General features: G+C 46.4%; 1 protein-coding gene across 6 annotated transcripts; it reads left to right on the top strand.

Moving 5' to 3' along the window:
* Nucleotides 1-88,077: 88,077 nt before the first annotated feature.
* On the top strand, nt 88,078-264,201 carry ADGRB1 (adhesion G protein-coupled receptor B1). Of its 6 annotated transcripts, XM_043507251.1 has the most exons (26): nt 88,078-88,102; nt 91,780-91,886; nt 93,226-93,420; nt 95,710-95,778; nt 99,535-99,643; nt 101,376-101,519; nt 106,017-106,092; nt 109,264-109,366; nt 110,607-110,648; nt 112,107-112,111; nt 154,467-154,605; nt 178,080-178,183; nt 179,184-179,252; nt 186,600-186,702; nt 191,363-191,513; nt 196,118-196,187; nt 207,500-207,566; nt 219,414-219,499; nt 226,150-226,248; nt 235,781-235,952; nt 237,120-237,215; nt 240,794-240,833; nt 245,048-245,718; nt 246,934-246,969; nt 248,380-248,484; nt 262,761-263,223. In XM_043507251.1, exons 2-26 carry the CDS (start codon nt 91,881-91,883, stop codon nt 262,956-262,958), a joined length of 2,955 nt encoding a protein of 984 aa, XP_043363186.1. In that variant the 5' UTR covers nt 88,078-88,102; nt 91,780-91,880; the 3' UTR covers nt 262,959-263,223. The 6 variants fall into 6 exon arrangements, with proteins under 6 accessions (XP_043363186.1, XP_043363188.1, XP_043363187.1 ...); XM_043507253.1 differs by lacking the exon at nt 226,150-226,248 and having other exon boundaries at nt 262,761-264,201; XM_043507252.1 differs by lacking the exon at nt 226,150-226,248 and having other exon boundaries at nt 240,794-240,848; nt 262,761-264,201.
* The last annotated feature ends 24,157 nt before the right edge of the window (nt 264,202-288,358 follow it).

Genomic DNA, 288,358 nt, shown 5'->3' with positions numbered 1-288,358 from the left:
CACACACACTCAAGACATTATCAATCCATGAGATCCCGACGTGTGTAAAAACTCCTTTACAATGTGGATCTGACTCATACGAATTCTTTCCGTGCTGGCCAGTGACCATGAGGCTTGGGGTCACTGGTTGGATGGTGGAAGTCCCCTGCTGGCTGATGGATTGATTTTCCAGACAGGCATTTTGTGATCTCAGAACATGCTCCTTTGGTTTGTGCTTGTGGGATTATTCCAGGAATAGTTTAACAGAACCATAGGAAGTGAATGGTCACCCTAGCCTCTCTCTTGTACATGATTACTCCTTGGGAGTAAGGAGCCTGAATCATTAGTGTTTGAGTGTTCTTGGAGGACTGGAATGAATTGTTCTGGGGATGCTGGGTACTCATAAAAATCAGAGCTTGGAAAAGACTTCTGGCCAAATTCTTTCCTTCTGAGACTCCACTGAATTGAGTGGAGTTGTGCTAGGCATGGATTTCCACAGTTTAAAATTGCCTGGTTTTCAGAGCCGTCTGTGGACCTATCCCTGTCTGCTTGATGTAACTTATCTCTGTCTGCTTCCCTGAATGCCTCCTAGTTCAGCAAAGCATTTAAGTACATGCTTAAATCCCTTCATGGTCAGCATGCTTTCAGTTCAACCTGTGCTGAAGTGCTTTGCTGCATAGCGATGGGCACGGTCTCGTCTTCTTTAATGCTGCTACTGCTGATGCAAAAGCCTTCTTCCCCACAGCTGCGGATGTCTGACATGTCTCTAGGTATGTCCCCTTGACCTTCTAAAGGCCCAAGACTTGGCTGGGCCCAGGTAGGGACGGCTCAGGATAACCCCCTGCCCTTCAGAGATGAATCTGTTCCTGTTGAAACCCCACGTGGAAACAGAGCTCAAAGTGAGTACTTGGGGAACTAAACCAAAGCCCGTATCCCACCCCTAGAAATTTCTCAGCCCACTTCAGTGCCCAGGATGTGAGGCTGGGTCAGAGAAAAAGAAAACTCCCTCTTGGGAATAGAACAGGGACAGGAGTGGCAAAGAGCAGTCACGGGAGAGACAGCAAGGGATTCTGGGTGAGCCAGGGCAGCAGTGGCACTGATTCAACTTTCAGCAGGCACTCTGGCAGAGCAGAGAGACGCGCGCCTCTTGCCAGTGCTCAGCTGTGAAAGGCAGACGAGCGCCAGCAAGGCAAAATGTCTGACAGAGGGAAGAAAAGCTGGGACTCTGGACCAGAATCTGAGAACCACCCTGTTGTGAGAGAACTGTTCACACCAGGAGAGCTGCAATTGCTTGCGGCTGGTTGGAGTTCTGCCCTGTGGACATTGGTGTCAATGCTTCTGTCTCTGAGGTCAGAATTTCCTGCCCCTGGCCTGTGCAGTAAATTCTCCTCGAGGAGCCCTTTGGGAACTCATCTCCCATCTCCACTTTTCTGCTTTATCTTCTTCACCCTCCCAGAGGGTATTTGGAACACATACAACCACACTCAGACACAGTGTACTGGCACACACGAATGCCCATATACAGGTACACATGCACACACCCTGAATGCACATAGAAACCCATTTATGTGGGTGGGCGAGATTCTCTGGCCTGCGCTGTGCAGGAGGTCGGACTAGATGATCAGAATGGTCCCTTCTGACCTTAGTATCTATGAATCTATGTGTACACACACAGATTTGGACACACCATCTGTCGTGCACAGATATGCACCACTGTGCCAACTCACACACATGTGCGTAGGGGCATAGAAATTCATTTATGTGAACTCACATGCACAGATTTGTACACACCATCTATCGTGCACAGATATGCACGCCTGTGCACGCACATACACCTTAAAGTGGGTGCAAATGTAATTTGCTTCCACTCTGAGAAAACAGCGCAACGAGGCTTTAGTGTAAATAAGCACTGAATCTGCACGCATCAACCCATAGACACAGCCTCAACTTTGAAATGCAACTCTGCCGAAAACGATAACTTAGCCCTCATAAAATTTTAATTAAAATTCTACACATTCTCCCGCCCTTCCCTCCCCCTCCAAATGAACATCTAATGTCAGCTGGGAAAATATACTCATTCAGCAATTAAATAATTGAAATGCTCTTCTGGCAAAAAGAACTAGCCTGCCTTCCTCGTGAGTTACAACTTTTTGTGTTTTGTGATTTTTTTTCCCCCTTTTACCCTTCTTCTCTCTCTCTCCTTCCCTCTGGTGAGATGAGGATGCTGCTCTTGAAAGCCATTTTAAATATTCATGTTTTAATTAACGGACTTTATTGCATGAACTCTATATTAGATAATAAAAGGACTGCCTGTGGCAGAGTGTATTTTTTGTTTGTTCTTGAAAGGGGACTGGGAAGTAAAAGGCCTAATATGTGTCCTCCATAAACATTTGAAAGATAGACAGAAGTACAGGGAAGGCAACAGCGGGTCCTCAAAGTTCCATAAAAAGGAAGTGCCTAAATATCTTTGGGATGCTGAATCTTAGCCAAAGATCCCTCCATGGCTCATGCGTTCCTAAACCGGATCACTCTGTGGATATGTCTAGGTGCCAGCAGCACAGCTATGGCACTGCAATTGCGCCACTGTCCCCTAGGTGCTTCCTACAGTGATGAAAGGGATTTTTCTATCTCTCTGAGAAGTGGTAGCTGAGTTGATGGAAGGATGCTTCTGTCAATCTTGCTGCGTCTTCTGTGGGGGTTAGGTTGTCCTAAGTGCATTGCACGGGGTGTGACATTTTTCATAGCCCTTAGCAATGTAGCTAGGCTGACCCTGAGTTTTAGGTGTAGATCAGGCCTCAGCTACATTCACATCTCAATGTAACAGTGGAGTAGATCCACTGGGCCTGACTCAATTGAGTGGAGAATTGCATCCCAAGACCACAGTGGTTTTTCTGTGGAGTTACACCTTGGGACAGTGTTACCTAGTGGTCAGAGCACTAGACTGTGAGTGAAGATACCTGGGTTCTATTCCATGGGCAAGCCAGTTCACTTTCTTGTGCTTCTGTTTACCCTCCCACATTGGTCTGTTAGGCTGTAAGCTCTGAGGGTCAAGGGCCATCTCTTACTATGTGCACAACAATTCCCTGATATCGGGACGGATGGAGAGGGGGCTCACCTCTTAATGCTACTGGAATGTAAATAATAATAATAGTCTGTTGGTGTAACTGGTATCCCAATCTGTCCCTGTAGCTACATCCTCAGAGCTTCAAAATTTCTTCAGGAAAGGAAGTGTCTCTTACAGGAACTCAGAATCATCCACTAGAAGGGAGGCTGCATGGTAGGGAGAATGTTAACGTCCTAGTACTGTCTTCTGCTAGGCTGTTCCAACATTCGACAGTGGAGAGAGAGCGAGAGACTGTTGTTAATTACATTCATATCATTATTTCAGTGCTTTAATGATAAATTTATACCCTGCCCTGAGGATACCACTACCTTAAGTACCATTTGTTCAGCTGTAATTCTGACAAGCTTCTAAAGCCGAATTGCTCAACCTGCCCCCATCCCTAGTTTTACAGGGAGAGATAAAGGGCCAAAGTTTGCTCTCAGCTACATTGGTGTAAACCTGGGGCAACTCTGCCAACTTAGGTGGAGTTACTCTGGATTGATGCCAGGGTGAGTGAAGAGCACTGTCAGGCCAATAGTATTTTAAGGCCCCTGGAGGGAGTATTCTTCACTCTGTCTTTTGAAGCTCTTGTGCAGTGTTGCTGTGCACCATTAAATGCTTTTTATAGAGGCTAAAGATGGGAAGATTTAGTCCCTACCCCAGGGACCAAGGCAGGACTTTTCCCTATAGTATGTTCCTCAGTCCAGTTTTTAATGTCTCAACTGGTGGAGCTTCCACCACTTCTCTTGGATGATCATACCATGGTCTAACAAATCGCACTGTTAGAAAGTTTTGCATCGTATTCAAGCTAAAATGATCTTACTTTAACTTCATCTCTTTCCTCCTGGTTACATATACCACCATGTACCACCCTCACGCTCCTCTCTCCCGGCGTTTTCAAATATTTGTAGATGCTTATTACTGTCTGGCTCCCAGTCACTTAGTCATCAGTTGACCAAGCTACACATTCAGGCCTGATTCGGATCTCATGTACACAGATGTAAATTAGGAATAACTCCAGTGAAGTCAGCATAGTTACACCAGTGGAAATCAGGAGTAACCTAATGCAGAGTGAGGTTTCTCTCAAACTACACCAGTGAACTGAGATAAGAATATGGTCCGTAGTTCTTTTCCTTCCTTCATAAACCAATCCATCCTGCTTTCTTAGAATTCTTCCTGCTTTTCTTTTGTTGTCATATGAGATGGCTGCATCTCAGTGCTAGGATAAGTGATTCCTTTCTCTCTAGTGTCTGATTTAGATCTCCCATCAGCTTTATGTGAGATAACTTCACTGGGGCTGATTCTACTCTTGGCTAGACTGGTTGAATCAAATACAAGTCCACTGAAATAGTGGGACCAGATCCCCAGCTGGTGTGAACCAGTGTTGCTCCATTGGGTTAGATCCCTAGCTGGTGTGAACCAGTGTCGCTTCATTGAGGTCAGTAGGGCCAGATCCCCAGCTGGTGTAAACCAGTGGAGCTCCATTGACTTTGCGCACTGATAATTTACAACACAAGGTGCAAGGCAATGGAGAACCAGTCTCAAAGTCTATTACTGTGAGATATATGGATGCCCCGTGGCACTCTTCTAAGTCACATGTAATAAAGTAATGGGACAAAGAAAAATATAGACAATGAGAAGGGTCTAATGATATGAATGGGCCAAATCCTGAAGTCCTTGATCAGGCAAAACTCCCATTGATTTCACTGAGAGCAGTGCCTGAGAAAGGAATGGAAACTCCAGGACCTAGCCCAGTGATAATTAAATCAATTGCACCTAGATAGCAGTAATGCTTTCTGTTCAAGGATCTTAAAATACTTTACAGAATTACTTATCACCACTACCATTTGATTCATTATTATTGCTACTCCTAAGTGTGCCAGATAGTACGGGGACAAAGCCGGAACTAGAACTCAGGAATCCTGTCTCCGAAATCCCGGCTTTAGTTCAGCTGTCTGTTTCAGGGGAGCTCACGCCTTTGGCTCAGTGAAGTAGAAGGCTGTAGCTAGACTGTCAAAGCATACAAGCCTTTTGGTGACCCTGCTCATGTCACTAGGGCGGGAGCTCTTGGAGTAGGGAGGACATTCTGATGTTAGGGGCTTTATCTTATATAGGACCTGATTACCACCCCCACCCTGATTTTTCACACTTGCAATCTAGTCACCCTATATTGGAGTAACAGAGCAGAACTTGACCAACTTGCCCCTAGGAGTGGAGATGTTCTCTGCAGGAATAATACCGGGTATCTAGGGCATTGCTCTAGTGTTGGGACTTCCCTTATTTGCTGATTCACTCCGGAGTAGAACTGAGTTGCCTGCTTCTTAACCTGAACTGGATTTCAGTGTCCACTTCAAATGGACTTGTGTTTACACCTTGTCGAAAGCTGTGCCAATTGGACCTTAACTCCTCTTCCTTGCGTTAAATTAACATGGTTGTGCCACTGGAATGAAGTATATCATGTCTCCAGCAGGGGTACTGGATGGATACCGCAGGGAAATGACAATGGGATATAAGAAAATGTGACTGGCCTTTCACCTCTATATCATTGGTTTGCCTCTGGCACAGGTTAGCACTGGCAGAAAGCTGATACTGCCTCCTGGCTGTTCGGTGGCCTATGTGAAACGAGCTGCTGGTCTCAGTCCAGATCTTAGCAGTCTGATCACAAAAGCTACCTGTCCTAACCGGCAGGCTCAGCAGAGTGTGGATGGAGAACGAGTGCCCTTGTCACCTGGAGAGGTGGTTCCTTCAGATCAACTCTGAGGCATGATAGCAGAAGCATATTGTGCGGGAAGCTTACAGGAAGCTTGTGCTGTGAACTGGTTCATTTAACTCTCTGGAGCTGTCAGCCTGGTCCCTTTTGCCAGCATGAAAAAAATTCACTTGCAGAAAAAAATAAAATAAAAAAATAGAGACAGGTCTCCAGTGAGTAAAAACTGCAGCCCAGGCTCTTTGGAAGGTTTCCCGTTTCCCAGTCGCTGAGCTCTGCTGTTATTCTATCCTCCTCTTCCATTAAGCCTGAGAAATGTCATTCCCGTGCCTGCCACCATCTTGATGATTGCCTCTTCCCCTGCCAAGAGACAGCCTTCCGCTGATTGTCCTTTTCATTTCCATCATGGCCTTCTGATTGAAACCTTGCCAGGGACCGGCTCAGAAACCGTTCTGTGGCCTCCCCCGGCTCAGGTGCCGGCTTGCTGGCCATGAGGATGTGTCTGCTTCTCCCAGGTCATCCTGGAGTGCTGTTCTTGGCAGGGTTTTCATTTCCTTTGCCCTCGTTACCAGTACTTACCCTAATGGAAACCATTCCATTTTCCAGATGGGTCAGTGCAGGGCAGTAAAACTTCCAATGGGGCCGAGTTTGGCCCTGAGCGAATGGGATGGAAGCAGGTTTGTGATTTCCTTGTCTCTGTGTCCTAGTTTTAAAAGGTGTGCTGGACTCACCTCTCACTTATGCCAGTGCAAATTAGGAGTCACTCATTGAAGTCGATGGGTCCAGGTCCAGCCAAACTACACTCCACGGGGGTGAGGACGTAAAGATAGCTGTGCAGCATCCTTAAACTCCTGAATCCTCCAGTTCATCCCTCAGTGCAAGTTAGAGCAGCCTGGTGCTGTTCTAACTCCCGTCAGCCGGTAACAGCCCTCAGGGACTACTGTGCTAGCTGGGGATTGCCAGAGTGCAGCAGTTCTCTCGCTTCTTGCCCTTGCTCTGGGCATACTTCCAACATCTCCCCCCCCCACCGGTGTGGAGTTGGGTCAGGAAGGGTGGTGTATAGTTACCTAAGAGTTCCTCTGGGTAAGGAGAATTCTCAGCTTTAGAGTCCCTTTGGGCCTCCAGACATGCTACATCAGAACTGAGATCTGGCCCAGTGGATTTACACTAGCAAAACTGGTGTAAGCGAGTGCACATTCAGGCTCATTGTATCTTAAAGATGACCAGCCACACCACAGTACAACACCAGTTTACGTCCTGATCCTGTGAGATGCTCAGCAATCTTCAGATATCATTGACATCGGTGGAGTGACTCCAGATTTTACCTTGACGTAATAGAGATCAGACTGTGAACTTGGAATGTTTTGCAGAGAAAAGGATCAGATCTTATCTCACTGACTGGTGTAAATCTGGAGTAGCTCCACTGGGTGAAAGGGTTACTCCAGTTTTACCCTGGTGGAAAGGAGAGCAGGACTCAGCTGTGATGCAAATGGGATTAAATTCAAAGTGTAAAAAATCTGGGGTCAGCTGGTCAGAAAATGGATGGGAGGGGCAAAGTAGTGCAACTTGAAGCCACCTAGAGTTCACTGTGCTTGTAAGACAAGTAGACATCACTGCTGACCCCAAGTGTTCAAAAATCGTGTCTCAGGCCCCTTCAAAATCAGGAGATTGGCTTAAAAATCATGAGACTTAAAAATGTGGGACCCTTCTATTTGCCCAGATGTTTGGTTGCATTGCAGTCACGTTACCACACTTTCTTCTGCAGCTACAGGGGCTAGAAACATAGGGGTTTTTTTAATATATATGAAAGTTGAGAGTCTCCCAAATTCACATGACTGCAGGTGCTGAGCCATTACACCGACTGTCACCGAACTCATGATAAAATTGCGAGAGTTGGCAACGCTGAGCAGCTCTTGCACTGATTGGCTATTCTGGGTGCCCTAGCATAAAAGAGGGGCAGCTCATGCTGACATCCTTGGTGTCTGCGTTTTGCACCGGTACTGGGGAAGAAGCTGGAGTTCAGGGCCTGGGAACTGACTCTTATTTCTGATACACTGATTTGGTGTGGACACTGGCCCTCTTAGCCACATGGCTGCTGTCCTGAGGCCAGGCTTTAAGGCAGAATAGGAGCAAAGTGTGAGCTTGGATTCTCTCCTGGACCCCACCGCTGCATCAGTCCATTGACTGTGGTTTCCTTTGGTTTGTGTTTAGCATAGCTCTCATTAAGGGGCTCATTCCTCTAATTTGAGTTAAACGAGGAGAGAGCACAGTGGGTCATTAAGCAGTGCTGGAGAATCCTAGCTCCTTTCTGGGTTCCGGCCGGGGCCTACCAAGTGGCTAGAGTAGGATGGTGGGAGGTGGATTCTCTCACACAGGCTGCTTGTCAGGCCCAATCCTCCCGTGGTGTAAATGAACACAGTCCCATTGCTGTCAGTGAAGCGACGCTGATTCCACCAGCTGAGGATCCAGCCCATTGTGTGTTTAGGGCACCTCCTACAAGTTTTGGTGGAAGTGGCTCTGGTAATGAGATAGGATCAGTGAGCCAAAGACAGAGGCAAATCTTCAACCTCAAATGGCTTCCCTGGGGAGCTTGGGAGTGACCCACACCCTTATCAGAGATTCTGCACATGCCACATGTTTTACAGAACATCTGTTTCAAAAGGATTTTAAAGCTTTTCTCGGGACAGCATTTTTGCATCTTTCCACCTGGGTCTGTTTAGGCTTTCGTGTCCCACACTGGTCTCAGTATGCCCTGCCATGAAGTCACACTGCTTTAACACTATAATGACAACTGCATGGGCCTCTGAAGGAGAGAAAATGATAAATGAGACATTGTAAAAGCCTTTCCACAATATAACATACATAACAATGCAGTGAGGCTAAGGGACATTGCTACAGGATTTACTAGGGACAGAAGCAAATGTGGTGTGCTCCATTGGAAAGCTAATCTCCTCTAGCCAATTGTCTCAAGCACTGGTTTCTATCTCTTGGGGCTTAAATATGTCACAGATATAGGGTGACCAGATATCCCGGTTTTAAAGGGACAGTCCCATTTTTTGGGACTTTTTCTTATATAGGCACCCATTTTCCCCCCACCCCCCCCCCGTCCCTTTTTTTCACAGTTGCTATCTGGTAACCCTACACCGATGCAAGTCTGAATATTGCACTGCTATTGTGCATTTTAGAACAGTATAATCTGGGGGGGGGGGTGGAAATTCCACGTTCAGTGGAAAAGAGGGAACGTTTTCTCTGATAGGTTGATCAGTTTTGCAAAGTGGCAGCTGCTTGACGCTGCTCAGGGATTTGGATGGCTTTGGTTGGAGTTCTTGGCAAGGGATGAGTTTGTATTGTACGTGAACAGAGAGTGGCCTGAGCCAGACCTCAAGGAAGCTTGGATCTGAACTCAGTAGCTGGCCCTTCAGTTAGTAATAGTCAGGACTGAATCCTCAGCTCCAAACACCCGTGACCTTTCGGGGAGTGTAGATCCAGATCCGAAGTTTGAGCCTGTTTCCAATTGGAGCCTCTGGTCCAGTTGCCTCTTGAGAACAAAGGCTCTACAAAATGCTGAGAGGCTGACTGCATAAATCAGAGTGAGATCTTGGGAGGCTGTTGAGTCTCATGAGGTTAACCCTTGAAGTCCAGGTGTGATGGGAGAAGATCAAATGCATTCCCCTTCCTCCCCGCACCTTGAGGGAGAGGATCCTATTAGTTAAACACATGCAGCCAGGCTTTGAAATCAAACCTTGTATTACAAACAAGTGCTGCAGGGGGCGCAAATAACCCCTGTGATCACAAGAGGCCCGGTTAATGTTTCATTGCAGGCCTAGCAATTTGTCACCCCTCCAGAAGAGTTCCCGAGATCAGGAGGGTAAGCTTGTTCTGAATGCAGCCAGGCCCCGGGCAAGAAGAGAAAGTGACCAGCTGGATTTCTGTTTCTTTGTGAGTTAAGATCTAGAGGGTTGTGGGCTTCTTTCCATTCTCTGCCCCCCTTTTCTCTCGATAACTAAATGCAGGCCTGAAGGGGTCCCGTCCTTCATAGCCTCATGTGGCTGCATCTAATATTTATAAACTGAAACAAACAAGCCCACAGAAGCATTGCAGTGACATGTGGTGCAAGTCCCGCTTCCAACCTGGAGCGGAGCTTTAGAGAAGCGGTTGACCTTTTTTTCTGCTTGGCTGTTCAGTGCTCTGCAAAGCAGATGCTGCTCTCTGACTGGGAGATGCAGGCAACCAGCAGCTGAAGAGCTGAATCATGGCTCTGCAGACCAGCCTTTTCAAGTCAACCACTGATGGAGTTGGCATATGCCGCCTTCAGTCTGCAGCATGGATTTCTTCTTCTTCTGCTCCTCAGCCCCAACTTCTCCCATTTGATTTAGCAGGACTAGTGCTTAGAGCATGGGACTCTTGGGTTCTAGTCTCAGTTCTGCCACTGACTCTTGGTGTGAGCTTGGGCAAGTCATTTAACCCCTTTGAGCTTCAGTTTCCCCATTTTTAAAAAGGGTATAAATATGCTTTCCTCAAAGGGGATTGAGGTTAATTTTGTAAAGCACATTCAGATCCTCAGACAAAGGGTGCTATGGATGATATTCTTTCTTCCTTTCTTTAATATGAAACCCATCAGATTAAAGATAGAAAAGACCTATTTGGTCACATCTACTCCATCATCCAGGGACCAGTGCAGAATTGTATGTTTACTAATGTTTTGAGACACAAAACAGAATGGGCAGGATTGACCCACAGCCTGACAACTTCAGGAAACTAGCGGTGTGGAATATGCTTGCGTAGTCTCCAAGGAAGACAAGCTTAGCTTTCTTCACCTTCTCAAGATCCCAGCTGATACAAAAGGAGGGAAAATTACCTTCTGACCCCCCCCCCCCATCTGGCATCTGTTTTATCCTTTGCATGTTGTAGCAAAATTCACTATGTAAAGAATAGAGCTGGTTGAAAATTGGGTGGGGGTGGGGGAGATTTAAAAACAAAATCACTCCTTTTCCCTGAAATTTCTTGCAAAAAGGTTTTGGTTTTCCTAAAACCACAAAAAAAAGTCATTAAACAAAATCAGTTTTAGGTTTTCAAGTACCAAACTTTTTTACTGAAAATTGAAATTTTATACACATTAAAAATATTGATTTTTCTTTCGTTGTAAAACTGGAAAGTTACAACCAAATCGCTTTGGTCAAAAAAAAAAAGCCATGTTTGGCTGCAATTGGAAAAAAAAAAAAAAAAAAGTTCAGATGAAAAAAATTCGGACCAGCTTTAATATCGAAGCATCTCATTTGCTGCTTGTGATTCAGTAGGTGGTGCTTGTTCTGCTTGGTCAGCACTGGACCAATGCTCCAGCATGTTAGGGCAAAGTACTGCTGGAGATGAGGCATCAGAGGCCCTGATTGTGTGTAGATATTAAAGATCCTGGGGGCACTGTTTGTAGGATAGGGGATGTTAGCCTCCATGGCCTGCTTAAATGAATTGGGTAGCGATTCATTCGCCATAATTTCCTCCTGCTGTTTCGAAGACATGGAGCCAGGTCCTCAGTGGGTGTAAATAGGAGTAGCTCCATGGGATCGTTCCATCCCTGTGCTGATTTACAGAATTCAGGATCTCTTCTGAACTATTGCACAGTGTGTGTTAGACAGCTGTTGCCTTCCTCTTCAGAGGTGGCTGCCTTTCGATGCTGGGTGGTCTCTTTAGATGGAGAGAGCTAAGAAAGAGCCACATGCTACTTTTTATTAGTAATCACAACCCCACGTATACACCAAGTTACTCCTGGTGTCCTGGTCACTAGCCCATTGTTTTCCTTTAATGCTGCCTTGGTGGATTCTTCTAGTACAACTGGGGAAACTGTAGGGTGGTCAGCAGTTCCTAATCCAGGGCATGGGTGGGCAGGCCCTGGGCATCTGGCATCACAGGCTGTGTCAGTCAGTCTGGGAGCCAGCTAACCAGGGAGAATTACAGGCTTGCACCAGACCTGCCTATACTGGGCACAGAGATGCCTGGGAACTTGTTTGCATAAAATTAGCATTGCTATTTGCAAACCACTTATAGAATTAAGCAGTCTCCTCACCCTGGTGGCATCTGATCCACACAATCAACTCCCTTCCCCCCCAGAAATCAACCCTCTCACCCCCCAAAAAGAATCAGCCCCTCCCACTAATCCCTCTTAGGGCTCAGGCTCCTCTTCCCTGGGGCAATGGGCAGACAGACCCACCTCCCCTCCCACAGTCCTGCTTCCTGGCAGGGAGCAAGGAGGCTGTTCTGCCGATGCCCCTCAGCTCTCATTGTGCAGCCTCAGCTATACAAGGGGTGGGTGGAGATGACAGGCCAGGAGTCCTGCACGCACAGGGAAGGACTCTGCTTGCTCAGCAGCCTAGGGGCAAGCAGGGGGCAGAGAAGCTGGAAGTACCAGGGCGGTAGGCAGAAGAGTGGAGAGAAAAGCCAGAGTTTTCTCCATAGACAAGACATGGGTTCAGATCCTGATTCGGAGCCCCTGAGAATGCTACCGGCTTCAAAAGGAGTTGCTAGGGCTCAGCACCAGCCAAGATCAGGCCTAAATCACGTCACAAGAGGAAGCTGATTTGGCTGGGAATCTCCTTGGAGTTCCACACTCCTTGGCTGGCACTGCCAGCAGAAGGTGCTGCAGCTTCGAACTGAGGTGGATTGGAAGTGCTGGTCATGCTCCCTGCAGGTGGGACAGGTGTGAGGGAGGGGATATCTCCCTCTCTGGTGCCTACTCTATGGCTTGGGAAAGCTATGACCTGGAGTATGGAAGCTGCTGAATAGAAACAGCTCCTGGATAGTTCAGCCCCTTCCCTGTGCCCCGGGGCTGTCACACCCACTACCTCCTGGGAAATCCACAGCTTTTTGCTCCCACAGGACCGTCTCAACAGCTCGCAGGTCCATCTGTATCGCTCTCCTCTGGCTCTCTGTGTCCTTATCTCTGCCCAAGGTGTGTGTTCACCAGCGATGCACGTGGCAGGAGAAGGATTATCTTCTCTGGGCGGGGGAGATAAATTAACCTTGTAAACTTACTGCCACAGGATATTATTGAGGCAGGTATCCTGGTATGGCTATAAAAGGATTAGGTGAAGGTCAACCAAAATATCTGCTATAGCACCATCAACACTATGCAGTACCTATCACTCTGTCCTCATGGTTGGGGTCATAATTTGATCACCAGATGGGAGTCAGAAATCCATCCCTCCATCCATCCCAACCAGGCATCTGTCCTGTGAGTTATACAAGCTCTGGCACAGTATTACAGAATCAGATTCATGATGGCAGTTTATATTTTGCTTTGCAGCATCCAGCGTTGAAATCCATCATAGACAGGGCAACAGGCTGCAGGGGCTGATGGTCTCTTCTAGCCTGTCAATTTCTGTGCTTCCTTTTACTCCCGTGTACGATGCATATGCCCAGTGGTACAGGGAGCAAGCAGCCGGCACTGCGACAGTGGAGATGACCCTCTGCAGCTGCTTTCGCTCGCCACGTCTTTGCTGTTTATTTTTGTTGCCTCCTTTGAATTAAACACATCTGAAATGTGACATTAGGGGAGTGCATTTTCTGTTCTATTAAATCATTGCCAACGTATTAGCTGCAGAACTTAAAAGGAGAAAAGGAGTTATTTGCAAAATACATGTTGGAAGGAGATTAAAGATGACATTTCGGCTACTTCGGAGCTTTCCTGTGGTGATGGGAATATATATATGTATAGACTTAAAATATGCTTCCCCTCTTCCCCATCTGCTTGGGGAAGGACCCACCAATGGGTTATTGTTTCTAATCTTCTCTTCTGTATGTTTTATAAACCATCTCTCTCTTTCTGTTCTCTCGTTCACTAGTTAACAAGGGCCTTCAGTCTTTATCTTTGGGGCCATAATCTGATCATCATGACTGGGTCAGGAAGAGAGTTATTCTTAAAGACAATTAGACACAGTTGGTTATGTGGCTCAGAGGGGCTTGAGGACATTTTATTTTCCATAAACCATTTAGGTGGACATTTTGGGGAACTTGAGACTCTTTTGTTCTGAGAAAAACTGTGCCCTCTTTGGGGTTTGGCCTGTCTAATGTAGCTACGTGTCACCAAATATGTGGGCAGAGAACCATCCCTTAACATGTGGTATTTCAGGGCACTCAATAAATTACTAGCTCAGATTTAGCCCAGATCAATGGGGACTGAGGACCCATTTGTCAGATTTGGGTTCCTAAAACTGGGGTCTGCATTCATTCACTGAATATTACTGGTGATTCTTGCTGACTGGAAGTGCTCAGCACCTCTGCAAATTAGCCCATTTATGTAGGTGCATAAATATGCATTTAAGTGCCTAATTTTAGCTGCCCAGGTGTGACGGGGTGTCAACCCCACACAAGCCCTGGATGGCTTAATGTATGCTAAAAGGGGCCAGTTAACCTTCTATGCTGCACCTTGAAGGGAAGTAGGGACAGTAATGGCAGATGAAGCCCAGCTGGGGGAAAAGCCAGGCTAGGATGATAAAGCCAGGAAGTGAGAGGAGGAGGGAGGAGATCTGCAGTCACTCTCTAGAGGGAAGGGGAGTTGGCTAGAGACAAGGGGGAAGTCCAGGGGAGAGTAAGCCCTGGAGTCCTAGCCTGGATTAGGGAGTCCGGCAAGAGGCTGAGAGGGGTGAAGTAACCCTCAGGAGCAGAAGACTCTCTGGAGGCAAACCCAGAGACAGGCAAGGCGATAGAGAGGTGCGATAGGAGGGAGTCCAAGGAAACAGCACCAGGGTCTGAGACTGCGTAGACCTCGATTGCTAGTCAGAGGGTCCCTGGGCTGGAACCTGGAGTACCTGGGGGGCTGGCTTCCCCTCCCAGCAACTGGGAAAACAGCACAGACCCTGGAGGCTTGGAGTAGCAGGCTGCCTGAGACAGCGTTCCGACAGCTTGTCTGGTGGTACTTTGTTAACCTGGAACGGGGTGGGGTCTGTATAGTGATCACAGCGGGAGCAACCAGTGGAAGGGCGCGCCAGATGGGATGAGAGCTAATTCCCACACCAGCCACAAGGCAGCGCACCTGTGGTGAGTGGAACCCTTTGCACCAAGTCTGAAAATTTGGACCTAAGATGCTTGCCCGAGGTCGCCCAGGAGTTCGGTGGCAGAACTGGAAATAGAACCTGGCTTCCTCCCTTCAGAGAACCACAAACGCTTTATCCTCAACCTCCGCACAAAGGCCAAAGTCTGGCTAGGCCATGAGAATGGGACAGCACTCTTAGCTTTGCGGGGGAGACGTGAGGGGCACCACAGGGGAAACTTGCACGACTGCTGCCAGACCTGTGGATGAAGAGAGGGCTTGGTTCTCCCAGGGCTGTCAATCCAACACCGTTCACCTGCGCTAAACGCACATGGGGGGAAAAATGCTTGTTCATCCACCATTGCAAGGATTGAAAATGGCTCTCGCCTGGGCTATATTCAATCTGCAACTAGTGCCCAAACAGCATACTGCCACCCATGACTGATCTAATCCCAGGCCACCAGGGCTAGAAACAATCACTTTCTATCTTCCGTAAACCAGGATTACCAGCCATCAGACTGCATGGACATCCTGTTGATGTCCCAGCTGCTCAGGAGATATCAGATCTTGATAATCAGAAAGAGAGGATGTTTTTTAGGTCATGTACGTTGCAACATACCAGGGACACATCTTCAGGACCAACAAACTTTCCCAAGCTCTGGCCCTGGAGCAATGATCAAACAGGGAACAGTTCGATGAATGGACCCTGAATGGTCTAAATTGATTGTATTCTGCTCTTGTGGCTGTCCCTAAACTTTGCCCTTATAAATCATTGTCCCCATCGTAACTAAAGCACATTAAATATAAACAGTCAGGGAGAGACCTTGAACAAACAACAAACCCTTAACACTCAGAGAGGATGTGAAGTCTGTTTTGGGCTAATGTTTTGCCTGTCTTAAGAAGGACTGCGGAGGATTTGTATGCACACACCTCTCTCTCTCTCTCTCTCTCTCTCTCTGGTCTGTGTCAGGAAGCTTTTATTAAAGCAACCCAGGTTGGGTTAAGTGGTGCCCAACCCATGTGCCTGAGAGAACTGCTACCTACTCCCCTTGGGTCCCAACTCCCCTTGGAGAGGTAGGAATTAACCCCAGAATCCTACTCTTGCCACACTGGGAATGACCCACAGCCCTTAGGAGTCCTGGTTAACCCTGCGTCTGTGCTCCAGGTGCAGATGGAGCCATGGCTGCAAGGGATTGTTGCCCACTGGTTTTAATCCTATCTTTATGTGTGGCCAGCCCTGGTGGATGCTCAATGGTCCAAGCAGCAGCAGAAATGGCTCATCATTAAAACCAGGGAAAGAATCTGCTTCAAACAACGGTCTGGTGGGTGGACGTGAATCTCTGTGCATGTAGGTCATGGTATTTTGGTATGGAACCCTGGCTGGACTGGCCGTGTCTCTCTGTGTTAGTCTGAACCTGGGACATGGAGGACAATAGCCCACAGCTGTGTGTCTCTTGTCGGTCTCCGTTCAGTGATGTTTACATCCTCTCCCTTGTTCCTGCTGCCAGCATCTCCACCCATAGGCAGTCTGTGCCTTCACAAGGGGGCCCCATGGTCAGAGCGGTGTGCGGAGCAGACATTGTGGAAAGGTTACTTCCGTGGGAGTATGCACATCACTGTGGTTGGGCTTTCAGGATGGACAATAAACCCCCCCCCCCCGCCATGCCCCTGCTCCTGGGTGGGAGGCAGGGGAATGACAATCAGTGTGTGACTAGAGCAGGGAGTGTGTATGCGTGTCTCTTCATGGGTGTGGTGTGACCCTGTGTAACCCATGGGCCTGTATGTGTGTGTCCGTGTGCATCTGTAACAGGAGCTGGGCGAGTCTGTGTTTACCTCTTTGTGGCTCCATGGGTTGCTTTGCCTGCATCTCTGGGTTCATGTGTGAGAATTCCTAGGTGTTCTGGGGGGTGATTAGTGGTACAGGGATCCCGCCTTCCCTTTCTCAGGCTGTTCTGAGGGAGTGCACATACTTTGGCACCTTCTGACCCAGACCTCAGCCTGGGGTGAGGAAAAGAGCCTGCCAGAGACCCTACAGCAGAGAAAGGCACACACTTTGCCGTTCAGCTCAGGGCTCTGTGTAGCTCTATTATTTGCTACCACAGCTAGACCAAGCTCTGTTCATCCCTAAGGATCTGGTTTTGATGTCGCCCTGTTTCCTCTCTGTACCTCTTATTAATACAGTAGCTCTTAGCACAGCAGGCTCGCCAACCAAGATCAGAACTGCATTGTGCTAGACAACCCCTGCCCTGGAGGCAATACAGACAAAGAACAGGAGGGGGAAGACAGACTTGCCCAAGGTCATACAGCACGGTAATGGCAGAAGTGGGAATAGAACTGGCATCTCCTGCCACCCAGTCTGGGGACTTGCCCCCCATTGTTCCTCTCTTTCTTAACTCTGACTTTCTCACTCTTCCTTCTCCCACGTCCTTCCTTCTCTTCACTCATTGTCTTTCAGCTCCTCCTTTGCATTCATATTCTGCTCTTGCTCTCTGTGTAATACCTGAATTAATTTCCCCTCTCTGCACCCATTGAAGACAATGACAAAGCTTCTGTTGAGTTCAGCAGTGCAAGATGAAGCCCTAAGAGTCCATTTTTGCCTATATTGAAGCTTTTGGTCGACATTCTAACTTGGTAATAATCGACATGACAACCAGAACCCAAAGCCTGAACCCTTTTGATACAGTTCAATTTAAAAAATATTAGTTATACTTCTGTATGTATGTCATTAGAAGAGTATTTTCCCTCCAGTGCCAGGCAAAAAGTCAACATTTGCATTTAAATGGAGCTTTCGCTACACAACAGAGGCATGTTTCACAATTGCTGCCAGAGATTCCTTTTAAAAAAACAAAACCAAACCCAACAACAACCCTGTGTGCCGTCAGTAATGGAGGTGTTATTTATGCATGCAAGAGTGTACCCACTGAGATGTAATCTCATGCTCGCAGGAGCCTCCACTTGTCAGAGGTGGAATTATAAGACTTAAATATTACATGCATACAACAAACCCACTCTACAATGAAATATGACCAAGCAGGTGTAAATAATCTATGGGTAAAAAGTACCCCATGGATCAGTCATCCTCAGTGGAGCAAAGAGGAACCAGGGGACCCATCGGGAATGTGTCGGAAAATTGCTGTGACCTTGAGAAAGGTCAGCAGAGCAAGTCTCCCCTGGGCTGGTTTTAAAGCAAGGCCCAGTTCACATGGTGCAATAAGTGATTTCTGCCAGTAAGGGGATGTGACTGAGGGCCTTGACAGAGGAGAGGTGATACCCAGAGAGTTTGCCCCAGCAAAGGGAGCAGTGGCAGGATGAGGATTGTGTTCAGGGGTGCTGGTGGGAGTGGAAATTCAACCTGGCCCAGAGCCCAAGGGTAACTGTGTCAGGACCGGATACTTGCTGTGTTGTGTTATGAGCTGAGTGAACATTTTTAGCCAAAGTTTTTTCTGGTGAAAAATGCAGATTCAGTGACATCCAAGCGTTTCGCGAATTTGTGTAGATTCCACCAAATTGTTCGCTTAAAACAAAGAAATGCACAGAAAAAAGTGCAGAGTTTCATTCTGACCTTTTCAAAATCAAACACGGTTTGAAATTATGTCACTGTGAAATGTCTTAAGTATCTTAAAAAGTCAAAAATGTTTAAAAATAATCAACATAGACATGACATGTCAGATACTCTGGTGATATCGGCTCCTGTGTAGAATGGAATGCTGCCAAAATGAATTGTGTGTTCAACCTGCAACCAAACATTTTCAGTGTTTTGATTTGCCAAAAATTGAAAAACAAAAATCAGTTTGATCCAAAATGATTTTTTCCCACTTTTCGAAATTACCAACAAACGAAAAAATCTGTTATTCGCCCAGCTGTAGCCATGACTTGGGGAGGAGCTCTATCTAGTACTTGCCTTTTTTTGACAGAAACCCTTTCTCAATAGCCATGCCCAAGTGAGGGGGCAGTGTGGCTCAGCAGACAGTTTAGATTAAGGGGCATGTATTTCTCTGTTGTTCCTACAAGCTATACAAAGTATATTAATAGCCCTGCATGGGATGTGCTTGTGAAGATCTTTTACAGGTGACCAAAAGGGTAACTTCTGGAAATATTCGCCATTCAGTGCATCTGGTCCCTTTCAAAGGTTTAAGAATATAAGAATGGCCATGCTGGGTCAGGCCAATGGTTCTTCTAGCCTAGTATCCTGTCTTCTGACAGTAGCCAGTGCCAGATGCTTCAGAGGGAATGAACAGAACAGGTCAATTATTGAGTGATCCATCCCCTGTCATCCACTCCCACCTTCTTACTGTCAGAGGCTTAGGGATACCTGGAGCATGGTGTTGCGTCTCTGACCATCTTGACTAATAGTCATGGATGGGCCTATCCTCCAGGAACTTATCTACTTCTTTTTTGAACCCAGTAATGCTTTTGGCCTTCACAACATCCCTGGCAATGAGTTCCACAGGTTGATCGTGTGTAGTATGAAGAAGTACTTCCGTATGTTTGTTTTAAACCTGCTGCCTGTTAATTTTATTGGGTGACCCCTGGTTCTTGTTATGTGAAGGGGTAAATAACACTTCCTTATTTATTGTCTCCACACCAGTCATGATTTTATAGATCTCTGTCATATTCCCCCTTAGCTGTCTCTCTTTTAAAATGAACAATCTCACTTGTCTTAATCTCTCCTCATTTGGAAGCTGTTCCATACCCTTAATCTTTTGTTGCCCTTCTCTGCATCTTTTCCCATTCTAATATATCTTTTTTTTCAGCTGGGGTGACCAGATCTGCACACAGTATTTAAGATGTGGGTGTACCATGGATTTAGATAGTGGCATTATGATATTCTCTGTCTTATTATCTATCCCTGTCCTAGTGGTTCCTCACATTGTTAGCTTTTTTAATTTGCTCCTCTGAAGTGTTTCTTTCAGACCTGGGACTAAGGCATCTCTATCAGGGAGGCTTTAGCTGCATCAGAGAACAGGTGACTCTAGCTCAGGCAGGGAAATAAGACCCATTCAGTTTTAACACAGCTCCTGGAAGCCCCTGTGGCACATCAGTGTTTAACAGCTGGATTCACCAGACCCTGTTTTGCTGAATTCCCATTCAATGGTGTGTCATGGGCCTTCTCCGCCTTTACAAATTGGGTGCTGGCCTTCTCGGAGAGGGGAATGCCCGCTGAGTGATGGGCGTTAAGGGGAACTGCCCATCCGGCAGAAGGTCATGTGGCGGCAGGGGGATGGGGAGATCAACTGACATCTTTGACCTTATTCACATCGCTCCCTGTTGAGGTCAATAGTATCCTAACCTTTCATGAATCTCCTCAAATCCCCATTGCGGTGCCTGTTCTGTTGGCACCATTGATTGTGTCCTCCCACGCGCGCACACACACACACGAGCATCTTCAGGTGCCATGGGGACAAGATTAATCAACAGTGTGGAAAAATAACAGAGCTGGTATTGATCAGGTGCAGCTCGCTGTGTAATAGGACCTGCTGGTGGAAGATTAATAGCCCTGTGCATACAGAATCCTTTAGCTTCACTGAGCCACCCCTCCAGCTCCGGCCACAGCAAATCTAACAAATGCCTTTGTCGGTTCAGCAGTGGTTTTAGAAACTGATATAATTAAGATGTTTTTTTAAAGATTCAGTTGTCGCAATTTGTACCTGAGACACCACTGGTGTTTAGAGCCTGTACTTCAAACTCAGCAGGGGAAGCAAGCTGAGGTATTCAAGAATTCATGCCCTTTAGTCTATTTAATAATTGGTAAGGGCTTATGAGGAAGCATGACCTAGTGGTTAGAGTACTAGCCTGGACGTCTGGAGACTTCAGTTCTCTCTTATTCATAATGAGATCCAAAGATCCAAGACATTGGAGTCTCTGCTCATGTCATGGATATGTGGACCTCATCACTTCAAGAAAGGAAAATTTCAGGTAAGACAGATAAAATATTCCTATTCTGTCACAGATTTCCTGTGTCCTTGGGCAAGTCACCAAGTCTCTCTGTACCTCAGCACCACTTCCCTAGCTCATGGGGGAAGAATAAATGCACTAAAGACCATGTGGCACTCAGAGGATGCCATTATGGGGGCCATGTAATACCCGAGATAGATAGATCCCAGCTATCAGTCTTGAAGGCTGGGTCACATTTGAATGTCCCGTTTCAATAATTACAATGAAAGAGGCAGTGTGACCTCGTGGATAGGTACTAGACTGGGAGTCCAGAGATTATTACCAGTTCAGACAACTGTTTTCCCAGTTCAGTTAGACTATTCCGTAATATTCTGGGTGACCTTGAGTAAGTCTGACAATGGGCTCATAAGTTTGTGTGGGGCCTTTACATGCTATTGTAATACAATTAGCAATAATAAGCCTAGTTACACTCTCCACCTCCGCCTGTCTCCCAATCCTGGACCTACCCCGAGATTCTTGTCCCATCTTTATCACTGTAGTATCTGAGCACTTGCCAATGGTGCATCATCTTCTTAGTGTAGGTGCAACATGCCTCAGGTGACACATGACTAGGATTCATCACTGAATTTAGTCTGCTGGTTGAATCATTAGCTTCCCCAGCCAGGCCTGGGTACTGACGGGTAATGCAACATGAACGCTGATCTATTAAGTAACGTGACTACTGTCATGTGTGGTTTGTTCTTTCTCATATCTCCCTGGTAGGGAGGGGATTGTGGGTTCAGTGGAGTCGTTTGTTTTGGTAGGGTTTTTTGGGGATAAGGCAAGTGCTCAGATACTACGGTTCAAATATGCATACTGCTCTATGTTTATGTTAGAGAAAGCAAGTCAGAGAAGTGTGTCTTATAGTTAGAGGGAAAGGTGGGGAGTTTTGGATGGCCCTTAGATCCTGGGCAAGTTCATTCCATAGCCTCAGACTGCCCCCTGGTGCTGTCTCCTGCATGGCTAAGCTGTATCCTTGTGGTAGAGAATTCCATGATATCTGAGCAACTGCATTGTCGCCCACTCTTGTCATCACAGAGCAGAAGGTGATCTCTTACATAAGCTCGGCCTAGGCCACAGAGGGCAATCTGGCAGAGGTTCTTATCCTAGACCTACCTGCCCATTTCTGTAGCACAGCAAAGCTGTTCTACCGAACTGTGCTGGGGAATATATAGCAGCATGACGAATGCTACTCTGGGGGGTTTAACTGGTAAGTCCAGGGGCATTCTACCAGGTGTGCCTGGTACATTGAGCAACATGGCAGGTACCTTTATTTCGATGTTCCTGATACATTTCAAAGGATGGCAGGGACATTTAACCCATGATGCCTGGTACTCTAACTCCAGCAGCAATTAACAGATAGAAATAGAAGGACAATGGTTAGACTGCTGGTGTACTGAGACCACTGGCCATCATACACATTGTTTCTTGTATGCTCATCGGTCTGCCTGTGTCTATCAGTTGTTTCCTCTTGTAAGCTCCTTGGGCCAGGGATAGTCTTTTGGTTCTATGTTTGTACAGCCCCTAGGACAATGGGGTCCTGGTCCATGATGGGCTCCTAGATGTATGGTTATACAAATAAATCATAGTAATATCACCTACAACGGGAATCTGGCCAGGAGTGCTGAAATATTACCCCGTTTTGATTAAATGCTGTATGGGATCTGTAATGACCACACAATTTTACTTCTGAAAAGAATGCCCTCCTGAGAAGTTGCCACCATGTTTTCAGTCTATATGCTTTGCCCAGATACTGTAGTGATGGCACCTCCAGCTGTACCTCCCTCCAGATGCCATGTGGATGCATTGGCTCACACTGACTCAGATGGCTACAGGACAGCTGCTGAATTAAAACCCGCTCACTGCAGTATCTCTGTGTTATTTACATCAAGGCTGGGATCTGATCCTGAGAGTGGCGGTTGTTCAACCTTTTCATTCTAAGAACAGTGTTGCAAAGAGATGTCCCTCCCAATGCCTGGCTCTCAAAAGAGCACATACAGGGTTGTACAGACCACCTGTAATCTGGGGACAACCCCACCTCCCTGGCTGGCAGTTCTTTAAATGCCTTCCATCCTTGGTAGATTGCTACCATTCCTGCCCTTTGCATCGGCATGTGGCACCAATAGGAACCTGTTCACCTTGCTGTCCACTGTGCACTACAAAGGTCCTTCAGGGGCATTTTGCAATAGTCTCTAGTCTAGAAATATACCATACGCTTGTGGCAGATGAAGGAGCAGGTCTGTAAACATATCAGCTGTCTGCTGGCTGGCTGCATGCACCTCTGTTAAGATGAATTCCCCATGGAGTTGGGAATTCAAGCGCAGGAGATCTGGATGAATGGTGGCCTGATGTGTATGACAAAGAGAGAAATCGTCAGGGAGATGAGCAGGTCAGGGATGTGAAGGAGCGACTTTAAAGAAAGAGAGTGAAGTCGGGGGGCTGGATCCCTTGATGGTGTAAATTGGCCCACTCTGACTTCAGTGGAGTTATGCTGATTTATGCCAGCTGAGGATCTGGCCAGTGGGTATTGATTCTGGAGAGCATGACTCAGGATCCTGTTGGGCTAGGTGGCACCCAAACACAGAACACAAAGACAGGCCTTGCCTGTGATGGGGTGTTCACCCCACACCAGCCCTGAAGGGGTGCAGGGGGCTCAGAAGGGGCCAATTAACCACATAGGCTGCACCTGGAGGAGAGTCAGGGCTGATGGGATTCATCATCCATCAGAGCTAAGCTGAGCTAGTGTAAACCCAGGGAGTGGAGAGCAAGCCAAGGGCTGCCGGAAGGAGCTCTGCAGTCACTCCCTAGAGAGGAGAAGATTTGGCTAGACACGAGGAGGAGTTCTAGGGTGGCTCCAGTGTAAACCCAGATGAGGGCCAGAAGCTAGAGAAGAGAGGTAGGAAAGAGCCCAGGGAAACAGCAGCAGGGTTGGAGCTAGAACAGATGGTGGTTGCTCGGCATGCGGTCCCTGGGCTGGAATCCGGAGTGGAGGGCGGGTCTGGGTTCCCCTACCAGCCACTGGAGAAGTGACATAGTCCAGGCAGAGGATCAGAAGACGGCCTGAGACAATTTGTCCAGAGGAACTTTCATACGCCAGAAGGAGAAAACTATAGTGACCTGGCAAGAGGGCCACAGCGGTGAATGTATATCCCAGGACACTTCCCCAGAGAGTTTATAATCTGGGTATTGACTACCAGAGAGAGTAGATTAACATTGTACTGAGATACGCTGTTCAAGATCCCTAAACTATCACTGCTCCTCCCAACAGGGCCAAGCCCCAGCCATAGGCCACACCTTACCAGTGGGCACCGCTCAAGGATAGGACCTGGCCCTATCCTTTAATACAATTTAATACAAATTAAATGTGTAGCTCTCTGCCAGCAGCACAGGAGTGGAGAGAACAAAAGAGGAACATTACACTCGCTGCTCTGCAAAACTCAAGGAGGATGGGGAGAAATTTTCTGGAAATAACAGACTTTGTGCTAAAAAGGTGGAGGGGAAAAACTAGTTAATGACTAAGAGAAAGGAGAGAAGCAGCAGAACTGTACTGTAAATGCAATGCAGCAATCAATGTCCCTCTGTCGATGACTGCTCTGCGTCCACCCTCCCCACCCACCATATGTTCACGGTGCTTGTGGAACTTGCCATGTCAATAAAGTGATCTGAATTTGAACTTGAGTGGTGTCCAGGGTGTGGGTGGAGTTATTAGTGGAGTGAGTTGAAAGAGAAAAGAGGGACTAGAGTAAGAGAGGGAATAAGTGAAAAGAAAAAGGGAGAGAAAAGAAGGGATTAGCAGAGGAGGAGAGAGATTGTTTTAAATGAAGGGACATAGAGCATATGCTCTTCTGGCTCTTAGAGGTTACTACTAGGAGACTTGAAGTGCTAAACAGGGAAAATGTCACACAGCGATCACACATTGTTTTAAGGACAGGCCCCTAGACATGATCCTCATTGGCTGGCATAAGCCATTTCTCCTCTCTGCAATGTCGCTAACGTGCACTTAAGTGCAATAAGATGTTTCGGGCTAATTGAGATTCTGTGCCACAGTCAGGAGACATTTGCTTCAAGTAGCATTTTAATTGTCTACTCCCTAGGCTGGTAACAGAATATTTCACTCCTTGCATTATTCAGGCACACACGAGAGCTCAACCTGTCCCTTTAGGTTTACTTCTCTCCCTTCTCTGGGTCTGTGCTTCCTATCTCTTTAGCTGGGGCAACACGTTACCTGTGCACAAACTTACCTACGTGCACAGCTGGGGAGTGGAAAATCCCACATTTCATGCTGTTTGGATGCAAAGGGGTGGTTTGGCCCATTAGAGAAATAGGGACCAGTTTGGGTGTGGGAGGCTGAATCCAGATTCAAATGCCTCCACAGTCTTAATTCTCCCTCTAAACTTTCTATTAAACACAAGGGACCCTCCCCCTGATCTGCGTGTACACACACTCTCTCTCTCTCTCTCTCTCCATCCCAAAACCTCCCAACCATGCTGCAATTACTCCAGCAATGAGAGGGAGCCAGGGTTGGGAGAGGAAGGCCTGATTCTGCTCTCAGTTTAAATGCAATAGAGCTCTCCTGAAGTCAGTCGAGTCACATCCATATAAACCCAGGGTGAGATCAGAATTGGGTCCATAAATTAGCGGGTCAGGCAAGGCACCCTGCGTGGTTAAAACACAGACCCGAACAAGATCATCCACGGTCAAGACACCCACGGAACTTTTTTTCCCCTCCCTTTGAACTGGGTTCTCTTCCCCCTTGTCACCCACAATTTATTCACCAGTGGCACTCTGCCGGCCAGTCAGTGGAACAGCAAATAACAACATCAAGACAGGCCCCTTGGGATCAGCCAGGCAGCATGAAAGTAGAGCTGAAGTCAGGGTCTGGTTTGTCCCTGTGCATCGCACCTCCCCCTGCTGTGAAACCCCCTTTCCCAGGAACAGGACGCAGTCTGAGAATGAAAGGTACCCAACAGGATATTGCTGCATCTCAGCTTGTGGGCCAGGATCAGGCGTGGTATCAATTTTACGTGGGTACCTCCTCCCGCTGGGGACGGTGCACTGACTTGCCCTCTGTATAAAGAAACTGGGATTCTCAAAAATGATCAACCTGGTTAATGGCTCATTCCTACTCAAAGTGCTTAAGACGAGCTTGAAAGAGAGATGCTTAAGGACTCCTGGGTGGAGTTAGCTAAGATTGCCAATGTAGCCACAGAGCTGCCTCCAGCTGGGCTAAGCTTAGCACAGCTCCTGCTGGCCAACTCACAGGGCACTTTGGACTCATGCGGTGGCAACAACGAGATAGTTTGTATTTTCTGTTGCCCATCCTGTGATCTCACACCTCTTTGCCGACATTTCTGAACGTAACCTCATATCTCCCCTCTTCCCCCCCACACCTCCCATGAGGGAAACCCATCTTCTTCTTCTCCCCATTTTGTAGACTAGGCTAGGAAACTGAGGCATAAAGAAAAAAACTTTTCTAGAATCTCTGGCTATTTCTAGCAGGACTGGGGAGAGATCCCAAATCTTTTGACTCCCAGCCCTTGTGCCATAGCTACAAGACCATTCTTTCTCCCCTAGGGTATACCTGCCTGCAGACCACATAGCTTCAGGTTCAAATCTTGGTTGGGGTAACATGGACAGCAAGCCTTAAAGGGTCCTTAGCTCACTGATTAGCAGACAAGACACCCATAGCAAGGAACCTGTTCAGGCCTCACATCATTCGTTCATCAGACTAACTGGTCCTTCCTGTCTGAATGTTATCTGGTTTTTCTATGTGATTTCTTTTCATTTTTAACCACATCCATTTCACAGTTAACGTCAGATGCCATCCATCAGTTCTCTGGCTCCTCAAGCTTCTGATTCTGACAGGCCTCTCTCTCTCTCTATAATCTCTATCTACTATAGAGACTCTCTATAATCAACCAGTTGGTTAAGAAGCAGGATAATTGGATGGACCAAAATTCTTATCTGTTTCCTCCCTCAGTCTTTGCGAAGGAGCGGTTCCCCAGGTGATAGAGAAGCACATTTCATCTACAGAGATCTTTGAGAGTCCATCTGTCTCTTTGATTTTGGTGCTTGGATGACATACAGGTGAAGGAGGACTGAGTCATTAGCTATGTGATGGGATGCCCTGAACTGATGAATCTTAGAGCATGTCTACTCTAGAGCTGGAGGTGTAATTTCCAGCGCGGGTGGACTTACCCATGCTAGCTCTGAACGAGCAAATGTGCTAAAAATAGAAGTGTAACCATGTGTGATGGGCTAGCTGCTTGGGCATGATCCTAGGTATGTGTTGGACATCTAGTCCTCCCACTGCTCATTCTATTACAGCTACACTTCTATTTTTAGTGCACTAGCTCTGATCGATCTAGTGAGGCTATGTCTACCAATCTATTATAGTTCTTTGAGGGAGTTATGACTATCCCCAAGGTACAATCTAGACTGTTAAACAGCAGTGTCCCCCTCAATTCTCCAATCTGGGGTACCTTTTACATTGCTTTGCTGTGAGAGCACCCAGTCCTGGCCTTGCTTACCCACAGCCTCCAGCATGCACATTACACCCAGATGAGTTATATGAGTGCTTCTAGCCAGCCACTCTTGAATTGTTTTGCAGAGCAACACAAGCAAATTCCCAGTCCCAGAATTGTCTCCAGAAATGTGCATCTTGTACTGCCCAGCTCTTCTTTGCCGTGCAACACAAGCTCATGGAAAGTCCGTCATTTCATTAATAGAAAATGGTATGCACAAATCTTATCTCAAATGGCAGTTCCCAAACACTTCCATCCAAACACACACTAGTTTAGCTAAAGCAATAAAACAAGTTTATTAGCTACAAAAAGGTAGATTTAAAGTGATTACAAGTAATGAGGCACAAAAGTCAGAATTGGTTACAAAGAAGCAAAAGGTAAAACACAACTATCACCTAACTTAACAATTGACAGCAAAAAGGTTTCTCTGACCACATACTTACAGCAGTATGGCTGGATTCTTTCAGCCAGGATCCCTTCCTCCTCAGTACTGTTTCCTTTGTCTTTCAAACATGGCTGATGCCACGAGTAGAGATGAGGGGAGAGGGGTGATTTGGGGCCTCTGCTCCTCATTTTTATACCTTTTCCTCCTCTTTGAGAATCAACTCCAGCTGGGATTCAGGTGAGAGCCAGTCTGCATACAGGGGAACCTCCAGCTGTTCCATTGCCAAGACGTAGATTTCTCACTCATACCCTTCTTCCTGCCAAAGAATGGCCACTTAACCAGGTGATGGTCCATTGGATTTTGTTGTCACCTGACTGAGCCATCATTTTGCCTTTTGTCTCTGAGGAACTGGTTTGTGCCTGCTTTTCTAAACTTTGAGCATGTCTCAGTAAAGTCATACAGTAGAATCTTATAACTTTACCTGCAAGGTTGCCACACCTATTATCCCAGGACAATAAAAACCAGCAAATTCTGAATTGAATAGGCCAAAAGGTATACTTTGTACAAAATTTATCATAATCTTATAAAAGGGAAGAACATTAGGGTACAGACTGTCACAGGCATCAACAAGCATGTGAACTAGGGAGACTCAGTGGATATAGTGTTCTTGGACTTTCAGAAAACCTCTGACAAGGTCCTACACCAAGGGATTTTAAGCAAAATAAGCAGTCATTGGAGAAGAGAACAGGTCCACTCATGGATCAGTAACTGATTAAAAGATAAAAAAGAAAAGGAGTACTTGTGGCACCTTAGAGACTAACGAATTTATTTGAGCATAAGTTTTCGTGAGCTACAGCTCACTTCATCGGATGCATCTCATGTAGGGCAAGGGGAAGACCTTGTAGCTAGTATTCAAGGTCAGCCTTGGGCTAACGTTTGCACTAGTGGCTGGGTAGTTTCTGTCAAGGTCACTGAAATCCCACGAGAAAGGTGCAATTTAAAGCTCCCCTCCCTGTAACCGGCATGCCAGATCTTTCTTATTTGCAGCTCTCCCATTCAGCTAGCAGAGTGCAGTGCATCACTGCTGCAATACCAATAAGCCAGGCAGCTGCAATATTGCTATGTAGCCTTTGCCTTCATGTTTGTTTCAAATATCAAAGGCATCCTCTTAGAGTGTCCCACGTCTTCTAAAATCATCTCTCTCATCAGAAGCAGGTCATTTCTGCACTGACATGCCTGTGAGAGATGCACTGAACGTTCTTTCTTGTCAGATCAGCTCTGCGTGGTGGTGGAGGAATTGGATTAGAATTCAGGCCACTACACCAGGAGTCAAGAAACAGAGTTTGGGAGGTGTCAGGGACTGGAAGGGAGAAGCAGATGCTGTGGGAATGGATGATGCCGTACTCCTCTTACTAAAATCAGGAGCTTTAATCAATAGAGCGCGAGGAGAGAATAGGGAGAGGAGGTTTGTTTAGCGTCTGAATTTCAGCAGCTCTGCTCCCATCTGGGAGGCAATACCATGTATGTAAGATTCATCCCATTGTTACAGCAATGGCAGGTGATTGCATATAGAACATTACCTCCAGCTCCAAAGCCATCACCCCGTCAGCCTTCCGCACCTCCTCCCACTGCTCCTTACCCTGCACCCAGCCACTAGCTGTAATCCCCTGCAGCACCCAAAAACCACCCTCAGTTTCTTACACTGACCCCAAAGGTTTGTGGGGTTTGGATGTGTCAGGACAAGAAACTGCAGGTGGTTTCTGGGTGCGTGATGGGAACAGTCTGAGAGTCGCTTGCCTCTAGATTGCTTGAGAGCGGACTGAGACGTGGACTCTCCAGGTGCAGTTTATGTGAAATCCAAGGGCCATAGCCACAGTCATGGGGACAAGGGGATGCAGTTCCAGAATATACAGTGACCACAGGTTCCTGTGACTAACCAGGCCTGAACTGCATGCGTAGGCCTGGTCCTGATCTGAACAAGGTCAAGGCTGTTTGGAGCTGAGACTTGGGCTCAAGACTAGCTCTACCCCTACCGCCAAGAAGAGCAGATGTTAACTCCTAAGCACAAAACACAGATTTGTTGACCTGTTACATGAGTGTCTGTGATCAGAGCTATGTGCAATATGAAGTAGCTACATGCATCTGCCCATTGACATGTGTGGACAGTAAATGCCCACTCTTCTTTGCACTGATATACTTAGCAGGGTTTTTATCCAATGCTGAGAAACTCATCCTTTGCTACAAGCAAGGTAGCTACTGCTTAGCCACGTTCAAGCTGCCTCCCCTAATACCACTCTCTGCTCCTTCCAATCTTGGTTCATTTTGGAAGCTGAAGGAAAAACAAACTGTGCCGTCATTTCTAATTACCCAGTAAAATAATGACTTGCTGTTTTCTTAATGAGAAGCGCTTGAAATTGATCAATATTTCTAGGGAATTATTAAATTACTTAACAAAAGCATGACAGCTGTTTATACAGAAAGAGAAATGATGGGGCCTAGATCATCCCAGCCACTTAATGTGAGTGGAGGTGTGTGTGTATGGGGAGAATGCTCTCTAGAGGTTGTGAAGGCGCATAGCTGCCTCTTGGCGTTACCCGCAATTCCTTTGAGCTCCTCAGAAGCCACTCTGTGGGTGCGCCTGGGCGAATCAGGTTCCGTGGGGTGTTGGATAAAGGCCTGGAGACAGGAGATGGGGGCAGAGGTGGGGAATAGATCTGTGGTTGTAGTCATGCAGTTCTCCTGCTGGGCATTAATCCTGTTTCCAGTGGCACTGACTCCCAAGGAGTCCCCATCCCCAGCAGCCCAGGGGAACTCAACCCTTGACACGTCCTGGCTGTACTATTGGGAGGGGAGACCAGCAGGATCCTCTGCCTGTGGATTTTCTTCCATGTCATTCCTGGGGGTGTGTTGGGTTGGGAAGCCATGGCCCCTGGCCACTGGGTACTTGGCTTAGAACCCTCCCATCTGAGGGGACAATCTCCTGGGACCTCGGTGCGTTGCCCCTAGTGGTGTTTGTGAGCCCGTCTCCATTACTTCACATAATTAATTGATACATAATGATTAATAATGAATGCTAGACATTTATAAAGTGGTTTGAATCTTTCTCTCTGTCCCTGGTATTTGCCAGTCACCGTACCATTTAGGCACTGCATTGCCATAACATCTATTGTAAGCCTTGGGGTTAAAACTGTGCCTTGCTATTGTGTCTGTACAGCACCTGATCTCAATGGGGGCTGCTAGGTACAAGTGGAATACTAATGTTAAATAGTAATAACAACAAGAGATTATATAAAGATCTGTATAAGTGAGTCTGAATTAACTGACATTGTGAGAACAAATGAATAGGCTGGCTGGCCAAAGTCCCTGGAACCTGCTGGAGTTACATCAACGATCATAGATACTAAGGTCAGAAGGGACCATTCTGATCATCTAGTCCGACCTCCTGCACAGCGCAGGCCACAGAATCTCACCCACCCACTCCTATGAAAAACCTCACCCATGTCTGAGCTATTGAAGTCCTTAAATCATGGTTCAAAGACTTCAAGGAGCAGGGAAGCCTCCCTCAAGTCAACCATGCCCCATGCTACAGAGGAAGGCGAAAAACCTCCAGGGCCTCTCCAATCTGCCCTGGAGGAAAATTCCTTCCCGACCCCAAATATGGCGATCAGCTAAACCCTGAGCATATGGGCAAGATTCACCAGCCAGATACTACAGAAAATTCTTTCCTGGATAACTCAGATCCCATCCATCTAATATCCCATCTCAGGGGATTAGTCCTATTTACCCTGAATATTTAAAGATCAATTACTTACCAAAATCCCATTATCCCATCATACCATCTCCTCCATAAACTTATCAAGTAGAATCTTAAAACCAGATAGATCTTTTGCCCCCACTGCTTCCCTTGGAAGGCTATTCCAAAACTTCACTCCTCTGATGGTTAAAAACCTTCGTCTGATTTCAAGTCTAAACTTCCTAGTGGCCAGTTTATACCCATTTGTTCTTGTGTCCACATTGGTGCTGAGCTTAAATAATTCCTCTCCCTCTCCTGTATTTATCCCTCTGATATATTTATAGAGAGCAATCATATCTCCCCTCAACCTTCTTTTAGTTAGGCTAAACAAGCCAAGCTCCTTAAGTCTCCTTTCATAAGACAAGTTTTCCATTCCTCGGATCATCCTAGTAGCCTTCTCTGTACCTGGTCCAGTTTGAATTCATCCTTTTTAAACATGGGAGACCAGAACTGCACACAGTATTCTAGGTGAGGTCTCACCAGTGCCTTGTATAATGTACTAAAACCTCCTTATCCCTACTGGAAATGCCTCTCCTGATGCATCCCAAAACTGCATTCGCTTTTTTCACAGCCATATCACATTGGCAGCTCATAGTCATCCTATGATCAACCAATACTCCAAGGTCCTTCTCCTCTTCCGTTACTTCTAATTGATGCGTCCCCAATTTATAACTAAAATTCTTGTTATTAATCCCTAAATGCATAACCTTACACTTCTCACTATTAAATTTCATCCTATTACTATTACTCCAGTTTACAAGGTCATCCAGATCCTCCTGTATAATATCCCGATCCTTCTCCGAATTGGCAATACCTCCCAGCTTTGTATCATCTGCAAACTTTATTAGCACACTCCCACTTTTTGTGCCAAGGTCAGTAATAAAAAGGTTAAATAAAATTGGTCCCAAAACTGATCCCTGAGGAACTCCTCTGGTAACCTCCCTCCAACCTGACAGTTCGCCTTTCAGTAGGACCCGTTGCAGTCTCCCCTTTAACCAATTCCTTATCCACCTTTTGATGTTCATATTGATCCCCATCTTCTCCAATTTAACTAATAATTCCCCATGTGGCACGGTATGAAATGCCTTACTGAAATCTAGGTAAATTAGATCCACTGCATTTCCTTTATCTAAAAAATCTGTTACCTTTTCATCATCTTTTTGGGATTTGGAAGGGACATACTGGAGCTGAATGAAGAACAGGGGGTAAAAGCGGCAAAGAGTCCTGTGGCACCTTATAGACTAACAGATGTATTGGAGCGTAATCTTTTGTTTTGCTATTATGTGTGATGTCAATGAGAAAAATGAGAAAATGAGAAAAATTATCTTTGGGTCATGTTGCCTAACCACTCTAACTTGGTGGCCTGTGAGGAATGATGGTGGACAAGTGTCCATGTCACAAATGACTACCATGACTATTGCCAGCACATTTCTATTCAACCCCCTCACCTCCTCTATCCTGCCCCAGCCCTGATTCCTGCAGGGTGTCTGATAGGACCATGAATGAACCTATTGCCACACCACACAGAGCCTGGTCCTACACACATCAGCAGATGGGAAGAACTGCATGTTCAGGTTGCTAAACCGGGTTTAACCTAGGTTAATGCTCCAACACTTTGCAATTAACACACAGGAAAGCACAGATGGACTGAGTCTAGAAAACAAAATGATGACTGCACCAATTGATGCTAAACAGGGAAAGACAGAGAAGATCAAAGAATCAAAGACAGCCCTGTGGGCAGAGGCCTCCAGGACTTGGGCTGCCCGGGGTCTTGTCTCCTAATAGGTGGCATTGCAGCAACAGTCATCACAGGGAAGTAGAGAGATCACAGCCGGCCCTGCAGCTGATCTGTTAAGAGAGCAACTGGCAAAAGGATCTGAGAAGCTAAGGAGGCTGATTAGCAGGGCTTAATATCCTTCTGCTAGGCTGTAGTAACTCTCCCTATATGGAGATGAAGGCATGCATTTCCCTGCAGGTCATGCTAACATATAGGGGAGAAAGTTGGTTTTATACTCTACAAAAATCTTCACTGAAATGTGACCAATGCATTGACTGTTGCAGAGACTGTAGAAGCTATATACTTCAGGAGTGAGTGGGTGATGTTCTGGGGCCTGTGATGTGTAGGAGGACAGACTAGAACAGACGATTGTGATGGTACCTTCCAGCCTTAAAGTCTGAATCTATGATAGATTTCATTTCAGACCCACTGAAGAGCATCCATCTCTTTTGAACAGTGCCCAGCAACAGCATGCAAGATCTGGCAAAAGATATGCAGAAGAATACTATGGCCAGTTGAGACTTCAGGGGAAATTTGGGGAGACAAATTGGAATCTGGAGCTAACACATGCAATCTTGTGAATAGAGCAATGGGATATTTAATGCCCAGAAGCATCTGGGACTTCAGTTTTACCCCTTAGTGGAAAGACTGCAGCTCCAGTCAAACAGTCCCTGCCAGGAAAACAGTGAACCATCAGCATCGGTGTTAGGAATGGAAACCTACTGCACTTTGGGGGAAGGTTTTCAAAAATGCCCAACTCTGCTCCCATTGCAGTTAATGGTAAAACTCCCAACCAACGGGGCTTAATTGAACATTGTTGTTGTTAATTATTTGAATTACAGTGGTGCATAGAGGTCCCAGCCAAGATCAGGGCCCGGATGTGCTAGGCACTGTATGATCAGATAGTGAGAGACAGTCCTGGCCCAGAAGAGCTTACAATCTAAAGAGACAAAGGGTGGGAGGAGATCAAGAGCCACAAAGAGAGGAAGTGACTTGCCAAAAGTCACACAGCAAGTCAGTGCTGGAGCAGGGTCTCCTGACCCTCAGTCTGGTGCCAAATCTGTATCCAATGGGCCCTTTTCTGCCTGGTAAAGGAGGCCCACAACTGGTCAGGATGAGAGTGTCCAGGTAGAATGCCACACAACTTGGCACACACCTTGCCTGCACTGTCCCTGACTCAAAGATGCTGCCCATCCCTCTGTGTTCATGTGAGCTGAACCCCCTCAAGGAAAAACACTAATGACGGGCCCAAGGATGAGCCAGTAATGCCAGCCTCTGCCTGTCAAGGCAACTGTGATCAGTAGTTTCCTCTGCATGATGGAATGGAGCTGACAGGTCTAGGAGGGAGAAGACACTGAGGGGAGAGATGCTGACTGACAGCTTGCTTGTTTGCAAATGTTCCTCAGAGGTGCACACATACAGAGTGCTTTTGTTTGGTTTTCAACCGCTTTAGTTCCCCTTACAGGCAAAATCCTGATTACTGACATCCCTGTGTGAAGTGAGCTTGACTTCATGTACCAAAATGTCATTAAATGTTTGGCTTCATAACTGCAATGCAGCTGCCCTGAACATTGCTCTGAAGCTAGCGTTCCTGATGCATCTAGACGGCTGCTTCATGGTTTTTCATGGAAACCGGGGGAAAAGTTAATAGTTTTAGTCATCTCAGCAAGCGGGAGCTATGTAGCTCTGTCTCTCTAAGCATAACAGTGATTAGAGCAGGGGCCTGGGAATCAGGACTCCTGGGTTCTCCTCACAACTCGTTCACTGTGTGACACTAGGTCACTTAACCCTCTGTGATTTACTTATTCACTCTGTAAAATGGGGTGATTAATATCTACATATGTCAGAGGCGTGGTATGAAGCGTCAATAATAAAGAGGACAGATGCTCTAGTGGTGAAGTTACTAGCTATGATTTGAAAGACCTGGGTTCAAATCCTTGATCTGTCACAGACTTTCTGTGTGACTGTAGGCAAATCACTTAGCCTCTTCAGGTGTGTCTACATTGCAGCTGGGGACAAGCTTCACAGCCTGGGTAGACTGACTTGAGCTAGCATGCTAAAAAGAGGTGGGTGGATGCTGCAGCTTGGCTCTCAGGAGTCAGGTGTCCTTGAAAGCCCCATCCACACTTGTGTTTTTAGCACTCTAGCTTGCACCCTGCTAGCATGACTCTGTCTGCCTGGGCTGGGACGCTTGCTCCCAGCTACTATGTAGACATACATGCTGTGTCTCAATTCCCCATCTGTACAATGGCAATAAGAGCATTGTCCTTTACAGGGGTATTGTCAGGATAAAGACATTAAAGATTGTGAGGCAGTCAGATACCACGGTGATGGCAGTCAGATAAGTACCTAAGAGAGAACTAACAAATTGCAATCAACAGGTGCTCTACAAGGACCGAGTATTATATAATTATATTTTGCACATCTAAGAGTTTGTCTTATCCAATGATCTGACAGTGCTTGAAATAGGAAGGTAAGAATTACTGCTCCTGTTTTGTAGCTGGGGAAAGTGAAGCACCAAAACATAGAGTTGGTTGAAAATAACAATGATATTTTGGTAACATTTTTGTCCTTTTATTTCGGTCCAAATTTTGATTTAAAATACTGTTGGAGTTTTAGTTTTGGAAAGGTTTTGACCGGCTCAAGTTACGTGGCTATATTTTAATGTATGTCTTTATTTATCTCCATAAATAATTTGAAGAAGCAAGGTATTATATATACCCACATCTTATGCACTAAAGTCAAGGGTGGAAAGACTCACTGGATCATCTAGTCCTTCCCTTGTAGTGAATGATGAATTTTTCTTTACAGCTGTGTCCTTTGATGCTTTGTCTGCTCTACTTTGAAATAGCTTAAGCAATGAGGCTTCTACCACTTTCATAAGGAGACTATTCCACAGTCTTATCTGATCTCACATTCCAGATTAATGTTCCTTTTCTCATTTTCCCCCATTATTCCTACCGCCTTATAAATAGGCTTGAAGGATTAGATTTGTATCAGTAAATGCCAGTAAACGTCAATTTCACTGTATGCACAGAAACCCACAAAAATATTTCCATAGATAATCAAAATTTATAGTTAAGGCAAAGTAAGAAAAGTACTGCCTGAGAACGTATTGGGTTTGATTTAAGGACATTTACTTTGTATATTTTGCCATGTGATGTTGACATTTTGTGTTTTAATGGCTTTAATGGTTTTAACTTTTTAAATCTCAATATCTACTGTCATAAAATAAGTATTGTCTGAGCCACCCCCCTCAGTGCCTGACCCCCCCCATAATTTCTCACAACTGACAACTGTAAAAATGTAAATAGAAAACAATTGGAAAAAATGTTTACAACCCACAATTCTGTGCGACTGTGAACATTTAAATAGATAAAAATTGGGGAAAACCCCCAGCTTAAAATAAAGAACATAAGAATGGCCACACTGGATCAGACCAAAGGTCCATCCAGCCCAGTATCCTGTGTGCTGACACTGGCCAATGCCAGGTGCCCCAGAGGGAGTGAACCTAACAGGTAATGATCAAGCGATCTCTCTCCTGACATCCATCTCCACCCTCTGACCAACAGAGGCTAGAGACACCATTCCTTACCCATCCTGGCTAATAGCCATTAATGAACTTAGCCTCCATGAATTTATCCAGTTCTCTTTTAACCCTGTTATAGTCCTAAACATCAATATTATCCACAGAAATTATTTTAAAAAATCAAGTTCTGCCAAACCTACTCATAAACAATCCCTCTTCTTCCCTGCTGTTTCAGTTGCATGGATTCAGTGTCCCATGAAATAAACATGGCTTTATACTTGGTCTGAGTTTCCTTGAAATCGAAGCTCTATGGTCCCAATTCAGCAGCCTGACCTATTAAGTGATTTGCAGAGTAGAGATGACCGTAAGCATGGTTTTAAATGTTTCATTGAATTGGACCCTGTTGGCCTTATATAAAGTTGATGGAATCAACATTTGCTCAGCAGCTTTGAAAGTCAGGCTATTTATTCAGGTACCTAAATGTGGATTTTGGCACCCAAGTCTGAATATTGGCCTTGACCTCTTTGTGTCACCATTATCCCATATGTAAAATGGGGTAATAACGATAATACAGTAACAAGTCATCAACCACCAAAGAGTTTAGGGTTATCACTTATCAGATGCAGTGGCCAGTTGGAACTTCGCAGTGACAGCAGAGATAGATCTCATACCTCCTGCTCAGAAATACACCTAACACTCGATCTGAAGGAGAAGCTCCATTAGCAGTGCAGGACTTACAAGAACACAGTTCAACAGTGGAGATTCTATCCAGCAGAAGTCAGTAGTGACACACATATACGAGCTAGTTCATTAAAACACTCACTTGACTTGCAGGGGAAGCTTATGTTGTATAAAACATTCATATTCATAAAGTGCTTCGAGATCCTCAGAATGAAGATGCAAACTATTATTATTTAGCACCAAGTGGCACCGCTTGGATGGCCGTGAGTTGAAAAGACATGGACTATTTTATGTCAACTCCTCGTCATTCCTGTTAGAAAGCATGCATTAAAAGCCTGTCTTGGCATGCTCTGTTAGGCAGTTCCATAAATACCTCCAGCGGAAGAAATCTATTGAACGTTAATAATAATAAAAAGGCATGCCATTCAGAGGAAATGCTGACACAAAACGATCCCCAAGTGGTTTTCATGACAATGCCCTTGGTAGTCACCCAGTTCAGAGTGCTGACCTTCAAACCAATGTAGGTCAATTAAACGAGGTAATGGTTTTCTCCTTCATTGTCATCATCTTCTGTGGCTTTGTTCTAAAGGGCATTCATGAGCCAAGGTCACAAAAGGGGAAGTAATAATCATAATCATAATCATAATAATAAAACAAAAATAAATCAACTCACATCCCAAGGTTTTGATTTGCCGTTCAAGTCAGTTCATTATTTCAACCTCTAGGCTACTGTCTAATAGACAGCAGCCATTCATCTGAAAGCAGCCGCAGAGCAATGGGTGGTGGTCGGGAACAAAAAAAAAAAGAAAAAAAGGTTTAGTTTTCCTAATTTAGAGCCAACTGGGCATGATTAACGTTAATGCAAGCTATGTGCTGCCTCTGACCTCTGCTTAAATATTCAGGAATCACAAAGGGCTTTGGGAGAGAGGGAGTAATGAGGGCAATTAGTGGGAAATGAGTTGTGAGAGAGAGACATTACAGACTGAGGTCCGAGGGGGGACAGGGGTAAGGTTGGCTGGAAGGAAACATTAGCGAGGAGATGTCCACAGCATTTCACGTGTGTTTGGGATGAACGCCAGAGTTCAGAGCCCAATGTAAACTTTCCCAAGGGTCCCAATGTTCAATACTTTAATAGGGCTACAAGGTGGGCGAGGTAACATCTTTTACTGGACCAACTTCTGTTCCTATTGTTCAGATCCTGAAGAAGAGCTCTGTGTAGCTTTAAAGCTTGTCTCTTTCTCCAACAAAAGTTGGTCCAATCAAAGATATCATCTCGCCCACCTTGTCTCGCTAATATCCTGGGACCGACATGTCTACAGCAACACAGCAACCGATTTTACTGGAAGGGAGGTGATTGGTTAGTGAGACTGTTTCTAGATACTGTGTCCAGTTCTGGTGTCCACACGTCAGAAAGGGTGTTGACAAATTGGAAAGGGTTCAGAAAAGAGCTACAAGCATGGTTAAAGGTCTGGGAAACCTGCCTGACACTGAGAGACTGAAAAAGCTCAATCCAGTTAGTTCATCCAACAGTGTCTGGAATAATGACTTGCTTCAGCGCCTGCCCAGACTCCAGGCAGCCCGGGAGCACAGCTGAGCCATAGCAGGGCCGCCTGATTGGCCACCCCGCCTGACTGGCTGAGGAAGTCAGCAAATCTTCTTGTAAACCCAACAGCAGCAACTGATCTCTGGCTGCTCTGTGCGTATGCCCCCAGCTGCAATCTCTTCTGTGCCTGCCTTGTTCCCAGCCTTGGTCTTACCCTGTCCCCGTCCCCATCCGCTCCAGCTCTACTTCCCTGTGTTTTTCCTGACTTTGGCCCTGACCCCTGGCTTCAATGCTGACTCTGACCCATTGGCTCCAGCATCCAAATCCTGCTCCAACACTAGGCCTGACCACTCATGTCCTGGTTTGTGACAAAGGGAAGGTTAAGTGGGGACTTGTTCATGGTCTAGAAGTAGCTACATGGGAAAGAGATTTCTGACATTAGATGGCTCTTTATTCTAGCAGCAAAACAGCATAACATCCAATGGTTGGAGGTGAAAATGACACAAATTCAGATTAGGAATAAGATGCACATTGTTAATAGTGAGGGTAATTAACCATTGGAATGGCATACCTAGGGATGTGGTGGTGGATTTTCCATCACTTCATCTGTCTGGTGCCTCAGGTTCTGTGTAGAATGGAGACAGTAGCACTTCCCTATCTCCAAGGGGTGTTGTGAAGGTAAAAGATATTAATGATTGTGAGGTGCTCTGGTACTTTGGTGATGAGGGCCACATGGGTACCTAGGTAGATAATGTACAGATCTCTAAGCACTGCAGTGACTGTATGTGGTCACTGCACCTTTAAAACATGAATCACATTGGGATGCCCAGTTCCGAAGAGACCTATGAACTGGAAATAGCTGCAGCTGGTGCTGGTGGGAGTCTGAATGCTCAAATGAAGTGGGGCTGGATGTGGCTTGTAAACAAAGACTGTCTCACTGTGCTGACTGGATTGTTTTGGTTTCTTTAATGCCTTGCTGTTGTTGTCTGTATCCAATTAAAATAATTGTCATTAAATTAAAAGGCACGATTGACTGATTGGATTTTGGGAGATGTAACAGCTGCCAGCTGTGAAGTTTATCTCCGGATCTTGATGTGAATTGCCTCAAAGTTCAAGCAGTGACCTGATGTCTTATTTCAGTTCACCGGCATCTTCACACAGGGGGAAACTGCCATTCATGGCGTTGTGAGTTCAGTATAACTATCCCAAAGACCTCTACAGTTTAATGACAGATTTCCAGGAGGAAGTAGGTCAGCCTAGCACTAAAACCAATTGAGTGTCATAAGTAGAGCTGGGTGAATTATTTTCAGTGAATAACTTATTCACTGAAAAATGCCATTTCAGGTCAACCAAATGGTTCACAAATTCGGATCGAATTTGGTGAATAGTTTTGGCTGAAAAAGATGCGGGGTGGGGTGGGGGGGCGGAATTCCAAAAAAGTGGAAATATTTTGATGTTTCATTTAGAAAATTAGTTAAATTTAACTCTTTTTTTAAAAAAAGAACTCACTCCAAATGGGTGAAAAAAATCCCCCAAATGAAACAAAATGTTTTGTTCAACCTGAAACTATTTTTTTTCCCGATTTTTTGTTTCAGCCGCTGACCCAAAAAATGAATTATTTGCCTAGCTCTAGTCATACGTGATCCTCATAACAGCTAGTTTTAAATAGAATAAGGAGGATCCAAATGCTCTTTACAGAGTGATTAAAGGCCAATAGCAGGTTGTATTCACAAGATCATTCAGAATGTTCCTGTTGCCAGCCGTTTCACGTTTTGTAGTATGTAGCCTCGTGAAATGTACATGCTGGATTGGGACCATTCTGTCGGAGAAAACCAGAGCCATTTCTGAGCAAAACTGTGTGTGTGATGACTGCCATTTCCGAGTTATGAATGCGGGGCTGAACTGCGGACCTCCAGAGCTAAAAGCGTGAACTGCCATGACTTGGATTGAAGGACTAAGGGCCAGGGTTTTAAAGGCATTTAGGTGCCTATAGAAGCAGACAGGCCTCCTAGTGAGATTTGCAAAGGTGCCTAAACAGTTAGTCACCTAACCCCCGTCAAAGTCAATACCTTTGAAAATCTAACCCTAAATCTCCTCAAATCAGCCGTAACAGACTCCTTTTCTCTGTGGATTGAGGACAGAGGGCAACACATGACTCACACTGATCAGTGGGTTACTTTTGCACTGGGAGAACTGGTGAAATGGGGTTCAGTGGGAAAAAGGGACCATGGAGTCCCATTGACTTCAAGGGGATTCTGCATGGCCAAAAGGGTCTGGCCACGTTGATCACTTTGCAGCACTGGGTGCTAATTTTAGACTTATTGCTGTGAGTAGAGAGTGAGAAGGTTTACAGCAGTAAGATCATATGGCAAATCAGTTTAGGCATGTGCATATCTTGGTGGAGACGGTATAAATACTTAGATATTTAGGAACTTCCTTCACCTCTCCTGGTTGGAGCCCAGAAGTGCAAAGGAAGCTGGGAAATACAGGATGGGGGTGGAGTGCAATACAAGTTATCCATTTTTTTTCACCCCTGAAAAAGAGGCTTGCTTCCTGTTGTAAGGTTGAGAACATGGCAGTTCTTATTTTATCTGAACCAGCTCAGCCATTTTAGCGGTGCACAAAGGGTTAAGAAACCAGGTGTCTGAAAGAAGACGCTAGTTAGAAGGAATCTCATTCCCACGGCCAGATACTGGGGAGATTCTATTAATTAATTAGAGTAAGCAGGAGCATTGAAGCCAGCCTCACTTTATAGTTTTTATGGTTTTTAATGCTAACATAATGGATTGCATCGTAAAATGCAGGCCTGTTTCAATAGCCCATCGTTAAGGAGGGGGCCCTTTGATTGGCAATCGGTTTGGATGACAGAAGTGTATTTTGTTTAGCCCACTGATATGAAATTACCATTTGAGCAATTATGCATTTTGCTTAACAGTGAATCGAAAAGTGTCTCAGATGAATTAATCATTGACCTAACAATGGCTGCATGGTGCCTGCCTTTGCCACTCCCCCCTACTTCAGCTCAACAAGGGGAGGGGAAAAAATCCTTCTGATAGCGTGTGCGAAGACTTTATTAGCCCTTGTCTGGTTAAATGTGTCTGATTACAGATATCCTATTGATCAGCTTGAGCAAAACATCAGGGTACCTGCCAGTCTATCACTAGCCTTTGACGTGCTGGAAACACAATTTGTCTCCCATGAGGAAACGGAAGAGACCAGCCTTCCCATTAACGCACAGCATTAAGAATGACACTGGCAGGGAAAGTGATTTTCAAGGGAAAGAAAATCTCCTTGAAGGTCAAATGCAAGCAATCTGCTATGGGCCAGTAACAACCTACCCAGCCCACTGCTGAGACTATTACAAACCATCTGACAGACAGGGTCATTATCCTGAGGTTACAGCCTATAGGTTCTTATACCGCACTCATCAGCATAGTGCCTGAGCATCTTCCAGGAGTGCATTAAGCAAGGAGGCCAACATCTGCCATGTGCTTGTTCTCTGCTAGTATTATTTGCCATGATTGCAGCAATTCAGAGCACAGGTGACCCGGGGGGTCATATTTATGGAGGCGTAGCAAAACAGTGATTATGTGTTGTTATAATGCCTCATTTGAAGCCCATTGAACCAAAGTGAAAGATTCCCATAGATTTCAATCAGGCCCAGAGTGAAAGAATTCCTGGTAAAAATCTAAACACAGTTTTTTAACATGCAGATGCAGAAAAACTGGAGGCGGGTCGGAAAGAGCATCTAAAAAATATTGCTCTCATTCACCTGGGGAGCAGCTTGGGGCAGGGATGATCTGTTTTATGTTTTGTACTGCTCTAGGCATGCTGCGAGAATGTGGGAAATGACAGCCTGAGGGCTGGAAGGCACGACTTATTAGGAAAGAAGAATGAAATATGTGTCTCGTGTGTGATAGTTAAAGAGGGCCATGATAATCCCCGTGAAGGAGATGGGAGGGTTATTTGGAGTAGAAGGAGACTGGGATGAAATTAAAAAAGAAAAGAAAATGTTCCCTGAATATCAGTAACAGTGAGAGGTGTCAGCCTGCAAATAGTGTCTCAAAGGAGGCGAATAAATCCCTTCCCTGAAGACTTAAAGCTAGTCTGGATAAAGCACAGGAAAATAGGAACTGGGATCCATAAACCCTAGGTGCAATTCCTAGCTCTGCCACAGACTCACTGTATGATGTTGAGTCAGTCACTTAACCTCCCTGTGCAACATTTTCCCAGTTGTAAAACAGAGTAATAATAATATTCCCTTTCTCCCCCCCCCCCCTTAGCTGCTGTCTTGTCCGTTTAGAATGTAAGCTTCTCAGCTCAGGCACTGTCTGACTGTGTCCGGGTACTGCACCGAGAATAACGCAGACCTGATCTCGGTTCGGAGCTGTCGGAGCTATTGCAATGTAAATTACAACAGTACAGGGAAGAACCCTGCAGTGGCTTGTGGAACAATGGGCTGGATGAATCACAGGCTCATTTGCTTCTCTGGTTTCTATAGGTCCGTGAAAGAATTAAAAACAATTTTTCCTCCGTTTGATTTTTTTTAAAAAAATCTAAATTAAGCAAATGAGCTCATTATCTTTTTTGTGCCTGAGTGTGCCCGGTCGCTATGCTTTTTCCCCAGCTGACGCCAACCTGACCTGTGCCAGCTTCAGATAATTAGAGAGAGAGAGCAGCAGAATAGACAAACACGTGGAAACAGACACCGATTTAATGAAGGTCGACCCCTGTTTTAGCTGTGTGTCCAGGAGAACAATGGGGGATGAGAAAATCACTCAGAGGGGGGCCCACAACTGTTAGTGGTATCCAGGTTCGAAACAGCAAGCACAGATGCCCTGTCTCTGACTTGTTAAATACACCAAATAGGAAGCAAACTGATTACCAGGGGAGGCAGGAGATTCTCCATCCCTTGAAGTGACTAAATCAGGCCTGGATGTCTTTCCAAAACAGAAACTCCAGTTCGGCCACAAATTGCTGGGATTGATGCAGAGATTAGTGAGTTAAATTCTCTGGGCTGTGTTATGCAGCAGGTCAGAGCAGTCGATCATAACGGTCCCTTCCGGCTTTTAAAATCTATGACTGTAACACAGACGGCATTGATTCTTAGGCAGCCTAATGGTGAGGCTAATGCTGGAGTGGGTCATGAAGCCTGAACTGCCCGTTTGCCCCTAGAAGGAATAACCCCGCAGTGATGAGTTTTACATCCGTTGGCATGGGCAGCATGGGAGAAGGAACATTGACATGGACTGCAGTATTCTGTGGATAAGTGGAGCACTTCTGACTCCAGCACTAAGCATGCTTCCAAGGGAGAGTCAAACAGCTCCCTCGATCACCTCCAAATGGGTCATGCTCAGGTTTAAAACACTCCTTATTTACCTGCTTTCCACTGGATTGTAAAACCCTGCCAGAGGCCAGTCATTACCCCAAGCCCCTTTCTCTCTAAAGTGAATGTGGGTACAGAAGTGTTTGCATGTCCCGCTGCAGTGACTGGGAGGGAACATTTCTGATGGGTTTCAGAGAGAATGGCACCTCGAATACAACAGAGTTGGTGAACGAGGGTGGTGGGCAAATGTGTTTCCGTGTATGTGTGTGTGAGAGAGAGAGCGCAGCGCTGCCTCCTGCTGGAGGGAATCGGGGCTCTGTGTGTGTGTGCGTGCAAAGAGAGATGAAGCCCTTGATGCAGGGTCTATGTGTGTCAAACCCTATGGGCAGATTTTGGATAATCCATCCCAGGTGGTGCAATGGAAAGAATTGCTCCTGAGGATTCTCTGCATGGGGCAAGGTTCACAGCGATGCTTTCGCAGTGTCCAGAAAGGGGAGATGCACTCCATCAAGAGGTGGAGCTCTCATCATGACCCAAATCAAGGAGGTGGGGGAGCTTTTGGCAATGGAACTGCAGCCCTCCACTCCATCCCTGTACTATACTCCCTGACTGCGCCCTACGCCACTTCTAATCCTGCTTTATTGGAAGGCTCAGCAATGGATGCTACTTGGTGGCCTTTAGGGTCTGCTGTAGAATTTCCTACTTCTCCCCCTTGCCTACTGCTTCTTCCCCACCACCCAAGAATGCTGATGCTGATGGTGCTTTTTCTGGGTTTTGCTTAGGTGGCTGGAACTCTTGGTCCACTTGGGGAGACTGTACTCGAGACTGTGGGGGTGGTCTCCAGACACGCACCCGAACCTGCCAGCCCATTCCCGAGGAAGGCCTTATCTGCGAAGGAGTGCTGGAGGAAGGAAGACTGTGCAATAGAAAAGCATGCAATAGTAAGTGGGGCATGTTCCAATGCACGGGGGCGAGCCATCCAGTCTCTTAATCATAGTCTGTCGCAGTCAGTAATGAAGGTGTTTCAGACACAGGGTGAAATTGTTCAAAGACTGCATCTGACTAATAGTGCATGCGAACGTGCCAAGGAAATGTGATGCCAGGGCATGCAAAATGCACATGTTCATAGCCCTGCCATTGCCTACGCAACCATCTTTCACATAACTTGCCTTTTTGTGACTCAGTTTCCCCATTTGTAAAAGTTCCTCCTCCTTTGTAAAGCACTTTGAGAATTTACAAATAAGAAATGCCCAGCAATACTGATAAACACAGCAAGACCTGGTTTCTAGACTAATGGATAGACAGGGCAGGAATTTCAGAAAGGCAGATCTCTGTAGGGACTAGAATCCTCTCTGTACACACTGTCCCTTAGGGTCTGTCTACATGAACACAAAGCCTGGGCTTTGACTCAGGTTGGAGCTGAAGCCCCCTTTCCGTCCACATACAAATCAGTCTGACTCAAGTCAGCAAGCACGCAGGACCGGGGTCCTAGGATCCTGCTAGGGGGGCAGGTCAGAGCCCGAGTTCTGCTGTGACTGAGGTCTAAACCCTGTCATTTTGCAATGTGGACACAGCCAAGGTGCAGACTTGAGTCAGAAGGTCTGCATTGTGCAAGATGGACATGTCAGCGTGGCTATGAGACCTGGGTTAAGCAGTTGTAAGCCCTGGTTTGCAATGCAATGTGGATGCTCAAACATGGAGCCCAGGACCCACAGACCCATATTTACAGTACAGTGTAGACATATTAGTGTTGCCACTTTCTCTAGAGCAGGGGTGGGCAAACTGTGGCCTGAGGGCTGCATCCGGCCCTCCAGATGTTTTAGTCCTGTCCTCGAGCTCCCGCCAGGGAGCAGGGTCTGGGGCTTGCCCTGCTGCAGCCGGGGAGTGGGGTCAGGGGCTTGCCCTGCTCCATGCAGCTCCCAGAAGCAGCGGCATGTCCCCCCTCTGGCTCCTACATGTAGGGGCAGCCAGGGGGCTCTGCATGCTGCGCCCCGCCCCAAGAACGGCCCCCACAGCTCCTATTGTCCGGGAACCACAGCCAGTGGGAGCTGCAAGGGTGGCGCCTATGGACAGGGCACCATGCAGACCCACCTGGCTCTGCCTCCATGTAGGAGCCGGAGGGGGGACATGCCGCTGCTTCTGGGAGCTGCTTGAGGTAAACACCTCCCAGAGCCTTCACCCCTGACCTTCTCCCATGCCCCAACCCTATTCCCCACCCTTGATCCCCCTCCCACCCTCCAAACCCCTTGGTCCTGGCCTGGAGCTCCCTCCTGCACCCCCAACCCCTCATCCCCAGCCCCACCCCAGAGCCCTCACCCCCAGCCGGCGCCCTCACCCCGCTACACTCCAACCCCCTGCCCCAGCCTGGAGCTCCCTCCCACACCCTGAACTCCTCATTTCCGGACCCACCCCAGAGCCCACTCCCTCAGCTGGATCCCTCACCCCCTCCCACACCCAACCCCCCAATTTTGTAAGCATTCATGGCCTACCATACAATTTCCATACCCAGGTGTGGCTCTCGGGCCAAAAAGTTTGCCCACCCCTGCTCTAGATGATTTAGGACAATCTGCCAGTGCCAGCCATCAGAGGGATGTTGATGATTCAAGCCTATGTCTTCAGGCACCTTCATTTCAAATACTTCTTTTGCATTAGCCAAGTAGGAAAAAAAAAGAAATCTGAGTCTGACTAATGTGAGCGGGTTCTGATTATAATTATTCCCTTCTTTTTTGTTTCAAATTTGGAAAGAAGTATTTTTGATTAGGTCCTCTGATGAGGCAGATAACCAGGGAAAGTTCAACTGTTTTCAAAGGCAGGGAAGTGGACTAGCTGACAAAGGTGAAGTTAAAATAGAGGGATGTGAATGGATTTCTCTAATAAGGGCTAAAATGATTTCATGCATTTTTTACCACTTCCATAAAGTTAAATCTTGTTGCAATTAGGCTTTTTTTTTTTTAAAGAAACTTTTTCAGTATATTAAACTTCATCTTCTCCGAGTCCCGTTGGGTAGATAGACAGATTAACCTAAATAATCTATACAGAAGCCCCTGGAACCCCATAAGATTGGGTCCCTAATCCATGAACTATTGGAACTCATTTACAAAATTTTTCTTAAACATTACATGAATATATTGTCTCATCCTATAGAATTAGAATTTATAATCCCTATTCCATGATGAGATATTTTTGAGCTATAATGTATCTTAATTAAAACTATCTTTAGATAAGTTTTTTCCTCAAAAAGCATTTTATAAAAAAAATCCAATTTAAATTAAAAAATCTGATTTTTTTTATTAAAAAAAATCATTGATTTTTATCCACCCTGAGTCTAGCTCCTAGAGCAGGGTTTTTCAATGTTTTTCTTTCCGAGGGCCCCTCAACATGCTATAAAGACTCCACGGCCCACTTGTGCCACAATAACTGGTTTTCTACCATATAAAAAACAGGGACAGAATTAGGGGTAGCAAGCAGGGCAATTGCCTGGGGCCCCACACCACAGGGGCTCTCATGAAGCTACCTTGCTCAGGCTTCAGCTTCAGCCCCCGGTGGCAGGGCTCAGGGCCCCGTGCTTCAGCCCCATACAGTGGGGTTCAGCTTTCTACCTGGCTGGCCCTGCTTGGTGGCCCCCCTGAAACCTGCTCACAGCCCCCTAGGGAACCCCGAACCCTGGTTGAGAACCACTGCCCTAGAGAGCAGGCAAAAATCCACATTGGGTAGGTCTGCGCTGCAATAAAAGCATGTTGTGACTGGCCTAGATAAACTGACTGGGGCTTGTGGGGCTAGGCCTTCGGGGCTATCAAGTTTCAGTGTTGATATTTGAGCTGGGGCTGGAGCCCTGTCTCTGGGACCCTCTGATCTCAGAGCCTGGGCTTCAGCCTGCACCAGAATATCTGTACACGGCAGTTTTATAACCCCCCAACCCGGGGAGCCTAAGTCAGCTGATCCCGGCCAGCTGCGGGTCTTTTATTTCATAAGAACATAAGAATGGCCACACTGGGGCAGACCAAACATCCACCAAGCCCAGTATCCTGTCTTCTGACAGTGGCCAATGGCAGGTGCCCCAAAGCAATGAACAGACAAGTTATCATCAAGTGATCCATGCCCTGTCACCCAATCCCAGCTTCTGGCAAACAGAGGCTAGGGACACCTTTCCTGCCCATCCTGGCTAATAGCCATTGATGGACCTATCTTCCATGGATCTATCTAGCTCCCTTTGGAACCCTGTTATAGTACTGGCCTTCACAACAACCTCTGGCAAGGAGTTCCAGAGGTTGACAGTGCATTGCGTGAAAAAATACTGTCTTGTGTTTGTTTTAAACCGGCTACCTATTAATTTCATTTGGGGGCCCCTTGTTCTTATATTATGAGAAGGAGTAAATAACATGTCCTTATTTACTTTCTCTATACCACTCATGATTTTATAGACCTATATCATAACCCCCCTTACTCACCTCTTTTCCAAGCTGAAAAGTCCCAGTCTTATTAATTTCTCCTCATAGGGAAGATGTTCTATACCTTAATCATTTTTGTTGCCCTTTTCTGAACCTTTTCCAAATCCAATATATCTTTTTTGAGATGGGGCAACCACATCTGCACACAGTATTCAAAGAGTGGGTGAACCATGGGTTTATATAGAGGCAAGACGATATTTTCTGTCTTATTATCTATCCCTTTTTTGATGATTTCCAACATTCGGTTAGCTTTTTTGGCTGCCGCTGCACACTGAGTGGATGATTTCAGAGAACTATCCACAATGACTCCAAGATCTTTTTCTTGAGTGGTAACAGCTAATTTAGATCCCATCATTGTATATGTATAGTTAGGATTATGTTTTCCAATGTGTATTACTTTGCATTTATCAACATTAAATTTCATCTGCCATTTTGTTGCCAAGTCACCCAGTTTTCGGAGATCCTTTTGTAGCACTTCGCAGTCTGCCTGCGACTTAACTATCTTGAGTAGTTTTGTATCATCTGAAAATTTTGTAACCTCACTGTTTACCCCTTTTTCCAGATCATTTATGAATATGTTAAATGGGAATGGGCCCAGTACAGATCCCTGGGGGACACCACTATTTACTGCTTTCCATTCTGAAAACTGACCATTTATTCCTACCCTTTGTTTTCTATCTTTTAACCAGTTACCAATCCATGTGAGAACCTTCCCTCTTGTCCCATGACTGCTTATTTTGCTTAAGAGCCTTTGGTGAGGGACCTTGTCAAACGCTTTCTGAAAATCTAAATACACTATATCCACTGGATCTCCTTTGTCCGCATGCTTGTTGACCCCCTCAAAGAATTCTAGTAGATTGGTGAGGCATGATTTCCCTTTACAAAAACCATGTTGACTATTTCTCAACAAATTATGTTCATCTGTGTGTCTGACAATTTTGTTCTTTAGGATAGTTTCAACCAATTTGCCCAGTACTGAAGTGAGGCTTACTGGCTTGTAGTTGCCAGGGTCACCTCTGGAGCCCTTTTCAAAAATTGGCATCACATTAGCTATCCTCCAGTCATTTGGTACAGAAGCTGATTTAAATGATAGGTTACAGATGACAGTTAGTAGTCCTTCAATTTCACATTTGAGTTCCTTTGGAACTTTTGGGTGAATCCTATCAGATCCTGGAGACTTATTACTGTTCAGTTTATCAGTTTGTTCCAAAACCTCCTCTAATGACACCTCAGTCTGGGACAGTTCCTCAGATCTGTCACCCAAAAAGAATGGCTCAGGTTTGGGAATCTCCCTCACATCCTCAACAGTGAAGACAGATGCAAAGAATTCATTTAGTTTCTCTGTGCTGGCCTTATCGTTAGATGGCCTGCTGTGGGTACATCTACATAGCAGGTGGGAGGTGGGAGTCCCAGCTTGGGCAGATGTACAAATGCTCGAGCCGCGGGCACCTAAAAAGAGCAGTGTGTGCACGGCAGCTCAGGCTAGCTATGCCTGATCCCTGGGCACATACTTGTGTGGCTAGCCCAAGCTGCTCTTGCCACCACACTGCTATTTATAGGCACTAGCCTGAGCAGAGCTATGCACATGTACATCTACCCAAGCTGCAAATGACGCCTCCCAGCTGCCATATAGACATCTCCTGTGCTAGCAGGAGCCACGAAAGCAGCATTTTGAATTAAGGTCGTTTTGAGCATGGTTAAAGAACAAGGAGGCTAAAATGCTGGCAGCCCATTGACACCAGGGCTTGTGCCACTGCTCATATTGGTGGAGCTTATCCTGTGTTAGCAACTGTGGTTAGTGCTTCCCTAGTGAAGACAGGGCCATAGATAGGAGCACTCTGAGTGGGAGAATAAAGAGGAAGGATGATCTTTTGACTAATTTACGGGCCTAGGCATCTGGTCTATTTCTAGCTCCACCACTCACTGTTTGCCAGAAGCTGGGTATGAGCAACAGGGAATGGATCACTTGAAGATTCCCTGTTCTGTTCATTCCCTCTGGGGCACCTGGCACTGGCCACTGTCGGCAGACAGGATACTGGGCTAGGTGGACCTTTGGTCTGACCCAGCAGGGCCATTCTTATGTTCTTACGTTCTTAGTGTATGATTGTGGGCAACTCACTTTACCCTCCCTATGACCTGTAAGATAGAAATCAGAACAAATACCTCCCTGCGCTGGCTTTTGTGAGGCTTAACTCAGGAGTTGTAAGGCATTTTGGGCTCTTTGGATACACAGTGCCTCACAGTTGTTGCAAAGTCTTGTGATTAAAAGGAAACCCCTTAGCCCCACTCCTTCAGCCCTGCATCCCGCCTCAACAGAGGACCTGCTTCCACTGCTTGCAAACTGGGCTCTGAATTCCTTTGCTGGTGAATCTGCCTTGTCTTTCCTGGCTGTCCATTTCCAGTGTATTTTAATTTATTTCCTCAGATCTGTTTCCAAAACTGAATGGTGACCTCCAAAGTGACTTTAACAAATTCTATGTATGCCTCCCCCTTTCGTTTCCTCCTTTTTTTGTCACACAAAGAAGGCCTGAAAGGATATTTTTAAATTCTGTTTTCGTTTAGGAAATACCAGGAATTGTCCAGTCTGATCTTTCTCAGTTTTGTTGGAGTCCTTTGCAGAGGTCATAAATTCATAAAAGCCAGACGGGACCATTGTAATCATCTAGTCTGGCCTCCTGTATAATAAAGGCCACAAAACTTCCCCAAAACAATTCCTGTTTGAACTAGAACATATCATTTTTTAAAAAGTAATCCAATTATAGAAATGTAGGACTGGAAGGGACCTCAATGGGTCATCTAATCCAGTCCCCTGGACTGAGGCAGGACTAACTATTATCTAGACCATCCCTGATAGGTGTTTGTCTAACCTGTTCCAAAAAACTTTCTATCTTATTTTAAAAATTGCCAGTGATGGAGAATCCACCCCAACCTTGGTAAATTGTTCCGATGGCTCATTACCCTCACTGTTAAAAATGTACACCATATTTGCAGGCTGAATTGGTCCAGCTTCTCTCTGGTCACAGAGATGTATATTATAAGCTCCCAAACTTCTTGCCAGCACGACCCCATTTTAATGATTTATTTCCTTTCCTGACCCCAGACAGCATGCCGGGTGCCATTTTATTCTTCAAAATGCCATTCTCCAGAAAGCATCACCTTGTATGTATGGTGCATAGGAGGTCACGCTGTGCAGAATGTGCCATTTTGTAGAGCAAAATGGTGTCCTCCATGCATGGTTATCTTGCACATACTGCGCGTGTAAGGTCATGCTGTGCAGAGCAAAATGGCCTCTTCTGCCCACTACGGATTGTTGTGACCCCATCTGCTGATGGGGCGAACCCATCTGATGTTCCGACCCACACTTTGGGAACAGCTGCCTTACCAGAAGGAACGCTGACTGTTTTAAAAAGATGTCCTTTTCCGCAAGTTTTCATTAGACATTGGTGTTCAATAGAAGTTAATTTTAAAAAAAGAATTTTAAAGAATATGACTGAAAATTCCTTTTCCTTTGAGTTGAAATTAATGAACAGATGCAACCACCAGCAGGTGACCCACCAGGTAACGACAGCCTGTAGACCTTATAGTATAGGTATTTCCATTGGCTTGACCCACTGTCTCTGCCCTCCCATGAATATCTCAAACAGTAAAGTTTATCGCCTGCTGTTCCTCCCCAATTTCCTGAAGCACCCATGGCTAAGTGATGTCCTTGGATGCAAGTGCAGGGTGCCCATTGGCCCTAATGCGAGCCAAGAGCAAACCTTGGTGCCTGGAGATGTCGAGAGATGATTGGATTTGAGGCTGAGCACAGGCTGAAAACAAACCTTCATCTGCTAGCAGCAGCCTTGGTTAGCCAGGATCTTTTTAGCCATTCAGCTCAAAACAGTTAATCTGAAGGACAATGTTCAATGTTTTTATTGTTCTCTTTGTTCCTTGCTAGAGGCAAAGAACCCAGTGATATCCTCCCTCCTAACGCAGGCAGGGAGATTTCTGCCATCTGTTGGACTTGGCCCAGAGCTGCTATTTCATAGGGAAAGTGGAGCAAGATAGAAAAGGCTTTGGGGACCAGCAAGCTTGCCCTGCCTCCTTTGGATCAAAGGTTCAACAGCCGTGGTTCTAATGGCCCGGCCCTGCCATGCAATGCTAAAAGCTCTGATCACTAACAAATTGGCATGTGGAGTGGCGCTGCTGTTCAGGAGAGGAGGCTGACTCTGGGCGCTGACGGAACTACGACAGCAGAGTGGGAAAATACAGACAGGGTATCTCACATCCTGATGCTAGTGCTGTGGACCCCCAGAATGACCGAAGATGTCAGCAGCCCCCATTTAATCCTGGGGAATGAAACTAACAAGGGAGCCAGCTCAAATGAAGCCATCCAGTCTGGTAGAAGCAGTGTGAAACTGTCACTGACATTTAAGAATATGCCGAACCGGCACATACATCTCTGCTCCTAATCTAAAGACAACCAGGGCCAAATGCTGCCCTGGGTTACACTGGTATAAACCCAGAGCAACTTCACTGATTTCAATGGAATCGCTCTGGATTTACATGAGGGTAACTGAGAGGGGGATCTGGCCTTGAAGGTATAACGTTTAGCTATGCATATGTTCAATCTGCCATTCGAAGGAGTGCAGCTCATACTCGATTTTTGCCGCCCCTAAATTCCATTAAAAATAGCCCATTTGCTGGAACCACAAAGAGAGATGAAATGTCCTTTGTGTGTGAACATATCTGTTCCTGCAGGAAAGTCCGGGACTCAGCAAGCTAGAACAGCATCTTGCATGATGATGCAAGATGCAATAGAATGCATGGCAGCGTCCTGTATGGAGGAGCCGGCTGCTGTTGCCAGCAATACTTTAATTGTATTTCTCCTTCAGAGAGCACTTCAGAAGTTTAGTAACTGGGACTCTCTGATCACACCGGGCAACATTTTCACTGATTTTGAGTGCCCAAATTGAGCTAACTGGGGCCAGCCCCTCAGCTGGCATAAGCAGTCAGAGCTCCATTGACTTAAAGGAATGACACCCATTCCTGATTTGTAAGAGCAGCTGAAGGGGCCCCTTTCTTAATGGTCTCCCATTACTCCTAGCTCCGCCTCCTTGTAGATAATGCCTCTCCTTCCTTTGTGTTTACACCACTCTGGCATTTGTAGCCTCTTGTGGTGGCATCCCTCTTTTAGTTGTTTCTTAACCAGCAGAGAGAGCTCTTCTAATCTTTCTTCATAAATCCATCACTCCAGCCCCTTGAATATTTTTGTTGCTCTTTTCTGAATCCCTCCATTTTTTTCTGGTAACGAGGTGCAGAAAATGAATGTGGACCCCAGCTGTGGAATGCAGACCTCCAGCTGTGGATGCCCTGGAACCATGTAGAGAAGGACTGTAACCTCCTTACCCTGTGTGGCAATGCCTCTTGCATATGCAGCCTCTTTTTGCTCATCTCGCATCTTTGCAAGCTCCTGTCTCATTTACTGCACACATATCCCTAGGTCTCTTTCAGCACCACTGCTGCTGCTCAGGTCTCTCCTTTCCATTGAATATCTGTGCTGGGGATTATTGCCTTTTCTAATGAGAGCCTTGTTTGGTTATTTTCTGCCTATGTTTAAAACTTTTCTGGATTCTCTAGTGTCATTTCTGTGTCCTCGGTGCCAGCTCCTCCACTATTATCTATATGGCTCCTTAGCCTACATCATTAATGACGGATCACTTATGTAGATAAGACCTAAAATAATACTGGACGTAACACTGATCCCTGTATTACCCTCCCTCTGTTCGTACATTGCCGAAGGGGCTGCTGAGTTCCATGCACCCAGGTCGCATCTGTGCCCAGTTAATCTTGTGTCACTCCCCTAACAAAGCTGCTGCATACCAACTTTGGGCTGGATCCAAATCCCACTGAGAGTTTTTCCATGGACTACACTGGGAGTTGGATCAGTCCCCCTTTATGCAGGGCGAGAGAGTGTCCCCTGAACGACTCAGCACCACAGTGGACTATTTTTTGGATGACCATTCAAAGCAATTCCAAAGAAGGCCCAGTGGGAATGTTCGTGCTTCATGTGAAAACAGGGCTGGATTCACCCATTTTACACTGGAGTCACCCCCTTGATTTCAGTGGAGTGACACTGGTGTAAAAGTGGAGTAAGCCAGTGGTGAATCAGACCCTTAGCATGCAAGAGAGCTGGCATTATCTGCCCGTGATCCTGATCAGCTGTAACTGGGATGAGATTCGGCAGCTCAGGCCTATCGTGTCAGCAGGGGAACAAAAGCAATCACACAACTTAGCTGAGACCAACATGAAACATCAGGAGACTCTAATCAGACAGAACTCAGACACTCCATGGCAGGTCCTGTCAGGACGTTTTCATAATGAGACCCCGCCGATAGATTAGTAAATAGACGGCCGTGGAGGGAACAACTCAGAGACGCCTTTGTCACGAGTAATCATCCCACTCCTGTTTCAACTTTGATTCACCCGGCACCAGATCTAGGCCCCACTTAATGCCTGGGTCAGTCCCACAGGCCAGATTTCAAAAGTGATCAGCACCCTGTGGCCCCGTTGTTCTCACTTAGGACAAAATTGGAGGTTAACTCTTGTGAAAACTGGGTCCCTATTGGGCCTTGTTGAAAATCTGGTTTTAAGAGACTTAATGGTTCTTAGGCCTCATTCTGTCCTACTTCACAGGAGTGAATTTCACCTGCATCTTCTGGGGGACTGGGAGAAAAAAAGGCACAGCTGAGATAACCCCCTCCTCCCCCCATTCCTGCACGTAGAAAGTCTTACTAAGAGAACCTGAGATTAGTGAAATGGACTGAATTTTTAAAAGCCAATTTGCTTTATCTATTTACCGACCCACCCTTCCAAAATCACCAGTTGCTTTTGAAAACCGTGGTCCTGGGTTTTTACTGTAAACTCAGGAATAGTACCGAATGATTGGAGAATTGCTAATATAGTTCCTATTTTTAAGAAAGGAAAAAAAAAGTGATCCGGGTAACTACAGGCCAGTTAGTTTGACATCTGTAGTATGCAAGGTCCTGGAAAAAATTTTGAAGGAGAAATTAGTTAAGGACATTGAAGTCAATGGTAAATGGGACAAAATACAACATGGTTTTACAAAAGGTAGATCGTGCCAAACCAACCTGATCTCCTTTTTTGAAAAAGTAACAGATTTTTTAGATAAAGGAAATGCAGTGGATATAATTTACCTAGATTTCAGTAAGGCATTTGATACCGTGCCACATGGGGAATTATTAGTTAAATTGGAGAAGATGGGGATCAATATGAACATCAAAAGGTGGATAAGGAATTGGTTAAAGGGGAGACTGCAACGGGTCCTACTGAAAGGCGAACTGTCAGGTTGGAGGGAGGTTACCAGTGGAGTTCCTCAGGGATCGGTTTTGGGACCAATCTTATTTAATCTTTTTATTACTGACCTTGGCACAAAAAGTGGGAGTGTGCTAATAAAGTTTGCAGATGATACAAAGCTGGGAGGTATTGCCAATTCGGAGAAGGATCGGGATATTATACAGGAGGATCTGGATGACCTTGTAAACTGGAGTAATAGTAATAGGATGAAATTTAATAGTGAGAAGTGTAAGGTTATGCATTTAGGGATTAATAACAAGAATTTTAGCTATAAGTTGGGGACGCATCAATTAGAAGTAACGGAAGAGGAGAAGGACCTTGGAGTATTGGTTGATCATAGGATGACTATGAGCTGCCAATGTGATATGGCTGTGAAAAAAGCTAATGCGGTTTTGGGATGCATCAGGAGAGGCATTTCCAGTAGGGATAAGGAGGTTTTAGTACCGTTATACAAGGCACTGGTGAGACCTCACCTAGAATACTGTGTGCAGTTCTGGTCTCCCATGTTTAAAAAGGATGAATTCAAACTGGAGCAGGTACAGAGAAGGCTACTAGGATGATCCGAGGAATGGAAAACTTGTCTTATGAAAGGAGACTTAAGGAGCTTGGCTTGTTTAGCCTAACTAAAAGAAGGTTGAGGGGAGATATGATTGCTCTCTATAAATATATCAGAGGGATAAATACCGGAGAGGGAGAGGAATTATTTAAGCTCAGCACCAATGTGGACACAAGAACAAATGGGTATAAACTGGCCACTAGGAAGTTTAGACTTGAAATCAGACGAAGGTTTTTAACCATCAGAGGAGTGAAGTTTTGGAATAGCCTTCCAAGGGAAGCAGTGGGGGCAAAAGATCTATCTGGCTTTAAGATTCTACTCGATAAGTTTATGGAGGAGATGGTATGATGGGATAATGGGATTTTGGTAAGTAATTGATCTTTAAATATTCAGGGTAAATAGGCCAAATCCCCTGAGATGGGATATTAGATGGATGGGATCTGAGTTACTATAGAAAATTCTTTCCTGGGTATCTGGCTGGTGAATCTTGCCCATATGCTCAGGGTTTAGCTGATTGCCATATTTGGGGTCGGGAAGGAATTTTCCTCCAGGGCAGATTGGAGAGGCCCTGGAGGTTTTTCGCCTTCCTCTGTAGCATGGGGCATGGTTGACTTGAGGGAGGCTTCTCTGCTCCTTGAAGTCTTTGAACCATGATTTAAGGACTTCAATAGCTCAGACATGGGTGAGGTTTTTCATAGGAGTGGGTGGGTGAGATTCTGTGGCCTGTGTTGTGCAGGAGGTCGGACTAGATGATCAGAATGGTCCCTTCTGACCTTAGTATCTATGAATCTACACCACATCCATTGCTGAGCTCCCAACAAATCTGTTTAAAGCTCCATAGCTAAACACTGCTGCTCATCCCTGCTTCTGCTCCCAGTTTGAACGAGTTTTGAGTTTGGGGGCTGCTTATGGTGGCCAAGGGATGCTGTAGAGTCTCATGGTTTTGATCCTTTCAAAACTGTGGACTTAGAGTAGACTAGACAAGACTAGACTGCAGTGGTAAACAAGGGGATGGATGGATAGATTTGGGGGTAGGTATATAGGTAGGGGCCCAAAACCATACTCCACATTGGAACAGCCCTGAGTGTTCCAGGTATTCAAAATATGAACCTGAGGCCAGATCCAGATTTTCCAGTTGACCCTTATCTGGGTATTACCAAACCCCCAGCCCCACACATGCTTGAATACTGGGATATTCAAAATCCAGATATCGATGCTAAATGCAACCTGAGCTCCTCTCCGATAACAGACAGACGCTGTCCATCCTCCTCATTTATTTTGCTGGCAGTCAGTCTGCAGACTGCCAGTGCTGGAAGGTTAAGAGAAGTCACAGTAAACTGGTTCCAGGGCTCCTTTGCATGGATGCTGTGGAGGAAGGAGACCAGGGGGGGATTTCAAACTGGCCTTTAATTAGGCAGCCCATATTGGCCTCCTCCGCAAACCAACCTGCTCTACACGAAGTCTGGCTCCTGGCAGGGATGCTCTGCATCCTTCCTCCCCCTCCTCTGCTTTTCCTTTTTTGATGGTGTTACAGACTTGCAACAGCACATGCCTGGAAGCTTCACTAACCTTTATTAATTTTCCCAGGGTTCCCAGGACCGGATTTGTCACCACTTTCAGCCCTTGGCAGCTCATGGGCTGTTTTGAAAGGGAGAGAGGCTGTTGTGTCTCCTCAGGCAGAACGACCCTCTGTCCGGTATATTCTTTTGGTTGCCCGATCTTAGATTGCTAGGGCCAAATTCTGTTCTTCCTTACACCGTATAACTCTGATAGAGTCAGTGGAGTTATTTCAGATTTACCCCAAGGTAATTGAAAACAGAATTTAAATCCTAGCAAGTCTCTCTTCCATTGTTTGTTCCTCTCTCAGGTCATTTGCATGTAGAAACCACTGTTCTGGATGTGCAACCTGCTGGATGCCACAGAGGGTATGAATCTACTTCAGGTGACAGCCAGCGTGCTCAGAGTTTAACATGGGAAGTTAAGATGAATTAGAAATGAGTTAACCTACAGTGAACCAAGGCCACTTTCTTCTGAATAAGAGCCTCCACACATGGGTTAAATGTGTTTTAACTAATGCACTTTAAATTAGTTAATTTGGCATAACTTTCCTGCATGTCCCCATATAGATATGCCCTCAAGGCCTGATCCAGAGCCCACTGAACTCAATGGGAGCATTCACTGGTTTCAGTGTGATTTGGATCAGGATTTTTGTGCTTCAGCAGAAGCAGTAGAGACTGGGGCTCTTAGCTCTACAGCTCCTGGGTTCGATGACCGGATGTCTGGTGGTCTCTACCTTTAGCCAGTCATGTGATGGAGGCTGACAATGTTGTGTCTTCCCCTTCTCTGATCCTGCACAATCCCCTCTGCCCTTCCCATCTCCACAATACCCTGTAGATAGCTGCAGACCAAAAACAGCTCAGAAAATAACCCAGGCAAGGTGGAGTTTTATGCTAATAATACTACTATCTAGCTCCTATATAGCACTTTACATCGTAGAGCTCAAAGTGCCTTACAGAGCAAGGTGAGACTCATTGTCAATGCATCTCAAAGGTCAGCAGAACCCTAATGTGTACAAGGAAAGCCACAGAAATTGGCTTGCTTAGGGACTTAATATGAAGGTGCCTGTAGTTTGCAAACACTTTTCTAGTGTGCCTAGCATTAAACTGCCCGGTATCTGTTGGTATCTGTTGATACCTCCTGGGGGTTTCCTAGAGAAGGCCATGGGAGCCCCACCACTTCACTGAAAGCTATTAAGTGAAGCTTAGGGGACGGATGAAACGGGTCCCAGTACCTCTAAATGCTAAAGCCCCCGGTTCGATGGCAGCCCAGGCCAATGATCTGGCTCAGGAGTGAACACTGACAGGGGAGGGGTGTGATGTCTGTGAAGCAAATCAGCGGTTTTGGCACTCTGAGATCCATGCTTCCGAACTGGGTTTTGCTGTTGGTTGTTATCTCAAATGTAATTTTGTAGTGAAAGATCTTACTGCGTGAACCCAGGTTTATTTACGTGACCCATTGCCTTGCCATAGCCAATGGACGCTATAATTCCAGAAGCCAGTCGCTGAGGTCCACAGATAACAGAAAGCGAGAGGATGTTGACGAACTGCAGCAGTATGGATACCCTGCACCTCAAATAGGTAAGCTCCGAACTAAGGCAAAAATCTCCTGTTCCTTTGGTGGGGCTGGGACCTGGATTTCCAGGCAGAGTTGGGGTCAGCATAATCCCATCCACTGTTTCTAAGGGGTTTGTATTGCCACCCATCACCATAGTATCAAGGCATTTCAGTAAACATGCAATCAACCATACTCAGTCTGTGTTGCTCACAATCCATTCCTCAGCAGGAGTGATGCCTGCTTCTGAATCACTGGCTAGAGATCTGACACTCGGCAATGATTCTGATCAGCAGTGGGTCCATTAAGCCAAAGCTGGCCTGATGGTGACATAAAGGGGCCCAACCCGCAGCTGATGTACATGCCAGGCATTCCCATTGACCTCAGAAGAAGGGCGAGGGTAGGGGTGGGGGAGAGCAGTATATCAGTGTGGGCATTGCCCTTAGGCATTCACTTCTGTGTGGGAAGGCATGTATGAGCAGGTTAGATGACATTGGGATGACAGGGTTTTCCACCCCTATCTTCCAGCAATCAGGAAAGAATACTGGCAACAACAGATCACATGCTCTAGGAACACAGGAGTTCACTAGAGCTGACACATACCTCTTCGCCCCGCCACCGCCTTTTGCCCATGTTGTTGTAGGATTCAGGACTTTTGTATCCCATGCACTGCAGCTCTGCGTTTGACCCAGATAGCAGGACAGGGACGATCAACGATTCTGCATCCGATCCTGCATTAGGGCCTGGGTGGATCTGAGCTCCCTCCACACCCGCTGAGCATTTTGCAGGTGCTCCCAGCACCACATGGTTGGACCCCACCTGCCCTGTGATTACACCAGTGGCAGGTTAGAAGCATGTCCTGAGGCCTTTACTCTCGCCTTTGCTTTCAAAAGGCCCAAAGAGACACCAAAGCGGTGACCTAGATTGCAGGGAAGGACGGGAGGTTGGAACAACAAAGATGGGCCAAATCCTCAGCTAGCCTACATCCACTGAAGTCACTAGAATCTGCCAATTTACACCATCTGAGGATCCAGCCCCATGTCAGTAGGCAGCACCGAGCAAGCGTTTCCAAGGTTCCCATGTGTTGGGGCAGAGTTTGGGGGCAGGGTGTGGTCTGAATTTTCTTGAAAGTAGAAAGTGGTGGCTTTGCCTGCTCCGTTTCTCCGCATCTGTGCACCAGCTGACAACGCGGGAGCGGTGAGTTGTGTAGCAATAGAATAAAGGAACCCGAGCTGTCTGGACAGCCTGCTGGTGAGAGTGTCTTGTGATTAAGGAGCTGGCTATGCACTAGAGAGATGATGATGAATCTCAGGGTGGAAGCTGAGTTTCTGGACACTCATTCAAAGCTCAAGAAAGAGAATGAGAGACAAAAGGTGAGGCAGAGAGGGAGGGGAATTGTAGTCAATTGCACCTCACTTCCCTGGCCATTTCTGCAGTCACTTGCTCTGTATGGTCTCAGGTGTTCTACTGCTGGAAAAAGCAGCTCGGTAACAACCCTTAGCTAATGCAGTGTTGTTGGAGCTATGTTGGGCCCAGGATATTAGAGAGACAAGGTGGGTGAGAGAATATCTTTTATTGGACCAACTTCTGCTGGAGAGAGACATGCTTTTGAGATGCACAGAACGCTTCTCCAGGTCCAGGAAAGGTCCTGAGAGTGTCACAGCTAAGTACAAGATCCAACAGATAGTTTAACATGAGTGATGTTGAAGTGAGCTGTAGCTCCCGAAAGCTTATGCTCAAATAAATTTGTTAGTCTCTAAGGTGCCACAAGTACTCCTTTTCTATTAACATGAGTAGTTAGCACATATTCTAAGGGACCATTCAAGGTGAGATGGCCCATTAACACCCCTGTAGTTATAGGACAAAACAAGGAGTTAGTGGGTTACAGATTTTTGTAATAAGCCATAAATCCACTGTCTTTATTAAAACCAGGATTTTTAGTATCTAGCAAAGTTCTGAATTTAAGCTCCCAGGCTCATCTTTTGAAAGCATTGTGCAGGTTTCCTTAGAGGACCAGACGTGATAGGTCGGCTATAGAGTGATCACTTCGTGAGAGATGTTCACCCACAGGTGATACGGTGTTCTTCTCGTTTATCATTTTTCTGTGAAAGTTCATTCGAGAGCATAGTGTCTGGTTTCACCAACATCACTGTTGTTAGGGCATTCTGTGCACTGAACGAGGTACACCACGTGTTGTGATAGGCATGTGTGGGACCCGTGTGTTAAGCATGTGTGGGGAGTGTTGATTGTTGTAGTAGTGGTCACTCGATTACAGACCTAAAAGTGGCAATACTTCAACAAAAAAACTTCAAAAACAGACTCCAACGAGAGACTGCTGAATTGGAATTAATTTGCAAACTGGATACAATTAATTTAGGCTTGAATAGAGACTGGGAGTGGATGGGTCATTACACAAAGTAAAACTATTTCCCCATGTTTATTCCCCCCACATCCCCCACTGTTCCTCAGATGTTCTTGCCAACTGCTGGAAATGGCCCACTTTGATTATCACTACAAAAGGTCGCCCCCGCCCCTGCTCTCCTGCAAGTAATAGCTCACCTTAAGTGATCACTCTGGTTACATTGTTTCATGTTCTCTATGTATATAAATCTCCCCACTGTATTTTCCACCGAATGCATCCGATGAAGTGAGCTGTAGCTCACGAAAGCTTATGCTCAAATAAATTTGTTAGTCTTTAAGGTGCCACAAGTACTCCTTTTCTTTTTGCCAATACAGACTAACACGGCTGCTACTCTGAAACAACATGTGGTGTCCTTCATCCAGTGCATTAAGTGTTCAATCTTGTAGTTAGCTGTGACACTCTCGGTACCTTTCCTAGAGTGAGGAAGAGCTCTGTGAAACTCAGAAGCTCATCTCTCTCACCAACAAACGGTCCAATAAAAGATATTACCTCACCCACATTTCCTCTCCAAACCCTTAGCTAAGGGAGCAGGAATATCACATCACTCCTTTCTGCGATGCAGTTGGATCTCACACTGGCCTGGATGGCAGATCTGTTGCTAAACGCCAGGTAAAATGAGCCTCTCTTGGCAGTGTACAGCAGAGTGAAAGGCAAGGGGAGACAGGGAAGCAATGCACGCAGAAGAGGGATAGATGGGGAGGAAAGTCGATAGCAGTGCTTGGCAAAATGAGTATGCAAATAAATATATCCCCATTAACATGGGTCGGGGAACTGTGCTAGCAAGAAGAGGGCCAGATCCTCCACTGGTGTAAACCAGCATAGCTCTGAAAAGTTCAGTGGTGCGTTGCTGATGCCATTGAAGATCTGGCCACGCTGCTGGACCAAATTCCAAAGAGCAAGGACCAAATGCCAGCAGGTACCTGGCACTGTTCCTCCCGACATGGCCCGCATGCTGCTTCTGAGCGGCCTCTGCCAAAGGCCGGGTGGATTAATGAGGAAGAGGCGACGAGTGGGAGGATGTCAGATCGGCAGGAGACACTCAAATATCGGATAGGATCGTAAGGAAGGAATGAGAGCAATCTGCTGCTTGGGTTCTCCAGAAGGCAGGAGGGTGAGGGAGACGCTGCATGCACTAAACAGGAGCCTGCAGCAGGTTTAATTTCCCTTCAAGGCCCATAACAGTTTATCTCAAAGCCAACAAGTCACTGGATTTGATCTTGGATAGTGGCATGAATCAATAGTGGAGTGGTGCCCAGTTTGTTCCCTCCGCCTGATGCATCTGCTGTGGCCTCACCACCTGCAGAGGTGGCCTCATATTTCCGGGAAGTCGCTGCAGATGGTCCCTAGAGGCAGCAAGTGCAAATGCCCCACCGGGCCTTTTCCATCCCCGTGTGCACATTGTCCTAGAAGCTCCCCTTGGGCCACTTTCTAATCTCAGTTACATCTGTGTAAATCCAGACTAACTCTGTTCAAGTCAATGGACTTACTCTGGATTTACACGATCACCTCGGGGAGCTACTCTGGATTTACACAGATGTAAGTGAAGACAGAATTGATCGCCTGGGTTAAATTTGTCCCTGGTGTCAGTGGATTTATTTATAGCCGGGATAAATTTGGCTCTTAGTGCCTGGTTCTGACCTGACATCTGCAGCTGTGATTGCATGGCCTTTCCTGGCATTCCTCCTGATTTGCACCCCTGTAAATGAGATGCAAGTCAGGCCCTTTGTCATTAATACCACCCTACCCCGCTGAGAGGAGAAAGGCTCATTGCAACAAGTGGGTCTGCCATCACAGACAGCCGCTGAGAGCCATTCCCCTTCCAGAACTTGGGGTGGGGGTGAGGGGAGTCCTCCCTACTCTAAGCATGAACACTGACTTGGTTCTAGTAATAGATAACCCACCATTAGTAAGAAAGGAGTCACTCATCATGTGGTTTGTAGCTATGGAGATGGGAAACACGTGGTCCCCGCTGGTCATCTTGTTTGTCCTCCTCGGCCAGTACAAGACTGTTCCCCGATGCTCTGGCCCAGTACGATTTCACGTGACTCAAATGGTGAGCCATTCCTATTAGATGTGATGGTTATGGTTCCTTATATTGCACTGAACCAAATATTGTGGCAAGTAGTCACTGTTTGCAAAACTAAACCTGGACTACTAAATCCATGGGGGCAAAGTCCAAGGGGATTTGGCATTTGAAGAGTGAAGGCAATGGCTGGTTGAAATGGATCTCAGTTCCCCAGGTTGCGTTTGGAAAGCTACCTCTCTAACAAGGAGAGAGATTGGTGGAGGGGCCAAAGTTTCCAAGAGTTCAATTTTCTTTTTGTGAAACAAAATAAAAAAAAAATCATTTCAAATCAATCAAAACATTTTGTTGTGATACATTTGAAATGGTTGGTTTTGATTTCAACCATTTTTATTTAAATTTTAAATAATGAATTTCAAAATGAAAAGTTGTTTTGAATCGAAAATCCAAAAATTGGTAAATTATTTTTGCCAGTTTTTTAAAAGAGAATGTTGTTGAAATATTTCAGTTTAGATGAAACAGCCTTTTCTGGTGGAAAGCAATTCTGATGAACCATTTTTGACCAGTCCTACCTACGGGGAACATAACTGGAGTCCAGCTAAGTAGGAGATTCATTCAGCAGGGCTGGTGCAGTCACAGCACAGCATGGGATCTCTCAGGCTTTAGCAAGCCAGAGCAATCTCAGCGACAACCCTTGTTAATTTGACACAAGAGCTAAAGCTTTTCCATCAGGCGAGAGGTGGGCGAGAGGTGAGCAGTAACCTTCACTCCCAACTTCACCTGCTGTGGCTTTCCATTTGATTAGCCTGTTAAGATGCATAACAAGCATCTGTTGGGCTTGCCAGCAACCAGAGGGCAGCACCCCTGTGACACAGTGAAATGGGAGAGAATTATTGTTGCCTGTAGACAGGAGCCCAGCACTCCCTTGGCTTTGCCACTCACCAGGCTCACTGCACCATCCCTGTAACATGTGCTCACGGATGTACCAGACACACTGGGTTCTTGCCTTCACTTATCACCCAGGATGTTTTTTATATATATATATATATTTAAATGAGGAACTCTGCAGTTGTCATGGAAAAATCCCAGCTCCAAACACCCTTTAACTTTGCATCAATTCAGATCTGGATCTGAACTGTGGGGGCTGCTGGGAATATGCTGAAAGCAGCAAACCTGCAAGAGCAGGTGGGACAAGGTCACCTCTGTAATGTCTGTGGGACATGTGGAGACCTGGCTCTTTCTGATCTTGCAGTGCAAGGAGGGAAAAAGTCAGGACGTGAGCCACTTTAACTGATGAGATACACAGCGTGAGCCTGGTCGCTCTGCTAGTTGGAACGTGGTGTGAAGTTAAGGATGCAAACCCTTGACAGCAGCCTTCCTCCACTGTCAAACTTGTGAGGTGGGCTGCTAATTTCTCCTCTTCCTTGGAGCACTGTAGCCAGCTGCCAGTGTGGTGACACTGGCAGTCTCTTGATCTGCACCTCTGATAACTCCCTCCTCGGCTAAGCATGTGCAGCTGTGAACGAAAAAGGAAGAGAGAAAGCAATTCCCCATAACCATCTGGGAAAGGGGCTGTCAGCAGTCTGCTGAGTGCACAGGCATTTCGAGGGCCCTGCCCATCTACAATGGAGATTGGAGCTTATTCATTTGCAACTTTTGCTTATTCCGCAAAACAAGGAGCTAGTCAGACAAAGCTACTTCCAGCCTGTAGGAAATTAATTAAGCTTCCTGGGCACATGTGTGCACTCACATATTGATTGGGTTGTTTTTTTTTAAATTTGTTTGCCAAGACAAATTCCCATCACAATCAGTACCCACAGCTAAGGCACAGCTCAGCAGCTGTGTCTGTTTCTCATTGTTAAACCCAGCAAAGTGATGTCCTAGACTTCAGCTTATTCTGCCGCTGCAGGACACACATAACTCCCAGTGAGGTCAATGAGAGTCACTCCTACCCCATGGGCAGAGAACAGGACCAGGAGATGGAGTCAGCAGCGTTTCCCACTTTTCTCTCCCTCCCACCTTTTTCCTTTCCCTTTGTCTATAAAGTTGGGCTGGATGAAACAGAGGAGAGTATACGACAGGGAACAGTATATTGTGCCCAGCTACCATACTGATGGGCACCCTGGAAGTAAATGGATGGACGGTAGGGCCCTACACTGGCCTAGATGAAGGGATGATGGATGAGCTAACCAGGGCCCGATTTAGGGGCAGGTGACTCAGGCAAGCACCTGGCGTGCTAGGGTTGGGGGGTGCTGGGCTCGGGGTGCTGTTTTTGTTGTTAGCGACAAAAGGGAAAATAGGATATTTGAATTAAAATGTTGCAGGTATTCCGTATGTGGCTGCCTTTTTCATTAACCTTCTAGAATGTTCTGGACCTGTGTAGAATCTTGTGGCACCTTCCAGACTTTCTGAGAACTACATTTTCCTCAAACCCTTGTAGAATGTTGTCAGCCCTGCTCTCGTGGGTATATAAAGGGGCAGGGCATCACCAGTCAGTCTAAAATGTCAGGGATAAGTCATGCATGCAAATTGTGCATCAAAGTCATGAAATGGGCTACAAATGCAATAAAAATAAGGTATTCAAAAGTTTAACAAATGCGGGGGGCGGAGGGGGGGAGAAGGGTGCCGAAGACACTCTTCGCCTGGGGCACCATTTGGTCTAGGGCCGGCCCTGGAGCGAACATAACACCAGAGGTCTCCCCCCATCGTTAATTACTAGGATTGCTCATCATCAACAACCATTGAGCCTAGTTCATCCCTTGAGTGTTGCGCCAGCCTGGACAGATATCCACCACTAACAGCAGGCATCACCAATATTTGAATCTCTTGACTGTGGTGAAAGTAGCAGTGGCACATCCTTCCAGCATAGCATGAGCTGGCGCAGATACAGGGCTTTCTGTCAGGATCCCAGGTCGTAGGCCAGCAGATCCAGTGGTTGGAGGAGGAATCAGGGTCAGAATACCAGGACCAAGGGTCAGAACCGGAGTCAGAGAACACAGGAGCAGGGCTGGTTTAGAGGCCATGGTGAGGCTACGGCAGGACTGGAGCAAGGGCAGGTGCAGGGCAGGATTGAGGCTGGGTGCAGGGCTTGGAGCGAGACAGGCACAAGGAGGCGGAGAATCCGCAAGCAGGCGCATGAAGCAGACAGTCAGCTGCACCTGCTGCTCGGCTTAAGAGTTGGCCTGCAAGCCTCCTCAGCCAACAGGCAGGGCGGTCCGTGAGGCACAGCTCCGGGCCCTTACACCTGTCGCTTTCCGAGTCCACTCTTCTGCTACAGACCCTACTATGCTAAGCACCTTCATAGCTTGTGGGGGTCTGGCTGGCCCGCATTAAACCAGGCACCCTGATCTGTCATTGTGTGATAGCCTTAAGCTTTCTTCCATGCCAGCACCCTCTTCTAAGTACTTGTTACTTATACAGTAGCAGTTGACTTGGTGTTATATAAGGTAGTTGCATTGGGTTGTGTCATCCCCACTGTTTCATGATGCAGCAGGCACAAAAGGAGTAGGAAATCTGCCTGCATGCCCTGTGATTGTCAGAGGGAGGGGAGAGGCATCAACATGGCATTGCCCTCTCACCTGAGCTTGTGGAAACTCCAACATGAAGAAACACAGCTTCCGTATCTTAGTGCATCTCCTTGGAGCAGCATGCCCTTGTCTTTTTCACAAGGGAGAAGCAATGAGACATGTACTGCAGTTATCTTATTCAGCCACTAGGTAGCTCTGTGTCCTGCGTAGAGTTCCAGGCAGGCTGTGTTCCCAGGTAAAAAAATGAAACAAAGCTGGAACTCAAGTTGTGTGTAAGTCTGCTTACTTGTGACTGTGCTCGTAGCTGTTTCTTTAGGATTAGGGGCCTAGGGTCCCAGTTAGGGGCTCCCCTCTAAGAGGGTCTGTGATTAACTATATTTTAACAGAAGGAGAACGCAGGACCCTGTGTACTTACCATGGCTCATACTATGCTAAGATGCCACTGTCCCGTCATGCTTACCATGGATTAAACTAGTTAGCAGTGACTGGTGAAGTAAAACCATTCTATACAAGGGGTGCCTGTTCTAAAAACAGTAGCAGAGTGTGTCTCTACTAACCTGACCCCCACCACCCACAGGCAAAGTGGTGTAAACCCCGATTAGGGGACAGGCTTCTTTGGAAGCCTGAGCGAAAGGCTGAATTTAAGGGGCCCACAACCAGAGCTGAAGACAAACAGGTATGTTGGACTTTTGTTACCCTGGAAGGGGTTCATTTTTGACTGTGACACCCAGCTGGAGGGTTAAGCCACTGAAGACCTGTCAGGTGGGGTCAACAACCTACAGGGGGTACCAAAAGCAGGAAAAGCCTGCGGTACCACATGCAGCAGCAGAAGGAGCTCAGGAGGTGAGTGCTCCCTCATTATAAGGCCCAAGCAGGAATTCAGGCTGCGTCAGCTGGAATTCTATCCAGGGGTTCCATCTGCAAGGTGGCCCCTCAACACCTGGTCCAGTGATCAGGGCAGAATCTTGTCCTTAAATAAATGGCATTTAACTGACACTAATTAGGGACACGGAATGCAGCGATTAGTAAATATGAACATATTTAAACTATAGGGGCCAGATCGGCAAATGGTGTAAATTAGAGTCACTCCATTGAAATCAATGGAGCTACACTGATTTACACCAGGTGAAGATCTGACCTGAAAAGCACCTAATATTCTACGGGCAAGATTTCTGTGATTGGAACCCTCAGCATATGGATAAAAATTTCCTGCGGCCTCATGCCCAGGGGTTCTGAGCAGCTCTGTGGAGCAGGTCCAGAGTGAGTGGAAACTTGTTTTTCAGGGCTTGAGGCTTGGACAGGCAAATTTCACCAGCCAGCAGAGACAAAACTTTTAAAAAGCCCACTCTTTTGAATTAGAAAGTGGGGTCAGGGAAAATGCAAGAACTGTGATGATAATTGCAAAAGGTCCCACCAGATTCCCTTTCCCATCTAATCATGGCTTTCCATACTGTGAAAGGGAAAATGCCCAGAATAAGGAAGGGGAAAGAGAGGGAGGAGGTGAAACTTGGGCCACAGAGGACATTAATTCCTCTAATAATGCCACGACGTACAGAAGGCAGCATCCTACCTCTCATTTCAATGTGGCACTTTCAAATGTGCATCTGAGACAGCCACCGGGATGTGATTAGATTGCAGAGTGGACTATTAAATTTCCCATTCTCTATGCACCGTACAATTGACAGAGGGAACACATAAGTCTCACTGCGGGCTTTTCCCTCGCCTCTCTCTTTGGAAATGGCTTTCCAGCCTAGACAGATAGTGTTTAAAGAGCCAGATAAGGGGGATGGTCTGCCTCTTGGTAACAGCATAGATGATGTACAAAAAGCATGAGCTAGGTTTAAGGCAGAAGAAGATAAGTCCCATCACCGTGTACAGTTGAGGGGCCAGCTTTGCTGTGATTCCCCCCCCGCAAGAGCAGCTGGCCGACTTTCCCAGCCCTGCCAAGAAGGTCATTGTCTTTACACTCTTGGCTTGGTTGTCTGCTAAAAGATTGGTGTGGCAGAGCTGGGATTTGCTGGTGCGGGGTTAAAAAAAGTCCCTGGTGGTTTTCTGAGCAGTGCAAATCATTAAGTGCACAATTAATGCCATGTTAGGGTATGTCTGCACGGCGAGTGAAAGGTGTGATCGGGTCCTGGGGTAAGCACACCTATGCTAGTTTAAATCTAGCCAGCACAGGTGATAATAGCAGTGTAGGTGGGGTGGCGTGGCTTCTGCGTGGGCTAACAGCCAGAGTACAGGCCCTCCAGGGACCCTTGGTAGGTCCTCTAAAACCTGAGCCACCACATCTATATGGCTATTGTTACCCATGCTAGCTAAATTAAAGCTAGCTTGGGTCTGACTACCCCTTGCTGCAGTTACACCTTCCCTTGCAGTGTAGATGTACCTGTAGAGATAGGTCTGAAGGGAAGACTGGGAGCAGCAGTCCAAGAGCTGGAGCAGAGCTTTTCCTGGATATTATACTGGTTGTTGGGCGTCTTCTAGGAGACAAGGGTGCTGCTAAAGTGGTGGTGATGGAGAAAGCTGCTCATGAGGAGTGGGACTTACCGCTAGGGAACTTTAAGTCCAGTATTGCTGTATCTGTCTGACAGGGCTGTCAGAACGCCATCAGTTATCAAAGACCTGGCCCAGTTGTCATGACAATCCCATCCTCTTGTACCGATCTCCCAGAGGATCCTCTACTTCAAAATCAGATGCTGCAGAGAGAAGCTTTGCTGCTGTCCCAAGGTCTCTAGACAAGGACTGATTACTCTAGAAGCAGTGACTGAGAATAGCGGTTGTCAGAGTTGGACTAACAGCCACTGGATGAACGGGTTAATCTCTGGATGCAAATCAACAGAACAAAGTGGTATTGATAATTTTTGGCTTAATGAACATGGTCAGTTGCATCTAGTATTCTTCTTGTCCCCCCCCCCTCCCCCCCCGTTCACATCGAGCAGGGGAGACAGGACTGCAAGCACAAAAACTCTCCTTTTAGTGTCATCTAACCTTGCGGGGGGGGGGGGGGAGCGGTCTGTGCTGTGAATGGGCAGCCCAAGGTGTTTGTTTTACAGCAGAAATGGACCTGAATTTGTAGAAGGTAAAGATTTGTCCTAATCTCTCTCTCCTATTTAATTCTGCCATGCAATATCAGACAGAGCAGGAGTTAGTGAGACATCAAGCAAAGGAAATCAAGACAAGTCCATCCCGCTTTGTGGTTAAGGTTCTCTGTAAACCTTCCACCTCCACAAGTCCTCATCCACTGGTAGCTCTTAAATCCAGAGTTACCAATGGCCTTCACTTCATCCTTACAGTGGGACATCATTAAACATCAATGGTCCAAATAGCTTCAATCCTCAAATGCAGATGAAATATAAGCCAATACATGCACTGAATGAGAGAGATCTATAGTTCCTAGAACACCAATGGACAAATATATAGATATCGACTCTGATTGGTCCGATACGGTTTGCCACAATCCCTTGAAATCCCATGGCCCCATTACCCTGCCAGTGGTTTGTACACAAAGCTCTCCCTGAGCAGTCAGTGGCTATCATAGTCTGGTGAGTTAGCTTTTAGCTCTGAAAGGGAGATGCCACAAGGGGCTTCTGCTAACTATCTCATGTCGCACTGGTAGGCGGTTGGTGGTCTCCTGACCCTACATTATGGAATTGCGAAAAGGGGCACGTGGGTCATTCCTCATCTCCTCGCTTGGGTCAAAGGGTGCTGGGAATTCTGCTCATTCTCTCGCTAATGTCCAGCTCTATGGGTTGTCTCTGTGTGTTATAGATCCTGTACGGTATGTTACAGGTGCACCAGATGTCATTTTCAACACTCTGTCTGAAATAAATGTGGTTTTGCTAAATGATTATTGTTTGGCTTCTATCTGCGGGGCTAGGTAGTGTGTGTTGGAGGGTATCGAAGCCATGGGATACCCTTTTCCCTCCCTGCCATGTCACCTGCTCACACTGAGAGATCGGTCAGATAGCCAGCATCCCGTCCTGAGCAAAGACCTGGATAAAATGCAGGTGACGGGGATCATTCATTTTCATTAGTGTTGTGTCAGTGATGGAGGGAATATGCAGGCCTGTCTCTTCCTCTCCACTGCACTCCCATCTCGTATCCTGTGGGATGCTTCTACTTGTCTTCCTGACGCCCTTCCCGTGGGGTAGGTATTGAAAGGCGACGCAGGCATTTGGGCCACGATCTTGATATGTTCGGTCTTGGCTGCAAAGGGGCAGTTTGAGCTTTGGATGGTGGGCAGGGATTATAAGGAACAACTTGATGGGCAACTCCAATCAGTGTCCTCACCAGGCTCATTCTCTGCTCCCCTCTGCCTCCGCTGGTGCAGGCTGTCAGAGGCCAGTGAGAAAGGGGAAAGCCTGGGTGGGTTTTCTCTTGTTTTCCAAAGCATGCCGTCACCCCCCCACCCCGGATCCCTGTCTCTGCCATCCCTTGCTATAACTGTCAGGGTTACCGCGCCCAGGTTCTGACACCGTGGCCTCACCTTCTGCTCTGAACCCGACAGGTGACCCTGCGGCAGAGGAGTGGTCCCCGTGGAGCGTGTGTTCGACCACCTGCGGGGAGGGCTGGCAGACCAGAACCAGGTTCTGCGTGTCGTCTTCCTACAGCACTCAGTGCAGCGGGCCTCTCCGGGAGCAGAGACCGTGCAACAACTCTGCCATCTGCCCAGGTGCGCCACCAACTCCACGGGCACAAACTGTGGGGAAGTAGGAGGCGTGCGGGATCTGGGGTCCCGACACTGCGCTTACCAGTTGTTCCCCGCATTACCAGGAAGTGCTGTGCTGTCCAAATCAGAATGGCAATGAGCAATCCCAAGCACAGGATCCAAGACCCTGAGTTTGCAGCCTTATGCAATCTCTGTCTCCCAAGCAGCCACGCTGCTCTCATGTAGCCAAGTTAGATTTCAGAAACCAATTTATAATGGAGAAACTGCCGGTCTCCTGTGCTCACCCACTCTGCCTGCTCCCACCTCCCCTGCTTCCCAGCATTGCCTTCTACTCATATCATAGAATCATAGAATATCAGGGTTGGAAGGGACCACAGGAGGTCATCTAGTCCAACCCCCTGCTCAAAGCAGGACCAACCCCAACTAAATCATCCCAGCCAGGGCTTTGTCAAGCCTGACCTTAAAAACCTCTAAGGAAGGAGATTCCACCACCACCCTAGATAACGCATTCCAGTGCTTCACCACCCTCCTAGTGAAAATTTTTTTCCTAATATCCAACCTAAACCTCCCCCACTGCAACTTGAGACCATTATTCCACGGTCACAGCTGGTTTCTGTGGAAAGCCACAGAACCGTAGGCTTTAAAGTGTTTCTTGGGGATGGTGGTTTATTCACCAATGGAAATTAACGTATTCTTTCCCCATATGAGTTAACCCCCTGCTAGGGATGGGCAATCCCATTCAGTTAAGAGCCACTCAGAATCTTTGCTCAGGATTCTGAGGTTTGGAAAAGTTCAATTGCCTCTTTTTTTAGTATGATTATTTTTGCAGTGACCTCTGAACTTTCTTATTTAATCCAGAACTTGAGCTGGAGAAGATAAAAACCCACAAAGGAGGTTGGGACTGCTCTTAGGGCATTTGGAACCTAGATTTTATGGTGACAAGTGTACCATACATACCTTGGCTAGATTAGATTATATTGCTCTACAACTGAGCAGTACTGGAAAGCCTAAAACTGCTATCCTGATTTATAACCCAAATGGCTGCTAGGATAAACTTTCAAATTCCTGAAAGAAAAGGAGTACTTGTGGCACGTTAGAGACTAACAAATTTATTTGAGCATAAGCTTTCGTGAGCTACAGCTCACTTCATCGGATGCAAATTCCTGGATGCTGTCCAAACTGAATTGCTGTACAGACCTGTGTGGAGGATGAAAAGTCTGTTACATAAAGGTTTTCAAGATTTTGAAATCTGTTGTCGTTCCTATTTGGAATGGAACCCAAAAATTGTCCATGAAAGAAAATTCTGAAAAAAATAATTAGTTTTGGATGTGGGAAAACATTTGGGTTTGATTTTACTTTTTAAAAGTGTATATTATATTATTTTATATTATATTATATATTTTTTTCAAAACCAGAAAGTCATTCCAAAGTGAAAAAATTGAAAGGTTTCATTCAGAAAATTGAAATGGGATGTTTGAACATTTCCAGAATTTGTTTTTTGTTCTGAAGCAAAATTGTTCTGATTTTGCAAAGTGTTTTGGTTTCCATTGAGCCACATTTTCCAATGGAAAATGGTTTTGTCAAAGTGTTTCTGATCAGCTCCATGCTGCACCTTGTGGTGTCTAATTCTAGCAGTCACCAGGGGTAACTCGTCAATGCTTGTACAGCCATACACCGGAGTTTTGCCAGCCCATCTAGATATTCCAAGTCTCTTTAGCTCTGCCACCGCTGAATGATGCATTAGCACTTAGAGTATGCCTAATTGACATTGCTGCAACTTTCTAAAAGACTGTTGCCTTGTGGAGGTTTAGAAATAAAAGAGAAAGCATTGGGTAAAGTCACATTAGCGGAGGTGTTGTATTTAGTGCCTTTGACATTGGAGCTGTCCAGACGTCACCAGGGTTTTCTCTTTCTGAAAGTGTGTTTCTGCTGCTCAAAAAGGCCTTTTCCCTCCAGTACAAAAATGTGAAGGCGCGGGGATGGTCAGTGAAAAGTGTGTCAGAATTTTTCACAAAAAGAAAAGGAGTACTTGTGGCACCTTAGAGACTAACAAATTTATTAGAGCATAAGCTTTCGTGAGCTACAGCTCACTTCATCCGATGAAGTGAGCTGTAGCTCACGAAAGCTTATGCTCTAATAAATTGTTAGTCTCTAAGGTGCCACAAGTACTCCTTTTCTTTTGCGAATACAGACTAACACGGCTGCTACTCTGAAACCTAGAATTTTTCACGTTTGTGAAACTAGTGAAGAGCCATTTGGTGGCAATTCATGAAATGTTCCATGCAGTTCTTCTCTGCACATTCCTGGCTGATTTGTTTTGGTCCTTCCCATGCTGGTTTCTAATGGGTTTCTTACTAGGGGCAAGATACCATGTTCCATGTAATGATTCTCTAGCTATCTAAGACTCCCCCGGAAGGAATGTTTATTCCCTCTGCTTTGATTTCAGTGCACGGCACTTGGGACGAGTGGTCTCCGTGGAGTCTGTGCTCCTCAACGTGTGGGCGGGGTTACAGGGATCGAACCCGCACCTGCAAACCCCCTCAGTTTGGTGGAAACCCCTGCGAGGGACCTGAAAAACAAACTAAGTTCTGCAACATTGCACTTTGCCCAGGTAAGGCGGTAAAAAACAGAGCATTCCCTCCAGTGGTTCTCAGCCCCATTCCTGATGGACAGCTCTCTACATCACCCAAAACCACCAAAAAGGTTGGCAGTATCTGGCTCCATAGTTGGTCCTATCAGCAGAGAGGGCATGCAGATTAAGCTACCCTTGAAGTGGCTTCTCTAGGGCAGATATGAAGGATAGTGGAGGGCAGTGGAGAGAAAGCTTGTACTGCTGCTGCTTCTCCTCATAGCTAGAGGACTTTGGTCTCCAGAGATGTCCATCTGGAAACGTGTCCAGCTCCAACTGCAACCTTAGGGTCAGAACTCCTATTCCCAATGAGTAACCTGGGGCAAACAACATGAAGTAGAACAGGGTTGGTTCTAGTGTCTTACTGAGATTCTTTTATCCTCCTCTAACATTCCACATGGTAAGTTGGGAGCTACTTTGCCAGGTTAGCATTTCAGCTGTGAGGAGCTTAGCAGCTTTACAGCGGCTCATGTGCCCCCCCCCACCTTCCAGATGTTACTTCTCAAAGATTTGCACTCTACTGAGTTTTGCTTTGAGTTTAAAGTTGGAATGAATCCAGAACCTCCAAGTGAATCTCAGAGAAGTGACTGATTTTTTTTTTTTTTTGCTCATATACAAACTAGTTGTACTTGGCACAGCTTCCATTCTCAAAACCATAAATCAGCCCTGCACGTGTCCCAAAATGTAGCCCATGTTAGCTTAGAGGTTTGCAAGTTCTGAGGAAGCTTTTGAATAACATGGTCCAAATGTTATTTCCCTCCCAAAATAGGGCTGGTTGAAATTTTTCAAATTTTGACAAAGATCATCTTCAAAATTTAATATTTCCATATGGGGGGAGGGAAATGTACGTGTGTGGGTGAGAATTTTGTGAAATTTCTCCCCACATTTGCTGTCACATTTTGCTACCCAGTTCCCAAATCAGGTAACTATCCCTGGATTTCTGGCTTTGTTCCTAAAGTCTCTGCTTGGAATTAGAACTTTGTAGAGACCAAGTTGGCTCTCCCATAAAGAGACAAATTGAGGAGGTCAGAGCTGGCAATGATAAGGGAATAAAGCATATCCCTAGTTAAATTGGTACGTAATTAATGGCTCTGACAAAAATAAATACATATACTGTTGCAAATAAAATAGCAATGCAAATAAAGGCAGCCCAATTGAAACCGTTCAGCTTTAATTAATCCACAAAGGTAATCATTGGCTCTTCTGTGCCAAACGAGGGCTGCATTGGAGGACTCGTTGAAACACAACAATGGGAGCTATTCAGTGCTTTATACACTTGACAGTCAGATCAGTTATTACTGCCCTACTTCAAGGATTCATCACTGCACATGGTTACAATGCTCTGCTAATGGGACAATGACACTTTATTCTGTGGGCTCGATGGCACAGAGTGACCCCTGCGCCACTTTGGAAGGAGAGGAGAGGACAAGCAAATTATTTACATAGACTCTAGAAGATGAACTTCTAATGAGCTACACTGTTATTTGCTTTTCATAAGCTCTGGCTGTTTGTGGTCTAGGCTGCCAGCTACCGAGCACCCTCAGCTCCCAGTGATGTCAATGGGAATGAAGCGTTCTCAGCACCTTACAGGATTGGGGCCCTTTATGATTGGAGCTATGAGTAGAGATGTAACTTGGAACCACAGTCAGCTTTGCTGGCTTAATTTCCTAAACTACTGAAAATACAATACATGAATAATCCAAACACATGAACATCCCGTCTCTGCATAATATGACCTTATCCCTCTTCCCCGATTTCATTGGTAGGTGCCAAAGGCAAATCCCTATAGACATGTTCCCATTTTATCCCCCTTACACCAAAAATGGTGCATTCCTCTGTGACAAAAATAGCCCCTAGCCTTGCAGTGTGCAGTAGTGGTACTACAGCACACAGGACTATTGTGGTAATTGCTGCAATATATTTCTTATATGGACTGTAAGAGACAAGGGACCTAATCCTCAGCTGGTGTGAATCATAGTTCTGTTGAATTAGGAATAGCTCCACAATTATTATTACTGTTATTCGGCCAGTTCCTGGGAGGAATTGCCTCATTGACTCCAGTAGGGTTTGCAGATAGTGAGCATCTCTTACTATTCACCTCTTGGTATTAATATGCATTTATGTAATGCCATGAACATAGGTGTGTCAAAGCCTTTATTCTGGAGTGTCTAAAGCTGGACCCCTAATCCATAAATAGGTACTGAACTAAGTTGCCTGATGTTCCAATCTGCTGAGTCCTGCAACTCCCATCGACTTTAAAATTGTACATTTTGGCTATGTTACGTTTTCTTTCATGTGCACAAACAAAAAGCAATGAGACCCTGAGACTAATTTGGTGCCTTTTGAGCGCTTGTAAATTACAAAAGGAACCAAATGTCAAATAGTTTTTAAAAAAATCAATTTGCGTTTGGGACTGATGAGCCAGAGAGAAAGAGTTTTTATTCGTTAGAGAGCTGAAATCTCCAAGAAATGGGGTTCAGAAGAGAATAAGAACCTTAATAATAGGGATACCACTGAGCCTTGCTAGTTCTCAGCCAGAGAGATAACAACCACCATTGTTAATGAGGTAAGGCAGGAATGGTAGAAAGGTTAGATGAAATATCTGTTGATTGGGATTAATTAGAGTAGAACTGCCAATCTGGGGAATGCTTTAAAATATATCATGCTAATAAAATCCATTCATGTTTCATTCCTATCCTGTGCTTTTCGTAATTTTCCTTTGCTGTTTTTTGCTCATTAATTATCCAAGATGTTTCTGTTCAGAGACACGCGAAGCCTGTCAATGTTAATTCAGCAACAAGAGAAGGGCATTGATATATACATACACACATACTCATGGATCTTTATTAAATTTCACTCATGCTATAGGGTATGTCCTGATACACGGAGTGAATTCCATTGAATAATAGTGAGTTCCTGTAAAACATTCTCTCTGAAAGACAGATGGAGTTTTAAGGTTCATCCATCCATCTTTCTTTCCTTCCACACATGCTACTTTTAACTAGATCTGGTCAAAATTTTTCCAAGTTTTCCATTTTTCAATCGGAACATGCTGATTTGGCAAAATTGAAATCTTCCCCGGGAACATATTTATTTCAATGAAATGTTTTGATGAAAAATTATCGGAACAATTTATCTCAATTGGGTCAAAATAGCTGATTTTTTTTACTTTATCATCTTGATTGTTACGTTATATTTATATTATCATTTTTAATATTACTATGAAAGTCAAAACGTTTGGATTATTAGATGCCATGTTATAATATCACATGTCATGTCATGTGATACTGTCATAGTCTATGTTCCTAAGGTTCTAGACGAATTGGTATTGCAACCCTTGGTTGGGCAGAGTTTGAGCTCTCCTTCCCTGGGGTACCTGTCTACATCTCTTTGTCAGTCCATGCAGGATGGCTCTCTCTGCTTTGGAGCACTGTATTGTTCCAGTGCAACAGGACCTTGGCTTCACTGGCCTGGTCTTGCGGAACAGGCCTCATTCCTGGTGAAAGGGATTTTCACATTCTTTGTCTCTTTTTCTCCCTTTGGGCCACTCAGTGGATGGGAACTGGAATGAGTGGTCGAGCTGGAGTTCCTGTTCTACGACCTGCTCCAACGGAACCCAGCAGCGGACGCGGGAGTGCAACGGACCTTCCTATGGGGGAGCAGAGTGCCAGGGGCACTGGGTGGAGACCAGAGATTGCTTCCTAAGGCAGTGTCCAGGTCAGTGGCAAATGGGTTACTGTGTATTGTGGATCCTCCCCCAACACTCCACAGTTGCACAGAGACTATGACAAATGCCCCTTTATTTCCTTTGAGGAAAAACAGCAGTTTTCCCCATTGGTCCATCTATCATTACCAGTAGTCCATCTACTCCAGTACCCTATCAGGACCAGATACTCCAGAGGAAGGTGCAAGAAACCCCATAGTGGACAACAATAGAATAACCTGACCATAGGGAAAGTATGTTCCTAACCTCAGGTCAGTGTTGCCATATGACATGAAGAATGATGGTGTATATCTCTTATAATAGTTTGATCTTATCTCATGCAGCTGTGGATATCTGTATTATTCATATAATTTTCTAATCCTTTTTGGAATCTTGCTAAGCAGGTGGCCTCAATAACATCTTGTGGCAAGCAGTTCCCACAGGTTAATTAAGCTCTATTTAAATAATATTTCCAATGGATTGCCTTTCAGTTTCACTGGTCTCCCCTTCTTCTAACATTAAGAAGGAGGATAGCTAAGGAGACTCTGATTATTGTCTTTGAGTTGTGAACTTTTCATTTATCTCCTGTCAAAATAATATAGTCATGAGGTAACATTTTCAAAAGTACCTAAGTCCCATTTCTCAAATTACTTAGGAACTGAAATCTCATTGAAAGTCAATGGGACTTAGACTCCTAAGTGACTTTGGTGCTTTTGAAAAAATTACCCCCCTTATCCATTAAATCTCTTCTATGGAATTCTTTCTATGACTCTATGGTATTTTCACACTCCTCCTATTTTATATTAGTTGTTTCCTCATCCAGTTTATGGTTGAAACTGACATAGTATTCACACATTTGAACCTTCACCGTGAGTAGGCTGTGAGGCTGGTTGGGGAGCAAGATCTGTGACTTCTAGGTCATTGTGACTAGCCATTCATGGTTAGGTATAACCACCCTGACTTATGTCATGAGGGATAGGACCTAGGACAGGCCATTCAGAAAGGAACATAAACCAGAATGGAAGCACATGTCGGAGAAGCTTGATACCAGTGGGTCTTAGTCATCTGCCTTACTCTGGCTCTCTGGAGTCAGCTGTTTTCAATCTGGATACGCTTCGCCGCTCTCTGAGGGAATGGGCTTTGTGCAGGCTACTAAGCAGGGTTCGTGGGATAGCAGAGAAAATGAGAACATAAGAGTGGCCATACTGGGTAAAACCAAAGGTCCATCTAGCTCAGAATCCTGTCTTCTGACAGTGGCCAATGCCAGGTGCCCTAGAGGGAATGAACAGAACAGGTAATCATTGAGTGATCCATCCCTGGTCACCCATTCCCAGCTTCTGGCAAAAGAGAATTCAACTGCCTGGCTTTCACGTCACTAAAGGTTCAAAGTCAGCCTTTAGATAGGTGGGGTTAACTGAGGGCTTTGCAGGGGTGCTGTTCCTCAGAGAATATCAGAAGGTCCATGGGGGACTACTTTCTCTAGCAGCAGAACACCACAATCACAAAGCAGTGCTTAGACAATGTCCTTTCCTACACTGAGACCAATAGGCCCTGCTATCTTTTTTTAGTTGCTGAGCTTCTGTTATCATAGTTGTTGTTAGCATGGTTTTGAGTGTCGTGGGGACATGGTCCAAACTGCAGGTGCAGTTGACATTGGTGTAGAAAGGGATAGAGACTGTGGCACAGCATATGCTTTGTGATAATGTTGTTCTTCCACAGCTAAGGAAAGAAGAAAAGTAATCCCTCACCTCCCAGTATCCTGTTAAATTAGGCGTCATAAATGATTTGCTCAAATGTGATTAGAATGACGAATCAGGACTCCTAGGTCCTAGCTCTCATTCTGTTACTGAGCTGTGGTATGGCCACAGACAATTCCCCATCTGTGACATGAAGAGGATATTTCCCTACCTCACAGCTGCGTTGGGAGGATTAATTAGCAGTTGTACAGTGCTTTGATGATGTTAAATGCCATTATTAATAGTAAGAAGTGAACTACGAAGCAGCATGTCCACAGAGGGTGCAGAGGCACTCAGAGAAGTTACAATGGAACTAGACAACCTTACAGTCCATTTCTCAGAGCGCTTGCAAATCCTATATCCAAGGCATGCGAAACAACCATACGCATTGAGAAAAGACAGTTAAACTGCAGCCAAAATCTTTCATACGTGAAGCCCAGAACATAAAAACAGGTGACTTGTTCCAGGAAGGAATGTGGCCAATTTAAGTTCTTGAGGGCTTATGCTGCACTTACATTGGTGAGTAGGCCTTGAGGTAGCTTCTTGCACAAGAGTGAATTTCACTCAAATCAAGCCCAAAGTGGGCAATAACATAACAGCTGGAGGAGGGCTTCTTGGCTGTATCTGTGTGGTTTCTCTGCTTCTCTGAATCTGCTTTGTTGGTACCCTCCTCACCTCCTAAGCTGAAGAAGGGAATCTTTGTCTTTCTGCTTGTGAAATGGTCATCATACTGCACTGAAGCTGTAGACTTGGTTATTAAATGGTAATATAAGTGCATGCAGTGTTGTGGTAGCTGTGTTGGCCCCAGAATATGAGAGAGACAAGAGGGATGAGGTAGGATCTTTAGTGGACCAACTTCTGTTGGTGAAAAACAGAAGAGTCAGATTTTGAGCTTACCCAGAGGTCTTGTAAGAGCTGATCTCTTTCGCCAACAGAAATATCTCCATAAAAGATATTACCTCACCCACCTTGTCTCTCTAATATAAATGGCAGACAGTCCCTGTCCCCGTCTATATTCAGAGCTTCCACAGCCAGACCCCCAAAATCTTAGCCCAGGGTGAGATGAGTCAGGAAGCCTGGATGTCTCAGGTAACTGGAAATAGAAACATAAGGACAGCCACACTGGATCAGACCAATGGTCCATCTACCCCAGTATCCTGTCTTCTGACAGTGGCTGGTGATAGATGCTTCAGAGAGAATGAACAGAACATAGCAATTTATTGAGTGATCCATTCCATGTCATTCAATCCCAGCTTCCGGCAGTCAGAGGCTTTAGGTACCCAGCACATGGGTTACGTCTCTGACCATCTTGCTTATAGCCATGATGGACCTATGCTCCATGAACTTATCTAATTCTTTTTTGAACCAGTTATACTTTGGCCTTCACAACATCCCTGGCAAAGAGTTCCACAGCTGACTGTGCATTGTGTGAAAAAGTACTTCCTTCTGTTTGTTTTAAACCTGCTGCCTATTAATGTCATCGGGTGACCCTGATTCATGTTTTACCTAAAGGAGTAAATAACGCTTCTCTAGTCGCTGTCTCGACACCACTCATGATTTTATCAACCTCACTCATATCCCCTCTTAGCGTCTCTTTCCCATGCTAAACAGTCCAGTCTTTGTAATCTCTCCTCATGCAGAAGCTGTTTCAAACCCCAAATCACTTTTGTTGCCCTTCTCTGTACTTTTTCAATTCTCATATATCGGTTTTTTGTGATGGGTCAACCAGACCTGCCCGCAGGATTAAGGTGTGGGTGTACCTTGGCTTATACAGTGGCATTATGATATTTTCTGTCTTATTATCTATCCCTTTCCTAATGGTTCCTACATGCTGTTAGCTTTTTTGACCACCACTTCACACTGACAAGTGAAAATGGGATAAGGGTCAGCAGCTCAGGTTCAGAAGTGAATTAATGCTGCTTTTCGGTAGTTGCTTTGAACTGAGCTGATCGCCCGAGCCTGGTTCCTACCAGACAAATGGCTGTAGGGAGAGCCCTGAATGTCACCCTTAGTAGCAAAAAGAAAAGGAGTACTTGTGGCACCTTAGAGACTAACAAATTTATTAGAGCATAAGCTTTCGTGAGCTACAGCTCACTTCATCGGATGCATTTGGTGGAAAAAACAGAGGGGAGATTGATATACACACACAGAGAACATGCATAGTCTGTGTGCTATGGAGATTGTAATGGATTTTTACCTTCAGTCCTTTCGGTATGATGTCCATCTGTTTGCATTTGGAGAGGAAGATGATGTCTGTCTGTATCTGTACGAGTTTTTTCATGAAGTTGACAGATACAGACAGACATCATCTTCCTCTCCAAATGCAAACAGATGGACATCATACCGAAAGGACTGAAGGTAAAAAATCCATTACAATCTACATACCACACAGACTATGCATGTTCTCTGTGTGTGTATATAAATCTCCTCTCTGTTTTTTTCCACCAAATGTATCCGATGAAGTGAGCTGTAGCTTACGAAAGCTTATGCTCTAATAAATTTGTTAGTCTCTAAGGTGCCACAAGTACTCCTTTTCTTTTTGCGAATACAGACTAACACGGCTGCTACTCTGAAACCCCTTAGTAGCAGTTTCAGGAGAGAATCCAAGGAGTGATTGGGCCATGGAGACTGAACTGTCCTAGGGTCCTTCCAGGCTGGGGCTGAGGTGGTGAGATGAGACATAAGGAGAAGCCTGCACTGGAGCAGAACATGTTATAGTGTTTACTTTGGGCATAAGCCTACAATTTCAGGGTATGTCTAGATGGGAGTTAGTGCACAGCAAGCTGGGGTGCAAATACACAGTGCACGAATGTGGCACGTATTAACTGGCGTGTGGCCCCTGCTACCATGCACGAAAAATTCCTCAGGATGCTTTAACATACTCCTGTTCAAACAGGCAATAGGCCAAAGTGCACCAGGGAACTTGAAGTGCACTGTAGCAGGGTCCGCATAGCCAATGAATTCGCAGTGTACTAGTACGCAGGTGATTTACATTCCAGCTTGCTGCATTCTAAGTTTCCGTTTCGAAAAGGCCCCATTCTGCAGGGTTCACATTTCTTCCACCACAACTAAAATCATTTAAAAGCAATCTACAGTTCTCAGGTGTGATTATGATCTCCCGCACACTTTACACGGTTGATTGCAAGGAAGCTGCTCCTGAATTCCCTCATGCACGTGAGATCACATTTAGGCCAGCGATGTGCAGAGGCAATCAAGATATGGACTGTTATATCACTCCTACGCACCCTCTCCTCCTCCTTTTAACTTGCTTAGAGCCTTTTCAAGGCAGGGAGCTGACACCTAACATCCAGCCATATCACTGCAAACCGTATGTCCAATGTTTACCTTGAGAACAAGCTGCCTCATGTTGCTCAGGAACTGTTTTCTTTCCTCGTTTGCTCTCCTGCAGTGGACGGAAAGTGGCAGGCGTGGGGCCGTGGGGGAGCTGTACGACCTCATGCGGAGGTGGGACGCAGAGACGTGACCGTGTGTGCTACGGCCCCTTCTTCGGGGGAGACTCTTGTCAGGGGCCCAAGGAGGAGTATAAACAGTGTAATGAGAAGAAGTGTCCTGGTACGTATTACTGCTTTCTGTTGAGATCGGTAACACAGACAGTGGGGAAGGGCGCTGCTTGTATGAGTCAGAGTTTAATACCACGAGGGACCTCTGGTCTGGTCTTCTGCATAACACAGGCCTGCTGGTGGGGCTTGGTCCAACACCTATCCAAGCCAATCATGAGGCTCTCCCTGATTCAGTGGGTGTGCGATTGGGCCTACTGTGGGTGGATGGACCATGCTCAGTGCTTCTTGACTGGCATGTGGTTGGAGACACGGCAGCTGATGATTTATCAAGAGGCAAAGAATTGGTGTGTGAGTACGCAGCGAAAGCACTACTGGAGCATCCCCAATGCTCTGTCATGTTCACACTACTCCCACTGGGCCACTAGCCGCTGGAGTTTCCCACATGCCATTGCACGACCCAGAGCAGGGTTAGACAGCACAGTGCTGGCCGAGCCTATCTGAGTCCTGGTAGTCTATAGCTCCCGCTGGTGCTATTGCCAGGGGAGAAGAACGTGCTGCAAATTATGGGGCTGAAAAACCTGAGTGAGGTCAAGGTTGGAGAGTTTGCAGGGCAGACAAAGCCTGGGTTTCTAAATGTGAAACACAAGCAGAAGCAGATAGTTAAGGGCTCAAAAGCAATGTTTATTTCCCTTGCAAGCCAGTCTTAGAGCCCCTTCTGGGGAAATCTCTGCTTGAAGTTCTCTCTCCTGTGTTGTACAGGAGGTCAGACTAGAGAGCCACATTGGTTCCTTTTGATAAGATGCAGAGTTTTTAATAGTGAGGTATTTAATCATCCGACCTGATTACCAAGGGATGTGGTGACTTCTCCCTCACTGGTGTCTCTTGAAAAGATGCAGTCTAGCCTACGCAAAAGCTATATGGGCTGGATGCAGGGTCACTGGGGAAGTGTGATGGCCTGTGTATATAGGAGGTCAGACCAGATGATCACAAAGGTCTCTGTGAATCAAAGGGGAAAAGACCCAAACGGTAGCATGAATGGTGTCACCTAACTTCAACTATTGCTCCACCCCCCCGGATTCTCTTCTAATTCAGCCAACAGCATTCCCTGACCATAGGAAAATTTGGGCCGGATCCTCAGCTTCACGGACTTTACCTTTCATTTAGCTGGCTGAGGATCTGGAGCAAACCAAGTCATTTTGTTAATTTTGGTAGGGGCTTGAAGCTGTGCTATCATATACAAAAGGAGGCACATCTCAGCCATGCGGGTGTTACACATCAAAGGAGCTTGTTGTAATTATTTTTTGGGGGTGCGGTGGTAAGGAGGAGAGGCAAGGGGACTCTGCAAGTCAATGACTACAAATAAACCTCCTTGATTTGTTCTCAAGGAAAACTCAACTACCAACCTGATTTTGTTTTAACAGAAGGATTGAGCTTAATTGAGTTTGGTATTAAATCTCCCAGTGCAACTCGCTTCCTAGAGTAAAAAAGGATTCTGTTACAAAGCAATATTAAAAATTACAGCAATCAACTGATTCACTCCTGGCCTGGGAACCACTCCTGTGCTTGTAGGCAAGAAAATGCCAGGCAATACCAGGTCTTTCTAAGGAGCATTCCTGATGCACCGCATCACATAGCACTTCCTGGAAAGGGCAGTCACAAGCGGGAGTGACAAGAAAGGGTTGGAAGGTTGGCATTAGGAGAGAGAGCGAGGGGGTTGGCATGGGGGAGCCATTCTCCTTAACCTTCCCCATCCCCTTCCCCCTTGCTGCCTGCAGCTCAGTTGCTTTGCAACAAAGAATGCTAGCAGCTCTTCATAATCCTTCTTTGGAACACTTTAGTGAACCAGAGTGGCACGATGGGTATGTGGCTAAGGCACTGGGCTGGGACCCAGGAGATCTGGGCTCAAATTCACAGCTCTGCCACAGTGTAATGTGGGCAAGTCACCTAATCTCTCTGGCTTCAGCACTCTTCAGTAAAACAGGGCCAGTAATACTCTCTTTCCCCCAACCCCACTGTCTGTCTTGTGTATGTAGATTGTAAATTCTGTTGGAAGGGACTGTTTCTTGTTGTGCCTAGCACAATGTGGGCCTGATCTCAGGAGGGTCTTCAGGTGCTACTGGAATACCTATGACAGCAACAGCAGGCAATTAAAAGGAATGGGACGAGAGCTCTTTATGAATGAATATCATGGCTAGTGGTTGGTAATGGTCTTCCAGGAAGCATGGGGAGGGGGGACCTGTGTTTCAAGTACAGATGGATTGGATGTAGGTTCCATTCTGAACTGGGTACATGTGGATCACTCTTCCTGTCTGGGGCCTTTATAGAAATCGGTGTTATCCACAAGATCTGATCCGAGCTACTCCACAGTCAGAGGTTTGTCAGATACAGAATTCTGGCTCCAGCCCCGTCTTTAAATTCTCAGCCCTGCCTCCCACCTGAAGGAATCTTGCAGTCAGTTCCAAAGCAGCACATGTGGAGATGGACACCCACAACCCAGAAGTGGATCCCCGAGATATTCCTATACCCCCTGTAGTCATGCACCATATAGGACTTGTGAGCTCTCCCTGTGCTGAAGATGCACTTGGGGGCTGCAGGCTGGGCATGCTCCACTAACTCCCCTCAGCTCACAATAAAACTCAGGACCTAGGAAATTTATTTATTTCAGTCATCTGCAGCTACTGCCACCCTCCCCTGCAGCTCGGTTGATTGTGTCCTTGGCACACCACTACTGGCGCTACTGAACTCTGGCACCAGCAGTGCTTCCCTGCATGGGAGGAGAGCACGGTGAACAGCTGCTGAGCCCGGTCAATGACTGGCATTGGCTTGGCAACTGCCAGGCCTGGAAGGGAACAGCCGTGCATGCAGCCTCCTTGTTTATGGGTAGTTTTACATGCACAATAAATAGAAAATGTAATTGCAAACCATTACATATAAGGTTTTCCCTCCCTACCCCAAGGAGTGATAAATAGTTTTAATACCAAGTTCACAGCTTCCCCAGTTTTATGTACCATAAGTAATCTTTTCCCACATAAACCATCACTCACGTAGTAGTATGTGCTTCCAACTCGCGTGACAGTGCGTTGGCCATTTTGACTCCCTCTGTGGGCTGACACAGCTTCACCCCACTTTGCAGCCGCCCCTTTCCTCCCAAGCCCGTGTCCATTAGACCCAGCTGAGGCCGGAGGTTGGTGTAACCACTGCACGGGGTGCTTTCCGCTGGTGCCGGGAGCAGCCGCATCATTTAAACATGGCAGCAGCCTGCTGGGCTCTGCAGCGTCATTTCTTATGAGCAGCTGATGGAAATCCAGCTTCCTGGCATTATGGGGTGGTGCTTACACCCACTGCTTGTCCATATTCATCTGGTAAAGTAAACATCCGATACCCAATGCCCCAAGGAGAATAGCTGCCTATGTAGGGCTTGAGGGGGCTCTCTATGTGGTCCAGGTTCAACCTGGTTTCTGTCTAGCTGTGTCTCCTTTCCCTTTCTTTCCTCCCCTTTCCCCTTCCAACCTTTCCTGGTCTTCTCCTCTAGGATGTGGCAGTTCTACATAGCAGTGTTTTAAACATACATAGCCTAGGGCAGGTGTAATGCCTCCTAGACATGGGTCCCAAGCAGGGTTGGCACCTTTGCCACCAGAACCCCAGATCCCAACAATGTGAGCTAAGCACAAGCAGGAACACACTTTGCATTCACCTTAGGTGGGCACTAGTTAATTAACCCTCACAGGGGATCAAAGCTCAGTTTTTGGATAGGCAACGTGAGCTACAGAGAGGTCAGGTGGCTTTGCCCAAGGCCAAGTGATGAGGCAGCTGTGATTTAATCTCAGGAGCTGCTGGCTCTCTATACAGCATGCTTTCCTCCAAACTGCCAGGTCCTTTTTCTGCCTCTCCCTTTAATCTTCCCCCTCTCTGCTACTTGCCCGCTTCCTTTCTTCCCATCTTGCCCATGCTGAGCAGCTGGCAGCATAGCCAACCCAGTGCCTTTATCCTTTACAGAGCCCCATGAAATATGCAATGAAGATAACTTTGCTTCCGTGGTTTGGAAGGAAACGCCTGCCGGAGAGGCTGCGGCTGTCCGGTGTCCTCGCAATGCCACTGGTAAGGAGAAGGACGCACCCTGCCTGTGCAGTCAACTTAAACTCACGGAGATCTTGGTCCTCTCTGACCTAGAGAGGACCAACACGTGTTATTTGGGGGGGAAGGGGGGACTTAATAAAGTGCGTGACTGCTGGGGAGCTTTCTCCAGAAGCACACGGTGGCTGCATCTGTTTTCCCTCGGCACCGCTGTCCTCCGGAGGCGGTGTAGCCTTGGGCTGCTGGGCAACGTGCAGTTCCGAGGCAAAGCCACGAGAGGGCTCAGAGGCAGCTTTTAGGTGAGCTTCTCAAGGTTTTTCTTGGTGCATGATGGGAGCTGAGATGGGGCGGTGGGGGGATGGAGGAGGCACAGGATTCATCTGTGAGGAATGTAAAGGGTTATTTTTATCGAGGCTGCTGGACATTGACAGCCCCTGTAGTTCTCTTTGGATCACTCAGCCCGTGCTGCCTAGGGTCATCCGCTGGCATAGACTCTGCCTAGGTCCCAGCCTGGAGTAAGCAGTCATGGGAGGGTCTGTGGAATGCACCGCAATCAGGTTAAAGGAAGTGTATCCAAAGGAAGTTTACTAAACCGATTAGCAATAAAAGCCTGATTGTGAACTTAGCCACACCTGCTCCTGGGGGGACTCTCAAAGAGGGAGAGGGCATGTCCACTGTGCTGGCAGGAAGGGTCAGACAAGATCATAGAATCATAGAATATCAGGGTTGGAAGGGACCTCAGGAGGTCATCTAGTCCAACCCCCTGCTCAAAGCAGGACCAACACCAACTGGGCTTTGTCAAACCTGACCTTAAAAACCTCTAAGGAAGGAGATTCCACCACCTCCCTAGGGAACCCATTCCAGTGCTTCACCACCCTCCTAGTGAAAAAGTTTTTCCTAATATCCAACCTAAACCTCCCCCCACTGCAACTTGAGACATTACTCCTTGTTCTGTCATCTGCTACCACTGAGAACAGTCTAGATGCATCTTCTTTGGAACCCCCCTTCAGGTAGTTGAAAGCAGCTATCAAATCCCCCCTCATTCCTCTCTTCTGCAGACTAAATAATCCCAGTTCCCTCAGCCTGTCCTCATAAGTCATGTGTTCCAGCCCCCTAATCATTTTTGTTGCCCTCCGCTGGACTTTTTCCAATTTTTCCACATCCTTCTTGTAGTGTGGGGCCCAAAACTGGACACAGTACTCCAGATGAGGCCTCACCAATGCTAAATAGAGGGGAACGATCATGTCCCTCGATCTGCTGGCAATGCCCCTACTTATACAGCCCAAAATGCTGTTAGCCTTCTTGGCAACAAGGGCACACTGTTGACTCATATCCAGCTTCTCGTCCACTGTAACCCCTAGATCCTTTTCTGCAGAACTGCTGCCGAGCCATTTGGTCCCTAGTCTGTAGCAGTGCATGGGATTCTTCCACCCTAAGTGCAGGACTCTGCACTTGTCCTTGTTGAACCTCATCAGATTTCTTTTGTCCCAATCCTCTAATTTGTCTAGGTCCCTCTGTATCCTATCCCTAGCCTTCAGCGTATCTACCTCTCCTCCCAGTTTAGTGTCATCTGCAAACTTGCTGAGGGTGCAATCCACACCATCCGCCAGATCATTTATGAAGATATTGAACAAAACCGGCCTGAGGACCGACCCTTGGGGGACTCCACTTGATACCGGCTGCAGCTAGACATGGAGCCATTTATCACTACTCCTTGAGCCTAACAATCTAGCCAGCTTTCTATCCACCTTATAGTCCATTCATCCAGCCATTCATCCACCTCCTTCATCTTCTCCATCACTGATTCATCTCTTTCTCCATGGCCGGAGGGATGGTATGAGCAAAGGAAAGGCTGCCAAAGCAGCAAATCACTGTAAATTAGGAGGTGACTGGAGTTACGAAGGACAGTGGACAGGACTTACAGAAGAGGCGAATGGCCGTGTTCGCAGTTTCAGAGTACCTCAGCTCAAAAGCGGTGCTGTTGGTTATTTATCCCCTTTTGAGATCTTCGGATAAGATTAGCAGCCATTGCTGCTTTAATCCCTCAGATTAGCGATACAGAATCAGGCACTTTTGTGAGATTCTTTGGGACTCACTGGGTTTGCCTCCCATGGGTGCAGACATAGAGTTTCCTTTGTTCGAGTTAGCCTGATCTAAATTGCCAGCCAAGTGCTTCCACTGTGGTTTTCTTTGGCTCTCATGTCCCTGGGGGATGCAGAGAAAGGAGATAAAAAACCCCAGCCAAAGTGCTAGTGGTTGTTGTGTGTGCTCTGCAATTGTCTGTGGTAGTTTGTGCGCATCTCTAGCTAAATCAGCTTGTTGTGAGTATCCTCCATGAGAATGCTCAGGGTTTCCATAGGAACATAAGAACGGCCATACTGGGTCAGACCAATGGCGCATCTACCCAGTATCCTGTCTTCCGACAGTGCCCTGTGCTAGATGCTTCCGAGGGAATGAAGAGAACAGGGCAGTTTACAGAGTGATCCGTCCCCCATTGTCCAATCCTAGCTTCTGGCAGTCAGAGGCTTAGGGACACCCAGAGCATAGGGTTGTGTCTCTGACGATCTTGGCTAATAGCTACTGATGGACTTATCCTCCGTGAATTTATCTAATTTTTTTTTGAACCCACTTACGCTTTTGGCTTTCACAACATTCCCTGGCAATGAGTTCCACAGCTTGACTGTGCGTTGTGTGAAGAAATCCTTCCTTTTGTTTGTTTTAAACCTGCTGCCGATTAATGTCATCAGGTGACTCCTGGTTCTTGTGTTCCATGAAGGGGTAAATATCACTTCTCTATTCACAGTCTCCACAGCAGTCATGATTCTATAGACCACTATCATATCCCTCCCTGAGTCGTCTCTTTTCTAAAATGAACAGTCCCAGTCTTTGTAATCTCTCCTCATGTGGACACTGTTCCAGACCCCATATCATTCTTGTTGCTCTTCTCTGTACCTTTTCCAATTCTAATACATCTTTTTTGAGATAGAACAACCAGCAATGCACGCAGTATTCAACGTGTGGGCGTACTATGGATTTACATTGTGGTATTTTGATATTTTCTGTCTTATTATCTATCCCTTTCCTAATGGTTCCTAACATTCTCTTACCTTTTTTGACTGCCACTGCACATTGAGCAGATGTTTTCAGAGAACTATCCACAATGACCCCAAGATTTCTTTCTTGAGTGGTATTAGCTAATTTAGACCCCACCATTTTATATATATAGTTGGGATGATGTCTTCCAATGTGCATTGCTTTGCACTTATCAACACTGAATTTCATCTGCCATTTTGTTGCCCAGTCACGCAGTTTTGTGAGATCCCTTTGTAACTGTTCACAAACAGCTTTATTCTTGAGTAATTTAGTATCACCTTGAAACTTTGTCACCCCACTGTTTCCTATCCCTTTTCCAGATCATTTATGAATACATTGACCAACACAGTACAGATCCTTGAGGGACCTCACTTTTTACCCCTCTCCACTGTGAAAACTGACCATTTATTCCTACCCTTTCTTTTCTATCTTTCAACCAGTTAGTGAGAGGGTCTTCCTTCTGATCCCATGACTGCTTACTTTGCTTAAGAGCCTTTGGTGTGGACCTTGTCAAAGGCTTTCTGAAAGTCCAAGTACAATATATCCACTGGATCACCTTTGTCCACATCCAGTTGTCCTCCTTCCATGCCCCTTTCATTCTCCTTTAGGGTTGATCCTGCGAAGATGCACTTTAGATGAAGAGGGGATAGCATACTGGGAGACTCCGACATACATCAAGTGTGTTTCCATTGACTACAGGAATATACAGATGATGGTAAGAGAGATTTACTTCTTATCAGAATGGATCCATTTCCCCCCATTGTCGCTTTTTACTTAGATGGGAGATTCCCCAGAGAAACCCAAAGTGCTTACACTGATCCAGTAGTGACCCACTCTTCCCTCTGAGACTGTAGTGAGCCAGTGACCCATTATTGTGTTAGAGGGTGCAGTGGTGCTGAAGGCTCTGTCTTTGGACTAATCCTACAACAGAGGCCTGGCCACTTGTGATTATTTAAAGGGCTCCTAGCACTTTTTTCAAGGGTAGAGGGTGTTAACCTTGGTATCCTGCCCAAACTCCAGTTTCCTTACATTCACCCTGCAGTGTTAAAAGATAGGATGTCATCTCTTTCTGCCCTAAGCCCTTGTGCAGTGTTGTTGCTGCATTTCAGTGGCCATGAAAGGAGAGTTTATAAAGCATTTTGGGATCCTTTGGGAGGAAGCTGTTGTAAATGGAAGGCATTACTGTCCCCTCAGTCCTTTATCCTGATAAGATCTGTGCACAGAGAAAAACACAGTGCTCCGAGCTGTAAAATGGGGATAATGATTCTTGCTTCTTCCCCCTTTGTCTGTCTTGTCTAGTTAGATTGTAAACCCCTTGCGACAGGATAGTCTCTTGCTGGGGATTTTAGTGTCTGGCATGATGGGGCCCCGTTCTCAGTTGGGTCCTTTAGCTGTTATCATAATAATAAAAACTGTAAATACTTGGCCTGCTTCTGCCAATCTCCAGTGGCTTGTCTGGAAAGTCAGTGCCTGCAGCAGAACCATTCTCGTTCCCGTCTGTGGGCTCAGATGGCTGTAACTCAGGTATAAGACAGCTACAATACTGATTGCTGAGCAAATCTTCCATTGCAGGCAGGGGTAGCCAGCAGCAAGGTTATGAGGCAGAATAATCTGCCTTCTGAATAACCTTCTGAATCTGTTGGGACACTTCCCTTTCTGGTCACAAAGAAAGTGGGAATTCAGTTTTCCTCTGATAGCCACCTACGACCTTTCAGAGATATCACAGATTCTCCCAGATTGCATGGAGCTGAAGACCCGAAGGGGTCATTAGACCATCAAGCATGAACTCCTGTATATCAAAGCCATTACATTTCACCCCGCTACCCTCTACTGAGCCAAAGTCCTCAGGAGACTGGACTGTCACATAGAGTTAGAGAACAGGAGAGACCAAGATACCACCAATGCCCGAGATCCCTGCAGTGGCAGGGAATTGATTAGGTGACATATGCCCAGAAGGACCATGGTGATCATCTGGTCTGTGCTCCTAAGGCCTGAGAACTTCACTGATCCCCATTAACGTGTGTTTGACTCATTGTGCTCTTCTTTCGTCTCAGACAAGGGAGCATCTCTCCAAAGCTCAGCGGGGGCTGATGGGAGAAGGGGTATCTGAAGTGCTCCAAAACCTCGTGGAGATCTCCCAGGATGGGACCAGCTACAGCGGGGACCTGCTGTCCACTATCGACGTACTCAGAAATATGACCGAGATTTTCCGTAGGGCATATTACAACCCCGCTGCTGGGGATGTACAGGTGAGCTGAGGAAGAGAGATGCACGTCATGATGGGATGGGTGCCAGTGGGCAAGTCTAAAGCATGGGCACATACACACAGGGTTTGGGCTACCACTGTGTGCATTGGAATCTACTTATACTTGATGAAAGCCCAGAAAAATCAGAAATGTCTCTGCTTACCTCCATGATGTGCCTCATTTTCCAATGTGCATTTCCCAGGCTAATGAGCTTCCCCCGCACCCCCACAATCCCCACTGGTTCATGAACTAATAACTTGAAGAGCAAAGTCATTTTGAGCTGATTCAACCCAGCTACACTTTCTGTGGAGTCTAATTGATTTTGGTGCCTTATTTGGAAGGAATTTCAGTCTAATGGCCGAAAGGGGAGTTGATTCTTGGGTATTAGGTGTCTGTGTATTGATGTGGGAGAAGGCTGAGGGTTTCTTGCCCTGGGATTTACTTTCAGCAGCTGCATGCAGACTGGCTACAAATCTGTCCTCAGGAGAGGTCATCAGGCCACAACTTGAAACATTAAACTTGTCCTCTAGGATCTGCTTCCTCATGGTGTCTGCAACGGCGAGGAAAATGGAGAGGAAAATCAATGGCTTTGAACTCTGTATCTCCTGCCTTCACATCTCTCTCTCTCTCTCACACACACACACAGCAGAACTCTTGCCTGGATAGCCCTTCTTCCTCTGATAGTCCATTCTGTCATTCCTCCTAGCCAGTTATAATGGAGATGGAGCCACCAGCAGCTTTCCCACCACTGGAAGTGGTTTTGTCTTCTTCCATAAAGCCCAGTGACAGGGCTGGATGAAGCAGTGGCTGATGTAGTCTGGCAGGCCCTGTGCTCGCTGGCTTCAGGGTATGAATGCACTCCCAATACTAGCAATGACTTTTCATTGGAAGGGGGATAGATCTGCTGGAGATGGGGTCTGCTTGGTACCTAGGCTTCTATATTTCCTGCGTGTTACTCACTGGGTGAAATATCTCAGCCTCTGGGGCTCTCTTAGCAGTGAAGATTTGGTCAAGTGAAGCTAGCACCCAGCAGAGTGTACAGAGAAAGTCCATTAACTCACAATGGCAAGCAAAGCCTCACATGCTGAGACTTTTGCAAAGATGGGGAGGGACAGGAGTGGCCGAGCTGGAGAAACCTAATCTCTGTGTTTGTTCGAGATAGGGCCAAAAGAAGGTTAGGGATAGAGCGCTGCACTGGAGCTGGAGAAACCTGGGTGCTGTTCCTCGCTCAGCTTTCCTGTGTGATCTTGGGAAAGTCCCTTAATCTGCCCTGTGCCTCCATCCACACTTTTGTACAATAGGGATAATATGGCTCTATATCCCAGGGGTAGTGTGAGGAGAGAATCCATGAATGATGGAGAAGTGGTCAGGTACTCTGGTTATGGGGGCCAGAGAAATAACTGGATAAAATGATGGCTGACTGGCTGGCTCGATAGATAGATAGGTTTTCCATTATGATAATCTAGTCTGACCTCCTGTACAGCACAGGCCAGAGAACCTCAACCAATACTTTCAGCAGCAAGCCCATAACTTCAGTATGAGCTAGAACAGATCCTTTAAAACAACATCCAGTCTTGATTTAAAGACTACAAAAGATGGAGAATCCATCATGTCCCTCGGTAAGTTTTCCCAGATGGATAGAACACCCATGAATTCTGAACCTGGTCATGAATTCTGAACCTGGGCCCGAGGTTTGCAAACATTTGCTGTCTTTGTAATTAGCCGAGCTAAAACTCCAGATCCCCACTACTCCTGGATGTTGAGATCTCCAAAATCTGGGCCTGCAGTTTGCAGTGCAAGTCCAACCCCCTGTGAAAGTGAGGGGCTCAGAGAGCAAGCGGGAGCCAGGTGTACTGTGGGCAACTCTGCTGCTCTCCACACCCCCCATAGTCAAAACCCCTCTTGGCATTTTATCATTGCCTCATGTCTGCCTACGTCCCTTGTGCTCTCCACGGCATGCAGAATCCTTTACTTTCTGCTGTGCCTTATGGGTAATGAGTTGTGTTGTGCTCACTGGCTGCCCTATTGCACTCCGGTGATGAGAAAAGTTCTGACTCTTCTCCCCAGGAGAGGCAGTAGGGGTTTTGCTCCTTATTTCATTGGGAGCAGGACTTTGGTTTGTCCAGTGTTTTGGGATGCTTTGGGAAGAAAGGTGCTCTGTGAGTGAGAGCAGATCCTCTTCTTGCAAAAACTATTGTTCTCTGCTCTTTCACATGTTGTGGGGCATGTGTCCTTCTACTCTGTCATATTCTGACCATGACTTTCTTTTCCTTTTTTGTCTCGCCTCTCTAGAACTTTGTCCAGATCATCAGCAACTTGCTGTCAGAGGAAAACCGGGACAAGTGGGAGGAAGCTCAGATGGTATGAACCTGCTGCTTAAACATACAACCCAAATAATGCTGGCTCTCAGTCTGTGGCTTGGGGGGAGGGGGGTTATTGGCATTTCCCCTAAGGTTGGGTGATCTCACTGTTATGTGTGCCTGACAGGTGTTGTACTCAAAGGGCATCCATTTCACCCAGAAGAGATAGAACTCATCTGGCCACACTGCTAGGCATCAGTGACACAACTCCTTGCAGTGAAAGAGAAGTGAAGGCTGAATTACCCTGCTTGGAGAAATCAGTGGTGACGAGGAAAATGGATCATGCTAGACTTCAGAGCCAAGTGCAGTCCTGGCCCTTTAAGGTTCCTCCTAAATCTGAGTCCTGTATGAAAAGACTCAGGCAGGACAGGTAGGATTTTAAAGGGCCAGGACTGTGCTCTGCCATCTGAGCTAATGCTTCGGCTCAGCTCGAGCTGCGCAAGGGTTCATTTATATTTTAGCTACCCTTTCCTCACGAGGTCGCCTTGCGTCTCCCCAGGGATGCTGGCAATTAGGGAACATGGTGGATAATTCATCAGATAAAGCACATCCTGTCTGGGCAAAGGGACTGCTATTTGTCCCGTTGACGTCTTACCAAACCCTTACCCTGCCTCAATTGCATTTTCTGCCTGTGTATGTAGGTGACTTACCCACTGTCCCTAACCTGCACTGAAAATGCCATTCTTCCTCGCAGCGCTCACTGCTCAACAGCGCTGATCCCTCTGCCACCCCAGGGAGCCGCATCAGAGTGAAATGATACTGCCTTGAAGGCAAAGCCTGTTTGTAGGCGACTCTGACTGATGGCTCCCTGTCTGTAGTAGTTCCTCCCTTATCTCTTCCATTTTACTGTGTCTCAGAACACAGTCCCTCCTGTGCCTTCATCTCGGAAGTCAACATCCCCACAGACAGGTCTGGTTTCTGACAGGCGTCCGTCAGGTGGAGAGTATTCCACTGAGGAGACCACGGGGCGTGGGTCACAATAGGGCGGCCCTTTTACCCACTGTGTTGTCCGGTGAACCCCCTCAGAAGGGGCAGCAAACAGCAAAGGAGCGAGAGATTATTGCCCGACACAAACATGAATCCTTAAAGGTCAATTGTCTTCAGAATGGCCAGTGTACATCTCTGGCAGCTGACAAGCTGCCGGTTTAATCTGAGACCCCCTACGTCAAGGGGCTGAGTGAAAGACTCTTGCATAAAGGGATGAGATACATTGAAATGAAACTAAATAGCTCCAGGGAAGGTTTGTGCTATTGGCGGGTTGAGCTTGCTCCCCTGCAAGAGGTCACACATTGAGAGATGGGCTAGGTCAGTAATGTTACCACCTGATGTCTGTTCGGAGGCTTCTCTGAAATGAGTCAGATAGGGGGAGGGGCACATTACCTAGCTAAAAGGGGATAGACCAAGTACTGAACAGACCTCGAGACTGAGCTCCCCTTTCGCCCCTATAGCTGGGGTTTCCCCAGCACATCTGGCAATCGATGACCCTGGCCGGTTCCAGAGGAGGTGAAGAACCGTATGCTCAATTTAGCAAATACGTGTCTACATACACATTTCAGAATAGTCACTGTGGAGTGGACTCTGCTGAGCCGTCATGACAACACAGAAACCCTGTTGATCATCATAAAAATAGTTGCAGTTTTCTCCAGGCTCCAGGTTTTCCCTTAACAGCTTCCCTGTGTTGTAAACCTGGCTTGCTGGCCTCTGACACCCACCTGATGTTCATTCCTGCGGTGTCACCTATCTGCACTCTCATGACAGCAGATGTTATTTTATGCACTGCTTTGATATCAGTCAGAGGGTCTTTCATCTTTTGACCACCGCCGCTATTATAGACAGCACGAGGACCATGGCTGAGGTGGCCTATGTTGCCTAGGGGATATGAAAGCCCAATTTCCATATATTTGAATGAGAAATAAGATCTCGGCCTAAAAGTTCTAAATCCAGAGTCTGCTCTCCCATGAGCACCAAGAGGAGAATCATTGGTAATAGCTTTTCTAAAATCCTCCAGCCGCTAGAGGGGAACATAGACTGGATCTGGTCTCTGGCCACCTAGCAGAGGGATAGGTGCAGGTACACTATCTACCATGCCATGTAAACAGATTCCTTTTAACACAGGGCTTTAGCTCCCACCTCTCAATTTAAAAAAAAAAAACAACCAACCAAACAAACAAACCCAACAACTCTGTTATGGTAGCCCTGGCTGTTTAACAATATTCTCTTCCTACACAGATCTATGGGTTGGTTGGGGATATTCCCCTATACAGGCTTCTACTTGTACAACTGCTTGATCACTAAACTGTCTGTGCAATCAACCTATGACAGATCTAAGATGCAATTACTTTGATATCGAAGTACCAGGCAAAATTGTGACAGGGTATATAAACAAAAAAAACCAAATGGTCCTTATTTCTCTCTATTTTCCTATGCTTAGGCAGGTGTGAATTTTAAGTTTAGGAGTGTTTGGGGAGTTAGGTTTAGTCATTGTAGGTTAGAAACATTGTCCCAGAGTCATGACTTGTGTCACTAAACACAGCCAGGCTTTGGCAAGGAGACTTCTAGCAGCTGGGGTCCTGCCAGTGGGAATGATCTGTGCAGCATGCATGATAGTCTAAGCCAGGGTCCCACTGGAGGGCTGTTGGAGGGAGCAGCAGTCTCTGATGGAGCTAGGATCAGGCTGTTCAGTGACCAGTAGTCCTCAGTTCTCAATAGAGCACTGTACATAGTAAAGAGTCAGAACATCCCCTCCAACAACAGCTCATGGTGGCCCCAGTTTTCAGACATATGGGCCTAAGAGAGGCATTTCCCTGCCTAAATTCTGATGTCTGCTTCCCAGCTGGGATTTAGACATGCACTTGGGGTGCCCAGATTTGAGGAATGGGCTCCCCCATTTTTGTAACAGCTGTCCTCAAATAGTGGTGTTGCATCCTGTTTCATAGCTTTGTGAAAACGTTCCCTTTGCTTAGCCTGGTGGGTCTGGACTGGCCTGGCTGTACTCAGCCCAGGAACAGCAGTGCGGGCAAGGATTCTCTGGACTCCCTCTCTTTGCTCAATGTATTTCCAATCATGTTGACTCTGAGAGCTGAGCACAATATTCCACGAGCCAGATCCCCCCGAGTCCTCGAAGTGAAAGGGAGTTTTGAATGAGTAAGGATCTCAGGATTTGACTCTGGGCGTAGATACTCCAGAGCTTGCATAAAGCAGGTCTATTACCTCTGCATGTGCAGCGCCAAATCACATTGGCCTTGTTGGTGGACACATCAGGCCAGATCCTCCACCGGACGTAAATGGAGCGGTGCTGATTTACACCACCTGAAGATAGGGCCTGGCATGTCTCATTTGCTGACCACGTTAAGCTAACTGCAGGTCATGGAAAACTGTCAATGTCTGATGTGGCTTTCCCGGGCCAGACTGGGACCTTGGGGAAGGAGGGTAGGTTGATAGGTCACTATCAGAGCCCTCCCGTTGTGGTTTTGCCCTCCCGTTGTGATCAGGACTATTCTCCTCCAAGGCCATCAGCTGCGTTTTCCCAAACTGAATCTTATATTGTCATTTCCTGTCCATGTTTCTATCTTCTTGGATCATTTTTCTGCCCTCACGGTTATTCACTACTCCGCGGTACTGCAGCATGAGCAGAGAATGCTTCCGGCTCTCTGTGTGTGAGATAAGCCTGCAGGAACCCTGGCCATTGGAGTGGCCCAGGTGAACGCATTGCTATCTGTGCCGCTAAATATTTGACCTCTCCTTATTGGGTTTGCAGGTGGGGCCCAATGCTAAGGAGCTGTTCAGGCTTGTGGAGGATTTCATTGATGTCATTGGATTTCGCATGAAAGATTTCCGGGATTCCTACCAAGTGACGGACAATCTAAGTGAGTCGGTTTGGATTCTGCTCCTCTCCCCTGCTCCACAGGCAGATTCAAACCATGCCATCGCTCCTTGCAGTTTTTATGAGCTGGCTGTGAGCCTGGGCAGGGGAAAATGCTGGCCAGGGGCTGGGAGGGAGCAGAGGGAGCCACACAGCGACTTCTTCTCACGAAAGAGATGTGATACAGATGCAGCCTGGGTCCTTGGGATCAGGCTCCCCGCTGTTACTCTTCGTAGGCAATGTGCTAACTTGGAAGGCTCCTGAGGTAATGAGGTGAAGTGAAGCAGAGTAGTCCTCAGCTGTCAGCATAGTTAGCGCTTCTCTAGGGCCTTGGGAGGCTAGAGCAGGCAGTCAGCTCTCCCTTCAAGAATCAGCCACTGTAAAAGATGGGACTCCAGGCCAGTGGACCGATACCAGTAACAGAAACAGTGTTCTGTCAATGCCTAGAGATCTCAGCTGAGATTGGCCGTGGTGCAAGCATTGGTACATACACGTGGGAAGAGGCAGTTTCTGCCCTCAAGAGTTTACAAGCTCAATAGACAGGACGGGCAAAGAATGCGGGAAAGGAAAGATTGTTCTCCTCATGTCACAGCTGAAGCACAGAGCGATGAAATGACTTGCCCAGGGTCCCAGAAGAAGTCTGGCAGAGCTGGGAATGGAATGGGGCTCTCCTAAGTTGCAGCCCACTCATTTAAACCCAAGACCACCCTTCTTCTCCCTGCTCCTTCCAGAGTTTATCAAAGGGATGGTACAAGCCTCTCAGGCTGAGTGCTGCATTCATGCTCCCCGGAAGGCAAATGTGTTCTCTGTGTGTCCCACCCAGGTGTGACGGAACGTATGATGCAGGGTGTAAACCACCATTGGCCAGGCTAATGGTCCCGTTCACATCAGTGCAAGCCCAGGGCCATCTCTAGGGTCACACGGGTGGGAGCAAGGGCAGTATTTGGGTTAAGGGGTCTTGAGTTTAATCTGAGGGTGGAGGAGGCTGAGGAAGTATGGATGGGAGGGAGAGAAGGATGCATGGGGGTCCTGCTCAATGAACAGAAGCTCCAGCTCCACTTGCATAGTGCTATCACCTTGCTTTATGTACAGATGTTAGCTGAACAAATACCTCCTGCCATGCCAGAGATCTCAGCTCTCCTGGACAGTATCTGGCTAATCCAGAGGCTCCCAGTCTTCCTCTGCTTTCATCACACTCTTGGCCACCAAGATCACAAAGTCTTGCACACTCACAGCTCATCCCTTCTCAATCCCTGGTTGCCTCAGCTCATGGTAGGCAGGGAGAGACATTTCCCAAAGCCCTGCTTGTTCTTACAGGCACCATCCCACCAGCTAAAGAGGGGTTTGCCCCAAGGCACTCCATTAGCCAAATGGGCAAGGAGGGGCTTTCTCTGAGACAATTCACATATGGCCTTGACCTCTCTCCGGGCTAATGGAATGCCATTTGTCTGGTCTGAGCTACCCCTTGCACCGTACAGACGACATGGAGGGCCGCATTTTCAAAGAGCGGAAAATCCAAAATGTTGGGTGTTCATAGTCTCTGAATGGTTCATAGTCTCTGAATTTCCACACATAGTTGCAGCAATGTGAATTAAGTCATTGGAGTCTCTCTGGATTTGCACTGGTGTAAATGAAGTAATCAGAGTCACTCTGGAGTCACGCTGGTGTAAATGAAGTCAGCAGAGTTACTCTGAGTTTACACCAGTGTAAACTTATTGTTTCTGTTTCCCCTCAAGTCCTCAACATCCACAAACTCCCCGCCAATGCAGCCACTGACATCAGCTTCCCCATGAAAGGCTGGAGGGGCATGGTGGACTGGGCCAGGACCTCCGAGGACAAGGTCACCATCTCCAAGAGCATCCTCTCTACAGGGCTAGCAGGTAAGGCAGTGCTGCTGCAGTATCATTGTTCTTCAGCGTCAAGGGGGCTTCAATCATTTATGCTCTCTCCGCAAGCTCTGCCCTCAGCTAGTGAGGATCTGCCCAAGAGGTACGGGCCCTGAACGCAGCACTGAGCCTTAAAGATGAGGTGTCGTTTAGATCCAGGTCTGAGCTCCCCAGCAAGTTCAGGAGATTAGTTCACATCCCGGATTTGGTCGCGGATCCATTACTAGACACAACAGCTTCTTCCTTAGAAAACAGCTGGAGGCAGAGCCAAACCCCAGAGCAGCAATGCACCTGAGGCACATTGCAGACAATAATAATCTACTCGCTCCACTTAGTCTGAAAGGAAACTGATGCACTGGGTTCCAGGCGAGCCATCAGCTGGGCAGGACATCCCCTCCCAGTGCAGGCTGGACCCCGAACTGGTTCCTTCCCGACCTTGTTGGGGGTTGTGTGTTGTTTTCTCTCTGGTCTGTGGCATCATTTTGGTGCTGTGAGCCAGCGCACAGAAAGACGCTTCTCTGGGAGCGAACGTCTTGGCATTCGGAATGGTCTGGGAGCTGTGTTACCAGTTTAATGATTTGTATTTTTCATGAAAATAGGCTCCCAGTGCCAAGTGGCAATGGAGGGAATTTTTCAGGGGGAGAGAGGGAGGGAGGGAGGGAGAAGAAAAGGTTGCCATTCATCGTGCGGTGGATATGAAACGTTCTGGGTTATTCGCTTGGCTGGCTCTGGCGGCCGGGCAGGCAGGCAGTTCTTGGCCGCTGGATGGGCAGTGGCCGTGTATCTGGAGTGATGTCTGTGCCTCTTGTGTGTAATCCTCTGTAACCACACATCGGCTGCAGGAAAGGGGGCATTAATCACTCAGGGGTCATTTGCTCCATGACAGTCTATTATCAGGCCCGAACAGCATGGAGAGGGAGAGGGGGAGCAAGCAGAGCAAATCTAGCCACCGCTTGAGCATAAACCAAGCCGTCCTGAATCTCAGATCTTAAAAGGAAAACTGCAGGGCTTAGGGCTCGGATCCTAGAGTGCTCAGCCAGGGCCTGATTCTGTAGCTACTCTGTGGACCATCCATTAGCTGCAGCAGGTCTTCTGAGGTTGGGATTAGCTCCAAACACATGATCCTGTGGGGTACTGGGTGTAGATGCCACTTACTGAAGTCAGCCTTGGTTCTCAGTAAGCTTACAGGGCTCCTCTTTGCGTGGGCCGTGTTCGGTTCTTTGCAGGACTGGGCCCTAAACATTTAAGACTAGTATCTCAAAAAGAGGAGCCTAAATTGTGCCTGCAAAGGGGCACCTTGTCCTTTTCTCTGTAGCTGTGTCCAGTGCGGGTTGGTTTCATCAGCAAGAGCAGGCAGTTTGCGCTTTCTTCATCAGACTGCACCGTCCTCTGCTGAGACAAAGGCAGGAAACTGTCCGAGTTGTTGACATGATCCCTTGGCTTCCCAGTGCACCTTTCGCCCAAAGATCTCCAAGCACAGCCATTCATGAAGCTGCAGAGTCTGTCCCATTGGGTAGATCAGCGTTAAAACCACCATTCTGCGGATGGGGACACTGAAGCGCAGAGCAGTTAAGTGACTGTCCCAAGGTCAAGCAGGGAGTCAGTAGCACAGCAAAGACTAACTCCAGGACTGCAGCTCAGGCTAATAAGAGATCACTGCCTTGTAAACTGTTTTACATCCTTTACAACAAGCACAATAAATGGTTAAATACACCAAATTAGGACTTACATTATTATTCTTTTCCATTCCATCCGGAGCTGCATTTTCTGGGATCATATTAGCAAAAGATGTCCTTTTTGATATATTACTTGTGTGGGAGACACGTTTTAATTCTTTTTAGTGCCTATCTTTTCTTTGCAAATGCATACGGCAGGAAGAATACTAGGGCACAGTTTGTCTTTATAGCAGTGGTGGCCAAACTGTGGCTTGTGAGCCGCATGCGGCTCTTTTACACTTGAAGTGCGGCTTGTGGAACCCCCTACGTCCCCCACCCCTCTGCCTAGCAGACTCGGGGGAGAGCTCAGGGCTTTTGCCCTGCAGCGGGGAGGTGGGAGTAGGGGTTTCTGCCAGAGATGATTGGTGCTTGCTGAGAGTGGGGGTGGGGGGCACAATTTAAAGGTTCCGCCCCGCAACAGCTTGAGTCACACACCCTTCTTACCCTCAGCAGCCCTCACAATGCATTGCTGCTGGTTTCTGCCCAGCAGGATGGAGGTCTCAGGGCTTCAGCCCCACGGGGTGAGCCTACTGAGGCTTGGAACATCAGCAGGAGTGGGGCCTCAGCCCCAAGCCCCGGCAGGCACCTCCAATGGGGCTGAAGCCCTGAACCGTGGCAGGTGCGCCCGGCTCTCAAACTTCTGAAGATTGTCGTATGCGGCTCGGAGGGTCAGTAAGTTTGGCCATCACTGCTTTATAGAATAACAACTTTGCAACTTGCTAAAATAAAGACCCGATCTTCAGCGGGTGTGAATTAGCTGTTGGCTTCAATGGAGCTATGCTGATTTACACCAGCTGAGGAGCCGACAAAATAGTTTTAAAACTAGTCATGTGAAAATGGGCATGCAGCATGCCTGCATGCTGCAACTACAGCCAGGCATGCAATCTTTGCAGCTCCGTGTGCAGATGCTGCAGGTGTACAGCTTCCAGTGACCGGGCTACTGAAGAATGGATGATCAAAATAAAACACTGTGCTAGACCAGGTAACCTGTTGGTGTAATTTTGTAGAATTATAGAAAATTAGGGTTGGGAGAGACCTCAGGAAGTCATCTAGTCTAACCCCCTGCTCAAAGCAGGACCAATCCCCAACTAAATCATCCCAGCCGGGGCTTTGTCAAGCCGGGCCTTAAAAACCTCTATGGATGGAGATTCCACCACCTCCCTAGGTAACCCATTCCAGTGCTTCCCCACCCTCCTAATGAAATAGTGTTTCCTAATATCCAACCTAGACTTCCCCCACTGCAACTTCAGATCATTGCTTCTTGTTCTGTCATCTTTGCACATAAATAAGACCGGGCAGTTATGTCGCTAAAGTCTTGATAAAGACCCAAGAAATTCAGACCTGAGTCTCATTTACACGACAGCCTCTTTGCATTCCCTGAAGGGTGTAAATGAGAATCAGGCCCATGGGGTTAAAGTTTTCTGCTCACCCATGATATCACGCGAGTGTGAGAGCCAGGGGGCGCGGGGAGTTGTTACCTGCTACAGACCTACCACAAAGAGGGAGAGGGGGCTCTTGTCTGTGTAGGGATCTGCAGGACCAGGCCAAGCACCAATGAAATGTTTGTACCCATTAAGGTTCTGCTCAGATGTTGGATCTGTTTTTTCTCAGTTGGCTTGTGTGAGGGAGGCGGGGCGGGGAGGGAGTGCAAGTGATGTGCCCAGAGATCACACAAATGAGTCGGAGGCTCATCGGGGATTAGAACTGAAGGGCCTGTGGCCTCTCGGCCCTTTTGCCCCGGCTGTGCGGTGTCAGATAGCATTAGGGTCCATCATACCAGCATGAGGGAGTCAGCCCAGTGGAGCCGGGCCCAGCCGTGCAGCGTTCGTGGCTCTTTCACTGACAGTGGCAACATCCTCTGGAGAGAGAAGAGAACTGTTGTCAAGTGCAAAGTCGTGCAAGGATGGAGAGGGATCTGGGTCAGGCTGGGGCTCTGCAGCCCGCGGGTGCAAATCTCCCACGCGCAGCTGCTAGCATCACCCTGGTGCAGCTCGGCTCCCTGACAGTTCGTCATCGGCCCGGCTTCGGAACTGATCCGCAAGGGGGCTAGCGACCTCCTCCTCCGAGCCACTCAGCGGATTTGCTTGCGGAGCCAGGCTAGAGCTTTCCGGAGGTGAACGAACCGCTGAATCCATCCAGCCTCTGCCAGGGCGGCTGCTGCTTCCGATTAGACTCCTAGCACGTGCCTCCTGTCCGGGCCTGGCCTTGTCAGAGGAATTAGCTGGAGTTCTGAAGAGGAAACCTCCAGCCCAGCTCAGTCAAGTTAAAGTTCAAGGCCCGTGCAAGGGCCTCGGGCCTGTGTGATTACAGAGGGTCCAAGTCGGCGAGGTACCGAGCGCTGCCTGTGGGATGTTGAGTGGTGCGGCTTGTGGGAGGGAGGCAGTGTGAAATTCAGCCTGCCCCAGGCTATGCACCACTGCAGCAGCCCTGCTGAAACTAATAAATGACACCTAGGCCTTGCCTGGGCCCTCAGCACAGGGGGGAAATTTCAGCCTGTGGGGAGGTGAAGATCTGAGGAGACGCGTTTGGCCCTGCCTGAGTGCAGCAGCCTCCACAAAGACCCCTCTTCCTGTTGTGTTCATTACTGCCATGCCCTGTCTCCCCTCTTCCCCACTGAATGTGTTCCCGTTGAAGTCTAATGCCTGCAGGACGGGCCCCACATAAACTACCCTTGGGCCCTCTCCCCACTGCATTGCCACGGTGCTGACGATGCTTTCACCATCCCTAATCGTCACAGTGCTGTTGTGTTTCTCTCCCCCTCTTTGCCGCTTCTCAGAGACAGACGACTCGTCCGTCTTCGTGGTGGGCACGGTGCTGTACCGGAACCTGGGGAGCATCCTCTCACTCCAAAGGTAAGGACACCCTTATCCTTCCAGAGCTCCTCGTCACTCAGATGGCCCCAAACCCACCTCCTTGACTGGAAATTAAAGGGGCCAGGCAGGACTTGCGCAGCCAGTGGAGCTACTTGCATAAGAGGGAGAGGATTTGATTCTGTGGGGATAACTTTTGCGCCACTAATAACTGGTGCTGCACATGAAGTTGGCTCAGTCCAAGCTCATGCTTCAGGGCATAAGCTGATCACTGTCAGGGTGGTCAGGAAGATATTTTCCTTTTTATGTGCAGCATTGCACACCACATGGCCAGCTGCGCCAGGGGAGGGTTTTCCCTTCTGCTCACTGAAGCACTAAGTAGTAGCTACTTGCTGAGGTGTTATGCTCCTACAAAGAGGCAGGCAAGAATCCTGCCCTCTCAGCGAACATCCTCTCTGGTGCTGAGATCATGATGTCTGCCATCTTCCCTGGATCATAATTCCTTGGGATCTGTCTGGATGAGAGATGAAATAGCCGTGGTCTCCAGAGAGACACCGGGGAGTGGGGACACAACACCTATGTGACATGTACACTGTCCCTGGTGCCAGTGCTGGGCATCACGCAGCACCTGTCACAGGTGGAAAAAGCTGGTGAATGAACCCTTACAACCCACTCATCAAACAAATTCTCAAATCCTTGCCTTGCTGCCCAGACTCAGTTGCACAATAGGACAGTTGCGGGAGAGGCCAAAGAGTTAATAGTCCCTTCTTTCCCTAGCACACTCCCTATTTCCTCCCCACAAGGAGGTGCTGAATGCCCCCATCTCCCTTGATCTCAGCAGGCGCTAAGGGCACTCAGCATTGGGCAGGTATAGGGCATATGATTCAAGAGCAGAACTGTGGCATCGAAATCTCCTCCCCACGACGATTTTTACTCAATCACCCCCACTCTTCCTCACCGCGGTGAGCCATTTCGGGTCGCCGTGTTCCTGACAGATCTGGGGCTGCGTGCTTGGGAGAGGAGCTGCCTGCCACACGGTGCCATTCGAGAGCAGTACTGCTCAAGACGGGCTCGGGGAGTGGAGCAGAGCGGAGCGGCATGGATGGCTGCACATGTCTGCAGCGTTCCAGGACTCTGCAAAGTGCCTCGGGGCACTGAAGCTTTTGTGCTCAGCAATGGCTTTTCTTTTCCTCTATTTTTTTTTTCTGAGGCTCGTACTGAGGCAGTAAATTAAGCATCCTAAGGCACCTTCTAAATCTGTTCTGGACTGATTAGTGTGAGCCCATTTACCATAAACGTCAGGGCATCTCTCCTCGCTGATAATCATTTAAATACCTACAGATTTAGCACTGACAGTGGCGGGTGGCTAGTGAATTAGAATTAGTGAGCAAAGGGACTGTATTCTGTAATATCTTCCATTACAGGGCGGGGAATGAGACTGGAAGGGCAATAACCATCCTGGGCGCAAATGATATTTCAGCTTGCACTGGCTGAGTAGTGAATAAGCTTTGCTAACCAGCTTCCGCAGGCATTTCTGCCAGGGCATTCTCCCCTGGGTCCTGATTTACAACATTGCTTAATTAAGGCCAGTTTCCTTTAAACAATGCACAGCCCTGAATCTCCTGTGGCTGAATGGAAGAAATGCTGGATCAGAGGAAAAGTCCTTCATTCCTGTGTCCAACAGGGATGTTGCAAGGAGATGGGAATAGCCCCAATAATGTACTTAATTGTGCAACACCATACTATAGGGTAACTGTCTTCCTGACCCCCAACTGGTGATCAGTCTATTTCCTGGGAGCCGGAGGAATAAGGATCAGATTTTGTTCTCAGTAACACTGGTTTAAATCCAGAATCACTCCATTTAAATAAAAGGAGTCACTACAGTTATACCCTAGTAAATAACAATGGCTAGTTTTATTCATGTATGGGTCTCCTCTCTATTGACTTGCCTTGATTATATCCTGGAGCAGTGAGTTCCACAGGTTAAGGACACATAGCATTAAAGACATTTATTTTTAACTATTTTAAATTTCTCCTTCGATCCCACAGTTCTTGGATAGTTGTGGCCTCAGAGCTGGGGTTTATAGGAGATCCACCCTGAGAGAGGACTGGCATTCCAAATGGAGGCCCTTGGTACCAAAGCCATAGTCTGGAGTTGAAGGGGGTGGCAAGACAGAGGGAGTCAAAGGGTTAAAAGTCTGACCCAGTTACTCCAGAGTAGAAGCTAGCTGCCCAAAGCCTTCCCAATAGTTATTGGGTAAATAGAAAATAAGACCCTAATGAGAAGCAAATGATTTCAAACATCCTGGGATAAGTGAGAATCAGAATGGGGAGGGAGTGTTCCCTATTGTTCAGTGCAGTGATGACTGGGAGTGTCCTAGGATCTATTCCCAGCTGTGCCATCATGGGCAAGTCTCTTAGGCAAGTGTTTTCAAATGTGGTTGTCTGAAGGTAGATGACTATGTATTCACCTGAGCACCGCAGCTCCTGGCTAGTACACAAGGACCACGATTCACCTCTGATTTTACGTGCCCAACTCGGGACACCTTAAAGGGGCCTGATTTTCAGAAACTTCTGAGTACCCATCCTCTGAGAATCAGGCCCCTTTATGGCATCTCCAGCTGGGACCCCCAAATCACTAGTCACTCATGAAAATGTCAGTCTAGGCACCTAATATTAGACACCCCAGGCTGAAAGTTTTGGCCTCTGACTTCTCATCCAGTCCAATAAAAGCTATTACTTCACTCCCCTTGTTTCTCTATTTTTCCATCTATCTGAGGACAACATTGTACACACCCATTACGCAAGGCGTGGTGAGGGTTAACGGATTCAGCGAAAGGCTTTGAGATCCCGGGGTAGCTGGTGCTACTGAAGTACCAGGAGAAGGGCTAATGCAGCCACCCGAGTCAGTGCCAGGGAGTTGGTTGGGTAGAGGGAGCCTTGCTATCCATTCGTGCTGCAGGGCCGGTGCTCTGTGGAATGCGGCTCTCGTTCCAGAGGGAGCTCAGTGGAGCTGGCAGAGGCGCCAGAACAGCAGTGGGGCAGGGTCTGTCAGCAGGAAGTGCACTGGATGCTGACTACACGGATTGGACCAATTCCATTCCTAGCCTACTGCTGTGGTCATAGCTGGGCTTATTTCAGATAGCTCAGTGGGACTCTCTTTGTGTAACTGTCTCCATCCTCTTTAAAGTGCCGGTTTTCTTCTCTCCCCAGGAACGCCACGGTGCTGAACTCCAAAGTCATCTCTGTGACTGTGAAGCCATCTCTCCGCACTCTGCTTACGCCCCTGGAGATCGAGTTCTCCCACCTGTACAATGTAAGTCCCCTGCCCTCAACGTCAGGAGTTACACTCTTGGTTTGGGTGTCGACGATAGCGTGATGCTGAGCAGGCCTTTCTGGAGGGGATGGGCTGTGAACATCACCGTCAGACTCTTTGTCGTCTCCTAGCCCAGGCTCGTGGGTCACAGGTCTGGCGCAGTGAAATCAGGTTGGCGTTGGTGTCCTGCTGTCACTCCCTCCTCAGTGATTGTCCTTGGGAACTTGGACTGCACAGTGAAACTTACAACCAGGAACACAACCCACTTCCCTAACCTAGAAGGCAGGCGATGTAACAGTTAGTGCATGGGACCAGGACTCAGGAGACAGGGAGTCTTGTCTCAGGATTTGACTCCGATTCACCATGGGACATGGCAAGTCACAGCCTCTATGGGCTGCGATTTCCCTGCTCAGAAGTTGAGACTAATGATACTGACCGTCTCAAGGCAGAGGCTTTATTCATGAATGTTTGCAAATTGCTTTGCAATTCTCAGGCAATGCTAGAGAAGTGCGGATTGCTGTTTTCATTGGCACCTTAGAAGCAGGTCCATTGCCAGATCAGGATATCTGAGTCAGTCCTTGGATACACAGGAAGGGTATTTACATGTCTAAGAGCCAATCTGTGCCTCCAGTCTCCCAGTCTGGATGTCCCCTTACAGCCCCCGCATGGGACTCCTGCATCCTGCAGGGGGTGGAGTTTCAAAAGCGCTCAGCATTGGTCTGGCTCGAGCCCTGACGCAGGCAATGGTAAATCTCCCGTTGTCATCAGTGGGCATCAAGGGCATGTGGCATCTCGCCAGAGGTTCCCCCCCAGGATCGACTCATACCTCAGACACACGGTCCTGCTTCCATTGCAGCCCATGGACTTCAGCGGGAGCAGGACTGAGGCTAGCGAGATCAGGCAGCCCTGCAGCTCCAACAAAAGAGGGTCAGATGGGATTCTGGGTGGGGAGAAGAAGGGGAGGATCTGTCAGACAATGAGCCACGCTCCCTGCTTGTTGCTCTGATGACTGTGAGTGTGATCACTGGGGAATGGTACAGTCCACTTCTCCCCTGGCCTCTGAACCACAGGAGAAGATGGCCATGCAGAGGGCACAGGTCTAGGACTGCATGTTTGGAACGCCACTGTGTGTTAATGCCATTGACATGCCCATGTCAATTCTGTAGATATCCTTTTGGCAGCACAGCCGTAATCTCCTTTTCTTTCCCTTCCCACCCCTTTCTTCTTCCTCTCCTGCCAGGGAACCACCAACCAGACCTGCATCCTGTGGGACGAAGCCGATGTGTAAGTCAGCTGGTTTTGATTTGCTCTCCTCACCTCTGGAGCACATTAGCTTTGGGATTTGGCAGGGTGTGTCTGTTTTGGGATGCAGCTGATGAGATGTCACTGTCTCGGGCCCCTCACTCTCACCATTCAGCTCTGTCTGGCTTTGTCTGTCAGCTTTCCTGGCAAGGGAAGGCGAGATCTTTCTCCCACTTCCCTCAGCAATTTCCATTCACAGTCTTGCAAGCAGGATCCAAATAAGGACCTGCTGCTAGTCCGTTACCTTCTTTGTCAGAAACTCCGTGGAGATAAGTCGTATATTTGAAGGCTGTAGATCACTTGTTTTCAGAGTGCGACCCAGGTTCTGACCCACTGATGTTCTGCAGAATTCTTCCAGTCTCCCCATCGAGCTGTGTCTGTCACCACAGTATGAAGTCTCCAAGCAGTGATGAGAATAGCTTCCCGCTATGAGAGAGGCAGTTGCATTTGCCATGGGAGCTTTGGGGACTGGCCAAAATTTTTCAAAAGCAGCCTCGGATTTTGAGTGCCTCTATTTTTGGAGTGCCCAAGATGAAGAATGTTGAGCCTGACTTTTCAGAGGTATTGAGCCAGAATTGTAGGTGCTCAGCACCCTCTGAAAGTCAATGCAAGTTGGGCACCGGAAATGTCCAAAATTAGAGGCCACTTTTGAAAATAAGGCTCAATATATGGAAGTAGGTGGTGCATTGGTCTGGTGTGGTAGGATGAGTCCCCTGAGGAATCCTGTTATCTGTAGCCCTGTCCGGGTCTCTCTTAGGGTCTCCTGATGCGTTGTTGTTCAGCTAAGTGAAAAACCTGATAGTTGCCACAAGGAATCGGGACTGACAGTTTGGGAGAGGAGGTGTCAGTCAGAGCATCTTTATCATAAGAAGTAGCTGGTGAAAAAAATGTCTTTGATTGTGAACAAACCCAAAAAGGATCAGAAACATCTCACTTACTGGCACTTTTTGCCACTTCTCTGGTTTATTTTTGTGTCTCAATCTGCTGGCCGGTTGGTTTCATTTTCTGTTATAGTCAGTTTTACTCAGGTTCAAATGCACTGATACAAAGCTCTGTATTTATTAGTATTATTTATTATCATCATCTTGAATACAGTTCTGATCTTCCCCCATTAGGCTCCATTAAGTTACATATACGTAGGCACATGTGCAGCTGGCTGATACACTTCTGATTGGACAATGATTAGCACAAATGAATACACAGGCTAAATCCGATGAACCCAGTGACGTCTTCAGGCATGTCTATGAAACCACCCCAGTGTAGCTCAGGGCAACCTGGAGTCGCAGTGCACAGTGTAGCCCTGAGGTGATGAGATGGGAGGGGTGCTGTGGCGTTTCAGTTAATATGCTCCTGATGGGCCAGCAATACCATCTGTCGGCATGGCAGAGGCCTGAACAGCCAAATGCGGCTGATCCTGGGAAGGGCTGCATCAGTGCAGGTATCGTGGTTGTTCTGTTACTGACCTGGGGACTCATGGGACAGGGCCAAGGATTAGAACGGGGAAGAGCTAGAAATTGGAAGCAGCAGGGACAGCCACGAAGCTGAAGGCAGCCGAGATGGGGGCAGCGTTCAAGGCAGTATTATTATCTCAGACAGCCTTTGGGGTCTGGCTCCCTGGTCCATCCAGGTGCTTCAGATCATGGCCCACCAAGTGATCAGACCAGAGCAGCTTATTCTACTGTCTGTCCTGTCTCTTGTCAGCTTATATGTTAGTGGTGTTTTCACTCCGCCACACCAGAGTATGTGCCGTTAGCTCAGAGCTAAGCTGGTGTGCTCTAGGTGCTAATGTGGGGGGTCTGTTATCAGTGTTATATTCCAGAACCGCTGAGAGATTTGTTGCCATCTGGCTGGAAGATTGTTCCTCAGGCCCTGGTGTGTTGTGTTTTCATCCGAGGGCATTTTAAATCCAAACTGGTGAAAAGCTCCAAGAAGACTACAACTGGAAGAAATTCCAGAGCTAGATCTGCCTGTGTGCACGCCGGCAGAAGGAGCTGCAAAGCTGTTTGCGTAACATATTCAGGCTGGTTTGCTGCCCTTGATGATGCCTGGGAAAGTTTCTGCAGCAGGAGTATTCTCCAAGTAACCCGTGTCCTCTTGTGTCCTTGAGGCTTGACCTTTCACCCCAAACTTCATCTGAACTCCTGAATTTCAAAGGGTTTGGACAGCTGTTTCTGACAATGGTATTGTTTGCAGCAAAGACTCCTGCATTGTTTCCTTGGCTCTGCTAATGAGTACAATAGTTGTGTGACCTCAGGTTAATACTTCCAAAGTTAGGTGCCTGTTCATGTCATAGGCAGCATGTACTGGGTCTCTGATAATGTAGCAGCACCAAAAAGGTTAATCAATCTACTGTACAGTCTAGCACTTTGATTGTATTTTAGATCAAGCCCAAGAATTGTTTTAAAGGAAAAGAAAATCCCAATAGTGGCAGGTGCTGAAATTCATTCTGCTGCAGCTATAGCCACTGATGGTTTTCTATGCATAGACTGCAGCCGTGCAGGCACCATAGACTGAAGGAATCACACTGTGTGACTGCTTCTCTTACAGGCAATAGGTAATTGATTGTTGATGGGTGGCCAGTGGTCTGAGTTTGGTTAGGAGCATACTTTGGGAAAGGTGGTTGCTTTCAGTGTGGTAGAGGCATGGTCCATTGGTGTGAGCCCAGAGCTCAGAGCCAGGAAAGCCTGAATTCTAACCCTGCCTCTGACGCAGATTCTCACTGTAGTCTTGGGCAAGTCACTGCATCTCTTTTTCCCCTCTGTGTTAATAGGGATAATGGTACTGGGTGGTCTCACAGGAGTGCTGTGCAAGTGTGAAAGTATAAGGAGGGTCTTGTAGTAAATGCACAGGGCTGGGTATCAGGACACCTGGGTTCGATTCCTAGCTCTGCCAGATACACCCTCTGTGACCGTGGACCAGTCATTCAATCTCTCTGTGCCTCAGTTGCCCATATGTGCAATGGGGATAATAATACTACTTCCTTTCTCTCCCCGTTTGTCTGTTCAGACTGCAGGCTCGGGAGGGATCGGGACTGTCTCTAAGCATGTGTCCTAGAGTTCCAGGCCAGAGGGGAGCACTAGATCACCCAGGCTGCAGGCCACCACCACCACCCTGCACCCACACACTAAATGCAACCACCAAAATCAGACCAAGGTATCACAGCCCACAGGAGACTGGACTGTTCTGTGCCACCTGCGGAGAATAGGAGGGACTGGGGTGCACCTGAGGCCCCCGGAATGGCAGGGGAATGATTCAGTGAAATATACCCAGATAATCCTGCCAAGTGACCCGACCCACATGCTGCAGAGGATGGCAAAAAACACCCATGGTCACTGCCAGCCTGACCCGAAGGAAAATGCCTTCCTGACCCCACGTGTGGTGATCCGTTAATGTCTGCACAGCACCTAGCACCAGGGGCCCTGATCTCAGCGAAGGCATCTAGGCGCTATTGGAATGCGAACAATGTGTGTGACCCACAACAGCTTCTGTCTTGTGTAAATTCCTTTTTAGTGCTCACGACCAGTGCGCTGCGGGGCGGGGGGGGGGGGGGTGTCTCAGGGGCACTGTGCTGGCTGGCCTGGGTGACCTGCCTCTCTTCCTCCTCTTGGATGTCTTCGATCAGCTGGGAGTAACTTGGAGGACTTTCTTGCTTCTCCATTAGCCGAAGCGTGATACGGATCAGTTCATTATATAAAGTCCCTCTTGAACTTTGGGCTGTCACTTAAGAGCCACTTCTCCCTTCCCGGCAGCTCTCTGTAGTAGCTTCTCCAACCCCTGTAAACAGGCTGAGACCTTCTCACTTTGCTGCCTGACACTGGAACTTAAAATACAGACCCTCATCTCCCCAGGTGTGATTGAGGGCTGCCAGGCAGTCATTTCTGCTAACCCTAGGGTTATGGGTTTTCAGGGTATGCACAATATCAATGGCTGGGCTCCCGAGATTCTCTACTGTAGACTCTTTCACTTTTCTGCATCCGGTACCTGCCCCTCCTGCAGCATTTCAATGGCGTCGTCTAATCATGAGTCAAACCCCAGTCTCCCAGGTATCATGCCCCCAGAAAATGCCCCTCACTTAGGATAGGGGGCTGACTCAGCATTTTCCAAGCTTTGCTCACACGTCAAGATTGGGGCAGCTGGTCTTTCTTTGGCTAAGAAAGTGGACAATTCCTTCGTCAGTGTTCATCCTGTGAATCAGGAGGCTGTGGGGGCTGGCTTCCTGACACTGCCAGCTTCCATGCCTATTTGACTTGGGACTTGCGAGGATTTCTCTGCTCCTGGCAGCTCGCATATTGCTGCAGGGCACCATCCTCGCTCCTAAACATAAACTCATGTGCCTTGCTTCTCCCAAAACATCCTAGAGTTATGTAGAGGGTGGTTTTGACTGACTCCTCATTGTGGGCCCCTGACACCCCTGTTGTTGGAAGAGATTTCTTGGGGTCTATACACATCCTCTTACACCAATATTTCAGCAGGGGGCTACAGGGTCTGAATGAAAGCCCATGGAAGGCATTGGAAAGACTCCTCTTGACTTCAGTGGACTTTGGATCAGGTGCTTAATTTGCCAAGAAAGAAAAGGCAGATAAGAGATTCCCTGGGAGGTGTTTCGCTGGGGAAGAAAGGGGTGCTCCTGACAAATGCAAACGCTCTGGGCCCACTTCTGCTTCCCGTTATGTGCACAAGACTTCCCCTGGCTTCAGGGCAAAATCGACATGAGATGAGCCCCCCAGAACAATAGCCTAGGAACTGCTCATGGACAGGGGAGTTAAAACATTCACATATCACTGATCTCCGGCCTGCTTCTACCTACCCTAGATGCTCTAGTCATGGGCACATAACAATGCAGAGCGAAAGATAGAGAGATCCTGAAGGGTTCTGAGCACCCGACACAGCAGCTGAAATCATTGGGAGCTGTTGGGGCTCAAAATCAGGCCAATAATATAGGGAGAAGGACAGAGACCAAAAATAATTGATAGATATTTGCAGTATTGCTGTATTTAGCTGTGACATTTTGAGTATCTTCCCCAGACCTGAAGAAGAGCTCTGTGGAGCTTGAAAGCTTGCCTCTTTCACCAACAGAAGTTGGCGCAATAAAAGACATCACCTCACTCACCTGGTCTTTCATAGATAGATAGATGAATGAAGAGGGCATGTATAGAGATAAGTAAGTAGGTGGATAGATTGAGGGGTTGTATGGGGATAGATATGTAGCTAGCTTGAGGAGTTCTTTGAGGATGGCTATGTAGATAGACAACCATCTCTTTCTGGCAGATGCTAGTCTTACATCCTTGCCCAATGTTCAAAGAAATCCAGCTCGCTTTATTCCCCTCTTTATTCCAAGCAAGCCAGCAGTCAATGGTCTTTTGAGTTTATACCTGCAGACTTGGTGACTTAACAGGTACCCCTTCAGGCTTGCCTGAAAAATAAAAAAAATCTCCCTGGTAGAGTCCTTGCCTAAGGCACCAGCCAGCTGAGCTTTAAAACACAGCCAAAGCCAGACAGTGGTCCTTTAAAGGCCACTGAAAATCTATGGGCCATGAAGGGTTGAACCGTAAAATTGCAATTAGAGCAGACAATTGTCATCTGTGTATCTGCTTCCCCAAGATGGAGTTGTTAGGCAGGAGGCTTTAAATAATATAAAAAGAAATCCAGGGTTTGTTCATTTGCATTTAGATAGATATTTAATCTTGTATTATTAATAATGGATTTTTGATTTATTAATCCTAGCCCGTTTGGGTGACTATCTGCTAGGCCCACTAGTTACCCACCCACCCAGCTCCCACTGGGGCCCCAACCCTTCACTTGAAGCATGAAAGGGGAGAAGATCACATGCTAATTTTTGTTGTGTTTGATGCAGCGAGTATGATTAATGTGCTTGGCAACAGCTGGGTAAACTGAAAGCTGAAGTTGCGGAATGATTTGGGCTTGGCTGGCTTTATTCCAGGGGCATTCATCTGAAGTAATTATTAGCTGCTTAGCAGCACTGTTCAAGTTAAAATCAAGGCAGGTTCTTCTCTCTGTTGCTTTCCAAGATGAGACGCAGGGAGCTGATGGATGGAGTCATCATGGATTCTGTTCATTGTCTTATGCATTCAGGGAATTTACTTTCCACCTCCCTTTGCTCCTCCTTTTTAGTGCCTTCACCGCCACAGCTGCAGAATGGCAGTGAGAAGGAAACCGCTGGTGCTTCCCATGGCCAAAGTATCAGTGGGCTGGCACTGTTGGTTCCCGGTACCGCTGGGAACTGGGCACCAGGACTCCTGGATATGACACCTGGCTGTGCTGCAGAATGGCTCTTTGATCCTGGACAAGTCACTTAGGGACCTATTCTTCCCCCCTTACACTGGTAGTCTGACTACTCAAGGAGTAAAGCACTGCTCTGTGTAAGAAAGGGTGGCAGAATGAAGCCCTGACTTTCCGGTGTCTCTGTTTTCCCAGCCAGTGAGTGGTAAGATAACGACTTTTACAGGGTTGCTGACAGGCTTAAAAAATGTTTATAAAGTGCTTTGAAGGTAAGGTGTGCTAGGAGTGCATGGTTTTAGTTCAAGGACGCTATCATCTTTCCTTGGGGAAGATCCTCTGTTCCAGAACTTAAAGCCTTTAACCTATATAACTTTTGGAATGCGGATCTTACCTTTTACGAAGGTCCCTCCAGTGGGCTAAGGTTAGGCATTTATAGGAACAAGGGCAGCTCTGCAGCTCGGCTAGCTAAGAGAAAAATGTCACACCTGTGTCCTCCAGAGCCTGGGGTCAGAAAGAAATCTGACCCAGTGGTTCAGTATTGTACCAGGTGTTTTATGCAGCTGCCGGAGGAGATGGACCATCAGCCTGTTCTGGTTCGGAAATGTATATCTTCTGAGATATAGTTCAGAGCCCCTGATTGAGGCCTTGAACCCGGGTTCTTTTCAAATAGTAACTTAGCTGAAGTGCAGACTTGTGTTCCCAATCCTTTCGGAGGGTGAGAGCACAGGGCTGGAATAAGAGCAGGTGTTACAAAATAGAATTGAGCTGCCTTGGAAAGATCTGTGTGGTGTAACAGTCAGAGGCAGTGTAACTCTGGGACGGGGTACATTGGTAGAAATGAGTGGAGCCCCATAACGGGAACGTCAGGGGATGCAGCAGGTGAGGCTTGGTGTGCATTGGCAGAGGGGAGGCTGGGACCAGAGTAGCAAGGGGTACAGCACCACAGGTCAGTCATGAGAGGCATTGGCAGAGTTCTGCTGGGATCTCAGAAATTAGCACGTTTGCAAGACAGCCCCTTCAGCCTATCAAGTACAGGCTGTGGAATCTTCAAAGGAAAATCATACCTATTTTGAAGCTGTCTGAATGCATAATTGCCTGTGTAAGGTATGTCATCTGTTGGAGCAATCCTTGTCTTCAACAACAACCCCTGTCCCCAGAACTCCCTTTTGTGTAATGATGGGCTCGGATTTAACCCCCGATGGTGGGAAGCAGGGTTAGCCCAGTGCTGGGTGCTTTAGAAAACCCCATACCATGTGTCTTGCAGTGGGAGCAGCAGGGAGCACCCCAATTAATGTTATACAATTGTTTCCATTCTCGCACCCTGTTGTAGCTTTCAAAAACTTGCACCGTTGGGGCTGAACTTTGGGCTATGGGTTTTTGTGTTTGAAGTTTAAGGCTGTTTGGCCATTTTCGAGTTGGAGGACAGTGAGGAGAAACCAACAATGGCAACAATTTTCTCCTTCCAAAAAAAACCAAAAAACCACCAAAACCAGGGAATAGTTGCAGCCTTTTCTGAACTGCTGTGCCCTGATTGGCTGAAGGTGGGAGGGGAAAACCTGCCATGGAAATAGCTCTCATTGAGGGGCAGTGCCTTTGGCATTCACTGGTGAGTGTGTTGTACAGTGCCATTCTCTCCCTCCCCTGCCCCCCGTGCCGTTGCACAGAGGATATGGGTTGTTATGGATGTCAGCTATAGAGCTTTAGCAGCTCCTCTTTTTAGCTCTGGAGGTCCCTGGTCAGTCCCTGGTGTGTCAGCCAACAGCTCTGACACCTTCCTCTGCTTTGGAGGTGTTTGCTTTGGAGTCGATCAGGCTAGGACCTTTGAAATTATATGCTAAGATTCCTAGATTCCAAGGCCAGAAGGAACCAGTGTGATTATCTACTTTGACCTCCTGTCTAATACAAGTCAGAGAACTTCCCACAAATAATTCCTGCTTGGACTATCTTTTAGAAAAACAGTCAATCTTGGTTTAAAAAATGTCAGTCCACCACCACCCTTGGTAAATTGTTCCAGTGGTTATTGACCCTCACTGTTAAAAATGTATTCCCAGTTTCCAGTCTGAACTTGCCTAGCTTCAACTTCCAGCCATTGGATCTTATCATACCTTTCTCTGCTAGACTAAAGAGCCCATTAGCATAGATTGTTCCCCATGTGGATACTTATAGACTATGATCAAGTCACCTCTTAACTGCTTAAATCTGTCACTATAAGGCATGATGTCAAGGTCTTTAATCATTCTTGTGGCTCCTCTCTGAACCCTCTGCAATTTATCAACATCCTTCTTGAATTGTGGGCACCAGAACCAGACACAATATTCCAGCAGTGATTGCAGCAGTGCCAAATACAGAGGTAAAATAACCTCTCTGCTCCTACTGGAGAGTCCCCTGTTTATGTATCCAATGATCGCATTACCTTTTGGGCCACAGTGTGTCTACACTGCAATTAAAAACCCACAGCTGGCCCACAGCGTAGTCGTTCAGGCTCATAGCTGGTGGCTGACATGTCACAGGAGGTGAAGCAGAGCCTCCGCCCATCCTCACCCACTCCCCATTCGCCAACAATGGCGGGAGGCGGGGGGGGGGGAAGCAGGCTCAGCAGCAAGCTGGTCTTGACAAAAAACATCTACTGCCCGTGCTTAGACAGCTGCATAAGCATCTATCTGGAAGGGGGTAGGGGAGAAGTTGTCAGATCATGGGGGTCTTCAATCTGAGTGACAGATGCTGGAGGTCTCATGCTGCCAGTACTAAAACATCCTCGGAATTTCTAAATATTATAGATGACAGTTTTCTAACACAAAAAGTGTTGCCTCCAACACAGAGGAACTCTACATGAGAGCTTACCTTGTCAGATAAGACAAACCGATCACCCGAACTAAAAATGAATGGTACAAGTGTCATGACTTGATCATATTGGTAATGTGCAAACAGAATAACATTAAAAAGAGTAATAGATATACTTGGTACTTTAAAAGGGTCAGTTTACAAAGCTGAAAACCCTATTCTGAGCCAAATCAACTGGGAGGAAGAATTTAAACAGAAAAATGTGAATGAAAATTGGGAATTATTCAAGAATATTTTACTAGATGCCTCAAAAGCCACAATCCCACAGTCAAGAAAGAAGGCCGTAATGGTTAAAAAACTAATCTGTTTTAGAGTGGCAGTGAAGGCAGCTATGAAAAATAAAAATTCAAGATATAACAAATAGAAGACAGGGGAAGTCCACAGTAATGGCTATAAACCAGAAGGTAAATATTGTAGAAAATTGATAGGGGAAGCAAAGGGAGACAAGGAGAACTCTATGGCCAGCAGAGTTAAGGACAATCAAAAGGAGTTTTTAAAGTATATTAGGAACAAAAAGAATCCTAACAACAATACAGGTCCATTGCTAGATGGAAATGGTAGAATTATCAATAATAAAGCAAAAAAGGTAATTTGCATTAAAGAGTTTTAAAAGAGCTCTGAGGAGCAAACAGGACTGTTAATATTGATTTTCAATAAGTCTTGGGACACCGGCAAAGTTCCAGAAGACTGGAGGAAAGTTAATGTGCCAATATTTTAAAAGGGCAAATGGGATGACCTGGAAAATGTTGGACCTGTCTGTCTGATAGCAAATCAAGGCAAGATACTGGAGTGGCTGATATAGGGTTTGATTAATAAGAATTAAAGGAGGGTAACACAATTAACATGGTGTGATGGGGTAAAGCGCCAGTCATACATGAGAAACGGTTAAAGGCCCAGTTACTCACTCATATTCGGTTCACCTGGATGGTAATTAGGTAGTTACTTGTCAGCCAGAGAGGGCAGGATGAAAAGGCTCGGGTGATAACACAACACCTGGGCCCTATAAAGAAGCTGAGAGGGGTGACTCAGGGAGAGAAGTCACAGAGAGGAGATGGGAAGGCTGGTTCCTGTGAAGGAGGGCAACCCTGGTTATGTCTACACTGCAGTTAGACACTCTTGGCTGGCCCATGCCAGCTGACTTGGGCTAAGGGGCTCAGGATAAGTGGCTGTTTAATTGTGGTGTAGACATTCAAGCTTGGGCTGCAGCCTGCACTTTGGGACCCTCCTTCCTCACAGGCATGCACAGAGTACAGCCATTCACTGCCTGCAATAGATCCCTACACCCCAGAGCAACGGGGAACACACACGATTCCTCTCCTGAATTACCCTGGTGGTGGCTGCAATCCAGCCCTGAGCCTGCAGGCATGGAGCTATGGGGGAGGATTCTCTGTGCATCCTAGCTGTGGAGTGGAAGGTCTCATCAATTACATGGCTGCTGGTTGAGCAGCGTCAGTGGGGCTAGGGCTGTGTAATGGGCGCAGGAGCTGAGGAAGAGATAGGATGTGGCCAGGTAACAGGAGACTGTACTGCAAAGGATAAAGCCAAGGGGGCAGAGTGAAGGCTGCATATGCAGACTCCTCCCCACAAATTCTCTCTGAACTCTGCCTGGCTGTGTTATATATTGGGGGGGAAAAACCCCTTGCCCCTAGCTGGAACCTACAGCAGCCTGCTCCTCACACCAGCCGTTAGCACTCTAGCTTTCAGCCCCAGCTGCAAATGCTGCCTTCTTCAGAGGAATTGGGAATGCCAGAGGACATCTGCGCTAGCAGTAGCAGCTGCTGCTCTCCTAGTCAGCTCAGTGGATGGCTTGCTCTGGAAGCTGCAGGTAGACCTGATGTCATGGTGCTATTGAGGAGAGAGGTGATCTGGTCAAAGCAGAACTCAGGCAAGGGGGAGCATGAGAGAACGTCTGCCTAGGTCCTTCCACAGCATTAATGAGTTGACCCTCACAACAGGTGAGGAACTAAGGGACAGAGGAGGTAGGGCCTGGTTCCTCAAAAGTATTTATTGGCACCTAATTCCTATTGATTTCAGTGGAAATTGAGCACCCAAAAACCTAAGAGGAGCCGAATGATTAGCTGCAGGCTGTACAACAGGTTGGTGACACAATTGGGATTTGAACCCAGACCTCCAAGGTTCCATTCCTGTGCCTTTAGTGCAAGACCATCCCTGCACTTGTGTGTGTGTGTGTGGGGGGGCTTGTTAGTTGAATGACACAGATGCTGCCAGAGAGAGACCAAATGTATGAGGTCAGATCTTTTCTTGGCCCCTTTTCTGTTGGTGAGAGAGATGCACTTTCGAGCTTACATCGAGCTCTTCTCCAGCTCTGTGTAGCTCGTTGAAAGCGTGTCTCTCTCACCAACAGAAGTTGGCCCAGTAAAAGATCTGATCTCATCCACCTTGTTTCTCTCATATCATGGGCCAAACAGAGCTACACCTAGGCTGACCAGATAGCAAGTGTGAAAGGTCAGGACAGAGGGGTGGGGGGTAATAGGCACTTGTATAAGAAAAAGCCTGGAATATCGGGACTGTCCTCATAAAATTGGGACATCTGGTCATCCTAGCTATACCAACGCTGCAAAGAACAGGTGCTGCCAATCAGCGGAGCCTCAGTTGCCTGGTTAGCATGACTTGAGATGTACAGTACAAATATGGGTGAGGAAGGCATCCTCAGTTTACCTTCCAGCCCGGAAAGGAGTGACTCAGCCCCTGCTTAGCTAATCCTCGCTAGCCAGCATTGTCCCAGGGGCTGGGAATGGCCTACAACAGTGATTCTCAAACTTTATTACTGGTGACCCCTTTTACATAGCAAGCCCCCTTATAAATTAAAAACACTTTTTAATATATTTAACACCATTATAAATTCTGGATACAAAGCAGGGTTTGGCATGCAGGCTGACAGCTTGCGACCCCCCATATAATAACTTCACAACCTCCTGAAGGGTCCTGACCCCCAGTTTAAGAACCCCTGTTCTACAAGAAGAAACTGGGTTTTCTCTATCGCCTTTCCTAGGTCAGGCTGTAGGAGAACCTGGTGCTGCACAAGACAGGGCATCTGCTGCCTGCCAAATGTATCATGGTGAATGGCACTAGGCAGAGGGGAAAGTGGAGATGGGGAAGATTTCAAAGGGTCTGAATCAAATACTCTTGTCTCCCCCTGCTTCCCTCCAAGTCACTGAGTGAGAGCAATTTCCTCTTCTCTTCCCCATTCTGGCGTGACCCCTCTCAGCCCCCTTCCTGGGCTGTGCAGGCCGTGCCAGTCCTGCTGATTCTTGGCTGGTTAGCAATGCAGCGAGCCAGCTGGCTGGCTTGTTCCGTTCAACAGCCCCATGCCATGGCCTCTGTTCAGTGTGAGCGGGGCCCCAGTGGCTGGACTCACCGCTCAGATCACCACAGAGCAAAAGCAGGCGGCCGGTGGAACAGAGCCTTAGAATCATAGAATCATAGAATATCAGGGTTGGAAGGGACCCCAGAAGGTCATCTAGTCCAACCCCCTGCTCAAAGCAGGACCAAGTCCCAGTTAAATCATCCCAGCCAGGGCTTTGTCAAGCCTGACCTTAAAAACCTCTAAGGAAGGAGATTCTACCACCTCCCTAGGTAACGCATTCCAGTGTTTCACCACCCTCTTAGTGAAAAAGTTTTTCCTAATATCCAATCTAAACCTCCCCCATTGCAACTTGAGACCATTACTCCTCGTTCTGTCATCTGCTACCATTGAGAACAGTCTAGAGCCATCCTCTTTGAAACCCCCTTTCAGGTAGTTGAAAGCAGCTATCAAATCCCCCCTCATTCTTCTCTTCTGCAGACTAAACAATCCCAGCTCCCTCAGCCTCTCCTCATAAGTCATGTGCTCTAGACCCCTAATCATTTTCGTTGCCCTTCGTTGTACTCTTTCCAATTTATCCACATCCTTCCTGTAGTGTGGGGCCCAAAACTGGACACAGTACTCCAGATGAGGCCTCACCAGTGTCGAATAGAGGGGAATGATCACGTCCCTCGATCTGCTCGCTATGCCCCTACTTATACAACCCAAAATGCCATTGGCCTTCTTGGCAACAAGGGCACACTGCTGACTCATATCCAGCTTCTCGTCCACTGTCACCCCTAGGTCCTTTTCCGCAGAACTGCTGCCGAGCCATTCGGTCCCTAGTCTGTAGCGGTGCATTGGATTCTTCCATCCTAAGTGCAGGACCCTGCATTTATCCTTATTGAACCTCATTAGATTTCTTTTGGCCCAATCCTCCAATTTGTCTAGGTCCTTCTGTATCCTATCCCTCCCCTCCAGCGTATCTACCACTCCTCCCAGTTTAGTATCATCCGCAAATTTGCTGAGAGTGCAATCCACACCATCCTCCAGATCATTTATGAAGATATTGAACAAAACGGGCCCCAGGACCGACCCCTGGGGCACTCCACTTGACACCGGCTGCCAACTAGACATGGAGCCATTGATCACTACCCGTTGAGCCCGACAATCTAGCCAGCTTTCTACCCACCTTATAGTGCATTCATCCAGCCCATACTTCCTTAACTTGCTGACAAGAATGCTGTGGGAGACCGTGTCAAAAGCTTTGCTAAAGTCAAGAAACAATACATCCACTGCTTTCCCTTCATCCACAGAACCAGTAATCTCATCATAAAAGGCGATTAGATTAGTCAGGCATGACCTTCCCTTGGTGAATCCATGCTGACTGTTCCTGATCACTTTCCTCTCCTCTAAGTGCTTCAGGATTGATTCTTTGAGGACCTGCTCCATGATTTTTCCAGGGACTGAGGTGAGGCTGACCGGCCTGTAGTTCCCAGGATCCTCCTTCTTCCCTTTTTTAAAGATGGGCACTACATTAGCCTTTTTCCAGTCATCCGGGACTTCCCCCGTTCGCCACGAGTTTTCAAAGATAATGGCCAAGGGCTCTGCAATCACAGCCGCCAATTCCTTCAGCACTCTCGGATGCAATTCGTCCGGCCCCATGGACTTGTGCACGTCCAGTTTTTCTAAATAGTCCCTAACCACCTCTATCTCTACAGAGGGCTGGCCATCTCTTCCCCATTTTGTGTTGCCCAGCACAGCAGTCTGGGAGCTGACCTTGTTAGTGAAAACAGAGGCAAAAAAAGCATTGAGTACATTAGCTTTTTCCACATCCTCTGTCACTAGCTTGCCTCCCTCATTCAGTAAGGGGCCCACACTTTCCTTGGCTTTCTTCTTGTTGCCAACATACCTGAAGAAACCCTTCTTGTTACTCTTGACATCTCTTGCTAGCTGCAGCTCCAGGTGCGATTTGGCCCTCCTGATATCTTTCCTACATGCCCGAGCAATATACTCTTCAATATACTCTTCCCTGGTCATATGTCCAACCTTCCACTTCTTGTAAGCTTCTTTTTTATGTTTAAGATCCGCTAGGATTTCACCATTAAGCCAAGCTGGTCGCCTGCCATATTTACTATTCTTTCGACTCATCGGGATGGTTTGTCCCTGTAACCTCAACAGGGATTCCTTGAAATACAGCCAGCTCTCCTGGACTCCCTTCCCTTTCATGTTAGTCCCCCAGGGGATCCTGGCCATCTGTTCCCTGAGGGAGTCAAAGTCTGCTTTCCTGAAGTCCAGGGTCCGTATCCTGCTGCTTACCTTTCTTCCCTGCGTCAGGATCCTGAACTCAACCAACTCATGGTCACTGCCTCCCAGATTCCCATCCACTTTTGCTTCCCCCACTAATTCTACCCGGTTTGTGAGCAGCAGGTCAAGAAAAGCGCTCCCCCTAGTTGGCTCCCCTAGCACTTGCACCAGGAAATTGTCCCCTACGCTTTCCAAAAACTTCCTGGATTGTCTATGCACCGCTGTATTGCTCTCCCAGCAGATATCAGGAAAATTAAAGTCACCCATGAGAATCAGGGCATGCGATCTAGTAGCTTCCGTGAGTTGCCGGAAGAAAGCCTCATCCACCTCATCCCCCTGGTCCGGTGGTCTATAGCAGACTCCCACCATGACATCACTCTTGTTGCACACACTTCTAAACTTAATCCAGAGACACTCAGGTTTTTCCACAGTTTCATACCGGAGCTCTGAGCAGTCATACTGCTCCCTTACATACAGTGCTACTCCCCCACCTTTTCTGCCCTGCCTGTCCTTCCTGAACAGTTTATAACCATCCATGACTGTACTCCAGTCATGTGAGTTATCCCACCAAGTCTCTGTTATTCCAATCACGTCATAATTCCTTGACATCACCAGGACCTCCAGTTCTCCCTGCTTGTTTCCAAGGCTTTGTGCATTTGTATATAAGCACTTGAGATAACCTGTTGATCGCCCCTCATTCCCAGTATGAGGCAGGAGCCCTCCCCTCTCAGACATTCCTGCCTGTGCTTCCTCCCGGTATCCCGCTTTCCCACTTACCTCAGGGCTTTGGTCTCCTTCCCCCGGTGAACCTAGTTTAAAGCCCTCCTCACTAGGTTAGCCAGCCTGCTGGCAAAGATGTTCTTCCCTCTCTTCGTAAGATGGAGCCCGTCTCTGCCCAGCACTCCTCCTTCATGGAACACCATCCCATGGTCAAAGAATCCAAAGCCTTCTCTCCGACACCACCTGCGTAGCCATTCGTTGACCTCCACGATTCGACGGTCCCTACCCAGGCCTTTTCCTTCCACGGGGAGGATGGACGAGAACACCACTTGCGCCTCCAACTCCTTTATCCTTCTTCCCAGAGCCACGTAGTCCGCAGTGATCCGCTCAAGGTCATTCTTGGCAGTGTCATTGGTGCCCACGTGGAGAAGCAGGAAGGGGTAGCGATCCGAGGGCTTGATGAGTCTCGGCAGTCTCTCCGTCACATCACGAATCTTAGCCCCTGGCAAGCAGCAGACTTCTCGGTTTTCCCGGTCAGGGCGGCAGATAGATGACTCAGTCCCCCGGAGGAGAGAGTCCCCGACCACCACCACCCGCCTTCTCCTCTTGGGAGTGGTGGTCGTGGAACCCCCAACCTCAGGACATCGCATCTCATGCCTCCCAACCAGCGGGGTCTCCTTCTGCTTTCTCCCCCCAGACATATCATCTGGTCCACTCTCCGCATTGGTACCTGTGGAGAGAACATGAAAGCGGTTAGTTACCTGTGTCTGTGTTACTGGAACCCGGACATTCCGCTTACCTCTTCTGGAGGTCACATGTTGCCAAGCTTCTTCACTGGCCTCTTGGCTCCTCTGTGCAACCTGCTCTATATCTTTAGAGCTTTGTGCCCCTAGAAGGCTATCCTGAGTTTGGTCCAGAAAATCCTCAGTCTCTCGTATACAACGCAGAGTCGTTACCTGTTGCTCCAGACCTTCAATCTTCTCTTCCAATATGGAGACCAGCTTGCACTTTGTACAGACAAAGTCGCTTCTGTCCTGTGGAAGAAAGACAAACATGGCACATCCAGTGCAGGTCACAATAGCTGAACCCCCCCCTTCCATATCACCTACCTACTATGAGCTTCCTCAGAGACGTTGGCAAGATGTAAGCCTCACTGGGCTCACTCCAGGCGAACTCCCAGGCAAACTCCTGCTGTGAGCTGCTCTGCTGTCCCCGCTGCTCCTTGCTTTGCTCTCTCCAGTGCTGCCTTTGTCGCAGCAGGAAGCTGAGTGACTCTCCCCATCTTGGCCACACTCTTGAGTGGGGCCGGGTAAGGAAGGGCTATTTTTATGAGGCACTTGGGAAGCATCCAACGTTTGGGCCTTGGGTCTCCATTTGCGCCAGATATATGGGGCTCATTAAGGGTCGCCAGGCTTACAGGTCATCTCACCCCTTTTGCTGCACAGAGCCATAAAGGGTCATCTGGGAGGGGCTCAGTGACTGGCTGCCAGAAGGAATAAATTAGCTCCCATAATTCAATGGGAGGAGGCCTGGAAACCTTCCCCTTAAGGGGAAGACGGAGGTGCAGGGCATCTTGTGTGAATGGGGCAGGTTCGCTGATGGGTTTCCAATGATTAAAGGCCGTGACAGTGCATGGCAATGGCATGGCTGAGGGCACACTTGCATGTGCCTGTGTCTTCATGTGCAGATGGATGTGTGTGTGTGTGGGGGGGCATTGGCCTGTGTACACAGGTGTGTGTGCATGTCTGTGGGTAGCTGCATAAGCCAGGATGCATGTGTGTGCGCGCTTGTGGATCTCCAGGTACGTGGGGCATGCATGCCGGTGTGTTAGTGCTTGGTTATTCAGGTGTGTGTGTGCGCGCATGTGCATGCATATGTGGGCGTGTGTGCAGGTGTAACGCCGACAGACCCTGGTCATCAGCAGGTAAGGATCGAACCTGGGACTTCTAGAGCTAAATGCATGAGTCTCTATTGCGTGAGCTAAAAGCCCTATGGCCCTTAGCTAAGGCTGTAGCAGACTCATTAGTCTCTAAGTGGTCTCGGTGGCACCAGATGGGACAGAACACCACACCCAGGAGGTGTGTGGGTTACATGGGCCCATGTGTGCAGGAGAGTTCAAGAGTGTGTATGTGGGGGGGGGATATGCACCTAGGTCTGTGTGCATGCATATGTCCTGGTGTGGGTGTATTTGAATAGCTGTATGTGTGCACAGGCGAGCGTCCAGGCATGTATTATGCGTGCGCTCCTGAGAGCGTGTGTGTACATGTGCCTGTCCCTTTGATGTATGTCCTTAAGGTGCAGTGTCCTTTTCCTCCCAGCCCCTTGGTGGCTCCGAGGAATCAGTTGTATTGTCACACTCTCTCCTGTGCATAATGTTTGAGAAGAATCAGGCCAGTTGATTACGTTCTGTGGCACAGGGCGGCAGCCCCAGCTGTCACTTGCCTTTCACAGCCTGGGCCATGAGGGCAGAAGCATGCGAGGGAGTTGGTTCAACGAGGGGAAAGGGAGGCTCTGACTGTTTGCGAGCTCTGGTGCAGACTGCACTGGTCTTCTGCGTTTTGCTCAGACCTCATTGTTGCCTGTGTGGTTTACCTGGTATGTGCTGGGAATTTGTAATCCATTGCTGGCTGCTTTTCAATGGTCTCTGTGTGTTGGTTGTGAGTGCTGATTCACAGCCTCAAGTGCTGCCAGGCACAGCCATTCAGAGCCGAAGAAAAGGGGACCGGGAGAAAACTGCATCCCTGCCCTCATGAGCTTTAACCTCTAACCACTCAGTAGCCAATACGATTCATATGTAAGGCATACTTAAGGCAGCCTGAGGCCCCAATTCTGGAAGGTGCTGAGCACATGCAACTGCCATTGGCTTTGGGGGAACTGGGGCTGCTCAGCACCTTTCTCTCCAACTCACATACAGGCGAAAGTCTCCAGGGGCTCAGACTCAAGAATAAACTCATTCAACTTCCATGTGTTTCATTTTAGTTGTGAGCCTCCTGTATTCATGCCAGGAACCCTGACTTGCACAAGGAGTCTGGTCAGATTCAGTGGGACACGTGTGAGTGCAGATTAGTGATCTTAGGGCTTACGGAGCCAAGACTCTGTTTGCTAATGACCAAAGCTCTTTTCATGTATTTACGTGGAGGCTTTGAAATCCAGACCCCGGCGCCCACTAGCAGCAACACAAGGGTCTCCTTCCTTCCAAGCCAAATGTCACCGCCTGTCTAATCAATGGCCACACTGCAGTTATTACATTGCAACCAAATCTCCAGGTCCTACAGCCCTGCACTTTAGAGTAGTTCCGATCCAGAGCAGGGCTTCACAGCTTACCTCATCTTTCTGGGCTGAACCAAACCCTCAGATCCGAACACCCTCCAGCTTTAGGGAAGACCTGGTCCATGTATGATCCTTCACAGCTTAGCCTTGTCTCTCCCATGAGCTGAACACAGCAGAGGAGCCAGCACTGGAATGAGCTAGATCCCAGGAATGGAATGACCATATCGACCATAGGGAAAGGCAGTGTAATCTAGGAGCCTGAGCCGAGGTCCTAAAGCCATAGTGCCCTCAGTTTGATTCCTGACACTGATTGAATGTGAAGGCTTAGACATGTCATGGCTCTGTGTGTCTTTGTTTCCCCTGCATTTGCTCACCTTCAGTTTGGGGTTCGGGTCAATGCAATTGAAACTGCTGAATTTCACCTTGTTTTCCAGTAAATCCCTGAATTTCACACAGTTTCAGTCCAGAACCACAAATTAACCTAGGACTGGGCCAGGTTTGTGCTAAAAACTCATGTACAAGTGCAACTGGGACTAGATCTCTCGTTCTTTAGCTCTAAAACCACAAGCCTCTACCACTTGAGCTAAAGAAGAGTGCTCTTAGTTCCTTTATAACAGCGGGTCCCTTATCTTCTCTGTGGACCAGCCACTAGAGGGCAATATCACATACTCATACACGCAAGGACACTACAGTATGTTATGCTGGAATACAGTTCTATGAAGATGAAAAGAACAAAAGACAGAACCAACAAAATAAATTTTTCTTTCATTATAGGCATTAAATACATCTTTCATAATAGTGAAGGCAAGTCTAGGCTAAAGTCCAAGGAGACAGAGAAATGTTTACAAAAGCCATGTCTGTTTGGTTGTGAACGTACAGAGGGGGCAAGTGGTGTGGATAAAAATGGATCTGATCTTTCCACACAAACTGCGAGCAAAATTTCTGGAAGGGCTGGAAAAGCGTGCATTGTTGTTGTTTTTTTTTTTTTAATGACTTCTTTTTCTTTTGTTTCTGCTTGTTCTGCTTCTGGTTAAGAGCCTGGAATAAAATCTCCTGTTAAACCATCACAAGAAAGGGTTTCCTGGGAAATGAGGATACTTGGCATCTAATCTTCTCTCAATCATTAACTTACTGTGTGATCACAGGCAACTCGTGCTCTATGTCTCAGTTCCCCTGTCTAGAATATGGCAATAATAATATTGAGCGACCCCTTCAAAATGCTTTGAGATCTAGCAATGAAAAGCTCTATATAAGTGCTAATTATTATTATTCAATTATTACTATTGTTACTTTATGATCTGAAGTTGTGAATGTTATGATCTGAACTTTATTTTATGATTCAAACCTTGTTAGCTTTGTCCATCACATCTTATTTGCAATTTGAATAGTGGCAAGCAACACAATCCCTATTCTATTCTATTCTATTCTATTCTAGTCTAGTCTATTCTATTCTCATAGAACCCCAGTCTGACTTTACAGATTCAGAACCCAATACAATCATTAACTAACTGAAACTTAAAATAACACAACACATCACACAACATAACATAACACAGCAAAGCATGTATTCTGATAGCTACATTAGCTTAAAAGTGGCTTCTTAGATGTATGGCAAAGTAGATTAGAGAATACATGTATCAGTGAGCCAGTTCTGACAGCTGGATCAATATCTAGCCCCAGCAGGCTCTTGCTACCACAGGAAAAATAGCTGTCTTGCAGCTGACCTATTGCTGGGGAGCGTGAATGCGAGATCATCAAAATGTACAGGGTGGGCACGTCCGAGTTCTCTTAGAAGGGAGAAAGCCTAGCAGACAAAGCCTTTAGCCCTGAGACAGAGAGAATAAATGCTTGGTGCTGAAAGGACAGTTCCTCTTTGCCCTGGTCACTGTATTTATTGGAATTCACTTTAACCCTCAGTCGGTAGCTATAGAAAGAAATATAACTGGCACAGTGAGACCAGAAGGCCTCATTATGGGCTCTGAGAGGTAACGCTGCATGTAATGATTTTCAAACTTGTCAAGGCCCTTTCCAATGCTTTGCAAATACTTTGATCCTATTACAATAATGACCACCTGAATGATGCGTATTAATCTTCCTGAGCTGGCCTCTGCTTCAGGCTAAAGCTGCCGCTCAAGGTTGTTTAACGTACACCCTCCACATTCATATGACAGTAACTCTGGCAGCCTGGAACTGCCGCTTGTCCCTCAGTAAGAGCAATGGAACAAATCCATCCCCGAAGTAACACCGCTGGAGCCAAGGGAGTTACAGTAGGGACGAGCTTGGCCAAGTGCATGCCTAGATTTAATCTAAGATATATCTGCACATAGTTGCTCTCTGATGTTGTTATGAATGGAGGCAGCTGGCTGGCTGGCAAAGATTCCAGTTCTCTGCTATCCAGTCTCACCAACTTCGTGCATTGGACTCACAGCAAATTTGCTCAGGTTACAATGCTAGTAATCAACAATAACAATAATACCAGCTCCTGTGATGTGTAGATTTCAAAATATCATTATCCCGATGTTTTAGACAGGAAAGCAGGGACAGAGCCCAATTCACCCAGAAAGCTGGTGAACGAGCCAATAGAAGAACACAAGTCTCCTGGTCCAGGGCTCTATCCACTGGGCTCCACTGCCTCCTGTAGTAGGAAGAGAGCCTGAGACATAAGCCCTTGTATTAGAGGCCTGGTAAGAGGCAGGGCCTTCTTACAGAATGTAGTAAGAACATGGCTAATATTGCAGACACACATAAAAAGTGCTAGTTACAAAATACGCGAACGCATTTCAATATTAAGTGGTACCAGAAGACCCTGATATCGAGGATGGTACAAAAACATTCCCCAGGAATTACAGGAATACACTGAACCCTTCTAAAAGATAAGGTTAGGATAACAGTACGTAATAAAAATGTTTTAATTAAACCAACATGTACATGGTGATAACTAGCTACATCAAGAGGCAGTGACTAACTATGTGAGAGGCAGTACTAACTTGTTTGTATTAGGGTATAAAGATGTATCTCAGAGGAATTATCTTTGTTCAGACAGGGGGGAATGGAAAGTCCCGCCATCTACTGAGCTGCATCCATTGTTACGGGCATACATGTCTTAGTATCCTCATAGAGTCTACCAGGTGGTATTACCGTGCTTTGCTAACAATAAACCTGTCCTCGCGCCTTCGTACCTTAACTGATCTTGTGGTCACTGGGCAGTTCGCTCAAAGTCTGTTGTGCCGGCTGTCTGCGCAGAGCTGGTGCAGCACACAGGAAGAACACACACACACGCAGCTGAACATGTAGACCTCGAGCGAACCACCCAATGACTACAAGATCCTCCCAGGTGACTTGATGGAAGTTACTCATACCCTTCGCTAAGAGAAGAGGGCATCCTGAAATTACAAGGGGAAAGCATCTGGGGAAACATTGCTTTTGCTTTATTTATTAAATTTAATTCTTATTATTTAATAATAGACCAAACCCTCAGAAACTCTGAGTATCTGCTGACCACATGCAGCATTCCTGGGAGACAGTGAGAACTACAGGGGCTCAGTACCAACAAGGATTTGGCCCATGATAATCATTAATGGTGTAATATTCTTATCCTATTTATTTATTTTAATCTGTAACTCCTGGTGCCAGGTATGCAGCTGATGTTTTGCCAAGTGACGTTTGCAGCTCAAGGGTGTCACAGAGCAGCTGAAATATACATGGGGAAATCTCTGGCTCTGAGCTGCAAATAAGGAACCTGATCCTGCACTTGGATCTGTGAGCAGGCCGTTTACTTCCTCGTGGGCAGACACTTCCTCGGACAAGAAGCCCATTAAAGTCACTTGGGCTCTGCACAATCACAGGGGAACGACTGCACAGATCTCACTGCAGGATCAGGGCCTTAGCTGGGAACAGAGATGTGGTCTTAGCTTTGTATTTATGGGGGAGGGAAGACATTTCTGCCAAGTTTTACAGATAAGGAGTTATTCACTAATGCAAACAATCTGGGAACAAGCACCAACAGGATGATACGAAGGGATGAAACATACACAGAAGAGCCAAATCCTCAGCTGGTGTAACTTGCCATAACTCTCCTCTTTCCCTCCTCCAGAGGGGCCAGAGCAGAGGTGACTGGAAATTTGTTCAAGCTTGGCAGCTTGATCCCCTGTCATAATCAGGACCCTACTCAGACTCAGAGACATACAGGGTGAAGATCTGTGCTATATCTGCCTACCCAAGGTACTTATATGTCCCATAGTATCGGAGCCCCTCAGAATCTTTAATGTATTCATCCTCAACATCCCTGTGAAGCAAGGCAGTGCTATTATCCCTGTTGGACAGATGGGGAAACTGTGGCACAGAGCAGTTAAGGCCCATATTTTTAAAGGGATTAGATGTTGCTATGCTCAGCGTCACTACACCTAACTGATTTAGGAGTTTTTCAATAGGGATTTAGGCATTTAGGAGTCTAGCTCCTATCGACTGTCAATGGAATTTAGACTTAAGTGCCCAGTCCAGTGCTCTCCCCACTGGCCCTGGTTGGATATGAAAGTGCTCTTTTTGCTTTCCTGACCATGGTGATGCTTCAAGGAAATCAATCGCAAGGGGCTTTCTAGCACGGCACTGTTTCTTTTAGATGCTCGTGGCTCAGTCAGTGTCGATGCACTTAGGCCAGATCTGCACTAGTGACTTTTACTGGTATGGTCAAATCAGATTGGGTGTGTGTGATTTTTTTAATGGCATTTCTATACCAGCAAAAGCTCTTGTGCAGATACAGTTATATCGGTTAAAAAGCGCATTGCCTGGTAGAACTTATCTCGCTCAGGGAATGGGTATAACAAGAATGGCAAAAACACTCTTTTCCTGGTACAAGTTGCATCTGCACTAGGAGACTTTGCTGGCAGAGCTATACCAGCATTGCTTTACTGGCAAAGCTTAGGAAGACAGGCAGCTAGGATCACTGGGTGGAGGCTGGGATTATAAACACAGTGTCTGAGAATTCCTTAGAAGTCATTGAAGGAAAAAACTAAGTGACTTGCGGCACTTCAAAGTCACCAAGCTAGTGATCAACGACACCAAACCAGCTAATGGCAGGCCCAGTCCTGCTCCCACTGGACTCATTGGGGGCCTGATCTGCATGTTGCAAGATCCAAATGACTCCCATCAACTTCAGCGGGAGCTTTGTGCTTCCCGCAGGGCCATGAGAGGTAGACTTGGAACCTGGGAGATTTGCAGTTAACTTCAGTGGAAGCAGGAAATAGACTTTATTACTCGTTCACACGTTGTCCAGGGAAAGGGGGTGGCGGAGGCCATATGTGTATCTGGCACCTAAATATCATGGTGATGTGCAGGGTACAAATGATGAAATGAGTGATCAGGATGGGTGGAAAGCTTGTTAGATAGATGAGTGCATCCAGTAGATACTACATCTGTAATGGTGAATTCTGCTGTGCGATTCTAGATTCATGTAAAAGGATGTCCATGATGCTGCATCCCATACATGGGGGAGCAGATGCCCTTTCCAGCTGAGGACCATGCAAGTTGGTGTAACTAGGAGCCTCCTCTTCTCTGCTGCCATGTCAGTGGCAGGTATTAAATGAGTGAAAGGATGTCCTCCTGCTAAGTGACAGTAGGAAGCTCCCCTTTGGGTGAATTTTCTCCCGATCCCTCCGACATTCATCACTGCAGCAAGGGTGTGAAACACAGCTGACAGTTGAGTGAAAGATTGCACAGATGCTGCAACATCTGTCTCCATTTTGAACAATCTGATCGGCTGCAGGGACAGGCATGCTGGGAGGTGGGGATGAAATTAGCATGCCATGCTACCTAGAGAATTCTTTCTAGTGTGTGTTTCCAATGTGTATTATAAACTAGATAGAGGGATAAAGTAGAAGGGAAGGATGGATGGCTAGAGGCCACTGTGAGCCCACAAGGCCTGATTCTCCATTGCCTTACACTTTGGGCTGTCATTTACTGCAGTGTGAAATGGTTTTAAAACGATTGAGAGCATTTTACACTCCCTTTGCTCGAGTACAGCTGGCTACACAAAGTGCTGGGGAGGAGAGAATCAGGCCCAGACTGGTTTGAATTAAATAAGTTGTCAGCTGCAAGGCTAGGAAATGATTGCCCCATATTCAGCTGCTTTATTGAAGTGCAAAACATACATGATCTCAAGTCAGAGGACACTGAAGAAAGAAGAGGCACTGCATTATGCAGCCCCTAGTTTCTTCTCCATCCATTTCGGGTGCAAGTATGTCTTTCTTGCACATCTGTGGAGCACCTGCTTTCTGTTCGGTGGGACCCAGCTGTGGAGGAAATCCTCTATGTAAATCCAGTGACAGCTCAGTAGCCCATGCGAAACGAATTTGGTGGGTCTCAATTCAGTTTGCCCAACCCTGCAACTGCCTCTGATTGGCAACCTTGATTGCTCGTATCAGCAGAGATGGGCCCGGAGACTGAATGATCCTGTCACCTCCCGTCCTTCCAGGCCAGGCAGGGCTGTGAAAGATGTAGATAAATAAGATCCTGGGTTTTGATGCCTGGGGTTTAGCATGTCACTCAGCCAGAGAAGCTTCTGTCGTGCAGGTTTAATCATTACAGAATACTGTTCCTTTGGATGGGGCTTGGAGTTAATGGGAAGGAATTCAGCCTCCTGCCTGCATGCTGCTGGGGGTGACATATCCTCAGCCACGAGTCATGATATCCTGCAATGGGGACCTCGCTGTGCCTAAAGAACTGCAGCTGGGTGGAACAGACCCTGCCCACGGGAATCCTATTCACGCCAGTCATGTGGCTAAATACCTGTTCAGAGCAAAGTAGCGTGAGGATAGTCGGCAGGGTGGGAAGGGAGGAAAGAAGGAAACCTGTGCAGCCCAAAGGATGGGTGTCACTTTGAAGAGAGGGGCCATGGTCAGGCTGGTCAACGAGAGAGCTGATTCAGTCCACTGGAGCCCTGGCCATAAACTAAAGCTGCCTCCCCCACATAAGCTCTGGCAGAAGCCCCAAGAATTAGTTGCAGTGGTGACACTGCCTTCTTTTCTAAAGGGGTGTTCTCCCTGCGGTGCAGGGCCCAGGCAAGTCTAGAGGGGTGAAATTAACATCCCTGGAAGCCAGCGCTAGCTGCATCAGCATTAGTGCATCTGTCCCATTCACCAGTCAATCTGCCACAACATAACTGCATCTGGCTTACCCCTTAGTGTGGCTGCATCGATACTAGTGCATCATTTTATCAGCTATTATTCACAGAGGTTTCTTCTCAGTTGACCGATGTAAATCAGGAGTAACTCCATTAGTTCTCTGGCATTACACCAGGCATAAGGGATATTGGAATCAGCCCTACTTTGAATCCTTCCAGTCCCACCATGGATTTTCTTTACATTTCAAGTGTCAGACATCAGGCGCAGTCACAAATGCAGAATAACGATGAGGGCAAGAAGCAGCTCAGCAGTTCGGAGATGAGAATCGAATGACCTTCCAGAACTGGAAGCCAAAGCTTTATGAAACACAAATTGGAAAAGACAGTTTAAAGTGCCACACGGGATTGACCGTCCTGGCAATGCTGTGCTTAGCCCATTTGGGGAGTTTGTTTTGAGGATCATAGAGCAAACAGATGGCAAAGAGAATGAAAGGAGCACTGACCACACAGGAATAGCCTTCATACGATAGAGAAGAATCTCAGCGATCTGAACCTCACTGCCTATAGAGCAGCTGCTGTGCTTCCCTGTCCTTCTATCTCACAATTCCTTAATGTCCCCCTTATCCACCCGTAGCCCCAGCCAAGGCTCGCTGGGGTCCATGGGAGTTCACCCATTTACTTTACTAGAGTTTGGATGAGCCCAGGAGGTTCTGATCATCGGGATTATTGCTTTTTCAGTAATCGGCCTAATACTCCCTCTGATTGCACAAAATGCTGGTCATATTCTCTATTGGACCTTTATTGAGCAAGCACATTTATCAGCCAGAAGAGAACAGTTCTTGGAATGGTGCAAACAAAGACTGAAAGGACTTTATATCACCAGGGAGGTGGTATCACTATGTTAGAAAGCCACGGTGAGATCGCATGTCTTTTTAAAAAACCAAAAGCAGTAAATAAAAAACTCTCCCACCCCATCGCCCCATCCTAGGGTTCCCAAAAGTAAGACAGGGTATCTGTTGGACGTATCATTACAAGACACAATTTTGCTGCTCTAAAAGAAGTGGCAGTTCTGGGGAAAGGAGAATCCCCTTTAGCAGTTTGCAGTATGGGGCCTCTGACACAGTTGAACCTTTCTGATTTCAGGGGTAACACGTACAGAATAGTTAGATTGTTGCAATATGTAGGGCTAGATTTTCCAAGCAGCCTCAACCCAGCCTGTGCATGTATCCCTGTGATTTTGCACATGTTTGTTTTTGTGCACTTGAGTTGTTTAGGTAGGAACAGAGGGACATAGGATTTGCCAGACTGGATCAGACCAATGGCCCATCTACTCCAGTACCCTATGTCTGACACTGGCCAGCACTAGACGTACAAGGAACAAAGTACAAGGAACTCTGAAGTAGGCAGATTTCCCAGAGTTTGGATGTGACCCATTACACTATCCAGGGCTGAGGAGCTTCTCTGCTCTCTAGATCCAGTTGCCACGGCTTTGAAGATACCGTGGCAATAGCACTCTGTTCTCCCATTTTCACAGGTCTCTGCCCCCTGCAAGGCCAGCTGCCATAGCAATTTTCCCTTTAATGATGAGTCCCTTTGCTCCACTTTTAATCCTCATCCGAAACTGCAATGGAGTGTGCATGAATGGAGGAGCTCTCGGGACCAGGCACTGATGCACCCCTGATCCAGTTGCATCTCTGAAGACTTCATTCTTGGGAGATTTCCATGGATTTTGCTGAGTGCCTCTCAGCCATTTGTGCCTTTAAAGAACTGCATCCCCCACTCAGTTACAGTTAATCTTTAATCCAGCATCTTCATCTTTGCCTGCAGCACCTTAGATTGGCTTCTTGATTTAATTTCTTCACCCGTCCTCCCCTGCCTGCTGGCCCTGCTCTCATTTGCTTGATTTATTTTATCTTGTCCCTTTATTGTGTAGTCTTGCACTAAGCCATTTAAAGCTTGTGATTTAGGTTTCTGGGAAACAGTACTACCTGAAGGAACTAGTGCTGATTGGTCTGAGAGAGCCAGTGCTCTTACTGACCCACTCCTTGGGTCATGTGTACTCTTTGAGTCAAGAACTGTGTCTTATTAATATTTGTTTTACAGTAGCACCCAGAGGCCTAAGCTAAAATCCGGGGCCCATTGTGGTAGGTGCTGTACATACATCTAGTAAGAGATAGTCCATACCTGAATGACTGTTTAAATAGACCTGACAGTAAAGGGGCGAGGAAAGGGAAAGATTGCTATGCCCTTGTTACAGGTGGGGAACTGAGGCACAAAGTGATTAAGTGACTTGCCAAACGTCACCCAGCAATTCTGTAGCAGAGCCAGGAACTGAACCCATGTCTCCTGAGTCGCAGTTCAGTACCTTAACCAATAAGCTCTTGAGAGGAGATGGCCTACATTCCTGGCCCTTTAACAATTCCTTTTCTCCTGCAGGAAGAGGGCATTATTGTTTTTGACAGGAGCTCAATGTCTTTCAATGGAATGCACCAGGCAGAACTTGAAATCTTCCAGCTGGGTGAGCATAATTCTAAAGGGGCAGGCGTGTACTAGTAGAAGAGTCCTTCTCTCTAACCTCTATGATTAGCTGTACATATTAAGCATTAACAACAATGTGATGATACTTGTGTGCTTTTTCGGGTGCCAGCTAACTGTCCTTGTATGATGAGCTCTACTGTAAGTGGGGAGTGACTAGTACCATCAGCTTGTATCACTGCTCCCGCTAAATAGCAAGATTTCCCTGCAATCTAATGAATCCTTAGAATGCTGGCATTATCAGCCAAATGTATATCGAATAGGACCTGAATCGATCAATCTGTCAGTCTAATCTATCTGTCTAGCTTTTTGCTCATCATCACTGTATTATCTGAGGCCCAGATTCTCAAAGATATTTAGGTACCTAACTCCCATTGATTTAGTTCCTTTTTGCAGCCTTTGTTAACCAAAGTTTGGGTTGCCAAGGTATTCCATGCTATTTGCCAGGTTGTCCCTTTTTGGGGGTGGGGGGATAGGTGAACAAGTAAAGTCACTGACCAGTTTCACCATTCATCCCAAACATGATTTCCCCTGAGATTTGGGATGTCCACTAGGACTTTCTTATAAATGTGGGCTGTAATGCGTACGCTGCTTGTCTGACTATATCTTAATTTTTCCAACAGAGCACTTTCTCTAGAAGCTTTCAGTGCAAGTGCTTCAGGGTTAGTTTTCATAACTAGGATGCATCCTGTCTTGGAGCTTGCATTATGAAGAAAACTTTTCTCAATCTCCAAAAGCCTGATCTCGGAAAGGTTGTCAGGATGATCAGCTGTGTCATGGGGGAGCGAGAAGTGTCTTAAGGAGAATGTCAGGAAATTATGTGCTCTTTTCTGCAGCTGAATGAGAGGATAGCTTTGGAGAACAGTGATCCATTATGGTTATTCTTAACACCAGAGAGGCAGTGTTTAGGATATGACCATGCAGTATCTCCCACAATCCTTTCTAGCTTCATGCATGGGCCATATTCTGCTTCACATGCTAACTGAGAAATTTGAGGTGAAAAGCCCTTATAAGATCTAGGAGTGCTAGGTTAAATTTGCCACTGGGACTTGCTTTCATTCTATTCGTGCTCATTAATTAAGGGCACTTCTGAGAATGCCCTGCGGTGCTGTGTAGTGAGTGGTCGGGAGGCTGTTCAGTGAAGTCCTGTTGCTGTCCTTGTTTTTCAGCCCCTACTGCAATGTGCATGTGCAAACTGTATCGTTTGGGACCCCAGAGCAGCTGCCTCGGCATAGATAGACCCTGCACCTAGAAGAGCTGCTCTGTTGAGATAACAGCTGGGAATGGCACATTGAAGTGGGATGGAGGCAGATCTATCACACTCTGATCTTCTCATTTGTCTGAGAGGGGCCCTAGATGTCCCAATTGGAGAGGCTCCACTAACCTGTGTGAACATCTTGTCCATTCCCGGAGGCAAGTGCTGATGGTTCCCTAGTGCTTTGTTCAGTCTAGTTTTCAGTATCTCAAGCAATAACTGTAATGCCCTTACACTGGTGCTTCCACCTCTTCCGTTGAGAAACTATTCTACAGCCTAATACATCATGGCTCAGATTTTCTGCTTTAGGGTTCACAGTGGCCCTAAAAGTACTGTAGCTAACCATAGGAGGATCTTCCCAGCCCAGGGGTGAAGAGCGACATAACTGCTCCTATGCGTCCTCCTTCCTGCAGCCAGTTATGGGGTTGTGGCTGGGTTTCCTTATGCCTCTGTGGTTCCTAGCTGCCATATTGTCTCCTTGCAGTCATGGGCAGCCAGCATAAGACAGAGAAGAGGTTAGGAGGCTGGAGTGCTACACAGCTGGCCCAGGATGTGTGGTACACTCAATGGTCTCCTATGGGAATTATCCAGTGGACAGGCATGATGGAGACAACACCTGCAGTGTGCCAACTTGGGGAATTTTACTGAGAGTCTGGCCATATGTGGTGTTTTTTTGTTCAAGCCCCAGTTCCTGGAGTCATGTGTTTTACATGAGAATTTCCATTTTCATGAGTTTCTAGCCCTCATGGCTGCAGAGAAGAGCTTTAAAGTGTGATCCTTAAAGACTAAAAATCGAAAGGTAAATCCAAAGAATTTCCTGTTATGTTCTTTTTTTTAAATCTCCTGATTTTTAAGGTAACGTCATGATTTTGTTGATGTCCAACTCCTGAATTTTGAGCATGAGGAGTTGGCAAGACTCAAAATGTGGAATAAATCACCAGAGATGATATTTTTATTAATATTATTAATTATTTTTATTGTGGGAGCCTCTAGGAGCCCAAGACATGGACCACGACCCCATTGTGCGAGGTGCTGTACAAGATTTGAGTTTCAGGCTTTATAATATATATACAGCATTGATGTAGAGCAAGTATATACAGATTAATAATTAGCCCTGTGCTCTGGATTTTTGCATGCATTTTCCATTCATAACTGGGATGGGGTAAAAGGCCATTGCTGCTTGCGAAGTTGTGTTTTCTCTCAAGTGGAATGTGCTGGCCTTCTGGTGGGAGTCATTATGGCTCAGCGTCAGCTGTATTTATGGTGTCTGAAAAGATTATCTCCAGATAATCTTACGGGTATTTAGCCAGCCATACGCTTTATTTTGATGGCAACATGCGTTTCTTTGTGCATTTAACATTGTTTATGTTAATTAAAGTTTCAGACTGGAAGCTGCATATGGGCTCTTCCATTTCTCTGTGGCTAATTTGTGGAGAGTAAGTAACCTTGTCCTTTGGGCAATGCTTCGATTCAGTTAGACATGATTATGGATTCACAGCTGGGAGAACGCCTCATTTTTAACCTTCTTACTACTTCCTCCCCCCCCACAAAAAATTTCCTGTATGCCTGATAATTCCTGAGTTGATTCTCAGGTCAGCAGTGCCTTTATTTTATTTGTTTAAAATCTGAAGCAAATCAGCCAAGCTGATTTCGAATTATAAGCCTCTGAAAAAATATTATCCTTCCTCAGGATTCACTTTCTGTGCCCAGACTAAGTGGATCGATAGCTGTCTTTTTAAAAAAGAGTTAATTTAATAATAGTTGCTAATCTAATAATAGGTTCTTCCCTATCAGCATAGAGTTGTTTTTTTCAGTGCCAAATGTGTGCTGCAGAGAGTGGTGTGAGAATAGGGGTTGAAGCCAAAGATAGGTACAAGCAGCTGCAGTGGATGAAATTCAGGGATCCAGCACGAAACTTACCTCCCAGTTAAATCCCACTTTAAGCCCTGTGTCGGGTAATACCCTGGTGCTGAAGAGTATTTCTGATTGGAGGAAGAGCCTCATGGTTCACAAACAACATTTGACTTTGTGAAATGTGGTCCTTGGACCTAGGGAAATACAGTGGGGGTGGATGTAGCTGTGTTGTCCTGACTGGACACTTTCACAGCTGAGTTGAAATGGAACATCTTTTGTCTGTGCTTTAAAGTGCCTCTGGAAAGTTTTTGTAACAAAATAAGTTAACCTAGGGTCCTAAATCACTGAAAGGATGTATGGGTGTAGCTGTTGATTGGGAAGTAGTGTTGCTTAGTAAATAGAGCGCCAGGTGGGGATTTGGAAAACCTGGGTTCTGTCTTCAGCTCGGCTAATTGCCTTCTGGGTGACCTTGGAAGGGTCATTTTGCCTCTCTGTGACTCAGTTTCCCCATCTGTATAATGGGGCTAGTGATATTTACTTCTTTTGTAAAGCTCTTTGAGATCTATAGATGACAAGTCAAAGCTAGGTATTAGGCTGGATAATCAATTTAATTGACTTTAATAATTATACCAATTATACCTGCTGACAGAATATTTAGAGATTCAGGACATTGGCTGGCTTTTGGGGACTGGCCCCGGAATGAATCATCTTTCAATTCTAGAGGCCCAATTCTGCTCTCAGTTCCATTGATTTAAATCGAAGTTGACTTCAGTGTAGCCACTCTGGATTTAATTTAATGTTACTGAGAGCAGAATCTGGCCCCAAACCACTGGATCAATCACTGAATGTCATTACAATTTGTTGGGTGTTTAGTGGCTTGTGTGATAAAGTTTGTTAGCTTGGGGGCCTCGTTCTGGTTCCTAAAGGCACAGGTGCCAAAATTGCCCAAACCACCATTGACATTATGGGTGTCAATTCTAGTTGACCCTGGAATTTGGATCAGAAAGTTCAGTACTTTCAGTGTATTTGAAATTGGAGGTTGATTTTCCGCTTTAAAGTGTAATTTGTTTTCATTTTTAAGCATGCAGAATTCTCTATCTCTGGTTCAGGATTCTAACTAGATTTTTTCATCCTGTATTTTTCCTGAAAGAGAGCAGGAAAGGAAGAAAGCTTTTCCTTGCACCTTTCCCCAGGACTCTTTAACCTCCTAAGCCAACTCTGAGGTCCAAGAGAAACTGTGGCCAGAACTTACTCGTCAAGACAAAATGAATTTTATTCCAAGCCAGTTGCACAAAGGCAGCCCCATTCGCACCTCCAGAGTGTTCAGAAGGAGCTTTGCAATGGCCTTTTGCTGGAAATGAAAATTGCTTTGGGAATCCTACAAAAGGGATTAAGTGTGACTTGGTTTCCAGTTCTCCAAATTAATATTCAAGCTGCTAGATGGATCCCAGCCAAGTACTTGACTGACCTGTCAGTTTGGTAGGGAGGGAGAATAAAAAGCCCTTGTGAATCAGGAAGTATTTATATATTATTTAAGCCTTAAGTATACGCTCCATTGTTTTAAAGCTTCTTTCTGTTTCATGCCTGTTCCTACAACAGAGCCCTTAATTTGCAATTAATCACTGCTCAGGAAAGTCCTTAAGCATGTGCTTAACTCCCATGGAAGTCTATGGGACTATGTCCTTAATTGCTTTCCTGAATCAGATTCTCAGTGTTTACATGAAAACCTATAACCAAACTTTTCTCTCCTGGAATGGCTAGGGATGAATTTGAACCCACGGATATTAGAGATTAGTTGAGGACATTGAAGTCAATGGTAAACGGGACAAAATACAACCTGGTTTACAAAAGGTAGATCATGCCAAACCAAACTGATCTCCTTTTTTGAGAAAGTAACAGATTTTTTAGACAAAGGAAACGCAGTCAATCTAATTTACCTAGATTTCAGTAAGGCGTTTGATACCGTGCCACATGGGGAATTGTTAGTTAAATTGGAAAAGATAGGGATTAATATGAACATTGAAAGGTGGATAAGGAATTGGTTAAAGGGGAAAGTACAACAGGTCCTACTGAAAGGTGAACTGTGAGGCTGGAGAGAGGTTACTGGTGGAGTTCCTCAGGGATCAGTTTTGGGACCAGTCTTATTTAATCTTTTTATTACTGATCTCAGCACAAAATGTGGGTGTGCGCTCATAAAGTTTGCAGATGATACAAAGCTGGGAGGTATTGCCAATTCAAAGAAGGATCGGGATATCATACACGAGGATCTGGATGACCTTGTAATCTGGAGTAACAGTAATAGGATGAAATGTAATAGTGAGAAGTGTAAGGTTATGCATTTAGGGATTAATAACAAGAATTTTAGTTATAAGTTGGGGACGCATCAATTAGAAGTAACAGAAGAGGAGAAGGACCTTGGAGTATTGGTTGATCATAAGATGACTATGAGCTGCCAATGTGATATGGCTGTGAAAAAAGCTAATGCGGTTTTGGGATGCATCAGGAGAGGTATTTCCAGTAGGGATAAGGAGGTTTTCGTACCATTATACAAGGCACTGGTGAGACCTCACCTAGAATACTGTGTGCAGTTCTGGTCTCCCATGTTTAAAAAGGATGAATTCAAACTGGAGCAGGTACAGAGAAGGGCTACTACGATGATCCGAGGAATGGAAAACTTGTCTTATGAAAGGAGACTTAAGGAGCTTGGCTTGTTTAGCCTAACTAAAAGAAGGTTGAGGGGAGATACGATTGTTCTCTATAAATATATCAGAGGGATAAATACCGGAGAGGGAGAGGAATTATTTAAGCTCAGCATCAATGTGGACACAAGAACAAATCGGTATAAACTGGCCACCAGGAAGTTTAGACTTGAAATTAGACAAAGGTTTCTAACCATCGGAGGAGTAAAGTTTTGAAATAGCCTTCCAAGGGAAGCAGTGGGGGCAAAAGATCTATCTGGCTTTAAGATTAAACTCGATAAGTTTATGGAGGAGATGGTATGATGGGATAATGTGATTTTGGTAATTAATTGATCTTTAAATATTCATGGTAAATAGGCTTAATCCCCTGAGATGGGATATTAGATGGGTGGGATCTGAGTTACCCAGGAAAAAATTTTCTGTAGTATCTGGCTGGTGAATCTTGCCCATATGCTCAGGGTTTAGCTGATCGCCATATTTGGGGTCGGGAAGGAATTTTCCTCCAGGGCAGATTGGAAGAGGCCCTGGAGGTTTTTTGCCTTCCTCTGTAGCATGGGGCATGGGTCACTTGAGGGAGGATTCTCTGCTCCTTGAAGTCTTTAAACCACGATTTGAGGACTTCAATAGCTCAGACATAGGTGAGGTTTTCATAGGAGTGGGTGGGTGAGATTCTGTGGCCTGCATTGTGCAGGAGGTCGGACTAGATGATCAGAATGGTCCCTTCTGACCTTAGTATCTATGAATCTAGAGATGGAATAAACCTCTCAGGTGTCCTGCTAATGCTTCCTGCACCCACTGATGTATTCTCAAATTTAGTTTTGGAGCTTCCACCTCACCGCTTTGGCTAGTCCACAGTCTGTTAGATCTCACTGTTAGGAAGAATTTTCCTGATATCCCCATCTAAATTTTCCCTTTTGTAAATTTTCTCTTATTTCACCTCCACCTTTGGAGCATTCTAATGAATTCCTCTTTGTCCTTGGGATTAGCAGGTTTTAATATTTATAGATAATGCTCATGAACCCCCTTCCTCTTCCTCAGAGCTATGAGTGCGTGGCTTTCCGTCGCGGAGCTAGGGGCACCCGCGTGCAGAATCAAATGTTTCACGGAGCACTCATCCTCCTCATTCCCATGAGTACCCCACCTCTCCTGCTGCCCTTTGTTTTTAGTGTTTGGCTGATTTTCTTCTGGTTTTGAAACGTTAAATGAAACCTGATAAATCCCTGGGAAATTATCAATAAATTAAATCAATCAATCAATAAATAGCCCAAATGAAGAGCCTTGCTGATGAGGTACAGGACTCAGTATTGAATTGTAAATGATACCTGCACATGCACACGCTTATAGGACCTTGTCACGTGGTATGCTTGCCACTAGGGCATCTCCTTGTGGCCACATCAGGGCATTAGCTCCACATCAGAGGTCTGACACCCCTTTCTTTGTCCAGTGGCCTCCTTTTCTCTGTGACTCGGGATGCTCCTTCTTTGTGACTTAGCTTTCTGACCAGGTCACTATAGTACTCCCCTTTCAGGGGACCAAATCCCACTGGACAACCATTCTAGGCAGTCTGTGCTCCACTGCCTGGTTTGTGCCACTTCCCCAATGGCTGGGGGAAACCTGGGCCCACCCACTACTCTGGGTTCTTGACCAGGGACCCTCTACCTGGCAACTGTGGTCTGCTTTCCCTCGGACCCTCTTGCTCTTTCCCGGGACTCCTTCCTATAGTTTCTGCCCCCCCCCCCCCCCCGTTGTACTAGCTCAAACTCCTTCATCCCAAGGAGTAACTGCAGACTACTTAACTTCGTAGCCTCAAACAACCCTCCTTACTTCCAGGGAGTGACTGCTGCCAACTTCTTCTACAGCCCTATTCAGCTGTCAACTTATTGGCTTTATACCCACCCCTTCTGTTCCTCCCCAGCTGGGCTCCATCTTCAATCAGTCCTTCAATCCCTGGCTCTTCCCCAGATGCAGCCTATCCCTTTAACTATCCGAATATACCAGCTCTGCCTTGTGTGGGGGGAACAACCCATCACACCCCTGTTCAAACAAACACTGAAGTCCATGGAAAGCCTCCCTTGGACTTCTGTGTGCTTTGGCTCCAGCTTGTAACGAAGTCATTCCTTACTCACAGTAACACCCCCCTGAGCAGAGGCTTATTCTAAGCAGAGCTGCAATGTGTATATTGCAATGTGCATTGGACAAACAATTTGTGACCTTCATTCTATGCTGAACTAAGCGGAGTTTGCTAATATGAATTGTCTAGACCCTACATTTTACTGTCTCTGACTCAGGCAAAACTCCCACTAATCCAATGGGTGAAGGGCACCCTTTGCGCTGATGGAGACTCTGTTCTCCTTGCCCAGAGTTACATTGCAGTCACAAAGCCAGGGTCCCAATGGAACCAATGGGAATTTTGCATGAGTGAGATGGCATAAGCTAGCCCATTTAGTGGCTTCTACTCTCTATTGTTTGCAATCTGCTCTAACACCAACTCTCTCTGTGTTACTGGGCGAGTCCCCACAGCATTGTCAACCACAGGCATTCAACAGTCATGAGCCAGGCTCCCAAAAATCATGAGACTGGCTTAAAAAGTAGGAGAAATTAAAATAATACATTTTAGTTGTAGTTTGTCTAATGGGTTTCTGAGCTGTTAGATCACACTTGGGTCATGGTTTTAGGCTTTCCTTTGCACCCACAAGGGCTAGAAACTTAAAAAAAAAAACCCTGAATGCTGAGATTCACACATAAATCATTTGACTCTAGGAGCTGTGGCTTGAATGGAAACACCAAATATGGCAAGCCTTGCCAAAAAATGGCAAGAATTGGCAATGTTGGGTTGAACTGCACTGTTTCAGTTTATCCTCCTGTAAAATGGGGATAATAATGTGTCCTGTCCTACCTTGCCGTGTGTGTTGTGTGGATTGAGTCATTTGTGGGTAAATCCATCCTTAGGCAGAGGTCTGGCACAAGGGTCTTTGAGCTCATATGGGAGTAAAGTGGTGAACAAGCCTTTGGGTTTAAGTGCTCTGGACTTGCATGGGTCCTGTGCTCAGAACTGACTTTGGATCATTTTGCAAGTGCTTGAAGACAGACTGCTCTGTAGAGGAGCAGTGTGATTACTGGCTGGGGGAATTGGCCATTTTTTTCTTATCATTCCCAAATGTTCTTTTAATAGTATGACTATTCTCCTCGAGCCATGTCAAAGACATGCCGAAGGATTAAAACCAGAGTAACTGAGATGAGGGAAAGGATAAGAGAAGGAGAGACATTGTGCTGAGAAGCTTAAAACCAAGGGGTTTGAACTAGCATCCTGTAGGAAGAACCAGTACTTGAGAGACTGAGATGCTTAATCATGATCTTTGATAATAGGGGGCTACATCCTTAGCAGGTGTAATCAACATAATTCCACCTACTTCAGTGGACTATACCTATGTGCAGAAGCTGATGTCTGACCCCAGGATATCCCACACTGCCCCTTCGGTAATTTATAGTGGTTTTTAATATATAATAATATAATGGCTTTGATCCAATGCACATTGAATTCAATGGGATACTCTCCACTGATTTCAGTGGACATTGGATCACGTCCTGTAACAGCAAAGCATGGTTATTATAAAACATGTCCTTTCCTGCATCCCACTATGTGCTTTAGATATATGAGTTGTTTCCCCATGTCTAGAAATGGATGGGATGGGAACTGTGCTGGAGTGCAGGAGTGTTTGGATCTGATGTTTCAGTTTGACTCAATAGAGATGTACAGCCTAGATCCATACCCACTTTAATTTGAAGCTTGGAGGTAACTGGAGCTGGAATTTGGAGCCAGGTCTATTACTAACACAAATGTATCCATTCAGTTGTTAGGAGCAAACAGAATAAAGCCCAAACCAGTAATATATATGTGGGTTTTTAAATGGCCAATTTCATAAAGCTCAGAATAGTGATGAACCAAATCAGTTTGGAGAAAGAATTTAAACAGAAAAATGTGAATGATAATTGGGAATTTTGAAAGAACATTTTACTAGATGTCACAATCGAGAACAAAGGCTGCATTGGTTAAAAAACCAACCTGGTTTAGAGGCGAAGTGAAAGCAGTTTTAAGTGGAAGTTGATAGAAATGAATATAAATCAGAAGCTAGGCATTGTAGAAAATTGATAAGGGAAGCAAAAGGACACAAGAGACATCTATGGCCAGCAAAATTATTGACAATAAGGAGGAGTTTTATAAGTATCTTAAGCACAAAATCATCCTAGCAATGGAATTGATCCTTTACTAGCGGGAAATGATAGAATTATCAATAATAATACAGAAAGTCAGAATGTTCAATAAATATCTCTAGTCTGTATTTGGCACTGGTTTGACCACTACAGGAATATTGTGTCCAGTTCCTGGTGTGCACAATTCAAAAAGGATGTTAATAAATTGGAGAGGGTCAGAGAAGAGACATGAGAATGATTAAAGGATTGGAAAACTTGCCTTTATAGTGAAAGACTGAAAGAGCTCAATAGTTTAGCTTAACAAAAAGGTTAGGGAGTGACTTGATCACAGTTTATAAGTACCTACACGAGGAACAGCAATTTGATAATAGAGGGTTCTTCTAGCAGAAAGAGATATAAGAAGATCCAATGTCTAGAACCTGAAGATAGTCAAATTCAGACTAAAACTAAGGTGCAACTTCTTTTTAACAGAGAGGGTAATTAACTATTTGAATAACTTACCAAGGGTTATGGGGATTCTCCAGCACTGACAATTTTAAATCAAATAGGATGTTTTTCTACAAGATCTGCTCTAGTTCAAACAGAAATTAGTTCAGGGCAGTTCTTTGGTCTGTGTTATGCAGAAGATCAGACTAGATGAATCTGCAGAAAAGGACCTGGGGAATACAGTGGTTGAGAAGCTGGATATGAGTCAACAGTGTGCCCTTGTTGCCCAGAAGGCTAATGGCATATTGGGCTGTATTAGTAGGATCATTGCCAGCGGATTGAGGGAAATGATTATCCCCCTCTATTCGGCACTGGTGAGGCCACATCTGGAGTATTACATCCAGTTTTAGGCACCCACTACAGAAAGGATGTGGACAAATTGGAAGAGTCCAGCAGAGGGCAACAAAAATGATCAGGGCTCAGGGGCACATGACTTACGAGGAGAGCTAAGGGGAACTGGGTTATTTATTCTGCAGAGAAGAAGAGTGAGGGGGTGATTTGATAGCAGCCTTCCACTACCTGAAGAGGGGTTCCAAAAAGGATGGAGCTCGTCTGTTCTCAGTGGTGGCAGATGACTGAAGAAGAGCAATGGTCTCAAGTTGCAGTGAGGAGGTCTGGGTTGGATATTAGGAAACACTATTTCACTAGGAGGTTGTGAAGCACTGGAATGGGTTCCGTAGGGCGATGGTGGAATCTCCATCCTTAGAGGTTTTTAAGGCCCAGCTTGACAAAGCCCTGGCTGGGATGAGTTAGTTGGGGTTGGTCCTCTTCGTTGAGTAGGGGTGGACTAGATGACTGCCTGGGGTCTCTTCTAACCCCAGTCTTCTATGATTCTATGAGTGGTCCCTTTTGGTTTTATAATCTATGACTCTATCTACATCAACATCATGTACGCTCCATCTCTGTCTGTCAGTGGCCATTTGGGAAAGGACTGGACTCTTAATTCCACATTACTACAAAGTACCCAGTGACTGCTATACTCAGCACTGTAATATATATCTTCTTTTAACCAGACGACAATGAACTTTGGCTATTTGCCTGACCCTTGAGTCCTTATTTGCGTTATGAAATGTGACTGTTATTGTCCTCCATACTGTGGCATCGCTTCCTCATCATTGCTCTTCCTGCATCCCAGTCTCCTGTGCTTTCTTATGTCTCCATCATGCTGTCTCCACCTGCAGTGCTTGATCGGGCTGGAGGAAGCCATTTTATTCTGCTTCTTCAAGGGAATTTTGGTTTGCAGGTGATACAGAGGAAGGTGCAATTCTTAGTCTCCCCCAAGCTGCCCTTTAGATTCAGTAGCAGAAGGGGCTATTTGAGCTCCTTGATTGTGCTTTGTTCTGTTCATACTCAGACCTTTGCATTTCAGTTTGAACTCAGTTACCCTTTTCTCAGTTCTTCCTCTGAAATCAAGGCTCAGATTTTGCCTGCCCACAAATCAGGCAGAAGGATGCTGTGGAAGGAGGTTCCACTGTGTGACACGGGGAGAGAGTCGCTGTGTTGTAGGAGCGGTACAGGCCTCTTGAGCTACGGACAGCCTGAATCCTGCAAGGAGCTCCCACAGATCAAGGGGCATCTGCCAAAGGCAAGGGCATCTGTGCAGAAGCTCAGTCCGTCTGTTATACGCCCTGGGCTCCGTAGCAGCACAGCTCCATCTGGAATGTACTGCCGGTGGCTCTCAGCTGGCGCTCTTCACTAGCTCTCTCCTCAGAGGATGGCTGATCGTGCAAAGAAAGCATCCCATAGCTGGAGTGTGGGCATTAATTCTCACAGGTATTTCGCTGTGATACTGCTACTATGCCCTTCTCTTGCTCTGATAGAGCCGGGAGAGTTTGCACATAGACTCATCCACCCAGCCTCCAGCTGTTCCCATTGTTTTACCCCTTCCACAAAAGCAGCAGGAGGGGGTGATCTGGCCCTCACAGCGGGTGCGATAGAACTTTGGAACTTTGTGACGCTTTGCAGGGAGTTTCCCCATTTACCTAAAAAAAAACCCAAAAAACAAACCATTAAAAAGCTACACGATTCCTTAACTCAATGCCTCTCTTTTCTCATCTCCTGAGCTTGGTTTCAGACCCAGTCAGGCAACGCTTGAATGTTTATTGAGCTGACGGATGGTTAACTCTCAGCGCATACAGTTTGGTCTCATTAATCCCAGCTTTTGGTAGCCGTGCTTTCTGGGGAATGTCGGCTTGACGTTTGAGTCGTGCTTAGGCGATGGCTGCCATCTTGGCTGGCACACCAGCGAATGAACCAGGGATCTCTAAAAACAAGAGCTGTTGCAACTTGAGCTGAAAAGCCAGATTTTGTAACTGGGGCTGTAACAACTCCTGCCCTCTGTGGGTTGGCACAGAGGAGGACCTGGAATGCACACTGACCACTGGGTAACCCTTTCACACGTGTTAACGAACAGGATTGAAAATTCTAGCCCTTTTGCCACACAAAGATTTGGCACAGGGCACAGATGTGGTGTTTAACCTGAGGCTGCAGTGAAATGACCAGCAGCACACATTTATGTCTTCGCCATGCTAGAGTGCACAAGGGTGTTAATGAACATGGGGGATAATTCTCAGTTTCCCCTCCCAGCCTTTGCCTGTCTTGTCCATTTAGGTCGTAAGCAGTTCAGGTCAGGAACTGTCTCTTGCAATGTGTTTGGACAATGAGGAGCACAGTGCAGTGCTGATCTCAGTTGAGGCTTCTCCGTGCTAAGAGGAACAATAATTCAACATGCTTTCAGTTGCCAGGCAGACCTAGACTGTATTTAAGATATTTCTGGGGTGTGTGACTAGGGCTATGTCTACACAGCAAAGAAAAACCCATGGCAGGCCTGAACCAGCAGCCTCGCAGGGTTCAGGCTGTTTCATTGCTGTGTTGGCTAAGGCTTCTGAATTGGGGCTGGACCCTGAGCTCAGGGACCCTCCCACCTTGCAATGTCCTAGAGCCCAGGCTGCAGCTTGAGCCCAGATATCTACACAGCAAATGAAAAAGCCCCACAAGCCCGAGTTGGGTGGCTCATGTCTAGTGGCTGTGTAGACATACCCTTAGAGTAACTTGGTGGGGGTTGAGCAAGGGAAGGATTCGACTGTATTCCACGGAGAAGGTTTGGACAGTGAGATATGGTAAAAAGAACAGGAGGACTTGTGGCACCTTAGAGACTAACAAATTTATAGTCTCTAAGGTGCCACAAGTCCTCCTTTTCTTTTTGCGAATACAGACTAACACGGCTGCTACTCTGAAACCTGAGATGCGGTAGGCTGTGGAACACTCGCCCAAAGGAGCCGTCCCAGGGAGAGTGGAGGGGGGTCCCATCTTCCAGGCTACCTTGCAGTGTCAGCGAACACAGGGAACTCTTCCCTCTAATCCCCGCCGGGACAGGTTTTGTTGACCCAGGTTACTTTTACCGATGCCCAAGATGCACTTTATCATGCCCAAGAGCCTCCGCCCTCTCTCCCAGCTTCTTTCCCCTTCTCCAACATCTGGTCACTTTCCTCCCACCCCCATCTCCGAGCAGCAGCAGGCTCCTTCAGCCAGCCCCAAGCCAAAGGAGATTAGCCTCAGCCGCTTGCCTTGGAGGATTTTTTTTTTTAAAAAAACCTCCACTGTCCCTGTCCCTCTGTGCATCATGCACGGATGCCCCAGAGTGTTTCTCCACCTTCAGGTCCTCTTGTGCTCTCTTCCCCAGCCGTCCTGCACCTGTATCAGCTCAAAGGGTCTGGATCCCTGGGTCCCACTCCCTGTTTCCTCTGTCCTTTGTAGGTTAGGTGAGATTCGTGCCTCAGTAGTCCTCTCTGATCACCCCTCCCGGAGTCCTGCTGCTCCCAAATCTGGGGAGGTTGGGGGGGGACTGGGGTGGACCGCACAGCCTGTCTTGGAAGTGGGGGGATCAGATGGGAGCAAGAACAGAAGGGTATCAGGACAGGAGCTACTCTATGGCTTGCCATAGGGGTAGGGAGGGGAAGGGAAGGAGGGGGGAGTCATGTGCTGGAATGGAGGACAGGGGGTGAGGTGGGTTGTGTGAGTTTAGAAAGTGAGGGGAGCTTTGTGTGCTGTGTTGAGGGAGGATAGTTGTGTGCTGGGATGGAGGAGATGGGGAGGGGAGCTGTGTCCTGGGTTGGGGTGTGCTGCTGGGGGAGGGGAACTGTGTGCTGGGATGGGGTGGTGCTGGGGAGGGGAGCTGTGTGCTGGGATGGGGGTGGTGCTGGGGGAGGGGAGCTGTGTGCTGGGATGGAGGAGATGATGGGGGAGGGAAGCTGTATCCTGGGTTGGGGGTGGTGCTGGGGGAGGGGAGCTGTGTGCTGGGATGGGGGAGGTGCTGGGGGAGGGGAGCTGTGTGCTGGGATGGGGGAGGTGCTGGGGGAGGGGAGCTGTGTGCTGGGATGGGGGAGGTGTGGGGGAGGGGAGGTGGGTGGGAGGGAGAGCTGTGTGGGGATGGGGAGTGCTGGGGGGGGGGTGTGCTGGGAGCGTGCTGGGATGGGGGAGGTGCTGGGGGAGGGGAGCTGTGTGCTGGGATGGGGGAGGTGCTGGGGGAGGGGAGCTGTGTGCTGGGATGGGGAGAGATGGGGATGGGGAGCTGTGTGCTGGCATGTGGGAGGGGAGCTGTGTCCTGATGTGGGGGTGTTGCTGGGGGAGGGGAGCTGTGTGCTGGGATGAGGGTGATGCTGGGGGTGGGGAGCTGTGTGCTGGCATGTGGGAGGGGAGCTGTGTCCTGATGTGGGGTGAATTCTTGGGGCGGGGAGCCCTGTGTGCTGGGATGGAGAGGGCAGCTGTGTGCCCGGATGAGAGTCCAGCTTGTGGGGGGTGGCGATGCTCCCAGCATGTGGGGAGGAGGATGGGGTCAGTGCTCTGGCTGTATCTTTTGCATTTTGTTGGTGATGGTTTTTCTTTTTGCTGCCTCCTCTCACTCTGTCTCTCCCCCCCCCCCTCGCCTCTCTGCACTTTGCCACCCCCTCCCTTCACAGATCCTCCTCCTCCTCCTCCCAGCTTGGTGCCTGGTCCTGGCGCGGCTGCCGAACAGTCCGAGTTGATTCCTTCCGAACTAAATGCCTCTGTGAGAGACTCTCCACCTTCGCCATCTTAGCCCAGCTCAGCTCAGACATGGTAAGTCCTGCCAATAACATACAATGAAGAAAGAACGAAAGAATGCCAAGAAAGAAAGGCGGGGGGGGAGGAAATCCCGACCCAGAATGGCATAGCATCCAGCGTGTGACATTTAAATGACAATCAATCGCCAATACCAGCCTGGGTGTTGGGAGGCGGAGGGACCAGGATGCTGCTGGAGGGGTGTGGGTGTGTAGAGAGAGATAAGGTGGGAGAGGTAATATCTTTTATTGGACCAACTTCTGTTGGCGAGAGAGACGAGCTTTCGAACGTGTGTGTGTGTGTAGACATTGCAATATAGAAAGAACAAGAACACAGCAAAGCGGCTCAGATGTGCCGTTGACAGGCTGTGACCTAAAACAAACCCAACCGAGGAAGCCTGCTGCATTGAAGTGCCACCGATTCCTTAAGTCAGGATGTTCGGGGGCAGCAAGGCTTTGGGAGACAGGGAGCAGATCCCAACCCTTGTCTCCCCAAATTGTTCTGCTGCCACCCTCCCTCCCTCCCCCTTAGGGTGACCAGAGGTCCCTATTTTATAGGGACAGTCCTGATATTCAGGGCAGTGTCTTATGTAGCCACCCACTGTCCTGATTTTTCACACTTGCTGTCTGGTCACCCTACTCCCCCTTCCTCAATTGCAGTGTGAGCTGGAGCCTGCATGGTGGAATACATTTGGGTTGCTGTGGCTGCTGCAGTGATTGTATTGTCGGTTTCAGGGGCCTCCCCCCTAACCCCCTCCCCCTCCGCCCTGCTGTCTTCCTGCACTGTGGATTTGAATATGAATGTTGGAGGAACCAGGGAGGGGACTCGCCCAGGCTGGCATCTGCACTGTTGTCAATGCCCACACTTAATCTTTGCACGTGTTATATTTTGCAGCCCCTCTGTTCTCCACCCCTTCCTTCTCCCCTTTCAACCTTGGTGCGATCTCTGGTTGCCGATCATCCCTGATCGGTAGACCTTGAAAGGGTTTGTACTGCTTTGCTGACTTGGTTGTTGTTTAAAGGGGGTGGGGAGTAGGGGTTGGGGCTGGATATGTGTGTGTGTATGTGTGTGAAGTTTCTGCTTCTTTATTTAAAGGGAAGCAAACACTGGGTCTCAACAAGAGTGTTTGAAAAAGTAAAGGATTCCTAGAGCCGATCCCAGCTCCGGAGCGGAGTCATGCTTGGTCTCCGGGAATGCAGAGCGCATGCAAAGTCGGTGCTGGGGCATTGCTCCCGGGGTTTCTAGAGTCATCCCAATGTCTTTAGTTTGGGTTTATAAAAAAAATAATATTTCAGCCACTTCTGCGCAGATCCCAGGAGCACATCGATTCACAAATGAATACCGACCCTCATGTGACACTTCCATCTGCTCAGGCACTAGGAGTCACTAGGCCCTTCCAATTATTTACTAATTACACCTCACTCAATAGATGCCGGTTTAATTTAGAAAAAGGGAGGGGAAAGGAAGAAGGGGTGGGGGAAGCACATTTTCCAAGTTGAAGGTTTCGTTTATTATTAGAAACACTAATGTATTTGGTCCACTGGTTACCATGGAAACAACATCTGCACTGAAGTGGCTTCAAAGACACAGTGTTGGCTGTGTTTGCTTAGGCCCAGACAGGTCCAGCTGCTAACCCACTTTGAAACGGCTTCACCAGGGCGGTGACTGACTGGTATAGTAGTCCCTGATGTCCCTTTTGAAAGCAGTGATTTAAAGGGATTGTAGCTCCAACTTGGGAGGGGAGGGTAATTAGATATCCTGGCAAGGCCTGTAAATGGCCAGAAGGAAATGGTGACATTGGCACAAGTGCCACCCTCGCTCCCTGCCCTTTGCTGCATGGGCAGTGACTGCCCTGCTTCCAGCCATGTAGACTTGATCGGCGTGAGATACTGGCTGTGTGAAGGTGACCTGCTGGGCCAATGTTTTATATGAGTCGTTCCCAACTTCCCTGGGGTGGCTGGACTAGTGTGCCAGCTGGTGCCCATCACCTGCCACTTGGTGGAGTGTGTGTAACCCGCTGTTCAGTATGTGTTACGCCACCTTCCTCCCTGTGCCTGACCTGCAGAGGATACAAGTCTGCTACGGCTGCCTGCTAGGGAGCTTAGTCTTTTATCTCGAGCAATAGAGGCTCAAAATCCCAGCTTGGGAAGGCCCAGGTTCAAAGTTTAGTGATGACCAGGATGGTGGGTGGTGTATGTACCCTCCCTTGCAATGGGGCCTAAAGTGATGTCACACTTTACTCCTGCCATGAACAATGCCCAAGCCCCGCTGGGGGGCAGGAAGCAGGGATGCACCAGGGCCCAGTATGGAGACTCACTGAGTGGCAGCCCCCAGCCCCCACTGATACTGGGGCATGGGCTGGTGATGAAGACCCACTGCAGATTTCCTTCTGAAGGTGGAGTGGGAAAGGAGTAGTGAGCCTGAGTGAAAGGGAGGTAACTATAAGCGAGACTAAGGTAACGTCTTGTTCTGATTTAACTAAATTGGTAGAAAAACCAATGCAGCCCCTGAAGGTGGAGGCTGTTCTGCTGGTTTCAGGGTGTTTATAGTGAAAGCTGTGAGGCACTGGTATAAACACTTTTATGCCAGTATAACTCCATCCACACTAGACTCTAAATCTGAAGCTTGTAGCAAAGGTGACTCGGTTAAGCTTAAAACAGTAGCCATCAGAGCTGAACCCACGGTGGTGTAATACCACATGACAAAATTCATTTAAATAAAATAAAAGGCTACAGGATTTAGTTACAATGGTGGAGATCAGACCCAAGGCATGTCTGTGTTTGCATTGTATTAACTCGGTATGTTTCATTTCTGCTGGCCCTTTGGGCAAGGACCTTTAGGCCCAAAGTAACCACCATGCTCTCCCCATCACTCAGAATTAGCGTTATGTCTGTGTCTATGGCCATGCCACACCGGGCTGCTCTCTCAGACATGCTCACTATGTAGGGGAGACCCTGCTCTAATGCTTTCATGGGAGACCTAAAGGAACAGGTGATTGACTGTTCTCTCAGGTGTCACTGAAGCAAAGCCCAGAGATGGTGCTAGGTGATGCTATGGAGCTGAAGATGCTTGTCTTTCAGAAACTTGTAAAACCCAGCTCGTCCTCGGGCCTGCCTTACTGTGCGGGCCTAATCCCATTTTGGGTAACCCTATTTGACTGCTCTCTGCCTCATTTTCCCTCTCTGTGAAATGTGGATGATATGCATTCATTTGTGGTTGGTAAGCACTCTGAGTATGACAATTCTTTATAAGGAGCTAAGTGCTATTTCCCCTGTAGCATGAGGAAGCTACATCTTTTAAGCTGACAGCCTCCCTGCACTAGCTATTGATGCACCAAGAAAGTTTTGGAATTCGAATTCAGTTCAGACTAGCCCCCACAAATTCAGCAGTTTATGCAAACCTTCTGAATTTGCAAATCTGGGGTCTGACCCTGTGATTCTAAGGAGAGGGGGCTCTGAGCCACTCAGGATTTCTGTAATTAAATCTTTGGGCTGGAAATCTCATGAGATTTCCTGGGACTTTCTGGTAAGAGATCCTGCTTCTGGGATTGCACTGCCACTGCTGCTGGAGCCAGAACCTGGATATGGAGAGGCAAAAATAAGACAAGGGAAGGGACAGCTGGCTGAACTTTTTCTTGTCTCAGAAGGGTTTTGTGTTGAGGTTCAGCTTGATGTTGTGTGGTGTGAGTTTTAAATGAGGTTTCTGCAGTTTCTTATCAAGGCTGGTTTGCCCATCCTTGCTCCACAACAGCAGCAGCCACAGTGTCCAATCCAGCCTGCCTTTCCCCTGAGTAAGGGGCAGTTGTGCACTGTTGCAGGCTGGGTTTCTGAGTTGCAATCTGTCTGTGGTTTCCTCTAGCTTGGTAGGGCATGTATCCTGCACCAAGTCTGTTCCTAGCACTCTGGCATGGCCATACTAGCCAGCATGTGGTAGGGGTGGAACCTGGGTCCCCCTTCTCCCCAATTGTAGAAGTGGTGGAACTTAGCTTAATAGTAGCTCCTGTCCCGAGAATCTGGGTAGCAGCAACGAGGGGGCACCTTAATGGATCAGCATTGTATTTCCCTTCCATCCCATTAATAGGGGACTGAATTCTAATACTATGGGGTCTTTCTGTATTGGATCTCCAGATCTAATCTAAGTGATAAGGGGAAGTTTCTTGGGCTTATTTCTCTATTACATGTTAATTTTGTAGATGTTTAGATGAAGGTCGTCCGCATGATTAGCCCTTCTGTGCAGTCCTGTCAGTACTTTGAGGACCTGGCTGGAAGGAGCATAGGATTATTTTGTGGTCTCAGCCTTCATGAAATGTGCTTGCCTATTGTTTCAGCAGTTCTTTTATTTACCTGGTGGAAGCAGGCAATCTGAAATGTATTTATCTTTTTTAATGGCCAACTTTCTCTTAGATACTTTTGAAATAGAAACTGGTTTTCAACAGAGCTTTATAGGCTGCTGCTATCCCTAAAGCACTGCAGAGAGGAATAAGTTACAGTGGATTCTGAGGGAGCTATGCTGATAGATACACAGCAGCTGAAGGTCTGGGTCTCTGAGAGCCAAAGGACTGGAGCTGCACAAACCTGAGTTATGGGATTAATTACAAACTTGGGTCTTGGCAGACTTTTGGAAGTTTGTGAGTTGTTCTGTGACACTGGGTTGAATTTAGGTCCAATTGAGGGTGAATCTGAGATGACCCTGAGCTGAGTTTGACACGAGTCTGGCTTGAATTTCCAAAGAAGCTGGGTTGAGTTTGGGGAGAAAGTCGGATAAGCATGAGCTGAGTTTGGAGAGAACCTAGACTGAATTCCAGGTGCCAGGGATGGATGATGTTGTTGTGCCCAGAGGCAGTAATCAGGGTTTGGCACCCCAGTGAATGGTGCTATACAGGCATTTAACTAAAGAACAGTCCCTGACACAGAGTGCTTACAGTCTAAGTGTATGATGACACAACAGGTGGATACAAGCAGACAAAGGGAGCACGATGTAGCAGTGAAAGGGTAGTGAACAGTGTAATAAACAGTTATCCCAGCTCCATAACTGCTGGGGGGGCAGTGTATCCTAGTGGATAGCACATTAGACAGGGATACAAAAGATCTGGTTCTTTTCCTTGCCCTGCTACTGACCTGGGGCAAGTCATTTCCCCTCTCTGTGTCTCAGTTTACTTTGAGATCTACGAAGAAAAGCATTATACAAGCTAGGGGTTATTGTTTGTGGTCTGGTGGATGGCTTGGTAGTTGTTTCTGGCTTTGACTCAAAACCTGGCATTTTGGGTTCACTTAAATCCTAAACTCACAATGTGAGACTTGGGGGGCAGGAGGGAGTGTCGTGCCGCTAAGCCATCCCCTGTGAGTCCCTCACGGTGCTGTCAGTGACTCCTCTGCAGGCAGATGCTGTGTCACCCCGTCCCTCTTCATCTGACGGGATCTATGGGGCAAGAATTTGACCCAGTGCAGGGAGCTTTGTGGGATTCATCGCTTCACCATGAGCAATACTGAGCCAAATTCACTCTCTGGTGTAAGCAGGGATGACCCCATTGAAGCCAGCGGCCTGATGTCCACTCACACCCAGGGTTGGATGGGCCGGTTGTCTACCACCTGTTTCGTGCAGTGTTTCTGGTGTAATTAAGGTGGGTTGCTGTATCTCCAGGTGTTAGGGAGGGATCACACTCCATTCCAGTTTGAATGGGGGCGGGAGGGGGCTTATCACCAGGAAGGGATGCTCGGCTAGCCAACGGGGGAGCTGCCATGTGACCAGTCATAGCTCACCACATGGGAGCCTTGTCTACTCGGGGGGGGGGGGATTCTGACCAGGACACCTCCCTCCCCCATCTTGCCCGTTAATTCCCACCTGGAAAGCAACCATCAGAGATGGGTAGAAGGTGTGGCTCTGTTCCTGGGCGGGGGGCAGAAATGTATGGAACGCTGCAGGAGGGGTGAGCAGCGTTGCTCTGAGGTGCTCCAGCCCTCCCAGGGAGCCTTCTGAAGTCCTTCTGCATGATCACTGGGGAGTTGGTACCCTGTAGGCTTGGGGGTTGTACCTCGAGCGTGGAGGAGATTGGTGCTGGGAAGTAGCCATTCGGTGTGGCATTTCCACCTTAGCTGGCCCTGGTCGTTATTGCTGCCAGAGCAACATTAGCACCGCTCCACACCTACGGCTGCCTGGGAAGGAAGCGGGTATGGCACAGGCATGGCCATCAGCCCCCTGGCTCTTAAGATAGCCATGTTACCAGTGAGTTACGCAGAGCAGTGAAGGAGGTGTAGGCCCCGTGGGATTGAAATTTGCCTTTCTCTGGGATCTTTGTTCTAGGAGGCCCTGGCACAGAAACTAGCCAATCAACCTTCCTACCTATCTATCCCTCCATTCATTTACAGCATCTATCTATCTATCTATCTATCTATCTATCTATCTATCTATCTATCTATCTATCTATCACAGCACCCATCTCTGTGGTATCTGAGTTCCTGGAAGAACTTATGTCAGGGCACTCAACTAAGCTTTTTGAGTCCTCTTTCCCTCTCCATAATGGTATGTGTTGGCCCTGAATGAGCAGTATTTGGGCCAGGAGAATAAATCATTTCTCCGCCTCGCAAATATCTGCTCACTTAAAACAAAATGAATTAGCTTCAGCCGTGCTTGTGCCCTTTAATACTTTTGCTTTCCATGAATAGCCTGGTGGATGAGGTTATTGGCAGAAATGGCAGATTTTTAGCCAAATTGGGGAATATGAATAGAAAGCAAATGGAAAGCAGATTTCAAACATGCATGTTTTAGCCCACAAACGGATGCTAAGAGTTATGCTTATCCAGTCAGGAAGCAGAAATGATATCATGTGTGTTACCTGCCCAATCAAAAGTAACCAACAGGGTTAACATTTTAAATATATGTTGAATACTCATGGTTAGCTACATGTGGCCAGTCTGTGAACCAGGAACAATCTGGCAAACAACAAGTAAGTTAATAAAAAAAAAAGGAGGCTGGACAGTATTCATTAGAGATTACTCTCCCTCTGCTTAGTATTTTAGCAGTGTCAGTGCTGCTAGTGTAACAGGCTGTAAAGGGAAGGCCTAAAAGAGAAGATATATTAAAGATCCAATGACAGGAAGCTGAAGATAGATTACTTCAGATGGGAAATAAAGTGAAATTTTTTTACAGAGAGGTTATTACCATTGAAACAACTGACCAAGATTCCTGGTGGATTCTCCATCCCTAGCAATTTCTATATCAAGACTGGATGGTTTTTTTCCTAAAATAGCTGCTGTAGTTCAAACAGCAGTTGTTTCAGGGAAGTTTCATGCCCTGTGTTATACAGGAGGTCAGGTTAGATGATCACAGTGGTCCCTTGTGACCTTGGAATCGATGAATCTATAAACCATTGAGGCTGATCCTGATCTGACATACAGTTCCTTTACACCATTAACTGTGGTGGTGGTTACCCCTGCGTTAGTGAGATGAGAATCCAGACCAGGGCCTTGTGCTTTGAGTGGTATGTGAAGGTAAATGTTCCCTGGGAAAAGAGAGTGGTTTAGCAACGTGACTCCCTGCTAATGCGCCGAGCTGGCATATTTCTGTGTATCGTACTGACTGGGAGGACAAAGAAAGGTTTGATCATATGGGCACCTCATAGGGCTACTAGATGAAGATGTCACCTGTGATGCTCAGCAGATCAGATCTGTTCTGTGGCTGACAATTGCAGGGAGAGTATCAGCCAATGGGGGAGGTGATGTCTCACAGGACTGGTGATGGGATACAGATTTGTTCTAAGTCACTGGTTCAAATCCAGTTCAGGTCAGAAATCACCAAAAGCCATTACCAGCCATAGCTCTTCATTGAACTCATGGTCTCTGCGTGATTCCTAGTAGAGAAGAATCATCATAGTCACTGGCACTAATTAGCACCCTTTGTTGAAGGGCCACCGATGGGGCCATGGAGGTCTTGCCGGTGAAAGTCCTGCCGGGTTAGGTTGAGTGTCATTTCCAGTGTGGCTCGTGCCATCTTTGTACAAGTGAATAAAGGGAACAGGGTTGGTGCTTTGTATGAACTCAGAATTGTCCTCTCCTAAGGCACAAGGAACCTTCCCCACCTTGCTCATCTACTCACTGAGCAGGCCTAAGGTCTGGAAGTAGGTGATGTCAACAGAAATGGTTCAATGTCCTAAAACTACTGCCACGTTGGCCTCAGGCTGGCATCCTCCTAGAGAAGCCAAGGCTTGAATGAGTCATGAATGCTGAGCTCCCTGCAGGCTGGTCCCTCGGCAAGGTCAGGGCTAACTCCCCGTGGGGTGAGTGGGGGGGAAGCTTGCACTGCCCATTCTGTGGGGAGAGGCCTCCCCTCCCAAGGGCTGTCAGTCTGGTGTCTTTCACCAACATGACATTTAAAGAGAAAAACAAACAGCGTGTTATTTTGGAATTATTTGGTGGAGTGCTGTCAGCTGGCGTCCACCCAGGACGCCACTCAGATCAGGATAAACACAATCTGGATTTCCTTTCCTTTTCCCAGTCTGCCATGGCCTCATTTTGTAGTTGGATGGCTGTTGCATGACTGCTTCCAGCAGGGCCCAATCTTGCCAGGTGCTGGGTGCTCCTGCCGCAAAGTTGATGGGAGTTGAGGATGCAACATCAGGTCTGTGGGGGCTAATATAAGCACAGGATCGGCAAGATTTGCGTTTCTTGATCATCAGTTGGACAGTGCAGAGAGGAAACTTGACTGGGGTGTAATGAATAGAAATGGGATCCTTTAATGAGGCTGCTGGTCTCAGATAGACCCTGTAACCCGCTCCTCCTCTCTCAGAACAGATGCTTCCTACCATCACCGCACAGGGTCTCCCTAAATCCCTGCCTGGACACAGCAGTCATGGAAGGGACTGGAGACTGTACTGATGGATTGTCCTGATCATTATCAGCTTTCCTCTGAGGGAATAGCTGAGGCTTTCCTTCCCCTTGGGAATTTAGACTATGTTGGAAGGGAAGGGCTGGCAGGGAGCTACTCTCCTGTCTCAGGCAAGGAGCCAAGATTCAAAAGATAGCTGGGCCCCTCACTCCTCCTCCAGGCCACCTGAGCGCCATCCACACTTTAATGTTGTGCAAGGGTGGAGCACATAATAATAGCTCTCTGTCCTAAGTAGGGCCCTGTGAAAAATCGCGGTTTCACGGATTGCTCGGAAATTGCGAGATTAGCCCAGTCCTGTGATTTTTCCAGAAGCAGAAGTGGGTCTTCTCTCGTGCTGCTCTCATGCATGGTGCAGCGCGTGGCAGCATGATATCAAAGCAGCAGTTTTGGGGGGCAGGGACTCGGCAGCCGATTATATGCGAGCCAGAGTTGCCACTGCTGTCACTTCTTGAAACACAAGCAGTCGCGGTCTCAGCAGGAAGGCAGAAGCAGATATCCGCAGGTGTCAGTCTCACACGTAGTGCAGCTCATGGGTGATTTTCAGATTTGATTGCCTGAAGTTGGGCCATTCAAAAGCGGCCATTGAAAGGGCTGGCTTAAATGACTTAGCCAAGCAGGTCAGTGGAAGAGCAGCCAGGGATAGGCCGCAGGATTTCTCACCAACAATTACTTATTGTAACCTCCAAGCCGTTTAGCTGAATAGCGAGAAAACAGTCCTATATAGGTTCAATGCTGCTCCTTTTCAAGTTGGAGGCTGTTAGGAGCAAGTTCAGGCCTTAAAAATGTAGAATTATCTTCAAAGGGAAGTAGTGGAAGCCTCTTCCCTTTGGTAATTTGTGAGTGAAGTCAACCAAGCTTTGAAGAATATACCATATGACAACATCTCACCTTTGCTAGGGAGAGAGACTAGGTGAGTGAATCAGTCTTTTCTTTCCTTTAATTTCTATGGTTCTCTACTAGACTGAAAAAAGAAAAGGAGTACTTGTGGCACCTTAGAGACTAACAAATTTATTAGAGCATAAGCTTTCGTGAGCTACAGCTCACTTCATTGGATGTCTTTTGGCATCCGATGAAGTGATCTGTAGCTCACGAAAGCTTATGCTCTAATAAATTTGTTAGTCTCTAAGGTGCCACAAGTCCTCCTTTTCTTTTTGCGAATACAGACTAACACGGCTGCTACTCTGATACTAGACTGAAAGAAGCTTTCCTGATGCTGCTTATTAATAATCCACTGTGTGATCACTCGTCAGCATTGAGAGCACTGTCAGAGCTGTTTACTAAATACAAATTGCCATGTGGTATCTGGGGAGCGAGCTCGATACAGAGTGAAGAATTAGCAATTGTTAATAAATATTAGCACATTAAAATGTCTCTCTGGGTGATTTTTACTTGCTATAATTATGTGGAATTGCCTGTTAGACTGGCCAAATTGTATAAAAGGGGCCCTAAATTCCAAGAATACATTTTCAATAAGCTCTCTATCAGTTTTTAAATAAGATGCTTGTTACCACATGAAGGAAACAAAAGGATGTAGTGGTTCTTTGAATCTGTCTTGCTGAAGGGATACAAGCAGAGCTGAGGAAGGCCCTGGTCTGATGAGGGGAGGTGAGAAAGAGAGGGAGGTGGGGAAGAAATGAAAAACTTAACTTACCACTTCTCTTGCGGAGATCCCAAAGCACATCACAAAGAACGGGAAGTGCTATTATGTCCAGAAGCTTAGGAGTTGAGTGTAGGTTTGGGCCCCGCCCTGAACAAAGTGATGCTAATTAAGCCCAGGAATTGATACAGGAGGCACTGTAACATAGATACCGCACTGAATGACAGTCCCTCCCCAGTGTCCTGCCTGCTCCAAAGGGACAGCTCATTGCTCTTCCCTGAATAAGCATTACACACTTTATTTAGGTTTCAGAGTAGCAGCTGTGTTAGTCTGTATTCGCAAAAAGAAAAGGAGTACTTGTGGCACCTTAGAGACTAACAAATTTATTTGAGCATAAGCTTTCGTGAGCTACATAAATGCATCCGATGAAGTGAGCTGTAGCTCACGAAAGCTTATGCTCAAATAAATTTGTTAGTCTCTGAAGTGCCACAAGTACTCCTACACTTTATTTAGAAGGCACAGCAGGTGCCTCTTGGAAGCCCCTGGTCCTTTCCCCTCTTACAATTATTTGGCTGGAGCAACGTAAGGAGGAGTGGGGGAAAGTTGGCGAGAAAGAGCTAAAGAGAAGAAACTGTCTATACTGGCATTGTATAAGAGGGGCAGTTTGGGGTCCCTGTGCCCAAACCCTTCCCTGTGAGGGGATGCTGCTTTGAAAACTGCAGAGTTCACCCCCTTGGCAGCCTATGGCTGCCCGGCAATGCTGGCCCTTAAGAGTCTAACCTGAAACTCTCCCTTCGCTTTGATTGTAGCCTCTGCCTGCTCTCACTGAAGTCAGTGGCAAAACTCCTGCTGACTTCAGTGACCTGGGGACCCACCCCTTACCCAGGTCCTGCTCCCCGCCCCGCATGCTCAAGTGTGTGTGCCAGCGTGTGCCTGGGCTTTTCTCTGCAGCAGAGCAGGCTGAAGTGTATGTTTGGCAGCAGCAGGTCCACGATATTGGTGCATGCCAGGAGTTACTCTTCCAAGAGGGGAAAGCCGAGCTTCCCATGGGAAGCACCATCTGTGTCTGGAGTGTCACCACTGTCCCTAGCTACTGGCCCAACGAATTGTGACAGCACAACTAGGCATCAGTGCGAATTACATTGAACACTGGGGGACACTCAGAAAAGTGACTGGGTAAGAACAGTGCCTGCTTATCCAACCGCTCTGCTCCCTGGGTGCATGTGAGGCCCGTCTGCTCTCTCTGCTGGCAAGCCTCAGTGTTCATCTCCCATTAGCTCTGCAGAGCCCTTGGAGCTGCAGCAGAATTGCTGGCTCAGGTGCTGTCACAGGGCGCCCGTGCACTGCTCTGGAAGTGCAAAGGGGCCTTAAAGTGAGTATAAATCACTCCAGCAGCATAACTTGCGCCATAAGTTCATTGGGACTAGCTGTTCTGTGTTTGTATAGCACCTAGCGTGGTATGGTCTTGGTCCATAGCTGGGACTGCTGGGAACTACTGCAATGCACAAATAATAATAATTACTAAAAGGAGGCTTAAAATGAGAGGAATTATATTTGCACCCCTTTTAAAGTCATCTTTACACTGTCAAAATGGCATGAAGAGGCCTTAGCATAAATGAGAATTAGACTCAGGATCTTTATAGTGGTAGACCTGAGTGAATGCTTCCAAAATCTATTTGAGGATAGTCAGCCAGATGGAAACAGCACATTCAGTTCATTGGCATTCAACTCATTTTGATCATTTTCTGCAAACATTTCTGTGCATTTTGTCTGGTTGGTTGTTTCGTTCATGAAAATGTTCACTTTTCTGAGTACTGGTGCAAATATACGTTTGTGCAAAGTTGTGCAATGGAAACATTTTTGTGGCCATCTTAGAAACTCTGTGGTGTCCCTCCTCCTTTTTGTAAAGTTTCAGTTGTTCAACCAGGGAACAGAAACAATACCATGTGACTTAGGAGACCACTTGCAAGCCATGAATGCTGACCAGTTGAAGGCATAGTAGCAAATGGTTGATGAACAATCCCTGGGGTGAAATATATTCGCCTGAGGTTTGATCAGAAGCCCATTCAGGTTAATGGAAAGATTCTTATTGATTTCAAATGAGCATTGGATCAGACCCATAAAATTTCCATGAGACCATTTGAATTCCAAACATATTTTTTTAAAAATCAAAAGTGTGTTTGCAAATAATTTGGGAACAAAAGAAATAGTCAAATGCCTGAGTTACATTGTTAGGGTGATTATGTCAAATAAACAGTTTGCTCAGCCCTGATCACCACTGCGGATGTGAGAGGCAGAAAGAACAACATGTGCAGCATTGAGAAATATCATCCTATGACTTAGTTCTAAATGGAGCTATCTTGATGCAGGGGCACGAGCAGGGAAATGGAGCAAGGATAATGTTGCTGCCTTAACAGAGTCACATTTCACAGTGTTACTGGCAAAAAAGAAAGGAAGGAAGGAAATGTGGAGAGAGAAAGTGAACGGCGAGGAGGGCTGAAGAGAGGAAAATAAGAGAGGAGGACTAGGGTAAGAAAGAAAAAAAACAGGATCTGGAAAGAGGGCTGTGAAATAGAGGGCAAAAGGGGCCAAAATGGGGAGGAAAGAAAGAAAACGGAGAGAAGTGGCTAGGGAGAGGAAGGAGGAAAAGAGAAAACGGGATGGTAATCAGGAGAGGCAGAAAGCAAAGAAGGAAAAAAGATGTCTAAGAGAAAAGGAAGAGCATCCATCTTCCCTGCCAGGCAGAGAGATTAGGTAGCAGGGAGAGCAAACAGCCCCAGGCAGGAGCATTCATTATTCCACTCTAGTTGATGTCGCGAATTGCAAATCCTTCCATTCCTTGTCCTTGCTCTGTGACAGAATTGCTGGAATTGGAGATGAGACTGACCTCTTGTTCCCTTTCACTACTGCAAGAGTCTCTCCTCTCCTATGGCATTGTCCCTTCTGGATTTCAGTGCTCCAAAGGGGGCTTCCACATGGCACCCAGCAGGGTGGGTGGGGATGGGACAGGACAGAATGTCTGCAGTTTTAGATGATCTCCTCCAGACCCTGGTGGCTCTCAACATGATGGAGACCCAGTGTCCCTGGACTGCACATCTGGAAGTGGCTCCTTTCCTTCCCAGTTGTAGTGCTTGCCTTATAAGTCTCCAGATGAGCATCTCCCCAGGTGCGGGCCGGCCTGTCTCTTTGATTTATCATGATAGAGTGCCTTCTTCTTCTTCTTTTTTTTTTTTTTAATAATCCAACCCTTTTTTTCCCCTCCTCCGAGGAAATTTTCCTGGCGAGGCTGAGATCCTACAGCAGCTGATCACTGTCTGTCGGGGGCTTTAATTAGTCACAGGGAATACAACAAAGGCTGCCTCTCTTCGCTAAAGAGAAAAAGGGAAAGGAAAAAAACCCCAACCTCATAAACAGAGAAACAAAACAGAATCCTGAGCTGATCGGGACTGACCCTGTGAGACTTCCCGTTCCTAGGGACATCACTTGGGCCCAGATCCTCGAAAGTATTGATAGATTTCTCTGGGAGTTAGCTGCATAATTTCTTTCAGGATCTGGGCCTTACTACTACCATTGAAGTCAGTGGGACTTCCAGGATCAGGCCCTTCATTCTGAACCACCTTCCCAAATTGTGCAAACATTCTTCAACCCTAAGAGTACTGGGTTAAATCTCTTCAGGGTTAGGTAAACCTTTGCTCTTTCCTCGGGAGAGAGAATGAGTTGTATGCTATTTTCTCAGTTGGGGTCTTTCAGCTCAATCCTTGCAGATGAGGTCCTGACCAAGGCTACCCTAGCCAAGAAATTTCATATTTGTTCTATTCCTCTTTTATGATTTTATTCCACAATGGAAGGTAAATTTGCCTTTAAATTTTTTTTATATTTCTCCATAATTTTATTCCTTAATATTTGAAATATTCCATTACTCATTTATATATTTTGACCCTTTTGGGAATATTAATTGCTAAAATTTCAGATTTATCGTAATTTGTTTTGAAGTGGAATAGCTTTCCCTGATTTGGCTTATTATTATTACACATCAGAATTAAAATATGTGATAGATTCATAGATCCCAAGGCCAGAAGGGACCATTGTGATCATCTGGTCTGACCTGCTGCATAACACAGGCCATGGAACTCCCCCAGAACAATTCCTTGAGCAGGTCTTTTAGAAAAACAGCCAATCTTGATTTTAAAATTGTCAGTGATGGAGAATCTACCACCACCCTTGGTAAGTTGTTGCAATGGTTAATTATTCTTACAGGTTAAAATTTTACACCTTATTTCCAGTCTGAATTGTCTAGCTTCAACTTCCAGCCATTGGACCATGCTAGATCTCTCTCTGCTAGAGTGAAGAGCTCATTATCAAATATCTGCTCCCCATGTAGGTATTTATGGATGGTAATTCAGTCACCTCTTAACCTTCTCTTTGTTAAGATAAATAGATTGAGCTCTCTGAGTCTATCTCTATAAGGTGGGTTTTCTAATCCTTTAATCATTCTCATGGCTCTTCTCAGAACCCTCTCCAATTTATCAACATCTTTCTTGAGTTGTGGGCACCAGAACTGGACATAGTATTCCAGCAATGGTTGTACCAGTGCCAAATACAGAGAACATAAGAACGGCCATACTGGGTCAGATCAATGGTCCATCTAGCCCAGTATCCTGTATTCCGACAGTGGCCAATGCCAGGTGCTTCAGAGAGAATGAACAAAACAGGTAATCATTAAGTGATCCATCCTCTGTCATCCATTCCCAGCTTCTACGAACAGAGGCTAAGGACGCTTCTGAGTATGGTTTTGCATACCTGCCCATCCTGGCTAATAGCCATTTATGGACCTATCCTCCATGAACTTACCTAGTGCTTTTTTGAACCCTGTTATAGTCTTGGCCTTCACGACATCCTCTGGGAAAGAGTTCCACAGGTTGACTGTGCATTGTGTGAAGAAATAATTCCTTTTATTTGTTTTAAACCTGCTGCCTATTAAAATAACCTCTTCACTCCTACTCAAAAGTCCCCTGTTTATGCATACCAGGATCACATTAGCCCTTTTGGTCACAGTGTCACACTGGAAGTTCATGTTTTATCTACCATGACCCCCAAGTCTTTTTCAGAGTCACTGCTTCCTAGAATAGAGTCCCCCATTTATAGCAAACCTTCTTTGTCCCAAGATGTATATATTTACAGTTAGCTGTATTAAAATGCATATTATTTGCTTGCATCAGTTTACAAGCGATCTAAATCGCTCTGAATCAGTGACCTGTCCTCTTCATTTTTACCACTCCCTCAATGTTTGCGTCATCTGCAAACTTTATGAGTGATGATTTATGGTTTTTTTTCCAGGTCATTGATCAAATGGGTTAACAAAAGACCATGCAAACACGGGGTAAACCTCAAACAAGACGAGCATAAGTATAGCTTATAGTAATGGGTAGGTTAGAAAGAAATTTAGATCACAAAAAATAAAATAAAAGATCACCCATTCATCCATACCACTTTCACAGCTTTAACCAATTTTTTTACATCCCTGTCACCAAGGCCTTCTCCTTTAGCAACTTTCATTAATAATCAGGAATGTATCCCTAGGAAATATCAAAGTGACTATTCCTTGTGGGCAAGAACTGAGATTACTCAGTTTGGACAGCTGTCTTGGGTCCTGATTTGAAATCATACCAAGAACTATGTAATAATGTAAATAATGTAAAGATCCTGTATTTTCAATATTTAAGTATTAAACATTTTATTGTGAAATCCGGATACAAGACGGCTCTATCTAGACCTTTAACCACGTTTGAGGGGTTGACCCAGAAACAAGCTGGAATTACAAGTTTTAATTTCAAAGATGCATACAATTTTGATTAAAAAAGATGCTGATAAGAAAACAACCCAGATGAAAAGATAGAAGAGAGATTTGGATGAAGAAATTCATCTGGATGAGTGGATCTTTATGTGGGAGATCTACATCTTCAATTTGTATAGCTAATAAATTTTTTTAATTAATTACTATCTAGATGGCATTTGACTCCAGTTAAAATCCATCATATTTTTGCTAGTGGGAGGCACTTCATTGGAGTGGTTGCAGGGAAAGGGGAACATACTTGCCTGTATGGTGTGTTCAGGAAGTAGACAGTTTGGGGAGTAAATTATTAAAAGGTTTCATCTTACTACAAAATGCCAGCATCCTAAAGAGCCTTTGCCTGCTTATATAATGCTTCAGTAAAATATTTCTGATTTAAACAGAATGACAAATTGCTTTCTTTTTTATTATCAGAGGGGTAGCTGTATTAGTCTGTATCCACAAAAACAATGAGGAGTCCGGTGGCACCTTAAAGACGAACAGATTTATTTGAGCATAAGTTTTCGTGGGTAAAAAACCCACTTCACTTTCTTTTTATTGTTATCAGTAAGACTTTGTGTTGCACGTTATTGGAAAAGTGTGACTTCTCCTATGGAATTGTGGTATAGGAAAATAAGGACTGTCCTAGTGATGGAAAAACTTTGACACCAAGAACGTACATAAGAGAAACGCCAGAAAGAGGAGAGGTATTTAGAAATTTGCTTACCCTTTTTAGCATACTCAGAGAAGGAGGGCTCCCGCTGTCATCAAGCCAGAATTTTTAGCCAGGTTCTTTGATTATTAACCTGATCCTGAATAAGTAATAAGCAATGTATGATGTAGTAAGTTAACCTTCTATTTTAACTTTGCTTTAATAAAATGTTTTGTTTTTGTTTTGTTTTTAAATGGGGGGAAGGGTCCTGTTGGCAGGGTGTGGAAAGAAGCCAACCCCTGGCACTTTTTGTAGTAGTAGATGTTCACCACAATGTCCTTGGACAAAATTTCTCCTCATCCTATTCCCTTCCACCCTAGTGGTGGCTGCTTTTCTGTGGTGCTGTGGTTGGGTACAATAGCTGTAAAGTGCTTTGGGAGCCTTTGGATGAAAGAAATGAAATCATTCATCTAGTGCTACAACAGACCCCTCGGTTTATGGAACTCATTCCACGGGGGAGACGTGGTATGAGAATGTGGACTGGTGGCCAAAGGTTTTAGGAGGTGAAATTAGAAGAATTTTGTCATGTGGATGGGGGATTTGTCAATTTCAGGGGTAAAGTTTTGTCTTTTATACATGGAGATTTGGTAGTGTTGGAGTGGAGTTTTGATAGAGTTTTGTTTTGGCAAGGGAGGACATTAGGGATACAGCTGGGAGGTATAATTTCCAGCTCTGGTAGATGAACGTGTGCTGGTTTTGATTGAAAAATATCAGTGTAGCTGCGATGGTAGGTGTGGCGGCTCAGGTCACCTGAGTATGTACCTATTTGTGGCATGCTAGTTAGATCAAAGCTAGTGCATGTGCACATGTACATCCACCCGAGCTAGAAATCATGCATTCAGCTTCAGTGTAGACGTATCCCTGGGAAGGGGTTTCTTTGGTTTGAGGCTCCTGTCATCACCTGATCTGTACAACTTTGTCATACTGCAAGCCCAAGTTTTATGGACATGGGAGAGACATGTCAAAACTGGGACTGGCTGATGGAAATCAGGACGCAGATTCAGCTCTTAGACCTGATTCCTTCTAAGAATATGCAAGGATGCAGGCCACCCTGCCAAGCTGTCACTTCCCCACAAAAGCCATAAGTCAAGTATGAGCTCATCTTGAGGCAATGTCCCGGTTTACAAAGGCTTGAACATGTGTGAATTACCTTCAGTCTGGTTCTCTCACTCAGGAATCCAGGATCATAATCAAATGCTCTCCCTCACTTAATGTAAAATACAAACATTGCATTAGTTCAGTGCCAGCTCTGAGGCATATTTTGGGAGGGAGGGGGTGAGGGGAAGGATTGTTTTTAGTACAGCTTCCTAGGCTTGTCTTTTTTCCTGGCCACATGAAGATTCACTTCAATGAGATCGGTTAAATATCATGTTGCACTTTCTGCGAATCCCTGGTCACCAATTACTCTGTTTGCGTAGCAGCGAGGGGGTGCCGCTGTGACAGAGAATGTTGCAGGGGGTAGTAAGAGAGCAGGCCAGGAGGACATTTATCTAAGGTAATAATAATATGGTGCCTGTTACAATAGTACATGAGCTCCTCACACTCTTTAATGTGCTTAACCTCACAGTGTTTCAAGGGCAGGGCTATTGTCCCCTGTGAGAGAGGAAGAGAGGTACAGAGAGACCAAGTTACTTGCCCAAGGACATGCAGAAAGTCTGTGGCAGACCAGTGAATTGGACATGCTTTCATGAGGCACAAGGCAATGGCCTAACCACTGGACCACCCTTCCTCTCTGGAGGAAGGCTTCATATGCTGTTGTCAAAAGAAGTGCTCCTGCGGTAGCCACGAGGTTTGTATTTTTGTAGAGTGTGGTACCCACAGCTTCGGTGCTTGAAGGGTGTAACACACCCAGGGAGGGAGCAGAATTCTCCATGATGGCCCAGGGAGTGCAATGGTCTGAGCTAAATCCGCTGAAGTTAATGGGAAGATTCATTCTATTCAGTGGCTTTGGATCGGGTCCTACGGCAGCAGAAGTAATGGGATGAAACTGAGCAAAAGCAGGTTGAATTCAGGCCAATAAATATTCCGGATGTGATGAGATCTGTCAGACTGCAGCCTGGTCTCCCAGGGAGGAGCAGTGGAAGCCCATCACTCAAGTCATTTCTAATAGAAAAGGCCAAGCTTGGGTGGATACCATACAGCCACAGTTGTGGGTGATGGTGGTACTAGAATTAGGAGATTCCTGGATGATACTGAAAAGGCTGGAGCTGGTTTCACTTTCCAGGCCATCCACTTATGTTTTCAAACAGCCCTTCAGGCTGTATACATGCTGCCCCTCACGCTTGGAGGAGCTCCCTGTGGACATCTGCAAAGCCACTTCATCATTCTCCACCAACTCTCCTTTGCTGTGAGGCACAGTGAGGCTGCTAGTGTGTAGAGACCGATGCCTATCATGCTGCCATATGATCTCATTAGTTGTATGCCCCATCTCGTCCTTCTGTGGTCTCTTGCCTTATATTGCCTTATACTCAGGGTACATTTACACTTAAGCTGTGGGTAGAGTGCAGACACAGCATGACCAGCTAGCACAGGTATGAATAGCGGTGTAGACGCTGGAGCATACGCCGCGAGGTGCTTAAGTGCCCAGTACTTCCCAACATGAGGCCCGGGTTTGTGAACTCTTGGGCGTTCGTGAAATGTATCAGGGGGTTCTCAGAAAAATTCTGTAAGGGCGGACAGAGCCGTCCTAGGGACCCCAACCCCCAAGCCCCATGACCATGATTTTCTGGCAGAACAAATTAAGCTTTGTTGTAGTTGTGCATTGTTTGCTTGGACTGCTCAAGACCCGAATGCTTGTGGGAGGAACTCTTTATTTGAGTTGACTTCTTAAATACCTTCATGAGGTTTCACATCTGGTACTCCTTGATGAAACATGTAGGAGGCTTAATTGAAGTGATCTGAGCTATAGAAGTGATATCTTGGAAGAATGTTGCCATTTTCATAATGTAATAAAATTAATAATGTAATAATAAATGGTAAATAGTGTGTAATAAGCATGTCATAAAAAACCAAATTATTTCCAAGATCACTGCTTCTATAACTTATGCTCAGGTAAGGGAGAAAATCCCTGGAAATATTCATTTTTAGGAGGGGGATCGCAAGATTGATATTTTTGTGAAATGGGTTCACGGGCTGTTAAAGTTTGGGAACCACTGGCTTAGGTGAATAAAGTAGCGTAGAATTCCTTCCTCACCTAAGCCCCAGGATTTATGCCATACATGGCTTTCTAGATACCCAAGCAGTGCCACTTCTACACTGCTAGTTTTAGCAGTTGCATCCCACTGTCTGGCCACTACTAGAGCCTTTCCCCACAGTAGTGGAAGGCTCCAGCAGTGCGGAAGGGTGCTGGGCCAGAGCCTTTCTCCATGCATGTAGATACACACCACAGTGAAAAGTGAGAATGCAGGCTGCCTTTCACTGCTGCGCTTAGCTACATGTATGGCACCTGTATTCTGTGTGCTGCTATAAGTGTAGACGTAGCCTTAGATTGTAAGCTCTTTGGGTCAGAGATAATTTTTTTTGTTGCTGTTCTTTTTCTGTGTTTTTGTACAGTGCCTAGCACAATGAGGTCCTGGTCCCTGGTTGAGGCTCCTTGGCGCTTTGGTAGTAACAAATGAGTAATAATAATAAGGAGCTGGAAGGGGCATTCTTCATGAGGCCATTAGACTCTAGAATTCACTTCCCCACATGTTGGTCATCCAGAGATTGATTTGTTAACCTTAGAGCATGTGGCAAAGCCTATCTTTTCTGACAGGCATTTCAGGAAGAAGGGAGTTCTAGCTGGTGACTGATTTAGACATCACGTTGGTTGGAACCATAGGACGGGTTGTTTTTTAGTTTTTTTAGGGGGGTTCTTTTCACTGCAATGTGATTACTGGTAATTGGATACTTGTTTTGTTGGGACACTGAGATATTGCATTGCTGATTTTGATACTTACGAGGGTATCATTATGTGTTTTTGATGAGTAAGAGGTGACTAGAGCTAGGGGCTAGGTGCTGGAGAGATCTAAATTTGAAAGAAATAGCTGTTAAAACAAACTGCAGTGTGTAATGATGGGTGAATTTCTAAAAGGTCCTGAGCCGAAGCCTGTTGAAGTTAATGGAAAGGCTCTCATTGACTGCAGTGGCCTTTAAATCAGACCCCAGATCCAGAATCTCATTTAGGTTGAGCATCCAAAGGTTTGGACGCTTCTCAAAAAGTTTATCCCAAACTCTTTGGGCTGGAAATCCTGCAAGATTTCCCCTGGGGTCTCTAGTATGTCCTGGTAGGGTTCAGTTTATAAACACTTTAAGAAGAGTTTTGCTCTTCATTAACACCTCTAATGAGATCCAAAATGTGCCGAGCGCCCACAGCAACCAAATTAAACAACCGAAAAAACATCATCCAGCTTTTTCAAACTGCAGGGAAGGTTCAGAGCAGGTGCAGTTCACTTCTGGGCAAAGGTTCAGCTCAGTTCTCATTTGGTCCAATCTGGTTTGCTTGTCTCTAGTTAGCAGAATGTATTGCAGAGTTAACCGCATGCAGACTACTTGTCTGTGAGGGCTGCCTGTTCCTGTCCCAGATCCATGCAGATCCAGTACTGGGGATGTTTATGTCAGAAACCGCTTCATTTCAGCAGCTGTAGCAATAAACCTGGATACCAGAAAACCTAATAACGTCATCGTCCCTGGCCTCACACTCCCACAAGCTGCCTCAATCAGTTCAATCACAAGGGATCATTCTCCTCTGTCATCAGCATTGTGGATTTCTGCTAGCTGTTCTTTATTCATTCCAAGCAGGGAGCATTGGCATGGATAGCATGGAGCATGATGGATAAGAAACATGCAACAGAGAAATACACAGTGTAGTCTGGAGAAGGGAAGTTTTGCCATCCATGATCTGGAGAACCAGATTAGGAGGAGCCACTATGGAGCACTTGACACTTCAAGAGCACATGGCTGACAGGAGCTGTGGGTTCACACATCAAGAGAGATATTTCTCTCTCCCATCCCCAGTCATGACTTCTCCAGCTATGCTAAAGGCTGGTCAGGTCTAATGCATAGGGTGAACTACCCATACAGGTTCCCCTCCCACGCCCTCCACCACCAAACCTTTTAAAAACTGCCTTGCTGTGTGTTTACCCCCAAAGTCCCTGCTCATGGGCAGTGTCTGGGAACCAGTGAGACCACGTGCTATTTGACCCAATAAAGGTCTCAAGCAAAAACATGGACACCCGTAATGTTTAATAGACCCCCACATCTCCTTCTGCATGAATAACAAGCCAAATTCATCCCTGGTCTACCCCCATTGCATTCAGTGCTGTTACGCCTGCAATGAGTTTGGCCTCACAGAGTTTAAGACAATCCTTCAATGCCACAGCCAGTTTTGACCAGCCAAGTGGTGGGTCCACCAAACGGACTTGGCCACACAGGAGATCAGTTCATACCATTCTTATCTCTGTCCTGTATGAATTACTAATTACTAGACTTCCCCCCCACTTTCCTTCCATGAGTGAAACTAATTTCGTCCCCCTTCCTTCCTTCCCCCACTCACTGCATGGCAGAAGAGTTATAGCTGAACTGAAAAATTAGAAGTGCAAATTCTTTTCTTCAAGGATGAGACCATGGAACCCCCCCAGACTGAACATCCAGGAATCAAAACAATACGGGATTCAAAGCATAAGCGTGAAAGGAAGTTTGGGGCAAATGGAGGAACTCAGGAGGAGGGAGTCACCATAATATGATCATCTTCCCCTGCTGTGGTCTCAGATGCCATTTGAGGATTTGTGCGTTGGCTGTGAATGGGTAGCTAGTTAACTCCTTTCTTTTCCCAGGTGAGGGGACAGGAGGGAGGTGAGGGAGTAGGGGCAGGTGGGATTCTGTAATTTGGGTGAATTCTCTCCAAGTGTACCGGCTTGCTGTGCATAGGAAGAGACGCTGGGTGCAGTCGAGGAAGGGTGGTGAAACAATGGCCATTCCAGCTGGATGTTATCACCATGTTTATTTATTTATTTTCTTCTTTACTTGTTCTGTCTCCTTGCCTGCCAGATGGTGCTTTCTAATTGGGGAAGATTTTCACCCTCTTCTCATCCTCCGAGCTGCAATGATAGCCTCCCAGAAGAGCTGATTTGTAAACGTGCGAGCGTGCGGACCGCCTGCTGCCATTGCCTCATTAACCCTCTCGGGAGCCTCGTGTTAAAGATGAAGGGCCCAATTCTCCTCTCTCAGGCAGCACTTTCACACTGTTCGTCACCATTAACTTCACTGGAATCACTCCTGGTTTACACCAGTATATGTGAGAATAGAATCAGGCCTGATGAGAGCTGGGTCAACCAAAAATTTGTCTGTTTCTCACATCCTATTTGTTTGTTTCAGTTTGATGTGATCGCCAGGTCAATTGACACGTGCTCAGGCAGTTGTGGGGGAAAGATCTTGTTATGAAACCGAGTTGGTAGCATTTGCTGAGTTTTTGTCTCTTGTTTTCTCTCTTTCAGAACATGGAAAAGGTGCTGGTCCCTTCTGTCACGTTAATCGTAGGCTGTGGAGTATCTTCACTGACGCTTTTGCTCTTGATTATCATTTACGTCTCTGTCTGGAGGTACAGATTTCTTTCTTCACTTTTCTCACTGGGCACAGCAGCTATCACTTGGGCTGGGTGGATTCTGGAGGTTCTGCCCTCCTGTGTGGATGTTTGGGTATCTGAAGTAGAACCATTTTCTGATGAGCAGGTGCTGAAGGCAGTGGTGTTGGTGGCTCAGTAGACGGCATTCTCTTCTCTGGCACATAACCCAGTATGGTGCTGGCTGGAGAGGCAATGGAGCTAGTTCTCTGAACACTTGAGTCACAGACGTTAACATTTTCAAAAGCGACTTGCTGTTTTGGGTACCTCGGTTCTTGGGTGTCCACCTTGAGACACTTTAAGAGGCCTGATTTTCAGAGGGTGGTTGCTCAGCACTTTCTGAAAATCAGGATCCTTTAAGGTGTCTCAAGTTGGACACGGCAAAATCGAAGCACCCAAAATCACTAGTCTCTTTGAAAATGTAGGTCCTAATGATCCCACAGCAATTTTCATAAACTTAAGGGCATTAAAACTGAGCGTCTGGCCTAATCCCAATTTAGATAGCTACATTCTGTCTGCCTAAATTCCCCCTACAGTTTCAAATATGGAATTCTTCTTCACTTCCTGTTGAATAGGGTTACTGTTCACTATTAAACAGCTGCTGTGTATCACCCCAGAAGTAGCTGCATTTTTGTGGTGGCTTTGACTCCTTAACCTACAAAGTTTGATTCATCCAAGGCCTGCACTGGCATAGAGTCTCCAGAGGAAAGACCCCACTCAAAGCCCAGGTACATGTAACACTGTAGATTATAAGGCCAGAAGGGACTTAGTCTGACCTCTTGCATAGCACAGCCCATTGAACCTCATCCAGGAATTCCTGCATTGAGCCCAACAACTTGTGCTTGAGCTAGAGTGTATATTTTAGAAAGTCCAACCTTGCTATAAAGACTCCACATTACAGAGAATGTGCCACATTGCTTGGTAAACTGTCCCAATTGTCAGCTACTCTCACTGTTAATAATGTACACCTTATTTCCAGCCTGAATTTTTTAGCTTCCGATTCCACCCGCTGGGTCTTGGTATGCCTATGCCTGGGGAGTGAGTCGAGGTGAGTTTGAGGTGAATGTTGGGGCTAGTTTGTAGCAAGATTGGGCTTCAGTTTTATATTTAACCTGAGGCTGAATTTCCAAGCAAACCAACTACAGGCAGGAGTTTCCAAGTGAGCCTGCGACTCAAGTTTGTCTAGGTTAAGAAGCTCTCTATGATCAGAATTTTCCTCCCTATACTTACAGACTGCGATCAGATCACCTCTTAAAGTCTCTTTGATAAGCTAAATTAATTGTGAGGTTCTTTAATCTCTCACTGTAAGGCAGGTTTCCAGATCTCAAATAATTTTCGTGTCTCACCTCTGAACCCTCCTCATTGTTTCAATATCCTTTTTAACGTGCGGACACCAGAACTGGACACACTTGCAGTAGCAATCTCCCCTGTGTTGTACGCAGAGGTAATATCTCCTGCTCAACATTCCTCTGGGTACTACACATCCCAGAATCAAGTCAGCCCTTTTAGCCATGTTATCTCATACAGACAATGGGGAATTCTGAGAAGTGGGTCCAGCTGTATTATTCCTAAGTCATTATCATCCCAGTCCAGGAACTCTGCAAACCTGGCCTTTTGCCAATGCATGGGAAAGTAGCTTCTTGTTACAACAACATTCTACCCACATGGTGTTCTGTGGAGAGCACTTTCTGGAATTCAGCTGCTTTGTGGAGATTTAGCTGAGAATTTCCCATGCAGACTTTTGGACAAAGGCAGCTGGAGCATGTGTGTGTGTGTGTAGGCTCAGCTTGAAAACCAACCTGTTAGCATGAATAGATTCACTGAGGCTGATAATTTGGAAACATTCCCAGAGTTTTGCCCAACTAGAGTTTGCTTCTGTATGAGAAGGCAGAGAGAGGGAACGGGAATGAGAGCAGAGGGAAGGGGGAGTTCAGGACTTTGGAGAATGGGCAAGAACATAAGAATCCTCGGGTTCTCAGTCAAATCCTCAGAAGCTGTTTTCCCCATACTGATATGTGCCAGGCTATCAGTGAGAGTGGGCTGGAGCTTTTGGCTCGAGTGACCAGTTTCAGATACAGTCAAACTGGCAGAACATGGTTTCCAAACTGAACATTGTTACTGTCTGATGGGCTGTTAGTGATCTCTTGGTGGACTCAGTCAGTTCCTGGTGGACAGATGGTGGCAACCATCATTCCCCCCTCCACTAAGGGTACATCACTCCCTTTGTTTGCAGCCTTGAGAGAGCAGCCAGTGACGTAATGGGCCATGAAAACTGAACTACTCCCATCCCCAGCAGCAGTTTCTCCTGGTCAGGCTTGGAGATGCCGCCTGCTTGTGATCTGTGTACTATACATTCTGTGGGTAAAGAGTAGGACTTCTCTGCCCAGAACAATCCATCTGAGCCTTATATGAGTGCAGAATTCTCTCAAAAAATGCCCCACAAATGGCCAAAGCCAAGGGGATAGACTGTAGGGAACATTCCTCCCTGGCTGGGGATGGGCCAGGTCATCTATCCTCTTGCAAAGCTCTGATTGTTGTGACTCTTTTCCTCTTCTTCTTGACAACCCCAGGAGCATTCCTGAATGTTCTAGTGTATTTTCCATCTCGGACCTCAATGTTTTGCAGCACCCACTGAGCTAGAGTGACCTTTCATACCACCTGATCAATGCTCTGTTTGATTAGCTCTCCCACTGCTTCTCTCATCAGCCAGTCAACAAGCAGAAAAGCCCAGGCTCTGTGGTTTGCCACTGATGGCTGTGTGAAGCTACGTCCATGTCTTTCTGCAGATATCAGCATGAGTGTGTCTCACCTCCTGCTCCTCACAGCTGAGCGTAATTTTTGTGGCTGTCCATGACTGCCAAGGTGCTGCTGCCTCCTGTTTCATGCTGGCCCTGCTTTAAATCCAGTTGTCTTCCCTTCACTAGAGGTGCTCAGATACTGCGGTGGGGAGTCATAGGAGAAGATAGCGAGATAGAAAATGTGGTTACGAAGAAAGAAAGAAAGAAAGAAAGAAAGAAAGAAAGAAAGAAAGAAAGAAAGAAAGAAAGAAAGAATCATAGTTGTGTGGCTCTCCCTGCAGCTTGGAGAAACTGGAGCTATGGTTCCCAACTGCCTCAATTTTGACGGGGCTTTGCCCCATCAGAAGCACCCTGGAGTATCAGGAGGTGTGATCTCCTGCGCTTTACTGGGTGAATGCAGTAGCGTTTAACTTCAAGGAGAGGAATGTGCAGTGGCTCTCATGCAGTGGTGAGTGTGCTATGCCGTGGCATCTTTTGGATGTAGTGTGTATGTAGCATAGGTGGAAGAGGGCAGGCCCTGAATGTCCCCTCATCTCAGTATTTTCAGAGTGCACAGAGACTCAAGTGGAGTGCGGGCCAGAAGGGACGACTGCTGCCTTATGGGTTATTCTAGGACGAGGGCAATGATGAAGGCACGGGGGCTTTGTTTCCGTAAGGATGAAGCTGTGGTAATCTGGATACTGGAGTAAGGTAGAGATGGTCACAGCTAGAGCAGAGCTCAATGGCCAGTACTTCATTATAAACAAGTTGCTCATTCCATGACAAATGGTCAGCCAAGACTTGACTATATGCACTATAAGGTGGGTAGAAAGCTGGCTAGATTGTCGGGCTCAACGGGTAGTGATCAATGGCTCCATGTCTAGTTGGCAGCCGGTGTCAAGTGGAGTGCCCCAGGGGTCGGTCCTGGGGCCCGTTTTGTTCAATATCTCATAAATGATCTGGAAGATGGTGTGGATTGCACTCTCAGCAAATTTGCGGATGATACTAAACTGGGAGGAGTGGTAGATACGCTGGAGGGGAGGGATAGGATACAGAAGGACCTAGACAAATTGGAGGATTGGGCCAAAAGAAATCTAATGAGGTTCAATAAGGATAAATGCAGGGTCCTGCACTTAGGATGGAAGAATCCAATGCACCGCTACAGACTAGGGACCGAATGGCTCGGCAGCAGTTCTGCGGAAAAGGACCTAGGGGTGACAGTGGACGAGAAGCTGGATATGAGTCAGCAGTGTGCCCTTGTTGCCAGAAGGCCAATGGCATTTTGGGATGTATAAGTAGGGGCATAGCGAGCAGATCGAGGGACGTGATCGTTCCCCTCTATTCGACACTGGTGAGGCCTCATCTGGAGTACTGTGTCCAGTTTTGGGCCCCACACTACAGGAAGGATGTGGATAAATTGGAAAGAGTACAACGAAGGGCAACGAAAATGATTAGGGGTCTAGAGCACATGACTTATGAGGAGAGGCTGAGGGAGCTGGGATTGTTTAGTCTGCAGAAGAGAAGAATGAGGGGGGATTTGATAGCTGCTTTCAACTACCTGAAAGGGGGTTTCAAAGAGGATGGCTCTAGACTGTTCTCAATGGTAGCAGATGACAGAACGAGGAGTAATGGTCTCAAGTTGCAATGGGGGAGGTTTAGATTGGATATTAGGAAAAACTTTTTCACTAAGAGGGTGGTGAAACACTGGAATGCGTTACCTAGGGAGGTGGTAGAATCTCCTTCCTTAGAGGTTTTTAAGGTCAGGCTTGACAAAGCCCTGGCTGGGATGATTTAACTGGGACTTGGTCCTGCTTTGAGCAGGGGGTTGGACTAGATGACCTTCTGGGGTCCCTTCCAACCCTGATATTCTATGATTCTATGACTAAGGTTGACTGCTTTGGGGAATGCAGGACAAATCTGCATTTACAATAGGCAACTGAGCCTCATTTGTCCATTGCCCTGTACCTTGTGCCGTCCCTTACAATTGGTGCAGAATAGGTGTAATGGGAACAGGGGCATTTACCGGAGCATTTACAATTTGCATTGGTGTAGATGATTGCAGGTATTGCAGGGCCTTGGGGCATCAGGGCCATTCTCTGGGGTTATGTCAGGCCGTGAAATTGACAAGGTAATTATGAGTATGATAATAATGGTAATGGAAGATTTCTGTTCAAACAGACTGAATCCAAAAAGCCCTGGACTGTGGGGACTCAAGAATCAGGATCACAATTTTGTGTCTTGAGCCCAAGGAAAAAAAGAAAGTTGACATAGATTACAGTCATGTAATTTTTGATCCAAGGAATTTAAAGCACTTTGCCAATATTAAGCAACTCACCCAGTATCACACCAATGGGAATGGAGTCCAGGAGATCTGTCTTCCTGCTCTGATCATTTTACATTGCCTCACTAGCTGGAAAACCAAGAAGAGAGTATGCTTATTCCTAAACATATGCCACAGAAAGAAGGGAGGTTCCGCCTTCCACCCACTCTGGATCTTCTTTCCCTTGGCTGTGAATGTCCAGATAGCTTCCCATCCAGAGCATGTATTTGCCCCCACTCCATGTTTGCATTACATTTGCTCTGTGTGCTCTTTACCATGACTCAAAGCTCTGAGTTTTCCTCTGTGTGCTGTCTCTCTCACCCCACCCTGGGAATTTCAGAGATAACCCACCAAATGGCCATACCTTCCCCCATTGCCCTCTGAGAACACATCGCCCTGTCCCAGGGAGACAGGAGAGGAAAAGGGTGCTGGGCAGCAGGGATTTGGGGAAGTGGAAAAGGAAGGCTTTTCCAGAATACATGGCTTGCTGCTGCAGCATCTGCATCACCCAGTCTGACACTTCACGGTTGTTGGATTGTGTCTGAATGTGCCTTTTTAATCTTAGCATCTGTTTCTGTTGCCACTGAGCAGCTTCCACTGGGCTCGTGGCCAGTGGAGAGCTTGACCCGTTTACCCCCTATTTTTTATGGCTAATTTATGTCAGACATAGGGAGACTTGGGCATTCTTCCAGGACTGGTGCTTGGCACATACTGGTAGGAAATGGTGGAGCCCAAGACAATTGGCAGCGTCCTCAGTGGTCCTTGATGTCTACTGTTTCCAGGTGGAGTAGAGGTTCCCAATTCTCCCCTCTAATCCCACAGTCTATTCCCCTTCCTTCTCCCATGCCTATATCCCTACTGCCGTTCAAGTTACCTGGTCTCCCCCAGCAATACGGTCCCCTCTTAGCCTTTGCAAGGGATGAGATAATATTGAAAGCTGAACTGTGAAGGTTTTGTGACTGTTCAACCAATGTTTAACCTGGCAGATCCCAGCCAAGCCCTGGGGTGTCTCATGCCTTCTGGACTGGCCAGTGTCCTGGGTTAAAGGTAGCTTCTAGGAGGCAGTGTGCTGGGAGTGGTAGGGTCTGTGGCTGCTAAGTGGAGGGACCAGATTGGAGCCTTTAGGCAAAGCCAGGCCAGACTCGGTTGCCTCCCCTTGCCAGGATTCCCCCCCCCCCACACACACACTCCAACCTGTGTAGGCTCCTTGTTCCACCACCTTCTGTGGTAAGCTGTTGCCTCCTGCTTCCTGTGTGCAAGCAGCAGAGGGTTGGTGGTTCAGAGCTGGAAGCTGTAGTGGTGATTTCTCGGCATGGAACATATCTGTTCTGAAAGAAGGGGATGCTTGCTGACTAGAGATGTCCAGAATATTTGCATTGAGACATAGGCCGGATTCACCTGTCAGTGAACCCAGCACCAGTGTGCGGAACATTTGGCCTAGATGGAATGGGGAGTCAGAGACAGACTGGGGACTGAGCTGAGGTGAATTTGAGGTGGATATTTGGGGAAAGATTGGGTTCAGTTTTCAAGGGAAACTGAAGCTGAATTTCCGAGCAAGATAACTGCAGACTGGAGTTTCCAAGAGAGGCTTTCCGGGGAGGTGGGGGGAGGATGAGTTTTGGGGAGAGCTGGCTGAGAACCTAGTTTCAGTGAGAGCTCAAGACCTGAGTCTCAGGGAAGTTTGGGCTGATTGCTGTTTTCAGCATAAACCCAGTTACTCTCAGTGTCACAGAGCCACAGCTGGAGTTCATGCTGAGCATTTATATTTGCCTGAACGCAAAACGGAAAGGGAAGTAAAACAGAGTTGAAGGCTGCAGGCTGTGTACCAACAGCACATGGTCCCACTCAACACAGCCCGGGCACCTGGAGCACTGAGCAGCGAATGCTACTTTGGCCGGGCCAGCAAAGAATCCAGAGCTCAGTACACAAAGCCCAACATATTTACTGTTGCCCAAAATTAGTCACTCATATTAAATTACTAGACAACATGCTGGAATACACACTTCAGAGAGAAATCCTGCCGTAACCTTCAGGGGATGCTAATAGAGCTCACTCTCTAATTTCTCTGGGCCTAAGGTCCTGTTTCTACTCAGGCAAATGCCCACCAATGTCAGTGGGAGTACTTGGATGAGTAAGTGACTCATGCGTGGGACTGGGCCCTAAGTCAATTGCTGAGTAATGCAGTCACTTTGTTTTTTGTGCGTATTCTTTTCTTTTCTTTTCATTAAGTAATTAAAAATGTACTGAGAAATCTCCCCAAATTAATGAATGAGTTTAATTAGATTGCATGCACGCAATTCAGGAGCAAGTCATAGCTATGCTGTGCATTGATAATCAGAAAGGAGTAATGATTTGAGGCCAGGAGGTGCTAAAGTCAAGAGTTGCTACTGTGGATTCCCAGAGTCCAGCACCAAAATCCTTACTTAGACACCTACATGACTGTTTTTTGAAGGCCTTTGTGCCCCCAACTCCTGTGGAAAGGATATCAGCAACACCTTTAGAAATCAATCAGTGATTATTTTCTTGTCTTGTCAAGTTAAGCAAAGGCGGGAAGTTGATTTTCAAGCAGTTTGTTGAGAAAATGCATTTATTTGTAATCTCCTTTTATAGCCTGCATGCCTGTGGCTCTGTGACTGATTTTTTGGAAATCTTAGCACGTCTGCGTTGTTGTTTAAAGCTGCTTTTCAAGGCCCCTTTCATATCATTTGAACTGAAGAGAACTTTCAGCGCTTAGCAAGTTTCAGAAAAGGTTTAGACATTTATATGAATAAGAATAGCATCTGTACTGACAATAGCTAGGATAAAAATTACAGGGGTTTTCAATCTTTGTCCTTCAGGGCACCAGCTGATCGCTACCTGGGGTCAGGAAGAAACTTCATCCTCATATAGTGTAGTATTGTACAGTTGGAGTCCTGTGCTTTCCCCTAAAGCATCCAGCTTTTGCCACTGGCAGAGACTGAGTATGCCACTGATTTGTCAGCTCATACACTTCTAACATTTATATTCCTGTCTCATCTAGGAAGATAGCATTGTCTAGTGGCTAGAGCATAGGCCAGAGGTCTGTTCCTGGCTCTACCACTGACCTGCTGTGTGACCTTTTGGGCAAGTCGCGGTACCTTTTTGCCCTCCCCCGCTCCTTTGTCTATGGAGATTATAAAATCTTTAGGGCAGGGACTATCTCTTACTAGGTATATATACAGTGCCTAGCACAATGGGGCCCTGATCTGGTTGCACCCTTTAGGTGCTACTGTAATACAAATTAAAATACAGTAGTCCCCTCCCTCTTTTCTCTTTACAGATATATCCGCTCAGAACGCTCTGTCATTCTCATCAACTTCTGCCTGTCCATCATTTCCTCCAATGCTCTCATTCTGATTGGACAAACCCAGACCCGGAATAAGGTAGGAGACAAATTTCTTGGTCTCTGATTTAGCACTGAGCTGATCTGTTCAGGCAGCTTTTCCCTTCCTCCCTCTTTGCCTCCCTCTGTTAATTAGCTATGTGCCAAAGACACCACTAAACGGCAGATTTCAATTTTCTTTCTTGCTCGCTCCTTGATGATTTGGGAGCATCCTCAGGGCTTTCATGAAAAACCAATGTGATATTTTTTGAATATCTGCCTAGAGTTAGCGGGCACATGGCGCAGCAAAGGAGCATGGTTGTTTGTAAGACTTTAGCCAGTTTATCTTCCAAAAACTCAAAAAGACAGATGGGCAGAGGGGGGGAGGGGAAGGAACCCCAGCAACTCAGCACTGTAAATGCTTTGCCCTTCTTAGCTGGCTTTCGTCCTTGGAGCTCAAAGTATGTTGCAAGCATGAATAAAAAGAGCCTCATAACACCCTCTCTAGCATAGGAAAGTGTCATGAGACCCATTGTACACATTGCAGAGCTAAGGCATGGGGGCCCAGCACCTCCTCGGTATTTAGATTTCAAATCAATGGGAGTCAGACACCTAAATACCTTGGAGATATGAGCCTGAGAGCTTACGTGATTTACCCAAGGTCACAGAGTGAGTCGGTGACAAAACTGGAATACCCAGTTGCCCTGATGTAGCAACTAACGTACACTCCTTCTCTGTATTATCAAGCAGGCTATCATAATGACTCTGTTTGCCAGCCAAAGCACTTTAATTCTCCTATTGGCATCTTTTATAATACCAGCCAACTCTTATCATCCATCACTCTGAAGGCACTTTACAGAGGAGGTCACTGTACTGTATTATCCCTATTTTACAGATCAGGAAACTAGGTCCTAAAAATGGGAAGGAACTTCTCCAAAGTCACCTAGCGGGCTAGTGCCAGAACCAGGACTAGAACCCATGTCTCCTAAGATCAGTGCTAGCTATGCTGTCTCTTCTTGAAGCTTTATTACAGGGAAGCCCTAGGACTGAATGAGCAGTGGTGACTGACTAGCTTTTTGATCCCTAGAGAGGGCCTTTCAGTTCAGTGCCAGGGCACGTCTGGGAGTCAGTGTGGAAGACATTTCCCTGCTGCTGCTGCTCAGGTCATACTTTCTGTGGATAAAGAGAGGGACTCAGTCCCCAGCCCTACAAGTCCCTCATACGATGTGCACTGCAAAAGTAAAGCCATAAGCTTGCCATCTTTGTGCATCATGCATGGTCTGTTAAGTGGTAGAGTGGGGTGGGAGGTGGGAGGATGGAGAGAATGGCTTTGCAGGGCTTTCGCTGGGAACTTCAGCTGAAGCCAAGAGATGTGTGTGCCAGGGCAAAGAAGAACAGCATCTCTCCACGTTCCTTCCCATTTAATAAAGCTGGAGGACCACGGATGTGGCTCCTCTTTGGCTCTGGTCACTAAACAAGCAACTTCATCCTGGGGAAAAAAAAGTCAACAATTTTGGTGGAGCCACTCCTGTGCCTTTATTTATTTCTGTCCCTCTTCGGTGCAAAGTTATGGTCTAGTTTGTCCTTGGTGCTTTTGCTCCCCATTTTATGGATGTCCCTCATCAGAGCCTTTAGTGGGCGATTCAGTGTTTCTGACTGTGATTGCAAGAGTCAGATTAGTTCTTTTGCACATAAATATGCATGAAACCCCATAATAGAAAGGTTATTCTTGGATTTCCGCTCAGCCATCTAGTAAACAGTCTTCAGGAGGGAACAGAGAAAGAACTGTGCAGAGAAAAGGTTGGGGCTCCATGGAGTCTAAATTAGGAATTTATAAAAGCTGAATTATTGATGATGGAGCTTCTGAAAATTTGGCAAGGGTTTGCAGCTCCATTTTCTGCCAAGGGCTTCTTTGTCATTGATTCGCTTCAGTATTGTGAATTCGTCCTTCATTTCCACCTGTGGAACCCCAAAGGCCAGAATCTGATTCTATTTGCAAAACTCTTCAAAGATGAAAGTGCTGGATAGGGGCTAAATAATTGTAAGGAAATACAAAAGGAATGAGCCCTGCATTATCCAGTCACACATTCGTTTCTGTGAGTTTAGTAATATATTGTAGGCACGATTATGTGGTATTAATTAGGACTCAATAAAGAATGAAAGAAAGGTAATGTAATTAATGCAAATTGACATGGGTTTATGGAAAATAAATTCTGTCAAACTAACTTGATCTCTTTTTTTGATGAGATCACAAATTTCGTAGATACATTTAATAGTATTGACATAATATAGTTAGATTTCTGTGAAGCATTTGACTTGGTACTGCATGATATTTTGATTAAAAAACTAGAATGATACAAAGTTAATATGGCACACATGAAATGGATTAAAAACCGACTGTCTGATAGGTCTCAGAATGTAATTATAAACAGGGAATTGTCAACAAGCTGGTGTGTTTCCAGTGGGGTCTCTCAAACATTGGTTCTTGGCTCTCCGCTATTTAACATCTTTATAAATCACTTAAAGAAAACATCAAATCATCACTGATAAAGTTTGCAGATGACACAAAAATTGGGGGAGTGGTGAATAATGAAGGGAACAGGTCACTGATTCATAATGATCTAGATCACTTGGTAAGCTGGGCACAAGCATAAAATATGCACTTTAGTATGGCCAAATGTAACTATGCATTGGGGAACAAAGAATGTCGGCCAGACTTACAGAATGCAGCACTTTATCCTGGGAAGCAGTGATTCCGAAAAAAAGATTTGGGGTCATGGTGAATGAGCTGAACATGAGCTCCCAGTGTGATTCTGTGGCCAAAAGAGCGAATGTGATCTTGAGTTGGAAAAACAGGAGAATCTCTTGTAAGAGTAGAGAGGTTATTTTACATCTATATTTGGCACTGGTGTGACCACAGCTGGAATCCTGTGTCCAGCTTTGGTGCCCATTGCTCAAGAAGGATGTTGGTAAATTGAAGAGGATTCAGAGAAGAACCACAAGAATGATTAAAGGAGTAGGAAACATGCCATATAGTGTCAGACTCAAAGAGCTCAATCTAGCTTGACTAAGAGAAGGTTAAGGGGTGACGTGATTACAAGTCTATCAGTATCTACATGTGGAACAAATATTTAATAATGGGCTTTTCAATCTAGCAGAGCAAGATCTAACATGATCTAATGGCTGGAATTTGAAGCTAGACAAATTCAGACTGAAAATAAGGCATCATTTTTTAACAGTGAGGATAATTATTCACTGGAAGAATATACCAAGAGTGGTGTCGGATTCTCTATCACTGACAATTTTTAAATCAGGACAAGGTGTTTTTCTAAAACATCTGCTCTAGGAATTATTTTGGGGCAGTTCTCTGGCCTGTGTTACACATAAGGTCAGACTAGATGATCACAAAGATTCCTTCTGGCCTTAGAGTCTATGAATCTATCTGCTGCAAAGGAAAAAAAAATCTTTTCTTCAAAAAGAGAAGTGTAAGCACCCTGTATGGACCCTAGTAGAACAGCTTGGTAAATTGGCTTGAGTAGCAGTCTCTCCTGTGAAAGTTGCTGGTTTGAACCCAGCATGGTGTAGCAATGGAAAAAAGTTCTTGCTATCTCGAGACTTCTTGATGAACAATGGGTATGTCTGCACTAGAGCTGGAAAATGTAATTTCCAGCTTTGGTAGATTTTCCTGCTCTAGTTTTATTGCACTTGCGTGCTATAAATAGAAATGCAGCTAGCATGGCATGGGCAGCGGGACAGGTGGACAGGGCCAGATTCTCAGCTGGTGCAAAGTGAGCATAGCTCTGTCAAAGTTAATGGTGCTACACAATTTATACCAGCTGAAGATCCATCCCAGAGGAATGAGAGATGGAGAAGGCCTTTTCAGTTATCCAGTCCATCTCCCTGCCACTGCGGGATTATTCCCTATACTACATTTTCTAGTATTTTCCCCAGTCTAACTTTAACTATCTCTAGCTTCTTCCTGGTCCCTTCGGAGACTGCTCTCACTATTATGAAATTTCTCCCAACAGTCCTTCCGAAATTACCTTTTCTTAATGCCATCCCATTACTCCTAGTTATACCCTTTAGGACAATTCCTCTCCTCCTTGTAGACAGCTATCATCCCACTCCACAGTCATCATTCTCCCCAGCTCTACATGATCCATTCGCTCAGTCTGTAAGTAACAATCCTGGACTGGCTGGGACATGGACTAAATAGCCTTCTGCAGATCTCACCTCTGTGATTTTGCTGTCAGTAATATGACATGCTCTTTGGGTAGAGAAGGGTCCATGCCATTTTAATGTTGGAGCAGATCTATCCTCTACCTGAAGATAGATACAAAAATACTTTAAAAACCTGACCCAAAGCATTTTTGGCCACTTAGAAAATAAATCCTAATCCTGATCCCATTGAAGTCAAGGACAAAAATCCAGTTGATTTGGATAGGACAAGAATTTTTCCCCATTGGATGCACTTAGGCTCCAATTCAGCAAAACTCTTACACACGTGCCTAACTTTAAGCATACGCTCAAGTCCCAGTGACTTCAATGGGATGCTTAAAATTTAAGCACATGCTTCAGTGGTTTGCTGAATCAGGACCTTGAAGGTGAAATGCATCTTTTCATTGTCTGATTCCAGCCAGCTTCCTTCTAGAATGTGGTTTGGGAGCTGTTCCCCTTCCCTGCTGCTAATCTCAACTGTATCCCTTTCCTCCCAACTCCAGGTGATATGCACACTGGTGGCAGCTTTTCTGCATTTCTTCTTCCTCTCCTCTTTCTGTTGGGTGCTGACAGAGGCCTGGCAATCCTACATGGCTGTGACGGGCAGGTTACGGAACCGCATCATTCGCAAGCGCTTCTTGTGTCTCGGATGGGGTGAGAATTATGGGTCTGTGACTCAACAGCATACAGGAATCTAGCATATAGTGGGAGTGTGGGGGCCCTTTTATCATCTGAACATTAGTGTGTCTTTCTGCTTAGCTGGGGAGGGGCAGAATGGCAGTGTTGGAAACAACTTCTGTACCTGTGAAAAGGTTTGCTGCGGGATTGGATCTCTTTCTCCACCTTCCATTCTCCCTGCATTTTCCTCATCTTCCCTGTCTGTCTCATTCTCCCTCCATGCCCTTCATATTCTCTCTCACACTCTTTCTCCCTCCTAGTGAAACAAGCTCTGAAATTCTGTCTCCATAGCAGCAGGGTTTTCCATAGGCAAATCAACTATTAGTCTGGTGCAGATGTTTGCAGCTAATTTTTCTCCCTCTGTCTTTTCCGTATGTTTAATTTATTAGCCTTAAATGAGGCATTTTGTTGTAGAAATCAAATGCAATCATGTGGGGTGGGCTTTCAAAGATGTTACAAGCTGGAGTTCGGAAAGAGCAACATCACAAAAAGTTTGAACAAAAGCGAGTGAAAAAACACGCACGCAGAGAAAACATTGCACTGTACAAGTGACTCATTTTACTCCGGAAGTCAAACATTTTTCCCCAGGCAAGATATTTCTGATGCTTATAAAAGGACTTGGTGTGATACGGACTGACGTTTCAAGAAGCAGCCTCACACCAGCATCTCAACTCCTGGAGTAAGCAGATTCTCCGGCCACATGATCAATCTCGCAGCTGACCTCCTTTTGTCTGACCTGGCTAACCTGACCTGGGCTCTTAGCTCTGATCCCCTTAGCTCTTGGGATTTCCTAGTGATATAGTTGTGAATAGAATATAGCTCACAAGCTAAAGAGTGTAGTCTAAACCTACCAGTGCCAAGGTGTTAAGATTAGAAGTAGAGCATTTAAGGCCATATTCTGCCCTTGGATGCACTCTTGTAATACTCATTGACCAGGAATGGAAACCATACATATGTGCAAAAGCAGAATCTCAGTTGTACTATTTGAGAATATTTAAATAGCCCTTCCAATGTATTTCTGTACATCCATTAACACTACTGCACCTCTGGAAGTAAGGCTGGGTTCCACTTGTCATTGAAAGGAGGGATTGAAGTGCATCTTCCTCAGATTTACAGAGCAGCTTCAGTGCGTAAACATGAGTTTTCAATTAAGTCTGTTAGAGTTTATGAACTAAAATAGTTAAACACGGGACTTTTAAAAATAAATATTGTGTGTATGTATGCACACATGCACATCTGCAGACACACATACACACACACACACCATTTTATTACTCAAACCAGATGAGGGACATTGAATGAATTTAAGTAATCAGGGGGAGATTTCATTGTAATTAATAAACACTGGGGCACTTGACTATTTTAGATAACAGAGAGTTTTGGGCAAACAACTTTCACAAGCCTCAGACGGCTGCATTCATTTACAATGACAATAGGTGTCATTCCACCTACTGCTGCAATGCAGCCACTTCTAGCTGAAGAACAGTGCACAGTGACAATTCACAACAGATTAGGACAAGAAATGAAGAAGAATGCCATGTCCCATTAATACAGCAGGGAATTTTAGTTATGTAGAAGGTAGGTAGACTTTGGTCACAACACTGGGACAAATAACATCTTTACTCAAACAAAAACATGTAGAAAACATATCTTTAAAAGCATAATTTCAAATAATTTACACTTTTGGCTCCAGAGGCAGTAGATTTCTCATAGCCATTTTCTTTTTCAGTGGGATTTCTGAATTGCTATTTTAAATTCCTTGCCCGATTCTCTGCTGGTGTCAATTAGTGCAGCTTCACTGACTTCAATGAAGCTGCATCAGTTTCTACCAGTAGTAAGTTTGGTCCTCTGCTTTCTTGTTGTTTCTCACTTGGATTTACACCTGCTGCTCATCCAGAAAAAAAAGTCATTGGACTTCTAGCAGCCACTAAGGGCTAAGACCACTTAGAACATGGAGGGATGAACTGCTCCCAGAAAACAATTTCTTCATCAAATTTACCCCTTTTTAATACTGACAAGTTGCTTGTGACCGTATTGTAGTTTCCACTGTTATCCATCAAATGTTTGATGCTATCATAATTCAGCCTCTGGACTGTTCATTTCAAGTATTGCTTTGAGTATTTGATATTAGCAGTTTGCACACTGAGCTTATTAAGTGGATGTGTTGGTCACAGGCTACGATTATCTGGCCTGATTGGATGAGCAGAGCTCTTAGAGTCAAATTTTTGGCATAAACATCTGGAATTATGAATTCAAAATTCACTTTCTGCAACAAAAATGTTCAGTATTCCCCTGGGATTTGTTGTTTCAATTTGCACATTCCTGGCAGTAAACTCACTTGCTAGGATGTTTGTGGAAAGCAGGTGTAATGGGAGACATGAACATAGTACAAGTGAATTTCATGAATCTGCTTGAAAAATAGTAGTGATTTTTTTAGCAAACATTTCCTCCGTATTTTTTTATTTGCATAATTATTTTGTTTTACTTTGTATTTTTGTGGAAATTCAAATATTCAATTTAAAAAAATCATGGAAATTTTACATTTAGAAAAATGTCAACCAGCTCTACCAACTTACACTTACTATATACTTACTCCTGCCTCGGGTTAGGATGGACTAGATGACCTCTTGACTATCTCTTCCAGCCCTACATTTCGATGCTTACTATGAATTTTTTAAAAAATTTAAACAAATAATCTTTCAAAGTTTTCACCTAGCTCTGATCAATTTACAACGTATTTCAAAGGTGGCACATTGGGGAGCACAGTATTTCCTAGAACCGCAGTGAGGAACTGTTTAAATATTGGCTCAGAAGCGTCTGACCTTCTGAATAACCAGCACTGTTCTCTGTACTACCTGGAACGCCCATCGATGGATTGTCCAAGCCTAACTCTTCAGCTGTTGAGAGCGGACAAGATCACTGTCTGGGTTGTCTGGCTACATAATTATCACATACAACTAGGCTCAATGCAGCCCATCTAGGAGAAGGATCCTGAGAAGAATAAAATCGTATTTTCAGCAAAGCCCTATCCCGACTATCACCAGTGCTGGAGCCTCTTGCCTCATGCTACCTTCTTTGGCAAAGCCATATAGCATGTAGATGCTTGGGCTTCCTGGCATACATTCTAAGGCCAGCAATGGGATGTGCTATTGATGGCACTGTAGGAAAGGGGTGAGTGTTCAGCTAAGATTTAGTGACCAAGAGTTGTAGGGAAAAAGAGAAAAGAGTAAAAGGGGGGGGGAAATAGGGAAGTCTTTCCGAGCCACTCGTATGTTTACAGGGGATCAGGCAATTCTAGTGGATTGCATCTGGAGATGTCTGGTGAGAACAGAAACCCATGATCATGTGGCTGCTCCTAGAATCTCCCCATATTGAACATTAAGGCACTATGCCTGCAGGTTGGTTGTTCGCCCTGATATCTGAGGAGTCTTAAAGTGATTTGCATCCCTGGAGGCTACACGCGGCTGCTGTGGATAGCCATCAGCAGGGTCAGTGGATAGCTGCCAAAACTGTAACACTTTTTCCACAGCCTGATGTGAACCCTATTGCACAAGTATGGGGGCTTCATCAGAGCAGAGCTAATCCTTGTTCACTCGTGACCCCACTGATTCCTAATGGGATTTGCCCGTCTTTAGCACTTAGATGGCTTACTTCACGATGTCACAAGGAGCAGGGCTATAAAAAGCCATATGGAGACCTCTCTAGTGGAACAGGCAGATGTTACTATCTGGTATTCAGGCTTTTTCACAGGGCAAGGGGAGGGCCAGGCAGGGGAGAGTGAACTGGAAAGTGTTCTTCATAGTTTCTTGAGTAGCTTATTGCTGGAGGACCTGGAAGGATCAGGAGGCTGTTAATGGGATACAGAGCTGTCATTCTGTGCCTGGGTATGTAATGACCTAACCTGTTACTACCCCAGAGCTGTTCAGTGTGCTCAATGAAATCAAATTGGCATCTCAGGCTGGTTCTGAGGGACCAGGTCTGCACATCACAATAGCCAGCTGGCTCTATCTGCCCTCCCACTTGGGGCAGCCTCAGCAGAGAGGGTGAGAAGGTGGTGCCAGGTCAGAATGGAAGCATCTTGATATGGGGATGCGTACACCAGGCTGCCCGCATTGCATGTCCTCTGTCAATATAAGCTGAGGGCGTCATCAGCCTCTAGTGCTGTCAATGCAGCATCACTCACCAGCACTACATGGCTTCGTGCATGTGTAACACGAGCAACACAGCTTTCCTGCCAGAAACCTGCCCGCCAATAGCCATGGTCGTTACAGAATGTCTCCAGCTAGGGGTGTCATCCTTCACCTACCCTCTTCCCCTCAGAGACGTTAGAAGAGAGAGGGTCTCTCTGAAACAAACAGTTCTACATGCTATGTTTCGCCCTTTAGCAGCAGGTCCACACCATAGGATAGGAGCCTACTGCTACTACCAGCCAATGGAGTTACTCCTTAGGCTCAAGTGGCAGAGTCTCATGAGGATCCAGGCTGGGGAGAGGGGTTTGTGGCAGAGAAGGACATGCTGAGTGAGGTGCAGCCTGCATAGGAGCTAAAACGACTGACGCTCTTTTTGTTTCATTCCTTTAGGGCTGCCTGCCTTGGTGGTTGCCATTTCCGTGGGATTTACGAAAGCCAAGGGCTACGGCACCGTCAACTAGTGAGTAACAGGCCGCCTCTTCCGCACTCTTTCTTTCCTCCCCTCTGTCCTTTTCTCCCCGCATGAATTGACTCTCCGGGACACCTGTAGGAAGCGGGGTCCTCCAGCTCGCAGCCATGCTGACAGAGCCGCCCTTCCCATGGGGAGGATGAGAAAGGAAGCAGCCGTCGTACTGCTTGGTTGCACCAACCTATTGGCTGCCTGTTCGGGTCTAGAGGCTGCGTGACTTCTTTGTTCTTACCCGAGCATCTGTGTGAGGCTTTAGGAAGGAAAGCACCTGAGAGAGAGGATGGGCCTGCCTGCAGTCTGGTGCAGTCTGGTGCGAGCGTTCCCATTGGTTTGAGCGGGAGTAGGATCAGCTCCTATATTCCCTTCCCTCTTTAGGCGGCTGGAAGGCAATTCCCCCCAATGCAACATAATGTAACACAGGTGCATTATTGTTTTGCTCCATCTTCTGAATCTTCTAGCGCTGGCTACTGTCAGAATCACGACAGTCACTAAACTCAAAGGGTGCATCTACCCTGCACCCTAAGCCCATGCTCTGATTCAGGTTTGAGCCCTACACACACATCAGTCTGACTCAGGTCAGGAAGCACCCAGGACCTGAGTTCTAGGACCCTGCTAAAGGTGCGGGTCAGAGCCTGAGTTCTGCTGTGACTGAAGTCTAAACCCTGTCACTTTGCAGTGTGGACACAGCTCCAGCTGCAGACCCGAGTCAGAAGGTCTGCGTAGTGTAGGGTAACCAAATGTTCCAATTTTATCAGGACTGTTCTGATATTAGGGGCTTTGTCATCTATAGGACCCTATTATCCCATCCCAGCCCAATCTGTAACCATTGCTATGTGGTCACCCTAGTGCAGTGCAATATGTATGCATTAGCTCGGCTATGAGAGCCGAATCTGGCAATTGCAAACCGAGATATATAGTGCAGTGTGGTTTCTCAAGCCTGGGCTTGGAAACACCAAGTCCACGAGCCTGGATCCCACACATCTGGGCTTAGTGTGCAGTGTAGACACACACATAATCAGTTTGTGCATTGCAGCCGCTTCATTCCTCACACAGAAAAGGCCGGATGGCTGGTTAGATTAACTGCTGCATCTATGACGTCATTTTGATGTAGGTATTTGGTATTTGGAGAGTTTTTAAGAGGCTGGTGTGGAAGACTTACCTTTAGGGGTGGTTTTAATATTGAAGTTACGTGAAATAGGAAGAATGCCTGCTGGGTGGATCTCTGGAGTCTGTTTTATCAGTCACTGCTGGGAACTGCATGATCCAGGCCAGAGTTTCAAAAGAGCTCCGCCACCAGGTAGGCACCAAAATAAGGGTGTGGTTTTCAAAGGGAGCACATTGGGAATGGAACATTTTGGAAAATACGGCCTTTATTGATATGCCTAAATAGCAGCCAAGCTCTTTAGTAAATCCATCTGTTTTAGTTCACACCAACGCTCTGCTGGACATAAGGGAACATAGAATCAGTGGAGGAATTTTGAGTACCAGCCTCTGGGAAAGTTGTTGATCAGGAGGCTTTCCAGGTCTGAGAATTGGAGAATTGGAGATTGGATTGAAGGCTGGCTAGTGATGGTAATCGCTAGTGCCTGCTAGCGTGGGGAAAATAGTTTTTCACAAAATGTTCTTGGAGATTTTCACTGTTTTCTTTCACCCCTGAAATGTCATGATTTCTCCTTCCACATTCTGGGCCATGTGCTGTTTATTTTCTTGGAAACAGGCAAATTTGCCTGCTCACAAAACCTTGAGTGGGAGCAGCACAGCACCCACCTTCGAGATGTGTGTTGGGGGCAAGGAGAATGGGTGGAAATGGCAGAATGAGACAGAGAGGGGAGAATAATGGAATATAGCCCAGGCTGGAATCACTCAGCATACAGCAGAAGCAGCAGCAGCATTAAAGAAAGTGTAGCTGAGAGAGTGTACAAAGAAAGGTTTCAGAGTAGCAGTGTATTAGTCTGTATTCGCAAAAAGAAAAGGAGTACTTGTGGCACCTTAGAGATTAACGAATTTATTTGCGCATAAGCTTTCGTGAGCTACAGCCCACTGCATCGGATGCATTCAGTGGAAAATACAGACAGTTCAGCCATAGCGATATAGGCACATTGCACCCAGAGGAGAGCAATTTCAGCAGCAATAAGCCAGTCTGTTCCCCACCCTAATTCCACTGGGTCCCCAAAGCACTAGTGATTCTATGCCCCGGAGTGATGCTGGAGATCCAGCCAGTAGCATCAGAGTTAGACAGACCTGTCCTGGGAAAGTTAGCATGCAGCAAGCTAGGATGTGAATTTAAAGCGCACCCTCTACTCTGTACTAACTCCTCATGTGCACTAGCTTAGTGCACTTCCAAAGTGCACACCTGCTATGGTAAGCTTTTTCCCATATAGACAAGCCGTTCTTCTCCAACCAGGATCCCTGTTCCCTCCTTTAAATATGCGGCCAAAGCACGGCAGAGTCTGAGCTGTCATACTCTGAGACCCGTATTCTGCACTCAACACACATCCATTGTCCGATTCTCCTCTGCTCTGCAACTTGCGTAGCAAAGGGTATGCAAAGAGAAGGTTTCAGAGTGGCAATCATCTTAGTCTGTATCCGCAAAAAGAACAGGTGTACTTATGGCATCTTAGAGACTAACAAATTTATTTGAGCATAAGCTTTCGTGGGCTACAGCCCACTTCATTGGATGCATGCAGTGGAAAATACAGTAAGACAATTTTATATACCCAGAGAACATGAAACAATGGGTTTACCATACACACTATAACAAGAGTGATCAGGTAAGGTGAGCTATTGCCAGCAGGAGAGAAAAGAAACCTTTTGTAGTGATAATCAAGATGGGCCATTTCCAGCAGTTGATAAGAACCTATGAAGAACAGTAGGGAGGGAAATAAACATGGGGAAATAGTTTTACTTTGTGTAATGACACATCCACTCCCAGTCTTTATTCAAGCCTAATTTAATAGTGTCCAGTTTGCAAATTAATTCCAATTCAGCAATCTCTCGTTGGAGTCTGGTTTTGAAGTTTTTTTGTTGTAATATTGAGACTTTTAGGTCTGTAATCGAGTGACCAGGGAGATTGAAGTGTTCTCCAACTGGTTTTTGAATGTTATAATTCTTGACGTCTGATTTGTAAGACAAAGAGAAGGTAATACACTACTCACTCACGGCGGTGGTGGTGTTTGACCGCACAAAGTGCAGGGCCATGGAGAAGCAGCCCACTGTAAACTAAGGTGTTATAAGAGGCAGTTCCTGACATCTGTGTCAGTGTCAGGACTGTTTTATGGGAACTGTACTGACTCACCTGCCTCCGCTCAGCATCAGTCACTGCCTGGAGTTTAGCCCGGACTAGAAACCTAAGATGCAAGTAAGCGTGCAGTGCTTCGATCCTGGTTACACTGCTCAGGGCTAAGGGGAAGTGCCCAGCTCTGGAGTGCAGTGCCCAGATCCTGGCCGGTGTTATTGTAAGAACATCATAGGTCCCCACTCAGTGGGGTGGAGGTTTGAGATGGGAGATGTTCACCCTGAAATAGAGCCAAGGGAGGAGCAAGGAAAAAGGGAGAGATGCGGAACAGAATTCTCCATCTAGGCTGCAATGATCCACTCGGTGCAAACAAAGCTCGACCCCAGAGCAACCAGTGCCCATCTTCCCTTGCCTCCCGCACACCAGGGCAAAGCGGTGCCAGTGAACAGAGAAACCTTACTGGCTCCTCTTTGCCACTAGATCTGCATGCTTGCAAAGCGGCCAACAGGCTGCCGTGACTTTCCATCATTCCTGGGGCAGGCCTCCTGCCTGCGCCTGAACCAAGCTGGAATCTCCCCAGGAAAGCTGATGTGATTGCCCCTCTCCTTCCCTTTGCTACTAATCCCTGACTCCTTTTAGGCCACTAGCCACTGTCACTCCTCACACCCAGGGACAGAATGTTGGCTGCGGTGCGGCCCAGCGGGGGCTGGCTGCCGGCCATCGCTGGAGTTGGCTGCCCGGACTACTGCAGGAGGATCCGTCATCTCTAGCAGGAGCAGCAGCCTGAATTACCCAGTGCCCTCTAAGGCTACGTCTACACTACACACCGCTGGTGGTGGCATGTAGGGCAAGTGCAGCTACGCGCTGCAGTGAAAAGGCTGCTGCAGCCACACTGCAGCATGCACTACTTGTCAGTGAAAGGCTCTGGCAGGGCAGAGACTCCAGCAGCGGTGAGTGGCCCAAGTCTTTCCCCGCTTGCCAGAGTCCTTCTTCACAGCTGGAGTCTTTTTCTGCAGTAGGGAAAGGCTCCAGCAGCGAGGAGACAGCTGGACACTACGTGGCTAAAACAGCAGTGTAGACCAGGAGGACTGGCTTGGGCGTGCAGAGAGCCATGTGGGGTATGCCCTTGCATACTCCCCCATGCCCTTGAGGCAGGTCTTTACTCGCCGAAGCCTATGCTGCTGTTGGTCCCCAAGCTAGGGGGGCTGTGCGGGTATGTACTTCACATGCCACTGAAAGAAGCGGGCAGTGTAAACGTACATATGCTGCGGCATGAGGCAGCTGATTCCTGTCTTCCCTTCTGGGTGCTTGGGGTGGAGGCAGCAATGTGCCTAAATCCCCAACTCCCAGATGGAGCCGGCTGGCCCAGTGCACTCGTCACAGCGAAACACCTCCACTGGGGTGTATTGCAATGCTGCAATCCAGAGTGCAGAGGGGAGAGACACCTCCTGGAACTGACCCTCAGCAATGCAGTCAAAGGGCCCAGTCCGTGTTCCTCTTGGTGCGAACAGGAGTTTGGCCAGTGACTTCAGGGGGAGCAGGGTCAGACGCAAAAGAAGCAGTGGACCGTGAAAGCTGAGCTCCTCCGCTGTACTCCGAGGGAGTAGCTGTACTCAGAAGCAAGCCATCTCTGCCTGTGCGAAGCACACAATGAGCTCACGCACACACACGGAGGCTCTCAGCCTTCATCCAATTGGAAACTCTTAGCAGGACCAACCCTGGCGTGCTGTGTCATTAACACCACGGCTTAGGAGATCCGTACCCCGCCAGCCCCAGAAATAGCACCCGGTCAGCCATTTATAATGCTGCCATCCTCCTGCCACTCCTTGGTTGAGCTCCTGCTAAGTTAGAGGAGATCAAACTCTTCAGCACGATGCAGAGCGCTCCCTGAGCCCAACTTGGGTGGTAACTGCACCCACCGCGCCTGCGTGAGGTGCGCACCATGGCCAAAGCTCCTGGGGAGAGGGCTGTGGGAGGGGGAAACCGTCAATCCCCCCTTTCCTACCAAGAAGGATGCTTTTAAAAAAAAACATAGTAGCTCTACAAAGCCACTGCCCGGTTGGCTTGTCTTGATTGTGTGTGTGTGGGTGTGTGTGTTCAGCCATCACCACTGCTCTGATCCTGCCTCTGTGGTGATATATACTGCAGCTGTGTTAGTGAGTCACTCAGGAAAACACACAGAGATCATTTGGAAAGATCCCATTCCCCGCAAACAACTGCTCTGGCTGGTTTACAAGAGGGAGAACGGAACAGCAGGACTCATGTCCGCCCTACATGCTGCACCTGAACCCATGCTCCAGGCTTTGTTTAACCCCTTGGTGGCTGTTGAATGCTGTAGCACATCCAGCAGAGCATGCCTGGCTCAGTGGAGAGTGGCTGTGGCTGAAGTGTTCAGAGCCTGCTCTGAAGCCGCTGCAGAACACACCGGGGTCTCAAGAGGCAGGCCAGAGCCTGGCAAAGGAAATACCCATTCGGAGCTCCCTGTAATTGAGAGGACTGTACTTTTGGGCAGCATAGGACTAGCAGAGGTCTGAGAAACAGCCACTGAATGAAGGCAGGGGAATGCAATCCATGGTTGGATCTGGAAGAGGTGGGGAAACTGGTGCATGTCCCTGTAGGGCCTGGGATTTTAGCACCTTGTTAATTGCCCTCTTGGGAAGCATGTCTTGCCTTTAAGAGTGATCTGTATCCTGGTAAAACCCTCCCAGGGATTTATGCCTCCCTTTGACTCTGACAGAGCAGGAATTTCTATTATCCAACTTCAATTTTTTTGTAGTGCTGCAGTGCACCATTAAACAGCTGCTGTCAGTCCACTGGGATTGCCAGGGCATGAGGTGGCAAAGCAGATGCAGTCAGTGAGAAGGGCAGAGCCATTCCAGCAGGTGCTGCAGTCTCCACTGAGCTGCTCGGAGCTGGGCTGATGTAATTAGTGATTAATTAGGCCTTGCATTTAATAATCATTATTACAAATGGCAAATACCTTGCATTTATACGACACCTTTCATCACCTTTCTCAAAGCATTGAAATGGCTAAGTATTATCGTCTCCATTGTACAAGTAGGGAAACCGAGAAGCAGAGGAGATAAGAGGCTGACCTAAGGTCACAGATGTCAGTGGCAGAGCTGGGAACAGAACCTAGGTCTGCTAACTTCCTGTTCTGTGCACTAAACCATTGATAAATTGGTGCCTTTCACTCCAAATGATATTAAAGTACATTACAAACTCTCTCTTTATGGGCTTTTTTCGCCCACTGCTGAAATGCTGTCACTTCTGGAGTGGAACAGGACGGTGTGCACACCAGCACTACACCAGCTAGAGTCAGGACACGAAGCGTACAATGTACTAGAATGTGGTCTGAATCCTCGAGCTAATTCTCCCCATTCTTGTACAAATGCACAAGTCCCTTTATGAGCACAGTTGGTGAGACCCTTGCTTTTACCTTTCATCCAGTTGATACAATCAGAGTTGGGCTTGAGACGTTCAGACCTGAGGTTTTGATTTAGCTCAGTTTAAAGGGAAGAGCCATTCTCAGTGTTTAGATCTGAATCTGAACTTCTCCGAACAGCATGGGGGATTGGATCCTTGGGTTTTGGTTTATGCCCATTATAGAGATATGTGACTCAAATGCAAGATTTGGACCTGGTGACTAGATGGGTGGTTTTGGTTCAGACCCATCTCTAGATACCATAGCAGAGGCATTTGGAAATCTTGGAAATACGTGTTTTGAATCTTCAGTGAGCATCTCTGGTCTTGCCAGCCTGATGTTTCGTCTTGAGCCAGTGCCATCTGGAAGGAATGGAAAAGGGACAGCACCTTTAGCCACGCTCCCTGAAGTGCCATCCATTGGTTTAAATTGTTCACATTCTGACAGCCCATCACAGCTTTAATCTGATGCCATGAAATTTCCTGTCCATGCATTTCCTTTGTTGGTTTTTTTCTAAATGCCAATTTAGAATGAATAACAGTGGAAGAGTATAAGAGCTGACATGATGAACCGTAAGAGACTTGACAATGTCCCTCTAAGCTTCTTTCAACCCCCTGCGATTTTGTGATCCTAACAGTAAATGCAGTAGCATCAGGGAGCCTGGCTTTCTCCCGGAGATATGTGATTAAGGCAGGTTTCAGAGTAGCAGCCGTGTTAGTCTGTATTCGCAAAAAAGAAAAGGAGTACTTGTGGCACCTTAGAGACTAACAAATTTATTTGAGCATAAGCTTTCGTGAGCTACAGCTCACTTCATTGGATGCAACCAATGGTTAAGGCAGACGCAGTTTAGCTGAGTATAGACTTTGGTGCTCACCTCTTCATTCTGCAGCAGCTTTTCCTCTGATCTTGCCTGCAAGGGAAGGAAAAAAAGTAACATCCAGCGAAGACAAGATTAGCGCAGCTTAGTGCTGACTTCTATTTGTAAATGTCTTACAGGACAACATTCTTGCATCTGAGTGCTATGGGAATGAGCTGCAAAGTTTGCATCATCCTGTTGGCACTTTGAATTGATGCATGACCCCTCCGCATCCTCATATTGTGAACCAACGTAAGAAACATATTCCTGTGACAATGCAAGGCCCGAGATAATTTTGGAGGGGCTCTTTTAGCTGGCAGGACAGAGCCAGGAGATCATCTTGAGATCCCAGAGATCAAGGGGAATTTGTCCTGAATAAAAACGTCAGAGTTTGTCCTTATGTTTCTGAGGCCCATTGACTGGCCGTCTTCTTGGTCGCATCTTTCCCAGTGCCAAAATACCGTCGTCTTTGCTCTGCTTTTGGAGTGCTTTGCAACGTCCATGTTAAAGGGCAGGAAATCCTTCCAATTTGCCTTTTAACAACATTTGACAGAAGCCACTCCAGTTACCTGGAAACCCATATGCCATCCTTTCAATGGACCGCATAGGTGTTGTACGTGCAATAAACCCTCTGTGTTCCTAGCCACCATTTACCATGTTCTGTTGAATGCATGTGTGACAGCCACCCTCTTGGCCAATGCACTGGGGATTGAACTGGGGACCTCTAGAGCTAGAAGCAGGAGCTGCTACAGTGTGAGCTAAAGAACCAAACTCGGTAGCTGTGGGCTGCAACAACTGGTAGCTTCCGTGGATCAACACTGAGGGAGGACCAGTTACACTCTCATCAGTGGGTTCACATGCATGCAGATGCATAGAGAAGTACAATTGCCAGGCTTCAAGGACACTTTTCCAAGTGTCCCAGAGAGAACCCCCCAGGTTTCTTAGCGTCCCAATGCTCCTCTTGGTGCTGAGAGAGAGCCCGACATTGAGCAACATCCTGCTTCATGCCATGTAGCGTCACGTACCAGGCCTCCATGCCTGTGCAGTTCACAAATTACCAAGAAGCCATAATGTAGGTGGGGAGCACTCCACATTAACCTCTGTGGCAGAGCTCAGATTCCCATCTCCGCCCCTTCTGTTATAAACATGTCAGCTGTGGGATGCTGGTGTGAGACCCACTGCATTCTGGCCAACAAGTTGTGTCTTCAAAAATGACTTACAGGTTGAATCCACTTCTGTACAATGGGCCAGCACAAGGTCGCAGCACCACTTCAGGTCTGCTTTGGCTCTTGGGGAATTCAGAAAAGGATCGGACACATAACAAATCATGAAGTGGCCTCGGGAAATGCTTGAAACAGCTGCTCTCAGCCTGATTGCTACTCATGAATGGTTGACAGCGTCTAACTCCAAAGGATATTTTTCACTTCTTGTCCTAAATAGTTGCATGGCATTGCTGTGCGCTGCTAAAATGCTGGCTTGTTCTACCCCAGATATGGCTGCATTTCAGTGGTATTGAAGAGATTCCCTCTGTACGTTATCTGTAAAGCACTTTGGGATCCTTCAGTGAAAAGTGTTCTGGAAATGTTAGCTATTTGCCTTAATTTAATGGACTTCATAGAGTTCCAAGATCCTGATACAGAAGAGGCTGAGAATCGCTGCACTAGGCTAACGACCTTCTCCGGAGTTTCCTGCCTGGAATCACTGCAGAAGCCAGCCTCAGTGTCTCCTCATCTCTGCCATCAGCCACCACATCTGACAGCTTTGCAGGAAAGTGCTTCAATTAGGCACTGTTATCCAGTGGTCCAGGCAGTCAGAAAAGATGAAGGACAATGCCTGGTGATGTATGAATTTCTCTTCAGAAAGCCTGACATTCTAAGGGAGGAGAGGGGCTGCCAGGGATGTGAAGGGAACAAAAGCCCTTGTCAGTCTGAATCCTCCCAGCTAATTGCAGCGCAGGACTGAATACTGTCAGTTCCATCACTCAAAGGCATTCTGCCTTGTCTGCCGCTCAGGCCGGCAGGTTAGCAGATCGCTGCGTTCCTCCATCTCCTAGCTGCTCTGTTCAATCACCGTTTTCCCCGTTGTTTAAAGATGGCACTGGGAAGCAGGTCCCAAAGGTAGGGCTTTACTGAGTTCTAGGCACAGCATTGAGCAGAGCGTAGGGTATAGGCGACATCGTCCAAAGTATAGCTCTGGGAGGCACGAGGACTCAGGCGTCCTTGGGTCACAGTCCTTCCCCTGCCCCCTCTCTTGCACGCGAGAAGGAAGTCAGTTACTGCAGCCCTTGATGGAGAGCCACTTTCTGCCCCTTTGAACCTTAGCATTGTTATTAGAGCTGGTTGAAAATTTTCCGACAGACCAGTCATCCCTCTTGGAAAATGCCGATTTGATGGAATAGAAACATTTTGTGGGAATGCATTGATTTCAGCAAAATTTCATTTAAAAAAAACCATCGGAGTGAAGCATTTTGATGCGGTTGAAGTGCTCCAGAAGTTTTGATCTTTCATTGCAAATTTTATTTTATGTCATATTGTAAATTATAATGTCAAATAAAAACAAGTCGAAATTGAAACAAAACATTTTGGTGGACCTGAAATGAAATTTTTCTGAAAATTTCCTTTCCTGGGAAATTCCAAATGTCAATGTTTCATTCCCATTCAGAATAAAAAGACATTTTGAAATCATGAAACTTTAATTCTGGTACCTGCACCAATCCAGGTGTTGTTTATTACTTCTAGTATTGGAACATCTAAGATCCCTAATCAAGCATCTGGGCCTCACTGTGCTGGTCTCTGTACAGACCAATAATGGGGATATTGCCAAGACTCCCCCACCTGCTCTGCCTCTCTCCTCCAACTTGTTCATAGCAGGAATATCCAGAGATCAAGGGGCTGCAAGATCTAATTCTGGCAAGGAAGTGAGGTGAAGGCAGTTTCCTCCTTTTTGCTCTCCTGCCTGGCTGAGTAGAACAATGGCAAAATCTGGCCCATAAGGTTTTGTAAATATTGAAATGGGTTTTGCAGAATGTGGTACGAATCGGCATGGATTTTCTTTTACTTCAATGCAAGCATTTTTCAACAAACACCTTTTTGCGGACAAATCCACAGAGCTTAGATTACTTTGTGCTAGTCCCTGAGAAGCCAGAAATGAAACTGACTATATATAAACATATGATACTGACTAGGGCTGGGTGCCATTTTCTGGCTGAAACTATTTTTCTGTGAAAAATGCAGATTCAACAACACTGAAATGTTTAGCAATTCCTGTCAGCTTTGCTGAATTGTTTGCATTGGGAAGAACAAAGAATCTGAAAACGTCAGAATGTTTCATTTTGACATTTTTTAAATGGGTCATTTAATTTTTTCAATTCAAAATGACTTTTTGTTTCAAAATTTCTTTTTAAAAATTAAAGAACTTCAGACTTCACATTCTGGGTCAAACAAAACATTTGATCTGTCCCAAACACATTTTTTAGACATATTGATTTGCCAAAAATTTCATTTTCAGGTCAACTTGAAATGAATTTTTTCAGATTTTTCAGAATTGCCAATGAACCAAAAAAGCCAGTTATTTGTCCAGCACTAGTACTGTGCAGTCTGTGGTGTTATACCATTCATGATAAGTGTAATGCACAAATCAAACAAACACCCTCAAGAGAGAACTTCTGTGTACGGTATTATTGGGACATGCTGTGATTTTCTCAGGTCTAAGCCGCCTTTGCAGCGATGCTGGCCATTGGGGTGACAGTGCCGCTTGGGTAACTTCTTTTCTCTCTCCTTGTTTTCCAGCTGCTGGCTGTCATTAGAAGGAGGCCTTCTCTACGCCTTCGTGGGACCAGCAGCTGCAGTTGTTTTGGTATTCGCTCTCACTTGAGAGTTTTCTTTTTTCCCTCCTGCCTTCCTCACTCCCCCCCCCCCCCGCATTCCTTTTTATCTCCCTTTCAGGAGAAACAACCCTGTAGGAAAAAGCAAAAACATGAGAGGCCAGAAATGTGCTGATTTCACTAGCACCTAAGCATGCCACTTGCACCAACTGACCAATTTGGCTCTGAAATGTAACATATCAACTCTGAGCCTCCTTTTAGAACCAAGCTGGTTAAAGCTGCCAAGTTGTGGCCCGAACTGGATGGGATCACAGGGCAGTGGTGGGAAATCCTGCCAACCTCTTTTAAAAATTGCCATTCCCCATTGAGATCGAACCAAGCTAAGCCAGTACAGCCAGTGTGTATGTGACAGGTTTCAGAGTAGCAGCCATGTTAGTCTGTATTCGCAAAAAGAAAAGGAGGACTTGTGGCACCTTTGAGACTAACAAATTTATTTGAGCATAAGCTTTCGTGAGCTACAGCTCACTTCATCGGATGCATCTGATTAAGTGAGCTGTAGCTCACGAAAGCTTATGCTTAAATAAATTTGTTAGTCTCTAAGGTGCCACAAGTACGCCTTTTCTTTTAGTGTGTATGTGATCACTCTTCCAGACTGGAAGTGCATGCAGGAGATTTTCTTTTTCAGAGGCTAAATGAAGCTCTTGAAATCAGCGGTCAGACAGTGCTGAACAGGTCCTGTGCAGGTCAGTAGGCAAGCCCCCTTTGGTTTCAGCTCACAGTATGATCCAGAATGCATGGATGGGGGAGATCCACTACTACATTAAACTAAATTAAACCATGCTCATAAAGAGAATCTGTGGTTACTTTCCAGTTACTTTGCCTGCTTTCAGGCAAAGGGGCTGCAAAGGCACTCTGGGTGCTGGAGAATCTCTGGGAGATGGGGGTTTTAGCAATGTTTGATGTTACTTTCCAAATCAAGCTTTCGCTTTTTTCACTGTATGGGCATACGTGACAATCCCACATAGACAGGAGTAAATATGACAAAGCTGTGGCCTGCTAGGACATCACTGTGCGTCGTGCCCTGGCCCTATGCAATTTCGTAATGATGGAGAAGATAGAACTCAGGGTATTCTGCTCTAGAACAGGCTTCTAACAGCTAGGCAAAAGGAAATTTGACTCTCTTTTAGTTGCTAGCAGTATAAGGCCTATGGCACGCAGTCGAGCAGTTCAGATTACATTCAGTAGAGGGCAGTGGTACACCGATATACACACTAACCAGCACATTATACCTCATTGGTTGCAGGATCAGTTGGGCTTTACTTAATAATGTTGCAGTTGGGGTCATTTTTATTGTAAAGCAAATTATTCTTATAGTCAATCCTAATTAATAATAGTATGATACAGTGTCAGTGCAGTGACTTTGCGGATTTGGACACATGCCAAGGACAAATGAAGGGCACCTGGTGAAGATAGCATGGCAGGAGTGGGTGGCAGGAAAGAAGCCCCAAGGAAAGCTGAGGACATGATGGATGATTCCATCAAAGAAGATGGCAAGCAGGTGGACCTTAATACTTCCATGGGGAGATGAAGATGGCAGATGCTTGCACAGTGACCTGATGCCAGTTGATGGGATACAGAGAAGAAGAAGAAGAAGAAGTGCTTTCAGATTAGCCAATCACTTGCCCTTGTACCATATTTTTAATATGGTTTGGTGGCCAAGATAAGTTTAAACCATACTTGATACACATCCCTGGTGGGTAGGAAGTGACTTTTGGGAATATCCAGAGAAACTGGAGTCATTTTCACTCCTCCAGCCAATTTGCTTTTGCTGTGTTGATGAACAAGACACTAGGGAGGAAGGGAACTAAATCCTCCAGTTTTTCTTAGAACGGGATTTTCTTTGACTTGAAAACAGAAGCATGGTACTTTTTCCCAGTACATCTTTTATTATTCTCCCTTTCCAACCACCTACAGTCCTGTCCTTATTGGCCTCCAGAAAGGGAGTGTCTTCTTGAGCTCAGTGTATTCAATGCATTCTCTCTGCTGGGCGGCAGGAATTTTAAAAAGCCAGGCCTGTAAATTTTAAAAAGCCAGGCCTGGACAGCCTCCTCACTGTCCAGATGATGTAGAAAAACCCCTGTTTGGTTTACCTCAGCACTGCCAACCCAAAGCATTCAGAAATCATGAGAGTCTCTTGTAGAAACAAGAAGTCGGGTTCTTTTTATTTGCCTTGGAGTTTGAGCCTTTAGGGTTCACAGTTTTAGTCTCTTTCCCTGCAGTCATGACAGCTAGAAATTTACTTTTTTGCAAGTCAAAGCTGCTGTTCTCATGTGATCACATGACTCCATGAGATGAGGCTTTAAGAACAGCACTAAATATTGCAAGGCTCCTGAGAGCTTACCAATACAGGTATCACCATTACTCCAGGCTTCTCTCTGGCTGTGTAAATCTTCCATTAGTTCATATTCCCTTTCTCCTTGTTTATTCTTCTCCAGCCCCCCAAGGCGGTTTCTCTTTTTGGGTATGTCTACAGAGAGAGAAATAACCCAAGTCATTTGAATTCTGCTCATGAGGCTCAGGCAGTATGGCTAAAAAGTGCTGAGTAGGCGGCCGGGCTCGGGCTGGATCCTCACAGGGTCCCAGATCTCGGGTTTCAACCCAAGCCTGAACTTCTACACAGTGATTGTTCAGCCCCGAGCCCAAGTCCCATGAGCTTCAGTCAGCTGTCCTGGGCCAGCCGTGGGTTTTGTACCCCCATGTGGATGTACCGATGATCACTACTGGTGTTAAAGTAGCACCAAGAAGCCCCTAACAGGAACCCATTGTACTGTAGATTCATAGATTCATAGATACTAAGGTCAGAAGGGACCATTCTGATCATCTAGTCCGACCTCCTGCACAGCGCAGGCCACAGAATCTCACCCACCCACTCCTATGAAAAACCTCACCTATGCCTAAGCTATTGAAGTCCTTAAATCATTGTTTAAAGACTTCAAGGAGCAGAGAAGCCTCCCTCAAGTCAACCATGCCGCATGCTACAGAGGAAGGCGAAAAACCTCCAGGGCCTCTCCAATCTGCCCTGGAGGAAAATTCCTTCCCGACCCCAAAATGGCAATCAGCTAAACCCTGAGCATATGGGCAAGATTCACCAGCCAGATACTACAGAAAATTATTTCCTGGGTAACTCAGATCCCATCCATCTAATATCCCATCTCAGGGGATTAGTCCTATTTACCCTGAATATTTAAAGATCAATTACTTACCAAAATCCCATTATCCCATCATACCATCTCCTCCATAAACTTAGCAAGTAGAATCTTAAAACCAGATAGATCTTTTGCCCCCACTGCTTTCCTTGGAAGGCTATTCCAAAACTTCACTCCTCTGATGATTAAAAACCTTCGTCTGATTTCAAGTCTAAACTTCCTGGTGGCCAGTTTATACCCATTTGTTCTTGTGTCCACATTGGTGCTGAGCTTAAATAATTCCTCTCCCTCTCCTGTATTTATCCCTCTGATATATTTATAGAGAGCAATCGTATCTCCCCTCAACCTTCTTTTAGTTAGGCTAAACAAGCCAAGCTCCTTAAGTCTCCTTTCATAAGACAAGTTTTCCATTCCTCGGATCATCCTAGTAGCCCTTCTCTGTACCTGCTCCAGTTTGAATTCATCCTTTTTAAACATGGGAGACCAGAACTGCACACAGTATTCTAGGTGAGGTCTCACCAGTGCCTTGTATAATGGTACGAAAACCTCCTTATCCCTACTGGAAATATCTCTCCTGATGCATCCCAAAACCGCATTAGCTTTTTTCACAGCCATATCACATTGGCAGCTCATAGTCATCCTATGATCAACCAATACTCCAAGGTCCTTCTCCTCTTCTGTTACTTCTAATTGATGCGTCCCCAACTTATAACTAAAATTCTTGTTATTAATCCCTAAATGCATAACCTTACACTTCTCACTATTAAATTTCATCCTATTACTATTACTCCAGTTTACAAGGTCATCCAGATCCTCCTGTATAATATCCCGATCCTTCTCTGAATTGGCAATACCTCCCAGCTTTGTATCATCTGCAAACTTTATGAGCACACTCCCACTTTTTGTGCCAAGGTCAGTAATAAAAAGATTAAATAAGATTGGTCCCAAAACCGATCCCTGAGGAACTCCACTGGTAACCTCCCTCCAACCTGACAGTTCGCCTTTCAGTAGGACCCGTTGCAGTCTCGCCTTTAACCAATTCCTTATCCACCTTTTGATGTTCATATTGATCCCCATCTTTTTCAATTTAACTAATAATTCCCCATGTGGCACGGTATCAAATGCCTTACTGAAATCTAGGTAAATTAGATCCACTGCATTTCCTTTATCTAAAAAATCTGTTACTTTTTCAAAAAAGGAGATTAGGTTGGTTTGGCACGATCTACCTTTTGTAAAACCATGTTGTATTTTGTCCCATTTACCATTGACTTCAATGTCCTTAACTAATTTCTCCTTCAAAATTTTTTCCAGGACCTTGCATACTACAGATGTCAAACTAACTGGCCTGTAGTTACCCGGATCACTTTTTTTTTCCTTTCTTAAAAATAGGAACTATATTAGCAATTCTCCAATCATTCGGTACTACTCCTGAGTTTACAGATTCATTAAAAATTCTTGCTAATGGGCTTGCAATTTCAGTGCCAATTCCTTTAATGTTCTTGGATGAAGATTATCTGGGCCCCCCGATTTAGTCCCATTAAGCTGTTTGAGTTTCACTTCTACCTCAGATATGGTAATATCTACCTCCATATCCTCATTCCCATTTGTTATGCTACCATTATTCCTAAGATCCTCTTTAGCCTTATTAAAGACTGAGGCAAAGTATTTGTTTAGATATTGGGCCATGCCTAGATTATCTTTAACCTCCACTCCATCCTCAGTGTTTAGCGGCCCCACTTCTTCTTTCTTAGTTTTCTTCTTATTTATATGGCTATAGAACCTTTTACTATTGGTTTTAAATTTCCTTTGCAAGGTCCAACTCTACTCGACTTTTAGCCCGTTTCACTTTATCCCTACATGTTCTGACCTCAATTAGGTAGCTTTCCTTGCTGATCCCTCCCATCTTCCACTCCCTGTATGCTTTCTGCTTCTTCTTAATTACCTCTCTAAGATGTTTGCTCATCCAGCTTGGTCTACAACTCCTTCCTATGAATTTTTTCCCCTTTCTTGGGATACAGGCTTCCGATAGCTTCTGCAGCTTTGATTTAAAGTAATCCCAGGCCTCTTCTACCTTTAGATCCATAAGTTCTTCAGTCCAATCCACTTCCCTAACTAATTTCCTTAATTTTTGAAAGTCAGCCCTTTTGAAAACAAAAACCCTAGTTGCAGATTTATTTTTGTTAATCCTTCCGTTCAGTTTGAACTGAACTAGTTCATGATCACTTGAGCCAAGACTGTCCCCTACAACCATTTCTTCTATGAGGTCCTCGCTACTCACCAAAATTAAATCTAAAATGGCATCCCCTCTAGTTGGTTCAGCAACTACTTGATGAAGGAATCCATGAGCTATCGCATCTAGGAAAATCTGAGCCCTATTATTATTACTAGCACTGGTCCTCCAGTCTATATCTGGGAAGTTAAAGTCTCCCATGGTCACGCAGTTTCCATTAGTATTTACTTTATTAAAGACATTAAAAAGGGCTCTATCCATAGCCAAATTAGATCCCGGAGGTCTATAGCACACCCCAAGCACTATCGTAGGAGAGGCTTTACTAGTTATCTTCCCCAATGTAAGTTTTGCCCATACGGACTCTGTCTTATCCATTCCATCGCTTCTTATTTCTTTACATTCTACCTCATCATTGATATACAATGTTGCTACTCCACCCCCTTTACCTTTGTTTCTGTCTTTCCTAAACAGCACATACCCTTCAATACCTGTAGTCCAGTCATGACTACTATTCCACCATGTTTCTGTTATCCCTATAATATCTGGTTTCACTTCCTGCACCAGTAGCTCTAGTTCCTCCATTTTGTTACCTAGGCTCCTCGCATTGGTGTATAAACATTTTAATTTTTGCTGTTTGGCCTCGCTCACATATTGTACCCTATTAGGCACAGTCATTCTACAGCCAGTATAACCTATTAGACTGGTAGCCACACTGCCCTCGCTCCTTATATACGTTCTCCTACCCACGGCTGTATCCTTTCTTACTTCGTCTTCTTCCCTCTCAATGCTAAAATCTGGCATGGAGATTTCCTGGACATCTCCCAACCATCTCCCCCTAATTCCTAGTTTAAAGCTCTCTTTATCAGTTGTGCCAGCCTTGATCCTAGAAGTCTATTTCCTTCCCTACTCAGATGAAGTCCATCCCGAGAGAACTGTCCTCTATCCGTGAATGCCTCCCAGTGGCCATACATCCCAAAGCCCTCCTTATAGCACCACTGCCTAAGCCATCTGTTGACAGTCATAATCTTGTCACACCTTTGTTGCCCTTCTCTAGGAACAGGAAGGATCCCGCTAAAGATCACCTGAGCCTCAATTTCCTTAAGCGTCTTCCCCAGCCTAGCATAGTCTCCCTTAATACTTTCCAGGTAGAATCTAGCCGTATCATTTGTTCCCACATGAAGGATAATTAGGGGATTCTTTCCCGTTCCCTTTAGGATCCTTTTCAACCTCAGGTCTACATCCCGTATCTTAACACCCGGAAGACAGCACACCCTTCTATTCTCTGGATCAGCTCTGGTTACAGGCCTGTCTATTCTTCTCAATAAAGAGTCCCCGATCACATAGACCTGCCTTTTCCTGGTGACGGTGCTATTCTCCAGTCTCTCCCCTGTTCCCTCTGGCTGCAAGTTCTTTCCATTCCTATTTTCCCTTATAATCCTCTTCAACCCATCCTGTATCCTCCTGGGGTTCATATTTGGTGTAGTCTCCCTTGACTCTTCCGCTTTTCCTATAGGACTAGCCTCTCTTCTCTTCTTCCTTACCCTTCCACCTTCAACAAGTACCTGCTGAGTCCCTTCTTCATTTTCCAACTCTGCAAACCTATTCCTAAGCTCTATTTCTCCTTCACTAGCCCGTCTTTTCCTCTGCCTGGTTCTTTTAGTCACATGCTTCCACTGACCACTTTCCTCACCCAGTCTCCCCGCAAAATTCCCCAGCCCTGCTTCCATCCGTAAGTCTGAGCTTTTCCCTTCAGATACCTCATATCTTTGCTCCATCATCTGCTCAAACCCCTTCCTAAACTCAACGAGACTTTCCACCTGCATCTCCAAACCTTGGATCTTTTCCTCCATCAGCTCTATCAGACGGCATTTCATGCAGAAAAAACTCTTACCGGTTCCCCCCTCCAGGATCATGTACATACCACAGCTTCCACATCCAGTCATCCTCAATGTGTCTTCCACTACAGGAGTCACTCCCACAGCTGCCTCTGTATCTGTCATCGCCTTCCCACCTAAATCCTGTTAATTTGGGAAACACAAGCCACACCAAAAAGACCACCCCCCCCAGCAAAAGCAAACCCCAAACAAGCACCACAATCCAAACTCTTCCAACAGAACTCCGACTCAAACTCCCTGGTTTACAGCTCTATTTGCTTGCTCCTGTGCCGCTGCCTGACTGGCTGGCTACCTTTATAGGACCCCTAGTCAGAAGCCCCACCCCCTAAACAGGGCTCAGCTGCTCTCCCAGCACAAAGCCCCTACACACACACCAATACTAAAAATACAAAACCAAGTACAACTACCTTCTCCTCCAACAGAACTCCCACTCAAACTCCCCTGTTTAGAGCTCTGTTTGCTAGCTCCTGTGCTGCTGCAGCTGTCTGTACACTCATAGTGAGAGACAGTCTCTGCCTCAAGGAATTTACAGTCTAAATAGACAGACAAAGGGTGGGAGAAAGAGGGAGCCGTATTCTCCCTATTTTATAAATGGGAAACTGAGGCTCAGAGAGAGTAAGTGACTTGCTTAGGGTAACACAGGCAGTCTGTAGCCAAACCAGGAGTTGAACCACAATCATCTGAGTCGCAGGTCTCTGCTTTGACCCCAAGACCATCCCTCCTTTGTCCTGCTTCTTTTGATCAAACTCTATTTTCAGGCTTGAAAATGTCTTTATAGCCATTGCTATTCTTAGGGTCATCTCCAGCAGCATGTGCATCTCTCGTTGACATCAGCAATGGAAGAACAAAGGCATGACATGACCCTGAGCCTAAAATCCTGCCAAGCTCCCAAAGCAAAATTCATTATGTTAGTCGGTTTCACTCACCTGATCTGAGGTGAATCCCAGGATGATACTTCCTTGCATGGAAGTGTGGTTTGTGGTAGCAGATTTCTGCATGCAGACACTCAGAGCTTGGCTAACATGAGACAAAGAATAATCATCAGCTTCTTTCCTCTAGTTATCTCAATGGCTGGATCTCAGAATTGCTTATTCATTTCTAGACATCATCCCAGAGATAAAGAGGGGAAGTTATGAGGCATGTAATTAAGAGTGGATGTCTTTGTAAGCAGGCCACTGCCATACTCCAATGCGTGTTTGCAAAGAAACACGGTTATGATTTTTATTTGCTGAAATATCTTTTATTGATTCAATTACTAAGTTACACTACATAACATGGATGTTTCTGGAGACGATTGATTAGAAATGATTTACCATGGGATTGCATATGAGCCTTTGAGTTGCAGCTAAAAGTTCCATCGACTTCCAAGAGAAGTGTACCTGTTACGTTGCTGTGTTACCAACTGCCAGCAGGGACAAAGCTCTGAATATACCAGCTGTGTTTCAGGCAGAATACACTTGTTACACTTGTCAGGCAATTCGCACCTATTGACATGCTGGGGACACACACTAGTAGACCAAGTAGGTACAGCAAGCAGAGCACACCCACAGTGCTGTGCTCAACCAGCGATCGATTTCCTGCAGAGATCTTTGGCTGTACTGCTCAGAGTGGCTCTGGGTATCAGAGTTTTCTCACAGCCAGTCGCATCCGGTGGTTTTGGATTTTATTAATATCTGTGGAACGGAGTCAGGTGACCCAGCAGCTGATCCAATCCCAACAGCAGTTTCCTCAAGGGGAGGAAAAGTAAATAACCGATAGCAAAAGAGATCAGACTGCGATGCACCCATGTTCTTATACTGACTGGTTCCTGCTTGCTGCACTAGAGCCAAAGCTGTAGCTGTACCAGGGCTTTGGCTTCCCCCATCATTTAAACTAGCTCATGGTGAATACTAGCCAAACAAGATCCAGGCCCAAATGTAATTTCCCATTCTTAGCAATGTTTGCACAGTCCCAGTGTGGTTTAGGTTCTTGGGATGCAGCTAACTCACCTCTGGTCGACTTTTTCTCAGCTTTTTTGGTAGTTTCCTAACTCAGAAAAAAAACCTCCTGATTCTCCTCTTCCATGCACCCGGTGCTGTCATTTACACCAGTGCCACGCGACTGTCAGGGGCTGCCATGGCAGAACGCAAGGACAAGGTTGCCTGTGTCATTTACATGCAAGGCTCCAGGCAGGAGAGAATCAGGTCTGACCACTCCAGGTTCTGCCTCCTGTACTGACACGAACAGACCAGCTGGCATGGATGGGACTGCTTGCCTGAGTAACCAAAGCAGGCTTTTATTTAATGGACTGTTAGCTCACATCACTGGACGGTGCTATTAGATCAACTGGAAATCAATGAAACCAGCCCTCTCTTTTCTTTACAAATTAATGGATTTAGGCCACACAGACTTTTCTCCCTTCTACTCCTTTTAGCTGAAAACCCTCCAGGATTTTCTTTTAGCCTGTGGATTTTGATGCCTTTAGGTGGAAATTGGCCTGAGGCAGTCGGCTTTTAGGACTGCTTTTGAATGACCCTTTATTGTTTACCCTGGAAAGCACCAAACGCCTCATTTGGCCTTCTGTGTCGCTAGCAGGGTCTCTAGGAAATAACCCAGAGCTGGAGACTGCCTGGTGCTGAGCAATTCCATTGGCTAGAGTAGGAGGGTGGGACTATGCAGGCGACATTTTCAAAGCGCCCCTCGGAGCTTCTTGGTTCATTCCCAGCCGTGAGGTCCCCTCAGTGAGCTTCTTCTTGCTCCTGTTGAAGCCAATGGTTCAAATGCAGAGGTGATTCTAAATCTCAGAATGTCTAAAGGAGACTGTAGGGTGGGTTAGGCCATGTAATGTACATCTTCTTCCTGCCCCGCAGTACACCAGCATAGCCTGCCTCTAGACATGCGCTCAGGGTATGTCTCCATTGCAGTCAGGAGGTGTGATTGCAGCACACGGAAATATACCTGAACTAGCTTTGATTTAGCCCAAGGCTCAGTACATACGCAGGTAGCTGTCGCCCATGCTGCCGTGGCCTCACTGCTGTTGTTATTCAAGGGAGCTGCAATCACATCTGCCAACTGCAGTGTAGATGTCCCCTCAGACGCCACTAAACTTAATCACATAGACTCCCCCTCGCATGCCAATGTGCAACTAGCCCCCCTTGCATATCTCCTCTGGATTCGACCCTCCATTCCTGAAATGCCCCATGTGTGGGATTGCTAACCTGAGCATGTGGGGAGCTGCAGAATAGTATTAGGACACGATGGCAACAAGATCTGGATCGTGTCATTTTTCCACCATGGTTGCGGCCTCCTTTCCTGTCCCCTTAATGCATTTTCTTGTGACCTGAGTGATACCTGTGTGACGATGGCACATTCACATCTCCGTACCACCTGCTAAAAGCCCCGTGGTGTTTGCAGAAAAGCAGCTTGCAGCAGTGAGTCCTGCTCTGCATTCAGGACCGCAAAGGGAGTTGGCTTCATCTTGTGAGATCTGAACTCCAGGAGGTCCTTGTTGCTTCAGTCACGGTTTCCCCATATGTCTGATCAGCACACATATTAATTCATGCTTTTATAAGTGGTCTGAACTCTCCAGATAAAAGAGAAGTGGAAACACATGCACCGCAATGCTGTATGTCCACAACTATGAGTGTGGTCAGCAGAGTTCTGTTCTGAGCCTGACCAATCATGCCAAATGACCATGTGGTTCCCTCTCATAGATGTGTAGGAGTGGAAGAAACCGCAATAGGTCCATTCCCTGCACTCAAGGCAGGACTCATCCTCTAAGACAGTGGTTCTCAACCTATTTACCATTGTGGGCCTGATCCAATACTGCCTGTATGGCCCTGAGGATGTCACATGGGCTGCAGCTCTGTGCTGACTGGACCGCAGGTTGAGACCCGCTGCTCTAACACCTCTTGGAAACAGATGGCTAGCACAGGCTCCACCCTTGGCAACTGCATCATCCCACAAAGCCAACACAAGGCTAAGGTAGCTATATTATTGCCATGCCCCCTTGCCCTGACTGTGGCTGCTTTCGCCACGTCTCGGAGTTCATTTGAGCAGAACCACAGGGCGGTGAGAATGTCAGACTCTCAGCAGTGCATGGTCTCACCTTGCCATTGCTGCAGCAGCTCCTTTAGCTTGTGTCGGTGACGCTGAAAAGCCTTTGAAATCCAGCCCCTGACTCCTCTCCCATTTGCCTTTTTCTTCGTGTATTCCCTAGAACTGCCCTGATCATTTGGTTGTGCTGCCTGTGTTTTCATTTCTAGACTCTGAGCGTTCATCTCCCAAAGCCCATTAGGCTTCAAATGCTCGTGCAATGATCTGACCGCTTTGCAATCTTGTCCTGAGTCACAGTGACCTCTCAAATCTGCGGGCAGCTACACTGGGTATTGCTAAACCCACTGGCCTGCATTCAGGGGGGCTGTGGTGGGGCGTGAAAGAGGGTATGGTAAGGGGATGACTACTGGTCAGCTGGAGTAGATGTTCATGTGCCAACCTTACCAAACGTTTCTGTGTTATTGAGCCGTCCTGAGCTGTTTAAAAACAAACCTATTATTTTTCTTTCAACAGGTGAACATGGTTATTGGCATTCTGGTTTTTAACAAACTTGTATCCAAAGATGGGATAACAGATAAGAAACTGAAGGAACGGGCAGGGTATGCCTTATCAATACATCTAAGCAAAGAATGAAAATAAAAAATGCCATGATCAATAACCAGACAGAGAGCGGAAAATACAGTCTGGAAAAAAAACAGACAATGCAGACAAAGACCAATTTAAAACAACAGAAGCATCATCTTTTTGCTCTGCTGCTGGGTGCAGCGGAGACAAAAGATGTGAGACGCAGCATTGTGTTAGCACGCACGGGGTCAGACCTTCAGACGGCATCAGCCCAGGCTGACGTATCCCAGCAAAGATTAGGAAGAGCCTCGCTTAGTGCTAACTCCCTGCGACACCAGCTGGCTAGGAGAAGGACGTGAGTGTGTGGCGCGTGGCGCAAGCTGGGGAGAGGTGCAGGGGGAATAAAGGCAAGGAGGATGCATCCTGTAGAGTGCTGGGCACCCTCAATGCCTGCCAAAATGAGGGTGCTCAGGGCCTAACAGAAATGGGCCCTGCTGAGTGCACATATGTGTAGGGCTGGGCAGATGCCATGTTGGAGAGAGAGAGGCAGAGAGAATGATAGAGTGAGACTGGTATCCCAGAGGCTGTTTACACTGCAGTTCCCCCTGGTTTTGTTTTGAAAGGCATTTTGATTTCTTTGGGAGCCAGCTCCCACAGCCCTTACTCACTTGATTTCAGGGAGTATCGCTGTGGGCTGCCAGACAGAGCCCTAAATACCATGCCAGTGCTTGGCTGGCTTAGAACCAACCCCTGCTTCCACTGAAGACAATCAGATTTTTCCCACTGGCTTCAGTTGGGCCATTTTTTGCCTTGTGACGAGTTAGTTCACACACGCAAGGCAGCATCTGGGCCAGACTTGCAGCCTGTGCTACCTCTCAGACTTCAAGGCAGGGGCCAGAAAATGGACCATAGTCTCCAGAGAGTCTGTCTAAAACCAGGTCAGAAGTAAGGCAGTGCAATGCAGCACCTCTGATAATGTAAACACATCAAACCCTGCAGCCCTACCTGTGCCCTTCATGTACAAACTGTCTGCCCCCATCCTTCCAGTACTTCCAGTGAGGAGCACAAACGCCCACCTCTATTCCGACATTGTTGTCGGCTGATGGTCTCTGATTTACCATCCGAGGTGCCATTGTAGTTTTGAAAATGTCGCTTGCAGCAAGGGGGCGAGAGTGTTGGTGCCTAAATACCACAGTGATGAGCCTATTGTAAATATTTGAGAGAGGAGGCAACTGGATTCACAAGGGATGGGTGGGAAAGGTACAAGATTGACTATATCTGCGGCCCTGGAAATTAAGTAGATGCCACATTAACATATCCATTGTAGAGGTGGATAAATCAGGGCTCATAAATGATGGTCATTGCCTGAGATCCACTGGATCTAGTGGATTAGGCACCACTGTAAGAGTCAAGGGTCTTGACTTTTACTCCTGGTTGTAGTACTGAAGACCAGCGAGGCCAACAAGTCCATGGGCCGTGGAGTGTGAGCTCGCCAGGCATACTTCTTCCCCCCCCCCCCAGAAGTCAGAGACAGAGAGCAATGTGGGGGAAGAGGTACTGCTGTCCTTATTCTGTCAGGGAAGGACATTAATCTTGAAGGCTGTTAAACCATCAGCTTAGCAGTGTTCCTGTAGCCATGTCAGTCCCAGAATATTAGAGAGACAAGGTGGGGAATATCTTTTATTGGACCAACGTCTGTTGCTGAGAGAGAGAAGCTTTCGGGCCTCATAGAGCTCTTCTTCAGGTCTGTCTCTCTCCCCAGCAGAAGGTTGTCCAATAAAAGATATTACTTCACCCACCTTTTCTCTCCAAACCATCAGCTTGTCATTCATTGTATAGAAGTAAGCAGGTACCAGGTGCCATGATCACTTAGTGTTAATTTTCAGTGGAATTGCTGCAAGTTCCATGATCTTTACCATTGATTCACCGTGAAGTTAGTTCCCTTCTAAATCAAAGGATTTTACAGGATTCTTGGGCCTGAAGATGCCTTAAAATGCCAGTGGCGTTGCAGTGGTGAAAAATACAGCGAGAATACAGATTCTACTCTTGTAACACAGCGGCTAATGGCGTTACGCCTGACTTACACGGGTGCAATGGAGGGCTTTTAATCCTCACCAAGAAATAAGAGGATTTTTTAAAAAATGACTTTTTGATTCAAGCTATTGAGGCTCCCAAATGGAATAGGTCATTGGTGAAATGAGGTGAGACGTTCTCTGGCAACCTGCCCGCAAACACAGTCTTTCCAGTTAGACAGCCCTGTTGATTATTTCCATAAGAACCTTTTTTTCTGGCTTTACTTTGGGAAAAGAGGTGGCAGAGAAGAGAGACAAAGAGCAGGGATGTTAAAATCTCCAGTCACCCTGTCTGCTGGAGGATAATTCCTCTGGGTGGGGAGTCAGTGCGTTTCTTTAAAAATATTGTTATTCAGAGCTAGGCTGATAAGTGACAGCTGAGGATCAGGCCCCTGATTCTTCTCTCACGCCAGCGTAAATCGTTGACATCAGTGGCTTTACACCTGTATAACAGAGGGAAAGACTACAAGTGCATCATCCCTTATTGCTGGGGGGAAAGAGGGACCTGGGGAGCAACTTTCAGTGTACTGCCTCACACTGCTGCTGCTAAAAGAGGAGGCTTTATTGCCTCCTCTCAAAAGGGAGAACTAGAGAAAATACTTTAACCCCGAACAACCGTCTGTAGCCAGATAATTACACTTGAAAGTGAATGTTCAGATAAGTCATTGATTGGATTAGCAGAGGAGAGAGTTATTGTCTCGCATGCTCTCTCTCTCTGTCTGAGCAAAAAACACCCCAAAGTCCGTATTTAAAAGATGCCGGCTGGTTATTGATCATACTGAATGTTATACTTTGAAAACAAAACTGACAAAGAAAAACATCCTTTTTTTCTGATGTTCTTTGTTGTTCCCCCCCTTTCTCTTCTTTTATTCTCTTTTGTTTCCATGTGTGCGTGTGTGCGTGCAGTGATTTTAAACGTTCTCTGTGTTTAATGATTTTGCCAATTTCATTCTCCTTTTGAAACACACCCATTGAGAACCCTGAAATGCCGCAGGGAACTGTGTCACATCTAGCCAGCCGCTTACAGTCTGGGCTTGGGAGCTGTGTTGGAAGGTAATTCTGGAGACCATCAAGACAAGTAACTGCACTGGAGATCTTTGTGTTTGGGCACTGGAGGGGAACTGGTATAGCCAGTGTATTCTGTTTCTCTTATAGCAGAGGCAAGAAGTATGGTTTACTGTAGGAGAGAAAGCTATGTGACACTATAATGAGCCCAAAACAATCCCTAACCTACAGTAGTTCTCATTAACAAGTCAACCGTCACCATACAATGATATCTGAGATACAACAGTTTTTTTCCCTATATTTAGAACAGGAAATAACAGTGATTATTGTGTCAATATTGTTGGCAAATGTCAACTTTCTCATGGTAATGACCTCACACGCATACCACACACGTTGGTGCTTAGGCCCAGATCTGCAATGATATTTAAGCACCTAACTCCCACTGATTTCAGTGATTTCAATGTGGGTTAGGCGCTTCTGTACCTTTGAGGATCGGGGCCTGATAGCACAATGATGAGTGCAGATATATAGATAGCCAGATCAATGTGCACAATCAGGCTGCACATGTACTTCAGCACACTGTGCACTAGAGCTGGGGAAAACAGTATATCACATTTTCAGTGAATACTCACGCCACATTGTCAATCAGTTCCCTATGGCCAGTCTTATCCCTTTTGCATTCACTTGCTGCAGACATTCAGCATTTGGGTTTTATCGATGCGTGGTCCTGTGTCCAGGCACAACACAGCTTGAATTGTGAGTATCTGCTGTCAGTGTATTGAGCAAAACAATTTTAAAGATGTCAAATAAATTAAAATGGGATCAGATTTTGATTCCTGTACACTGGGTAGTACCTTCCCTCACAAGGAGTGGCACGGAAATCTGTCAGGCTACTCACGGCTTCAGGTACTAGTCAATAAATGCATCACAATCCAGGCCCTCATGAATACTCTGGAAAAGCTTGTGGTCTTTTAGCAAGCAGAAAAAGAAGCAAAATTCACTAAATACACTATTCACTATGATTATTTCCTTTGCTGTACTGCACATAATCCCCTCCCCCAACAATAGACACATGTGGACTACACAATCAGCCCCTCCCTCACAAAACACACACCACAATATGAACCACCTATCTCTGTGTTTACTCGCCCCAGCTGTGTGTGCACACATGACAGGAGACCTCTTTCCACCTCTAGCTGATGTGTTGTCACTTATGTTTATGTCCTTCCTAGCTGAGGTTCCCATCAAATGTCTTGTTAGATCTTGCATTTTTTACTCCTTACAGTTCCCTGTTGCTTGTGGCCCACAATGGAAATCTGGGGAAAAAGCACCTTTTCAAGGGTCATTCAGTGGATATGTCTCAGCAAGGCATACACAATGCCAAATTTATGCCTGGTTCAACTCCATCAATTTCACAGGATTTACCCTATCCATGAATTTGGAGCACACTTTCTAGAAGACATGCATATATTTATACACCCACACCCAATGGAGCCACGAGCTAATTTTCTCTCTGTCTCAAGGCTGTGATAGCTGTGAGATACCTTAGCTACAAGTCATTATTTCTGATGGAAGTAATGGCTTATGTTATACCAGCTGATTAAAAACTGTCCAGTAACTTTTTAAGTAATAAGCTCATGTAACCACTGGACACACCATAAATACTAAAGGGTAGCCATGTTAGTCTGTATCTACAAAAACAATGACGAGTCTGGTGGCACCTTAAAGACTAACAGATTTACATCTGTTAGTCTTTAAGGTGCCACCGGACTCCTCGTTTTTTTTACCATAAATACATAATACACAGTGATGTGCTTTCTTGTATTTTAAACTGAATATAAAGTTATGAAAGTTAGGGAAAGACATTTGTCTAGTCCACCTTCAAGACAAAGGGGGTTTGCAAACACTTTGCATTTGATATTAGCTAACTGCCTCTCACCAATGATGCAATCCAAACCACTTGGGGTGAATATCATGCTGTCTCTTGCCAGTGAGATAACACCCTCTCTGCTGTTAAGCAATTTTATTGGCTTTATTAAATCCAAGTGTTGTGTCCAAAACCGCTGTGTGTGCCCTCAAATACCTGTCTCTCAGGCTAGTGCCATCACTCTCTGGATACATGGACAGAGCAGCTGGGATGTATAATTGCCTACACTGTATGGGATATCTGCACAGCAGCTGAGAAGTATAATGCCCTGCTTGGGTAGAAGTTCACACACTAGGTCTGACTGAGCTGGCACACTAAAAATTGCAGCATGGGCATGGTGGCTCAGGCTAGCCGCCCGACTACAATCCTGTCTGAGATCCTAGTTATGTACTCGGGTCACTAGCCTGAGCCACTGCCACCTAGGTCTCCATGGCTACCCAGCTTTTATTAGCTCAATGTGAGCTAGCATGTGTACCTCTACCCTTGCTGGGAATTACACCTCCCACCCCGGGCTTCCATGCAGACACATCCTTTTTATGAGCAAGGCCCAGAGCTAGGTGTTGACGATTCCTAAAAGAGGATCCTTGCTGGAGATAAGGAAACAACCTGGTGGGACCTGCAGTTCCATCTCCCTTTATGGAAGAATCAGCAAAGTTCTTAAGCACCTGGTTAACCTTACACACATAAGTAATCCGATCTTTGTTCAGCAAAGCATTTAAACAGCAAAGCATTTAATGTGAAGTACATGCTTAAGACCCATTGAAGTCAATAGGATTTAAGCATGTGTTTAAACATAACCATGGACTTCTTTGCTTTGCTGAATCAGGGACTAAGGGCCAGATTTTTAAAGTATTTAGGTATCTAAAAATGCAGATAGGTGCCTAGTGGAATTTTCAGAAGTGCCTAGGCACCATTGATTTCAATGGGAACTTGGTGCCTAGGTGCTTTTGAAAATTCTACTAGGCATGGTTAGGCCCCTACATACCTTTATAAATCTGGCCCTGAGTCACTAATGATTTGTTTCTTTCCTGTCACCATCTGCTGCTAGGAAGGTAGGGGATTGGTCCTGCTTTGAGCAGGGGGTTGGACTAGATGACCTCCTGAGGTCCCTTCCAACCCTGATATTCTATGATTCTAAGGCATTTTGCCTGCTGGCTGAGCTAGCGCAGAAGGGACAGTGGAAAAAGCACTCAACTACACCTCACTCTGCTTCATCAAACAAAATAAGCCAACACAGCGCTGGTCCCACCAGCCCTACTTCTTGCCTTTCAGGCTGCAGCCAGGCCCAGAAGCAAAAACAACACAGAGAAAGGACAGAGGGGGAGAGAAAATATTCTCAAGGTCAAAAACATGCAAGCAGGCCTGGGAGGGTAATAAAAACATGCATTAAAAGGTTACCACCAATGGAGGCACCAGAGGGTCGACCTGAGCTCGGCAGAACCTTTCCCAACACGATTCCACCCACACCCGTGGCACCAGCATAGCTCTTGACTTGGCTCCCTGCATCTGGAATGACACAGATGAGAGTTTTATTCCTTCCTGACTTTTGATCTCCTTGCTCAAACTGGGTGTGGTGTGGCTGGTTGGTTCCTTTTTTTCCTTTTCTTTTCTGTTCCTTTCTTCGTTTGTGTTCACAAGCAAAGTGTTTTGTTTTGTTTCAGTCTTTTGATTTTAATTGCAGTCAGATGGCAGTGCCTCTTTACGGCATGACGCTCAAATGTTCCAAGTGTGGAGTAGTTTCTTCCGCTGAAGTTTCGGCCACAGCCACCAGTAACGCCATGTTAGTTCCTCTAATTTCAACTTCTTTTCTTTCTTTCTTTCTCGCTTTCTTTATTTGATTTCCCTCTTTCATTTTATTTCCTGTTTGTTTTCTCTCCCCATGTCCCACCCGCCCTCCTGCCTTCCCATCCCCTTGAGCCATAAGAAGTTAGAAGTGTAGGCTTCCTGAAATGTCCCTGGTACAAGGCCTGCAAGAGTTAAAGTCCTAGGGTAGACTGGACCCTACCAAGCACCGAGCATTCCAGCAAAACACTTTGGTATGTGCTTAAAGTAATGCAGGTGACTAGCCACACTGAAGTCAATGGAACTATTCACGTGCTTAAAGTTGAGCATATATCTATGGCCCCAAATTCAATGTAACACTTGGGGCTTGACTCTTGATGGCAACACTCCCATTGACTTTAATAGCTCATTGATGCACAAATTAAATTCAGAAGGGACCACTGTGATCATGTAGGCTGGTCTCCGGCTTAACACAGGCCATAGGACTTCCCAGGCTCAAGCTCTTAGGCCCCAGTTTAGCAAAGCACTGAAGCATGTGCTTCAGTCCCATTGACTTCAGTGGGACAGACTGCTTAAAATTAAGCATGTACTGAAATCTTTGTTGAATCAAGACTAAGTGTTTTTCTGGATCATGCAAGAGTACACATCCCCTCGAAGGACAGAGCCTCTGGTTCGCTGCATGTTCTTTGGCACAGAGTCTTATAGAAGCGGGATTTAGATGCCTTTAGTTCAAGGGACACTGTCAAGTGACAAAATAAAATATTGTTAAATGCCATAATTTTGATACTAACCGGAGCTGGTTGAAATTTTAAAAAATCTTGAACTCAGGGATGTTTTTATTCTGCTGTTTTTTTAATGGATCAGGATTTTGTTTTTTGAAAGTTTCTGTGGAATGCTATTTTCAGCATTGGTTTTGGTTTTGTTTGTTTGTTTGTTTGTTTGTTTGTTTGTTTTTTTCATTTTGATTGTAATTGTCAAAAGTGAAATTTTTGATTTTGAAATAATTTTTTTTTCAAAAATTAATGGTTTTGATTTTGAAAAGTCCCCATCATTTGACTAAACTAACCAATCAAAATTTTCAATGGAAAACACGAACCAAAAAAGTTAAGTTTTTTGCTGAAAAACTTTGAAAAACTGAAAAATTTCAAGAAATCAAAAAGGTTTTCTGAAAATTTTCATTTTTGAAAAATGACAAAATTTCTTCAAAATAATTTGAATGAAAAATTTCAATCAACTCTATTGACAGTTTAGATTTTTGAAACTGTGATGATTAAAAAAATCATATTTACTTTTCATTGTTGATACTGTGTTACTTTGTTCACCAGCTTGGATGGTGAAACTGCACTGGTGTGACACTTGTGTGTTTCTAGTGAGTTTCATGTACCAATTCTTGTGAATTAGCATCACATTGTTGCATTTCAGTTTCCTATCACTGAGGAGGAATGTTTAATTCTAGCAAAAAAGTGATCATTAATAAAAAATGATATATTTAATGGAATAAAAATGTAATTTATATTAAGTTTTGTAAGCCACACTCCTTTTTTTAAACAAATTCGAATATATTGTCCTATTCTACTTGACATTGTTCCTTTACAAAATCATGATCTAATTCATTTTCAAATTTTAAAAAATGGCTTTACAGGGCAGTTGGAAATCACCATCTCCTACTGAGCCTGAGAGCTGCTCGTTTTACTTAATTGATTTGATAAGTATCAGAAGGGACTTAGTAAAAGAATGTATATATGCCTTGTTTCCCTGGCAACAAAATAACAAAATCAGTAAATTTCAGTGCAAGATTTTGTTTGCTGTGATCTTGCCTTTGATAAAGGACATCTGAGCACCTGAAGAAGAATTTGTATAGTTGGCCCCGACCCCACTCCCATCATCCACTTGGTTCTGTGGTTTATTATTATCATTTTGCCCATGCCAAATCACTTGCAAACAAGGCTGTTAACGAGTCAAAGTCCTGGAGTAGCTGACCATGCCTCTTATTGATATCAATATTTCATTATGCTGGGCATTCAAGTCATTAATGCCAGGTTTGGGGCCAGCTTTGCCTTTTGATATTGCGGCCTTTGGATGAAAATTGCATGGGGCAGTTCTAGATTTGGCTCCTCTCTGACACAGACTATAGCAGTGACTGTGGTGATTGGTGGAGAAAGGCAGAGAAGGAATAGCCGTGCCTTGCTATTTCAATGTTTCAGTCTGGCACAGGCATCACCTGTCAGACCAGAAGGTCCCCTGGAGAGCAGAGTGCATCTGGGATGATGGTGCATGAAAATACACGGTAGGGTCTCGATTTGCTTGGCTTTGGGAAGTTACAGTACTCTGACAGCAGAGTCATGAAAACACCTGTGCAATGTTTCTTTGCTCAGGAAACATTGAAACAGTTGAGAAGGTGAAAAACTCTGGACCTCTTTGACCCGTGAAGTGCAGGGAAACATGCCAGATGTGTCCTTTACTAAGTTGGCTTCCAGCTGTGGACTCTACCACCATGCTGTAAAACCTTTCCCTGCCACGCTGCTCTTTGAGAAGATGCGCAGAGCATTTTGCTGGTGAATGGGCTCTTCTTCCAACTGGGACTTCTGTTCAGCTGATTTGTGCTTGCTATGCCAGCTCCCTCATCCCTGGGCAAATGCTACCCTAAAATCTTTTGCCTTTTTGCCACCTTGGGAAGAGGTTTGATCTGAAAATGGGACTGCTATATATGGTCTTCTGAGCCATACCAATTCTTTGCATGTTTACTATGAAAAGGGGACTGCACTGCAGAAAATTGAAGTTACGGTTGTTTTGATTAGATAGATAGAATTACTGTCAGTGAACATGCCACTTTATATGACATGTTCAAAGACAGGGGCTGAAATACTGTCCCCAGGGAAGCCAATGGCAAAACTCCCATTGATTTCAGGTGGTCCAGGATCGATTTCACCCAGGATCCTTGCCCCCACCTCCCCCCCAAGTGAATCTCAGGCAAATAGGAAACATGGGACACCAGTTCAGGTGGGAGTAGTTTACTAGCCCATGGTAAGTGTCCCCATTAAGAACCAAATTTTACAGCATGTTTTCTCATCAGGATAGTTGGAATTTAAATGCCCCTTTAAACTCACAATACTTTTGTTAAACAAATACATGATTATTTGGGGGATTCATTTAGGAAAGGCTATTCTTACATTGTGCTGAAAACTTTGACAGGAGATTTCAAAGTCCACTGCCATGAGGCTTTCCATGGATTTCAGTGGTGCTTGGATCAGTTCCTTATTCCCCAGTTTGCTTGTGGAGGAACACCTGCATCTTCTATTTATTTCCATGGGAGCTGGGGATGCCTAGAACTTAGGAATGCCCAGAGCAGATCAGACCAATGGCCCATCTAGTCCAGTATCTTGTTCCAACAGTGCACAATCCCAGCTGCTCCAGAGAAATGTGCACGAAACCCCACAGTAGGTAATTAAGGGATAACCTGCCGCCCAGGGAGAGTCAATTCCTACCCACTCCCAGCTTAGAATCAGGATACTTATTTAGTTGCTAAAGTCTAGGCACTGACATTCAAAAGCCAGAGCAGAAGCCTACTATAGTTGAAAGTTTTCTCCATTATGCAAGTGGCTGTTTAGGATTCAAAAGTGCTGCCACCCTTTACTGCTTCACCCCTGTACATGCCTATCTCCAGGATGGCTCTTGCTGTACTATCAAAGGGATGGAGGAGCTAAACATTAACCAACCATTAACCATTAACCTAACCAACAGGCCTCCATGTTTGCACGCTTTGAAGATCGCCCTGTTTATGTGATTACCCTAGGAACAGGATGTAGAATCGTGAGGTCTCTGTCCTTCTCTCCAGTGCTGCAATGTTGAAGCTCGCCGAGATGGAGTACAGCGGCGCCAACAGTATCTTGGCTACCTTTGGGCATGACTTACTCTATGAGTTGTGCCATGCCATGTCCTTTATGGCTGCTGCTTTCCTAGCCTCTCTCCTTCACTTAACTAGCATCCACTACTTCCACCGAGACCCTAAGGCAGCTTGTTCTGGCTGTCAGGCCTTTCTTGAAGTCTGCCCTTTCAAGAGCGTCTTGGTGCTGGGGATTCCGTTTCTATTTTTCATTGATCAGGATGTGGGTTTGCCCTTTCTCTATCCTCCAGAGATGCATCTATCTGCTTCTTGATTTCAGAGTGATTGCAGTCTTTTCTTGGCTCGCTTCCACAAAATTCTAGGTGCCTTACTGTGGCCCTTACTAACCCTGAGTAGCTCTTTCATGCTTGGTTAGTACCATCAATGGGACTACTTACCTGGGTAAGTGCTATGCAACACAAGTAAGGAGTGCTGAATTGGACCCTCAATATGTAGATGCTTCTTTGCCACTTCAGGCCCCTGTTCAGACTGGCAAAAAAACAGCTTCTATATTTAGGTGTCAAAGTCCTGTCTCACTTAGCAGGACCTCGCGGTGCAATCTTTTGATTTGTATATTTTGGTTAGATTTATCAAGATGACCATCATTAATAAACTGTCTCGGAATGGTAGCCATCCCACAGCTAACTTAGCATCTACTCAAGTGACTCCGAAGAATCTGTTCCATGTACATGAAATGTCAGGTCTTGTGATCTTCCATTCACAGGGCTTAGAATCTAACTATTGAGGGAAGTACAATCCCCAGGAGCAACTGTGGGGAGATGGGCAGTCATATCCTGATGGCTCCATTAGAACTTGTTGGTTGCAAACCCAAACGTTAACTTCTTTTCTGGCATTCTTGGGGGACTTAGACTCTGCTGGTGGGCGGCTTGGAAAGAGAAATGGGATTGTGATGCTTATGGACTTCTCTCAAGAGGGTCCCTAAAATGGAGACCACTTATTCCCCTAGGGCAATGGTTATGTCCCCATCTTGAGCTGAGCAGGAGGAAGAGTGGTGCTGGTAGTCTGTGAACCACTTTTCCTACAACTGGACAGAAATAGAACTAGAGAAGCATTAGGATGGGCTTCCATAAGATCAGCTAATCTCTACCCTCTGCAACAGGGCAAGACTGACATTACTATCCCTTAATCTTCCCTGATGGATGTGTGTCTAGTCTCAGCCTTACTTGTGTCCAGCTTTGGCAGTTCCACTTCCCTTGGCAGCTTTTTCCATAGCCTGAGCTGCTCTTTGAGTTATTAAGTTTATTTTCTGCTGCATCTTTATCCCATTAATGCTTGTTCTGTCATCCTAAAGCAATGGGAATAATTGATCTCAGTCCTCTTTGTAACATGCCTCTGAAGGCAATCATTGTGTCTCCTTACCTTAGTCTTCTTTTCTCTAGGCCCAGTCCTCTTAAACTTTCATCATTGTAGATCTTTGTTTCCCAAATCTTCTTGTCATTTGTGGCACTCTCCTCTGAATTCTCCCTAGTTTATCTTTGTCCCGTGGCAAAAATGGAGTTCCCAGAGCTGTCAATAATAAAGAATGAAACAGGGCATCTACTGGGGGTATAGTGTTGGTGAACATCCTCTGATTAAAGACCATGACATGTCCCTGCTTTTGACAAGGCTGAATATGGTCCACGTGTGGTTTGCTAACTTTTCACTATAAGTCCTGTTGAAGAAACGTGAGGGCCCCAGTATTGTAGAGGAGTGTTGTCATATGACATCATAATGTTATATCATTGTGCTGTATTGTTGCATCCACATATCCTGACATGATACCATTTCTCTGGATCATACGGTGCTATAGCTGCATGATGCCATGATGTACTGTCTCTGTGCTAAAAGAAAAGGAGTACCCGTGGCACCTTAGAGACTAACAAATTTATTAGAGCATAAGCTTTCGTGAGCTACAGCTCACTTAGCTCACGAAAGCTTATGCTCTAATAAATTTGTTAGTCTCTAAGGTGCCACAGGTACTCCTTTTCTTTTTGCGAATACAGACTAACACGGCTGCTACTCTGAAACCTGTCTCTGTGCTGTCACATAGCAGTGTTGGACCATAATCATGCCTTGTGAAAGCAGCATCCTAGTTCAGTGATCCAATGGCACAGTACCCATGCTATAATGTCACTGTAATCCACACTAGGAGAATATAGGTCTTTGTCCCCTCTAGTGCATGGGATACATACATAAGAGGATAAAAGCCTACCTTAGCTGCCAGCCAAAAGCCTTATTTCTTGATCTCAAGCCATAAAGGTCTTGGGTTAATCCCCTCTGACAACCCATGAAAGAGGACTGTTATATAACCATATTGCATCACAGCACCATTAGTTAGCAATATCATAATGTCGCATTGCAATCCAATGTCATGACATGCTGACATAGCACCTAAGTATTATGATGTTACATAGGCCCTGAGAGTTATATCAAGACCCTTTAAGGCTTCATGGATGCCAAAGCTCCTAATAAGAAACAGGACAGCCCAAAAGATATAGCACGTGTGACTCACAGTACAGAGCCAATGCACAGGAGGTGGAATTAAGGGCATGCTCCTTTCAGGCCTGTTTTTCTTTCCTTTGTTTTTGTTTTTTTTTTTCTTAAGCCCCAGGCTTGACGGGTGTTTTAAAAAAAAATAACACAACCCTTTTGCATTTAATACTTCAAAAGCTAAGCAGAGCTATGAAAATGAAATCAGAGTAATTTATAGCCCATTGCCATCTCCTGCCTGGGAGAAAAATTGTGCATTATACGTCAAGCAACATTTCCATAATATTTGTAAGGGATGAATATGGCTGAGAAGGCCCCTGGAAGATGAAGCAGAAAAAGATCAGAAAGTTGGGCCAGATGCTCAGATGGTGTGTTGGCACAGGTCCATTGAAGTCAATGTAACTATCCTGATTTACACCAGCTGTGGATCTAGCCCAATGTTATTTTAATCATTATTCTTCTGGTTAATATTTGGGGGGTGGGAGGATCAGGGAAGCAGGCTGTATCCGCTGTGTAGTAACAGCTCTAAAGTTGTTTGTGGTGAGAACTGGAGAGAGATCCAACAGAATGTCTTGACTAAGAGGGGCAGGAGAACAGTCGCATGTGTAAAGGATGTAGACTCCAGGGAAGAAGAGGGATTTTTTAAGGTGATCCCACTGGAGTCTTGGGCCATTGTGTCTGAGTTTGGGAGGGCAGCTTCTGCCCTGACTCCTGGCTGAGTCAGTTTGTGTGCAAGCATGCACATCACGGGAGTCGTTTATGGAGCTGGTGTTGGCACTAGTGTGAATCAGAAGCAACTCCACTGAAGGCAGGAGAAGTATGCTAGTGTAAATGTGATCAGAACCAGGCCCATGGTACTGGTATTAGACACAGGCCTGAGCCAAAGCCCTAATCTAACCCCAACTCTGAACTCTGGATCTGAGTCCAAACTTTTTTGCATTTGATGTTTGGACTCAGCCTGTTACAGAGACAGTTTCAAGCTGTCAATCTCATCCAAAGCCAGATTTGTGGTTCAGATCTGAGCTATGGTTCAGGCCTGTTGCTGTAGCCAGAGCCTGTTGTGTGCTTTTCTGCTAATGTCCTTAATGTAGCCATTCTTATGTGTCGGGAGTGTGATAGGCCAGCGAACTCCAGCGGGCAGAGTAGACTGATATCACCCAATCCAGTGCCCTCTCTTTCCCCTTGTTCTCTCTAGTCACCAGAAGTATGGTGAGCAACTTGAATGAGCTGTTTTGCCCAGCCAAACAGCTGGTGTGTTGGACTCTCTGATCCTGCAATGGAATACACCTGTGGAATCCTGTCATCAGGCAAATCTCATTTTTCCATTTGGCTTTTCTGCCACTTCAGTTTTGTTCTTCTCACACTTGTTCTCCAGTCAGCTTCATTAACATCATGTTGCAAATGGTGATTCTGAGAGGTTTCTGTTATCAGATGCACTCAGCCAATTTTGGGGGTAGGGGGGTTGAAACAGGAAGGGGAATAAAAACATTTGCCTGGTTTATGATTATGCTGAAAAACTACAGTATGTCTGCAAAAAATGGGGCATTCAAGAGTCGGTTCTGAACTTTCCATTCAATGTCCTATGTGCAGTTATAGGGCATGCATATCATGTTACGGCACTTTCCTTACATGGTAACACAAAATCCTTTACTTGGTGGAGAAAAGGGAATTACACAGGAATTTACGTGCTCTTCCAGGTTGCTGGTTAATTGCACCAGTAGCTCCTAAATTCATGACCTCAAGCCTGGACTGGTGCTCAGAAGTGCTGGTATATAATTATTAATTACAGAAATAACCCATCACTGCAATCTACCATCAGTGCAGTGGGAAGTCTTTGGGCGTTGTGCCTGGATAACGAGTGAGTGTAAATTGGGTAAGAAGTTACTTGACCATGTGTCATTAAATGGTCAGTGGTTCCCATGTAAGTGCTGCGAAGTGTGAGTCATGATATCTGTGTCCTATAATATACCATGTTATCTATCTATGTGTCTTTACGTATAGGTCAAGTTTTTCTACCCAGAAAAGTTTGAGGTCCACTTTATATTTCTGTCTCTGTGTGTATTCTTGCTAAGCTTCTGTTGTAGATAGAGCCCCATGCTTCCCTTTGTGCACCGTTGCCCCCAAATGTGTAAAATTAAAGTTGAGTTCATTTCCTATGTATTGCCACAGTCTGCACTGATTTGGCTCCCTTGGTGGCAAAGAGGTCAAGCGTGGTCCATGGAGATGGAAATGCCTTCTCATTTCTAGAGTGGTCTGTCCAGTTCAGACCTGGAGCTCCTGGCTGGGGTAGTGCAGGGATGCTCACATTCCAGATGACTGTGATGTACAGTATCCCTGCTGTAGCTAAACAGATGACTTGAATCCTACGAGCCATCAAGCCAGCACTACATTCACTTGCAAAAAGAGTGTAAGGTTCATCAGATAGAACTAGTTCCAGTTTTCCAGGAAGCTTATTGGGCAAGGTCCCATCTGTACCCAATAGCTCCTTGTTAACAGATAACAGGATTCAGGGGCCAGTGGCCTCCTTAGTTCTCTGAGTATTTGTATGTGGGGAACATTTGATGGAGGGCAAGAAGTGCTTCCAGGAGCTTAATGTCCAGGCTCAACTCTGTCCTTGTCAGCTTAGCCACCCGAACCCTCCAAATAAAACCCCCAGGTGATACTGATTTACTGAGTGCCATGACAGTCCAGGCACCAGTCGCCATTAGCTAAGTGTTGATGGCCATCAAGGCAATCTGACCTCTGCTGTAGATGTTCCATTCCCATCTTGCAACATACAGTGGCCACATCTTCTCTCTGCTCCTTGGACAATACCACTGGTGTGATTAAAAGCGTGGAGTGGGAGGGGCATGAGGGGGACATGATATGCCTGCCTCCTTCCTTCCCACCCCGAATTTCTGTGCATGCTTGCACCACTGAGCCATAGTCCCCTCCAACTGTCTGCTGCCTGCTCTGAGAGCATGAGTGTGATGAGCAAAGCAGCCTCCTGCATCCCCGAGGGAGCTCAGAAATCACCCAGAATAAGACCACTGTTACTGAGGGAAATCCTTTTGCAGCCTTTGGGATCAGGAGGCTGAATTGGCTCCCACAAGTGATCACAACATTTAACTGGCTGGGGATGAAGCTGAACTCAGATTTGCTTTCTCTTCCCTGACAGGGCGTCCCTTTGGAGCTCCTGCGTGGTCCTACCTCTGCTGGCGCTGACCTGGATGTCTGCAGTTCTGGCAATCACGGATCGGCGGTCAGCGCTCTTCCAGATCCTCTTCGCTGTCTTTGACTCCCTGGAGGGCTTTGTCATTGTGATGGTTCATTGCATCCTGAGACGAGAGGTGGGCACAACCCAGAGGGCTGCGTGTGACCTATCTACCGGAGACCAGATTGGGAATTGCAGCTTTCCCACAGTCTCTCTAGGAATTCCTCTGATCCCTTGAGCTGTGGGCCATGACATTCAGCTATACAGACATCACAGTGATGAGTGTGACAGAAGTGCCTGGACAGATGGATGGATAGGTGGACGTCACACTGAAAATGTACAGCGGAGCAGAGTTTTGGGGACAAGCCTCGTTTAGTTTATCATTGGTCCAAAATTTAGGTTTCATTAAAAAAAAAAAAAGATTTTACAAAACCTAGGATTTGCAGAAAAGTTTTCATCTATGTTTAAAGACAATATCAACAAAAAACAAAGTTGTTTTCTAGGGGTTGTATTGAAATTGTCCCCAGCAGTGTTGGAAACCCAAATACTACATATATGGTGCCAGTTTATGGGAGCCATAAGTTAAACTTGACTATTACCAGAAAGTGAAACTTTCTTTTACTTTAAACCAGTGAACTCCATCAATGATGAAAAGTTACATTCCTCTTTTTAAGTTCTTTCCATTGCAATAAAATGAGGTGTCATTAATAACATTGACAAGGAGCTTTTTATTTATATATGTGCATGTTACCTTGATATAATTCCTTTCAATTAAGTGGGCCTGATAGATTCCTGGTGTCAGACCATTGAAATCAGTGGAATTACACCAGGGATTGACCTAGCCCAGAGTCTTTTCATTCATTTCATTATCCAGGTAGGCCCTCTCATTGCGGTCATTGATTTCAGTGAGTTTTCGATGACACACAATATGCAGACAATATAGACTCTTCATCTGACATTATATACACCTATGTCATGATTTATGCAACAGGGTCCTTTGTAAATATGGGTTACAGAATAAATTCATGGTTATTCCTGCCTGTGCAAATCCAGCAATTAACTACTTTGGAAGCTATCCCATGTAATAATCCTGTAAGAATGCAGGAATCTGGAGTTGCTGTGTTGGTGTGTGAGATATGTATCCTCTCAGCCCTTCTGAAGCCATTGTGTAAGCCCTAAACAAACAGGGACCCATGGACCCATGTGAGCATTACTATCTATCCCCAGCAGGGTTGGATGCTCCTTTGCTTTAAACAGTGCCTCTGTCTGACTCAGTCTTGTGCAAATCTGTTTTTCCCGGCAGGTCCAGGACGCAGTGAAGTGCCGAGTAGTGGACCGTCAGGAAGAGGGCAATGGAGACTCAGGAGGGTCGTTTCAGAACGGACATGCTCAGCTAATGGTAGGATAAAGTGCCACCCGCTCGCTTGCCAAGGGACTCAGTGCATTTAGCCTGGATCCAATGAACTAAGGGCTCTCTTTCAACATCTTAGGCTTAGCTGTCATCAATCTCTTTCTTTTAAATCTCTGATTGGAGCGTGGGTGAGCCGCAGTTTCACCCATCTATAGCTCCCATTCCCTTCATAACAATCAGGGTCCCATCCCTCTCCCCCCCGAGGCGTATGCAAGCACCAGGGCTTTTTTGTTGTAGGTAGGCCAGATCCTTTCGGTCTAAGGATGACAAACCCCACATGCCCCTGCTTTCCCATAAAATAAATTTCCCAGGCCTTTCTACCTCTGACAGGCTGCATGTCAGACGTCCAACATGGTGGTAGGAGACAGCAGTTTAATATCTATTCTCTCAGAGAGTGTCACATCGTAGTCATGATTTTCAAGACATCCTTTCTGAGAGACTTGCTCTCTCCAAAGTACTTTTGTTCCCCCTTTCAGTAATGTTCCTTTCTGGGTGCTCATTTTGAGCTCATTTTGTGCAAAGATAGAAAACTTCATCCTGTTACATGAGTCCTTTAAAACTGGGCTAGATAAAGCCCTGGGAGAGTATGCTGTAGGGAACAATCCTGCATCAGCCCCTTTGTGATGGACTGGATATCCTAAGAGGTCTTTCTTGTCTCTGATTTCTAAGCTTTGGGGAAGCAGATCAGTCCCACAGTTTACAAGATTTTCCCAGGCTCCAAAACAGGCCTGTTGGGGCTTTCCTCTATCTTTCTACCTGAGTGTCCAGCCAGTCAGGCCCAGAGATGCAACATATTCATGAAAAAAGAACAGGAGTACTTGTGGCACCTTAGAGACTAACAAATTTATTAGAGCATAAGCTTTCTTGGACTACAGCCCACTTCATCGGATGCATAGAATGGAACATATAGTAAGAAGATATATATATATACACATTCAGAGAAGGTGGAAGTTGCCATACAAACTGTAAGAGGCTAATTAATTAAGATGAGCTATTATCAGCAGGAGAAAAAAACTTGTAGTGATAATCAAGATGGCCCATTTAAATGACCCAGCCACTCCCAGTCTCTATTCAAACCCAAGTTAATGGTATCTAGTTTACATATTAATTCAAGCTCAGCAGTTTCTCGTTGGACTCTGTTTTTGAAGCTTTTCTGTTGCAGAATTGCCACCCTTAAATCTTTTACTGAGTGGCCAGAGAGGTTGAAGTGTTCTCCTATCGGTTTTTGAATGTTATGATTCCTGATGTCAGATTTGGGTCCATTTATTCTTTTGCGTAGAGATTGTCCAGTTTGGCCAATGTACATGGCAGAGGGGCATTGCTGGCACATGATGGCATATATCACATTGGTAGATGTGCAGGTGAATGAGCCCCTGATGGCGTGGCTAATGTGATTAGATCCTATGATGGTGTCACTTGAATAAATATGTGGACAGAGTTGGCATTGGGCTTTGTTGCAACGATAGGTTCCTGGGTTAGTGTTTTTGTTGTGTGGTGTGTGGTTGCTGGAGTTCAATGCTAGAGGGGACCATTAAATCATCTAGTCTGATTCCCTGTATAGCACAAGCCATAAAATGTCACCCAGCTTGCCTCATATTGAGCCCAATAACTAAAGCTGATCTTCCAGAAAGGCATCCAGTCTTGAGTTGAAGACATCAAGAAAGAGAATCTACCACTTCCCTTGGTAGTTTGTCCCAGTGGTTAATCTCTCTCACTGTTAAACATTTGTGCCTTATTTCTAAGTTGATTTTCTCTGGCTTCAGCTTCCAACCTTTTGTTCTTGCAGTGCCTTTCTCAGCTAGATAAAGGAGCTCCATGCGACCCAGTGTTTTGTCCTGGTGAAGGTACTTACACGCTATCATCAAGTTACTTCTTAATCTTCTTTTGGATCTGTTGAACAGATGGAGTTCTTCAGTTTCTCATTATAAGCCCTCCTCTCCAGCCTTCAGATCACTTTTGTGGTTCACTTCTGGGCTCTCTCTAACTTTCCAGGGCCCTTTTTAAAACACGGACACGAGAACTGGCTGCAGTGTTCCAGTATTGCTCTCGCCAATGTCGGGTATGGAGTTAAAATCACCTCCCTGCTCCTAGTCACTGTTCCCCAATTCAGACATCCAAGGATTGCATGAGCCCTCTTTGCTACAGCATCACATCGAGAGCTTCTGTTGAGTTGCTTGTCCACTCTGACCCGTGGATCCTTTTCAGAGTCACTGCTTTCCAGGATACAATCCACCATTCTGTAGGTATGACCTGCAGTCCTTGTTCCTAAATGTAGAACTTTGCATTTGGCTGTACTAAAATACATTTTGTTTGAGGGGCCTCATTTAACAAGTAATTCAGATCACTCTATGTGACTGTAGTGTCCTCATCATTATTTATCACTCTACCAATCTTGTATCACTGGCAAATTTTACTAGCAGTGATTTTATATTTACTTCCAGATCATGAATAGCATCGGCCCCAGTACTAATTCCTGCAGCACTCCCCTAGAAACACCCCCATTCAACGATGATTCCCCATTGACAGCTACTTTTAGAGATCTGTCAGTTAGCCAGTTCCTAATTCATTTAATGTGTGCTGTACTGATATTGTATAGTGGTACTTTTTTAATCACTACATTGAGAGATACTAAGTCAAATGCCTTACAAAAGTCTATGTATATTGTATCTACGCAGTTGCCTTTATCAATCAACCTTGTCACCTCATCAAAGAATGAAATCAAGTTTGTTTAACAAGATCTTTTTTCCATAAAAGCATGTTGATTGGCATTAATTATAATCCTAGCCTTTAATTTATCAGTCGAATCCCACATCACCTTTTCCTTTCTTTTGCATGGGATTGATGTCAGGCTAACCAGCCTTTGGTACCTAAGTTGTCCTTCTTGCCAATATCATTAGCACCTTTCCAGTCTTCTGGTGTTTCACCAACATTTCAAGATTTATTAATAATTAACATCAGCAGGCTAGAGATCTCCTCAGACAACTCTTTTAGTTGTGCAGGTTAGCTGGGCCTGCTGATTTCAAAATGTCTATCCCTGGTACATGCTGTTTAACATCCTCCTTAATTACTAATGGACTGGAAAGTATCACAACATCGTCCTGTGATACCAGCACATCATCCTGCTGCTTAGCACATCTGGAATGGAAATATTTATTGAACACCTGTCTTTTCCACATCGTTATTAACATGATTACATGGAGGCCATGTTCTGGTATGACTTCCTTTCTCCCATTCTCTGGGATGATGGCAACCAAGTGTTTCAAGGCAGTGAGTAGTTTAGGGGAGAGGAGGGCTGCACATGGCTGCTTTTGGCATCCCCTACTCAGGCATCCCCTGCTCCTGTTTGGGAGGGGCCATGTCTTCTATGTCAAGGCCATTAGGCAGAGAATCTGATTCCAAAGTGCGGAGCCAAGCCCTTGTTCACGCCATTCTATCTGGATTTTTAAGGCTTTGTGTGTGGTCCATGAGTAGAAACGTTCATTGGATTCCAGGTTGCCTTTCCCCTCCTCTTCCCCTCCCCCGCCCCCACCCCATTGACCACCCCATCTGCTTTCTCTGTCTTTCAGACCGATTTTGAGAAGGATGTGGATATGGCTTGTAGATCAGGTGAGCACATCACAGGTGAGAAATCAACAAGTGACCTGGTTTGGGGATTGAACTTGGCCATTTTTTCCTTACTATCTGTGTGTGTCTGCGTCCCCTCGGTGGCTTGTGTGTATGTGTATGGGCTGCCCTCGCTCCCGCCCCCACCTTGAGAGAATTCCGAACTCTGCCCCTTCGCTTTGCTTATCCCGTTCTTCACCCATGCCTTGCTTGGCCTCTTGGCTAAGATCAAACCTCACCTCGATTTAACACCTTTTATCCGGGGCCTATGCCCTACCTGGCAGGGGTGGTGGGATCTATGACCTTCTCCATGTCTCACTACTGGGACCTGATTTTGTCTTTGCTTATAGAGTCATCTCTGGGGCTGGCCTAATACCCATCAGGTGTCCTGAGAAATGGGTGTAAATCTGGAGCATCCTCTCCCAAATCCTTGAATGGACAATTGTCCTCTGGGTCCATCCATACCAGCAACCGCTTGGGGAGCCATAGACCAGACGGTGCTTGGGGAGATGGCCCACCCCTTCCCACACACAACCATTTATTGCAGCTCTGAAGATCTGCATGGGCCTGCAGTCCCTGCTGCCGCAGCCCCTCCTCAGTCGCTCCCGTTTGTCCCATGCCCACTGTGCTGTCTCTGAAAGTGCTGTCCAGAGTCTGCTATGCTGCCTGTTCCTCTTTGCAGGTTCTGTTCCCTCCTGCCCTTGGCAATGCCTGACCACCTGGCTGATTTTGATCAAACCTTTTGCAGAATTTCCGACTCTCATTGGCTCTCCCAGATGCCTCCCCTTTCCCAAGCAAGAGTTTTCCCAGCTCATTTGGCCCTTGTGTATAATTCACATCTTCCAAACCAGGATCTCCCTCTAGCTGCCATGGACTTTGCATCCTGTGTGCTCATTTAGGGGGCATCACAGAAGAGTTTATCTATCTATCTATCTATCTATCTATCTATCTATCTATCTATCCCCATACACCCCCTCTTCTCTCTATCTATCTCCATACACCCCATCTATCTATCTATCAATTTAATCACATTCTCTGTATCATTATCAATTTGTCTATCGCCCTTACCCTCAGTCCCTGGAAAAATCATGGAGCAGGTCCTCAAAGAATCAATCCTGAAGCACTTAGAGGAGAGGAAAGTGATCAGGAACAGTCAGCATGGATTCACCAAGGGAAGGTCATGCCTGACTAATCTAATCGCCTTTTATGATGAGATTACTGGTTCTGTGGATGAAGGGAAAGCAGTGGATGTATTGTTTCTTGACTTTAGCAAAGCTTTTGACACGGTCTCCCACAGCATTCTTGTCAGCAAGTTAAGGAAGTATGGGCTGGATGAATGCACTATAAGGTGGGTAGAAAGCTGGCTAGATTGTCGGGCTCAACGGGTAGTGATCAATGGCTCCATGTCTAGTTGGCAGCCGGTGTCAAGTGGAGTGCCCCAGGGGTCGGTCCTGGGGCCCGTTTTGTTCAATATCTTCATAAATGATCTGGAGGATGGTGTGGATTGCACTCTCAGCAAATTTGCGGATGATACTAAACTGGGAGGAGTGGTAGATACACTGGAGGGGAGGGATAGGATACAGAAGGACCTAGACAAATTGGAAGATTGGGCCAAAAGAAATCTAATGAGGTTCAATAAGGATAAGTGCAGGGTCCTGCACTTAGGATGGAAGAATCCAATGCACCGCTACAGACTAGGGACCGAATGGCTCGGCAGCAGTTCTGCGGAAAAGGACCTAGGGGTGACAGTGGACGAGAAGCTGGATATGAGTCAGCAGTGTGCCCTTGTTGCCAAGAAGGCCAATGGCATTTTGGGATGTATAAGTAGGGGCATAGCGAGCAGATCGAGGGACGTGATCGTTCCCCTCTATTCGTCACTGGTGAGGCCTCATCTGGAGTACTGTGTCCAGTTTTGGGCCCCACACTACAAGAAGGATGTGGATAAATTGGAAAGAGTACAGCGAAGGGCAACAAAAATGATTAGGGGTCTAGAGCACATGACTTATGAGGAGAGGCTGAGGGAGCTGGGATTGTTTAGTCTGCAGAAGAGAAGAATGAGGGGGGATTTGATAGCTGCTTTCAACTACCTGAAAGGGGGTTTCAAAGAGGATGGCTCTAGACTGTTCTCAATGGTAGCAGATGACAGAACGAGGAGTAATGGTCTCAAGTTGCAATGGGGGAGGTTTAGATTGGATATTAGGAAAAACTTTTTCACTAAGAGGGTGGTGAAACACTGGAATGCGTTACCTAGGGAGGTGGTAGAATCTCCTTCCTTAGAGGTTTTTAAGGTCAGGCTTGACAAAGCCCTGGCTAGGATGATTTAACTGGGACTTGGTCCTGCTTTGAGCAGGGGGTTGGACTAGATGACCTTCTGGGGTCCCTTCCAACCCTGATATTCTATGATTCTATGATTCTATGATACCCTCATGGTATGTAATTCCACAGTCTCTTTCTGTCTATACCTTATTCACGGTCTCTCTCTTCCTCCTTCTTTCTCTCACACCATATTTCTAGTGTGCTCTCTCCCGCTCTCTCTCCCCTTCCTTTCTGACGCTGAGGGCCTGACTTTCAAAAAAAGGCAGGTGCAAAAATTGTGCAGACAAGAGTGTGCCCAAGGTGTGCATGTGGTGGCCTCAGATGTGCTCACAAGGCAGGCATTTGCACATATAGCTGGCTAATTGGGCATGTCACATGCACAATTGTGTGCTTTTGAGAATCAGGTCCTGAAAATCAGTGCTGAGCCCCAGACAGGCTCCTCCAGTGCGGGAGACTTCCTTGTGCTGCCTTAGAGTCTCTGGCTCCTAGGTGGGGTCTCCTCAAGTAATGGGAGGGAGCCTTTTGGTGTCAGGTGACTCCAGGACAGAAGACCCCTGATCTCCACCTTTGCTCACTAATCTGGCTTGGTTTCCTTTGCCAGCAGCCAGCTGTACAAGTCGTCAAACTCCAGCGGACAAGAAATGAAATAATCCCAATTTGTTGTGCGCCACAGCCTCAAGACAAGACCTAAGCACCACCCCTGGGGAAGCCAAAGCATTCAGGGAGCTCCCATGCACAAAGCATGTCCCAAATGCTTCTTTAAATACAAGCCACAGTGTAGAAAAACACCCAACAACCCACTGGCTGTTGCTTTTGCTGAAAGGGCATTGTTAATAAAGCACGATCCTGATACCTTAACAAGGATGAGCTGGGTCTGAGGCAGCATGTGGCATTTTCACTGAGAGCCAGTGGCAGAATTTGGCCCATGAATGGGGCCAAAGCAAAGTTATATCCTAGCGCTGTTCTCTGGCACAGCCATAATGACTGAGACGGTCACGATGCAGCGGGTCTGGCTTTCAAAGAGGTTTTATGGTTGGTTGGTTTCTCCTGGCTTCCCTTTGATTTTGCCCTGCCTGCCGTGCACCCACTGGAGATACCTACACTCGTCCAGCACTCACCATGCCTGGCACAAGTTAGCAGTGAAACTGCAGCACCGTGTTTTACCTGGCACCAGAAATCCACCTGTGCCATACAGTACCTTGATCATAAATGGGAATGGCTGAATGGTGCCAGGTCACAGCAAAGCCTCTGTCTTATCTCCTCTCCTGTCCGCTGCACTGGGAAAAATGTGTAAAAAGAGCCTGGTTTTTTGTTTGGTTTTGGCTGGAATTGTTTCCCCTTTTCTATGCTGAAATGCTGGGTAAGTAGCTTTCAGCCCCGCCCACACCAGAACCCTATGACTTTATCCTCTGAGGACATCCAGGCTGATGCCATGAGCTTATTAACATTTCTGTTGCAGCCTAGAACCAGCTGAGCAAAACAGATTTTAACGAGAGGAGGAACAGCTGTGTTTGTGTCAATGGATGATGCTCTGTGTGTGTGTGTGTCCTGTGTATATCTCCGAATTGGCATGATTGCTCCACCCACAGATTAAGGTTCTTTCCTATTTGAATAACAAGCACTCATTTAGCTTCCTTTGGCTTCGAGGCAAGTGGTTGAGAACGTCAAAACCCCTGATATAATTATCCCCCAACGTACGCACTGGCCCAGTCGCCAGCATGGGGATGTCATGTGCCTGGGGTCTAGGAGCCAGAAGTATTAATCTACCATTGTAGCCTCTGTCTGAGGGAGTGGAGGGAACATGCCAAGGGGGTTTGATTGTGGTGAGATGGTTGAAGCTGTGTGTGGAGCTCAGGTGAGGTGAGTCCGAGGTGCTGAGGATGCTTCTCTGTCTCCTGCAGTGCTGAATAAAGACATCACCACATGCAGGACCTCGGCCATCACGGGCACGCTGAAGCGCCCGTCACTGCAGGATGAGGAGAAGCTGAAGCTCCATCACCAGAAGGGGTCCTCGAACTTTAATAGTCTTCCAGCCAACGTCTCTAAGATGCACCTCCAGGGCTCCCCGCACTACCTGGGGGCCATCAACCTGAATGAGTTCAGCAACCACACGCTCACCCTGAAGAAGGAGAAGAACCAGCCACCCAAGTCTATCTACATCTGCGATGGGGACATCTTCAAGAAGCTGGACTCTGAGCTCTCCAGGGCGCAGGAGCAATCCCTGGACACCAGCTACGTCATCCTGCCCAGCAACAGTTCCTCCACCCTGCGGGCCAAACCGCCCAAGGACGATGGCAAATACAGCATCAACATAGACCAGATGCCCCAGACCCGGCTCATCCACCTCAGCATGGCAACTGACCCGGGCTTCATCGTCAAGAGCCCTCCCAGGGAGCCCACGGCTATGACATGCACCGAGGTGCAGGGCTCCCCCATGCTGCAGCAGCAGCAGCAGGCCATCTCCAGCGAGTCGCAGATCCCAAACAGCCTGTGCGACCCGGGCGACTCAGGGAACTTGGGCATGGTGCCCAAGAGCGAGACAGTCTCCACCCTTTCCATGAGCTCCTTGGAGGTAAGCAGGCAACCTGCGGCCACTTTCACCCGTAAGAACATCCCAGTTGTCACATTGTTCATGCCACGTTTTTCCTTCTATGTTGATGCCTTCTTTCCTACAGTGGCCAATGCCAGATGTTCTAAGAGTAGAACCCTGCCTTGAATGCACCCAGCTGTGCAGTTTCTGTACCTCTTTAATGAGAGGGGAAGTTTCTTCATGAACTCCCCTAGTGATACCAAGTTACGATTTGAATCTTGAGGATTAAGAACCCTTATAGTTTTCATCCTAGGTAGTTACATTGCAGATGCCCTCTCTTTCCCATATAAATGTCTAATCAGTTTTTGAAGCTTTCCCTCCCTCCTAGTTCCAGCACTGGGTATTTTGATCAAAGATTTTAGGATGGGAAGGAGCCAAAGAGTTTCTTAGCCCCTTTTTTTAAATCCAGCAGATGCAGGCTGCAATGTTCTCTTTACCTCCCATTAGTCCTATGGAAACTGGATGTATTGAGCGTGTTCAAAGATTATTCATGAGATTTTAGCCAGACCACTGCCATTCATTTCAATGGGAGGCATGTGGCTAAACCTCCCGGTTGGCTTTGATTATTTCAACCCATCTGAGAAGAGATTGGTAAATACGGGTATGGGAAGCTACAGGAAAATTCCAGTGATTGCAGAGTTAAGCTCTTTGTGCACAGTTCTCCCTCACAGACATCCTCTGTAACCCTATGGATGTCGATGGCATTGCAGAGGGTATACATGAGTGATAGATACATGAGTGCTAGATTTCCTTTTTTTCGCTGGTTCTTCTGACTGCTGTCCTTTGGCAGCTCATTTCATCTTGTAACAACTCTCCCAAGTACAGAATTCCCACCCAGCCAGGTTCTTCCTTATCAGACATTTAGTCCCTCTTGTTTCTTATACTTGGCCACAGTTCTAACAGTCTTGCAGCATCTGTCTCGTTTGTCCCCTGGTATAGGATGTGGCTCTCAACCTCTCCTCTGTGTTCTTCAGGCCTTGGTCTCTGGTGCTCCCAGAGCTCACACATGGTTTCTGTCTCCTGGGGCAGTGACCAAGATTGCTTCTATCACTCCAGTTGTCTCCTTTGTATCAGAGTCGGAGCTGCAGGATGCAGGCAGAGCAGGGTGGGGAAGGAGGCAGGGGCTGTCTCTCTGTCTCTAGCTACTATGCAGGGGTGTGATCACTTACCAATCTTTCTTTCCCTTTGAATCTGCAGAGACGGAAATCCCGGTATGCAGAGCTAGATTTTGAGGTGAGCGGTTCCTCCTTTAAATCCTTTTACGGAGGGGTGAGGTGGGGAGAGGACCAGGCTCTGCTTTTCTCAGCGGGAGTTCCCCTAGCTGCAGGAGCACTGCCTTCGACAAAGAACCAGGGAAAGGGCTAGAAGCGGACAGCCAGCCTGGCTGAACTGGGAGGTTCACCCTATGTATCTAAACAAAGTGGGATTTACACTTATTTGGTATGGCTTCATTTATTGAGCAGCAACTTCTGAGTAAATGTTTGTAAATGAACATTTTAAGTCAGTTTGCACAAGGCCTGTAAACAATCTCATCTGTCAGTGAGAAGCTGATAGAAAGCTGATTCTACAATATACCAGCAGCGGGAGTCTGGGCCACTTTCCAGCCAGTGTGAGAGGTATTCAGGGGTCCTGAGTCTTAGGCCAGGTCTACACTACAGACTTATATCGGCATAGCTACATCGCTGAGGGGTGTGAAAAATCCACCCCCCGGAGCAATGGAGATATACCGACCTCACCCTGGTGTAGACAGTGCTATGTCGGCAGGAGAGCTTCCTGCCTCTCGTGGAGGTGGAGTAACTACGCCGACAGGAGATGCTCACCAGTGCAGCGCTATACGTGTAGAACTGCCGCCAAATATGAAATCTGCTCAGATGGTTCCCATCACGCTGGCCTGGGAGCTCCTCACAAGATTAAGGCGCCTCCCAACACCCGTCGGAGATGAGGAAGTATCCACGTTTTACAGATGGGGAGATCTGAGGCACAGAAGGGGGAAGCAGTTGCTTTAAAGAGGAAGCCAGGCTTCACACAGGAAATCTCTGGCAGAGCTGGGAACTGAGCGCAGGTCTCCTGAGTTCTATTGCAATGCAATGAACCCGTCACTTTGAAGAGGAAGGATGGTTGGGTGGTGAAGGCCTCAAACCATCCTCCCTCTTCAAAGCTACTGCTTCATTCCAGAATCAGCCATCACTCCTGGGACTGCATGGGGAAGAAGGGAGTTTGCTCGAAGCTTGGGCCCTGAGGTTTGTTCCAAAACGAAGGACCCTGGGCTCAGTCTGAAATAGGGACACCGTGTGGCCCCAAATTCTGACACTCACTTGTTGGGCTAGATTCGAACTCAGGTCTCACACTTATTCAAAAGCTTTGCAACCCTGGGGAGCTTTCAGACTGAGATTCAGGTTTGTCACAAATCCTGTAACTAGCCAAGACTCAGCTAGTTTGGTGTAGGCTTGAATTTTCCTGCCTGTAGCGAGATCTAGATTTCTAGTATCTAGGGCCCAGGTCCTCAAAGGGATTTGGGCACCTAACTTGAACCTAGGTGCCCACTTTGGCAGTTTCCTAGTTGGTGAGGGCAGTGTAAACTCTGATGCCACAATCTTAAGGGGAGAAAGGTTTGCTGACCTGTCGTACATGTCTTTGCTTCAGAAAATTATGCACACGAGAAAGCGTCACCAGGACATGTTCCAGGACCTGAACAGGAAGCTGCAGCATGCAGAGAAAGAGAAGGAGTTACCGACAACGGAGAGCAAGGTCAGTCACTCACCCTTTGGAGCTGGGGGCTTCCTGCACCAAGAACCATGATGAGCATGGGGGTGGAGGAGAATGTAGAGGCTCTTACCAAAACCCTGCACTTCAGTGTCACTCCACTCTCAATATACTGACGTGTGTGTGTGTGTGTGTGTGTGTGTGTGTGTGTGTGTGTGTAAAATCCTAATGGTAGTGCACAGTCAGTGGAATGTTCACTCTCCTCCAGCTCAAACGTAGTGCTGATACAGACAGTTCTGAGCTCTGTTCCTCATGTCTTGTGAGGGTGTGTGGTTCAGCTTGTGTCTGTGGTGTCCATCTTCTCTGCACCTAGTCAATGGAACCTTTAACACCTTTACAACGTGGACTGGGGAGCAGAGGGAGGGTGCAGTGGAGATGGGTTGGATCCCCATTACCATCTATGGGAGCTGGTCTCAAATCCAAGGCAGGAGTGGAGATCATAAGTTGTGACGTTTGGACTGTCAAGGAGGTGGGATTTATGCTGATGGCCTGGGAAAGGAGAGGGATGCTGCTGAAAGAGTCTGACCTCAGGACGGCTTCCATTAAAGACACTTGTGGCAGTGACCTGTTGTGTGGTGACTTAGAATCATAGGGTTAGAAGGGACCGCAAGGGCATCTAATCTAACCTCCTGCCAAGATGCAGGATTTGTTTTGGCTAAACCATCCCAGACAGATGGCTCCAGCCTCCTTTTGAAAACCTCCAGTGAAGGAGCTTCCACATCCTCCCTAGGCATCTGTTCCGCTGTCCTACTGTTCTCACAGTTAGGAAGTTTTTCTGAGCAACCATCAGTGGCAGGGAGGCGATGTTGTTGGAAGAATTCAGGGGAAAGCCACGGCCTTTCATGGAGGGGAAAAGAATAGGATCTGGAAACATGAAATGTCCATAAGCTGCTTCTGGCCCTGTGCAATTGTGTGTATTACACTGAATTATACTGCTGCTGTCAGCTCCAGCGTATGAATCGATGTAAAGTTCTAAGCTATCCAGTCTGTGAGGTGGCCCCTACAGGGACGTCCCCTCCAAGGAGTGAGTCAACCACAGGCAAGGCACATGTTGCACTAGTATGAGGAATGGGGGGTGCACTGTGGCCAAATTGGGTCCAGCATGAAAGAACCATAGTGACAAAGAACTTTTGCTGCAGCAGTAAGGAAAAGCAGGCTGGCCAAAGGGCCATCTTTCTGGTGTCTGAGCCCTCTCCATGCCTGCTGGTCTGGTGCCAAATGGCTGGCAAGGAATTAATCTAGTCCAGCAGAGAGGGAAAAGAAGTAGTAGCTGCAGAGTGGTGGGCAGCCTGGCTCAGGGCTGTTCTCTGTGAGACCGCTGGGGATTGCTCCAAGGTGGGATTTCTCTCTGTTGGTTGGAATTTCCCCATCCATCAAGAGAAGGCAGAGTTGGCATTCATGGCCATCTGTGGCACGGCCAAAAGGACTAGCCAGTGAGTGACTGTTGGGGCTTATTTTGTTAGGATTTAGTTAGAGATCAGGCCCCAAAGTTTAGAGTGTGATAGGTGAGAGGTTTTGGTTTGGTCCATTATAAACACAGGACCCAGCTGTAACACTGGGATCTGGGCTAGGATCGTGTCATCGATGGTTTTGGGAGTCAGGGTTTTGCTCCATGCAATCCCTAGTTTTATTGTGCATGGTGGTTTACTGCAAGGGATCTGCTTATGGAGACTGGCTGTTCAGAATGACTAGGACCCTCAGGCTAGCAAATGGATTCAGTTTATACAAGAACCAAACCTAATCTTTGCCCAGACTCCAAATGGATTTTTATTTGAGATGGACAGTCAGTACACGCTTCACTTGCTCCTCCATATTTCCCGGTTTTGCGACAGTACTGGGAGCAGAAGAGCCTAAATATTGCAAGAAAGCCTCTCTGTGTAACATTCCTAGGCCAGCTTTACAAACTCAGGCTGTTCAGATATTTCAGAGAAGTATCTGAGCTTATTTGGTAGCCTAATGTTAGGAGACTTGGTTCCAGATACACCACCAAAGGGCTTTTGGATGGTAACAGCTTTCAGGGTGTACTGGAGCTAGACTGAGGAGGTGTATATTTTAAATATTTCCACAGGGCAGCCTGATTCTCTTTCTGGCATGACCTTTCTTACCTTAGGTGCATTAAACAAGGAGCCTTCTAAGCATCGGTATTCAGTGGTCAATCGTGGGGTTTGGTTATGCAAAATCCTAAGCTTATAAGAAAAACTATCACTTCCCTCCTGCACCCCTTTCCTGTCATTCCCTTGAACTGTCTGCTGTCTGACCCCATATCAGAGAAGGCAACCTTTAGATACCATGGCTACCTTCGTTAAACCCCCCCCGTTTCTTTTCTGTGTGTGTTTAGATTATAAAACAATGGAGTGTTTCTTCTGGTGGAAGTTATAAAACTAATGTTAGCATAAGTCTGCCTTTCTGCTTTGCATCAGAGAGCCTTGTAGAGAAGTCCCAACCCCTGCCATGACACATGACTCCAAACACATTCCCTCACCAGTAGAAAACCCCTCAACTTTTGGACACAAACGAGATCATGAGCATCCTGGAATGCCCCATAACCTCCACCATGGAGGAAAAGGGACAGCTAGTGGGTCTTCTTGCTCATCCACCTGCCTTGCTAAATCTTCGATTTCATTCTCCCTAAGCACCCCTCCAGTTAATGGCTGTATAGTCTTGCCTTAGCTATCTCCAGCAATGGCAATTTTCCAACCCCTTCGGGCAGCATGTTTCATTGTCCTGGCTGCTCTCCTAGTTATGAAGCTTCTCCTAATCCTTCCACGACTCCTCCCCCCACTCCCCCTCCCTCAGATCAGAAACTTGCAGCTGAAATTCAGGGCAAATATCTACTTGAGAGAAACTGCCTTTGATGAAGTCTGGAATTGGGGCTTGCTCTATAGTTTTGAATTCAAGTGACAATCCCACTTGTGTTCCATTGAGCCACTTCATACCTGTCTGAAAATGATTAGCCCGTCATTGCATCTGGCTAGATTCTCTCTAATGAACCATTTTGCAACCACTATCAGATCTACAGAAAGGGCTGGGAGGAACTGGCTTTGAGTCTCACAAATGGGGCTTAGGAAGGTGTGCAGCCATCACAAGTGGTTACTGTTTATAAGTTATTCATATTTGATATTTAAACACCCGTCTCCAAATACCTTCAGAAAAGAGCTACAACTGAGTAACGAAATCCTCTGTATTTCATGGGATATTTTCCCCTAGGTACCCTTAAAGCAATTTGTACATTTTAATCTTTGATACATTTATTAATGGGTTTCTATGACGGAGTTGCCCATGATAGCAGTGGACTAGACATGATGACTTAGGAGCTCTCTCCCAGTATGGTGTTCCTATGAGAAGTTAAGTATTATTGCTTCTCACAGGTGAGGAAGTCTGTTGCTCAAGGGTGACTTGGTGACTTGGCTTGAGAGTCCTGACTTCTTGTTTCCTCTTCTGACTGTTAGACACAATTTCTCAGATACAAATAAAGGACCAGATCCTCAGTGGATGTAAATCAATTTACACATGCTGAGGATATTGTCCGATAAATCACATGCCACAATCATGATCTACTAAAGTGTCAATATTCTTAGGCCCTACTTTTCATGGGCTCACAAGGATATTAACATTCAGATGTAAAGAGACTGAGAGGGAAATTAGTATTATTTATTGTTATTATTATTTTCTTATTGAAGTCATGAACCAGGCCCCCATTGTGCTAGGTGCTGTATGAACACAGGCCAAAAAGACAGTCCCTGCCCCAAGTGGCTTACAGTCTCAGAATAAGACAAGAGACAACAGATGGATCCAGATAAAGCCTGACAGGGGAGTAGAAGGAAACCGTGTGACAGTATTGGTCAGCATGATCAGCAGTGGTCTCAGAACACTGCTGGGTTTCCACCGGGACCCCTTCCACTCAGTTCCTCAAGGATGCAGTTCAACTCCAGTCTCGTCACTTTATTTGGCACACAGCAAAGCTCCACTGAGTTGCTCAGACTCAGGCATAGAGGGGATGGGTATAGGGTGTACCACACATCCATGGTACACAGCAAAAAAAAAACTTTAAATTATGTACATTTGTAGTACATTTTATATTTAGTTGCTTATGCCTAGCCTGTCCTATACACACCAGCAGCCTAACCATAGTCAGGTTTTTTGTAGGCATCATGGCAAAGCAGACTTTGAAGGAGGAGGAGGAAGTGCTCTCCTTAGCCCTGATTTCAGCAGGGTACTGAAGCTTTTCAGCACATCAGCAGGCCCTGTGGAACAGAGGCCCAGATCTTCAAAAGGTGTTTAGGATCCTAATTCCTGTTGATTCCACTGATACCTGTGAGGAGCTGGGCCCAAGTGCTTTCACTGAGTTGTCCCATGGGTACTTAAGTGAGTACTTACCAGCTGGGCATGTCTCTGAATACCTTGCTGAATTTGGGCCCTTGAGACTGAGTCAAAGACCATTGAAATCAGTGTATTCCGATTGTAGTCAATGGGCTGTGGATCCAGTTCCTAATGAACATTGGAGTTAAAGAGATTTGGTGCCAGAGGCTCTGCTGTGGGATGGGGAGGAGCAAGGGAATAGCTCCTGAAATGGAGAATATATTTGAAACCTAAAGACAAGGTGGGTGGGGTGGTATCTTTTATTGGACCCACTTCTGTTGGTGAGAGAGACAAGCTGTTGCACTTCTTCAAATGTGGGCCAAAACCCAAAGGCATTTATATCGATAATCTAACCCTGACTAGTCGGGATAGGAAAGTCCAGTTTGTAGTAGCAGCGTTAACAGCAGTTATTTCTATGCCTCCCACAGAGCATTGCTAATACTAAATTAATCCTCAAAAAGAAAAAGGAGGACTTGTGGCACCTTAGAGACTAACAAATGTATTTGAGCATAAGCTTTTGTGAGCTACAGCTCACTTCATCGGAATGCATCTGATGAAGTGAGCAGTAGATCACGAAAGCTTATGCTCAAATACGTTTGTTAGTCTCTAAGGTGCCACAAGTCCTCCTTTTCTGTTTGTGGATACATACTAACATGGCTGCTACTCTAAAACCTAAATTAATCCTGTGTCTCAGAGACCAATTAAATTGCCTAGTCCAAGACCAGAGTGGGATCATCCCCTGCGGTATATTATCTATGTACCTCTTCATCTGTTATTTCAGTTTATGAAAACCTGCCCAGCCAGTGCTGTGGGCGCATATCCAGCAGTTTATGATAAAAACTACATCACCCAGTAGGACTAATTTTCAAAACATAAGGACAACGCTCTCCAACTCCATCTATATCTCAAGCAAGGCTTTCCCATCACTTCTGTCCAAGTACAGCAGCTAAAATAAATGGGCCTGACACATCTGGGCTCTTATGAACCAATCAGGGATGTAAATTTCACTGCCAAAGAGATGATAAAGTATACTACTAAAGGGCTCTTAAATCTAGCAGACAAAGATATAACAAAGACGTCGTGTCTGGAATTTGGAGTTAGCAAAGTTCAAGTTGAAGTAAGGATCCAGACTTTTAACACAGAGAGTAATTAACTCTTGAGACAGCTTGCCAAGGGATGTGGTAAATTCACCCTCTCTTAGAGTCTTCAAATCAAGATTGAACATCTCGCTCAAAGATCTGCTGTGGTTCAACTAGAAGTTATTGGGCTGGATGCAGGAATCCCTGAATGAGGTTCTCTGGCCTGTGTTATCCAGGAGGTCAGACTAGATGATCATAATGGCCTTTCTGGCCTTCAAATCTATTAATCTCATCTCCAAGAAGCATCTGCCTTCAATCTGCTCATGAGTAAACTGGGGAGAATTTTAGCTCAGGGCCTGGAGAGGATGCTGCCTGTCATGCTAGCAGTGGGGAAGGGTTTTCTCTAACGTAACCAGGACCCAACTCATTTAAGGATCCATAGGTTGCAACCAAGAGAGGACAGGTCACAGAGTGAAGGTGTAACATGCATCCTGCAAGCAAAAGGAAGTGGCAGCAGCCTCCTGAGGAAACACAAATGATTAAAAGTACTCTTGGCCACTGCTGCCATCTGGGGATCCAACCGGCCTTCGGCTTGCAAAAAATGGGCACATTCCCTCAGAGGCAGCTGATATCACCTTCCCCCAATTCCTTCAGTCTTCTCCCTCCAATCTGGGTTAAGACTGAGCCAGCTTGCCTTCACTCCCAGCCAAGGGGATCCTACAGTGTCCCTCTAGGGCAATTTAAGATCACTTTGTGCTACTCTGGCTGTACCATGCTGTGGGGTTGGTTTATTACTGGCTCAGAAGATCGCATTCCACCTACTGAATAGCCAGCATCACTCTGTGTCCCTCCCGTTGGGTCATTCTTTGGCTGATACAAATTGTTGCCAAGATCCTGTCTGCTAAAAAAAAAAAAAAAATCAAGTTAAGCCACTGGAAACCTTGTTGCTAACACATTTTTCTATTCAAATGCTAATCAGTGCTTGCCGATTACAGACTGTGGGCCAGATACACAACATCCCCTCCCCCAAGCTCTGTCTCTCTCCAGCCAAGAGCTGTGAACATTAAAGCAGGGATGGTAGAGAGCCATGTAGAGCCACTTTGTAAGCTGCTCCTCCTAGTCAATTAGTCAGTGGTTCTAGGGCTTTTACTGGTGTTGTCGGAAGCCAACACACTCTGCAAGAGCATAGTATGAAAGATGAGCCTTTGCAGGCTTCAAGGTAATGGTCTCCTTTGTTTCTACTGTGCTCAGCGCCTGTTTTGAAAGCGATGAAAGTGATTCTTCTGAAGTTCCTCTCCTTGGGCGTTCTTTGATCCAGCACCATTAGAGAGTTTTGAGACACACAAAAGTCTTCTCTCGCGTGCTCTCAGTGTCTAGTTTTGCAGCTCGTTCTTTACTTGTGTTGAGACCAGCAAATTCAATTCCAAAAGGAGCTGTGTCAAATTCCTTGGATTCCTTGTGCAAGGGGTTCTTCCACACCGTTTTTTTTTTTTTTTTTTTAGCTCCCAGGGGTGTGAGCCCCCTGGGGCCTTGGTTGGAGTTTGGGATTTGAACAAAGTCCAAAGGGCCAGTCCATCATAAAGTCTAAGCCGGCCACGTTTCCTGCCAGAACCAGAAATGGGCCGAAGGTCACTTAGGGTACGTCTACACAGTGTTTTGAAGCCTGCAGAAACGAGCCTCTGAGCCTGGATCGACAGACTGGAGCTAGCAGGACTTGTGCTAGTGCTCTAAAAATAGCTGTGTAGATAGTGCTTTGAAGTGGAGTTCGGACTGGAGCTCAAGCTATGAAGCCTAGCCCAGCCCAAGCAAAACTTCAAAGCACTGTCTATACAGCTATTTTTAGAACACTAGCCAGAGCTCCACTAGTAGCTTGAGTCTGTCAACCGAGACTGGGAGGCTCGCTTCTGCAGGTTCCAAAACATTGTGTAGATATACATTTAGAGGCCCCAGACTCAGCCCAGAATTCAGTTCCAGGCTCATCCCAAAACCTGGCCTCTTCTTGCCCCAAATTCTGGCCATTTGCTCATCCCAATATCCAACACCAAGCTCACCTCAAAACCCAGCCTTACTCATTCTGAAGCCTGGTCTGGCTCTCGGAGACATGTATGTACTGCTTGTGAACTTTCAGCAAGCCTAGGTCAAGTTTTATCTTTGTAAATGTGATGGGATGTGACTCACCACTGCGGTGCCTCCTGCTGGCTGTCCTGGGGATTAGCTCTGCTAGCCAATGCGCCCTCTTCTGGTGATGTCTCGCTACCATCACATCTGCTCCTGACCCGTGTCTTCTAAGGACCACAGCATCCTCTTCAGGACACAGCCCTCTAGTTGTGCCACACACTGTGCTCCTCCCTTCCCGGGGAATGTACTGTAGTCTGATGGTCCAGCCACTTTCTCAGTGGCGAGTGGGAGTGAAGGGGGGACCTGGGCCGCCCCACTACTCCGGGTCCCAGCCCAGGGACCCTGTAGATGGCAGCCATGCACTGCGCCCCCTTTAACCTCTTCGTACCTTTCCCTGGGCTGCTTCTCCGCAGACCCAGCACCTTCTCTGACCTTATCTCAGGGCTTCAGCATGCCAGTCTTAGCAGGAGCTCACTCTCACTCACCTGATCCTGCCCAGCACTACTCATTCTAAGGTGCTTCCACTTCCACTTCCTCCCTCCTTGAGCTCCAGGAAGCAACTGGAGCTGCTCTGCCCTGCAGCTCTTCTTATATGGGCCTGCCATGCCCTGACTGGCTGTTCCTCTGAGTCCTTCTCTGATTGGCTGCCTCCTGCGCAGCCTCCCTAGGGCTCTTTTAACCCCTTAGAGCCCAGTGTGGGGCAGGCACCCCATCACAGAAATAAATTCTGAAACCAGGCATAAAAGCTTTGTCCAGCTCTAGCCTTGATCCCCCAGCAGATCCCTGACAGAGGGTGTTCTTAAGCAGAGCTGAGTGAATAATTGATTTTTTTTGGTTCAATGGCCAAACCAGAAAAATTGGGGCGGGGGGGAGAGAATTTGTTTCAGATTGAATGAGAAGTTTTGTTAAACCTGAAATGATTTTTTACGTATTTATTTTTCATTTTGCTTATTTTTTGGGGAGTGGGGATATCCTTTTTTGTTTGATTGCTTTTGCAAATAATCTAGCAAAATTTTGAAATGAAACATCATCATGAAACCAAAAATTGAAACATGTAGCTTAGAAAGTGTTGAAACAAAATGTTTTGTGTTAATTTTCTCTCTTTTTGGCCAAAACTATTCACTGAATTCGACCCAAATTCACAAGTGGTTTTGGTTAATCTGAATCTGTGTATTATGACAAGTGAATAATTCATCTGAAAAATTTCAGCTCCTGAGATGGCTATTCCCTGGCCTCTTGTGGTCTTCTCCAGACATGGTTTGATCCAGCCACTTTGCAACCAATTCCTCCTGCTCAATCACCAGGAGACTGTATCAGTTTCACTGGTGCTTTCATTGACATATTCCAGAGAGGAAGGAAGAAAGGATTGTAAGTCACACCTCCAGGCTGCAAGGGGCAAGGGTCTGGATGTGGAAATCCTCTTATGGACAAGGTTGAGGAGCTCTGCTTTGTGTCTCTATATCCTCTGCTAGAAATGTGACTCTCAGCTGAAGTTTTATACCATCAGAAATGTACCATATGGTTCTGAGGCTCATCAAAGGCTCTTCTGGAGAAACTCCCCTCTCTTCCTTCTCCCCACTGCCAGCCTGAGCTTTCAAAAGGCTTTTCAGACCTTCCCAAAGAACATACTGTTGTAGGTAATTAGTAGTCTGGGCCATGTGTCTGCCTGGCATATCCCAGTGCATGTCAGAGCTAATTCCCTCATTTGCTGGCTACCTGTCTTTCTGTTAGCTGGCTTGGTAGCTGGAGACATTGCTTCAGGGTGGGAAAATTCAGCCAGAACAGAGTGCATGGTTGTGGGCTGAGCATTCAGGGCTACAAGGCCAGTCTCTGCGTCGAATTTGGAAAATAGAGAATCTGCTCCTAGGAACCCGGTTCTAATCATTGTGAGTCCCTCAACAGGGCCCCCCCCCACTCCCAGGCAGGACGTCCCTGCTCCACTTCACATTTAATGCTCTCTGCACTTTTAAAGGCTTTGATGAAACGATAATTAGCAACAGTTAAAAGGGAAATCAGAGTGTCTTTTACAGGGAACGCATATACATAAAGTGTAGTAATTGCTACAATAAATTCTGTTATGAAAACTGCAGAGAACCTTAATTAATTCAGGCGTAAAACATCTCTAAGCTGTCCAATGTCCCATATACCATCTATCAGCAATCCCGCACCCCACATAGCTTATCTGCTACCCACCATCCTGTATACCTTCCATCAGCTACCCTGCTGCCCATATACCATCCCTGGACTGTCATCAGCGACAGACCTTATCATGCACCTTACATGGTTTTCAGAAGTTTGGGGTGCACCACCTGCCCATTCTCCCCCAACCTATCATACAGCAGGTGCCTTTTTAAAGAGAAGAAGCTGAGTTATCGAGCAGGTGGAGCAAAGGTGCAGTTGCCTGGAGGATTCTGGGTACTAATTCTGGCGGAGCCATTGGCTTCCTCTGTAACTTTGGGGCATGTAACCTGGATCCAAATATTTTCAGTTGAAGCCAAGCGGGGCCTGCAAGTGCTCAGCACTTAAAATCAGGCCCAGGGTGTCTGAGGTTGGGCACCCATGAAACTGAAGCCCCCGAAATTGGAGGGCACACTGGAAAATTTGGGCCTTGCGCTGTTAGTGCTTCAGTCAAACACAGTTGTGCAACGTGGTGAAAACCAGACAGCTTGCTGTGAACAGCTGTGGCATCACCAAGCTATGCAGATGAAATACTAACCAAAACAGTGAGGAGAGGGTTCCCATTGCTCCATTAAAGTCCTGGCTCCTAATTGCTGGTGTGCCTCTTAGTGCTGGCACATCAGGGTTTGCTGCTTGGTATTCTAGACTCCCTTTCCTTCCTTAATGATGAGCCTATATGATGGGCCAAGTGCATTAACGCTGCCTACCTTTCTTTGCTTGTGCACAGTCCCACCAGCCCTGGGATCTGGGCTGCAGTGAGCCGGGTAGGTTGTATTACATGCTGTTGAAGAGGAAGCAGCAGTCGAGCTGGTTGGAAAATGGATTTTCCGTCCCATGAAACATTTCGAGTTTTGAAAAATATTTCATCCCAAGTTGGGACAAACACTTTTAAAATTGTTTGATGAAAAAAAAAATCTGGAAAAAACCCTGTTTTGGGTCCATTGACCCATTTTGTTTCTCTAAAGTTGAAACATTCAGCTCTGATTTGATTTCAACCCTCCCAGCCGGGATAGGGATACACAATTTTATTTCCTCAGAGCAACAAGCCCATGGAATGTGTAAGGCCAGGGAAATGATTCCATCTTTTTGAATTATTGGCATTTTCTGTTTCTCTTTACCCATCTTCCTGGCTCTCCTTGAGGCCTTAGACCTGGGGCCAGTGCCAGAGCAGTTTGCAGTGGGATCAAACAATTCTCTCCTCAGGTTTTGCTTTGCTATGGATTGGTGGGTCTTTCCTCCTGCCCAGAAACTCCGCTAAGACACTATGACACTAAGTAGCAGTGGCCATCTTATATAAGCAGCTCAAGTGGTCCCAGGGACACGGAGACTGAATTTTAATCATTTCCATGGGGAGGTAAGAGGAAAAAGGACACTGGAACTAACCACTGATCCCCATTGGTCTTTTTGCAAAGAGCAAGGGATGTTTAAGCCCCAGCATCTGGGCCACTAGTCAACTCAGTTAAGTCTCTTCAGCCTACTAAATTCATCTTGAAGATCCAGGTGGATACGATATTCTTCTGCACTGTGCATATTAAACTGGTGTGCAGCGTGGCCCACCTCAAAGGCAGCTGCGTCAGCGACAGGAGCTGTGCTCCTGATATTTAGTGTATTTGAATGGTTTTCATGTGATTTGGGGTGGAGTTGATATGCATGTGCGCTGGCTACCTCTGTCTGGCCACACAAACAGGACAGCAAAGGCAAACTTCCCCCAGCTGCTCCTCTCCCTGGCCTCTGAAAACCACACTTTAAATGCTGGCTTGCATCACCTGTTCAGATGACTTGGCTGGGTCTCAGGGTATTTCCCAATTTTTCATGTCCCTAGAGCACATAACACTGAGTGGCTTGTTCAGGTTTCGGTGCTCAGAAGACACCCAGCACAGGAATGGCTGGGACCGTTTCAAGTCAAGCTTAAAGTATATTGGCAGAACTGAGTTGTTGGGGGCCAGGCCTGGAGTACTGGGGGGTGCTAAAGCTCAGGACTGAGGTGCATTGGCAAAGCTCTTGAGCTTTTGTGGAAGGGCAGGTTTAAAATAACAGGGTCCTGCTGCTGAAGGTGGCCTTAAATAATACCCAGATCAAAGGAGGTCTTTCCATTGCAAGAAGGGAGGGGAGTTGCTTACTACATTGACATATACTTATCAACCATCTGTGCCCCTTTCTGTGAAGTATCGTAGATGTGGACTTGGTTTGCACTGAAATCAGTGGCTTGTGGTACTACAACATATTGTGAGATCTTGTCTTTGGACCGGTGTTTATACACTGACACTGTGCCTATCAGCTGGCCACTGAGGCCTAGTCTACACTGGCGGGAGTGGGGTGGGAATCGATCTAAGTTACACAACTTCAACTACATGAATAACGTAGCTGAAGTCGATGTACGTACCGTGGTGTCTTCACTGCAGTAAGTCGACTGCTGACGCTCCCCTGTTGACTCCACCTGTGCTTCTCGCTCCGGTGGAGCACCACAGTCGACGGGAGAGCGCTCGGTGGTCGATTTATCGCGTCTTCACTAGACGCGATAAATCAACCCCCACTGGACCGATCACTACGGAGGTAAGTGTAGACATGCCCTGAGCCACAATCCCCTAGTTCTTTCCCACTTAGTTCAGGTGCTGTTTGAAGCAGTGCATGGGAGATAAGTTAGAGCATGGCACAGTTATGTACTAAGGGCTGGGTTCTGATCTCAGTTACACTAGTGCAAGGAAAGAGTAACAACAGCGATTTCGACAGAGTTAGTCCGGATTTACACTACTGTAGTCCAAGTAAGTTTGTAGTATTTGTACAGCAGTGCCAGTCATGCCAGGATTTGAGTAAACAGGTGAAACAAATTGCAGATAGTTCAAGTGTTCAAGAAATATAAATTTCAACTGGACCCGGTGCAAAGAAGGGCTGTGAGGATGATCAGGGAATGGAGAGCCTAGTTTGTGGAGGAGCTTGGCTTCTTTAGCCTAGCAAAACAAAGGCTGAGAGAGGATCTGATTTCTCCCTGTAAATATGAGGGAGAAGAGCTATTTAAGCTACAGGACAGTGTTGGCACAAGAATAAATGGGGATGATCTGTCCAATTGTAAATTTCGTCTGGAAATTAGAAGAAGGATTCTAACCACTGGAGGAGTGAGATTCTAGAACAGCCTCCCAATAGGAGCAAGAAACCTAACTAGTTGGAAGATCCAGCTTGCTAGGTTAATGAAGGGGGTTATATGACAGAGCTGCCTGCAATAGCAGGGGACTGGACTCACTTCCCCAGGAGATCCCTTTTCCAATCTTAAATTCTAAAGTGTCTTGATAACCATGACAGAGTGAGGAGTAGAACCCATGGCAGGTGGCTAGATTAGATAGGCAGACAGAGCTCTAAGTTTTTGATTTGTGGCTCTCCCCACAAGGACATGCACAGGAAGTACACTGAAACACCACAGTTCAGTGTGTGGATATGATTCTTCCAGTCAATACCTCTGAATAACAGCACAAGGACTATAGAGTGGATCTGGGTGCATGTGACCTGCATGTACATCGTCTTGCCTTCTCCCCTATTTTGCTTCCTCCTCATGACCTGAATCATCTTTCTTTTCTGTCCACATCTCTTCCAGACCAAACCCTTTTCCATGGCAGGTGGTTTGCAGAGAACTTCATGGTGCTATTGTGTCTGGGAGAACCCATTTTATTCTAATGTTTGGGTGCTTTATAGGGCTGATAAAGGGTGAAAAGCATCTCTGTTAAAAAGCGAAAAGGGAGGAAGCTCCATGGAACGCCAATTGAAAATATTATCCGTGCATGTGTTTCCATTCACACATAATCATGAGAACACGCCACAGATTATGAAACCCCTGGCAACCCCTATAAAATATACTAGAGCATTCCACAATATGTTTGTAGAAACTTCAAAATGCCATTTGTGGGTTGATTGCAATGGTGTCACAATGGCATAAAGTTGCAGTAACATAGTGGTGGATCAAGCCCCAAAAGTGTCATTTGGAGTCAGTGGAAAAACTACTATTGATTTCAGTTTTGCAGAATTGAGCCTTTAATCATCACAGGTATCATCAGTAAAAGAAGCAATTACATCTATGAGATGTTTATTGGGTGTGGATATAGTTATAGATATATAGAGATGGACTGTGCCCCTTTAAATACAGCTGGTGAAAAAATGATTTTTATGCAAAAATTTCTATGGAAAATAAAACTAAATAATTTTCTTCTAAATGTTCCATGGAAATGTTTGATTTTTTTTTGGTGGAAATTCAAATACTGAAAATATTCATCTGAAAACTGAAATATTTTGGTGTTCAGTATTTCATGGAAAAACGGAAATTTTCTTGGCAAGCAGCCATTTTTCACCAAAAAACCCCCTTGTTTATTTGAAAAACTGATTTTCTTTCAAGAAAGAATTGTGATAGAAAATTTTCGCCTAGCCATATCTTTAAAACAAAAAGACAAGAAGAAATCTAGTGGATGAAGGGTAGTGTTTGCAGGACTGGCAGTAACTTTCTTTTTTTCCTCTTTCTCTCTCTTTCTTTCCTTTGCTTTGTAGCAAGAAAAACAGCAGACACCAAACAAGAGACCCTGGGAAGGAATCAGGAAGGTCCACTCACCACCATCATGGGTTAAAAAGGACATGGAACCTTTACCACAATCTCCCTTAGAACTAAAAACTGTAGAGTGGGAGAAAACAGGTGCCACCATACCTCTGGTGGGACAAGACATTATCGACCTTCAGACAGAAGTCTGAGCAGAAAGGAAAAAGGGGACTTTTTTTTCTGGAAAAATGAACAAAACAAACAAAATTTTAAAAGATGATTAAATTCAATCGAAAGTGAGTGCAGAAGAGTGTTTGGTTTCTTTTGAAACCTTTGCTAAAAAGAAGCAACTTTTGTATTGTTCTCAGCAGAGAGAGGGAATATTACTTTATAGAACTTAGTAGCAGTAGGTACAGAGCAACACGATATTCCCTGGGTAGGCCCAAAGAGGACATGAGCCTGTAAAAGTAAAAGGAGGGGGAGTGGGTGGGGAGGGTGGGGAACAAAATCAACACGACACTTTAGTGGCGAGAGGATGATGGGGAGCCATCGCCAGATATGTTGAGTCTTCCTGCTCTGGAACTGGGAGCAACGAAAGGACACTGGGAGCAAATATGGCGGCAGAAGGGCCAAAAGGATTGGGGTTGTCTTGGGGGGAACAAGGAGCAGGGATTAATTCAGCGGGAACCCAGCCAGGATGCTAGCTGGCCAAAGGCTCCAGGGGAAAGCTCAGCATTGGCTGGTCTATGATGTCCCATTGCATGGCGGTGGGAGGGAGAAAGACATATCCCGCTCACTTCTGTTCCCCCCTGACCCAGCTCTTTGGAGAAAAAGGGAACTGGAGTTAACAAGCTGTTTCATCCTGTGGTCAAGAAGATCACTGCACTCCAATCTGAAAAATTAGGTTCTCAGCCATGGATCTACACAAGCCAGCTCAGAGGATGCTGTGGGGGAGACGCAGGATATAGTGGTTGCAGCATATGGCTAGCAAGAGTGGCGTGGTGGGTATTTCCCCCCATCCCTCTGCAGAGGACTTCTTGAACTCTCTGAAGAGCGGGATGCACAGAGTGGGAAGAGAGCTTCTCTTAAGTCAACAACAAACCCATTCATCTCGTCTCCAGATAGAGACATTAAAAAAAAAAAAAAGAATGTAGGTCATTACATTGACTGTTAAAAACAGAGATAAGCTCAACACGAACCTTGTGTAAAGGTTCATATGGCCTCATTGTCTTTTCCTTTTTTTGTTTTCGTTTGGTTTGAGACTCGACCTATTTCCAGCCACCTCCCCTGGAAGCCACAGTGACCTGCTTATGTACCTGGAGATGTTCAGTATATGGAGAATATTGCCATAGGACATTGAGACAAACTGATAAATGAGTAACATACACTTGGAAAAAAAATCTATTTTTTCTTCTTCTTTTCTTTTCTTCAATAAAAACAGAACTTGAAACCCAAGACCTTTCCTTTCTTTGGCTCTTGTCATTTCAAATATATTTCCGTAGCTTGGTTCCATGCACATATGGGGCAAGGATGTCACTTTCCAAACGCTGAGTGGGAGTCCCCAGTGGAAAGATTGGGATGGTGAGGAACACATGGGCCCTTGGGTGCAGTAGGTTGGAATGTTCTCTTTTATTGTGTTCAAGTCACTGGCTGGTTATTCTCCTTACACTCCACCCTATCTTCACTGCTTCACAGAGCTGGGAAACTGGTTTCTGGTACTAGTGGAAGGAAAGGAAATAGGTAGAGCTGGACACAAAATGGGGACATTTTTTCATCCAAAATTGTGCATCAATGTTTTTTTAATGAAAAATTTTCCTCAATTTTTTCATGAAAAAGGTTCAACATTTTTACACACAAAAAAGTCCAATGGTTTTTGCACAAAACATTTTTGTCCCCCCAGAAAGTTGTCCAAATTTTTTCATCTGAACATTTTAAATAAAACAATTTCTATCCGCATTTTTCCATAATCAAATGTTGTTGATGTTTTTATAAAAAACTTGAATCGGAAGTCCTCACGTAACATAATTTTCACCAGTTCTTTTTCCACAACCTTTGTTTCACCAAAAATGTTCATCTCACTTTTGATCAACTTCCACCAGTGCTAAGCATCTAATTGTGAAACATCACATTGAGCCAAAACAGCAGCTAATCTAGATCAGGGTTTGATTTATGTGTGTTTGTGTGTGTGTTTCTTTTTTTAGGAAAAAGCTAAAGACGGGAACAGAATTTAAAACAATCGATGAAATCAAATTGTGCTCCCCCCGCCGACAGCGGTTGCTTGATATGCAAGCATTTTTTAAATTTAATTTCAGGCCACACGGTTTAGTTTTTTTAAAGTATAATGACATTTATCTTGTCATTAACTGTATAATATTAAAAATAAAATGAAATTTTAAAAAATTAGAAAATCCAAATAGTAAAAAAAAAAAAAATTACTTATAGAAACTGTGATGTAATTGTCAGATTTTAGATTATTCTATGAAACAGGAAAGCACAAAGGCCTCCCATAAATGCCGGGTTGTATAATACTGTAATTATTATAATTACACATAATGAATTTTAGCATACAAATATCTTTCTACTGTGTTTTAATTCTTTTTTCCCTTTCCCTATGCAACCAATCTCCCCTCCCTCCTTCTTCCTAACCTTTCCCACCTGCTCCTCTCATTCCAGTCAAGCTGCAGGACATTAACAGTGTTATGTAATTACAGAGATAAATGTTTGTTTAATAACCATTGATATTCTACTTTTTCTGCTCAGTTTCTCTGGTTAATACTGTTTTCTCCTCACCCTTCTCTGCCCCTCCCATTTTCACCTCCCTAATTTCTGTGTTCGTCAGTTTTTTCTGTACAGTTTTCAGAGCACAAATGAATGTGTCTTATTTCTAATAAAAAAAAGTGTAAACTCTGGTCATGTCTGATTTTTAAAAGCCCGCTTCCACATCTTGTACCAAGGGCATCTGGCATATGAGGGTTAGGCATGTACTCATGGCCAGAAGAGAGTTGCAGGGATCAATCCTGCTATTCTTTCACAGGCAAAACTCCCACTGGCTTCCCAATGTAGTTTAGCATTGCGGAATTTCTCCTATAGACAGTAAGGGCCAAAGAGTTTGCTTTGCTCAACCAGTTTAACCACCTCTAGCACCTACCCTCTGTGGGACAATGTCCCATGTTCTCCCTAAATATCTTGTCATATGTTGCCTCAACCATGTCTCCTAGGAATCAAAGCCACTGTCCAGTTACTATTACCATTAAGAGCATCATCCTAGTGTTTAGCTTGAACTTTTCCTTCCTTAACTTTCAGCCATTGCACCTCGTCCTACCATCTTCAAAGACATGGCAAGGATTTGTAAGTCTATTAAAACTTCCCAAATACATAAATAGTAGAAGAATTGAAACAGAGCCTCATACGTACAGTAGACGTGCGACTTTTCTAAATAGGGCCCAAGTCTCTATTGCTTTGCACCTTGTGTCACTATTAACAGCTATGCAAAGCGAGTTGAAATTAGATTCTTCTTCAAGTGATTGCTCATATTGATTCCAATTAGGTGTGCGTGAGCCACGTGCACAGTCATCTGAAAGCTTCCCCTAGCAGCACCTGTCAGGTTGGCTGTGGAGCCCCCTGGAGTGGCACCTTCATGGTTCTCAATATATGACCCTGCTGACCCGGCACTGCCTCAGTTCCTTTTTACCACCAGTGACGGTCATTGGACCTGTGGCATCTTGCTTTGCAAGCTCTCCAGGTTTCCATAGCTTCTGTTCAGACTGCCACACTCCTGGAACTGTCAGTGGATGCCCCAGTCACGTTGCCTCTCCTCCCTGACCTGATCACTCAAGACCATGGTTGTCTTCATCACCCCGACCTGCAGTCCCTCCACCTCACAGCTTGGAGGCTTCATGGCTGAGCCCAATGGAACTTCTGTGCTCAGAACAAGTAAGGGAGGTCCTACCCAGCAGCAGGAAGCCCTCCACTAGAGCCACATATCTGGCAAAGTGGAAAAGATTTACTTGTTGTGTAACCAGCATCATACACCCCCTCTCCAGGCACCTGTACCTCTCATTTTAGAGTACCTTCTGCACCTGAAACAGCACAGCCTGGCAGCATCCTCCATAAGGGTACACCTTGCTGCTATCTCGGCCTTTCACCCAGGAGTGTCTGGACGCTCCGTGTTCGCCAACCCTATGATTGATCGGTTCCTCCAAGGTCTGGAATGCCTACATCCCCAGATCACACAGCCTGTCTGTACCGCCCCCATCCCTGCCCCCATCCCTTACATGCAGTTGTCTGCATCTCCTGTCTAGGGGGGTATGACATTCCCCTCTGGTGTTATCTGGACCAGTGATCTGCTAGGTCACTCCAATCCTTGACTCTGGGAGCCAGCCTTACCCTGCACTGCTCAGAGAACCACCACTCCTAGACTGTTCACACACAACCTCTGGCTTATAAGCTGCTTTTTGGATTGTGCAACCAAATGACACTAGCTAATACCTCCGGTCCCAGACACAATCAGACACTCTGTCTTCCAGTGTCCAGTTATGCCCACTCAACACTGTAAGCGTATATGAGTTTGTCAATTTAACAATGAAATTGATATGTACCAGGCTTGTTATCCCAAGGGGAACTCTGACACACTTCAACCCAAATGTACTGCTTCAGGTAGAATAAACAAACAAATGTATTAACTACAAAGATAGATTTTAAGTGATTATAAGTCAAAGCATAACAAGTCGGATTTGGTCAAATGAAATAAAAGCAAAATGCATTCTAAGCTGATCTTAACATTTTCAGTGCCTTTACAAACTTAGATGCTTCTCGCCACAGGCTGCCTGGTTGCCCTTCAGACGGGCTCTCCCCTTTGATCAGCGCTTCAGTCACTCGGTGATGATGTCTGTAGATGGAGGTGGAAGAGAAGGAAAGAGCATGGCAAACGTCTCTCCCTTTTTTCATGTCCTTTCTTCCCTCTTGCCTCCTACCCTCTTCAGGGTCAGGTGAACATTACCTCATCACAGTTCCAAACTGACCAAAGGAAGGGGGGTGACTCCCTGGAAAGTCTAACAGATTCTTTCGTTGCTGCCTAGGGCAGTGGCCTTTGTTCCTGTGAGGCTGTGCTGGGTTTGTCCTATACATGCCTTGATGAGGTGTGAACTGCCCATCTGCTCTTAGAGAGTTTTCCCCTGGGCTTGCTTTAAGCCATAATTATATGTTTTCAGCCTTATAACTATATACATGAAATTATAACCTAAAACATTACTATAACAACAATGCTCAGTAAATCATGAGCCTTCCAAAGACACCCGACATGACAAACTTTGCATTGGATACCACACAATCATATTATAAGGATGAACATGTGGGTGCAGGGGTTTCCCCCGAGGTACAGAGTGTGTGTGCTGCTTGAATACAAGAACGCAACCAGGGAGAGCTGCCAATGAAGCTGGTCCCCACCCCAGTGGACAGGGCTGTGGGTGGTACAGCCTTGCCAGAGGACCTGCCAGCATGGGGCGCTCGCTCCTGGGAGTGGCGGCCCCACGTTCTGCTCCTTTCATCGCTACGGTTCCCAGGAGAGCCCTGCGATTCTGCGGATACTGAGTTATATCCACAGATATCTGCATCCATGGGTATAAATTTGCATCTGTGCATGGCTCTATATACTGGGTCAGACCAAAGTCCATCTAGCCCAGTATCCTGTCTTTCAAAGGTGGTCAATGCCAAGTGCTTCAAGGCAAGGCAATGAAGAATCAGAGCCACAAGTCAGGTAATACCCAAGTACATATATTCAACCCAGTGGAAACACCTAGAAAGTAAATATAACAAGTTCATTTCCCAAACGGACTCAAGCACTGACTTTAAAAGAAAGCCAAGGCAAACCAATAAACATGTGGCAGATGTGTAGTCTTGTTGCTTAATGCCCACCTGGATCGTGCTCAGCTTGCACAGTGTTACATGTGGCTGTGAACCTCTACGGAATAGAATCATAATAGTAAAAGCGAACAGAAATCAACTCTGCAGCAGAAGATGCAGTCATGTAAACTAGGTCGCAGCAATCAATTGCTTGTGCTACCAGTTTTGTTTGAGCCCTGTGACTAAAGTGTTTTTCTATTTCAGAGCAGGAAAGACATTGGAATGTGGATTTCTCAACCGAAACCTATCAATGGGGCATTGCACGTCAATGCTCATGAAACACCCCCAGCCCCTGAATGACTCGGATTGCATCAGGATGGTCTGAGCGAACCAAACAGACAGAAAAGGCGGTTGGGTTTCTTAGCTGATGGTGGTGTCGCCTGCCATGGATGGGACTGACTAGTTGGGGTTTTGTTTTCTTTTGGAGTGGCTCTGAAAATCAGGTAATTAGTGAGTGTGAGGTTATCCCATCAGCTGAGATTGACGTTTACATTCCAGACAGGTGTAAAGACCTGTTAGTACCCAGCAGCTTGCTCTGAGTATACAGACAGTGTGAGTAGCATTGTAATTATAGAGATCATTCACGGAGACAAAGAGAAAACAAGACCTTGGGTTCTTGTTTGATCATGATAACAGTACTGCAGTGAAAGCAGATCTGTTTGGGGAAGGACGATGTCATGGCTAAGACACTGGGCAGAGACCCAGGAGATCTGGATTCAGGACTTAGCTCTACCATACTGTTGCTGTGGGTGACCTCAGGCAGGCCACTTAGGGCTAGATCCACAAAGGAGACTTAGGCTCAGTGGTTCAAGGCATGACTTAAGGAGCTGTGCCACCTAGTAGAATTAGGCATGGGGACAGTTGGGTGCCCAAGAATGGGATTGACAGAAGTTGGCACGCTGAGCGGGGAGCTGCCGAAGTTAGCCCATAGGAAATGCCTAAGCCTCAAGCTTCAAAGGTAATTAGGTACCTAACTCCGGACTGGAGGGAAACGCTTCCCTTCGCTTTGGACTCACAGCAGTGACCCCCTTCCTGGAATCAGGCACCTAAGCCAGGCCCACTGATAGAGTTGTGGCTGATGCACAGGGGCCCATGCAACTTAGAAGGCCGGGGGCATAGCGGTGCTGGAATGGTCCGGAGTGGCACTCCGGCACCTGAAATCCAGGCTGGAGTGGCCCAGCCAGCACTTGGCTGTCAGGCTCGCAATGCCACTGTAATTTGGCCTGGCTGCCCCTCCATAATGCCAGACATACAGGGGTGGCTGGGTCAAATGTGCCCGGTCACACCACCAATATTCCCTTTACGCCGTACACCCGGGCAGCAGTAACCACTTCACACGGCTGGGAGTATGGCTGGCACCCACCTGCCAGGCCCTCCTGCTGGAATCTGTGGTGACTCATCTCAGCGCCGGGGACCCTTGAGCCAGCAGGGGTGGATGAGGAATGGGGTGGAGGAGGCAGGGGCCAAGGCTGCCATTTACGTAGGGCAGGGAGGCTGCTCATGGTCCTGTCCTGAGCTACCCAGAGCCAACTGGGAGAGGCTGGTCCCAGCCTCCAGCAGCAACATCCACGGCCTGGAGGTGCTGAAATGAGCCCCCAGCATGCCAGCCCAGTAGGAAGCTGTGGCATGGGGGAGGGATGGGGGAGACAGGGAGCCCATGCTGGTGCCACTGCTGGGACACCATGCTCTCCTGCCCACTCAGGCAGGTGAAAACGTGCACTGGGGGCCACCTCTCTGTTCCCCTGCCACTGGCTGGGTCAGCCCTTTCTTGCAAAAGAAGACAGTAGCCATGTCCATAGCCCAGTGGCTAGCACGCTTGCCCAGCATGTGGTCGATCCAGGTTCAACTCTTCAGCCTGCCCAACTCAGAGCAGCAGCCTGAATCAAGGCTTCCCCCTTCCCAAGAGAGTGGGGTACTTGGGGGTTGGGCTTCTCTGGTATGCCTATGTTGAAGTGGTCCCACGGTGTATGAAGTACTAGTCACTGGGCAAGAGAGAGAGTAAGAATGACTCTGTAGCATGGAGATCAGAGCTCTGCCCTCTGAGGTGGGAGAGTCAGGTTCAGACCCCTGCCGTTCCTTCTCTAGCCGCTGTGCTTTGAGCGGCTGATCCTGCCCCTAAGCTTAGCCAGCCACTGGCCCTGGCCCTGTAGGGGAATGCCAAGGTTGTGAATCCCACCAGCATGTAGGCACTTGGTACCATCAGGTCGTAGGGAGGCAGCTGTGTATATGCCCATGGGCAGAAATGAGGGGGCTTTATCTGCAGAAACGTAGGCAGGGGTATGAGGCAGTGAAATGGGTTCTGAGGCTCTGAATTTTGGTATTAGGTACCTAAAGGGGCAGTTTGGTACCTAAATCCCTTTGTGGATCTAGCCCTTAACCTTGCTGGGCCTCAGTTCTCACATCTGTAAATTGGGACCAATACATTCGGTCTTCCACCTTTTATTCATCCAGTCTGTCTAGAGTGTATCATCAGAGCAAGGATCGGCTCTTGCTAAGTGTTGGTATGTTATTATTAATAGCTATTATTTGAATTATGGGCCCAACCAAGCACAGGGCCCCGTTGTGCTAGGTGCTGCACAAAGGAAAGAGAAGATATTGCCATGCAGGCCAAGCTTTCTAGATACTGTTATTCTCTATGGGACAAATTCTGCTATGCTAATGCAGTCCTTACTCAGGCAAAGCCCCCATTGAACTCATACACACAGTTGTTCAGCGAGCATCCTGTTCAGGCTGGTCCTAGCTCCACAAGTGCTGTGGGAATTTGTGCTGCATTCTGCATCTGGGAATTACGGACACGTGTGACGGTCATGCAGGTCCGCAGAGGCTATGGGACGGCTGTCGCAGGCAGGTAGGGGAGCCACGACCCAGAAGTAGACTCAAAACCACCACTCCTGGCAATGCTGAGCGTTTATGTTGGAATTCTCCCACCCAGCCCGAAGCTCAAATGAAAGGAGAGACAAAGCGAGTGACTGACTCAGTGCCCGGACTCAGGGCTCTCTGTGAGACACATCAGGACAGAGGCATTTTCTCTGTAATGGAAAATGTCAGCTTCAAAGCTGTAAATTAAAATACAGCCCTGTGCAGAGCCGTTGTGACACGCCCGCACTGTGGAGATGAAACAATGGACCATGCTGGCGATGCAAATGAAGGGAGTGATTTGCCTGTAAAGGCGGTGGGAGGAACTGAGAGAGGAGGAGGATGTAGGAAAGAAGGGAGGTAGAAAAGAGGAATGCAGAGGAGCGCCCAGTCAGTGGAACTAATTCAATTAAAAGACAAATTGCCATCTCGTGGGCTGAGGTTTCATCCTAGGGATGGGCAATCAAAGCAGCTGTGTTGAATGGCTCATTCGAGTGTACTGACTTTGATCAGTTGCTGGCCACAGCGCAAATGTAATTGGCAGCTGCTTGCCATTCACTGATGTTATGACCGGCTATTAATAGGGTCTAGAGAACCATGCCAACGTCAGGGCTCCCTCATGCTCGGAGCGGTGTTTGCCCGTTGTACGAAGCAGCCCCGTCCTCAGTGGATGTACCATCAAAAAAGGCACAAGATGGGCGGAGGGGTGGGGGGGCGTGAACATAAGTGGTGTGACCAGCCCTCACCAGATCAGAGCTGGGAAGAGCCCACAGGTCTCCTGACTCCCTGGCTGGCTCTCTATCCACTAGCCCAGTGTTTCTCAACCTTTTTGATATCTGGGACCGGCTTGCTGCCTTCCTGGGAGATCTCAGGGACTGGTGCCAATCCATGGACCGGTTGTCGCGAAACACTACACTAGCCACGTTGTTTCTCAACCCCAAAGCCTCTCTGCTCTTGCCTTCCTTCCCCATCTCTTCAGGACTCCACTACTTGGGCTAGCTCCTATGTAAGGCCAGTTGGGGGTTGGTGAAAGGGTGATAGACACAAATGGCTTCTGTCCAGTGAACGGTAACAGCCCAGGCAGCAGTGAGGCAAGTGCTGGCCCCCTTTACACCATGGACATCTCCGTTCCCTTCTCATGGCAAGGCTACAGACTGCCATTGAAGAGTCTCCTACAGCCATGGCCCTAACCAAGTTATGGCCTTTAACACGGCCTGTAGAAGTGCTGGGTTCCATCACTACTGGCCCCTCCAGGGGTGACGCCTCTGACACGCTTTCCTCACCCTGCCTGGCCAGCTCTACGGAGTGTGGAAGGCTCGCTGAGGCTCTGCTCAAGCCCCCGGAGCTAAGTGCTGCCCCATTTTCGATCCTGCCTATTGCACTGGTTGCATTTCACCCTACATTCTTGGACCCTGCCAATCAGTGACAACTGCAGAGGCAGCCTGCATGCGGTGGGATGCCTGTCCACTACTGACTAGCGCTCAGGTGGGAATGAGCGTTAGCTCATAGCTGGACTGGCTTTGCGCTGTCTGGATGGACTGTGCACCTGTTACTGCAGTCGCTAGTTGCTGCCACCTGCCAGAGAACCTGTCACTGGTGAGGGAAAGTGCTCGCGCCTCTCGGTTTCGTGAGTGTCTTCTCAGCTGCATCCTCGGGACCAAATCCTGAGCTGGTGTAAAGTGGAACTGCTTCACTGACATCCTCAGCTCCCCCATTGGTAAAAGGGGGCTATTGACTCTTCAGTTGGCTGGCATTGTGTATTGACATTGTTCACGCTTTAGGGCAAGGACTCTCTTACTAGGAGGCTGTATTCCTGTACTGGACTCTGTTCTGAGTGGTGGAATACCGAGCTCCCTGTGGTGGGCCAAGGGGAAGCTAGAACCAGTTGCAATGAGCAGCGAGGGACCACCCGTCTGAGGGACCGAGCAGATCCAACATGCTCCAGCCTGTGTGTGAGCCATGTTGAGGCTACGTTGCCTGCTACAGTTGGCCTACCCGGTGACTGACCTTCCAGCCCTGGGCCCGTCACCTGGTGAAGCCTGAAGTGTGATACATACATTACATGAAAACATGACAAACTCCCGACCACGTGGATTTAATAGAGAGCGAAATCATCCTATCAGTGGAAAACAATAGAGACTGTGCTAATGAGGAGAAAGAGGAGGATGGTGGTAACAGGTTCCCACCAAAGAGACCAGCCCATCCTATGGCACTTGAGTGCATCCAAAACGACACTACAGCTAAGCCTCCAACGTGACCCTGCACTGCCCCAGTCTCCTCCTAGGATTACTGCCCGGTCCCGGAGAAAGCAGAGCTCTCACAATGCAAAGAGCGAGCGGGAGAGCTCTGTATAGTTCAGGTGTGAGTGTTTCAAGCACATCAGACCAGTGCCGTGTGATAGCCTCTCCTTCAAGTGGACGTGTCAGGAAGATGCGAGGCCGAGCGCACTGTGTGTGCAATGGGCTCTGCGGTAACGGAGCTCCACTCTTAGACTGAAAGCACCCAGCTCGTCTCTCCCTTTGCTATACTAGGGTGGGACTGCAGCTCATTGCTGGGCTTGAGGTTATTTTCATCCATTCTTCATTCAGCATTTCACCTCATCATCCCAGCTCCCACCGTGAGTTCGTACAGTATGTAGGACCAACTCCAAAGCTCACTGGAGAGACTCCCATTGACTTGAAAGGGCTGTGGGGTCAGGCCCCTAGCTTTGGTGATAGGATGCTGCTATCCCTTTAAAAGCAGGGCAGGCCGGAAACTCTCTTAAAGCTATAACCTAAGAGAGTGGGCAGTGAGAAGGCACTATGGTGAAGGCAAAGCCTACAAGCAGTGGAAGACGGCAGTCTGGAGGTATGTTTGGTGCGTGATTGCTTTGTCTTTCTTTCTCTTGTTGCTAATAAAAAGGGATTTCACTTTGAGGCCTTAGAATCATAGACTATCAGGCTTGGAAGGGACCTCAGGAGGTCATCTAGTCCAACCCCCTGCTCAAAGCTGGACCAACACCAACTAAATCATCCCAGCCAGGGCTTTGTCAAGCTGGGCCTTAAAAACCTCTAAGGATGGAGATTCCACCACCTCCCTAGGGAACCCATTCCAGTGCTTCACCACCCTCCTAGAGAAACAGTGTTTCCTAACATTCAACCTAAACCTCCTCCACTGCAACTTGCAGTTTGTAGGCACTGCTATCCAGGTGAGGCTGTATTGTAACCTCAGCATGCAATGGCTTTGAATGCCCAATGCGTTTAGCTATCGTATTTTCACAGATGGACATTCTTGTACCTGAGAACCACTGCTCTATGGAATGCCCATTCGGTGCCCCCATGGCCAGCAGCGGAGGTACCTGTTCACCCGGAATTGGATTGATGCCAACCAACTCATTCTACAGAAGCCACCGAATTATAACTCTCTGTCATCTCACCCTGCCCTAGGAGTGAGCCAGTGACCTGGAAACAAATGGGAGCAGAGCCTGTGCCCAGTTCCCTCAGCCGTCCTGCCCTGCCTCCTGACAGCGCTGAGTCACAAAGAAGAAAAAGGGAGAGCTGGCATGTGGGGTTGATTTTTTTTTTCTTCCCAAGCTTGATTAATTATAAAACTCTTTAAAAAGGCTCCTGCCGATGAAACAGCAGCCTAATCTGCAGGGATGAACTCCATCAATGATCCAATTATTTCAGATTTGATACTTTTTTTCTATTTTGGAGTCTGCTATTCCCTGCCCTGTATTCAGAAATGAACTGCCTTTTGCGCTGAGTGAATATTTTGTCAGGACGAGGGTGGGTGGAAGGGAGGCATTGGCAAGGGCTGCCTTGATTTACAAACGAAGGCCATTAGCATATAAATTGATACTATAGGTTAGCGAGCCAGGTAGACTCATGGAGCTGAATTCATCAGGAGGGGTTAGTCCATGGGAAGGAGGCACATTAAAGTCTCTGCTCGCCTTAGAAGGCTGGAGAGTGAAAATGAAATCCATTTTTTAAGCTTTATTTATTTTTGATTATTTGTAGCTCACACCTGATTTAAATTCTCCATCTCTCATTCCTCTTTTTCACAATCCCTTCGCTTTCCTCTCACCTACTGTCTTGTACTGCTATGGATCACCATACGTCTCTAGGTGCCTTCCCTGCAGTAGCAGTTAGCAATAGCGAAATCCCTACTATACTTCACGGTGTCTCTGGCTCTTTATTATATCCCTGCCCCCTTTCTCCTCCTCCTTTATCTCTTTCTCACATCCCCTTCTCTTGTTCTCCTCCCTTGCTCTAGCTTTCACGTTCCTATTGCTTGCCCCATTTCTTTCTCTCTGCCTCTTACTATTGATTTGTATTAAGGCAGCACCTCAAATCCCTGGTCAGGATCATGCTGGGTGATGTGCAAACACATTGTAAGGAATTGGCCCTGTTCCAAAGAGCTGATGTCCTAAACAGACCAGATAGGCCAACAGTAAGCAATGAGGATGGCCTAGTGGTTAGGGGTCTAGCCAGCGAGCCTGGTTCAGTGCCCCGCGTCCCCCACAGACTTTGCAAATTGAGCTCTCTGTGCTTCATTTCCCCATCAACATACTTCCCTGCTTCCCAGGGGCGTGAGGAGGAAGAAAGATGGAGGTGCTCAGACACTATAGCGATAGGATGAGTACACAGGCGGGACACATATGCCAGCACAGTACAGAACTGGAGGGCGGGAGGGGGGTTGGTTATTAGCTCTGGCAAACTCTCCACCCATGTCCCTTCCCTTTGTACAGATCCCCTGCACTCACTCTTCTCACCCCAAGCCCTCCTGCTTGTCCAGCACCGAGAAATCACCCTCTCCTTTTCTCTTGTCCCCCTTTAATTCTTTCATTCCACCCCCGCCCCCACCACCCTCATGGACTCCCTCCCGATGGCTCTCAGCTTTTCACTCCTTCTCCAACTTTCACTGGGAAACGGAATCAATGACTGGTCACAACTCCACTGGGATGGTGCCTCGTTCCAGTACTTAAAGGGGAGGGGGATGTTGCCCGAGGTCACAGACCTGGCAAATAAATCAAGCTGGGTTGCTGAGGGGGGCACTTTAAGCACTGTCTTACTAAAGCTTCTGCTCACAGATTACGATAGATTCCCCCCCACGCACTCGTTTTTCCAGCGCAGCCTGGCTCTCTGAACCTCTAGCTGATGTAATGGAAACTGTGTTTCTTTGGGAGGAAGTGGCACGTACCTGCCTGACAAACACTCTGTGCAGGGGCTGGGCCTGAGAAATTAATCACCATGGCCCAAGAAGGCAGCAGAAGCCAGAGAGGGAGATCTTTATTTATAACCAGCGCCAAAGCTAAAATGATCTAGTCGCTCAACCATGTCTGGAATGACCTCTCCCTCCTCCCACAAGCCGCCACCAGAGGAGCAGGTGTCTCTCTCGTTTTTATGTCTTAATCAATTTCTCTAGGGGGACACTCCCCATCCCTCCATGCTTAAAACCTGCTACTTGCACTATATGAGCTCTGCCCAGCCTGAAATTAAAGACTCAAGGTGGCACGCACTGAAGATAGATGGCGAATTTATAGAACTCACCTGACTTAAATGCTCTCGCTGGCTGCTGTGCATTGCAGTTACATAGGCTAACGGGCTGTAAAATCCCTTGCCTATTTGATGAACGCAATCTGAGCCAGGCTCAACTCAGACCACCTCTCTCTGCACATACCGCTTTCACTAGCTTGCCTCTTGGATCCATGGTCCTTGGTTCCTGGGGGGGTGTTTGTTCCACTGTCTTGGATTAAACCTGAAGAAAACTGTCTCCACAGAGGAGTGTTATTACTCAAAGCTAAGTGGGAGCCTCTGTATTTGAAGCCAGCCCTTAGAAGGTCTGTTGCTGACCATGATGTGTTTAACACCTTTACCTTCTATAAGCAAACATATCCAAATGGGCTATCAAGCCTTCCCCCTCTACACATAGGCTGCAGACCTGGGTGCATGACAGTGGAGAATTGGGCCCTATGGCTGTAAAGAGTTTGGAGAGCTCTCGGAGGCTGTAGAGGTGAAGAGCACTATATAAATAGAAAGCTATCATGATTCTTCACCATTCCCTCGTAGAGGACATGCCCAACTGATTAATCGATCAATCTGATCCTGGGGTGATTATGTAACCCCCATGAATCACGAATAGGGCAGAACCTGGGACATTCATTACCAAGCTACAGACCTCTATGACTTTAGCTGAAGTATGGACTTTGTTAGCTGGGTGGTACTGCTCCGACCCATCTTTTGTGGGCCACCCGCAGGTGGGGAGCTGGAGAACATTTCACAAGCTCAGTCCTTATTTAGGTAAAACTCTCTCTCTCTTCCTTAAGAGAGGAAGAATTTTCTTGTGTTGCGACTCTGGACTGGACCTTGGGAGAGCTGGAAGTTAATGGGAATTTGGCCTGGGTAAAGGGTTCACACTGTCCTTATTTCCCCCTCCCCCACTCAAATCTCAACAAAGGGCACTTGCAAACAAACTCATGTCATAGTCGCCAGATTTCTGGGCATTGAGTGGTTGCAGCAATCCTGCCACAAGCAGCTACCCTCCTTGTATACATGCCAAGCACTCAGCAAGTGTGAAGGATACATATTCTCCCAGTTGTTTTCCACTGGGCAGTGGAAAATTGAAATTCTTCTAATGCAGTCAGCAGAATCGGCCTTGGAAGGCAATGGTGTACAAACTGCAGCCCTGCAACATGTTGTGTGGGATGACATGCCCCTAAACTAGCTGTTTCCAGAGCAAGGAAAGAAATGTCGGGGTGGGGAGCAGGCTAGAAGATACAGAATAGCACAGGTGCACCCTTGCAACCATCTCAGTAACTTCATTCTATCTGGGATGGGGGTTAGAGGTTACCAAGAAGTGGAAGGCCCACTCGGCATGAGCTGTAGGTTGGCGCGAGGAGCGAGAATAAAGCAATTAAATTTAATTAAAACCAGAAAGAGAAGCAGAATCCAAACCAAGGAAAGAGACCGGAATTGCTCCCAGCATTGACCATCCCACAGAGTTGCATTGGATGGAAGCCATTCTGTCCGAGGCTGATGCTCTTCACACAATTTTGCCTGAGGGCATTTGAGATGAAAGCCTGGAGCCGCCGTGGTGGGTCGTTTCAAGGGGAAGATTTATGAAGCTCCTTGCTGCATGGGGGGTACCTGAGATTAGAGAGCTGCCTGTCAGGACTGCCTGAGCTAAGTAGGCCCCTGAGGACCCATCACACAAGGTGGCACAGTTATTGGGCCGAATGTTTTTTGCTAATGCTTGTGGGAGCAAGAGGGGGGAATAAGGGGCCTCATTTATATGTAGGAAGATCTCATCTTTCTATAATTCCCATCCAGGGGATCTTCAGCTAGCAGCCCTGCTCATTACATTGTCACACAATGGAATGGTTTTTGCACAGTGTGTAATGTTCCCACAGCATGCATCATTATCTGCTGCAGCAGAACTGCCTTCATTAGTGCAGGGAGCAGAGAGCTAACATGCAGCCTGGAGAAGGCTCTTGGGCCAGCTGGGTTCCTGATGTGGTACTGGAAGCCTTGATTTAATATACCAAGACTCACTACTAAGACAAAGAGCTAGCAGCTTTCTCCAGTGCATCCAGCCTGGGTTGGAGACCATGTCACTCCCGCAGTGACAGCTCCTAACATGCGCCGGGTCTGGTGGAAAGCACAAAGCCTTTCACTGCAGGCTCTTGCTAACACTAAGGAGGGGCTCTTTTCAGGGCATCCCAATTTGGTTTTCTCCTGTAGGTCAATCCAGAGAGGCCCGGCTAGGAAAGGATGGCCAATATTACAGCTTGGGTTGTATGATCCAGTGAGGAAACTACCTGTCAATTGCATTGCTCCCCCAAACACACCCCAGGAGGGAAGTGAGATGTAACCTGTGTTACCCAAGGTTTTCAGAACCCAAAGCCATGGTAACTTAACTGTTTCTCTCCAGGCAGTGTCAGGAATAAGTCAATGGAGACACAGCTCAGCCATCTGATAAATGATTGGTACAAACAAGAGTGCTGTTACCTAAAACTACTTTTTAATAGGTCTCAAGCACACACACACACACACAGATATGCTCTTGCAATAGGTTCAGAGCATCACAAAAGCTTCTATTTATCCAAAGTCTGAGATGGTTTCGAGAAATCCGCAACCAGCCTTCGGGGGGCCTGCCTTCTGTCCAACTGATGGAGCGTTTAGGTGCCAGCTCCTTGCCCAAAGAAAAGGGTCCAAAGGGTATCCTTTTGCCTAATCTTTTAGAGCTAACTTAAACAAAGCACGTGACTCTTAGTGAGTCACCCTAGTAACGCCTAGTGGTCACCCATTCTCCTAATTTCAGCAAACTACTCATTATCACTTAACCTCAAAACATTTCTAGTGCTTCTAACCATAACAACACTAAAACTTACACATCGGGGCACTTAACCAAGGACGGCTGTCCAAACATTCCTTCCATTCTCATGGTATATTAACTCCCCATCCTCCCATTCTGATTAGCAGAACCGCAAACATGCAGCTGTTTGGCATGGCCTCTCAGAGCATAAGATTATTTCTAGCTATGGGGCATTTGGTTTTTGGCTAGCAGTGGCTGGATGTACAAAAATGGCTGACTGCTGTAATGTCAAGTTTTGGGGTTACACCTACTCTTCCTGGCCTATTCTCCCACTGGTGCACTTGGAGAGCTGTCTACCTCTATCTCCTGTTAGCTTCCATTGATACTGTGGAGAAGAGGCCTAAGTGAGGTAGGCAGTAAATAAATGGGATGGGTTGTGGGGAGTGAATTTTACTATATTGCGCATATAAAATGCCCTTTGCTTCACAACACTTTCCAAAGCACAAAAAGATTAGGGGCCTGATGATGGAAGATACCATGCCAAGGCTTGAGTCTCCAAAACAGTGACCTAGGAAGAGCTGAAATTAAAGGATGAATGGTACCTCTTAAAATCAGGCCTCAGTAGGTTCACTTAAGGTCACCCAGGAATCTGGGGCAATGCCAGAAGCGGAGAGTGGCTACCCTGGCCATCAGGAAGGTGGGATGGACAAAAAGAGCATCTTCTCAAACTCTCCTCCAAGGCAGATGGTATTATACCCCTTGTTCTACCCCACCGTGGGCGATGAGAGACAGCATGGCTGGCTGGTGAAATCCTGAGTGAGGTTCAGAAGATCTGTGTAGGCATCCTCAGCTTTGCTGCTGACTAGCTGCATGAACCAGGGCAAGGCTGAAAAACCAAGTTAATCAGATTGTCTCTTACCTAGCAGATCTAAATCAAACACAGGATAGCAGCATGTGTGCCATCTTCGCACACTATGGCTTTAGTCTGGTGCATGAAAAAGGTAGCCACAAAACCAAGGTTAAAACACAAAGAATTCTTGAAAAAACCCAGAACTAAAGATGGAATTTAGTCACGTGTTTGGAACAAGGGCCGCTGCTCTCTTGTGTTCTGTTACTGACCCCCTGTGGGATTTTTGTTTTTTTAACATGCTCTTTCCCCTTTCTTTTGCCTTGATTTACACATTTATAAAATGGACAGAACAATCCCTACCTAAGATGTCAGGCTTTGTTGGATAATGTTTGTAAATCTATTAACGACGCCTAGGTGGAGGTGGCTAGACAAAACAAAATATTAGCAGTACGAAGCAGCACATACAATCCAACTGCACCCGATTGTGATTCTCCCCTTACAACTTTAATTAAAGATTTAAAAAACCAAGTATTTTACTTATCAGTATGGATGGGATTTTTTCCACGCTATGTGAGAAGATCAAACAAATGAACCGGTAGCTCCTTTCATTAATTTTTCACCATGTACATCGTTCCAGGATAATTACTCATCCTGAAATACATCTCCTTGGCCCAAATCAACTGAAGCATAAATACCGATGTGAAAGGAAAACAATCAGAAATGTTACCGCTGAGTATTAAAATTTGACTGAGTTGTAAATATCAGAGCAAATCAGCTGGCATTTTCATAGCAATTATAAGATTCAATGGATGTTATCTCTGGCCGGGCCAAAAGAGCACTGAGTATGGAACACATGCAGGGGTGGCTGGAGAACCGTGATTGGTACAGGTGCCCTCTTGACCTTGGGGCTTGGTGGGAGTTGAGGGTGCTCAGCACCACTCAGGATCATCCCCTTGAACAGAAACATCTTATCTTGGTTGCAGTCAACCCAGAGTTTGCAGCCTGTAATCCAAGGTGTTTGTACTGAGGTGGTGCAAGTTCTAAATGCCACGTAGTCACTGCCACTGACTAAGACCATGCTAAGGTCAATACGAGAGATTTCATCACTAGACCTTGGGCTTTTTTCTTTGAGATAGGTCAGACTTGCTGCAGTGCTACGATACAGAAGCACCCATTGATAATAGTAATAACCTCAGCTTCGCCTACTGATTCTCCTTTGCCTGCTGTCTTATAGGGCTGCATGGCCTTATGTCTCAAAGGTTTACTGGACTATAAAGAGGAGAGAGAACCCACTAGTTATCCATCAGCGCGGGAACAAAGGGGACAGCAAGCTCTGACTCTGTGAATGTTGGATGCTCCTGCCGGAAGAGCTGGAGATGCTGGTGGCATGACATAAGTGAGAAAGCTATTTAGGCAGAGATTGTCGCTTGCTAAAGTTAAGTCTTGGACACTGGAAAGCATGCTAGATTTTGTTTATTTGTAACCATTTTCAGTTTCTATTGTCTCTGCTTAGTGTCAGGATCCCAACCAAGGCAGTCAGGGCCAAGGGTCAAAGCAGGGGCAAACCTGAGGCTAGGAGTAGCTGAGGAGTTCATAGTCCATTCATGGCCAGGGTTGATACCAAGGGTCAGAGTCCAAATCAGGTTTCAGGGTCCGAGTCAGGAGGCAACGTCCAAAATAAGCCAAAGTCAAGCCCGAACTTCAAGTGCATAGAACTGGAATGGTCATGGCAGCTACAGAAGATCCACATTGTTGCCTGGACACTTCCTGGAATTCCCCCTTGGGTTTATAAAGGGAAGGAAGCCAATCAGGAGCAATGGGGCTTCTGCCTGTCAAACCCTTGAGGCAGAACTTCCCATGGTCTATGTCTGCAGCGAATCACAGGAAGAGGAGTGAGGATTGGTTACAGCTGCTGATGGGTAGCAGCCTGGTGATGTTAACTGCCTGGTAGCTCTATAGGCCTCGGACCTAGACTCATGGAGCCTTACATTTCATACCACTTAAATCTCTGCTTTTTATTAATAATCATGTGCTTCATTTTACTATGAACCATCTCAGTGCTGTTACACTGAAGGAAGGTGGGGATCCCCAGTTGACCCAACAGGCTGGGGTTTATTCTGTCTCTTTGGAGACAACTAACTTGGTTAATTTCTGTGAGTGTCCAGGGAGATGGGCAGGATCCTGCAGAAAGATGGCTCTGGGGAACGGGTTCATAGAATCATAGAATATCAGGGTTGGAAGGGACCTCAGGAGGTCATCTAGTCCAACCCCCTGCTCAAAGCAGGACCAATCCCCAACTAAAGCATCCCAGCCAGGGCTCCATCAAGCCTTACCTTAAAAACTTCTAAGGAAGGAGATTTTTATCACCTCCCTAGGTAACGGATTCCAGTGCTTCACCACCCTCCTAGTGAAAACGTTTTTCCTAATATCCAACCTAAACCTCCCACACTGCAACTTGAGATCATTACTCCTTGTTCTGTCATCTGCTACCACTGAGAACAGTCTAGATCCATCCCCTTTGGAACCCCCTTTCAGGTAGTTGAAAGCAGCTATCAAATCCCCCCTCATTCTTTTCTTCTGCAGACTAAACAATTCCAGTTCCCTCAGCCTCTCCTCATAAGTCATGTGTTCCACTCCCCTAATCATTTTTGTTGCCTTCCGCTGGACTTTTTCCTATTTTTCCACATCCTTCTTGTAGTGTGGGGCCCAAAACTGGACACAGTACTCCAGATGAGGCCTCACCAATGCCGAATAGAGGGGAATGATCACATCCCTCGATCTGCTGGCAATGCCCCTACTTATACATCCCAAAATGCCACTGGCCTTCTTGGCAACAAGGGCACACTGTTGACTCATATCCAGCTTCTCGTCCACTGTAACCCCTAGACCCTTTTCTGCAGAACTGCTCCCTAGCCATTCGGTCCCTAGTCTGTAGCAGTGCATGGGATTCTTCCGTCCTAAGTGCAGGACTCTGCACTTGTCCTTGTTGAACCTCATCAGATTTCTTTTGGACCAATCCTCTAATTTGTCTAGGTCACTCTGTATCCTATCCCTACCCTCCAGAATATCTACCTCTCCTTCCAGTTTAGTGTTATCTGCAAACTTGCTGGGGGTGCAATCCACGTCATCTGCCAGATCATTTATGAAGATATTGAACAAAACTGGCCCCAGGACCGACCTTTGGGGCTCTCCACTTGATACTGGCTGCCAACTAGACATGGAGCCACTGATCACTATCCGTTAAGCCCGACAATCAAGCCAACTTTCTATCCACCTTATAGTCCATTCATCCAGCCCATACTTCTTTAACTTGCTGGCAAGAATACTGTGGGACACCATGTCAAAAGCTTTGCTAAAGTCAAGGAAAAAGATGTCCACTGCTTTCCCCTCATCCACAGAGCCAGTTATCTCATCGAAGAAGGCAATTAGATTAGTCAGGCATGACTTGCCCTTGGGGAATCCATGCTGACTGTTCCTGATCACTTTCCTCTCCTTGAGTGCTTCAGAATTGATTCCTTGTGGACCTACTCCATGATTTTTCCAGGGACTGAGGTGAGGCTGACTGGCCTGTAGTTCCCAGAATCCTCCTTCTTTCCTTTTTTAAAGATGGGCACTACATTAGCCTTTTTCCAGTCGTCGGGGACTTCCCCCGATCGCCATGAATTTTCAAAGATAATGGACAATGGCTCTGCAATCACATCCGCCAACTCCTTTAGCACTCTTGGATGCAGTGCATCCGGCCCCATGGACTTGTGCTCGTCCAGCTTTTCTAAATAGTCCCAAACCACTTCTTTCTTCACAGAGGGCTGGTCACCTCCTCCCCATGCTGTGCTGCCCAGTGCAGTAGTCTGGGAGCTGACCTTGTTCATGAAGACAGAGGCAAAAAAAAAGCATTGAGTATATTAGCTTTATCAACTTCCTCTGTCACTATGACAGGTTTCAGAGTAGCAGCCGTGTTAGTCTGTATTCGCAAAAAGAAAAGGAGTACTTGTGGCACCTTAGAGACTAACAAATTTGTTAGTCTCTAAGGTGCCACAAGTACTCCTTTTCTCTCTGTCATTAGGTTGCCTCCCTCATTCAGTAAGGGGCCCACACTTTCCTTGACTTTCTTCTTGTTGCTAACATACCTGAAGAAACCCTTCTTGTTCCTCTTAACATCTCTTGCTAGCTGCAACTTCAGGTGTGATTTGGCCTTCCTGATTTCACTCCTGCATGCCCGAGCAATATTTTTATATTCTTCCCTGGTCATTTGTCCAATCTTCCACTTCTTTTAAGCTTCTTTTTTGTGTTTAAGATCAGCAAGGATTTCACTGTTAAGCCAAGCTGGTTGCCTGCCATATTTACTATTCTTTCTACACATCGGGGTGGTTTGTCCCTGTAACCTCAATAAGGATTCTTTAAAATACAGCCAGCTCTCCTGGACTCCTTTCCCCATCATGTTATTCTCCCAGGGGATCCTGGGGTTCATTGAATGTTGCCTGCCAGGGAAGGTTTAGACTGTCAGAGTCTTGAGGCATTTGCTGGTGAGGCTGACAGACAGGTGAGGCATGGGGCTGACATGCACTTTAAGCCCCATCAAAGCACGCGCTTGCTGAGGCAGAGAGGTAAGACAGTGGCTTACGGCCCTGGGCTCCCTGAGGAAAGGGTCACAGTGGCATAGTTGGCAGGGTTTGCACACAAGCAGTGGTAACACTAGACTTGTAAGTGATTCCGAGTGAGAAGGCTGGGAACAATCAGAAAAGGTGATGGATTTTATCTTCTGTTTATTGCGGGTAAAGGAAATAGAACAAAGGAAAGTGTAAAGATGAGCGAGCAGCAGAAAAGGCAGAGGGAGCAAAGCAGCAGATGCTGAGCTCTCCAGGAAACCATTAGCAGACCTGCCAGGTCTGTCAGCAGCTGATTGGAAGCAATCGGAGTTTGCGGTCATGCAGCACTCTCCTGACATCAGGCAGGCTGAGGCACTTGCTCCAAACCAGGTGACAGGGGGGTGTCCCTTTGTCTCCTACAGGGCATGGAGGAGCCCCAGCAGACAGGTCCCCCAAATGATTCAGCAGAGCCAGCGGCAATAGTGTCTAGAGCTGGGGAGGCTGGAGTGGCAATGGCTGCTGGCAGAGGAGAGATGGATGGAGCTGGAGGCTGGTCAGCCTAGGGAGGCAGAGCCGGAGCACCAGAAGCTTGCTGACCTGGAGTGTTGCACAGCTAAAAGCTGCTGTGGACCAGGATCTGATAGGAGCGATGGGACCCTCGCATAGTTGGTAAATAGCTGTGGGCCAGTATGTCACTGAAAGCCAGGGAGACTGCTGGGAATGGCGAGACTTGGGCACAGCTAGGAAAATGGTGGACCAGCATGATGAGGAAATCAGGGAAACTGAGGCACAGCTGGGCACTACTGTGGCTTGAAAACTGTTGGGTACAGTGAATCATTGGTACAGCTAGGAACCAGCTGTTGGCCAGAACTCCACTGGGAGCAGGGCAGACTCAGGGTAGCAAGAGATCTGGTTCCATGCGTTAGGAGGTGACAGAACCCTTTACTGGTCTGGGTGACCCACATGGGGGTGACTCAACTGCTGGTGGAAGTATGGATGTCAAAGAGGGGGAAAGGTGCCCCTTAATCTATGGGTTTGGGGGGCTCATTTCAGATGTAATTAAATGTTGAGGGATTGGAAAACAAAGTAGCCAATGCCCTACCCAAAAATGAGTGGGCAAAAGGGAAGCTTATGTCATGGCCTGTGGCCAAAACACCAGCATCAAACTCACAAGGGGCGAGTAACAATCAGGGTCCAGACAGCCCAGGAGAACAGGGCAGTTTGAACCCTGATTGTCACATTCCTCACCTATTTATACCATTACACATGCAGAGTTTGGGGAACAAAAGAATTTGACTGTGTCTCCTTTAAGATAGACCCTTTACAATTGTACCCCCCTTTCCTCCCTGGGTTACTCGGGAACAGGCAACACTCACCTGTGTGCCTGGGTGCCTGATGTTGATAGTCAAAGAGATCCTGAGTATCCCAGTGGTGGTGCTGTATAGGTGGGAATCCTCTCTCCACCCCGCTGCTGCAATCCTTTTACTTGTAAAGGAAATTAAAATCGGTGGTGCCTCCATCTGGCTGGGCCATGTACACACTCCCTGGTGTTCCCTGGGAGCCTCCAGGAACAAACCTAACTAATCGGTGCAACGGGTCTAACTCAGAAATACCCCTTATAAACCATATACACCCAATATACACTTAGAGTGGAGCTCACACACCTTTACTTAACAACGCAGGGAAACATGACATAATAGACTTAGACTGAATGTCACTACTAATTTAAATCAGCAGGGTGCAGTTCGATAAATCAATTAACAACTACAGTTTACAGCCATCAATGAAACGTGTCTAACTTGCCTTTACACTGCCACCATTTACCCCACCCCAGAGCGTGCATGTCTCTGGAGTTCAGAGTTCTAAACTGGCGGGGGCGCACTTGCCGAGCTTGCCGCCGGGGACAGCGCTCTGTTGGTCCAGTGAGTCAGTCCGGACAAGGCAACAAGGGGCAGAACCATTCTAATCTGGGATGCTCCCAAGCTGCACACCCCTCTGACGAATGGAGTTGCTCAGGGTTCAGCTGATCGCCATATTTGGGGTTGGGAAGGAATTTTCCTCCAGGGCAGATTGGCAGAGGCCCTGGGGGGTTTTCTCCTTCCTCTGTAGCATGGGGCACGGGTCACTTGAGGGAGGCTTCTCTGCTCCTTGAAGTCTTTAAACCACAATTTGAGGACTTCAATAGCTCAGACATAGGTGAGAGGTTTATCGTTGGAGTGGGTGGGTGAGATTCTGTGGCCTGCGTTGTGCAGGAGGTCAGACTAGATGATCATAATGGTCCCTTCTGACCTGAATATCTATGAATCTATGAAACTAGGTGCCAGCAGCCTTGGGTTCTGGTTCAATGACAAGACCGCTCTGCCTCAGACAACCCCTTAGAGTCTCTTTGCTGTCCCTGTCTCCTTGCAAGCACTTTGCCAAACCAGAGGGGTGGTTACACACACTGCCCTCACTGCAGGCCCAGCTCATCAGCTGTGGCACAGCAATAACCTCTGCCTTGGCTCCAGTGAAACCCACCACCAGCCTCTGAGGCTCCCTGCTTGATCAAAGCTACAGCAGCTTCCGGTTTGGACAGAGCTCCACAAAGGCAATCTTGGCTCCTCTCCAAACTGGAGCCCACCGCATGCTCTCTCTGCATACCCTGGGAAAGGAAGCCTCTCTCTTCCCCAAGGCATCGTGGAAGGTGTAATCTCCAAGGCTTGATTGCAGCACACAGGAGCTTCCCAACTGGAATCCTCTCAATTAAGTTTAGAAGGCCCTCTGGTAAAAGGTGCTTCACAGTTCTTTAGCATACATGTGCATGCCATGGGGGCGAATCATTGAGAACACTCCAGTGGCACTGAATGGCTTTTCAATGCTACAACTGTGGAGTATTCCCTTGTAATCCCAAGAAGCAGCAAAGAGACCGAGGTTGATGTTGATAAAGCATTCAGTGCTTTCTGACCATGCATGGTTTCGTCAGCCAGGCATGGGGCTAGCAGGCAGTGATGAATGTGTCCTTGAAAACACACTGGCTGGGTTCTGAAGAGCTCCTTTTGCTCATACCAGAAATAGCTTCCTCTTCTATAGTACTTCCCCATATGCTTGACAGGCACCAGTTAACTCACATTTACGAATCCCAATG

Source organism: Dermochelys coriacea, chromosome 2 (assembly GCF_009764565.3).
Source record: "Dermochelys coriacea isolate rDerCor1 chromosome 2, rDerCor1.pri.v4, whole genome shotgun sequence".
Classification (NCBI taxonomy): Eukaryota; Metazoa; Chordata; order Testudines; family Dermochelyidae; genus Dermochelys; species Dermochelys coriacea.
Note: the sequence above shows the minus strand (reverse complement) of the source record. Positions and strands in the feature narration are given on the sequence as shown.

Coding starts and splice junctions, on each gene's coding strand:
- ADGRB1 (XM_038393173.2), top strand. Junction 109,367..110,606: donor AGTTCTCCCACCTGTACAAT/GTAAGTCCCCTG, acceptor CTCTCCTGCCAG/GGAACCACCAACCAGACCTG. Junction 179,253..186,599: donor TGCCTGGGGAGTGAGTCGAG/GTGAGTTTGAGG, acceptor TTCTCTTTACAG/ATATATCCGCTCAGAACGCT.